Below are 288,358 nucleotides of genomic sequence, written 5' to 3' on the forward strand. Positions count from 1 at the left end.
GACAGCTTCACTGCCACTGACAGAGACGTCCTGGTTCTCAGTTGAGGCTGCAGATCTGGTTGCAGCAGGTGGCAGAGTTCAGTGACCACCTCCTTGCTGAAGCGCAGCCTGCGCAAACACTGCTCCTCAGACAAATGAATGTAGGAGAATTGCTCCCGGAATACCCTGGGAGGGTAAGGTCTCCTGTGCAGAGGCCTGTTGGCCCTCCTCCCTCTGGCCATGTTTGCCACTCTCTCTCTGCCTCTCTGATGTCTCCGATTCTGCAGGTGCAGGACAACGCCCCGAATCAGTGCAGCCCCCATAGTCTCTTCTAAATCGATGCAAAGAAGGTCAAATCAAAATGAACCTGCAAAGTGCTGCTCAGTATCCAAAACTCCTTCACACAGCGTTGAATCTCTCCAGAAGTGTCTCTCTCTCTCTCTCTCAGAATGCGTGGTGCAAAAATGTCTCAGACAAAAAAAGACAGGAAGAGGCCGCCTTTAAATAGCGCTCCCACAGCCCCTTCCCGACTGCAAAACGTTCCCCTCTACCTGTTGTTGCTAGTTGCAGGCGGAAAGGCAGGGGGCGCCACTCAATATCCGGTCCGGGGCGCTACCAGGGCGTTGCACGCTCGACTGACATCGCGATCTGCGGGCGCAGGAGATCGTGGCGGTAGTGTTTAGCGCCGCCGCAAAATGTCTGGTCAATTTTGCAAGCAGCGCAAACATCGCCGCGCCCGGGCGCTAGTTGCTTTGCGCCCTAAAGCTAACGGGAGGTGCTAATCAACTGAATTTTTCCCCCATGTAATTTCCCCACAACAGATGTTAGGCAAACTGGTCTATAAATCCCTGGTTTCCCTCTCTCACCATTCTTAAAAAGCGGAGTGACATGCACAATTTTCCAATCTAAAGGAATGGTTCCTGAATCTAGAGAATTTTGGAAGGTTATAGTTAGGGCATCTGCAATGTGTTCACCTACTTCCTTTAAAACCCTGTGATGGAAACCATCTTGCCCTGGGGATTTGTCACTCTTTAGCACCATTATTTTCTTTATTACTGTAATTTTACCTGCGTTAATTTTATTGAGTCCCTGATTCAGTATTAGTTTCCTTGTGATTTCTGGCATGCTGTCCTCTTTATCTACTGTAAATACTGACGCAAAGTAATTATTCAACATGTCCGCCATTTCCCCATTATCATTGACAATATCACCGCTTTCAGTTTTTAAGGGGCCAACATTGCTCCTGACCAGCCTCTTTTTCCTAATGTAACTATAAAAATTCTTCGTGTTGATTTTGATGTCCCTCGCAAGTTTCTTTTCAGATTCCCTTTTTGTAGCTCTTACTGTCTGTTTCATGACCCTTTGCTGTTCTTTGTTGGAAAAACTCAAATGCCATTTAACCATGCCCTTTAATATTCCTCTTTTACAAGCAACTATCTAATTCCCTTTTAAATAAATTAATGTATTCTGCTTTACCAATGGTTTGTGACAGAGAATTCCACATGTTTTTATTCATTCGTGGGACATGGGCATGGCTGCCAAGGCCAGAATTAACTGCCCGTCCCTAGTTACCGAGATACAACGGAGTGGTTTGCTCGGCCACTTCAGAGGGTAGTTAATTGGAGTCACCTATAGGCCAGAACGGGTAACAACAGCAGATTTCCTTCTGTATTGGTGAAGCATTTGAGTCTTTACGACAATCCTACGGCTTCGTACCACAAGTAATCAACAAGGCTAATGTTGTTGGCTTTTATCGCAAGAGGGCTGAAATGCAAAAGTGAGAAAGTGACGCTACATACCTAGCACAAAGGAAGATGGTTGTGGTGGTTGGAGGTCAATTATCACAGCCCCAGGACATCGCTGCAGGAGTTCCTCGGGGCAGTGTCCTCGGCCCAACCATCTTCAGCTGCTTCATCAATGACCTTTCCTCCATCATAAGGTCAGAAATGGGGATGTTCGCTGATGACTGCACAGTGTTCAGTGCCATTCACAACTCCACAGATAATGAAGTAGTCCATGCCCGCAAGCAACAAGACCTGGACGACATTCAGGCGTGGGCTGATAAGTGGCAGGTAACATTTGCGCCACACAAGTGCTAGGCAATGACTATCTCCAACAAGCGAGCATCTAACCACCACGATTTGACATTCAACAGCATTACCATCACCGAATCCCCCGCCATCAGTATCCTGGGGGTCACCATTGACCAGAAACTTAACTGGACCAGCCTCATAAATACTGTGGCAACAAGAGCAGGTCAGAGACTGGGTATTCTGCGGCGGGCGTCTCACCTCCTGACTCCCCAAAGCCTTTCCACCATCTACAAGGCACAAGTAAGGAGTGTGATGGAATACTCTCCACTTGCCCAGATGAGTGCAGCTCCAACAACACTCAAGAAGCTCAACACCACCCAAGACAAAGCAGCCCGCTTGATTGGTACCCCATCCACCACCTTAAACATTCACTCCCTCCACCACCGGTATACCGTGGCTGCAGTGTGTACCATCTACAAGATGAACTGCAGCAACTCGCTAAGGCTTCTTCGGCAGCACCGCCCAAACCCGCGACCTCTACCACCTAGAAGGACAAGGGAAGCAGGCGCATGGGAACATCACCACCTCCAAGTTCCCCTCCAAGTCACACACTATCCTGACTTGGAAGTATATCGCCGATCCTTCATCGTCGCTGGGTCAAAATCCTGGAATTCCCTCCCTAACAGCACTGTGGGAGTACCTTCACCACACGGACTGCAGTGGTTCAAGAAGGAGGCTCACCACCACCTTCTCCAGGGCAATTAGGGATGGGCAATAAATGGTGGCCTTGCCAGCGAGACCATCCCATAAACAAATTTAAAAAAAGGACTCTGGTTAGTGGTGAGTTGGCTGAGCTCTGTTTGGGTGATGTTTGGCTACCTTTGGCCTGGTCCATGTAGGGTTGCCAACTCTGGTTGGACGTGTTCTTGGAGGTTTCATCACATGACCTCCAACTGCCTCAACCCTCACTCCCACCATTGGTCACCCAACATGCTCATCCTCACGGTGACTCGCATTCCCTCGGCCAATTGGAAGGCGAGCGGACTCTTCGTTACCCGATTGGATGAGTCTTCACTGTCGGTCAAACAGCCTCTTTTTACCCCCCATCCCCTATATTTTTATAATAACTAATAAACTTTCTCCTGGGTTTTGCTCGCAGCTGTATCCGGGAGATTAACCTTTAATTCCTGGAGACTCCAGGACAGTCCGGGAGAATTGGCAACCCTAGGTTCAAAGCAGACCGGGTATTTGCAAAAAGATGTGGCCAACAAAGGCTGTGTGCACCAGCAGCTGATGCACAGACGCCCGTGTTGTGCGTGTGCGATCAGACGGATTTCTGCCAGCTCAGGCTTGTTTAACAATCGGTGTTGGACCTTTATGCATCCAGTGTTCGAATGTGCTGTCTACCAGTTCGCTGGATTTCCTGTGGGCACTGGAATTTTTGGTTTAATTTCCAATGGTTTCCAACTTAGTTTGTTAGTTTCTTGTTTAAAAATCAGTTTTGTTGGGGCCAATAACCGCAGGGGGGGGAAATTAAGTTTTAGTGGTGTTGCCCCTTTAAGGGGAGATGCTTGATGCTGTTTTGGTGCGATCAACTAAAACTGTGACTTAACAAAACTACAACAAATGAAACTTAACAAATTAAATTAAAGTTTGGTTGGCCGGGGTGATGATGCACTCCAGTCCCTGCGGCGTCCACCGGTCGCGGAAGGCCTCGAGCGTGCCGGCGGACACCCCGTGCTCCATCTCCAGGGCCACCTGGGCGCGAACACAGCCATGGAAGAGAGGCAGGCAGTCGGGCCGAACGACCCCCTCGACCGGCTGCTGCCTGGACCAGTTAATGGCCACTTTGGCCAGGCCCAGGAGCAGTCCTATGAGGAGGTCCTCCGATCTGCCCACTCCCCTCCTCACCGGATGATCAAAGATCAGGAGTGTGGGACTGAAGTGCAGCCAGAAATCGAGGAGCAGCCCCTTCAAATAATGGAAGAGGGGCTGCAACCTTTCACACTCCACATACACGTGGAACACGGACTCCTGCTGGCCGCAGAAAAGGCAGGCGGCCTGGGAGTCCGTGAACCGGCTTAAAACCTTATTGCACGGGACTGCTCCATGCAACACCGTCCAGGCCAAGTCCCCAATAGATAAAGGGAGTCTTATGTTCATTAATAAATAAACATTCTTATTATGAACACAGCTAGCTTTTGCTAGACACTTTATTGAGCACATGTGGACTAGGTACAGTATCTGTAGAGGCATCCATCTTGACTGCTGCCTTCTGGGTAGCCTAGTGCCTCATGGGTAATGTAGTCTTAATATACATACAGCTGGGTAGTGTAGTCTTATATACATACAGCTATATACAGCTCTACGGCTCCACCTAGTGTCCACTATAGAATGATGTGTTATTGATCATTACATCCCCCTTTCTTTGAGGTTTAACAAAATCAATATCAATCAACTTTCAAGAAAACAATAAAGATAATATCAGTAACACTTTTGTTAGTGCTCTATAAACATAAACATTTTCAAAACAGTCAACACATTTTCAAAGCTTTACATTGTACTCAAAGATTAAGTCTATCAGGCTTTTTTACTTCACGTGTGGATCTTCTCAACGCGGGTAAGTCTGATGTGTCTTCATGAGATTGTTCTGGCGGTGAATGACAAGATGCAGTTGCGGCATTGTCATCAATCTGGTCTTGAATAGTCTTGTGTTTTTAGGAGGGAACGGCGGTTCCTCCTGAGAATCTGTCCTTCCTCAGTTCTAACAGTGTATGACCTTGGTCCTACTTCCTCAAGAACTGTAGCTTTCCTGTTCCATGCATCTGGATCCTCAATCCTGACAACATCATCCCTTGTCAATGGTTTTAGAGTTTTGGATGACTTGTCATAGTATGATTTCTCTTTCAGCTTTAACAGTTGAAGTCTCTGTCTCAGTTCCTCACTTTGCTGTTCTTTTGCACAGCAGGGTAGCGTGGTGCGCAACTTGCGACTCATTAGTAGTTCAGCAGGTGAAGAACCACAGTCTAAAGGTGAGGCTCAGTAGCTCAGCAGGGTGAGATAAGGATCAGATTCGCTTTCTGTCGCTTTCTTCAGTAGCTGCTTGAGAACTTGAACACCTTTCTCTGCCTTACCATTTGACTGAGCATACAAAGGACTGGATGTGATGTGCTGAAAGTCATAATGTGCTGCAAACTGTTGCCACTCCTTACAGTTGAAGCACGGACCATTGTCGCTAACGGCAATCCTGGGAATTCCATGTCTGGCGAAGATGGATTTCACATGCATTATGACACTGCTTGCTGTGGTGCTTGAGAGCAGCGCCATCTCAGGATAGTTAGAATAGTAGTCAATCACTATTAGATAGTCTTTACCATTTAAATGAAAAGGGTCCATACCAACCTTTTGCCATGGTGCTGTTGGTATGTCAGCTACTATCATTGGTTCCTTTGCTTGTTTGTTTTGGTGTTTCTGACATGTCTCACATTTGCCTATCATGTTCTCAATGTCCTTATTTATGCCAGGCCAATAAACAGTGTCTCTTGCCCTCCTTTTGCATCTTTTAATTCCGAGGTGTCCCTCATGAATCCTTTTGAGCATGTCTTGACGTAGAGCCTGTGGAATGACTATTCTGTTCTGTTTTAGTAATAGTCCACTTGCGACACTCAATTCTGACCTTATGTGAAAATATTTTGGACAGGAACCTTTTGGCCAACCATGATGAATGTTCTCTATTACTGTTTGTAATACTGTATCTTTTACTGTTTCTTCTGCTATTTGCTTTGATTTTGTGTCTGACACGGGCAGCGCAGCAGTGACCATACTCACATGAACGTCCACGTCTTCTTCAGTAGAGCTCACATGACTCATTGTGGGTGCTCGGGATAGTGCATCTGCTAACACTATGTATTTGCCTGGTGTGTAGGTCAGTTCAAAAGTCATATCTTTGCAGCTTCATCATGAGCCGTTGAATCCTTGGAGACATCTCATTCAGGTTTTTTTTTATGATGGCAACCAGAGGGCTGTGGTCTGTCTCAACTGTGAAGGTGGGAAGTCCATATATGTAGCCATGAAACTTTTCTAGTCCAACTACCAAGCCTAGACATTCCTTTTCAATCTGGGCATATCGACACTCAGTATCAGTCATAGACCTGGAGGCATAGGCAACAGGCTTCCAATCTTCACCCTCTGCTTGTAGCAAGACCGCACCTAGGCCATCTTTTGATGCATCCGTTGACACTTTGATTCTTTTTGTTGGGTCAAAGAAGGTGAGTACAGGTGTGGTTGTCAGCACTGTTTTGAGGTTTATCCACTCTTGTTCATGTCTTTCTGTCCATGCGAACTCATTTGTTTTATGTAGCAGGTCTCGCAGACAGGCTGTCTTGGCTGACAAGTTAGGAATGAACATTCCAATGAAGTTTATCATCCCCATGATGCGTAGCACTCCTTTTTTGTCAGTGGGTCGGGGCATTTTGAGTATGGCGTTTACTTTTTCCATATCTGGCTCTATTCCTTTACCAGATAGATTATCTCCTAGGAAAGTGACTTCCTGGACGCCAAACTGACACTTGGCTTTGTTGAGCTTCAGTCCATTCCGGCGTATGCTCTGTAGCACTTTAGTCAGTCTCTCATTGTGTTCTTTCAGTGTGGAGCCCCAGATGATGATGTCATCAGCATAGACCCGAACTCCTTCCAGACCTTCAATTATGTGTTCCATCGCTCTATGAAAGATTTCAGATGCAGATATTATCCCGAAAGGCATTCTGAGGAAACAATACCTGCCAAATGGTGTGTTGAAGGTACAGTATTTGGTGCTCTCTTCATCCAGTTTTAGTTGCCAAAATCCTTGTGAGGCATCGAGCTTTGTAAAGTATCTGGCACCTGACATTTCACTGGTGATTTCTTCTCGCTTGGGAATCTGGTAGTGTTCACGTTTTATGTTTGCATTTAAGTCCTTTGGATCCATGCATATTCTTAGATCATTGTTCTTTTTCTTTACACATACCATGGAGTTAACCCAGTCTGTTGGCTCTTCGACTTTCCTGATGACTCCTAGTGTGGTCATTCTGTCCAGTTCATTCTTGAGCCGGTCACGCAGGGGTGCTGGAACTCTTTGTGGAGCATGTACCACTGGCTGAGCATCCTCCTTTAGCTGGATCTTGTAAGTGAATGGTAGAACTCCAAATCCTTTGAACACATCCTGGAAATTATTCACTACAGAATCCACCGAGTCATCTGGTCTGCTTATGGCACAGTTTATACGGTAGACTCTCTTGACCAGTTCTAAGTCCTCACAAGCTTTGTCACCCAGTAGTGAATCAAGTCTTTCAGCCACAACAGAAAACATGAGATGATGCACTTTGTCTTTGACTGTCACTTTAAGTCTGCATACACCTAAGCTATCTATTTTCTGTCCATTATAGTCCTTCAGTAGTACTGACTTTTTCTGTATTTTGGGCTTTTCTTTCATATTGTTAATGTCACTCATACTGATTAAGTTTGCTTTTGCCCCAGTGTCTAGTTTCAAGGTAACTAATGCTCCATTTACCTGCAGTGGGATCATCCATTTGTCCTCTCTTACTGCATTAACTTTATGTTCAGCATTGTCCATTTCTGAGGGCTGCACATTTTCTGTACCCTTTTTGATATTGTCACATGACACAATTCCTACAAAAAATGTCTCACTTAAATCAGTGTCCTCAATTACATTAACTCGTTGCCCTTTCTTAGTTTTTACTTTTGAAAAGCATTGTTTGGCAAAGTGATTCTTTCCATTACACTTTGTGCACATTTTTCCAAACGCTGGGCATTGTCTTAACTGGTGTTTGCAACCACAGCGTTTACAATTAAAAATGTCATCCTCCGATTGCTTTTCATTTCTGTTCTGCCCATGTTTCTTCCCCTTGTAGGACACAGCACCGACAGCAGCATTATCACTCATTACAATCGCATCATTATTGATTTCACTGAAAGTCTTCGCGTGCTTTCGAGCTAGCTCGCTGGCTTGGCATATTTTCACAGCATTTTCCAAATTTAGTTCGGTTTCTCTCAACAGACATTCCCTGACTTTTTTATCATGAATACCAAACACAATCTGGTCACGAATCATGGATGCTTTGAGCTCAGAGAAATTACATGTCTGTGCTTTCAGTTTCAGATCAGTTATAAAGCTATCAAAAGTCTCATTTTGCTGCTGTGTCCGAGAACGGAAGATGTATCTTTCATAGGTCTCATTCTTTTTGGGAGAGCAATGTGTATCAAATTTTTTTAGCACATCTTCTAATTTTTCTCTGTTCTCCTCTGGATTAAATACAAATGTATTAAATACCTCTATCGCCTGTGGGCCTGCAACCGTAAGCAGCAACGCTATCTTCCTTGCGTCTGGCTTCATACCGAATCCGATGGCTGCAATGTAGAGTTCGAATTGTTGTTTAAAAGTTTGCCAATTGTAGTCGATATTTCCTGTGAGTTTCAAACGCTCTGGTGGCTTCAAATTCTCCATGTCGCTTTTCACAATTTTCAGCAGATCTTCACCAATCCTGGTACCATCTTATGTTCATTAATAAATAGACATTCTTATTATGAACACAGCTAGCTTTTGCTAGACACTTTATTGAGCACATGTGGACTAGGTACAGTATCTGTAGAGGCATCCATCTTGACTGCTGCCTTCTGGGTAGCCTAGTGCCTCATGGGTAATGTAGTCTTAATATACATACAGCTGGGTAGTGTAGTCTTATATACATACAGCTATATACAGCTCTACACAGCTCTACGGCGCCACCTAGTGTCCACTATAGAATGACATGTTATTGATCATTACAGGGAGGACTCCTGTGTAGAGAGCCCTCCATCGGGGACCCCCGCCTCTGCCGGATGGCAAGATGGTGTGCCAAGGCGTGTCCGGATGGCAGACAAGGATGGCAAAGTGGAGGGTATGCAGGAGCAGCCTGTACAGGAAACCCCTCCGTGCAGAATGAAAAGTCACGGAGGGGATTTCCCGGAGACGGCTCAAGTTGTGAGGCGCTGATTCCCGTGAGGGGTTTCAGGGCTGGTTCCCGTGAGGGGTCTCAGATCCGGTTCCCGTGAGGGGTCTCAGATCCGGTTCCCGTGAGGGGTCTTGTGGCCGGTTTCCATGAGGGGTCTCGGGGCCGGTTCCTGTGAGGGGTCTCGGCGCCGGTTCCCGTGAGGGGTCTCGGGGCTGGGTGCCGATGAGGAATTCTGTCCGGACAGGGTTCAGTTCGGACGGGATCGCCCCACGTGCTTGAGCCTCCTCGATACACCGAGTGGAGTCAGGGCCCAGTGTCACTTTCAGCGACTCGATACACCGAGTGGAGTCGGGGCCCAGTGCCACTTTCAGCGACTCGATACACCGAGTGCAATCGGGGCCCAGTGTCACTTTCAGCGACTCGATACACCGAGTGGAGTCGGGGCCAAGTGTCGCTTTCAGCGACTCGATACACCGAGTGGAGTCAGGGCCCAGTGTCACTTTCAGTGCCTCGATACACCGAGTGGAGTCGGGGCCCAGTGTCACTTTCAGCGACTCGATACATCGAGTGGAGTCAGGGCCCAGTGTCACTTTCAGTGCCTCGATACACCGAGTGGAGTCGGGGCCCAGTGTCACTTTCAGCGACTCGATACATCGAGTGGAGTCAGGGCCCAGTGTCACTTTCAGCGACTCGATACACCGAGTGGAGTCAGGGCCCAGTGTCACTTTCAGTGCCTCGATACACCGAGTGGAGTCGGGGCCCAGTGTCACTTTCAGCGACTCGATACACCGAGTGGAGTCAGGGCCCAGTGTCACTTTCAGTGCCTCGATACACCGAGTGGAGTCGGGGCCCAGTGTCACTTTCAGCGACTCGATACACCGAGTGGAGTCAGGGCCCAGTGTCACTTTCAGTGCCTCGATACACCGAGTGGAGTCGGGGCCCAGTGTCACTTTCAGCGACTCGATACATCGAGTGGAGTCAGGGCCCAGTGTCACTTTCAGTGACTCGATACACCGAGTGGAGTCGGGGCCCAGTGTCACTTTCAGCGACTCGATACACCGAGTGAAGTCAGGGCCCAGTGTCACTTTCAGCGACTCGATACACCGAGTGGAGTCGGGGCCCAGTGTCACTTTCAGTGACTCGATACACCGAGTGGAGTCAGGGCCCAGTGCCACTTTCAGCGACTCGTTACACTGAGTGGAGTCGGGGCCCAGTGTCACTTTCAGCGACTCGATACATCGAGTGGAGTCGGGGCCCAGTGTTACTTTCAGCGACTCGATACATCGAGTGGAGTCGGGGCCCAGTGTCACTTTCAGCGACTCAGTGGCTTTGTCCACGAGCTGAACGTGGCCCTGGACAGGTGCTGCGCCAGCTCCTCCGGTGCTGCGCCAGCTCCTCCGGCGCCATCCAACCCACTCCTCCGCCATCGAGTAGGTCCCTGACTCTGGTCACCTTGTCAGGCACAGCCCTCCCCTCCGCCAGCCACTTGAACCCGCGGTCGTGGAGGTGCGGATTCCTGAGCAGCGGCTCCCAAAGGACAGCCGCCACTCCTGACGGGGGAGAACTCCTTCTGCAGGCGATCTTGTTCCAGACCCATAGCAGTGGGGAGATGCTTGATTGCGTCCCTGTGGGGACAGCTTTACTATGTTCATATCAGTCTTATGGCCAAATAGGACCCCTGAAACCTTGATAGTTTGGTTGCAAACTGGACGGTTGGTATATTGAATGGTAGGGGGAGTTACAGTTGACCTCGGCACCCCCTGGGCTACGAGAGGAACAAAAATCAGCCAGGGTTCTTGCTCCTGATCATTGTTTTGCCACCCCTGCTGGAAAGTGGGTGTGAGTACATCAGAAAGAAAGAAGAAAAGAAAGACTTTGCATCTCTATAGCGCCTTTCACGACCACTGGACGTCTCAAAGCGCTTTACATCCAATGAAGTATTTTTGAAATGTAGTCACTGTTGAATTTGGGAAACACGGCAGCCAATTTGCACACAGCAAGCTCCCACAAACAGCAATGTGATAATGACCAGATAATCTGTTTTTGTTATGTGGATCGAGGGATAAATATTGTCCAGGACACCGGGGATAACTCCCCTGCTCTTCTTCGAAATAGTGCCTTGGGATCTTTTACGTCCTCCTGAGAGAGCAGACGGGGCCTCGGTTTAACGTCTCATCCGAAAGACGGCACCTCCCACAGTGCAGCACGCAAAATCAGAGCGAGGAGGAAATGATCAGAGCGAGGCCGCGATGCCCTCCGACTGACTCTCTGCCCTAGGCTCACGCGTGAAGTTGGGTGGGATCTTGGAGAAGTACCCCGGCAGCCTGAGGGCAGGAAAGAGCGGAAAATGTTTTCAGGAAACGAAACCGCTTCTTTTTTCTTTCTTTCCCCACCCCCTTCAACTCACCACAAGATGGCCTGCTTCCCAAAGCAATGGGCTGCGAGCAGGGGCAGGGAGGAGCTCAAAGCCTGGAGAGAGAAAGCAGAGCGATGGAATGCGGTGTTTCAGATCTAGGCCCCAGACAAGGTGCCAACAAAGCTGTGCTCCACAATCAGAAAACAAGCTGCCCTAAGGCCAGTTTAAAAAGAGAGGAATCCACTTGTAAATGATACAGAGATACATATTTTTAAACAAACGCATGCCTTAATTTTTCACTTGAGTGCTCAACAATGATCCAATTGCAGGACTGTATCCTGCCCAGTTCCTACAGTAACGCAAACAGTGCATCAGTCCATTGAATGCTTATCTGTAACTCTTTGGCCAGACATGACACACTGGTGGAGCAGTGCATATTTTGTATTCTCTGGCGGAGAGGCATCCATGTCACAGCACTGCTCCCGAATTCCACAGTCAGGATTGAATCCCTTTTCAGTGGTGGAGCTGAGAGAAACAGAGTGCAGCCCCGTGGTACAGTGGGACCTTTATCTCAGTCTGCTGCTTCAGGACGCAGCAGTTCTTGCTGACTGCCAGCTTTCTCTGCCGTGCTGATGTGCAGTTACACAGTAAAAATCAGGATAAAGCCCTCACTCTTGTGCTGGGATCTGGGTTTCGGTTTTTCCTCCTCACACGTCCCTGCTTCCTAAAGTCCTGACTCTTACAGGACTCGGATTCTACAACAACAACATTTATATAGCGCCACTAAAATCGTAAAACGTCCCAAGGCGCTTCACAGGAGCGATTATCAAACAAAATTCGACACCGAGCCACATGAGGAGATATTAGGACAGGTGACCAAAGTTTGGTCAAAGAGGTAGGTTTTAATGAGCGCCTTAAAGGAGGAGAGAGAGGTTTAGGGAGGGAATTCCAGAGCTTAGGGCCTAGGCAGCTGAAGGCACGGCTGCCAGTGGTGGAGTGATGGAAATCGGGGATGTGCAAGAGGCCAGAATTGGAACAGAGAGCAGTGTGTCTCTCGTACCTCAGCCGAGTTGTCATTCTTCATGGGTTGGTCTAGACTGCAAGTATAGAAACATAGAAGATAGGAGCAGGAGTAGGCCATTCGGCCCCTCGAGCCTGCTCCGCCATTCAATGCGATCATGGCTGATCATCCAATTTCAGTACCCGGTCCCTGCTTTCTCCCCATACCCCTTGATCCATTTAGCCTTAAGAAATATATCTAACTCCTTCTTGAATATATTTAATGAATTGGCCTCTACTGCCTTCTGTGGTAGAGAATTCCACAGGTTCACCACTCTCTGGGTGAAGAAATTCCTCCTCATTTCTGTCCTAAATGGCCTATCCCTTAATCCTTAGACTGTGACCCCTGGTTCTGGACTCCCCGACCATCGGGAACATCCTTCCTGCATCTAGTCTGTCCAGTCCTGTCAGAGTTTTATAAGTTTCAATGAGATCCCCTCTCATTCTTCTAAACTCCAACGAGTACAAGCCCAATCGTCCCAATCTCTCCTCATACGTCATTCCTGCCATCCCAGGTATCAGCCTGGTGAATCTTCGCTGAACTCCTTCCATGGCAAGAACATCCTTCCTCAGATAAGGCGACCAAAACTGTACACAATACTCAAGATGTGGTCTCACCAAGGCCCTGTACAACTGCAGCAAGACATCCTTGTTCCTGTACTCAAACCCTCTCGCTACGAAGGCCAACATACCATTTGCTGCCTTAACCGCCTGCTGCACCTGCATGCTTACCTTCAGCGACTGGTGCACAAGGACACCCAGGTCTCGTTGCACTTCCCCTTCTCCCAATCTATTGCCATTCAGATAATAATCTGCCTTCCTGTTTTTGCCACTAAAGTGGATAACCTCACATTTATCCACGTTATATTGCATCTGCCATGCTTTTGCCCAATCACCCAACCTGTCCAAATCATCCTGGAGTTTCTCGGCATCCTCCTCACAGCACATACGCCCACCCAGCTTTGTGTCGTCTGCAAATTTGGAGATATTACCTCTAGATCCCTTGTCTAGATCATTAATATATATTGTGAATAGCTGGGGTCCAAGGACCAATCCCTGCGGTACCCCACTAGTCACTGCCTGCCACTCGGAAAAAGACCCGTTTATTCCAACTCTTTGCTTTCTGTCTGCCAACCAGTTCTCTATCCAAGTCAATACCTTGCCCCCAATCCCATGTGCTTTAATTTTGCACGCTAATCTCTTATGTGGGACCTTATCGAAAGCCTTTTGAAAGTCCAAATGCACCACATCCACTGGTTCTCCCTTATCTATTTTATCAAGAGAATACTTGATCAAGGTGTTAGCTGTGGCTCAGTGGGTAGCACTCTCACCTCTGAGTCAGAAGGTCGTGGGTTCAAGTCCCACTCCAGAGACTTGAGCACAAAATCTAGGCTGACACTTTTCAGTGACCACACTTCAAAACTACTTCATTGGCTGTAAAAGGGCTTTGGGACATCCTGGGGGCATGAAAAATGCTATATAAATGCAAGTCTTTCTTTTATGGTGAAGAGTTCAATTTCAAAGTGACACAAATTGAAAACAGGAAGGTGAGGAGCAAGGGGAGCTGATTACAGCTTTCCTCACCCGAAGGCTAAATAAGTTGTGGAATAGGTTACCAGGGAAGAGAACTGAAACTGGCGGGGTTACTGGGTTCAAAGGGTCATCTGATGTGCTTCTAGAGAGAGACAAGGGCCTGAGTCCATCCCTCTCCCTAACATCTGTCTGAGGCTGAACCGCCGTTCGCAACCTTGGTGTCATATTTGACCCTGAAATGAGCTTCCGACCACATATCCGCAGCATAACTAAGACCGCCTCTGTAACATTGCCCGTCTCCGCCCCGCCTCACCTCATCCGCTGCTGAAACGCTCACCCATGCCTTTGTTAACTCTAGTCTTGACTATTCCAATGCACTCCTGGCTGGCCTCCCACATTCCACCCTACGTAAACTTGAGGTCATTCAAAACTCGGCTGCCCGTGTCCTAACTCGCACCAAGTCCCGTTCGCCCATCACCCCTGTGCTCGCTGACCTACATTGGCTCCCGCTTAAGCAGCGCCTTGTTTTCAAATCCCTTCATGGCCTCGCCCTTCCCTATCTCTGTAATCTTCTTCAACCCCCCCCCCCCCGAGATATCTGCGCTCCTCTAATTCTGCCCTCTTGAGGATCCCTGATTATAATCGCTCAAACATTGGTGGCCGTGCCTTCTGTTGCCTGGGCCCTAAGCTCTGGAATTCCCTGCCTAAACCTCTCCGCCTCACTACCTCTCTTTCTTCCTTTAAGACGCTCCTTAAAACCTACCTCTTAGACCAAGCTTTTGGTCACCTGCCCTAATTTATCCTTATGCAAATTGGTGTCAAAATTTTTGTCTTAAAATACTCCTGTGAAGCGCCTTGGGACATTTTACTACATTAAAGGTGCTATATAAATACAAGTTGTTGTTGTTGTTGAGGGAAATGGTGGGAGGGCGGGGGCGAGCTCTGAGAAAAGGGACAGACTTGTTTGAGTGTATTGGCCTTTTCCTGTTCCCAGAAATTCTTGTGCAAGTTTATCAAATGATAACCCGCAGTTGATTGCAGGAAAACAAGAGTCTGTACATAGTTAATTATTAATTGAGCAAAATGTGAGAGGCCATTCATTATGTTGATGTAGTAATACATCAATGAAAAACATTTCTTTTGCATTAATAGTAACATTATAATACAGTTTCCCAGAACTGACCCGCCCCTCCAAGTACAGGTTTTGGCTCCACTCCCTTGTAATCTTACGCTGTGGTTTTCTGACTTACCACTCATATAAACTTATGAGAATTACAGGCTCCACCTGACTCAGGATGTTACCAGTGCACAGGACATGCTGTGTACTTATAGTTAATGTATATTATTGGACTATTTGTACCATTGTTTGTGGAGCCAAGGACAGGCCATGGCATGGCCGGCTGTGGGTGGGGCAAGTCCAGTCAGAGGCTCCAGGCTGGGGCCGAAGCTTAGGTTGTGGACTGGAAGGCGGGTGGCGGCAGGCGGGGTGAGAGAGAGACTGGACATTTCCTTGGGACATCTCCTGCTCCGCTGCACTTCCAGCAAAGTTACGGCAGAAGAGCAACACCAAGGAAATTCCTACCCAGACATGACTTGGGAGGGCAGGGAGCGGGGGAGTTTTCCCCAGTGTCCTGGGTCAATATTTATCCCTCAACCAATATCGCTAATAAATAAATTATCTGATCATGATCACATTGCTGTTTGTGGGAGCTTGCTGTGCATAAATTGGCTGCTGTGTTTTTACATTACAACAGTGAATACACTTCAAGAAGTACTTAATTGGCTGTGAAGCACTTTGGGATATCCTGAGGTCGTGAAAATCGCTATGTAAATGCTAGTCCTTTATGAGTCAGGAGAGCAGGGGCTGCTCACTGAATTCCTGGGCCTAGAAATTCGGTGGGCTGTGTTGTGTATGTAATATGTGTGCTACTTTGAACCTATGGACAGGACTGCACTACTTGTAGGGCGTAGTGATACGCAGTACCACTCCTGGCCATAGGGGTATAAATAGTACTGTGGGTACTGATCTCCCCTCAGTTCCCGCCTGTGGGCATGAAGTAAAGACCTACGTATAGTCCCTACCTCCAACCAGTAAAGACCTGTTTGAGTTATACGTTTAAGTCTTTGTGTTAATTGTTCAATACAATACACATACTTAACACTGGCGACGAGTCAGGTTCTTACCCTGCGGCAGTTGAAGAGAGGTTTCAAACATCACCACCCCACTAGAAGCGACAGGCTTTAGGACTCTGAAGCCTCCATCAGCGACTGAGCACTGGAGTGCAGCAGCCATCCTGACAGCTTCCAGCGACTGACAGAAGTCTTTCTGCAGTTTCCTTGTTCAACCTAGGTGGTGGGGTAAGCCGTGCAGCGTTGGCTGCAAAGACAGGGCTGGGGAAGTTGGAGAAGATAAGGGCGATCGCAATCCCTGATAAGAGCCGCGGTGAAACGCGCGAGCGGGTAAGCCAGAGCCCGGGAGGGAGCGAGCAAGAGCCGCTTCGGTCGGGAGCCACTTCGCGATCCAGCGATCGCATCCGCTGATAAGGGCCGCACTCGGGCGATCGCGGCGAAGATAAGGGCCGCACTCGGGGGCTGAAGGGAGACGGCGTCGGGGGACGGGTGAAGACCGCCAAGCGCGGGAAAACCGCCATTTTGTGGGCGGAGGACGACGGCAAGAGCGGGAAGCCGCCATCTTTGATAACAAGTAAACAAAATAAAATCTGAGAAATTGCAAATCTACAATGCCTAAACACGGGAATATTAGCACCTTTGATAGTGACCTCAAAGATTGGGCCATATATGTTGAAAGAGTAAAAAATTATTGTAAGGCCAATAAAATTCGTGACCAAGATAAAGCTCTAACATTATTAAATTTAATGGGTGCGAAGACATACGGGCAATTGAAACACCTGTTATCACCAGATGAACCGGCGGATAAGACGTTCGATGAGATTGTTACTGTCCTGAAAGATCATCTAAACCCCACGCCGCTGATGCTAGCGGAACGATTTAAATTTTACGACAGAAGGCAGCTACAGCATGAAAGCAATGCTGAATATTTGCTGGAATTGCGTAAATTAGCGAAATATTGCCAGTTTGGAACGGGACTGACAGATGCACTACGAGACAAATTTGTGTGTGGTTTATTTAAACAGGATACACAAAAGCGACTGCTCGAGGAGAATGAGCTGACGCTTGAGAAGGCGGTCACTATGGCAGCAGCACACGAAGCCGCAGCGAGAGGCACGGCAGTAATGCAGCTACGGTCACCGGAGCTCAGTGCACACAAATTGGGTGTGAGTTCTGGCAAATGTTATCGTTGTGGAAAGACAACGCATGATCAGAACCAGTGTTGGTTTAAAAACCAAGAATGTAGAACTTGTGGTAGGCTTGGACATATAGCTAGAGTATGCAGGTCAGGGAAGAAGACCAGCAACAAGAAGTCACCGCAAGGAAAATACGCAAAGGTACACAAGGTGACCGAACAGGAGTCCGATTCAGACGCTAGCAGTAATGAACTGGCTAGCTTAAGCTGTAATGAACTGGCTAGCTTAAGAGTACTCAACGCTGGTAAGGGTGCAGACCTCCAGACAATTTGGGTCACTCTTCAGATAGAAGGAGTCCAAGTAAAACTGGAATTGGACACTGGATCGGCATTGACGGTCATAAATAAGAAAGATTACGGAAAGTTATTCCAACATATTCCCCTACAGGATACGGGGATTATATTGAAAACATACACGGGGCAAAGAGTGTACCCCATCGGGAAAATAGAGGTTGCAGTGGTGCACAAGGGCGAAGACAGTCAAATAATGGACTTATATGTGATATCTGAAGGAGGTTCTCCACTACTAGGACGGGAGTGGATTAGGAAAATGAATATGGACTGGCATTTCCTACAAACAATAACGAGTGAGAACTCGGTGAAGATAGTCGGCCCAGACTCTGGAACGGATGATGGTAAGCCCAACTCAGGTGCAAAAGACAAAGTTTCAGCACAGAATTCCACTGAGCAACAACAACATAGTTTAACTGTGGATTCTGAGTCTGGCAAGTCTACTGATGTGCCCATTTCTGAGGGACACCGGGCTCGAACTCAACTCCATTTCAAACTACAACAGCAATTAGAACAAATGCTTCGCCGTTTTGAGCAAGAGTTGAATGCAACGAAAGAGTTATTTGATATAGAGTTGGAGAATCTGGAAAGACAACAGAAGCAGCTGATGGAGAAAATGGAGCAGGAGCACACAAAACGTCTGATGTCAGAGGAGTTAACGGTCAGCCAACTCCTGCATATGCTGAAGGACAGGACTCTGAAATGGGAAAAACTTGAACACGAACTTCAATATTCAAACGAAAGGGGTTCGGAGCTCTCAAAGGTTATTGGAAGAGCTGAGGTGGCAACACAGACTGAGATGACTGCAACAGAGCAGCCCTTGGATGCCAAAAGTACGCTGACTCACGTCAACGTAGAACAACAGACCGCTGAAACAGCTGCTCCGGTAGAGGGATTGAATAGTCCGATCAATCAATCTCCAAAAGAAGTTGAAGTAGTAAAATCTCAAATGAGGTCATTAGTAAACGACTTGCTGAAAGCCCAGAAAAAGCTGGATGAAGAGGTACGCATGAAGAAGTCTCTTCAGGAAAGATGTCTGGACTTGGAACAAAAGCTGGCTAACGCCCAGCTGGGTATGGAGGAAATAGAAGACCCTCTCGCTGGCCTAGATCAGGACGACACCGAATATTACTATGTCCTGTCCTGCCCAACTTGTAACTTCGACTCCCACCATACAGAAATCATGGAGGAGCACCGAAAGTCTACGGAACATCGGGAGAAGGTGGCTCTACTACGGAAAAAGGAGGAAGAGAAGGAGGAACTGCGCATGCAGCTGGCAGCTGACAGTGGAGCCCAGAGAGTCTCCAAGAAGCAGAAAAGGAAAAGTCGAAACAGAAGATGACCCATCTGAACCATTATTACCTCTACCAGATCACACACGTGGTCCCTCCGAACGGAGCCAATTCAGTTCGGAAGTTCAAACTGTTAAATCCATGGAAGGACTATTGAATGAGTCACTCCAGCAACGTGAACCGACTACACCACAGAGATTGAATCTGTGAACTGTTTTCCGCAGAGACTGAATCTGTGATCTGTTTTGACATGAAGTTATCTATGTATCTATGTTATTCTGTTATGTAAACCTGAAGTTATATATGTATATATGTTATTACGTTATGTTAAATGGGGAGATGACTGTAAAGCTAGGAAGGGAGGAATGTTGTGTATGTAATATGTGTGCTACTTTGAACCTATGGACAGGACTGCACTACTTGTAGGGTGTAGTGATACGCAGTACCACTCCTGGCCATAGGGGTATAAATAGTACTGTGGGTACTGATCTCCCCTCAGTTCCCGCCTGTGGGCATGAAGTAAAGACCTACGTATAGTCCCTACCTCCAACCAGTAAAGACCTGTTTGAGTTATACGTTTAAGTCTTTGTGTTAATTGTTCAATACAATACACATACTTAACAGGCTGCGCCACCAGTTAGCGCCTAAAGAGGGCACTCAGTGGCTTTAGCGCCATTGGCCACGCCTCCCGCAATATTTAGCTGGGGCGCTAATGGCGGCATTAGCCTGTTGCGCTGCGCCGCCATCGATGACGTCATGGTGTGCGCAGCGCCCCGCTACCGCCCCGATCTCGATATTCGGTAGCGACCGCCTCTGTAGCACCGTTCGCAACTTGCGCCCGGTTCACGGGGCCTACCTGTGGCGGCAGTGGCGCAAATTAAGGTGGAGGTGCGGGGCGGCCGTTTTTTCGGCGGCCACCTGCCAGCACCTCCGTCTCCGGCCTCCTTATCTCCCCCCGCGGCAGTGCCGGCTGTTTTCCGAGAGCCCGGCACTTCTCCTCGGTGCCGGGCTCTTTTGCCGGCACTCGCGATCTCCGATCGCGCTGGTGCAGGCCCTTCCCCCTTAAGAATGGGAGGAAGGCCTGCAGTACCGCAGCGTGCCGTGCCGCAGCGTGTGGCGCTGCGGCACGTTGCGCTGCGATATTCAGTTTCAGCGCCCTAAGAGGGACGCGGAGCGCCTCGAGCCTCGCCCCGTGTCCCTCTTGGGGCGTTCAAGCTGAATTTCCGGCGGTCGCAACTGCTCCGATCGCTGCGCTAATTCCGGCGCCCAGGCGAGCTTGCCGCCCCGTTTGCGGCTCCACCGAATTTCTCCCCCCTGGTGTTTACCCTCTTACTAACAAACTCCAGATATTAGTAAAGAATTTCATGGTCAAACGAAGTGTGTAACAGTGTGAACCACTGGAGTCTGAGATCAGGAGAGCAGGAGGCGAGAGCCTGAAGTTGGGGCATATAGGAAGAGAACTGAGCAGGACACAGATTTGGGGCTGGGATGGGGATTTACTTGGAGGTGGGTCTGGATTCAGGTCTGTGCAGCTGGGAGCAGGCCAGGTGGCCAACAGAAACAGAATCTTGCAGCTGAAGAGGGTAGTGAGACCAGTCAAAGCTCAGTGCTCACATGGCTTCCTTGTGGGGTTACTAACTCTGGTTGGACGTATTCCTGGAGATTTTATCACATGACCTCCGACCTCCCAGCCCAGTCAAACAGACTTTATCCCCATTTCCAATATTTTATAAATAATAAACAAAAGTGTTCAGAGACAATGAAAACAAAAACACAATTTTTTGTAAATGCCCCAATGATATTTCTCCTGAATTGCCCCCAGCAGTGTCCAGCTGGTTAACTTTTAATTCCTGGACAATCCGGGAGGATTAGCAACCCTATTTCCTTGACCCAATTAGATCTCCACTAAAGTGTACAACCAGCTGGCAGAAGGCAGTTCATCGGAGGTTGACAACAACAACAACAACTACTTGCATTTATATAGCGCCTTTAACGTAACAAAACCTTAAAAATGACAGGGCTCATCCACCACAGACAGTGTCTCTTTATGTCCCCTTAAGGGTTTCTGCTGTGACTAGCACATGGAAGAGGCGCATGCGCTTTATCCGTGCGGAATCGATATCAAGAGATTTCGGAAGCACAATTTTTGCTCAACGGAGCTGCTGGTGATTGCTTGTCCCGGCGCTCCGCAAAAAAAAAGTCTCAGTGGATGCAGAAAGATGTTCATTCCCAGCATAACAGAAAATGCTGGAAAAACTCAGCAGGCCAGGCAACATCCGTGGAGAGAGAAACAGAGTCAACGTTTCAGGTCGAAACCCTTCGTCAGGACTGAAAAAACACAGGAAATGAAACTGATTAAAAGGCCAGTTTGGGGGCTGGGAAATGGGGATGAAAGAACAAAAGAGAAGTGAAGAGACATTAAGAGGTATTCAAAACGAGAGGAGATGGTGATAGGACTAGTAAGGAGACATAAGACGGCAGTTCCCAGCAGTTGCACAGTGTGACCAGAGTCCATTATGGCCTGTAGGTGGCCCCGCCACTTGGAGGACCAGCTCCTGGGCGAGTCCTACCGGGACCATCTTGTCTCTCGCCTTGATTGGGGAGCTGGACCGGTGGAAAATCCGAATGGTGATTGGTGGGTTTTCCCTAGCAACGGCGCTGGGTGGCCTGTCCAATGGGTGGCGACGTTATTGGGGCTGCGATGCGATGGAGGTGCCGGCCGCTGTTGGTGGTTATGTCGGGGAGGTGAAGCAACAGCTGAGGGACGGTGAGGACGCTGACCCGAGGGGTCCCGCCGACACCAGCCAGCGCGGTCCTCGGGGGCAGCCGATTAAAGCGGCAGTATCTCCCCGAGTAACCGTTTGACCAAGGCGCCTCGTCACCACGACATTGTCGAGAGCGCGTCGCGCTGTCAATGATTTAAAAAAATAAAGAGATTCTAACCATAACCCCGAGCCCTAACTCTAACCATGAACCCTAATCTTAACCATGAACCCTAACCTAAACCATGAACCCTAACTCTTAACCATGAACCCTAATCTTAACCATGAACCTTAACTCTAACCATGAACCCTAACTCTAACCATGAACCCTAATCTTAACCATGAATCCTAACCTTAACCATGAACCCTAATCTTAACCATGAATCCTAACCTTAACCATGAACCCTAACTCTAACCATTAACCTTAACCATGAATTCTAACCCCATACCCGAACCACTAACTCTAATCCTAAAATCTAACTGCTAACCACCAACCCTAATCCTATACTTCAACCCTAATCCTAAACTCTTAACTACTAATCCAAACTGCAACCCCTAAACTCTAACCCTATACCCTAACCACTAACTCTAATTGTAAAATCTAACATTAACCCAACTCCTAACCTTAAACAGAAACTCTAATCCTATACTTTAACCCTAATCCTAAACTCTAACCGCAACCCCTAAAATCTAACCCCATACACTAACCCTAATCCTAAACTCTAACCACTAACTCTACCCCTCACGCCAACCCTTAAGCACTAACCCTAAACCCTAACACCATGGGTATTCTTCATGTGCAAGTCCAGACGATAAATGTTGATGGGCTACTGTACCTTGAAGGGCACCACACCTGAACCCGATTCTACCCCGCCCCCTCCTCTCATTTTTCAGCAGGAGTCAGTGGATCGTGATTCCCTGGTTGATTTTTCTGTCCTCAACCTGGGAATGCTGAGACCCATATTAGTGCCCAACTGAGGTCAGCATAGGCTGTGGGAATGGAGCTTGGGTAAGGCAGTGTCTTTTCCAGGTTTTAAAAAGAGAAAGGATAAACTTGCATTTATATAGCACTTTATCACGTCCTCAAAAGCCCCCCAAAAGCACTTTACATTCAAAATACAGTCATTTTCGTTATGTAGGCAAATGCAGCTGCCAATGTGCACAGCAAGATCCCACAAACCGTGAATGAGTTGAATAACCTATTGAACTGTTTTTTGGTGGTGTTAGTTGAGGGAGAAATATTGACCAGAGAGGGTGGGGGACTCCCTGGCTCTTCCAATAACACCATGAGACATCTTGCACCCAGCTGAGCGGGCAGGCAGGGCCTCAGTTTAATAGATCTGGTAAATTTGTGGGCCGGCCCCAGAAGAAATTGGAGTGTTAGAAATTGCCATTGTTGCCTCTTTTAATGAATCAGGTATCTCTGAAGTGGCCTAACGGCCTCACTCAATGGTAACAACAATCACTAGAACAAGGCCCACCACCACCATGACACAGCAACTGGGATGGGCAATAAAAGTGCTCTTGCCACTGCCAGCATTGCCTACATCTCAACAACAAATTTTTTAAAAACTCAAACAAATCTCTGTAAAAAAAACACTTGCTGCTCTCCTCATTCTCTTAGTTACAATGTTAAATTGTTGATCTTCACACTGACTGCCCATCCTTTCAAAACCCTTCACTGTTTTCTACTCTTTTAAGTGCCAGTTAGGATGACATCAATAAAAATCAAATTAACAAAAGTGCCCCCCTTTTAAAGGGGTACCAACAATAAACTTCAAATGATAATTAAAACAAAAGGAAACTCATCAAATCAGAATGTTGTTTCCCATGTTTACTATGCACTCCAGTGTCCATCAGTCGCAGAAGGCCTCGGGCGTTGCAGCGGACACCGCGTGCTCCCTCTCCAGGGGCACCTGGCCGTGGAAGAGAGGCAGGCAGTCGGACCGAACAACCCCCTCGACCGTGTGCTGCCATGGACCTGTTCATGGCCACCTTGGCCAGGCCCAGGAGCAGTGGCGGTTCTCCAGCTTGCCAGTCCCCCTCTGCACCAGGTGGCCAAAGATCAGGAACGTGGGACTGAAGTACAGCTAGCAATTGAGGAGCAGCTCATTCAAATGAGGGTCTGCAGCCTCTCTCCATCATTTTCTAAGCTTCTATTGAATCTCCTCTTTGCCCAGTGGCAATAGGTCCCAGTACCTCAGATCTCTTCTCTTAAATATAGCTTCACATCCCTGGTGTCATCCGGGTATCTTTATGCTGTATGCTTGTAAATTTGTAAAATCAGGAAATTGCTTGTAAGTTTCAGGCCGCACTTCAGAATAAAATGCTTTCTTTAACATTGTTTTACATCTGTAATAAAGTTTGATGGATGCATACTAAGCGCAAGATGTGTGAGTGTACACGCCAGCGGCAAAAATGGCTACAGCTCCACGCTTTGTAGCTAACCTGACATTTGATTTTCTTTTTTCCAGGGTTTGGTCTGTACGTTTATCCGAACAGCTTTTTTCGTTATGAGGGAGAATGGAAAAGTGGGAAAAAGCATGGTAAGTTATCCATGTGTTGCTTACTGAGGTATAACACGTTTCAGTTGCAATGGCCTCTTTCTTTGTGTGCCGTAAAAGAAAGAAAGAAAGAACTTGCATTTATATCGCATTTTCCCTAACCTCAGGACATCCCAAAGTGCTTTACAGCCAATGAAATACTTTTGAAGTGTAGTCACTGTTGTAATGTAGAAAATGTGGCAGCCAATTTGCACAGAGCAAGCTCCCACAAGCGGCAATGTGATAATGACCAGGTAATCTGTTTTATTGATGTTGATTGAGGGATAAATATTGGACAGGACTCTGGGGATACATCCCCTGCTCTTCTTCAAAATAGTGCTGTGGGATTTTTTATGTCCACCTGAGATAACGTCTCATTCGAAAGACGGCACCTCCGATACTGGAGCACTCCCTCAGCACTGCACTGGAGTGTCAGCCTAGATTTTGTGCTCATAGGCCCTGATTTTCCCCCAGCCGTCGGGTGGGGTTTCAGGCGGGCGGGGCTGAAAATCCCGAATTTGGGAGTCCCGACACCATCCCGCCCAAAACCCCACCCCACGTAAGCTTCAGGGGCGGCTGGTACCCGCCCCGCACTGGGACCCGCCGAAACCAGGTGGGAAGGGATTAGTGCCAATTAACTGCCTGTTAACAGGCAGTTTTTAGCCTAATCCCTATTTTGAGGGGTTTCGTGTGGGTTTCCCGATGGCTCCAAACCACGTCAGGTTAGAGCAGGCGGGCCGTCGGGTTGAAGGAGTTGGAGGGGTCGCGATGTTGGTGTTCAGGTGAGTGATGGGTGCATGAGTGTAAAGGTAAGTGTGTTTGGTGTGTCTAAAGTGTGTAAAGAACTTTTACTTACCTGTACTTACCTTCACAGCCTTTCTTCCTGTAGCCGTCGGGAGCGCATCACTCAGCCAGCGCTTAAAGCTGAAGTGACAGCCTTCAGCTTTGAGTGCCGGTAAGAGTTCTAACTGAGTCTGTGCAGAATGACTCATGGTAGAACTCAGACTGTCAGTGTTTCACAGCTGTCAAACACTGATATTTCATCTGTCAAGGACTCGACAGATGAAATTTCAGTCTGTGACGTCACCGGGTGTCGGGTTTATCACGCGGATTGGCCAGACGTTGAAGTAGGCGGGTCAAAAACCCGAAAGGGGAAGTCCCGCCTTCTTCCCGACAGGTTCGGGAAAATCTACCCCATAGTGTCTGGAGTGGGACTTGAACCCACAACCTTCTGACTCAGAGGCAAGAGTGCTACCCACTGAGCCACAGCTGCTCATGATAGGGACAACTTTCTGTGACCTATCACGACATGTCCCTGGCCCTATGTTTACAGTTGCTCTTTTTTAAGCCTGGGTTACAATCTTTGTCTTATGTTTCATTCCTCTTGGGTAATGTCAATCTCCAAACAAACCCATTTAGAGAGCAAGGCAGGTCTGTTTTATCATTGCTTGCCGTCCATATTCTGTGATTTGTAAACAGGTCGCACAGTTCAAATTCCGTCAGACATGAAAGGTTGTAATTGATTTTATTTTTGTCCACACTAGGTAATGGGAAGTTTCTAATGAAGGATGGCAGTTACTACGCGGGGGAGTTTGTGAACGGAGAAATAGAAGGGAATGGTGTTCGGTACTGGGCCGCCTCAGGTACGAAAACGCCTCACACTGCTACCTGTTAGAATAATCTCTTACAGATGAGCTTAAAAGCACATCCTCGTTTAGAAAAATAGAATCTAGCAAACCAGGAGCAGGAGCTGAAAAAGAGTGAGCTAGCTGTGTGTCCTTTTCACTTCAGTGATGTCACACACAAATGATTAAACATTTCGGTACATTATTACATTTTGTGTTTATGAACAATTGGAAAATATTGTTTGTCTTTGTTGCCTGTACGGACTTTGTGCCCTGTAATTTATTTCTTTGTTTCTATATTTTTGGGCCTTTCTCGGACAGTTCCTGCAGTTCCTATTATCCCCGTCCATTGTGTAAGGTCAATCGGGTATTACTGTAGAATGGCTGGAGTTTCAAACTCACCTGGTGCTTCAGTTGATCAACAATAACTTGCATTTATATAGTGCCTTTAATGTAGTTAAACATCCCAAGGCGCTTCACAGGAGTGTAATCGGACACAATTTGACACCGAGCCTCATGAGATATTAGGAAAGGTGACCAAAAGCTTAGCCAAAGAGGTAGGTTTTAAGGAGCGTCTTAAAGGAAGAGAGAGAGGTTTCAGGAGGGAATTCCAGAGCTTAGGGCCCAGGCAGCTGAAGGCACGGCCACCAATGGTGGAGCGATTAAAATTGGGGATGCGCAAGAGGCCAGAATTGGAGAAGCGCAGAGACCTTGGAGGGTTATAGGGCTGGAGGACATTTCAGAGATAGGGAGGGCGAGAGGTCATGGAGGGATTTGAAAACAAGGTTGAGAATTTCAAAATCGAGGCATTGCCGGACCGGGAGCCAATGTAGGTCAGCGAGCACAGGGGTGATGAGTGAACGGGACATGGTGCGAGTTAGGATACGGGCAGCAGAGTTTTGGATGAGCTCAAGTTTACGGAGGGTGCAAGGTGGAAGGCCGGCCAGAAAAACATTAGAATAGTCGAGACTGGAGGTAACAAAGGCATGGAAGAAGATTTCAGCAGCAGATGGGCTGTGGTAGGGGCAGAGACGGGCGATGTTACAGAGGTGGAAGTACGCGGTCACTTTGTGGCTCAGTGTGGATCTCTTTCCAGTGGTCCCTGATGGAAAGTGCCTGTGTGTGGATCGGGCTTGGCTGTGATGGCTGCCTTGAGCGAACAGCCTGCTTGTCACTCACTGTCTTGGCTCATACATAAACAGTAGAAGCTCGCTGAAGTACTGGAGGGCTGCTGGCCACCTTGGAAAGAAAGAACTTGCATTTATATACAACACCTTACGCAAAGGATGGCTGTTTAATGAGATATCAGAGGGCTTGCTGCCCTTTGAAACAACTCCTAGCAAAGATTCAGCGCCTGGAGGAAGAGAAGGGGAGGAATTTAGAAATAAAAAAGATGCTTTTACATTTTTAAAGGAAATGAATATTGCGGACAGTTCATGCAGGGAGAGATCCACGGATATGGAGTGATGAAGCACCTTGATGGCACCCACTATGAAGGAGAGTTTCACTACGGTGCCCGAACAGGTGAATTAATTTTTTGTCTGATTTTGACTCCATCTGCAGCCTGGCTTTGCAACTTCACGTTGTGTTGTCTTGTGGCACCGGCTATAATTACAGAACGACAGGCTGCTTGTTGCTGGCAGAATGTGTAACTGTACCTAATTCCTCCGTCTTAGGGCATGGAGCACTGACTGATAAGGAGGGCCAGATGTACCGAGGCTCCTTCCACAACCATAAGAAACATGGAGAAGGAGAGATGTACTATAAGTAAGTGAAGGCCAGAGGGGAGAGTTCCTCGTTGCTCCACTCTAATCCTCCTAGTTAGCGAGGGAGTACTTGCGAATACACAGAATGAGCACCGATGAGATGCACACAGCTGTTTCCAGCTATGTACGGGCATTTTGTCTCTCTCAAGCTTTTGCCTTCTCCTCTTCTGTCCCCCCAATTTTGAAAGACCCAAAATATTACATATTTAATTACATCGAATTAACAGCGCAGAAACAGGCCATTCGGCCTAACTGGCCCACGCCAGTGTTTATGCTCTACACGAGCCTCCTCCCACCCTACTTCATCTCACCCTATCAGAATATCCTTCTAGCCAGAAAAACTCCTGGGAAACCCTTTCAAAAGTAAATACCAAAAATGCAGAGCCCTAAATACAGGGAATGGGAGGGAGGAGTGTGATCACCCATCTCCCCTCCCCCCCGGTACTCTGCCCTCGTAGTTCAATCAAACCTGAATCATGGCACTTTGGGCCAGGTACCAGAGCGTGGAGCTTAGCTCAGCTGGGACTACGTGCTGTCAGAAGAGGACAGGAGGGGACTAAACTGTCAGAGAATATTGTTTAGAAACATGGCCCCTGCTCTTGTTTTACACACTGCACATAGAGCAGGGCACTGCACCCTGCAGAGGATGAACTTTAAAAAAACAATTAATGAGGCAAAAGATCACTTTGACAAGGACTAATGACTCCTGTACTGCTGGGTTAGAAAGTCTTTGTTGCTCCATCGATACAAATTCCATTCTGTCAAATCTCAAGTGGATTTCTTTGTGAAGGATTTCATTAATATGCCTGCTCGCAGTTACTCATCCACACATGGTCATGTTTTAATGACCTTGTTCCCTTGTTTCATGGCGGTGCCTTGCTCAGAAGCAGCGGCTGTCCTCTCACAAGTATCTTTTTCATACCTCTAATGTATCCACTATGTTTTCATTGGTATTGATTTGTCTGACTCTCCCTGTGTTTAAACAGTAAAGTTCAGTCGCTGGTCTGTGCCGAGTTAGTTGACCTTCACTTGGGTTGGAGGCAGGGGAACAGTACGACCGGCCGCTGTGCCCTGGGGCCAGGGCTCTTGCTCCTGCTCGCTCTCCAGTGACCCCCGCTGGAAAGTGAGTGTTTGTGGATGGTGGGTGAGGAAGCCAATCGGCTCAGCTGAGATAGTTTCCCCAATTGCCGACCACTCAGTGGCTGGGCTTCGCATGCAGTGCCTTGTTGAGGTACCAGTGGACACCTGGCAAGAATGGGTATCTTCAGGAGAGAAGGAAATAAAGTAGAGAGGGGGAAAAGCAATAAAATGCAGGTGACATTGAGAGAGGACCAATATCAAGGAAAAAGGAATGAATTTGGTGCTGCCTGCAGATGCTTTTATATTGTGCTAGGGTTGCAGCTGGTAAAACCAACTCCTCACGCTGCCATTTAACCATGGGCTTCAGTGGGCAAATGTGTACAATTATTCCAGTACCATATAAAAGGTTGCCTGCTATTCTATTTTATTTTTTCCTCATCCTGTCCTGAAGGTACTGACTCCACCCTGGGGTACAATATTCTACACTTGCTGACTAATGCTTGCGTACGATTCCACAGACTCTGAATAATGTTGGGGTACAGTTCCACAGACTCTGAATAATGTTGGGGTACGATTCCACAGGCTCTGAATAATGTTGGGGTACAGTTCCACAGGCTCTGAATAATGTTGGGGTACAGTTCCACAGGCTCTGAATAATGTTGGGGTACGATTCCACAGGCTCTGAATAATGTTGGGGTACAGTTCCACAGGCTCTGAATAATGTTGGGGTACAGTTCCACAGACTCTGAATAATGTTGGGGTACAGTTCCACAGACTCTGAATAATGTTGGGGTACAGTTCTACAGGCTCTGAATAATGTTGGGGTACAGTTCCACAGGCTCTGAATAATGTTGGGGTACAGTTCCACAGGCTCTGAATAATGTTGGGGTACGATTCCACAGGCTCTGAATAATGTTGGGGTACAGTTCCACAGGCTCTGAATAATGTTGGGGTACAGTTCCACAGACTCTGAATAATGTTGGGGTACAGTTCCACAGACTCTGAATAATGTTGGGGTACAGTTCTACAGGCTCTGAATAATGTTGGGGTACAGTTCCACAGACTCTGAATAATGTTGGGGTACAGTTCCACAGGCTCTGAATAATGTTGGGGTACAGTTCCACAGGCTCTGAATAATGTTGGGGTACAGTTCCACAGGCTCTGAATAATGTTGGGGTACAGTTCTACAGGCTCTGAATAATGTTGGGGTACAGTTCCACAGGCTCTGAATAATGTTGGGGTACAGTTCCACAGGCTCTGAATAATGTTGGGGTATAGTTCCACAGGCTCTGAATAATGTTGGGGTACAGTTCCACAGGCTCTGAATAATGTTGGGGTACGATTCCACAGGCTCTGAATAACGTTGGGGTATGATTCCACAGGCTCTGAATAATGTTGGGGTACAGTTCCACAGGCTCTGAATAATGTTGGGGTACAGTTCCACAGACTCTGAATAATGTTGGGGTACAGTTCCACAGGCTCTGAATAATGTTGGGGTACAGTTCCACAGGCTCTGAATAATGTTGGGGTACAGTTCTACAGGCTCTGAATAATGTTGGGGTACAGTTCCACAGGCTCTGAATAATGTTGGGGTACAGTTCCACAGGCTCTGAATAATGTTGGGGTACAGTTCCACAGGCTCTGAATAATGTTGGGGTACAGTTCCACAGGCTCTGAATAATGTTGGGGTACGATTCCACAGGCTCTGAATAACGTTGGGGTATGATTCCACAGGCTCTGAATAATGTTGGGGTACAGTTCCACAGGCTCTGAATAATGTTGGGGTACAGTTCCACAGGCTCTGAATAATGTTGGGGTACAGTTCCACAGGCTCTGAATAATGTTGGGGTACAGTTCTACAGGCTCTGAGTAATGTTGGGGTACAGTTCTACAGGCTCTGAGTAATGTTGGGGTACAGTTCTACAGGCTCTGAGTAATGTTGGGGTAAACATAGAAACATAGAAGATAGGAGCAGGAGTAGGCCATTCGGCCCCTCGAGCCTGCTCCGCCGTTCAATTAGATCGTGGCTGATCGTCCAAATTCCGTACCCTGTTCCTGCCTCTCTCCATATCCCTTGATCCCTTTAGCCTTAAGAAATATATCCAACTCCTTCTTGAATATATTTAATGAATTGGCCTCTACTGCCTTCTTTGGTAGAGAATTCCACAGGTTCACCACTCTCTGGGTGAAGAAATTCCTCCTCATCTCTGTCCTAAATGGCTTACCCCTTATCCTTAGACTGTGACCCCTGGTTCTGGACTCCCCGACCATCGGGAACATCCTTCCAGCATCTAGTCTGTCTAGTCCTGTTAGAATTTTATAAGTTTCGACGAGATCCCCTCTCATTCTTCTAAACTCCAGCGAGTACAAGCCCAATCGACCCAATCTCTCCTCATACGTCATTCCTGCCATCCCAGGTATCAGCCTGGTGAATCTTCGCTGCACTCCTTCCATGGCAAGAACATCCTTCCTCAGATAAGGCGACCAGAACGGCACACAATACTCAAGATGTGGTCTCACCAAGGCCCTGTACAACTGCAGCAAGACATCCTTGCTCCTGTACTCAAACCCTCTCGCTACGAAGGCCAACATACCATTTGCCTTCTTAACCGCCTGCTGCACCTGCATGCTTACTTTCAGCGACTGGTGCACAAGGACGCCCAGGTCTCGTTGCACTTCCCCTTCTCCCAATCTATTGCCGTTCAGATAATAATCTGCCTTCCTGTTTTTGACACCAAAGTGGATAACCTCACATTTATCCACGTTATATTGCATCTGCCATGCTTCTGCCAATCACCCAACCTGTCCAAATCATCCTGGAGTTTCTCGGTATCCTCCTCACAGCACACACGCCCACCCAGCTTTGTGTCGTCTGCAAACTTGGAGATATTACATCTAGTTCCCTCATCCAGATCATTAATATATATTGTGAATAGCTGGGGTCCAAGGACCGATCCCTGCGGTACCCCACTAGTCACTGCCTGCCACTCAGAAAAAGAGCCGTTTATTCCAACTCTTTGTTTTCTGTCTGCCAACCAGTTCTCTATCCAAGTCAATACCTTGCCCCCAATCCCATGTGCCTTAACTTTACACGCTAATCTCTTATGCGGGACCTTATCGAAAGCCTTTTGAAAATCTAAATACACCACATCCACTGGTTATCCGTTATCTATTTTACCAGTTACATCCTCAAAAAATTCCAGTAGATTAGTCAAGCACGATTTACCTTTTGTAAGTCCATGTTGACTTTGTCCGATCCGGTCACTTTTTTCCAAGTGCTCTGCTATTACATCCTTTTATAATGGACTCTAGCATTTTCCCCACTACCGATGTCGGGCTTACCGGTCTGTAATTCCCCGTTTTCTCTCTACCACCCTTTTTGAACAGTGGGGCAACATTAGCTACCTGCCAATCCATGGGTACTGTTCCAGTGTCTATCGAATTTTGGAAGATGACCCACAATGCATCTACTATTTCTAGGGCCACTTCCTTAAGTACCCTAGGATGTAGATTATCAGGCCCTGGGGATTTATCGGCCCTCAATCCCATCAATTTCCCTAACACCATTTCCCTACAAATACTGATTTCTATCAGTTCCTCCCTGTCATTAGACCCTATGTTCCCCGACTTCTTTGGGAGGTTATTTGTGTCCTCCTTTGTGAAGACAGAACCAAAATATGTATTTAGTTGGTCTGCCATTTCTTTGTTCCCCATTATAAATTCCCCTGATTCTGACTGTAAGGGACCTACGCTTGACTTCACCAATCTTTTTCTCTTCACATATCTATAAAAGCTTTTACAGTCAGTTTTTATGTTCCCTGCAAGCTTACTCTCATACTCTATTTTCCCCCTCTTAATTAATCCCTTTGTCCTCCTTTGTTGAATCCTAAACTGCTCCCAATCCTCAGGTTTACTGCTTTTTCTGGCCAATTTATATGTTCTCTCCTTGGATCTTATGCTATCCCTAATTTCCCTTGTTAGCCACGGTTGAGTCACCTTTTTTGTTTTATTTTTATGCCAAATTGGGATGAACAAATTCTGTAGTTCATCCATGCGATCTTTGAATGTTTGCCATTGCCCATCCACCGTCAACCCTTTGAGTGTCATTCCCCAATCAATCCTACCCAACTCGCACCTCATACCATCGTAGTTTCCTTTATTTAAATTCAGGACCCTAGTCTCTGAGTCAACTATTTCACTCTCCACCTTAATGAAGAATTCTATCATATTATGATCGCTCTGACCCAAGGGGCCTCGCACAACAAGATTGCTAATTAATCCTTTCTCATTACATAATACCCAGCCTAAGTGGCCTGATCTCGAGTTGGTTCCTCGACATATTGGTCCAGGAAATCATCCCGTATACACTCCAGGAATTCCTCCTCCACAGTATTGTTACTAATTTGGTTAGCCCAATCTATATGTAGATTAAAGTCACCCATGATAACTGCTGTGCCTTTATTGCACACTTCTCTAATTTCCCATTTAATGCCATCCCCGACCTCCGCATTACTGTTTGGAGGTCTATATACCACTCCCACTAACGTTTTCTGCCCCTTGGTATTTTTCAGTTCTACCCATACAGATTCCACATCATCAGAGCTAATATCCTTCCTTTCAATTGTGTTAATCCCCTTTTTAACCAGCAATGCTCCCCACCTCCTTTTCCTTTTTGCCTATCTTTCCTGAATATTGAATACCCCGGGATATTGAGTTCCCAGCCTTGGCCACCCTGGAGCCATGTTTCCGTAATCCCAATCATATATTTGTTTACCTCTATTTGCGCAGCTAATTCATCCACCTTATTACGAATGCTCCTTGCATTAAGACACAAAGCCTTCAGGCTTGTTTTTTTAACGCTCTTAGATCTTTTAGAATTATTATTTACTGTGGCCATGTTTGATTTAAACCCTTGATTTCTCTGCCTGCCACATTTGTTTTTCTCCTTCCTGTCTTTTGCTTTTATCCTTGTTTCCCTTTCCTCTGCCTCTCCGCTCAGGTTCCCAACCCCCTGCCATTTTAGTTTAAACCCTCCTCCAGAGCATTAGCAAACACTCCCCCTAGGACATTGGTCCTGGCCCTGCCCAGGAGCAAACCGTTCATTTTGTACTGGTCCCACCTCCCCCAGAACCGGTTCCAATGTCCCAGAAATTTGAATCCCTCCCCCTTGCACCATTCCTCTAGCCATGTTTTCATCTGAAATATCTTTCTATTTCTACTCTGACTAGCACGTGGCACTGGTAGCAATCCTGAGATTACTACCTTTGAGGTCCTATTTTTTAATTTACCTCCTAACTCCCTATATTCAGTTTTTAGGACCTCATCCCGGTTTTTACCTATATCGTTGGTACCTATATTCACCACAACAACTGGCTGTTCACCCTCCCCTTCCAAAATGTTCTGCAGCCGCTCTGAGACATCCTTGACCCTTGCACCAGGGAGGCAACACACCATCCTGGAGTCTCGTTTGCGGCCGCAGAAACGCCTATCTATTCCCCTTACAATAGAATCCCCTATCACTATAGCTCTCCCAGTCTTTTTCCTCCCATCCTGTGCAGCAGAACCACCCCTGATGCCAGGAAGTTGGCTGCTGCTGCCTTCCCCTGGTAAGCCATCCCCCCCCCCCCATCAGTAGCCAAAGCAGTATATCTGTTTGAGAGGGGGTTGGCCACAGGGGACCCCTGCACTACCTGCCTGCGACTACTACTCTGCCTGTTGGTACAGTTCCACAGGCACTGAGTAATGTTGGGGTACAGTTCCACAGGCACTGAGTAATGTTGGGGTACAGTTCCACAGACACTGACTAATGTTGGGGTACAGTGCCACAGGCACTGACCACTGCTGGGATACAGTTCCACAGACACTGACTAATGTTGGGGTACAGTTTCACAGGCTCTGACTAATGTTGGTGTACAGTTCCACAGGCGCTGACTAATGTTGGGGTACAGTGCCACGGGCTCTGTCTAATGTTGGGGTACAGTTCCACAGGCGCTGACTAATGTTGGGGTACAGTTCCACAGACACTGACTAATGTTGGGGTACAGTTCCACAGGCGCTGACTAATGTTGGGGTACAGTGCCACGGGCTCTGTCTAATGTTGGGGTACAGTTCCACAGACACTGACTAATGTTGGGGTACAGTTCCACAGACACTGACTAATGTTGGGGTACAGTGCCACGGGCTCTGTCTAATGTTGGGGTACAGTTCCACAGGCGCTGACTAATGTTGGGGTACAGTTCCACAGACACTGACTAATGTTGGGGTACAGTTCCACAGGCGCTGACTAATGTTGGGGTACAGTGCCACGGGCTCTGTCTAATGTTGGGGTACAGTTCCACAGACACTGACTAATGTTGGGGTACAGTTCCACAGGCGCTGACTAATGTTGGGGTACAGTGCCACGGGCTCTGACTAATGTTGGGGTACAGTGCCACGGGCTCTGTCTAATGTTGGGGTACAGTTCCACAGACACTGACTAATGTTGGGGTACAGTTCCACAGGCGCTGACTAATGTTGGGGTACAGTGCCACGGGCTCTGTCTAATGTTGGGGTACAGTTCCACAGGCGCTGACTAATGTTGGGGTACAGTTCCACAGGCGCTGACTAATGTTGGGGTACAGTGCCACGGGCTCTGTCTAATGTTGGGGTACAGTTCCACAGACACTGACTAATGTTGGTGTACAGTTCCACAGGCGCTGACTAATGTTGGGGTACAGTGCCACAGGCTCTGACTAATGTTGGGGTACAGTTCCACAGACACTGACTAATGTTGGTGTACAGTTCCACAGGCGCCGACTAATGTTGGGGTACAGTGCCACGGGCTCTGTCTAATGTTGGGGTACAGTTCCACAGACACTGACTAATGTTGGTGTACAGTTCCACAGGCGCTGACTAATGTTGGGGTACAGTGCCACGGGCTCTGTCTAATGTTGGGGTACAGTTCCACAGACAGGGCAGCACAGTGGCATAGTGGTTAGCACTGTTGCCTCACAGCGCCAGGGACCCGGGTTCGAATCCGGCCTCGGGCGACTGTCTGTGTGGAGTTTGCACATTCTCCCCGTGTTTGCGTGGGTTTCCTCCGGGTGCTCCGGTTTCCTCCCACAGTCCAAAGATGTGCGGGTTAGGTTGATTGGTTCTGATAAATTGACCCTTAGTGTTAGGGGGATTAAATACGTGGGGTTACGGGGATAGGGTGGGATATGCGTTGGTGTAGGGGTTACGGGGATCGGGTGGGATATGTGTCGGTGCAGGCTCGATGGGCTGAAATGGCCTCTATCAGCACTGTGGGGTTTCTGTGATTCTGTGACTGACTAATGTTGGGGTACAGTGCCACGGGCTCTGTCTAATGTTGGGGTACAGTTCCACAGGCGCTGACTAATGTTGGGGTACAGTGCCATAGGCGCTGACTAATGTTGGGGTACAGTTCCACAGGCGCTGACTAATGTTGGGGTACAGTGCCATAGGCGCTGACTAATGTTGGGGTACTGTGCCACAGGCACTGACTAATGTTGGGGTACAGTTCCACAGGCGCTGACTAATGCTGAGGTACGGTCCTACAGTATCTTACCCAGACGGCCTTTCTTCGTGTGTTTTGGCAGGCTGTTCAGCTAGTCTTGAACTGAATAGTCAAGTTTTCAGTGGGCGTCTGGAAATTCTGAAAATGTAAATCTGCTGCCAAAAGCCTTTTTGTTTAAATAGAAGTCTATTTTAGTCGAGATGTGAGAACATTAATTTATTGTTGTGTTATTAAAAGTTTTCAGTAAACCTCTTCATCAGCAAAGCATTATCCTACGCTTTCCCCTACCCCTGTCCAGTTTTTATCTTGGTTAAACGTGGCTGGCCAGTGTTTGACCCTGGTAAACCACAGCGGAGGCCGGTCATGGCCACTCCTTATGTCCACAAACCTGCACTTACCAGCAGAGAGCACTGGATAGTGTTTCGGAACAAGAACCATGGCTGATTTTACGCTCCCTCACTTCCCCTAACACAGAAGCACTAAGGCCAATTGTTGGGTCCTCCCCTTCATGCCACTGAGATTGACGGACATAGCACAGACTGGGGATCAAACTAGGACCTCTCTATTCTGTTTGACTCCGTACTACACGGAGCAGTGCTTTACCTAATTAGCTGTCAGAGGAGCTGCCAAGATCGCTTTTACACACCAATGGCTTGGAGTAAATAACATGGCAATATATTTGTCTCAGACTACTCATGGTTTCGAAAGTCTTGGGGAGAAGGGGTACTGTCAGGGCCACAGTCTTCTGATTAGCTAACACTAATGCTGCTGCTATGACCAGCCAACGGGAGCTGCGTGTCTCTCCATGACAGGAACATAAAGTTAATCGAAGGGTACAGCAGTGTAAAGTAGTAAGCAATGCAAATGTACCAGTATATCTCCACAGAGTCAGGTCCTGACTTGACTAGAGTAGAATTGTGTGAGACACCGAAGGAGCCGCTCCCCATTTGGGCTTTGCACCACATGGAGTGTAACTCCAGTGCAGGGTAAAGACAGACTGGCAGGGGAGTGGAATTGTCAATGAAGTATCAGTGGTCGTTCTCTCGTCTCTGTTGGAAAGTTGGAAATTCAAGCCCCTCTTCTGGTACCTGAGTGTTTAATCTAGGCTATCACCTCAGTACAGTACTGATTGAGTGCGGCATGGTTGGAGGTGCCGTCTTTTGGATGGGACGTTAAACCGAGGCTCTGCCTGAATGTAACATATCACACGGTACTATTTGAATAAGAGCAGCGGACTTTTCCTGATGTTCCAGGCAACATTTAACCCTCGACCAACACCAGCAAGATGTTGGAAATCCGAAATAACAACAGAAAATGCTGGAAAAACTCAGCAGGTCAGGCAACATCCATGGAGAGAAATTTGAGTTGACGTTTCGGGTCGAACCCTTCTTCAAAACTGGAAAGAAAAGAAATTAGATTGAAGGCAGGGCTGCGATCGGACAAAAGAAGTGAAAGAAACAAAAGAGCTAGACGAGATGGTAATAGGCTGAGATTAGGTGTAAAGTGTACTGGCAGGGCAAGAGATAGCTGCCAGGTGTGAGAGAGAAACAAAAGGAAAGGGGGGGGGGGGGGAAAGGAGTGGAAAAATTACAAGAAAAAATGTGTAATGGGGCCGAGGTTATGATCTGAAATTGTTGAACTCGATATTGAGTCCAGAAGGCTGCAGAGTGCCTAATCGGAAGATGAGGTGCTGTTCCTCGAGTTTACGTTGAGCTTCCGTGGAACAATACAGCATTAACTGGTCTTCATGTCATTGCTATTGGTGGGCGCTGCACAAATTGCCTCACGTGCCTGTCTATAAAACAACATTGACTACAGTTCACAAGTAATTCATTAGCTGTTTTCTTTCATTCATTCTTGGGATGTGGGCGTCGCTGGCAAGGCCAGCATTTATTGCCCGTCACTAGTTGCCCTTGCGCTGGTGGTGGTGAGCCGCCTTCTTGAACCGCTGCAGTCTGTGTGGTGAAGGTACTCCCACGGTGCTGTTAGGTAGAGAGTTCCAGGATTTTGACCCAGCAACTGAAGGAACGGCGATATAAGTTGGGATAAATGTGTGATTTAGGGGGAAAATTGGAGGTGATGATGTTCCCATGCGCCAGCTGCCCTTGTTCTTCTAGGTGGTGGAGATCGCGGGTTTGGGAGGTGCTGTCAAAGAAGCCTTGGCGAGTTGCTACAGTGCATCCTGTAGATGGTACACACTGCAGCCACGGTGCGCCGGTGGTGGAGGGAGTGAATGTTTAAGCAGTGAAGCGCTTTGGAATATCCCGAGGACTTGAACGGTGCTATATATCAATATCGTTCTTCCATTTCAACTTTTTATTAACTTATTTGGATGATATTTAAATGTTTTGAGGCTGATTTCAACAGAATAAGTGTAGCCAAAAAGGACAGTAAGGTGAAGCTGGGCAGCTGCAATCTTAGCTTTCTCTACTAAAGCTGTTGTTGGTGCAGTCTTAGCAATAAATTTGCTTACTAGTGATCCGTGACTGTCCTCTGTTATTTCCTGAAGAAAATAAAAAATTGTTTGTGAACATTTTATAAAAAGATTGTAAGGAAATATTCTTGCAATAATTAAAATTTAGAACAAAAAGGTGTGGAGTTTGCATCAGTGAGAAAGTTATACCTGGCAGCAAAGCATGGCTTCTGCGGTGCTTGTAGATTTAAGCGTGAAGTTGCGCCTGCTGCACTGGATCTTACGGTACTTCCTCTCTGTCTCGCTTCACTTCAGGAAACTCCAGCAGACGGTCTGGAGCCTGCAGTGAACAGATTTATTTATTTTTCTGCAGTTTAAGCATACCAACAACAGCAACAGCAGAAAACTTTCCAATAGTAAGTTGGCAGCATTGCAGCCTCAGCTGAATTGATGTCCTCTGTCCTGCGCCTGCCCCTGCCCCTAATACTGAGCCAGCATTTTCTTTGCCTTTTCTTATTTTTCTACAAGTTGCTGACTCATGCTGTGGTGGGGTTCCATGGGCACTGCAAGCCTCTGGTGCCTTGCCCAAGGAACGAGCCCAGACAAAGAGTGTTGGCTGGCTATTCTACCAAGGGGGGAATTGCAGCAAAGCCCAATTATCTCCTTACCCAATGTGTCTTTTTCAGCAGGGGTCACTACACCATGATCAGGGGCAAGAACCACGGCAGATATTCCTCTCCCCCACAGCCCCCCCCTCCCCTCCGCCCCACCAGCCCAGGGTTTTTAAGGTCAATTCTAGTGCCCCTACCACTCCTCCCCTTGAGGTCAGCTAAACTCAGCACCAACAAGTGATAGAACCTCCTGGTCTGTACGGCTCAGTTCCAGACCGGTCGGTGCTCTTGCCTGCCTGGGGGTGGGGGGGGAACAAGCTGACCACTTTTTTTAATTAGACATTTTAAGATGAATCATTTATGAATTTATTGAAAATAGAGATAGAAAGCATAACTCCTATTTCCCTCTCTTGTTCAGGAACGGGGATCACTACCAAGGAGACTGGGTCCTGGACCGGCGGCAAGGCCATGGCATGCTACAGTGTGCAGATTGTTCCCTATACGAGGTATTCCTATTTGCCAGTAGATGTCACTGTGACCATGCTCTTCATCTCAAAGGCACCACATTGCAGGGTTTAACAGACTGCAAGTTTTCAGAAGCAGAAGGCAACTGAAATTTCTAAAGCTGCAATTTTATTTCACAAAAGTCTAGGAATAACACTTTGCAAAATGTTCCACGGTTTCTCTTTGCTTTACTTTCCCCCCACACCTCGACTTTCCTCCCGTTCCTCGCCTGACAAGGTTGACACTTACTCGGTCACCCCTCCAACAGTGGCGTCAGCCCTGCCATATCTCAACCAAGTGGCCATTCTTCATGTGAGAGCTTGTACAGTAAGCATCAGCAGGCTGTTTGACCATGGAGGGCAACGCAGCTGACCCCAGTCCGATGCTCACCCAATGTTGTCACGTGCCTTGTGGGCTCCACATAAATGTTGAAATCAATGTTCCCGTTAATTCCTAATGTGTCTCAAGTTGCTGATACTATCTTGATTTAGGATTTGTCCACCAAGAAGAGAACAGCCCATTTCAAACCTTCAGGCCCACCAAATTCAAACGGGGCAAACCAGGATAAATAGAACTGAGTTGCCTCAACTTAATCGGCCAGATTGCCAGGGTTGGATACGGCTCATGTGGCGTAGGTTGGACTCCGCCGACTTCACTAGATGAGGCGTCTGGACCAATTGTGACACTTGAACCTCAGTCCCATCTGAGATCAGCTAATGCAGCACAGACTGGGGATTGAGGGTGGCACCTTCCAGTTCAGTACCGTAGCACATGGTCCATTTACAGCGCTAAGCTCTCAGGTTTAAGTGTTGTGATTCTCTGGATTGAAGCTTTTTCTAAAAGTGCAGAATGAACGTACCAGCTTTTGAACTAAACCCCAAAGTCTTTCTCTTGGGAATAGAACTCGATTTAAAATTTAAAACGCTTGTATGCAAAGTGTTTTTTTTTAACTCTGAGAAGCAGTGGGAGCCTCATGGGGCAGTAAATGGGTGTTCAGCCCGCTGAGAGCGATGTGGGGGGTTCACCCTGCTGTGGAGTGATAGATGGCGGTTCCCCCTTTGTGGGATTGTTAATGGGGATTTATATGGAGCCCCCGTGGAGCAATGCGGCGGTGAATTCCCAATCCAGGCTGAGCCATTGAAGGAGAAAGTCAGGGGGGGATTGTTGCAGGCTGCTTCAGCTGGGTTATAGGACACCATTGACAAAGGCCTGGGAGCTGGTGGCCAGCCTACCCCCTCAGCTGGGGAATGGTTCGTGCCTTGAGGAAGGGAGATGGGAACAAAATAATGAGACGTATATTTTTGTGCAGTCCTAAATAAATAGTCTTCTATAAAAATGATTTTCCTCTACCATTTTGTTCCCTTTTCTTTCCTTTTTAGCTCTGGCTATAAAACAGAATCAGAAAAGTGCACAACTCCCTCGAACGTCTCTTAAATGGCAGTGTTCTATGGGGGGGGGGGGGGCGGCGACCAGCAAATTTAAAGCTGGTCTTGGCAGAAAGTAGAACTTTGGCACTCGAATGGTTAACTCCTGCAGGACTGTGGATGCCATTTGGTGTCATTGCCCACTGCAGGCTCCAGGCTCCAGGCTCCAGTCTCCCCAGACGTCAGTAGTGCAGCTGTGTGGAGTGCGTGCAGGCAGGAACACGTTACCTCACCATGGCACTGTGTAATGAATGAATTAATTCAGATTCAGTGCCCGATAACATCACTTTCCCATAGTATAATCACTTCTCTTTTCACACCATTCACTGGAACTGTTTTTATGTGTGTATGTATTTGGGAATTTAGGTTAGTTACAAATTTTTTATCTTTGAATATTCTGAGCTCCTGGAATCCTGATGAACTGAAACCTGCCAAAGGTCACAATGTGAGGAGTAAAGGGTAATAGACTCCAACCTTTGTTGAACAATTCCTCCTTCTCTGCTATCCTGATATGGGCCTCCTGTACATCCTCTCCATGCCGTCTCTCCATTACACTATTGGTAGCAGACTCTTCAGCTCGCTGGGCCCTACTCTCTGGAACTCTCTTCCCTTATCCCCTGTCCTTTACTGTCTCTCCCACATTTTCAAAAGCCTTCGACCATGCCTTCAGTCTCCTCCCTAGCTCCTCGTCATGCTCGGCATGAAGTGCCTTCTGCCTTCTTGAATAAAGAGATAGAAAACTGTCTATTTTCCCTTTAGCTGAGAGTAGGACTGTCTGCGGTCTGTAATTCTCTATGTCTCGAGTCACTGCCATATGATCATAAGAAAAGGTCGAGGAGGAGAAAAGGCTATTGAGGCCATCAACTTCACGCTGTTACTCCACCTCCCCCCGCCCAGCGCCCACCTCCCCCCGCCCAGCGCCCACCTCCCCCCCGCCCAGCGCCCACCTCCCCCCGCCCAGCACCCACCTCCCCCCGCCCAGCACCCACCTCCCCCCGCCCAGCACCCACTGTAGTGTATGTACCTTTAAGAGGAACTATGTTTTTGAAGCCCCTGTATACTGTAGTACCAGTAGTGACCACTCGGGTATATAAGCCTGTGTAGCGTCTTGTGTTGTTAGTTCACCGCCAGACTTGGTTCAGTAAACACTTGTTAAATCAACTCCTGCATTCCGTGTCTCCATTAACACACGGATCTAACAGTGGCGACGAGTTAGAAACGAACTTACCTGCAATTCGGCAGCACCTCAAGGGGATCGATTCCTCAGACGAAGGTCGAAGCCAGAAGCAAGAGAAAAAAAAGTAACTTGAAGAAACTCGAAAACGAGGGCCAGGCTTGGTCTCCAGTCTGTGGTTTCCCCCAGCTAAATGGGCTGGTGGCAGGTAGTGCACTGATCCTTCCTGGGCTGCGGCGGGCTAGAGCTCGATCGGGTGGCTCTGCAACAGGGCCGGGCAGCGAGTCGGGAAGCAGAAGCAAAGAGAGAGAGGGTGGAGCACTCAGGGCGCGGCCGGTGCTGTGAAGCAGGTCGGCGTTCAGACCGAGCAGAGGGAGGGGAAAGTCCCAGAGGGTCCGCTCCACGACGGGAACGGTTCTCCAAGTAACGGAGAAACTATTGAAGTGCTATAAAAAAAAATATAGAAATACCGCGAAAAACTGCAGGTCGCAACGGGAACCGCGGAGAACAGCGTTGGCGGCAGCGGCGGGAAAGCGCGGGAGGCGCCATCTTAACTCGGCGGGGAAGAAAGAAAAGCGCGGGAAGCGCCATTTTAGATTTTCAAGATGCCGAAGACTGGCAATATTACTGCTTTCGATAGTGATATAGAAGATTGGACCACATATGTGGAAAGAGTGGAGGTATATTGCAAGGCGAATGAAGTAGCGGATGATAAAAAGGCATCGGTACTTCTAAATCTGATGGGCGCAAGGACATACGGGCTGTTACGAAACTTGATCACTCCAGCCAAACCGATGGACAAGAATTTTAATGAGATTGTTGATACCTTACAGGAGCACTTAAACCCAACACCGCTGCTGATAGCGGAACGATTCAAATTCTTCAGGAGGTATCAGCACAAGAATGAAAGTAACACTGATTACCTCACCGAATTACGAAAGCTGTCAAAGCACTGCCAATTCAGGGCAGGACTGGCAGATTCTCTACGAGACAAATTCGTCTGCGGTCTCCTAAGCGAAGGAACACAGAAAAGACTACTTTCTGAGAAAGATTTGACACTGGACAAGGCTTTCAGTATGGCTGTATCATATGAAGCAGCAGCAAGAGGAGCTGCAGAGATACAGCAAAAGCCACAGGACTTCGGCGCCCATGAAATGACACAGGGTTTCGAGAGATGTTATCGCTGCGGCAGATCCACCCATGACCAGAAGGACTGCTGGTTCAAGGACAAAACATGCAGGCAATGCGGAAAGATGGGACACATTGCACGTGTATGCAGATCGGGAAAGAAATCCACTGACAGTAAGAAGGTCAATAAGGAAAAGTACAGAAAGGTACAAATGATGACGGACAGTAGCTCCGAAGACCAGAAGAGCGATAGCGACTCCGGAAACAAGAGACTAAGCTGTCTCAAATTACATAATGTAATCGCCAAAGAAGATTACCAGACCATTTGGGTTACCCTCATGATAGCGGGGTCCCCAGTCAAAATGGAGCTAGATACAGGATCAGCTCTGACCGTCATAAGTCGATGGGATTACGAGCGGCTATTTCCGCATATACCTTTGAAAGACACATCCATTGTCTTGAAGACATATACGGGGCAGAAAGTATACCCCAGAGGGAAAATAAGGGTGCCTGTTGTATACAACGGCAAGGAAATACAGAAGTTGTATTTATACGTTCTGCAAGATGGTGGTCCACCGTTGTTGGGACGTGAATGGATCAGAAAGATACGTTTAGACTGGCACTCCATTCAGGCACTGACGGTGACCAGTAAGAAAAAAAACGATGATGACGTCATACCTGGACGATTAAAAGAAATCTTGGCTAACGCCAAAGAAGTGTTTCAACAGGAACTAGGAACCCTGAATGTGTGGATCCAGAGTGGTGATTCCACCCAAACTCAAGGATAGAGTGCTAAAGGAGCTTCACGAGGGGCATCTGGGTGGAGTGAAAATGAAGAACTTAGCCAGAGCGTTTGTGTGGTGGCCAGGTATCAATGGAGACATCGAAGAAATGACCAAGAGCTGTCTAGGATGCCAGAAGGTCCAAAACGCCCCACCACAAGCCCCTCTACATCCATGGGAGTGGCCCTCATCTCCATGGCAAAGGGTACATATCGACTTTGCTGGTCCATTTATCGACTCAATGTTCTTAATCGCGGTGGATGCACACTCCAAGTGGCCGGAGGTAATAAAGATGTCCTCCACCACCACTGAAAAACCATCACAGTATTAAGGACCATATTCACCGGGAATGGGCTGCCTGAACAGATCTGTTCTGATAATGGACCGCAATTTGTAGCCGAAGAATTCAGGAAGTTCTTAAAAAACAATGGGGTTAAGCACTACACGTCCGCCCCATACCATCCCGCCACCAATGGATTGGCTGAAAGGTTTGTCCAGACCTTCAAGAAGGCCATAAAGGCCATGGGTAATGAAGACATAAATCTACAACATAAGGTAGATAACTTCTTGTTTGCGTACAGGAATGCAACACGTGGTTACAAACCAAACCCCCGCCATGATGTTTTTCAATAGAAGACTAAGATGCCGGCTGGATTTGGTCAAGCCAAACGTCAGAAGGGACGTAGAGAACCGGCAATTTCAAAGCATGAATGAAAGGCCAACTAGAACCTTCCAGATAGGTCAACCAGTTTTGGCCCGGGACTACCGTACCGAGAAATGGCAGCCTGGAACTATTTGCACACGACTAGGACCGCTGATGTATACCGTGGACATTGGAGAAAGCATAATAAGGTGCCATGCTGACCAGATCATAGAGTCATCCGAAAAAGGACAACCTACACCACAACTCTATACGCCTAGTGATGAAGCAGAGATACACATAGTATCTACCTCCGATCCGGTGATACTGGAACCAGATGAACCCGACACTGGCATTGAAGCCGAATCGACCTTGCCAAAAGAACCTACTACACCACCGAGGCGTTATCCGGACCAAGTCAGGAAGCCTCCAGAGAGACTGAATTTGTAATTGATTAACTTCAGCAAATGTGTATATTATTGTTATTGTAAAAATGTAATTTAATGATTACTTAAAATGTTATGTACTATTTATCTAAAAGGGGAGGAATTGTAGTGTATGTACCTTTAAGAGGAACTATGTTTTTGAAGCCCCTGTATACTGTAGTACCAGTAGTGACCACTCGGGTATATAAGCCTGTGTAGCGTCTTGTGTTGTTAGTTCACCTCCAGACTTTGTTCAGTAAACACTTGTTAAATCAACTCCTGCATTCCGTGTCTCCATTAACACACGGATCTAACACCCACCTCCCCCCGCCCAGCACCCACCTCCCCCCGCCCAGCACCCACCTCCCCCCGCCCCGCGCCCACCTCCCCCCGCCCAGCGCCCACCTCCCCCCGCCCAGCACCTTCCTGATTTTCTTCTCCCCACCATTTTCGGCCGTGCCTTTGAACGCCTAGGCCCTAAGCTCTGAAATTCCCTCCCTAAACCTCTCCCCCTCTCCTCATCTCCCCCTCTCCTCATCTCCCCCTCTCCTCATCTCCTCATCTCTCCCTCTCCCCATCTCTCCCTCTCCTCATCTCCCCCTCTCCTCATCTCTCCCTCTCCTCATCCCCCCCCTCTCCTCATCTCCCCCTCTCCTCATCTCCCCCTCTCCTCATCTCCCCCGCTCCTCATCTCCCCCTCTCCTCATCTCCTCATCTCCCCCTCTCCTCATCTCCCCCTCTCCCCCCCTCCTCATCTCCCCCTCTCCTCATCTCCCCCTCTCCTCATCTCCCCCTCTCCTCATCTCCCCCTCTCCTCATCTCCCCTCTCCTCATCTCTCCCTCTCCTCATCTCTCCCTCTCCTCATCTCTCCCTCTCCTCATCTCTCCCTCTCCTCATCTCCCCTCTCCTCATCTCTCCCTCTCCTCATCTCTCCCTCTCCTCATCTCCCCCTCTCCTCATCTCCCCCTCTCCTCATCGCTCCCTCTCCTCATCGCTCCCTCTCCTCATCGCTCCCTCTCCTCATCGCTCCCTCTCCTCATCGCTCCCTCTCCTCATCTCTCCCTCTCCTCATCTCTCCCTCTCCTCATCTCTCCCTCTCCTCATCTCTCCCTCTCCTCATCTCTCCCTCCCCTCATCTCCCCCTCTCCTCATCTCCCCCTCTCCTCATCTCCCCCTCTCCTCATCTCCCCCTCTTCTCATCTCCCCCGCTCCTCATCTCCCCCTCTCCTCATCTCCCCCTCTCCTCATCTCCCCCTCTCCTTATCTCCCCCTCTCCTCATCTCCCCCTCTCCCCATCTCCCCCTCTCCCCCCCTCCTCATCTCCCCCTCTCCTCATCTCCCCTCTCCTCATCTCTCCCTCTCCTCATCTCTCCCTCTCCTCATCTCTCCCTCTCCTCATCTCTCCCTCTCCTCATCTCCCCTCTCCTCATCTCTCCCTCTCCTCATCTCCCCCTCTCCTCATCTCTCCCTCTCCTCATCTCCCCCTCTCCTCATCTCCCCCTCTCCTCATCTCCCCCTCTCCTCATCGCTCCCTCTCCTCATCGCTCCCTCTCCTCATCTCTCCCTCTCCTCATCTCTCCCTCTCCTCATCTCTCCCTCTCCTCATCGCTCCCTCTCCTCATCTCTCCCTCCCCTCATCTCTCCCTCCCCTCATCTCTCCCTCTCCTCATCTCTCCCTCTCCTCATCTCTCCCTCTCCTCATCTCTCCCTCCCCTCATCTCTCCCTCCCCTCATCTCTCCCTCCCCTCATCTCTCCCTCCCCTCATCTCTCCCTCTCCTCATCTCTCCCTCTCCTCATCTCTCCCTCTCCTCATCTCTCCCTCTCCTCATCTCTCCCTCTCCTCATCTCTCCCTCTCCTCATCTCTCCCTCTCCTCATCTCTCCCTCTCCTCATCTCTCCCTCTCCTCATCTCCCCCTCTCCTCATCTCCCCCTCTCCTCATCTCTCCCTCTCCTCATCTCCCCCTCTCCTCATCGCTCCCTCTCCTCATCGCTCCCTCTCCTCATCGCTCCCTCTCCTCATCGCTCCCTCTCCTCATCGCTCCCTCTCCTCATCGCTCCCTCTCCTCATCTCTCCCTCTCCTCATCTCTCCCTCTCCTCATCTCTCCCTCTCCTCATCGCTCCCTCTCCTCATCGCTCCCTCTCCTCATCGCTCCCTCTCCTCATCGCTCCCTCTCCTCATCGCTCCCTCTCCTCATCGCTCCCTCTCCTCATCGCTCCCTCTCCTCCTCTCTCCCTCTCTCCCCCTCTCTACCTCTCCTAGTTTAAGATCCTCCTTTTGGCCACCTGTCCCAATATCTCTCTATCAGGCACGGTTTCAGATTTTGTCTGATAACGTTCCTGTGAAACGTCTTGTGATATTTTACTACGTTAAAGGCGCTATATAAATGCAAGTTGTTTTTTTCTTAACTTCACGTGAATTACGTTGTGATCTTAAGATTGGCATAACCCAAAAAATCTCAACCTATGATGGGAAAAGCAAAAGATACTGATTATAAACAGACTTAATCCCAACAATAAACCAAGCTTGTTCTATGGAATATCGTTTTTATCACTTGACTCCTCATAAAAGGAGTTTCCCCATTAGCATGCAGTTACAGTAGCCTGGTGCCTATGGTACTGGCCTAGCAACCCAGAGGCCGTGAGTTCAAATCCCACCACGGCCAGTAGTGAAGGAGATCATTTGTGGGCTAGCAGCAGAAAAAATATCACCATGGTAACGAGGAGTGAGCAATGAATAGCGGCACCCACAAAGTTGTGTAACGGCTGAGTGCATTAAGGAACAGACTTGGAGGAGTTACTGAGCCTGACAATGCAAGAGAGCTGAACCAACATAAGTGGGACGAAGTCAATTAGACCGTGTGCTTCAGTGGCTGTCACTTCGACTGTGTATGTGACTTTCAGCTCCTTCGCACTGTAATGCGCAGCAACTCCTCCCAGCCCGAACCCTCGATAGTTTTGTCACTCATCATCACCAAACAAAAAAAATTCAAACAAATCAGCAGAAATAGACCCAACTGAGCAAAGAAACAAGAGAATCTCAACTCTGTCCTTGTTTTAAAGCTCCCTACTTTAAGATGCTTTGCTTGTCTATAGTGCTGACAGTGGGACTTTGGAAAATGCAAAGCACTTAACAAAACAATTCTGTAATAATCCGGCGACTGGGTAATGAATCATCGCTGAGTACTCGCGGCTGGGGCTGTGGAGTTTTGCATGGGGAATTGCTATCCGCCTGTAAGAATGAATGTTTGGATTTGCTGCAAATACGTCTCTGCGTGTTGGTTGCCGAAGACTAGTGCAAACAGCACTTAATCATTTAGAAACTCTTGGCTGCACTATGACAAATATGTGAATGTAATGCAAATTTATGCTGAGAGCTGGCCTTCAGGTTTTTAGCCGCAGTTTCTTCTTCCTTCGCACCTCCCTCTGAAGGTCAGAGTGATGGGGATTGGCGTAAATCTTCTGTCATATCCTCTTCTGTGAAAATGTTGCTGTCATTCCCAGCAAGGGGAGATAGCAGCGAGGGTGATGGTTTTAATATTTTAAACTGGCTGGCAAGCCAAAAATTCCTTGCTTAATTCTTCCCTGCCCCCCAACCCCCACACACCCACCTCCATAACACTTGAGTGGTGAGGCCCATTCAAGCTCTCCTGGGATCAACAGGCTCAGGGCAGATAAAGGATATGAGCCATTGGTGTGTAAGCTTGCCTTGGTTGGTCGCACTCAATATAAGTCGTTGGATGTAAGCGCTTTGGGATGTCCTGAGGATGTGATAAAGTGCCATATAAATGCAAGTTCTTTCTTTCAAAACTTCGATGAAGCTGCTTATTGCCGTAAATTTCAGTTTTTCACTAGCTGATTTCAGTCGGGCAGCACTAGCAGCTGGCCTGAGTCAGTGGCACTCTCACCTGAGTCAGAAGGTTGTGGGTTCAAGTCCCACTCCAGAGACTTGAACACAAAAATCTAGGCTGACACTCCAGTGCAGTATTGAGGGAGTGCTGCACTGTCGGAGGTGTCGTCTTTCAGATGAGACGTTAAACCGCGGCCCCATCTGCCCACTTAGGTGGCACTATTTCGAAGATGACCAGGGGGGTTATCCCCGGTGTCCTGGCTAATATTTATCCCTCAACCAACATAACAAAAACATTATCTGGTCATTATCACATTGCGGTTTGTGGGAGCTTGCTGTGTGCTCAGGCACCAGGCTTCTGTAACTGCCACATGTCCTACATTACAACAGTGACCACACTTCAGAAGTACTTCATTGGCTGTAAAGCACTTTGGGACATCCTGAGGTCGTGAAAGGCGCTATAGAAATTTAAGTCTTTTCTTTCTTTTGTGAACATCCCTGGGTTAGGAAGAGGCAAGGTCTACTCTACCCTATTCACATGCCTCGATCCCAGCCTTAGAAGGACAGCCCTACTGTACCAGTGTGACATTTCCCTTCCCCACACCTTACCACCTTTGACAGCTCCCTGAGGGAGATTGCCAATTTAGTACCAAATTATGGGCAGTATATCAGTTGAGAGCCTGAAACTCAGTTCACTTAAGAACCTTAGAACTGGCTGAGAGAGGAGACATTCATCCCATCAGCCGATCACTCTTGAGCTGGACTCAGACAGACAGTGAGCTAAAATAAGCACAGAAAGGGAACTGGGCAATCTCGTGCGTTAGCGCACTATTGTAGGGTGGGAGGAGGCTGGTGTGGAGCATAAACACTGGCATGGACCAGATGGGTCAAATGGCCTGTTTCTGTGCTGTACAATCTATGTAATTCCAAGTAAGGTCGGCCCGAGTTCCTGTTCTTCAACCACCCCCACCCTCCCCAACTGGAAGCGCGGGTGGATGAATGCCGGACGAGGTCAGGATCAGGCTTAGCTGTGATGTCCTCCACATTCAGATAGCCTGTCAAAGCTCACACAGGCAGAGGGCCACTGGATGAGGAAATAAGTGGCCTGGCACAAAGTGGAGAATGTGAATTTTTAAATAAACTTGTTTTGTTCCTACCTGAGTGAGGGAAGGGGAGAAAATTGGAAGAAAAAATAAACTTTCAAAATTAAACATTCCCAAAGTGATGGTGCAGTGAGTTAGCACTCTGCCTTCAGACTCAGACCAATGGGACGAGAGTGTGCTCTCTGTGCAACCTGTGGGAGTCCTACATGAAAAAACTGCATGGTCACTCCCAGTTCCTCATTGGCCAGGAACCACACAGAAACTCATTTGATAATCCCATGAAGAGGAGGTCATAAGAATGGCTGGAAATGTTACACTGGTTAAGTGAGGAATACTCTTCTAAGACTGAGGTTAGATATGTAAGTAAGGCAGTGCACTGGGAACTTTATTCTGCGTCTAACCTCTGCTGTGTCCAACCTGGGAATTCTCATTGCTAACCCTGGGTTCAAAAAGTGGAAAAGTTTCCCATTCCCTCGCACTGCCACCCCTAACTTTGACTCTTTTTAGTTTGCCCTTGAATTACAAGACATTAAGACAAGCATACCATTTAATTGATCCATTAATTGGCGCTTTACTATTCAAATTTGAGACATGATAGAATCATAGAGAAGGACCATTCGGCCCATTGCACCTGAACCTGTACTAGCTCTTCAACGGGAGCTACCTACTCTAATCCTAATCCCATTTCCCTACCCTTTCCCTCTATGCTTTTTATATTCTTTCTTTTTAAATGCCTATCCAGTTCCCTTTTAAATAATGTTGTAATCTCTATCTCAACAGCCCCTTGTAGTAAAGTTTTCCATGTTCTAATAGCCATCTGTGTGGGGGAAAACATTCTTCTCACTTTCCTCTTCATTCTTCTAAAATTCTGGAGTGGATTCCTCTCTTATAATTCCCTCTCGGCCATCTGTTTCCTTGCATGTGTTTTATTGAAAATATTCCAGGGAGTTCATTTGCTTTCCTCTGTGTCCTGTTCAATGGACACAAGGGCATTCTGTTATACACAAAAGGTTGAGAATGGAGAAAATATTCGAATGTTGCTGCCACTAGTGGCTCAGTTTCTAAGTGCACTGACCAGTGTGTCACGAAGCTACACAGACCAGAAAGGTTCGATACCCAGGCTGCATCTCAACCAGGGTGGCGAAAGGTACAAGTTGACTCAGTATCCCTGGGCTAGGGAGGGGAAAATTAACCCGACTTCCTGCTCCTGATGACTCAAGGTCTCTCAGGTGAGGGAATAAGATTGAGCTTCTCTTTGGGCCCCCTAAGGTTGAATAACCTGTTTACATGGTCATTTGGGCAAGGTATTGGAGGGTAACCCATGCTTGTGGAACTGTATGCCAATATGAGTCAAGGAAAGGAGGGGAGGAAATTGGATGTGTTGTATTCAGACTGCACCTGTGAGTTTGACTGCGCTGTATGGTTGGATCAGAGCATTTGAATCACATCAAATCATTTCAGACAGCGAAAAGAATATTACCACTGCAGCCCTAATTCACTCTGCCCAATGGATTGGTGAATACTGACACAATATATCCCCCTTATAGTTCCAGACTCGTTAACCAATCCTCATACAAGCTAATATATTAGCCCCAAGATGATCTGTACATCCTGGTGAGGGACAGAGGTGTAGAGGAACTGTACGCACAGAGTCTAAAAGGGACGGTTTAGGGCCAGAAAACGAATTCACCAGGACGTACAGTCCCTCTTGGGGGTAATATATTAGCTTGGATTGAGGATTGGTTAACGGACCGAAAACAGAGAGTAGGAATAAACAGGTCACTTTCGAGTTGACAGGTTGTAACTACTGGGGTACCGCAAGGATCAGTGCTTGGGCCTCGGCTATTTACAATCTATATTAATGATTTGGATGAGGGGACTGAGTGTAAGTTTGTTGACGATACAAAGCTAGGTGGGAAAGTAAGCTGTGAGGAGGACACAAAGAGGCTGCAAAAGGGTATAGACTGGTTAAGTGAGTGGGCAGGAACATGGCAGATGGAGTATAATGTGTGGAAATGTGAAATGATCTACTTTGGTAGGAAGAGTAGAAAAGCAGAATATTTTTTAAAAAGTGAGAGACCAGTAAATGTTGGTATTCAGAAGGATTTGGGTGCCCTTGTACACGAATCACAGAACGTTAGCATGCAGGTACAGCAAGCAGTTAGGAAGGCAAATGGTATATTAACCTTTACTGCAAGGGGGTTGGAGTATAAGAGTAAGGAAATCTTGCTGCAATTATGTAGGGCTTTGGTGAGACAACACCTAGAGTACTGTTTTGGTCTCCTTACCTAAGGAAGGATCTACTTGCCTTAGAGGGATTGCAATGGAGGTTCACTAGATTGATTCCTGGGATGAGAGGGTTGCCTACGAGGAAAGATTGAGTAGAATGTGCCTATATTCTCTGGAGTTTAGAAGAATGAGAGGTGATCTCATTGAAATGTATAAAATTCTTAGAGGGCTTGACAGGGTAGATGCTGAGAGACTCTTTCCTCTGGCTGGACAGTCTAGAAATAGGGGTCATAGTCTCAGGATAAGGGGTCGGCCATTTAGGACTGAGATGAGGCATTTCTTCATTCAGAGGGTTGTGAATCTTAGGCCCCGATTTCCCCCCCAGCCGTCGGGCGGGGTTTCAGGCGTGTGGGGGCTGAAAATCCAGAATTTGGGGGCCCCGACACCATCCCGCCCCACGTAAGTGTCGGGGACGGCGGGTACCCGCCCCACACTGGGATCCGCCGAAACCAGGCGGGAAGGGGATTAGTGCCAATTAACTGCCTGTTAACAGGTAGTTAACAGGCAGTTTTTAGCATAATCCCTATTTTGAGGGGTTTCGTGTGGGTTTCCTGACGGCTCCAAACCACGGCAGGTTAGAGCAGGCGGGCCGTCGGGTTGAAGGAGTTGGAGGGATCGCGATGTTGGTGCTCAGGCGAGTGATGGGTGCATGAGTGTAAAGGTAAGTGTGTTTAGTGTGTCTAAAGTGTGTAAAGAACTTTTACTTACCCGTACTTACCTTTACAGCCTTTCTTCCTGTAGCCGTCGGGAGCCCATCACTCAGCCAGAACTGAAAGCTGAACGGCTGCGATCTGTCAAAAGTGACAGCCTTCAGCTTTGAGTGCCGGTAAGAGTTCTAACTGAGTCTGTGCAGAATGACTCATGTCAGAACTCAGACTGTCAGTGTTTGACAGCTTCAAACAGCTGTAAAACACTGATATTTCATCTGTCAAAAACTCTTGACAGATGAAATTTTAGTCTGTGGCGTCACTTGTTGCCGGGTGGCCCTTAATTGGCCTGCTGAGCCCGCTGGGCGGGCTCAACAAGGTCAATCAAGGGAAAATCGCGCGGATTGGCCGGACATCGAAGTAGGCGGGTCAAAAACCCGAAAGGGGAAGTCCTGCCTTCTTCCCGACAGGTTCGGTAAAATCTACCCCTTTGGAATTCTCTATCCCAGAGGGCTGTGGATGCTCAGTTGTTGAGTATATTCAAGGCTGTGATTGATAGATTTTTGGGCACTAAGGAAATCAAGGGATATGGGGATAGGGCGGGAAAGTGATGTTGAGGTAGAAGATCAGCCACGATCTCATTGAATGGTGGAGCAGGCTCAAGGGGTCATATGGCCTTCTCGTGCTCCTATTTCTTATGTTCTTACGTAGGTCTATTTAGCATCTGTCTGGTTTTGGCTAGGATTCCAAAGCAGATATTTCACTATGGTTATTCCAAATGTTTGGAATACGGAGGGTTTGTTGGCTGCCTGTATATTGCCATCTCTCCCAGAGGAGGCCTTGCTCTCGTCCACACCTGCTCAGTCAGCTGTGGCTGTTTACTGCACGGAACAGGTGGGGATTCTTATAGGTCCTCTCACCTGTGAAATTTTAGGGAAGTAAGTTGATGGGAATGTGTTCCCTGTGCATTCCGGTCTCTCTAAAGGAGCGCGTTCGTTTCATCTCCCTGGACCCTTTCTCAGGAATACCTCCGAGAATCAGGCTGGTGTTATTTACAGGCCGACTCATGTGACTGTACACAAACATCCTGCATGCGTTAAAAGACACACAAACAGCTGCCGGCTGCATATCACTTATTACCGGAGTTGCTTTGGAAACCACCAATGCTTTTGTTGTGCACAGGGGTGGCAGGGTGGCACAGTATGTTTCAGCACTACTCTTTCAGCTCTGGGCATCAGATCCAAAGCCAACCAGCCAGACCAGGTTAGGGTGAAGCCTGACCAGTGTAGCGCATTCATTTTTGGTAAACGGCCTAGCTGGATAAATCAACAAGGTAATAAAAAAATCAAAGAGGCTGATTTGATCCAGTGGTTTCGGGACTCTCCCTGGGTCTTAGCATTACCATGTGCAGATAGTGTATGCTGGGCGGGCAGTAAGGGTGCCTACATATTCTTGAAGAGACAGTCAAAAACATTTGGCGGGGCGAAGTCGTCCTCACTAATATAACAATCTTGGCAATGAGATGCCCCCCATAGTCAAATAGCCTGCCAACACTCACTGTGTCGGCTCACATATGAAGAATGATCCAACTTGAACAAGGCGGTGGAGGCCTGCTGGTACCCGTGGAACTGTACGTCAGGAAGAGCCAGTACCCTCAGGAGAGGAAGTGGGGCAATAATGGGAGGGACAGGTATGACCTGTTGCACGCTTGTCTCGCTTATTTGCAGTTGGGAGGAAGTTTCTCAGAGTTTCTGATTATCGCTTTAAACTTGCTGCCATTTACGAGATTGTTTATAACTTTGTGAATTTTGTGCTCATCAAGATGAGGGACTGGGATTGGAGCACTTTACGTTTTGGCAGTGCCAACAGCAAACACTACCAGACTAGATATAGCGCTGTTGGGTGCAAAGCCAAACTCTCTCTACTCTGCTACAACAATGTGGCCCTATGGTACTGTAGGAGATGCAAGGTATTATAATGGCCATATGGTTCTGTAGTGGGGTGTGGTTCTGTAGTGGGGGGTGTGGTTCTATAGTGGGGGGGTGTGGTTCTGTGGGGGGTGTGGTTCTGTAGTGGGTGTGGTTCTGTAGTGGGGGGTGTGGTTCTGTAGTGGGGGGGTGTAATTTTGTAGTGGGGGTGTGGTTCTGTAGTGGGTGTAGTTCTGTAGTGGGGGGTGTGGTTCAGTTGTAGGGGTGTGGTTCTGTAGTGGGGGGTGTGGTTCTGTAGTGGGGGGGGTGGTTCTGTAGTGGGGATGTGGTTCTATAGTGGGGGTGTTCTGTAGTGGGGGGTGTGGTTCTGTAGTGGGGGTGGAGGTGGTTCTGTATTTGTTAACGGAAAAAATAAAACAGTGGTTGAAACCTTTTCCCTCATTTCAGGGACAGTGGAGAAATGACCTGTTTAATGGACAAGGCTGCATGATTCACTGCAGCGCTGTTGTTTATGATGGAATGTGGATCAATGGTCGTCCCGCCGGTGCGTACCCTTCAGACTGCATTACCAGTTGCACATGTCGCACTGATAACACAGTCATTGATTAACAATCGTCCTGTCTGTGTGTTTTAGTGATGAAGGGTACTAAGAGGGTTAGATCTGGATAACAATTTAAAGGGCATATTCTCTTTGTATATTTTTTTTCTTTTATTAATATTGCCTGTAGTCACTGTTTGGACCTAGACAGCCCTGTTTTTCCCCATTTTATGTTTCTGCACAAAAGATTTTTGTTAACTCCCCAATCTGCTGTATTTATGTTTTGCTAATGGTGAGACTCCCTCTTTTTTTAAGGTGTATTTCCCCTTGATGGGCCTTTTTTTTGTTATTTGTCCTCAGAGCATGGTTGACACTGGCAAGGCCACAATTATTGCCCATCCTTGGTTGCTTCGAACTGGTTGGCTTGCCAGGCCATTTCAGAGAGTAGTAAGAGTCAACTGTGTAGTGCAGGACTGGAGTCGCGTGTCGAGGCAACGGGTTCCCTTCCCTGATATTAGTAACAAATGACCAGATTTATTGAATTCGGGACTTACCAAAGTGAGATTTGAACTTGAGACCTCTGGTTTGCTAGTTCAGGAGCATAACCAGTACTTTACTGTCCTGGACTAGCAGTTGTGCACATGCAACCTGCTGTCAGTCTTTGAATTGGCTACCAAGTGTTTGCGAGACATTCTAGGGGATGATTCTCCTTAATTATTTGTGTTAGGGAGGGGAAAATCATTCAGAGTTCCCACTCCCGATTACTAACCATTGACCCCAGCTGGAAGTGCCAACATGTGGCCATTGGGTGAACACCCAATCAAACTTGCCTGTGATGCATCCGGTGATGAAATAGCTTGCCAACACATACTGTCAATTGTTCTACATGAATTATGGTTACCCAGCATGTGGAACCGTACCCCAGCAAGAGTCAGTGCCTTAAAGGGAGAAGGGAGGAAACGTGTCACGAAAAAGAGTAAAAATTGGGTTGGTGCTGCCGACTAGTTGTACATAGGACATCTACAGCCAGGAAAGAGTGGAGGCTTTTATTTCCTCAGCCTGGGCTTAAACTAGGGCCTCTCAAGGTATTAACCCACTGAATCATCCAGTTCCCCAAACTAGATGAACTGAAGTCCATTATTCTATTAATACCACCTGGGGAAAATCATTTTATTTATGATGAACCCAGTGATAAGGCCATGTTTCTCCTCTGATGCCAGAGTCTGGTGTTTCTTTCTTTGAATATCTCCCTTGTGTCTCGGTGACCAGAACTGGACACTGTACTCAAGGTGTGGTTTTACAGTTGACTGTCGTGTTTGAACACGAATTCCTCTGGCTTGTACTCTCTCTTTCTGATTTTATGGTTCAGCATTCTTTTTTTGTTTTGTTGATTGCTGCTCATGCAATGATTGATCATATGGAGCATTGAGTCCATTAAAACTCACAGCTCTTTCAACTTCATCCTTAGCTCTTTGACACCCATTTTTCTTCCTATGTGTCCACACCTTACATTTGTCCACATTGACTGAAGAATTCAGAAAGAAATCTAACACGTCATTCCTAACAGAAGTAGTTCATTTGTCTGTGGCAGGCGACACTGTTATGATTTTTGCCAACACGCAATCCTCAGGCTAATATCTGGACACTCCACCTCTAGTACCACATGTTACACATTAGCCTTTGTGTTGTTTTCAAAGTAAAATCTGGGTGTTGCTTGTCTTACAGTGTGTGATTAACAACGTCTTATAAATAATGGAATCTCTCTATTTTTGGGAAAAGCTGAAGCTACTAAGCTGGTGATCCTCGGTGGGGAGATGCAGGAGGTGGTGCAGGGGTCTCCATTTACCACTGAAGTTCAACTCCAAAGTAATGAAGGAGAGGTCATGGAAGGTAAGGGCCATCATTATCCCAAACACCACAGGAAAACACCACTTAAGATTTGCTGCCACTGCCCCAGTAGCTTGGTGAGTACATGCACCACCTGGCATGGAATCGAGTCTTACAGGCTTGGAAGGCCTCGGCTTTGTTCCCTGGTTGGCGCCCAGTCAGCTAATCCCAGTCGGGGTAACAGTTGTGCTGCTGCATTTGGCCTCCGTGCTGCTGATCACTTTGCAGTGGTGCCAGTCGTAAACGGGCATATGTGCAGATGCTGGGCGAGGACAGGATTAGGCTTGGACGTGATGCACCTCGTCCCTCTCGCCCCCCCCCCCCCCCCCAAACCCCGGTTCAATAGACTGCCGACACTCGCTACCTGAGTTCACACATGAAGAATGGCCACTTGGGTGAGGTACCAAAGGGCTGCCTGAACCCGTGGAACCAAACCCCAGCAGAGTGGGCACCCTGAGGACAAAGGGCGAGAACGAGCTCTGGCCAGAGATAACTGCTCAGGGTAAGGTACAGGTCAGGAGCAGCAGGCAGCATGCTGTCTGGAAAGGCAGTATTTCTCAGCACAAATTAATAATGGGCCTCAGAAACAGAGTGCTTATTATTATTTGGTAAACTGATACCAACGTTGCAATGGTATTATACATTTTTTGGTAAAAGACGATTCAGGCTGGGAGGTGTGAACAAAGCAGCCGCTGTGTCCCATTATTTTGGATTGTGCATCGCTGGATGTCATGCACGGCAGCCTGCAGCAGATGACCCAATTTCACATCTTTTAAATGCACAAAGGGTACCTGAAAGAGCAAGACTCCAATTTAATTTATTTCACAGACAGCAAATATTTGCTAATGGCTAGGACCTGTCAGTAGCAACATCGGTTTCCCACTAGCAAAACTGATCCAAACCAAACCCAAACTGACAGGCTAGCTGGCTGGCAACAAAAAGACTAATTTTTGGGAGGATCAAACTGTCAGGCTGTGTGAGCATTTCCTGCAAATGCTTGCTATTTTGAGAGTCCTGGAAGGACTTGATGCTGATCTGACTTGGTATTACTGCGCCCAGTGCCTTATTTACAATATGCAGAGTGGTGTTCAATTCACGGGTAAATGCAGTGTGATCACGCCCATTTTCTATTAATCTGGTGAACTGGGTGGACTAATACCCTGATGCACGAACTGGTTCAGAGTAAATAGACATAGCTTCTTCCTCTGTTGGCTCATTGCCTGGCACTGAACTAAGCCATACAGACCTGAGCGCCTGATCTGGATCACGATCCAGTGACTCCTGCTGGAAAGGGTACGTGCGTGGGTGTTGAATGAGGACAGGATCGAGTCCAGCTATGATGACCGCCATGGTGGAATGCCGGCAATCAATGTCTAGGCTCACGTATGGAGAAATGGCTACCTGGGTGAGGTACTACAGCATATGTCAGAACGGGAAATGGAAGAAAGTTGAAGGTGCAAAGCATTTTTGAAGTCGGACAATAGGAACCAATGAAGCTGATAAGACACAACAGCTATATCAATGCACTGACCCAAAGCCAATATATTAGAAAATGAACGAAGAAAGCAATGGCACTAAAGAGTGACAAATCCCCAGGACCAGATGGTGTCCATCCCAGGGTTTTAAAGGAAGTAAGTGAGCACATTGCAGATGTCCTAACTATGATCTTCCAGAGTTCTCTCGATTCCAGAACCGTTCCTTTAGATTGGAAAATTGCGTATGTCACTCCACTATTTAAGAATGGCTGAGAGAGGGACACCAGGGAATTATAGACCACTTAACCTAACATCTGTTGTCGGGAAATTACTAGGGGGCAAAATTCAGTTGCTTTGCGCCTCCCATAGGGGGCGCTAACGGGACGCAAAGCAACTAGTGCCCGGGCACGGCGCCACTAATGCCTCCCGCAAAATTCAGCAGGAGGTTAGTGGCGGCGGTAGCCGGTAGCGCCCCGCGGCACTGTGCCTTCGGCGATGATGTCAGCGCCCTGCTCGCGTTCCAGCCACAAACTTCAGTTGCGCCCCCTGATGTACCGCCGGACGCTATGTCCGACAGGGACAGGGGTGTGCACCTGTGGCTGGGACGGCGATAATTAAGGGGGAGGTGCCGGATGGCCTTTTTTTTTTGCTGGTCGCTGCCCCCTCTGCCGTCCCCCGTGGGATGCCGGCCGCGATTGGGCAGCCCGGCACTCTTCTTTAGTGCCAGGCTCTTGCCGGCACTTCGCTCCCCGGTGGTCCAGCAGGGCCCCGGTGTGCGCTGCACTGGGCCCCTTCTCTTTAATGGGGGGAGGGAGGCCTGTAGTACCGTGGTGCTACGTGCTTGCACGCATGGCGCTGCTGCATGTAGTGCCGTGATATACAATGGGAGCGCCCCAAGTTGGAGGGGGAGCGCTTCCAGTAGCGCCCTGCCTCCTGCTCGGGGCGCTACCATCAAATTTCGGGCGCGGGGACAAAGGGGGCGCAACCCAATTTTTGTCCCCTAGAGTCTATAATTAAGGATAGGGTGACTGAACACCTCAAATTTTCAGTTGCTCAGAGAGCCAGCATGGATTTGTGAAAGGTAGGCCATGCCTGACAAACCTGATTGAATTTTTTGAGGTGACTAAAGTAGTGGACAGGGAAATGTCTATGGATGTTATTTATCTGGACTTCCACAAGACATTTGATAAAGTCCCACATAAAAGACAATTAACTAAGGTAGAAGCCCATGGTATTGAAGGCAAATTACTAACCTGGATAGGAAATTAGCTGATCGGCAGGAGACAGGCAGTAGGGATAATGGGCAGGTACTCTAATTGGCAGCATGTGACTAGTGGTGTCCCGCAGGGATCTGTGTTGGGGCCTCAACTATTCACAGTATTTATTAATGACTTAGATGATGGCATAGAAAGCCATATATCCAAATTTGCCGATGACACAAAGGCGCCATTGTAGGCAGTGTGGATGAAAGCATAAAATTACAAAGGGATATCGATAGATTAAGTGGGTAAAACTGTGGCAAATGGATTTCAATGTAGGCAAATGTGAGGTCAGCCACTTTGGACCTATAAAGGATAGAACAGGGACTTTCTAAATGGTGAAAGGCTAAAAACAGTGGAGGTCCAAAGAGACTTGGGGGTCCAGGTACATAGATCATTAAAATGTCATGAACCGGTACAGAAAATAATCAAAAAGGCTAAAGGAATGCTGGTCTTTATATCTAGAGGACTAGAATACAAGGGGGTAGAAGTTATGCTGCAGCTATACAAAACCCTGGTTAGACCACACCTGGAGTACTGTGAGCAGTTCTGGGCACCACACCTTAGGAAGGATATATTGTCCTTGGAGGGAGTGCAGCGTAGGTTTACCAGAATGATACCCGGACTCCAAGGGTTAAATTACAAGGAGAGATTACACAAATTAGGGTTGTATTCCCTAGAATTTAGAAGGTTAAGGGGTGAGCTGATCGAAGTTTTCAATAAGATCATTCAATAAGATCATGGCTGATCTTTGCCCTACCCCATATCCCTTGATTCCTCTGGAGTTCAAAAATCTATCTATCTCAGCCTTGAATATACTCAACGACTGAACATCCACAGCACTTTGAGGCAGAGAATTCCAAAGATTCGCAACTCTGAGTGAAGAAATTCTTTCTCATCTCAGTCTTAAAAGGCCGACCCCTTATCCTGAGACTATGCCCTCTAGTTCTAGACTCTCCAGCCAGAGGAAACAATCTCTCAACATTGATCTTGTCAATCCCCCTCAGAATCTTATATGTTTCAATGAGATCACCTCTCATTCTTCTAAACTTCTGAGAGTATCGGCCCAATCTCTCCTCATAGGACAACCCTCTCATCCCAGGAATCAATCTAGTGAACCTTTGTTGCATCGCCTCTAAGGCAAGTATATCCTTCCTTAAATAAGGAGACCAAAAATGTGCGCAATACATGGTTTCGGTCACAGATCAGCCATGATCTCATTGAATGGCAGAACAGACTCAAGGGGTTCAGTGGCCTACTCCTGTTCCTATGTTCCTAGAGCTGGCATAGTCAGACCGGAGTGGCCATGTTGTAAGGACTGAGAAACAGATAGCTAGGCAAGGAGAGAAATCGTAGCAAATGTGATGAAATATGCCATTCATCACTCATCTGTATTCTCTGTGTGTGATTGTGCCTGTGACTGTGGTTTAGTTTCAGTTTCATTTCCCTTACCTCAGTTCCATTTCCTCACCTGTATTTTACTGTGTGTAGGGCTCCGCCCATACCTGGCCCCTACTTAAGCAGGCCCAGCGTGTCTCACATCCAGTACAGCCGACCTCTGGATGGGAGACACTTCTCCACTGTGTGTTACCTTCTAAGTTAATAAAAGCCTTGCTTTGTTCAGTTAACATTGAGTCTCGGATTTATTGAGGCACATCAGCGAAGAAATAAGAATAAAATAAAAAGCAGACTCAAAAATTGAAGAGAGAGAGCATGAGAAAAAGAACCAGGAAAAGCAGGAATGTGAGACAATAAAACAAAGAATAATTTGATGATTCATTGAAAGGGATGAAAAGAAAGAGAAAAATAGAGAGATATCAAAAAGAGGGAAAGTAAAAGATCAGGCAAAATACAAAACCTAGGAAGAAAGTGTGAAGATAAGGAGTGAGACTTGAAGAAAAACTTTTTTAAATTGCAGAAAGAGCATATGTGGGATTGTCAGACAGGCTGCTATAGACTGGTGCTTGTTCAGCTTTATTATAGAGATGAGACAATAAACGGGGCCTGCAGAGACAGCCCTTACTATAGACTGGCTCTTGTCCAGCTTGTTAGAGATAGAGCTTGCAAATGGGGCCTGTAGAGACAGATCTCCCTGTGGGCCGATGATAGTCTGCTTTGTTTATAGAGAGAGAAATAAAGTAGGACCCAAAGAGGCAGGCTCACTGTGGCGTTCTGCTTGCCCAACTTGTAATATAGAAACTAATGCTTCTAGCTTCTCCTATGGCTATGCCCAGTGTAGAACTGTGGCACACAGACCAGGACAAACCATTTGTAATGAAGCTGTGCTAGGGATTGGCGTCTCCAAAAAATATTCCCCACGTGCTGAACTTGGTTAAGCTATGTGGGGTGGAATGATGAGAGGCTTTCCCTGAGGCTTGGAGAAACCGAGTAAGCGAATTCACGTGCTGCTTCCACTGTTGACTTGATTGGCTACAGCAGGCACTCCTAAACTCCTTTTCTCTAAATAAGAGGAATTGATGAGATTCGTTATTTGGCACTGGCTCCGAGTGTAAATTGTTCCCATTCCTTTAACGTTAACTTACAATTTTCGTCTTCTATTGCCAGTGTCCTCCCTAGACCCATCCGAGTCTGCACGTGCCATGAATAATTATGCAAATGAACATACTTTAGAGAATTGAGTGTTATTAGCATTTGACCTTTTGGGTGGGATTTGCACCAGCTCTAAATCATTTAGAACTGACTTAGACCTGAAAAATTGGCCCCATCAGTCAGGGCAGCAGTGGAAGCAGTAAATTGGCCTCAGTGTCCCTGGTACAAGTGTGGGGGGAGGGGGGGAATAATCCACCTGATCTTTCCTGATCACTGTCAAATGCTGGAAACCATGCTGTGAGGGCATTCGGTGAGAACAGGACTCAGCTTATCTGTGTGTTCTCTGCGGACTCACCATCTAGACTCACACGAAGGGGTGGCCACATGGGTGAGATACCACAGTTGTTGGCCACGTGGTAGTAGCCTAGCAAGACTCAGCACCTTCAGGAGGAGGAGGGGAGAAAATTAGGTGCGAAGAATCGAATTTAACAAACCCTTTTTTGAATTTTTTTTAATGCCGAAGCTATAACGTGGCTTGCCTCCAGGTGCTGGGCATCATTCCAGCTTCAATGATGTGTTAACAGCTTTGAGTCAGGTTGGGTAGCTTGGGCGAAACGTTTTTGTAGCATTCAGTTGGGTAACCAGGAGAGTTACTCAAGAGTGCAGTAAAATCTCCCTCCAGTGATCTCCTTTTGCCAAAATGTTTGGAAGTGGATCGAGCTGTATTCCCCTCACAGCTATCTTTGGGAAGAAGCGAGGCGGCCAGATTCTCTCGTGTTTCCTTTTGGCAGGTGCAGCTCTCTGATGTTATAGCGTTCACTGTGGAAGTTATAAAATGCCTGGTTAATCTGCTCACGGTCAGGTGACCCACCCATCTGTTGCCCATATAATAGCAGCAATAACTCGAGACTATTGTTGTGACAACAGATACCTGGAAACACTCTACTGATGGCTTCAAACTGAAAAATCCACAAGAATCTTGCTAGTGTACAGATGTTATATTCCAGCTGTGCAAAAGAATTTATTGCTTTCTTGTTGCTATGTCAACCAAAATATATATAAGAAAAATACTGGATTTCTTCTTTTTGTTGCCAGGTTAATAAATGTATCACACTTGTACTTTCAAGTTTTTTTTTTGTTGGAGCTTCCCCTCTCCCCACCACCCCCCCCACCGATCGCTCGCTGGGTAAATGCGCCATACGGTGTGCTACTGAGCCCGACAGAACGGGTAGGTCCCCTTGTTCAATCGCGGGTCTGTGCTGAGTTAGCTGACCTCAGCTGGGGGCAGTGGCAGGGGTTGCTGCAACTGGGACTCAGTGGCCCTGATCTAGGGAGGTGAAAATCAGTCAGAATTCCCACTCCTGGCCCCCGCTGGGAAGTACACGTGTGTTTGCATGTTGGGCTGAGGACAGGATCGGGCTTGGCTGTGATGCCGCCCTCCCACAACCCAGCAGCCTGTCAACGCTCGCTGCCAAACTCATGAAAATTGCCACTTGGACAAGGTACCCCAGCAAAAGTCAGCACTCCCGGGGGGGGGCGGGAATTAACAAATAAGTAAAACTTTTTTTATCGGACATATTTAACCGCTTGCATTAATGCCCTGAGAGAGGATAAATCAGAGAGTGAGTCTTCCAGTAGGTGTTGGAACAGGTTAGACAGCAGGTCACTTTGCCAGGAAGTAGGGCATATAAAACAAAAGGGGAGATGGGCAAACTATCATTTTTTTGTTGCTCTAAATTCCAAAATTAAAAAAATGTGGCTCGCTGTGTGTGATCTGTTTTGGAATACAGACATTGCCTCTTGGAAGAAGATATTGAATGGCCTTGTAATACTCTCCGTGCCTGTAATGTGATTCAGATGTTTGGATGACCTCATAAACCAGAAGTGTCCAAAGCTTTTGTCTTTGTGGGCCACTTAGTGCATAGCATGGAGCCTTGTGGGCCATGTATCAGGTTGAAATTCATGTCTCCCATTAACTCCCAGCTATCTCAAGTTGCTGATACTAACAGAACCTGCTTTTCTCATCTAGACTTTATCCGGCAATGAGACAACAGCTCTATCCAAACCCCCACGCCAATGAAATTCAAACGGGACAAAAAATATAACAATTAAAGCCAAGTTGCCAGGGCACCCCACACGGTCATAAACTGTGAGGCTGAGGCCTCTCTGGTCAGTTATTGGCTTGTATACAGAAGAGAGACTGAAGGGGAAGACAATACTTTCAATGGTGATGTACTTTTGTCTCCTTTTAGCTGAAAATGGGCGAGTGTTGCAGATCTGGGCAGGAGTCAAGCATGTTCCGCTCTCCCCAAACCTCAGCGCCACCTTCCTAGAGCTCCTGGATGATCTGGAAGAATCACTCGTTGAAACACCATTGTAAGTGTTCTGGGTGATGGTATAATACAGGAGTGCTTCATTCTACCTCTGATACAGTGTTTATCCCCTGATTTCCCCATCTGTTTTGAAGGTACCAATTCTCATTGAGGTACAGTTCAAAGTTGCCACTCATATATGAACCTGCACAGTAAGTGTTGGCATGCTATTCAACTGTGCAGTGCCTCACAACTGCACTTGATCTGGGCCCTTATTCAACACGTGCGCACACGGGCACACATATACAACATCAATGTTCCCCCCTAAGCTGCCGCGTGCGCGGCCGTACAGTAATCTGCAAGGACCCGTGCAGGCCGCTCACAAGCTTTTACATTGGAAATACCACACATGCACTGAAATTTAAAGTGACCGTGCATTGAAAGAAACTGGCCACGCCGAACAAAGCGCAGCTTACAGGGAACATTGACACACATATGCTGTTTCCCAGCTGGTGTCACTGGACGGTGGTCAGCAGCCTTGGCTAATTCCTTTCCTCCCTTTGCCCGGGGCCTCTGAGGCCAATTGTAGCTCAGGTACTGCTGCCCTGATTGAGATTAGTTAACCCAGCACAGACCAGGACTTGGGAATGTCTCAGTACCACTCAACGCATTCACCCACCAAGCCATCAGGAGCGCCCGTAACTTTGAAGTACTATGGCTACTGATAAAATTAGCTATTTTCCTAATAGGGAAGCGGTATAAAATGCCCCCTGTACAACACATTGCAGTTGAGATTCTCCTGTGCGTTATTTTTTACTGGGGGTCGATTTTAACCTATGGTTTACCGGCCGGCGGAGTGCACTGATTGATGCCCGCCCCAGCGGCGAAGCTAACCCCGCAATTTTGAGGCTCTGGCCTCATTTAAATTTGGCAGGCGGGCTGCATTGGGATGCCTGGCTGAGGTTTATAGGAGATAGAGTGGGATTTCTTGAAATCTGGGACTAGCCAGATGGACACACAGTGCCCTTCTCCACATCTGTACCATTCTTATGTTCCTAAGACCAACATCAGCCCGCTGTGAGGAGGGAACATCAGAGGGGGTTTCTCCCCTGGCTCGCTTCAGTGGGTCTCCTGATAGATGACCAAAGAGCTTCATTTATTTTTGCTCTTGATGAAGCTGCCGCAAAAGTAGCTGGATAACCTCAGTGGAAAGTTAGTCATTGTGTGATGAATAGGTGATTGGGGGCAGACAACTGGCTGCTGGTTTTTTTCTCCCACTCAGCTGATTTCAAACCCAGTATCAGAGTTGCTGCCATGTTGGTGTGGAGGGATTCATAAAGTGGGGTTCGCCCCAGGACTGGATGTGACTAAAACATCAAACTCTTGCTTTCTGTTCACGCAGTGGCTACGATGCCATCAGCTATCCCTTGACAGAATATGTGCCAGAATCTGACGAGGTGAAGGCTGGCAATGTTGCATCAGCTAAACCAGGAATGACCACGGTCGATTCATCGAGCATCAAAGACGGTGATGTGAATGAGGCTAAACTGGATTTTCCTGCAGTGACTGGAGATACGCAGGGCTCATTGCATGGTAAGAGCTGATAAACACTTGAACAACGATTGCTGCCAGGTCTCCACCAGAGGCCCGCGCGGGGCTGTGCCGGGGGCCCGCGCGGGGCTGTGCCAGGGGCCCGCGCGGGGCTGTGCCGGGGGCCCAGGCGGGGCTGTGCCGGGGGCCCGCGCGGGGCTGTGCCCGGGCCCACGTTGGCTATGCCAGGGGCCCATGGGCCCTCCATTACCTTCCCCAAATGGCACGTTGTTCATGTGTGAGCTTAGAGACTGTCGGCAGACGCTGCTCTTGCTCAGGGTTCCAGCAAAGGTCCCTGGATAGCGATCAGGAGCGGGGACTAACCCACTCACCGAGGCCAATTGCAATGTGTCATGTGCCAGCTGACTGAAACTCGGTACCATTGGGAATCAAACCTGGCATCTTTCCGGTCTGTACAATTCATGAGGAACTGCATTGACCCACTAAGTCATCAGGAGCTGAGCATGTTTTTCAGTGTATTAGTCAGAATATAAATAAACAGGTTAGACACGGCAGTCGAATGCTTGTAAGTATTGCTGTTTCTTTGTCTTCCTCTTACTCTCAGATAACGCTTTCCTCTTCCACCCCTAATCTTGAACATTCAGCTCTCTGTGACTTTCAGCGGTAATGCCCTGCATTGCTAGGGTTGCTGCTAATGTGCCTGATGAGAGTGTTGCTTGGTGCATTGTTACTCCAGTGACTGCACATCATGATCAATATTCCTCCCTCAGCCAGTACCCAAAAACAGAATAACAGCCTTTCATCTCATTGCTGTTTGTGGAATTTTCCTGTGCACTAAATGACTGTTGCATTTGCCTAAATAATAACAGTCACTGCTCTTCAAAGTACTTCATTGTATGTGAAACACTTTGGGATGTTCTGATGTGATACGGCACTATAGTACTGGAAGTCAGTCTCCCTATTAGAGAGGAAGTGGGAGCTAAACTGAGGGCAGGATTTTCAGTGGGCCGTGGAGTCGGGATTAGAGGCGTAGGGGGGGTTAAAATCCCGAAATCAGGGGTCCCGACCCCTTCCCGCACCCAAACCCGCCTCCATGCCAGTTTCAAAGGAGGCGGGTACCCGCCCCGCACTGGGACTTGCCTACCCGAGGCGGGAAGGGATTAGTGCCAATTAACTGCCTGTTAACAGGCAGTTTTTAGCCTAATCCCTATCATTGATGTTGAAGTGTGGGATTCCCGATGGCTACAAACCACGCCAAGTTAGAGGAGGCGGGCCGTCGGGTTGAAGGACTTGGAGGGGTCGAGATGTCGGTGTTCAGGTGAGTGTTGTGTGCATGAGTGCAAAGGTAAGTGTGTTTGATGTGTCTAAAGTGATTAAATAAGTTTTACATACCTTTTCTTACCTTTTCAGCCTTCCTTCCTTTAGGTTCCGGGAGTCCTTCATCTCACCGGCACAGAAAGCAGAATGGCTGCGAACTGTCAAAAGTGACAGCCTTCAGCTTACTGTGCAGGAGAGATTTCTAACTGAGTCTGTGGAGAAGGACTCATGTTAGAAGTAAGACTGTCAGTGTTTGACAGCTTCAAACAACTGTGAAACACTGATATTTCATCTGTCAAAACATCTTGACAGATGAAATTTCAGTCTGTGACGTCACTTGTTGCCGAGTGGCCCTTAATTGGCCTGCTGAGCCCACTGGGCGGGCTCAACAAGGTCAATCAAGTTAAAATCACGTGGATTGGCCGCATCTTGATGGAGGCGGGACTACAACCCCGAAAGTTGTAGTCCCGACTCCTGAGTTAAATTCCTGCCCTGAGTGTCCAAAGTGATTTGAATTGGGCCTCCTCAGGTCCCTCATAGCCTCTGAATCTAAATCTTTTTGGTTTGGATGCACCTGTCCCTGCATTGATTCCTTGTTTTAAATTTAGCTTTTTGCACGTCTGAGGTACAAATGATTCTCCTGTGCACACATGTCCCACTATGCCAATATCCACCAGTGAAGGGGCAAATTTTCCGATCCCCGTGGCAGAGTGGGCTCTTCACCCTCCTGTCCCAGTGAGTGTTGATGCGGGTGGTTTTCTGGGCACTGCTATCTCAGGGCGGGGAGGAGGAAGGCAGCAGTGACCACCACAGCCTTGCAGCGAAAGCCGAAGATTAAAAAAAACCTTTTGTATTTTTCTCACCTTGCCGAGTGCAATTGATTGCTGTCTGATTGATTTTAAAATTCTCATTGTTGTGTTCAAATCCCTCCATGACCTCGCCCTTTATCTCTGTAACCTCCTCCAACCTTCCGAGATCTCTGCGCTCCTCCAATTCTGGCCTCTTGCACATTCCTCATTTCCATCGCTCCACCATTGGCGGCCGTGTCTCCAGATGCCTAGGCCCTAAGCTCTGGAATCCCCTTCTTAAACCTCTCCGCCTCTCTACCTCTCTCTGCTCCTTTAAGTCGCTCCTTAAAATCTACCACTTTGACCATATTATTAGGTCACCTGCCCTAATATCTCATTATGTGGCTCCGTGTCAAGTTGTCTTTGATAATGCTCCTGTGAGGCACATGGGACGTTTTACCACATTAAAGGTGCTTTTTAAATGCAAGTTATTATTAACCAGGCAAGATGGCTTTTTACATCTTAACAACTGTGCGTCGTTCACCCCCCCCCCCCCCCCACTCTCCGCCTCGCAACTTTGGAAGCCAAGAACACAATAGCATTGCTCAGGCATTAAATGGTTAAACATAGATTGGATAATACTTTCCCATCATTAGCATCTGACATAAACATGCCTGCCCAAATACAGGCAGATGTATTCAGTGTCCACCGTCATTTCTGGTGGGTAATCCTGGGAGTAGAGGTGGGAAGCAGGGAGCCAGCAGAACAGCTCCACAGCCCATCCCCTGCGCCCCAACCTGCCCACTACCACCCGAAATTGGATTAGATCCAGCCCATGGCATCCTGCGGAGGCCCACGATGTTCTATGCATCTGTGACTTCAACCACTCCCCCTCCCCATCACATGTTTATTTTAAATTGGTACCTGGCGGTCTCGGGGGTCAAACTGGGCTCGTTCTCAGATGGTCCAGTGGTGACTGTTAATTACTTGGCCCTCAAAGGTTTCATTGAGCTAATTGATCCTGCACCTCAATAGGAAAAATTTGCATCCATATTTCAAGGTGGTTTATTGCTGCTTGTGCCTATAATGCTGGCTATCGCCTAGCGACCCGTTACACACACTTGCACTTCGACTTGAGCCCCCCACCCCCCACACACCTGGGTCTGCTCTGTTGATAAAATGGCAGCATCGTGTCCATGCTTCTTCGCAGCTATTTGAACTAAATACATCTTTGAAAAGTTGCCATTGCTGATTTAGATCTGATGGCTGGGAATGTAATTGAGCGGGGGAGGGAGGACTCCTACTTACCTGCCACTTTGGGTAAATGGAGTTGAGGTGCAGCTTAGCCATGAATCTAATTGAATGGCAGAACAGGCTCGAGGAGCTAAATGGCTGATTCCTGTCTTCCTATATTTCATGATCTGCGTGCATTTATCCCCTGGAGATTTGGGAACTGAGAGTCCCGGGGGGTTTGGAGGGGTGGGGGGTGTCTGTGCTACCCTGAGAGCTGTGCGTGTCTGGAGTGCCCAGAGAGGTTTAGAAGGTGTGTACATTTGGATTGCCCCAGGAATGTTTGGGGGCTGTGTGTGTCTGACGTACCCCTTTGGATTTGGTGGGCAGGAAGGTTAGGGTAACATGTATCTGCTTTGCCCCCTGAAGTTCATTGAGTAGGTCATCAGTTCCCGACTCAGTAAAGATCTGAATTTTCTCCTGTGTAAATCAGAGACCCAAACAAACACTGATTCTCATCCATAGTGAATAGACCCATGCAAAGTTAATTTTATTTTTGTGATAATGCAGCATGTCTTTCCCCTTGCCCTCTTTAAAAAAAAAAGCACCAGTGCCACATATAAGATAGAAAGAACTTGCATTTCTATAGCGCCTTTCATGTCCTCAGGACCTCCCAAAGCGTTTTACAATCATTGAAGTACCTTTGAAGTGTGGTTAGTCACTGTTGTAATCTTTATTCTGAAAGATTTTGCTGAACATTTTCGCACTGTATTCTCCAGAGCAGGATTGGTTATCTCCACGGAGCCTTTGTGAGCTGACTAATTAACAGTTACCATTTGAGCTGCTGTAATGGTGCTCTAATGACTTACCTGAATCTACCCTACCTTTGCTCCCTCTGGGCTACCCCACAACAGCCACAGTCCTCTGTTGTTAGAACCTAGAGGATTTTTAATAGGAAACTGAATGTGAAACGTGGCACTAAACATGTCCCAGCATATGCCAGAGTGTGGGGATGTTTAGCATCACAGCGGTGAGTGAGAAAAATAATTGGTAATTAGCCCTGTTGAAGGCTGGAGTCGCTTTTTTACCACACCAGCCCTTAAAACAAACAAAACCAGAGTGTAATTAAAATAAAAAAATTTAGCGAACACATCTTGTTCCATTTTCCCTCGGCGAGTAACGTGCAGTTGCTGTTTGCACGTGTACAAGCGCAGTTTAATTTTCTCACGCATGTTTGCGCCGTGCCAGGGTTTCGAGACCTTTGCCCCGCGTGTGGGCGAAGCTGCAGCTTGTGACCGTGTCGGCGACAAACGAGTGTAGGAAACTGAAGCGCCGCCGGTAACCTTGATTCCACCCGCAGTTTTTCCAGCCCGATTCTGAAGGCACACTGAGGATTGTAATAAGAGCTAAGGAAGGCAGAGGGCAGTGCAGACACAGGACAGACTGCGCCACTCCACGGCAGAGAAAGCGACAGAGCCTATTTTTGTCCAAGGTGATACAGAGGCAAGACAGGGAAAGAAGGTGGGAGTGGGGGAGAGATGTGACAGTGTATCTGACAGTTCTGTGTTCTGTGCTCTTTGCCTGAGAACGTGTAATTTTTGCTGTCAACATGTACAGTTCTTGACCTTTGTCAGGAGTTGTAAGCAGATTTAGAAAGAGACTGTGGAGGGAGCACTGTTTACCTGTGGCTTTGAGGTTGACTTTTGTGACCACCTTGCCCCTTTCGGGCCGTTCTGTTGAGCTACATTCACGGCATTAGGCATCATGAGAAGTCAGACAGGATGATGGTGAGGAGCGAGGCACATCAGAGGGCGCGATAGTGCGGATTGCACAGTACCTCAGGGTGTGCATTTCTGGGGCTTCAGTACTTTCAACTCATCTATGTAACTTTGCCCCTCCCTACCTCTGTAATCTCCTCTGGCAATACAACACTCAGATCTCTGTGCTACTCCAATGCTGGTCTCTTGCGCATCCCCGATTTTCATTGCTCCACATTGGCGGCTGTGTTTTCAGCTGCCTAGGGCCTACGTTACAACTGTGACTACACTTCAAAAGTACTTTGATACGTTCTGAGGTTGTGAAAGGCACTATGTAAATGCAAATTAAAAAAAAAAACTCTGGAATGCCCTCCCTAAACCTCTACCTTTCCTCCTTTAAGACGCTCCTTAAAACCTACCTCTTTGGCCAAGCGTTTTGTCACCTGACCTAATATCTCCTTATGGGCTTGGTGTTAATTTTTGTGTGATAATGTTTCTATGAAGCTCCTTGGGATGTTTTACTACGTTAAAAGTGTTATATAAATGCAAGTTGCTGTATTTTTTTAAAATTCCCCCACCTTTGTGCAAGGCTCTGGCTTTTGATGGGTACAGTACCACAAACCCTGGCAGTCCTCTTGGTATCTCACCCAAGTGGCCACTTGTGATCCTAGAGAGTGAGCGTCAGCAGGTTATTTCACTGTAGGAGGCATCACAGCCAATCCCAATTCTATCTACTCCCACCCCCAACACCTACACGTGCAGTTTCTAGCTGCGATCACCGTACAGCATTTTTTTTTCAAACTTTTCCATGTGGTGGGGGGGCCAACCCCACTTCTAAATAGTGACGCGCCCCCCCCCCCCCCCGTTCCATGTCTTAACATCCTAAGACAATGTCAGTTACCTAAAGAAAACAGTGCCATTATTGCAGAAGGTGTACTATTAGTAAGTTTCCTACATTACAACAGTGACTACACTTCAAAAAGTACTTGATTGGTTGTTTTGGACATCTGGAGGTCGTGAAAAGCACTATATAAATGCAAGTCTTTCTTTTCTTTCTAAGTCATCAAATTTAGATGAGAGATAGAATACAGAATTCTCGAGACACGGTGCTTGCAGTATGTATTGAGTCCAGCCCCCAACAGGCAGTAACCTTATCGATCCCTTCAAATTCCTTCATGGACAACAGTTTGAAAGCCTCTACTGGATAGCAATTAGGAGCAAGAATCCTGGCAGAATTTCCCCCCTCCTTTGCCCAGGCACACTGAAGCCAATTGTAATGTCCCTACTGCTGACCCCAGCTGAGATCAGCACAGACCAGGGATCAAATCTGGTAACAGTTTATGCTGCAGACTCATGTCTACTGACGACAAGGTTAAGGCAGCTGGAAATCAATCCACTAACAACCCCTAACACCTCGTGTAATCCCCCAAATCCGAAAAGGTCTGACCCGCTGTTTATAAATCTTCTTAGCCCTGGCAGCTGCAGGGGAAAGGAGGACCTATCGCCCTGTCTCCTTCAGCTCCATTCAAATCCCATGTTCTGAAGGGAAAATTAACCTAGTTTCTTTAGGGAAAAAAAATCTGAGTCAACTGGTAACTATTACATCTGATCCTCCTTTCTGATCGCTGTATCTGTTAGTTTTGCAATCTGCTCGGTAGGATGGTCAACACTCATCCATAGCCAGCATTCGTGCCTTTAACACAGATTGGCAGGGACTGCAACAGACAGGACAGGATAGTCCACATTGGTTGCTCTAGTTGCATTTGTGCACAAACCAGTTATTGTCAGCCTAGCACAAGTGCTAGAGACGCCTACAGATTAGTTAAAACTGTTAAAAGCATTGTGTTTGTGGGTGCGCCAGCTTTTTAAAAAAAAAAGTGTTCTCAGGATGTGGGTGACGCTGGCGCAGCCATGTTTTTATTGCCCATGTCTGGTTGCCCCAAGGAGGTGATGATGGGCCACCTTCTTCTTCAAACCGCTGCAGTCCTTAGGCTGATGGTGCTCCCGCAATGGTATCAGATCGAGAATTCCAGGATATTGACCCAGCAATGATGAAGGAACGGCAATTATATGTCCATATTGATGATCTGACTTGGAGGAGAACTTGGAAGTGATGGTGTTTCCGTAATCTTACTGCTCTTGTCCTTCTTGGTGGCGGAGGTCGTGGGGCTGGGAGCTGCTGTTGAAGTAAGCTTGGCGAGTTGCTGCAGTGCATCTTGTACAGCGTACATACTGCAGCTGAAGTGCGCCAGTGGCTGAGGGGATGCATACTGAATTCAGCGGCAGGGTTGCTGATCAAGTGGGCTGCACTAGTGATGGTGAATACTCTATCTCAGTCAGTGCAAAATCAATCCTACAAACTTCTAGAGTTAAATGTTTTTCATCCATCATTTGTTTCAGTCATTTTCAGTTTCCCCACATTTTACATCTCCCTCCAGCATTCCTCCGTCATGAGGTGCAGACAGGAGATCTCTTTGTGGCTTTCCCAGCGCCACTTTAGAACCAGTTGTGAGAAGGAGTAACAACAGAAAATGCTGGAAAAACTCAGCATGCCAGGCAACATCCGTGGAGAGAAAATAGAGTCGACGTTTCGGGTGAACCCTTTGTGAGAAGGAGTGTCTGCCTTTTTGACAGTCAGGGAGTTGCTATATTTAGTGCGAACTCCATGACCTGAAACACAACACAACTTGCCATTCCACTGCCCCGCCCCCACCACCTCTACATTTGCTTTTTAAGAACATTTGCAGGGGACCATTTTTTATGTGTGTGTCTAGACAGTGAGTGTTGGCAGTCTGTTGGAGCATGGGGGGAGGGGGGCGGGCATCAGTTGTGTCCTTGACTGACGTCGTCTTACTCTCACACACATACACTTTCCAGCAGCTCACTGGATAAAAATCAAGAATAGGAACCTGGCATCTTTTTCCCTTTCCTAGCTCCGGACTACTGATATCAATTATTAGCACGCTAGCTACTGCCTTAGGTGAGATCAGCTAACTCAGCATAGAACAGGCATGCATGCAACTTGGATCTCTCCTGGTCTGTACGGTTCATTTTGCAAATTCTCAAATGGTGCTTTCCTCTTAATTAATTATCAAAGTGTCTTGCCCAAACTCAAACGCAGACCATTTTCCCCAGAGTAAAATTACGGGGTGCCTCTTCCTCCAGGTTTTGCATTCTACAAATATGGAGCTACATAGAATGGTCCCCATCAGATTATAGGGTTAGACAGTCCTCCCCCCTCCCTGCATCCCACTGGGTTTGAAATTAAGGGTAGGTTTTCTGCTCATTGACTATGAATAGGTGGAAAATTGAGCCCCAAGAAGCATTGAGCCATCTTCCACTCGGACACATTCTCTCCCGGGATCTCCCAACTGCGTAACTCCCCACCTCCCTCCCCCCTACAACCTACACGCTTTTAAAACCTTAAGTTTAGCATTACCTGATTACCCCTTCCTTGTCTTCTCGCCTAGTCTTTTCATCCTTGGCAGTGTCTTGTATCACGACCTTGGTGCTTCACCCTATGCCTCTCAATTTAATTATTAACAATAACCCTTCACAGATATTGGCAGCTATCGACAGGTCTGGTAAGGGAGATCAGGCCAGCTTGACAATGCTGATAATCCAAAGGTTTGTGTTAACAGAGGGCAGGCTGACCTGGACAGAAACAGATTGACTCAAGCTATCAGTAAACTCAAATCCAAGAAACTCTGAATTGAGCCAATTTAGCCATGCTGGACCAAAACCAGAGTTCTGCTTGGTTTAGGCTCCAATTTGTTTTAATAAGAACAGAATTTGAGCTGTTTCACTTTGTCTCATAGGGATTTTTCATTCTGGTTCTATGGCTTTTGTAGAAGTTGAATTGAACTAATCTGAATTTTTTTATTCAGCTGCCCAACCATCATTACTTTATAGCCTTCATTGATCCCTTACCCCACCGACCCACTCACAGAGTAGGGTCTCTAGGGAATTTTAAGTTGCCGGTTGGTGAAATTAGGGTTTCTGCAGGACAGAAAATTACAGAGACATTAATAGCAGTGTTTGATTATTTTTTTTTCTCCAGTGACAGGAACTTAATGTTCATCAAACAAGGGATCAACAGGCTGTGCTCAGGGCAAAGTCCATGATAAAGTAGTCATACACGGCCTTTGGATGGGCCAGTCTTGATGAGTTGAATGGCCTTTTCTCACTCAGGACTGATGTTCTCAAATCTAGTTCTGCCTCATAACAAAAAGCCATTGAAGAGGGTCTCCCATGGAGAGTGCGTCGGCTCTGCTGATGCCAAACAAGTGGTAGAGCATCCCCCTGATGGTGACGAGGGAAAGGGCACTGCCTAGTGTAGTACTAAGCAATGCAGACCAGAAAGATGCAGGCTCAGTTCTCGATCTGTTCACGGCCTAGGCTTTTACATGAAGAATGGCCACTTGGGTAAGACAATGGCGATCTGCTGCCATCCACGGAACTGTGTCCCAGTATGAGTCAGCACCTTCAGGAAAGGAGGAGGCATAAACAATTTTTTTTTTTTAAAAGGATGGAGCAGGTTGGAACTCCAATTCAAGGGGGGTGCGGGCTTAGTGATTGCCCCTGCTCCCCTCACGTGAGCTTCTGATTTCCCCTGCAGTGAGCAGGGACTTGGCACCTTGGGCAGTTCAAGAGGCTCAGTGAAGGAAGTGCATGACCAGTCAGGGAAGAATCCAAAGTCTATATTATGGCTGCACATTATAGATTTACATCGCAGATTAGTATAAGCAAATGGGTTTGGTTAGAGACATTTGATCAATAATTAACACTACGCCATGTAGAATCATACAATCACAGAATGGTTATAGCACAGAAGGAGGCCATTCGGCCCGTCGAGCCTGTGCCGACTCTCTGCAAGAGCACTTTAGCTAGTCCCACTCCCTGCCCTTACCCTGTAGCCTTGCAAATTTTTCCCCCTCAGGTACTTATCCAATTCCCTTTTGAAAGCCACGATTGAGTCTGCCTCCACCACCCTTTCAGGCATGCATTCCAGCTCCTAACCACTCGCTGCGTAAGAAAGTTTTCCCTTATGTCGCCTTTGGTTCTTTTGCCAAACACCTTGAATCTGTGTCCTCTGGTTCTCGACCCTTCTGCCAATGGGAACAGTTTCTATCTAATCTGTCTCGACCCCTCATGATTTTGAAAACCTCTATCAAATCTCCTCTCAACCTTCTCTGCTCTAAGGAGAACAACCCCAGCTTCTCTAGTCTATCCACGTAACTGAAGTCTCTCATTCCTGGAATCATTCTCGAAAATATTATCTGCACCCTCTCTAAGGCCTTCACATCCTTCCTGAAGTGCGGTGCCCAGAATTGGACTCAATACTCCAGTTGAGGCCGAACCAGTGTCTTATAAAGGTTCATCACAACTTACTTGCGTTTGTACTCCATGCCTTTATTTATGAATGTAAGAAGTCACACAACACCAGGTTATAGTCCAACAGTTTTATTTGAAATCACAAGCTTTCGGAGCGCTGCTCCTTCGTCAGGTGAAGTGGAGAGATGCATAAAGACACAGCTTATATAGTCAGAGAATAATGCCAGATGATTACAGGTAATCTTTCTAACTGCCATTTATCACACCTCGGCAGAGAGATAATCACAGCAATCAAAGGTGTGAATTTATGAAGCCCAGGATGACGTATGCATTTTTAACTGTTTTCTCAACCTGCCCTGCCACCTTCAACGATTTGTGCACATATACCCCCAGGTCTCTCTATTCATGCACCCCCTTTAGGATTGTACCCTTTAGTTTATATTGCCTCTCCTCGTTTTTCCTACCAAAATGTATCACTTTGCATTTTTCTGCATTAAATTTCATCTGCCATATGTCCGCCCATTTCACCAACCTGTCTTGTCTTCTTGAAGTCTATCGCTATCCTCCTCACTGTTCACTATACCTCCAAGTTTTGTGTCATCTGCATATTTTGAAATTGTGCCCTGTACACCCAAGTCCAAGTCATTAATATATATCAAGTAAAGCATTGGTCCTAGTACTGACCCCTGGGGAACACCATTGTATACCTTCCTCCAGTCTGATAAACAACCGTTCACCACTTCTCTCTGTTTCCTGTCACTTAGCCAATTTCGTATCCATGCTGCCACTGTCCCAGTTTATTCAACTTTGCTGGTAAGCCTATTATGTGGCACTTTTTCAAACGCCTTCTGGAAGCCCATGTACACCACGTCAACCGCATTGTCCTCAACAACCCTCTCTGTTACCTCATCAAAAAAACTAGACAGCACTCAACCCATCAGTTGCCTTAAGAGGATGAGGAATGGACAGAAAACATCTCAAACTGGATGGCAAGGCACACTACTGTATGAGTAAATATGACACCATTTTGACTACTCGCAGTTTATTCATTTAAAGTTAATAACAGTGTTTCGGTATTTCTCTCTCCCCGCCCCCAGACTACCAAGTCTCATTTGTTGTGTTTAAATAGCTGCTGCTTGGACTATGTTTTATTTTCCTTTCCTATAATAGTTACAAAACTTACTTTATATAAATTTGGGAGTTCTATGGCACCGTGGAGTTATGTCGGAATGCTACCCCTTGCGTGGGTGCTGGGTGGTACGGTGGGTAAACATAGTATCCTTTCACATCTGAAACCTGGATTCAAATCCAGGCTAAACTGCTGGGATGAAAGTGTCTCTATTATCTGACTCCTGTGTGAACTGAGCTTGGGCAGTCTCAGCCCAGTTCCTAGTGGGTGTGGGTGCACAGCACAAAAATTATCTTTAATGTCGCTCAAATTGGCATTCTGAAATGAGGGGCAGCTGGAGTGGGCACTGGAAGTGTCACGCTGGTGCAGTAGGAGGTGCCATTCTGAGGTGGTGGTGGTGGTGGGGGGGCGTGCGTTAAGGCACATTGTTGGTACCTGACCTGGCAGTGTTTGTTACAGGCATCGGGTACCAGCAACGGGAGCTCTTCCATTCTCAGCACTGATATCTCACACCTTGATGAGCACAAACATTCACAGCACCCCTCACCCCTCCCAACAAAAGATTCAGTTGAAATATAAAATAAAAGGGGAAAATGATGGAAATGCACAGCACCCGAAAACAGCAAAGATTCGAGCAGATTCAAAGCACTTTGTCAGAGCTCCCTAAATATTAACCTGCAGCGTGCACTTGAAATGTAGTTCATTGATTTTCATGAAGATGCAAATTCCATATTTAGTCATCAGAAGTCTGTGGGGCAGCCGAGGTTTTAAAAGAACTTTCCGAAGGACCTTCTACACCATTCTAATGGGTTCTAGATCTGATCTGAATAAATAGGCAACTTTAAGCAGCTATAAAAAAAAATCCAGTAACTCGACTAGACAAAACAGATAGGACAGTTATATATTGCAGCCCTAGTGTTCCTCCTGTATTGATTTGTGCACTTATGGAACAGCACTTGATGTATTAACCATGCTGAAGTGCACCAGAAATAGAAGTGGAAGCGCAAGTGAATAATGCATTTGGATGGGAGACCCATCTCTCCGAGACACAGCAAGCATGTAGACAGAGCGTTGCTTTATGGGTCTGGGAAGCAGCTGCACGTTAAAAAAAAATCACACTATTGTGACTTGTCCTGGGAGAGCTTGCAACGTAAAACATTGTTGGGAAAAAAAATAATTGTGTCAGCCAGTCCCATACAGAATTTATTTTTCAATATACAAGTCCTTTGTATTACAGTTATTTTCACTACTTGAATTGCTTGTTAGTTTGCAGATGCCTCAGTGGCTAAGAAAACCTTTGAGAATTGCTGTGAGATTTATATTCTTCCTGCATGTTCATTTCTCCCTGTCTGTTTTCTCTTGATCTTATTTTAGGCTACCCCACTTCCTTAGCATGTGCTAAGTGCCATTCCCTAATGGCAGGTGACCAGCTCCCTAGCCTCAGCTAATGGTGCTGTGTATCCAGCCTGTATCAGCCGTGGTTCAGTGGTAGCACTTTCACCTCTGAGGCAGAAGGTTGAGAGTTCAATACCCACTTCAAAGACTTGAGTACAAAATCCAGGCTGACACTCCAACGCAGTACGGAGGGAGCGCTGCACTGTCGGAGGGGCAGTACTGAGGGAGCGCTGCACTGTCGGAGGAGCAGTACTGAGGTAGCGCTGCACTGTCGGAGGGGCAGTACTGAGGGAGCGCTGCACTGTCGGAGGGGCAGTACTGAGGTAGCGCTGCACTGTCGGAGGGGCAGTACTGAGGGAGCGCTGCACTGTCGGAGGGGCAGTACTGAGGGAGCGCTGCACTGTCGGAGGGGCAGTACTGAGGGAGCACTGCACTGTCGGAGGGACAGTACTGAGGGAGCGCTGCACTGTCGGAGGGGCAGTACTGAGGGAGCGCTGCACTGTCGGAGGGGCAGTACTGAGGGAGCGCTGCACTGTCTGAGGGGCAGTACTGAGGGAGCGCTGCACTGTCGGAGGGGCAGTACTGAGGGGGCGCTGCACTGTCGGAGGGGCAGTACTGAGGGAGCGCTGCACTGTCGGAGGGGCATTACTGAGGGAGCGCTGCACTGTCGGAGGGGCATTACTGAGGGGGCGCTGCACTGTCGGAGGTGCTGTCGTTCAGATGAGACATTAAATTGTTCTCTCAGGCCGACGTAAAAGATTACACAGCACTATTCGAAGAAGAGCAGGGAAGTTCTTCCTAGTGTCCTGGCCAATATTTTTCCCTCAACCAACATCACTAAAAAACTGATTATCTGGTTATTATCACATTGCTGTTCGAGGGATCTTGCTGTGCACAAATTAGCTGGTGTGTTTCCTACATTACAATAGTGACTACACTTCAAAAGTACTCATTAGCTGTAAAGGGCTTTGGGGCGCCCTGCGGTCATGAAAGGCGCTTTATAAATGCAAGTCTTTCTTTCTTTCTCCTCTTCTCCCGAAGGCACTGCCATTGGAGCACTGAGCCACATGGAACAGAAAATGCCTGAGTTGATCCCCAGTCTGCACTGAGTTAGCTGCTCTTAATTAAACGGGTCACTGGGCTTGGCTGCAATGCTTTCCACCATTGAATAACCGGATAATACTCACTGCCTAGGCTTAGTGAAGAATGGGCACATAGGATGAGATAGCGGAGGGCTGCCAGTGCTTATGAAACTGCTCCGGAGGAGGAGAGAAATTAGACCCTCTTTCCTAGTGGCAGCGTTCCAGGAGAGGGGGAGCCTGGCACCTAATGACAGCGTGTATCTGTACCACTGGCAGCTCTGTGGAGGCTCTTCCTTGACTGCTGAGCTTGTTAATTTCAAAACTTCTGCTTTGGAGGATTAGCAAATTTTGGAGCCTTTGAATCCAGTCTGAATTTATCTGGATGTTCGTCTCCAGTGAATTATGTGTGGGGAATTTCAGATGGCTCTTGATGAATGCTGCTGTGCTGATGAAGAGAGTTTAAACAGAATTAGGTCCGATAAGAGCTTCAGCAAGAGGACTGAGGGCAGCACATCCGTCTCCACGCAGCCTTAGCAGCTTGCAGACTGCAGCCGCTGGTACCCTCGCAAGGAGACAGGAGATGCTGACTGTGTCAACAGACTGCCAGAAAATACTTTATTGATCTTTTTACTGGCACAAACCTGTACTTGGGTCTATAGCATGAGGCTGTTTTATAAATATTTTATGGAGCTTAAAATAATGGAGCTCTTAAAAGGGCGATGTCACTATTTCAGGAGCCAAGACTGTCAGAGGAGCTGCAAGCAATTCCTGCCACAGTGACAACACGGGTATGCAGCACAATAGTTTGATGCAAATGACCTGCAGGTGTCCGCTTGGCTCAGTTGGTAACATGTAACTCTCTGCTCTAAACGTTAGTAGGTTGTTCAAGTTCCACTCCCGTGACCCGAGCACATAATCTAGGCTGACACTGCAGTGCAGTACTGAGAGCACCTACATTGTCAGAGGGAGCTGTCTTTCAGATGAGATGTTGAACTGAATCCCAGTTTGCCTGTTTAGGTGGATGGTGAAGATCCCATGGCACTAGTCAAAAAAAAACATGGATTTTCATAGTGTACTGGCCAACATTCCTCCTCCCCACCCACACCGCCAAAAACAGATTACTGTAACTGGCCATTTATCTGCTGTGTGTAAAATGGCTATCGTGTTGCCCACATAACAACAGTCACTGCACTTCAAAGTAAGTCACTATATGTGAAGTGCATTAAGACATTTCTGAGAAATTATGTTGAATGCTATTTTTCAGTTGAGAAACCAAGGTGAAAGGCCAAGGCCTAGTGCAGGACACCTCTAAGGTTGAAAAGGAGAGAAGATGAGCTAAATCCAGAAGCAGTGAGGCCAAGCTTGGGTTTAAAAGCATGAGGATTGTAAGAAAGAAAGAAAAAAGAAAGAACACATTTAAATAGCACCCTTTACGACCTCAGGACATCCCAAAGTGCTTTTTAACTACTGTTTAAATGTAGTCACTGTTGTAATGTAAAAAACGCAAGGTCCCACAAACAGAAATGAGATAAATGACCAGATAATGTTTTGTTGATGTTGGTTCAGGGATAAATGTTGGTCACGACACCGGGTATAACTCTCCTGCTGTTCTTCGTAAAGTGCCATGGGATCTTTTACATCCAGCTGAGAGGGCAGACAGGGCCTCGGTTTAATGTCTCATCCAAAAGACGGCACCTCCGACAGTGCAGCACTCTCTCAGTACTGCACTGAAGTGTCAGCCTAGATTATGTATGCAAGTTTTGAAGTGGGAGTTGAACCCACGTTCTTCTGACTCCAAGGCGAGCGCGCTATCACTGAGTGGCTGACCAACTGAGCCACGACTGATATCTAGGAAGAACATTAGATCGAGGGAGGTGAGGAGTGCCATGATTTTGAACTTCAACAAAACGAGGGAGATCTAGTTTTACAGGGTCTTCGCAAATGACAGAGTGGGACCAGGGCGGGGACTTCAGAAGCCAGGAATTCCCGTTCCTGGCTCTGGATGAGGACCCGGCGTATCAGTGACATTTGGTGCGCCATGTGAGATGAGGCATATTGTCCTCATCAAGTGAGCTTGTGGGCCTACCAATGCAGTCCAGGACTGGTAAGCGGCCCTCAGAGGGAAAAAAAACGTGTAAAATTTTTTGGGATCAGCCTTTTGCTCCTGGGGCTGATTGGAGCAGTGTCGGAGTGGGGGAGCACAGACCGCCATATCCATGGGTGGAATTTCCACTGGCATGGTACCAAAGAAGCACTCCCAAGTGGTAGTGCTACTTGCTGTGCACGTGCAAAAAAGATGCCCTCCCACTGACCCCACAAAGTCCGTCTGGTCAATATTGAAGATGCAACTGCCACCTGTGGAATTTCGGGCCTAAGTGCGCAATTCCTAGAGTGGGGCTTGAGCCCACAATCTTCTAACTCAGAGGGTGACCAACTGAGCCATGTTGACACTCCGTCACTGTGGAAAAACTGCATTTCAGCAACATTGACAAGGCCGTAAGCTCCCTGTTTAAGATTTTTTCTAATCTTTGTGCCTGGTATACTGATGTTATTTCACAGAAAAAATGCACTTCCTGTATCTACTCATTTTATTATCTGGTATTAGATTATCCTGTGGCCAGCGATCTCTCTAAGTCATGCTTTCTCTTATCGGCAGGATCTGACATTAGGCACATCTCTCTTGTTTGACTGAGTTGATTTGCCTTTCTTAAATACGTCCATAAATAAATAGATCTGACTGTTAGTAATTCACAGTTAGCTTCTCCACAGCAGATCTAAGCAGTTCGTAGGGGTTGCAGGGGGGGGTGGTGGTGATGGAAGGAGTCTTACTTAAAACCCAGTACCATTTCCCAAAAGAGAAAATCTGGTGCCTCAAATGCACTGACATCATGAATGTTCACAGATTGATCCTGCAAGTCAGCAGAGAGCAGGCAAAGAGATGAAAGGCAAAGTCAGCCTTTCTCCAGTCATTCCCAGTGATATCCATGGACTGGCCCTCGGGCAAAGTGAGCTTCAGAGAGCTCATTCATAAATAGCCGTGCCTGGGCAATGTGCCGCCAGAGACAACTTCTGTTCTAATCAACTTCAAAGGGGCACCCTAAAGATATGATATTTTGATGTATAATATTTATTACAAAGTCTTTGACATCTTTGTTGGTTGAAATGTAACCTTGTGTTTAATTATAACTCTGTCGCTAAATGATTCCTCCTATATATGTGTGTATGTATAATATATAAAGATCAAGAGTCTGGGGAAAGAAATGGAAAGATCAAAATTACCGCATCGTCTTTCAAAGACTCCAACAGTCTCCTCGCCTCTGAGAGTTTCGGCAATGAATTAACCCTTTGAATAGTGAATTTCCCATGCATCTTCCACAATAGCAATCTATAGGGTAAATTCACTGATGCTGTACTCCCAGCAGGGAGCCACACTCCAAGGGGGCACAGTTTGGAAATAGGGCTACAATACTATAGTGACAGTTCCCTGACCCCACATTTTCTCTGAGTGCGGGATCGAGCGCCCAGCCCTCTCCTCACCCGCTGTCCACACGGTTACACTTTCCAGCAGAGGTCACTAAACCATGATCAGCGCCCACCCTTGATTCCTCCTCATTATCCAGAGTCGCTGAGGCTCAGTTGTTACACACCAGACCACGGTCCCGGGTGAGATCAGCCAACTCAGCAGACACCAAAGATGAAACCAGGGATGGGGGACGTAACCATTGGACTTGTTGGCACAACTTAAAAGTTGCATCCCATTGAAAAAAGCTTTTCCACACAGAAAGGAGTGAAACGTTGAGTTAAATTTGAACATCCAGCCTGGCGCGATCCTTTAATAAGAGAAATTACACGGAAAGAGTTTCCAACCTGTTGGGAAGCACTGATATGCCTGCTCTCCTCATGTCAGCTGTTGTAATGATCCTGCACAGTGTGTGGTTTAATAATAGAATTACATAGAATGTACAGCACAGAAACAGGCCATTCGGCCCAACTGGTCCATGCACCACACTGCTATTCCTTTCTCCCTTATGTGTTTACCCAGCTTCCCCTTCAATGCATCTGTGCTATTTGTGTCAAACACTCCTTGTGGCAGTGAGTTCCACATTCTAACATAAACAAAACCAATTTGCAGAAAGAGTTTATTTGGAGCAGCTTGATGCCAACATTAGATACTTAACTTAATTTTCAGAAGGGTTGTTCCTGTCTTTTGTGGTGAAAATGCAGTCCTTGCAGAATAGTCATTGAGCTCCCTCCAAAGGCTCCGTTGCTAAATGCACTCTCAAATATGACAGAGACCAGAAAGCTTGCAGGCTCGATGCCCAGTTTATGCCAAGTTAGTTGATCTTGGCCGGGCTGGTCGTAGAAGCGCTACAAGTTGGCCTCCGCACCTGGGGGATGAGGGGAGGAGAGAATATCAGCTAAGTTGTGTTCTTGAAATGGTGTTTAAACAGTTGACAGGTCTGGAGCAGATGAGTTAGAGAGTCCGAGCCATGAAAGTGAGCAGTGAAGTAGGGCTGAGATGTGAGGAACTAGACAGCCCCAGTGCAAAGAAAGCAAACAACCGATAAGAGAATCTGTGCATGTACATTTGACAGACAATTAAGGGGAGCATGATGAATAGTAGTTTTGTCTAATTTGAGTCTTTTTCTGCACACTGCGCAATTAACATTTTTACTCCACGTTTGTACCATCACCAAGTTGGGTGTGAATACAATTGTGATGGACAATTCCGAAAGGCTTGTCTCGCAGCCTTTGCGTGAACCGGTTACACAGTACTATTTAATTTGGCTGGGACTTGGAAACTAGAACAAGTCTAAAGATGAGCAGGTTTTTATGTAAATAGATTTGATGGAGATGCCACTGGTGCTAAAGATCACATCTTCGGGAGCTGATGACTCTGAACGAGCCAGATGGTGTGGAAAAATAATGACATAATTAACAATTCGCAGTTTAGAGGTGCTTACATTTAAATCCAATTTATTTTCCACAAAATGTGGGCACTTCCCACACAATTTGTTTTGCCAGACATCACGCCTTCCACCAATGGAATTTATCTTTTAACTATTTACGTAAAATTTAATCAAATCGCTCATCTCTACTCTGATGGCTCAGTTGGTAAAATGCTGCCCATTGTGGAACTTAGCCACATGGATCAGGAATGTCCCAGATTCAGTCTCCAATCTGTGCCAGGTTAGCTGATGCCAGCTGTTATAATTGGCCTCAGCTCCTCTGATCTAGTGTGGAGAAAATTCAGCAATACTGTACTTGCCGTTTCTGATCGCTATTCAGTGACTCCTGTTGGAAAATATGTACGAGTGGATATTGGGTGACGACAGCATCAGGCTCAATGACGCAATCAGGCTACTGGTCTGGCAACGCCTCGATTTTAAAATTCTCATCCTTGTTTTCAAATCCCTCCATGGCCTGCCCTTCCCTATCTCTGTAATCTCTTCTGCCCCACAACCCCTAGAGATATCTGCGCTCCTCTAATTCTGGCCTCTTGAGTATCCCTGATTTTAATCGCTCAACGTGCCTTCAGCTGCCTAGGCCCTAAGCTCGGGAATTCCCTCCCTAAACCTCTTTCCTCCTTTAAGACGCTCCTTAAAACCTACCACTTGACCAAGCATCTGCCCTAATTTCTGCTTATATGGCTTCGTGTCAAATTTTGTTTTATAACATTTACTGTGTTAAAGGCACTGTAAAAAAAAAAAAAGACTTGCATTTATATAGCACCTTTCACGACCACCGGACATCTCAAAGTGCTTTTGGAGTAGAGTCGCTGTTTTAATGTGGGTATAAATACAAGTTGTTGTTGTTGTGATGCCCCCCACTGTCAAATAGCCCATTGATACTCATTGCCTAGGCTTACTGATGAAGATAGCTCACGTGGACCCAAGTGCTGCCAATGCCCATAGAACTATGCCACAACAAGAGTTAGTGTCTTCAGCAGAGATGGGGTAAAATATAAGGACTTTTTTTAAATCATTAAAATTACAGTATTACAGCCATTACTGGTTACTTGAATTTCTTTTTAAACAAAAATATAGGGGGGCGATTTTCCCCAGATACTTTAGGCACTAAAGTGCCTCCAAGATGGCCAAGTTGGGGACATGAGCTGCTATGCTGGCTTAGCCTGCCTTTAGCGCAAGACGCCATCTTTGTAAAGGAGTTGAAGCGCGCGCTAGGACTGGTGGGCCCAAGGATCTTTAAGGCTCTGATTGACAATTAAATTGCCTGCTAGCGCTCATAGAATTTTTCTACTTGATTTGTTGCTTTTTTCAGTTATTTGGCCAATTGCAGTTTTCTACCCACTGATCAACCTGTCCAGCCTCACATGGCCTCCCATCCTCTAACTCTGACCTCCTGTGCATGCTCCCCCTCTTCCAACACTCCACCATTAGAAAACTACTAAAAGCTGGCCAACAGCTTCACAAAAGCTGACAGTCCAAATATAGCCCTAAAACATAGCTGTGAAGATGAGTGATTGCAGTGGGACACAGACAGATTATTACTTAAACTGCAGGTGTATCCAACATTTGATCACTTTCATCATGCAGGAAGAAAAAGTCCTAAAGTGCATAAAAGTGACGCTTGCAACAATAATGAACTTAAAATTACTGCAAGGGGTGTAACTGATGAAGGTGCGAGGTTTGTTTTTTCGGAGGCTTAGGAGCATACGCCCCAGAAAGTTTTGATTTTTGACACTGCGTTTTGTGAATTTTCCAGCATTTTGGAGCCTCCTGTAATTCTGTCTTTCAAACTAAAAATAATTCCTCCTGGAATGGTTAGAGATATTGTAAATGTGAAAGCAAAAGTAGTCGTATGGACTTTAATAAGTCAAAATAAATGGGTTAAAGCCATCCATTAAAATACTAGAGGAAGTCAAAAGAACATGTTAAGCATTTGTTCTCTATTATTACCAACATTAATTAAAGCTTATGTTGCTCTTTTGAACTTGTGAAAAAAGATTTTTTCTTTTACTCGCATCCACAGCCTTTTGGGGGAGAGAGTTTCAGATTTTCACTGTGTGAAAAAGTGTTTCCTGATTTCACTCCTGAACGGCCTAACTCAAATTTTTTAAGATTATGCCCCCTTGTTCTGAATTCCCCCACCAGAGGAAATAGTTTCTCTGTATCTAGCCTATCAGATCACTTTATCATTTTAAACATCTCAATTTGATCACCCTTCAACATTCTAATCTCAAGGAAACACAAGCCAAGTTTATGCAAATTGTCTTCATAATTTAACCCTTTAAGCAGTGGTATCATCGTGGCAAATCTGCACTGTACTCCCTTCGAGGCCAATAAATCCTTCCTGAAGTCCAGTGCCCAAAAACTGATGGCAGTACTCCAGATGGCACTGACCAAGGCTTTGTTTAACTGAAGCATAATCTCCTCACTTTTGAAGTCCAACCCTCTTCAGATAAAGGCCAACATTCCATTCGCCTTTTTGATTACTTTTTGTACCTTTCTCCTCCACAGCTCCGAGTCTCTCACCATTAAGAAAATATTTCGCCAGCTATCTTGGCCCTACTCCCTGAAACTCCCTCATCTACTTCTGTCTTCACCTTTAAAAGCTTCTCTTAATTCACCCACAAAGGCTCGGTGTCCATTCTTTTCTTCCTCTGTGCAGGGCCTTTTTTCCCCCCTACGTTAAAGACCCTATTTAAATGCAACTTCTTGTTAATCTCAATTCAGTAATTATTTGATGTGGAATTTTATATAACAAATATCTGTCTTCCTTGTATTAGCTTCGTTATGCTTCACATAAGTGCACCACATCCACTTACCCATACCGTGTATAAATGGTTGATCTAAGTAAATCAATCTAATTTGATGAATACAGACCCAGAAATTGCTTGGACAGTGTGAGTGACAATGACTGAAATATTACCTATTTACTGAAAGCTCTTTGTTTCTCTCCTAGGTACATCAGACCCCACACCTGTCAACGAAAGAAAAGCGACAAAGCAGCAGGATGGAGCTCTTTACGGTAATTGTGTCTTTTTATACCCTTGTGGCAGAGCCCCACTCCTGCACCAGCCTTCATTGTTATTGAGGGGCCTGGGGTCCTTTCTGCGATGTGCCTGTGGAATATGAGCTGACCGCCACACAGCTTGGGCAGCCAGCAAGTGCTAACAGCACCAGGTAGAATCTAATCATTTTCAGGAACACAAAGAAGGCACGTTAAACCTGACGAGCATGGCTTTTTGTTATAGATCAACTCCACTTCCCCACCTTCGCACTGTAGCCTTTAAACCAGGAGTGTAAGTGGTCACTGAGATACCTACCATGGAGCCTAAATATAAATTTTTAAGTCCAAGTTCTCATTAATTTCTATAAGTCGCAAGTTGCTGACACAAATTGATCTTGATTTTCTGATTTAAGATTTATCCACCAATATGCCAACAGCACTGAGAACAACCTTTTTCCCCAGGCCTATGAAATTCAACAGGACAAACCATGAGTAAGAAATAGTTACATTGTTATAGTATCACATCGTTAAATGGAGCTACTTTGGTATGGAACTACTTTGGTATGGTGTAGTTATATTGCTATGTGGCACACTGTGCACAGTGCAGCGTCGGACATCTTGTATCACTCCGCACCATGCGGCAGCACTGTAACAAAGCAAAAAATACAGCTGAGTAAAAGCACTAACTAAAATGAACTAAAAGTGTCTGTAATATATATAGTATAAGAACACAAGGAGACACAACATTGCTTTGTTACAGTGCTGCCGCATGGTGCGGAGTGATACAAGATGTCCGACGCTGCACTGTGCACTGCCCGTGTGCCACATAGCAATATAACTACACCATACCAAAGTAGTTCCATACCAAAGTAGTTCCATTTAACGATGTGATACTATAACAATGTAACAATTATAACATCAATAAAACTGAACTGCTGGTCTCACAGACCACATATGACACGGAGCCTGTAGTTTAGACATCCCTGCTTTATTTCTTCTCTCTCAAGAAACGCACCTAATTGCGCCAGAACCCATTTATACTGTTCACTGTAGTGGCTTTCCCTGATGGCTCGTTCCACAAATCTATTTCCTTTGGGTTAAAAAGTTCCTCCCGACTTTAGTTCTTGCTTCTAACTTCCTACTTTACGTCACGTCAACTGATAGAACAGGGTGGGTTACAAAAACAGTTCTGCTCACATCAAACGATAGGAAGTGCTGGTGGTACAAATTGATTTTATCTGCTGTGAGACAGGGAGTTGGTTCAGCCACTATCTGTGTCAGAATGATCTACAGAGAGACATTCAGTGCCAGGAGTTTAATGACCGTGAAAGAGTTAATACAGACGACACGTATAATGACACAAATACATGTCACACATCTGTGGCTTCAGCGTGGATAGAGATGGAGGATCCATGTGCACTGCTGTCCCTGGGGCAGTGCATGTTTCACAGGTTGTTGGTTTTCTGCGAGTTATTTGCCTCTTCACAGCTGGGGCCTCCCTCAGAGCTCACAGTCTCCATTTCTACAGTCAAAACTGGATGTGGAAGATTTCCATTGGTTAGGTCCATTAGGTGGTGACCTTTCAGGCACACTCACTCCTGCCACCTGTGGGTAACCTCTATTACTGCACCTTATCAAACCTGCTGCTGTATGTAGGCAAAATTCACCACATCTCTTAGTATGTTTTCAACTCAAATGTAAAGTTAGCTCTCTTGTCTCAGATGGTAGCACTCTCGCCTTCAAATCAGAAGGTTGTGGTTTCAAGCCCCAGAGACTTGAGCCCATAATCCCAGTTGACACTGCAGTGCAGTACTGAGGGAATGCTGTCATTCGGATGTGGTGTTAAACCAAGGCCTCTTTGCCTCTCCCAGTTGTTTTGGTAGATGTTAAAAATCCCATGACACTATTTGAAAAAGAGCAGGGAGTTCTACTGGTGCCCTTGCGAATAGGTCCCACAACCAACCCTACCACAGAACAGGTTAACTGGTAAATCATCTCATTGCTGTTTGTGGGGCCTTGCTCTGTACAATATGGCTGCCATGTTTACCTGAATAACAATAGCAACTGCACTTCAAAAAGTAATTCATTTGATGTAAAGTGTTTTGCAACATCCTGAGAGATGTGATGAGGCTGTGGTGGAGCCACTAAAGGACTCAGACCGTTTGTATATAATTCCCTTTAACAACATGTTAGCTACAGCCTGAGTCTGTATCTTTAATTGTACTGTTTACTTGTATAGAGCGTGATCACTTTAACAGCGCGGGTAAACACGATGACGTCACGCCGTACATCACGTGATTCCCCCACTGGCGGGAAGAACGTGATGACGTCATGATGTCAACCACGGGACCAGCCAGCAGTCCTTGTGGAGCCTCCGAACTGAATAGACCTACACTCGATGTTCTCCTGCAGTTACTTGTTTAAACCTGTTAGTTTCCATTAAACTTCGTTTTGTTTAAGCGCCTGAGTGGACCTCAGTCTTTGGATAGGAACTAGACATTCCTACAAGGTAATACTTAAATACAAGTTCTTTAAGTTTTGCATATATTTACAAAGTAGGAATATACCCTAGCTTGTAGCAATTTCATTCAAAGTTATTTGCTGTCCTACACTGCCCTGCTCCGGAATTCAGTTCCCACTGAAATAAAATCCGTTCAGTCTCATAAGAGAGTCTGAAAATATTAACACAGGTAATGCTGCGTGTCGGGTCGCCAACGCTCCAGGATTGCCCTGGAGTCCCCAGGAATGAAAAATGAATCCCCAGGACACTGCTGCAAGCAACCCGGGACAAAAATCATAGAGCCATTAAAACAACTTGTGTGATTTCTTATTTTTTGTTTGACTGGGCGGGGCAATTGGAGGCGTGAGGTCATGTGATGAAAGTTCCAGGAATACGTCCAACCAGAGTTGGCAACCCTAGCTGTGTCTCTGTGATGCTTTCACTTTGTATCTTGCTGACAGAACCGCCCTTGTAAACCAGCTACTGCGACTGAATAGATAAGATGTCGTTTTCTCCTGCAGTTTTCCCCCTCTCCTCTCCTGAAGTGACTACAATTGCTGTGGTACGTTTCCATTGGCGCCAGATTCACCCAAGTGACTATTCTTTGCGTGTGCAGCTAGATTACAAGTGCTGGCAGGCTACTTTACCACGGAAGGCACCACAAATGAGCCTGATCCTATCCTCACCCGACATCCATACGCACACATCTTTCAACAGGGGTTACTTGATCGTGCATGGGGTGCTTTCACCCCCCTCCCCCCCACCCCAAGGCTCTGGCTGTGGCTAATCAGCTAACTCATCTACCCCAGGGATCAAATCAAGGCCCTTCTTGGCTTGAATGGCTTAGTACTACAGTAGGTGGTGCCTCACCAATCGGACCACCCAGGGAGTTGCCAATTACGCTTTTATCGGTTGAATTTTCAGAAAGAACATCTACAGGATTTAGGAAAGATAATCTTTTGGCCTTTCCTCTCAGCATTTGATATCCAAGTGAAGTAATATTGGTGAAAACTGTAGGAGGTGGAAAGTTTTGGGGAGAATCTTATTCAGAGACTAGTACAAAATGCGGGAATTTGCCAAACATGTTTAATTTGCCAGCACAGATCATATGGCCTGGCTTAGGGCACAATGGTTTACAGATGGCTACTGACTGTAGTACTGGAACAGGTTATACAGCACGAAACCTGGTATTAGTTGTGACAGAAATTGATAGTGTTTCAACCCAGTGTTTATCAGTACATAGAAGATTAACTGTACTGCCAAATAGCTCTTGAGAAGATTCTCTTTTTTAATCCTATGCAGATCAAATTTTACGCTGTCCTGTTTACAGTTTACTGAAGCGCTCGGTTAGCCTGACATGTTCCAGACTGAGCTCTTTCATAATCAGGCTGTTGAGCAGGTTGTTCTGATGTTGGGCAAAGGCAGAAAAACAAACCCTGGGTAGCTTCCTGCACCTCTGCACGCTCTTTATCTGGCTGCGACATCCATTGTCACGGCAGTGGGAAGCATTGCATGAAGTTCCATTTTTCATTCACACTCTTCCCTCCCCCCCCCTCCCCCCACCCACCCATATTTCTCCCCTTGTCCTTCTACTCCTGAAGCTGGTGACTCTTGTTGGGGTAGGGCTCCACAGGTTGGCTGTACTCACCCAAGAGCCGATTCTTTTGTGAGTCTAGACTGGGTAATGAGTAAGAAAGAAAGAAAGAACTTGCATTTGTATAGCACCTTTCATGGCTCTGGGACACCCCAAAGCGGTTTACAGCCAAATACAGTACTATTGAAGTTTTTAGTCACTGTTGCAATGTAGGAAACGTGGCAGCCAATTTGCACACAGCAAGGTCCCACAAACAGTGTGATAATGACCAGATAATCTGTTTTAGTGATGTTTGTTGAGGGATAAATATTGGCCTGGACACCAGGGAGATCGCCCCTACTCCTCTTCAAAATAATGCCATGGGATCTTTTACGTCCATCTGAGAGGGCAGACAGGGTCTCGGCTTAACTTCTCATCCGAAGGACGGCATCTCCAACAGCGCAACACTCCACTGGAGTGTCAGCCTGGATTTTGTGCTCAAGTCCCTGTAACGAGACTTGATCCCACAACCTTCTGACTCGGAGTCAATAGTCCTACCACTGAGCCATGGCTGATCGTATTTGATCATTATGGCTGAGCCTGATCCCATTCTCACCTGAGGTCCACACATGCATTCCTAGAACAGGATCATTGGATAGTGATTAAGAGTTAGAACGTTGACTAATTCCTACCACACCTTCTCCCCACCTCAACCTGCGAACACTGAGTTCAATTGTAGCAACCCCCACCTCCATCCTGGCTGAGATCAGTCAGCTTGGCACTGGCCAGAGGTCACACCTAGGACCTTCCTGGTGTACATGGTTCAGTACCATACTATGTGACACATTTACCCAACAACAGCTTTCATTTGTTTTGCACTCCTCACATGCAGGAAAGTCTCTGAGTGCTCTATATTAAAGGAGGAGGAAAAATAACTGTGCGCGCTGAGTAAGAGGGGGGTTTTGAAGGCAATGAGGGAGGTGGCAGGGCAGGGAGTTCCCACTCCTGATTGTTATCTAGAGACCCCTGCTAGAAGCAAGTGTGTGTCTGCTTTTTAGATAGCTGCTGGCATTCATTGTCCAGTTCACGAATGGAAAATTGGCACTTTGCTAAGGTACTGGAGGGCAACCAGCAACTGTGGAGCTATATACCCCAGCAAGGAACCAATGCCTTCATTAAGTAGAGGGTAGCAACAGACAGAAAAAGGAGAATAAAATATTTGATTAGTTTGACAGAATAATGAATAGCAGGGAGTGAGCTGCAGTATTAATGTAATGGAGAGATGAGATCATGAATGTTAGCCCAACCCTAAGACTGAATGACAGGTTTGCTTTCACTCCCATCGCCTGTTCTAAAAGATTTTAAAAACAAAACCATTTTTGATGTAACTCCATAATTCTGCATCTACTGTATCATGATTATTGTATATAACTATTCAATCTGTAACGTTACGCACCAAATGTAGTCTTCAGTTGAAGTAGGGTTAGAGGGCGGGGATAACTTGTTGTTGAGAGACAATTATTTGAACATGTGGAATCTAGATGAGTGTTTACTGCCCCCAAGCTTGATCCTCTCCTCACCTGACATCTACAAGCCAGGGTCACTGGATAATGGTCAGGAGCAGGAACCCTGCCTGATTTTACTCTTACATAATCTAGGAGTGCTGAGGCCAAACGTAGCATGCCAATTGCTTATTAGAAACATAGAAACATAGAAGATAGGAGCAGGAGTAGGCCATTCGGCCCCTCGAGCCTGGTCCGCCATTCAATGCGATCATGGCTGATCATCCAAATTCAGTACCCTGTCCCTGCTTTCTCCCCATATCCCTTGATCCCCTTAGCCTTAAGAAATATATCTAACTCCTTCTTGAATATATTTAATGAATTGGCCTCAACTGTCTTCTGTGGTAGAGAATTCCACAGGTTTACCACTCTCTGGGTGAAGAAATTCCTCCTCATCTCAGTCCTAAATGGCTTACCCCTTATCCTTAGACTGTGACCCCTGGTTCTGGACTCCCCCGCAATCGGGAACAGCCTTCTTGCATCTAGTCTGTCTAGTCCTGTTAGAATTTTATAAGTTTCAATGAGATCCCCTCTCATTCTTCTAAACTCTAGCGAATATAAGCCTAATCGACCCAATCTCTCTTCATATGTCATTCCTGCCATCCCAGGTATCAGTCTGGTGAATCTTCGCTGCACTCCCTCCATGGCAAGAACATCCTTCCTCAGATAAGGCGACCAAAACTGCATACAATACTCAAGGTGTGGTCTCACCAAGGCCCTGTACAACTGCAGCAAGACATCCTTGTTCCTGTACTCGAATCCTCTCGCTATGAAGGCCAGCATACCATTTGCCTTCTTAACTGCCTGCTGCACCTGCATGCTTACCTTCAGCGACTGGTGCACAAGGACACCCAGGTCTCCTTGAAGGTCACAAGTCTAATTGCTGTATAGGGGTACATTCAAAGGTTGATTAGAGGAATGAGGGGATTGTCCTATGAGGAGAGATTGAGTAGACTAGGCCTACATTCCCTAGAGTTTAGAAGAATGAGAGGTGATCTCAGTGAAACATATAAAATTCTTAGGGCTTGACAGGGTTAATGCTGAGAAAATGTTTCCCCTGGCTGGGGAGTCTAGAACCAGGGGTCACAGTCTCAGAATAAGGGGTCAGCCATTTAGGACTGAGATGAGGAGAAATTTCTTAACTCAATGGGTTGTGAATCTTTGTAATTCTCTATCCCAGAGGGCTGTGGATGCTCATTCGTTGAGTATATTCAAGACAGAGGTCGATAAATTTTTGGGAATTAAGGGATATGGAGATAATGCGGGAAGGTGGAGTTGAGGTAGAAGATCAGCCATGATCGTATTGAATGGCGGAGCAGGCTCGAAGGGCCAAGTGGCCTACTCCAGCTCCTATTTCTTGTGTTCTTGTGTTCCCCTTTTCCCAATCTATTGCTGTTCAGATAATAATCTGCCTTCCTGTTTTTGCCACCAAAGTGGATAACCTCACATTTATCCACATTATACTGCACCTGCCATGCATCTGCCCAATCGCCCAACCTGTCCAAATCGTACTGGAGTTTCTCTGCATCCTCCTCACAGCATACACACCCATCAGCGAACTCATCAAAGACTAGGGATCAAACTGTATGCCTCTGCTTCATATGGCATAGCGTTTAGCACTCTATCTTCCACTCTATCCAATCGTAGCCAGAACCCCTCAAATAATGGCTTCTCTGCTTACCCCTGCACTGTTACTTCGGAGTCCCCTAAGGATCTATCTTTAGCCCCCTCCTCTTCCCCATCTACGTGCTTTCCTTGGCAAAATCTTTTGCAGACATTGGGTCAGCTTTGCACATGTACACTGATGATATCCAGCTCTACCTCTCCACCACCTTTCTTGATCCCTTCACTGCCTCTGTGTTGTCAGACTACTTGCCTAACATCCAGTTTTGGATAAGCCGCAATCTCCTCCAGTTAAACGTTGGGAAGACTGAAGCGATTATCTTCGGCCCCCAACACAAACTCCAAATTCCTTCCCCTTCTCCAGCTACTGTCTTGGGCTGAACCAGACTGTTTGCAACCTCAGCGTCCATTTGTTCCTGAGCTGAGCTTCTGACCATTTATCCTCTTCATCACAAAGACTGCCTACTTGCACCTCCATAACATTGCCCACCTCCAACCCTACCTCAACCCACTTGCTGTTGAAGCTGTCATCCATGCCTGCCCGGGTATGTCCTGTCCACAAAAAGCAGGACAAATCCAATCCAGCCAATTACCGCCCCATCAATCTACTCGAAATCATCAGCAAAGTGATGGAAGGCGTCGTTGACAGTGGTATCAAGTGGCACTTACTCACCAATAACCTGCTCACTGATGCTCAGTTTGCACTCCACCAAGACCACTCGGCTCCAGACCTCATCACAGCCTTGGTCCAAACATGGACAAAAGAGCTAAATTCCAGAAGTGAGGTGAGAGTGACTGCCCTTGACATCAAGGCAGCATTTGACAGAGTGTGGCATCAAGGAGCCCTAGTAAAATTGAAGTCAATGGGAATTGGGGAAAACATTCCACTGGCTGGAGTCATACCTAGTGACGTAATAAAACTCACGACGCACTTGGTTTGAGCATAAAGCAAGGCTTTAATCAACTTGTTTCAGAACATGGAGGTCTAGTTGTACTTCACTAGTTCCTTGTCTTACAAAATGTCCCTGGGCAAGCTGGGGCCGTTGCCCGAGTATTTATACTCCTTGGACGGCGCCACCAGCTGGCCGTCCAGCGTTATTTCACGAGTAGTTTTTTGATGAATGATGAGATTTATAATACCTAGCACAAAGGAAGATGGCTGTAGTTGTTGGAGGTCAATCATCTCAGCCCCAGGACATTGCTGCAGGAGTTCCTCAGGGCAGTGTCCTCGGCCCAACCATCTTAGCTGCTTCATCAATGACCTTCCCTCCATCATAAGGTCAGAAGTGGGGATGTTCGCTGATGATTGCACAGTGTTCAGTTCCATTCGCAACTCCTCAGAAAATGAAGCAGTCCATGCCCGCATGCAGCAAGACCTGGACGGCATTCAGGCTTGGGCTGATAAGTGGCAGGTAACATTCACGCAAGTGCCAGACAATGACTATCTCTAACAAGCGAGAGTCTAACCACCTCCTCTTGACTTTCATCGGCATTACCATCGCCGAATCCCCCACCATCAACATCCTTGACTTAACTGGACCAGCCACATAAACACTGTAGCAACAAGAGCAGGTCAGAGGCTGGATATTCTGCGGCGAGTGTCTCACCTCCTGACTCCCCCAAAGCCTTTCCACCATCTACAAGGCACAAGTCAGGAGTGTGATGGAATGCTCTCCACTTGCCTGGATGAGTGCAGCTCCAACAACATTCAACAAGCCCGACACCATGCAGGACAAAGCAGTCCGCTTGATTGGCACCCCATCCACCACCTTCAACATTCACTCCCTCCACCACTGGCACACCGTGGCTGCAGTGTGTACCATCTACAAGATGCACTGCAGAAACTCGCCAAGGCTTCTTCGGCAGCACCTCCCAAACCCGCGACCTCTATAACCTAGAAGGATGAGGGCAACAGGCACATGGGAACACCACCACCTCCAAGTTCTGCTCCAAGTTACACACCATACTGACTTGGAAATATATCGCCGTACCTTCGTCGTCGCTGGGTCAGAATCCTGGAACTCCCTCCCTAACAGCACTGTGGGAATACCTTCACCATGAGGACTGCAGCTGTTCAAGAAGGCGGCTCACCACCACCTTCTCAAGGGCAATTAGGGATGGGCAATAAATGCTGGCCTTGCCAGCGACGCCCACATCCTGGAACGAATAATTTTTTTAATGCCTTTGTCACCGCCAGTCTCAACTATACCAATGCTCTCTTGATCTTACACCCTCCAGAAACTTCAGCTCACCCAAAACACTGCTGCCCGTATCCAATTGTGTACCAAGTCCCGCTCACCCATCACCCCTGTCCTCGCAGATCACTGGATTTGAAAAACAAAAAGCACACTGCAGCACATTGATACTGTAGATCACAGTATCACATTGATACTGTAGGACACGGCTTCACATTGATACTCCAGTACCCTGTAGCACATTGATACTCCTGCACCCAGCATAGCATTGATACTCCAGAATGCCGTATTGCATTCATGCTCTAGAACGGTGCACCCTTTAGTTCAACACACTGAGAAGGTCAACTACAAAGGATAGATAGGTATAGACATCAATATATCTTAACTTGAAACAGAACAGTTTACAAATGGTTGCTTCTCCAGTCCGTGCTGTGTTGTTTCATCTAGACCAGGGCAGCTGTAGGGGTGCTACAGTTGCCCATGGTGTCCCTGGGCTGGCAAAAAGGAAAATCAGTCAGGGTTCCCACTTCTGATCATTATCCAGTAGCCTCTGCTGCAAAGTGCTTCTATGGGCATCAAGTCAGAACAGAATTGAAATAACAATAGAAAATGCTGGAAATACTCAGCAGGCCAGGCAGCATCCGTGGAGAGAGAAACAGTTAACGTTTCAGGTCTGGGACCCTTCTTCAGAACTGGAAAAAGCTGGAAATGTAACAGATATTAAGCAGGTGCAGAGCCTGGGAAGGGGGGGGGGGTTTAGGAGGGGAGGAAGGAATTGAAAGAACATACTGTGAAAATGTTGCAAATGGGAATGGTAAAATAATACAGCATGAAAAATGGGGGCAGGGATTATTATCTGAAATTGTTGAACTCGATGTTGAGTCCAGAAGGCTGTAAAGTGCCTAATCGAAAGATGAGGTGCTGTTCCTCGAGCTTACGTTGAGCTTCATTGGAACAATGTAATGGGCCGAGGACAGAGAGATCAGAGTGGGAGTGAAACGGAGAATTAAAGTGACAGGTGACCGGAAGCTCAGGGTCACCCTTACGGACTGAACGGAGGTGTTCCGCAAAGCGGTCGCCCAATCTGCGTTTGGTCTCCCCAATGTAGAGGAGACCACATCGTGAGCAGCGAATACAGTATATTAAATTGCAAGAAGTACAAGTAAATCGCTGTTTCACCTGGAAGGGGTGTTTGGGGCCCTGGACAGTGGGAAGGGAGGAGGTAAAAGGGCATGTGTTGCATCTCCTGCGCTTGCACGGGAAGGTGCCAGGTGAAGGAGAAGGGCTGTTGGGGTAATTGAGGAGTGGACCAGGGAGTCGCGGAGGGAGCGATCCCTTCAGAATGCTGAAAGGGGAGGTGAGGGGAAGATGTGTTTGGTGGTGGGATCACGTTGGAGGTGGCGGAAATGGCAGAGGATGATCCATTGAATGTGGAGACTGGTGGGGTGAAAGGGGAGGACAAGGGGAACCCTATCGTGGTTCTGGGAGGGAGGGGAAGGGGTGAGAGCAGAAGTGCAGGAAATGGAACGGACACGGTCAAGGGCCGTGCCACAGTAGAGGGGAATCCTCGGTTGAGGAAAAAGGAAGACCTGTCGGAAACACTGGTATGGAAGGTGGCATCACCAGAACAGACGCATCGGAGACGGAGAAACTGTGAGAATAGAATAGAGTCCTTACAGGAAGCGGGGTGGGAGGAAGTGTAGTCCAGGTAGCTGTGGGATTGTAGTGGATGTTTGTCGAAAGACGATCGCCAGAAATGGAGACGGAGAAGTCAAGGAAGGGAAGGGAAGCGTCGGAGATGGACCATGTGAAGGTGAGGGAAGGGTGGAAATTAGAAGTAAAGTGAATGAACTTATCTAGTTCAGGGCAAGAGCAGGAAACGGCACCGATACAGTCATCGATGTACCGGAAAAAGAGGTGAGGGAGGGGACCTGAGTAGGACTGGAACAAAGAGTGTTCCACAAATACCATGAACAGGCAGGCATAGCTAGGGCCCATGCGGGTTCCCATAGCAACACCTTTAATTTGGAGGAAGTGAGTGGAGTCAGAGGAGAAGTTGTTCAATGTGAGAACAAGTTCAGCCAGGCGGAGGAAGGTGGTGGTGGATGGGGACTGGTTGGGCCTCTGTTCCAGGAAGAAACGGAGCGCCCTAAGGCCGTCCTGGTGGGGGATGGAGGTGTAGAGGGATTGGACGTCCATAGTGAAAAGGAGACGGTTGGGGCCAGGAAACTGAAAACTGTTAAAGTGACGGAGGGCGTCAGAAGAGTCGCGAATGTAGGTGGGAAGAGACTGGACAAGGGGAGAAAAAAATAGAGTCAAGGTAGGAAGAGATAAGTTCCATGAGGCAAGAACAGGCTGAAACGATGGATCTACCAGGGCAGTCCTGTTTGTGGATCTTGGGAAGGAGGTAGAAGCGGGCTGTGCGGGGTTGGGGGACTATGAGGTTGGCGGCCATGGAGGGAAGATCTCCAGAGGAGACGAGGTCAGTGACAGTCTTGGAAACAATGGCTTGATGTTTGCTAGTGGGGTCATGGTCCTGGAGGAGGTGTTGCAGAGTTGGCATTCAGCTTCCGCACAGTAGAGGTCGGTTCGCCAAACAACCTCTATCAGCAGGTTTAATGATAATGTTAGGGTTGGATCAGAGAGAACGGAGTGCTGCAAGTTCAGAGGGAGGTAGGTTGGAGTGAGTGAGGGGAGCAGAGAAATGGAGACAGCCGATGTCACGTCGGCAGTTAGCAATGAAAAGATCTAGAGAGGGTAAGAGGCCAGACGGAGGGGTCCAAGTAGAACGAGAATTTAGAAAGCGGGAGAAAGGGTCAGCCGTGCGGGGGGAAGACTCCTGGCCAAAGAAGTGGGCACGGAGACGAAGGCGACGGAAAAAGAGCTCAGCATTGTGCCGGGCTCGAAATTCATTCAGATGGGGGCGTAAGGGGATGAAGCTCAGGCCTTTGCTGAGGACTGATCGTTCGGGGTCAGAGAGGGGAAGGTCAGAGGGGATAGTGAAAACACGGCAGGGGGTGAGATTGGAAGAAGGGATGGGATCAGAGGAAAGTAACGGGGAAGAAGGTTCCGGAGGGGCATTGGTGTAGCTTGCGATCCTTGACATCAGAAAGGAAGAAAAAAAGTTTTTTGTTGAAGCGTCGGATGAGTCGAAGGATGAAATGGAACTGTGGACCCAGACAGCTTGGAGATAGAGTGCGTCGGTGCTGCTGAAGAGAGGTCGAGATTGTTCATGTGGCGTTGAGCGTGGATCTCAAGATGCGGCGAGAGCAGTAGTTCGAGGAACGATGAATATCGAGGAGATATTTGTAATCCTGGGTGGATCCGAAACATGAAGGGTGGAAGTTCAGTTGGAATCCACGTGGAATAACTCTGAACCGGAGACAGTTACTGAGGAAAGAGATGTGGCTGTGAAACCGAGTCTTGGCAGATACCTGATCAAACACGAGAAGGGAAACTGAAAGCAATGAAGATGAACAAGGTTGAAGAGACAAACGGAACTCCTGTCGGAGAGAAGAGCAGAACTTCTTCAAGGTGGGCATTCCAAGAAGAGAGGTGGCAGTGAACCAAACACTAATACAATAGCAAAACACTGCAGATGCTGGAAATCTGAAATAACAACAGCAAATGCTGGAAATACTCAGCAGGCCAGGCAGCATCCGTGGAGAAAGAAACAGAGTTAACGTTTCAGGTCTGGGACCCTTCATCAGAACTGGAAAAAGCTGGAGATGTAACCGATATTAAGCAGGTGCAGAGACAGGGGGGGGGGTTTAGGAGGGGAGGAAGGAATTGAAAGAATATACTGTGAAAATGTTGCAAATGGGAATGGCAAAATAATACAGCATGAAAAATGGGGGCAGGGATTATTATCTGAAATTGTTGAACTCGATGTTGAGTCCAGAAGGCTGTAAAGTGCCCAATTGAAAGATGAGGTGCTGTTCCTCGAGCTTATGTTGAGCTTCATTGGAACAATGTAATGGGCCGAGGACAGAGAGATCAGAGTGGGAGTGAAACGGAGAATTAAAGTGACAGGCGACTGGAAGCTCAGGATCACCCTTACGGACTGAACGGAGGTGTTCCGCAAAGCGGTCGCCCAATCTGCGTTTGGTCTCCCCAATGTAGCGGAGACAGCATCGTGAGCAGCGAATACAGTATATTAAATTGCAAGAAGTACAAGTAAATCGCTGTTTCACCTGGAAGGGGTGTTTGGGGCCCTGGACAGTGGGAAGGGAGGAGGTAAAAGGGCATGTGTTGCATCTCCTGCGCTTGCACAGGAAGGTGCCAGGTGAAGGAGAAGGGCTGTTGGGATGATTGAGGAGTGGACCAGGGTGTCGCGGAGGGAGCGATCCCTTCGGAATGCTGAAAGGGGAGGTGAGGGGAAGATGTGTTTGGTGGTGGGATCACGTTGGAGGTGGCAGAAGTGGCGGAGGATGATCCGTTGAATGTGGAGGCTGGTGGGGTGAAAGGTGTATTATTTTGCCATTCCCATTTGCAACATTTTCACAGGATGTTCTTTCAATCCCTTCCTCCCTTCCTAACCCCCCCCCTGTCTCTGCACCTGCTTAATATCTGTTACATTTCCAGATTTTTCCAGTTCTGATGAAGGGTCCCAGACCTGAAACGTTAACTGTTTCTCTCTCCACGGATGCTGCCTGGCCTGCTGAGTATTTCCAGCATTTGCTGTTGTTATTTCAGATTTCCAGCATCCGCAGTATTTTGCTATTGTATCAGAACAGAATTGAGCCTGATTGAATAGCTCTCCATTACACAGTGTCCAGACTCACAAGAAGAATGGCTACTTGGTGCCTTTAGGAGTGAGAAAATGGTGGTGGGGGAGCGGGGAGGCGGGGGGGGGTGGGCGCGGGGAAACAACATTGCCAACTGGAAAAGGTATTATAACACACAGCCTGGTTCGAGCTTAGTCTTTATCAGTACACAGTGGATAATCTGTACTGCCATATGGCTCATCAGAAGATCCTTTCCAAAAATAACTGTACAGATCATATTTCACTTCGTCTATAGTCTCTTCTATTCTGTCTACCTTTCACAAAAGTGAGAAGTTAGCCTGACATGTTCCAGACAGAGCATCTCTAGAATCAGTTTGCATGACAGGCTGCCCTTATAGTGAGTAAAATGGGTATCTTTCCTGGGTTCTGGGTTCCCATCCAGCTCTTGATTTGTTTCCCTAGTTCTGGTTCCTTTCCCTGGTTGCCATGATACATTCTTTCTATGCCACTTGGTTAAAACAGTGTTTTTAAAGTAAATTATGTTTATATTTTATTTTAACAGAGACTACTGTGAATGTGCTGGCTGCTTTAATAATCCCCATTTCACCGTAGTGTTTTAACACGATCAGCATCTGTTGATGAAATTTCGCTTGTTAACTACTTTTTGTATTGTTTTCTGCTGTGACTTAATCACAGATGTAGAGCATTACCACCCAAGTAGAAAATCACCAATTAACCCAATAATTAAGGGGCGGAATGGAGTAAAATAAGCCCTGTAACTATTAGACGTCACTGTATTTGTGCGCAGAACATGTGTCATTAACCCTTAGACCGCTGAGAACTGCAGGGAATTTCAGGACATTCAGGCCACTTTTACGGCTCGAAGACCAAAACGGACACTAATATTACAGTGATAAAGCTAATCCCAGCATGTTAATATTATCTCTGTGTAATCAACCCTAGTTCAAGGACAGTGAGCCTCCCTCGGTGCCTATCTTGGTTGAGATCAGCTGACAACATAGACTGGAAATTGAACTTGGGACCTTCAGGACTGTACGACTCAGTTCCATGCTGCCTCTACCAACTTACCCTCTGGGGGGCTGGGCTTGATGGGGTAGATGCTGAGAGGCTGTTTCCCCTGGCTGGAGAGTCTAGGACTAGAGGTCATAGTCTCAGGATAAGGGCTCGGCCATTTGAGATTGAGATTAGGAGAAATGTCTTCACTCAGAGTGTTCTGAATCTTTGGAATTCTCTACCCCAGAGGGCTGTGGATGATCAGTCGTTGAGTATATTCAAGACTGAGAGCGATAGATTTTTGGACACTAAGGGAATCAGGGGATATGGGGATAAGACGGGAAAGTGGAGTTGATGTAGAAGTTCAGCCATGATCTTATTGAATGGTGGAGCAGGCTCGAGGAGCCGGATGGCCTACTCCTGCTCCTATTTCTTATGTTCTTATGTCTTTTTGTCATATACATGGCCAACCCAACCTTTGACAGAATTTTATGTGTCAAAGTAAAAGCAGTTACCACAGGTTCATTAGTATTACGGATAACCTAATCCTGTCCAGGTGAGATAACAGCAACAGTTCTATTTAAAAAAAGGTTTATCATCTCTCTTCCATAAGGGAAATACTTAGCCACAGATCCTCCACATACATTTTTCTATATATCGAAGCACAGTAACGTGCAGATACATTATAACTGATTCTTGATCTAAAACAATTGCAGTGAACTTTTAGGATTTGCAAGCAATGTAAACCTGGCGGAACAGACTCGAGGGGCTGAATGGCCTACTCCTGTTGCTATGTTCCTATGAGGGCAATTCGCTGATCCTGTGCTCCCAGGAGGGAGCCGCACTCACAGTGAGCACAGATCAGAGATAAGGATAATGGAGTACTCTGACCTGTAAAGCAGTTGAGCGTAGCTGGTGAATTTACTCTGTGGCGTTTGAAATTCAACTACAGCATATAATGTAGTATTGAGTGGGTGTATTCCCTTCCTTGCTTAGGTTGTGCAAGTTGATTGCCTTGATTTACTATGGGTGCTAAATTAAAGCAAAAAAACAGTAAATCACTTATTAGCATTTGGATAGTAAATAGGGGTAATTACCCTGCACTTAACACCCAAACAACCCTAATGACTGCAGACCATTCCACACCTTTAATACTTCCAATTTTCTTCCCTCCTACCTGCAGATACTAACCCCTGCTGAGTTATGGTTCCACTTTCATCAGCAGCCCTCTCTGATACCTCACCCAAGTAGCCATTCATGATAACAACAGAAAATGCTGGAAAAACTCAGCAGGTCAGGCAACATCCGTGGAGAGAACCGACCGTGTCAGTTCTATCTCCCGCACTTCTGCCCTCACCCCTGCCCCTCCCTCCCGGAACCACGATGGGGTTCCCCTTGTCCTCACCTTTCAACCCACCAGCCTCCACATTCAACGGATCATCCGCCGGCATTTCCGCTACCTCCAAAGTGATCCCACCACCAAACGTATCTTCCCCTCCCCTCCCCTTTCAGCATTCCGTAGGGACCGCTCCCTCCGAGACACCCTAGTCCACTCCTCTATCACCCCAAACAGCCCTTCCCCTTCGCCTGGCACCTTCCCGTGCAAGCGGAGGAGATGTAACACCTGCCCCTATACCTCCCCCCCCTTCCCACTGTCCAGGGCCCCAAACACCCCTTCCAGATGAAACAGCGATTTACTTGTACTTCTCGCAATCTAGTATACTGTATTCGCTGCTCACGATGCGGTCTCCTCTACATTGGGGAGACCAAACACAGATTGGGTCACCGCTTTGCGGAACATCTCCATTCAGTCCGTAAGGGTGACCCCGAGCTTCCGGTCGCCTGTCATTTTAATTCACCGCGCCAGTCCCACTCGGACCTCACCATCCTTGGCCTCTTGTGTTGTTCCACGGAAGCTCAACGTAAACTCGAGGAACAGCACCTCATCTTCCGATTAGGCACTCTGCAGCCTTCCGGACTCAATATCGAGTTCAACAATTTCAGATCATAACCTCGGCCCCTATTACACATTTTTTCTTGTAATTTTTCCACTCCTTTCCCCCCCCCCCCCTTTTCCTTTTGTTTCTCTCTCACACCTGGCAGCTATCTCTTGCCCTGCCAGTACACTTTACACCTAATCTCAGCCTATTACCATCTCGTCTAGCTCTTTTACTTCTTTTGTTTCTTTCACTTCTTTTGTCCGATCGCAGCCCTGCCTTCGATCTATTTTCTTTTCTTTCCAGTTTTGAAGAAGGGTTCGACCCGAAACGTCAACTCAAATTTCTCTCCACGGATGTTGCCTGACCTGCTGAGTTTTTCCAGCATTTTCTGTTGTTATTTCGGATTTCCAACATCTGCAGTATTTTGCTATCGTACTAGCCATTCATGATAACGCTCCTGTGAAGCGCCTTGGGATTTTCACTGCGGTAAAGGTGCTATATAAGTACAAGTTGTTGTTTGAGCTTAGATGTTGAGTCTTAATAGGCTATTTGACAATAGGTGGCATCACAGATCCTCTTCTCCACTGGTGCCCAGCAGGGGTGGTTGGATCGCAACCAGGAGAGGGAACCATGGCAATTGCAGTGCCCCAGCTTAACCCTTTCACAAGCCAGGAATCGAACCTGGGGCCACCTAGTTTGAAAAGCCCAGTACCACAGCGTGCGCTGTATCTACCCACCATCAAGTGACCTATAAATCCTATTTCACGGCTGGTTATTATTTTGAGTTTAAGGACCTGCAGCAGATGCAGAAGCTGTGTCAAAAATAGCAACCACATTTACCGCTGATCCGTCAGCTTTGAATGGTCTCTGTAAATGCACCTTCTTTCTCCTTTTCTTTCTGTGATCAGTGCTTGGGCAGTAATTTGTCTGACAGAAAAAATTATGTTTCAGATTTTCCATCCTGGCAATTTTTTTTTAAAGACTCTTAGCACCACTTTTAAATCCATAAAGAATGAAAAATGGGGAAGAAAATCTCTTTGCAGACATTAAGTGATTAACAGTTTCCCGCTGTATCTAGTCCTATGATCTGACCTTATCATTTGATAGCCTCCCACTAAGGGTACTAAAGGAGATTCAGCATGTCTGCAGCAGTGTGTGAATAACAGAATTTAATGAGCCATTACTTCACCATTATAATTTAACGCTGCTTACTTCCACTGCCCCCTCCGTCTCATCCTCCTCTTGATCATTACCGCTGGCTTCAATTCTCTTCATTTCACTTAATTGGTGCCAGTTAAGGGGGTCCGTGACAAGTCTGTGTATTTTTTAACCCAGCATGCTGTAGTCAAGGTGCTGATAATTGCACGATTGTTATGCGCAAGGCAAGACCAGTCTTATGCGGCCCGACACTCTGACTCTGCTAATTGGATTTCAGATTATTAGAATGCTGCAGAGTCACCGGCAAATGAGAAGGTTAGATAACCTCAACGTACCTTTTTATTATTAAGGACAAAAGGAGGCAATAATTAAAATGGCACTATAGTTTATAATTAATGGCTTGTGTTTCCCAGCAGCAATAAAGGTCAATTTTCCACAAGATGGTTTTAAGTACTCTGCGGTACGATTTCAGTGCAAGACCCGCAGGAAACGGACTCACTTTAATTGTGAGCTGCAGCCATTGTAGTGATTGCTACAATTTAGAGAGGGGCGGGGGGCGCGTGGAGAGGGTTAGTACCGACTTCTCAACACTCCCAATGATCCAGAAGCTGTATCCTTTTCCATACTCTTATCCTGTTGATATATGTCACGAAGGATAACAATTGCCCACCTCCAATGGATTTAATGCAGTTGTTTTACTAAATTATCTTCCAAATAGGAGCTATTACAACAATTGAGTATAGAAGGTTATTGGGTGATCTAATTGAGGTGTTTAAGATGATTAAAGGATTGATGGGCTAGATGGAGAGAAACGATTTCCTCTGATGGGGGGAGTCTAGAACAAGGGGGCATAACCTTAAAATTAGAGCCAGGCCGTTCAGGAGTGACATTAAGAAGCACTTCTTCACACAGAGGGTGAAAATCTGGAACTCTCTCCCTCAGAAAGCTGTTGCGGCTGTGATATACCTATCAATTCAGTTCATGAAAAGCGACGAGTTAAGTTAGTAACTATAGGTTTTTATTGGCTAAATAACAGAGCCCACCCTCGTGGGTGATCGGATCCAACAAGGAGGGATACCAGCCAGTCGACCACCTTTATACCTGGGCAAGCAGGCGGAGCCATGGGCGGAGTCAGCTGTGGTCAGCCCAGGTATAACAGCGTGACAAGAGGTGACCTTGTGTAGTGATACAACAGTGTAAACAGTGATAACCATAGTGTAACGATATAAACAGTGATAACCATAGTGTAACGATAGTGAACGATAAAAGTGGTTTACCACATTCACCCCTTGTTTAAATTTGAGTCCGGCGGGGTGAAGTGTACTACCAGTTCGGGTATGTCAGTCTGTCCGGAGGCCTCGTAAGCCTTTCTGATCGGCGCAGCAGCGGCGGCGGTGATGCAGTATCCGATGTTAATGCTGGTGTCTGCCTGGTCGGCGAAGGCTCGTGGGGTTCCGGCATGCCGTCTACCTGGGCTGGATTTGGGGGGGTGGTGGGGGGTAACGGTGGTGTCTCAGGGATGTGCGAGGTCTCGTAAGGAGACTGTGTCCTCCCGCCCGTCTGGGTATGCCACATAGGCGTACTGGGGGTTGGCGTGCAGGAGGTCCACCCTCTCGACCAGGGGGTCCGTTTTATGGGCCCTCACGTGCTTTCGCAGCAAGACTGGCCCCGGAGAAGTCAGCCATGTTGGTAGCGAGGTTCCCGTAGTCGACTTCCTGGGGAAAACAAACATTCGTTCATGGGGGGGTGGCGTTAATGGCAGTGCAAAGCAGTGACCGGATGGAATGCAGCGCTGCCGGGAGGACTTCCTGCCAGCGAGAGGTTGGGAGGCCCTTAGACTTTAAGGCTAAGAGAACGGCCTTCCAGACAGTCGCGTTCTCTCTTTCCACCTGGCCGTTCCCTCGGGGGTTGTAGCTGGTGGTCCTGCTTGCAGCAATACCTCTCGCTAGTAGGAACTGGCGAAGTTCCTCGCTCATGAAGGATGAGCCCCGGTCGCTATGTATATAGTTCGGGAACCCGAACAAGGCGAAAAGGTCGTTCAGGCATTTGATGACCGTGGTACTGGTCATGTCTGGGCAGGGGAAGGCAAAGGGGAAACGGGAGTACTCATCAATAATGTTGAGGAAGTACACATTACAGTCAGAGGACGGGAGGGGCCCCTTAAAATCGATGCTCAAGCACTCGAAGGGGCGGGTGGCCTTGATCAGGCTTGCTCTGTCCGGCCTAAAGAAATGCGGTTTGCATTCGGCACAGGTTTGGCAGTTCCTGGTCATGGTCCTGACCTCCTCGATGGAGTAGGGCAGGTTGCGGGCCTTAATGAAGTGGTAAAGTCTGGTGACCCCGGGGTGGCAGAGGTCGTTGTGGAGGGTCTGCAGTCTATCAATTTGCGCGTTGGCGCATGTACTTCGTGATAGAGCATCTGGGGGTTCGTTCAGTTTACCAGGCCGGTACAAGATATCATAATCATAGGTGGAGAGCTCGATTCTCCACCTCAAGATCTTGTCGTTCTTGATTTTGCCCCTCAGCTTGTTATTAAACATAAAAGCGACCGAACGCTGGTCGGTGAGGAGGGTAAATCGTTTGCCTGCCAGGTAATGCCTCCAGCGTCGTACTGCCTCCATGATCGCCTGGGCCTCCTTCTCGACCGAAGAGTGTCGGATCTCAGGGCCCTGGAGGGTCCTTGAGAAGAAGGCCACAGGTCTCCCCTCCTGGTTAAGGGTTGCAGCTAGGGCGAAGTCGGATGCATCGCTCTCCACTTGGAAAGGGATAGACTCATCCACCGCGTGCATTGTGGCCTTAGCAATGTCTCCCTTTATGAGGGAGAAGGCTGCGCATGCTTCTGCCGTCAGGGGGAAGGAGGTGGACTTCATGAGGGGTCTGGCTTTGTCCGCATAATTGGGCACCCATTGGGCATAGTAGGCGAAGAGCCCCAGGGTTCTCTTCAGCGCCTTTGGACAGTGGGGGAGGGGAAGCTCCATGAGGGGGCGCATTCTTTCGGGGTCGGGGCCGATGACTCCGTTCTCTACTACGCAGCCGAGGATGGCAAGACGCGAGGTGTTAAACACACATTTCTCCTTATTGTAGGTGAGGTTCAGCCGTTGGGCCGTACGGAGGAATCTCTCCAGATTAACATCATGGTCCTGCCGGTCGCGGCCGCAGATGGTGACGTTATCTAGATAAGGGAACGTGGCATGCAGCCCGTTCTGGTCAACCATCCGGTCCATCTCCCTTTGGAAGACCGAAACCCCGTTGGTGACGCCGAAGGGAACCCTAAGGAAGTGGTAGAGGCGGCCATTCGCCTCGAAGGCGGTATACTGGCGGTCCTCAGGGCGGATAGGGAGTTGGTGGTAGGCCGACTTAAGGTCGATGGTAGAGAATACCCGGTACTGTGCAATCTGATTGACCATATCAGATATGCGGGGAAGGGGGTATGCGTCCAGCTGGGTGTACCGGTTTATGGTTTGGCTGTAGTCGATGACCAGGCGGTTTTTATCGCCGGTCTTAATGACTACGACCTGGGCACGCCAGGGGCTGTTGCTCCTCTCGATGATGCCCTCCTTCAGGAGACGCTGCACCTCAGAGCTAATAAAAGCTCTGTCCCCGGCGCTGTACCGCCTGCTCTTGGTAGTGACGGGTTTACAGTCGCAGGTGAGGTTGGCGAACAGGGAGGGGGGCGGGACCTTGAGGGTGGATAGGCCGCAGGTGGTACGCGGTGGGCGGTTTAAAAGCTGCTGATTGTCGACTGTGAGTGGGGGGAGGGGTCCACCGTATGCCAAAGTGACACTTTGAAGGTGGGATTGGAAGTCCAGCCCTAGTAGGACGGCAGCGCAGAGCTGGGGCAGGACGAGAAGTTTAAAATTTTTATATTCCGTGCCCCTAACCGACGGGGTCACAACACAGTAGCCGCTGATGTCTGTAGAATGGGACCTCGACGCCATCGAGATCCGGTTGCGCGTTGGCCGGACAGTGAGGGAGTAGTGGCTCACCGTGTCTGGATGGATGAAACTCTCCGTGCTTCCGCTGTCGAACAGGCAGGTCGTTGCGTGGCCGTTTACTTTGATGTCCATCATGGACTTGGACAGGTGATGCGGGCGAGCTTGGTCAAGTGTGACGGAGGCTAGTGTATGGCTGAGCGAGCTGCTGTAGTCTGCGGGTGAGGCGGTGGTCGGGTCTGGAGACAAGGTGGCGGTCGAGTGTGGTGAACAACATGGCGGTTGTAGATGGCCGTTTGGCTGAGGCTGTACGTCTGACTGGTCGTTTGGCTGCTCCATTGAAGACATTTCAAAAATTTAGCCAATAAAATTGATATACCTATCAATTCAGTTCATGAAAAGCGACGAGTTAAGTTAGTAACTATAGGTTTTTATTGGCTAAATAACAGAGCCCACCCTCGTGGGTGATCGGATCCAACAAGGAGGAATACCAGCCAGTCGACCACCTTTATACCTGGGCAAGCAGGCGGAGCCATGGGGCGGAGTCAGCTGTGGCCAGCCCAGGTATAACAGCGTGACAAGAGGTGACCTTGTGTAGTGATACAACAGTGTAAACAGTGATAACCATAGTGTAACGATATAAACAGTGATAACCATAGTGTAACGATAGTGAATGATAAAAGTGGTTTACCACATTCTGGAGTTCAATTGAAAATTTCAAAACTGAGAATTGATAGACTTTTGTTAGGTAAGGGTTTAAGGTTTACAGAACCAAGGCAGTTAACTGGAGTTAAGATACAGATCAGCCATGATCTAATTGAATGGCAGAATAGGCTCAAGGTGCTGAATGGACTACTCCTGTCCTATCTTCCTTCCTATAACCACAACAACATGTATTTATATAGCGCCTTTAATGTAGTAAAACATTCCAAGGTGCTTCACAGGAGCGTTATCAGACAAAATTTGGCACCGAGCTACGTAAGGAGATATTGGGACGGATGACCAAAAGCTTGATCAAAGAGGTAGGTTTTAATTCAATTCAATTTTATTTGTCATATGTAACTAATACAATGGAATGCTTACTCCCTGTCGGGACACGTCAGCTATTCTTACAGCGCCGTGTTCAGAAAGTCAATTCTTTGGCATCCAGTGGCAGTGGGAGCACGATGTCCCTCAGCCGCTCCGTCCTCCTCATCACCGCGGCCTCCTCCTCACTGTTGCCGGCTCGGCTCCATGTGTGGTGGCCTGCTTCTCCCGCTCACCCTCTGGCCACCATTCCCGGCTCCCCTCCTCCCAGTCGGACTGCGAGTCGTCGTGGCTGCTGCTGCTGCTCGATGCGCTGCGCTGCCTCTGCCCGACTCGCCGAACACATCCTCCGATCGCCGCGGCCTCCACCTCACCATTGCCGGCTCCACGGTCCGACGGCCCGCTTCCGGTCCGGCCTCTGGCCGCTATGCTCGGAGCGTCTTGATGAGTTAATTACCCTGGGTAAAGCACAGTTTACAAATGGCTTTGTCAAAATGACGTTACTGTGCTGCAAATTCAGCCTCCTTTTCGACCATCTTCTGTGACAGAAAATGTCATGATTTCTTCAGAACATATTTTGAATTAACTGCCCGTCACTTCAACAAGACCTATTTTCAGTTTTTGGTTGTGTAGGTGTCAAAACCAACATTTATACAAAATCTCAATAGTTGGCTTTCCCAAATCAAATCAAATAATGCCTTGTGCAGCCTTCCAATTAACATAGGGAGCTGCATGTAGACTGTTTCTTGAACAAATTAAACTTTACTTTGTACATAAATTCAATTAAAGTTAGTACACAGACTGGCAATATACAAGTCTATTTAGTGAGAGATGGAAGAATTTTCATGTACAGTTTTGTTAGTTAATTATTTCACCTTTTAGACAAATCAGGTCTTTATGCCACAGGTAGGCCCTACTAATGATATCAATTAAGCCATCTGCTGCTTAGCTCATAGATACCATTTGAACATCACAGTCAAGGAGGCAAACAATTCAGACTCTCATAGCGATGATATGGTGTTGGCAGAATATACTGGGTGCAAGCAGAGAAAGTGCTGTGAATTTATGCAACAATATATATTACAAAAACGTATCATAATCAATCCCTCTCTCACTGTCACTCTCTTTCTCCTATTAGTCTCACATACTGAATGCCTAGTTTCATTGGAGGCAGGTATAGAGAGATTGGTGGGAGAGTCAATGGGCAGGATTTTCATTGGGCCGCGGAGGCGGGATTGGAGGCGTGTGGGGGGTTAAAATCCCGAAATCGGGGGGCACGAACCCATCCCGCCCCCAACCCGCCTCCATGCCAGTTTCAAAGGAGGCGGGCACCCGACCCGCACTGGGACCCGCCTCCCTGAGGCGGGAAGGCAATTAGTGCCAATTAACTGCCTGTTAACAGGTAGCTAACAGGCAGTTTTTAGCCTAATCCCTATTTTCATTGGTGAAATGTGGGATTCCCAACGGCTCCAAACCACGCCAAGTTAGCGAGGCGGGCCGTCGGGATGAAGGGCTTGGAGGGGTCGAGATGGCCGGTGTTCAGGTGAGTGATGGGTGCATGAGTGCAAAGGTAAGTGTGTTTGGTGTGTGTAAAGTGTTTAAAGAAGTTTTACTTACATGTACTTACCTTTACAGCCTTCCTTCCTTCAGGTCTCGGGGGTCCCTCATCTCACCGGCACAGAAAGCAGAATGGCCGCGATCTGTCAAAAATTGCAGCATTCAGCTTTCTGTTCTAGAGAGATCTCTAAATCATCCTGAGAGGAAGGAATTAACCTGGAGTACAGATTGTCAGTGTTTGACAGCTTCAAACAGCTGTGAAACGCTGAAATTTCATCTGTCAAAAGGTCTTGACAGATGAAATATCAATCTGTGACGTCACCTGTTGCCGGGTGGCCCTTAATTGGCTTGCTGAGCCCGCTGGGCAGGCTCAACAAGGTCAATCAAGTCAAAATCGCGTGGGTTGGCTAGAACTCGATGGAGGCGGGACTACAACCCCGAAAGTTGTAGTCCCGCCTCCTACCCGCTGCCTCAATGAAAATCCAGCCCAATGACTCCCAGGCCGCCTCGTTCTCATTCACCCATTAATGGGTAGCTTTGGAGCAGTGATGGTTTAGGGCTTGGAGCAGCTGCATGGTGAGCCAAGAAAGGGAAAGTGGTGGTGTGGGGGGTAATATCCTAATATGAGCGTATTTAACAATTTATAACCCCAGTTAAATCAATCTGGCAGTATTTTGCGATGTTCACACCACAAACATGAAGAATGAATGAATTTATGAAGTTAGGCAGACATCGACATTGAACTTTCTTATGTTTCTTTTTATTTGTAACCCATACAAACTCTGATTTTTTACCATACACTCAGAGCAATGGACCAATGGGCAGTGGGCCTGTGATTTTCCAATGTGCGCTCACTACGTGGGTACCTTTCCATGGGCAAGAACTTGGAAAATCTACCCTATAGAATAATCAATAGAATGTATAAGAAAATCTACCCTATAGAATAATCAATAGAATGTATAAGAAAATCTACCCTATAGAATAATCAATAGAATGTATAAGTGTAGCTAAATCTAATCAGAGGTCCCCCGATGACATCATTTGAACTCAGAGTTTGGATTACAGCTTTTCAATTGCTCTCTGCTACTGCAGTCTGGTATTATTTAGTACAGTGGTTCTCAAACTCTTTTGGTTGAAGGGCCCCTTTTCAAATGGATTAGTAATCACGGACTCCCCCCATCTAAATTATTATTGCCCCCTTGTATTGATACTGTACCAGGATCTTCTGACACTGAATTGCAATATAGCTATGGTGACATTTACAAAACGAGAATCGCTCAAGTATGTATGTATAAAGTGATAGTGATTTTAAAGCATTGATTTTTTTAAAATTACAAATGCATTGGTTGTTCAGTGTATTCAAGTGTTGCCCAGATCATTACATCAGACTTGCTCCTTGGCCAGCCCTTGACCGTGGACAGACAGATCTAATGTAACGTATGTCCGACTTACGGAGCCTGTTCTTTTTTGGCTGTATCCCGGGCGCTGCTGCAGCCGCTGGTAGTCGGGACGGGGTCTTTGTTTACAGATGGTTGGTTCCTCGCCGAACAGCTTGCCCTGTTCCCAATCCTTATCATTTTATATTTTTTTAAATCTGCATCTTGTAAATTTGATCTTGGCTGGCAGCACTGCATACCTGTGGTAAAATGATCTGAAAGCGATGATCATTTAAAACTCCAAGGGCTTCTTTACATTTTAAATCCTTGTGTTACTTTCTCCAAGTGAGTCAAGACCTTCACAAATGGTTGAATTTATGTGCAGATGTACACTGTTTATGGCTTGTAAGTGAAGATTATAATGTGAGAGAGCAGTTGCAACATGATCAAGAAAGGTTTCAAAAATGAGATAAGCCAGTTATATATCAGTAAGTGTATTCAGTCTTTCCGTGACAAAAGGCCCTGCGCTTTTCCGTCTCCGGCTGCTGCTGGCCCACAGTCTTTTTCCCTCCTTCCTTCTCCTCTTCAGAGACTACACTCCAAAAAGTACTTCATTGGCTATAAAGCGCTTTGAGACGTCCAGTGGTCGTGAAAGGCGCTATATAAATGCAAGTCTTTCCTTTTTTTTCCTTCCTGCAGCTCACAGCCGCTGCTGCCCCGTTCAGCAGTGCCCACCCGCTCCACACCAGCTCGTTCACCATCACCGACTGGGGCTTTTATCGCTGACCCCCCTGGAAATTCCCTGCAGATGCCCCAGGGGGCTGTGGACCCCAGTTTGAGAACCACTGATTTAGAAGATGTACTATTTTTAAGCCCTGTCGGTTTTGCCTGTGCTCCTGCATCGGAAGCTCTGGATGTATTTTATGTTGATAGTCGACAGGTATTATTTTAGTGTGTTGTGCTCACTGTGTTGGTGTCCCTTCATAGTCTGGACCCTCCCCATCCTTGTAACCTCCTCCAGTCCTACAAACCCCCCCCCCCCCACCCCCCTTTCCCAGAACACTGCTTTCCTTCGACTCAGGCCTCTTGACCTATGCTCTGACAGTCTCTCCTTAAACTCCTCGCTTCTCTCTCCTTTAAGACCCACCTTCTCGACCAAGCTTTTGGTCCCTGCTCCTAATATCCTCTTCTTTGATACAGTGTCCATTATTGTCTCATTACTCCTTTGTGAAATGCCTTGGGATGTTTCCCTGTTAAAGGTGTTGTATAAATGCAAGTTGTTGCTGCTGAATGAAATGCTCCACCCATCATGCTCAATCCTGCTAAATTACTGATGATAAAAGCCAGGTTAGCCTCAGTCCCCTGCAGTTTCTGTAGTAAGATGACAACTGAGAGCAGCGCAAAGTGACAGCCACTGGAGCCAAGTAAAGATAAGTATTACACAATGGGTATATAAGCCTGGATGTGAAAGATGCTTGCTGCCCAGGAATGAGTTTAGTGGCCAATGGCGGGTATATTACATTGCAGTAGTAGGAGGCGAGTCTGGCACTGGAGCTCAGAGGTTGCAGGAATTTCACCACCTCAGTCAATGGATTCACCACAACAGAGTTAACCACCTGGGCATGGCTGAGGAGTAATGGTTGGGGAAGCTCAGACTCACCAGGGTGGCTGAGACTGAAGTGTGCCACCAAAGCCAAGAAAACTTGTGGGGACAGTTAACAATCTGCGATGCACTACCCCGACAGTGAAAGTCACTACTGTTATGCCACAGAAATGTTACAGACACTTGCAGGAGTTGGCCACTTTGTTTGGCCTTTGTACAATTTGCTTTACAACAGTGACTGCATTTCAAAAGTACTTCATTATCTGGGAAGCTCTTTGGAACGTCCTGAGGTCATGAAAGATGTTGTATAAAGGCAAGTCTTCCTTTTTTATGGCAGATTGCAAGTTATATTAAGAGTGAATTTATTTGATTATATTTGTCAGTGATAGTGGTATATGTCTTAAATGTACTTTGCCGCTGTGTTTCCCTGTATGTTGTGAACCTTCCTGTGTTGCTTGTGGATGTGCTACTAGGCACTCCCCTAGCTGAGGGAACAGCACAGATGCATGGCTGCATAGCCAACTGTTGAGCGGCACAGGGCACAGCAAGACCGCTACGTGTATCTGTGAGCAACTCATCAATACCAGGACTCTGCTTTATAGGAGTCACTGGGCTCAGTCCTTTCAGAGGTGGCGACTATCACTTGTGCAGAGCTACCTGTTGGCTCAGAACTCCTGCCGACGTGGATGCTCCTGTCCTACTCCACACATGACACACCCGGAAGCATCTCCTCACAGTGCCCTCCAATTGAGTATAAAACAAGGGGCCACCATTAGGTCTCGAAGTACATCTCTCACGTTGTGTGCCAAATAAATAGACCAGAAGTAATATCCGGATTTATTTTGAAACGAATGCATGGGAACATTGATATGATACTGTAAATAGAGCTGTCAGCTTTAGGAAGAATTGGGAGTGAGATGAATTATAAAACCCTTTAAACATATACTATTCAGAGAGAGATATGCTAAATTAGACTCTTCTGATGATAAATCACCCAACACTTAATATTTTGCAAGTCTTAACGTTCCAAGTGCAAATCCTCTTCTTCACTAGTGGAATAACAAAAGACGTTTTCAGTTACTAGCAAGTTAAATACTCTAGCCAGGATCTTCCGTCCTCCCTCCACCAAGTTTAGGGTGGAACTGGGGTCACGGGAGCAGAAAATGGAACAGGGATGGACGCTGCCAAGTCTACATCCATTGAATTTCCTGCCAAACGTGACTGGTGACAATAGATGTGTCTGTATCCACCCGTACATGGGTGGGTGTTTTGAAATGATACTCAAGCGATGGAAATACGTCATGCAGTGTATTTTCTGTAATTTGACCCAAAGCAACACTGAACACCAGGGACTTCTGTTTATCCATGGCATCCAACATTGCAATGACAGCAGAGGGAGGGGATTTAACTTTTAGAAGCTGGGAGTCCTGTGCAGGTGACTGTTCTGCGATTAATTTCACAGGCTATAAGCACAATTTTTTTTTAAATTTCAACTTTTACTGACAGCTCCTAGGCATGCCACAGCAAATCTCTTCCCCTGACTCCTGGAGGACTTCTCGGCAGAAGCTGGGGGGGCCGCCAAATATATTAAATGGCCCCGAGCTGGAAGGTCAGCCAGGGACAGGGGCACATCTTTGTGGCAGGTGGAATTCCCGCCACATCAGGAAGGACCCCAATTCGCTCAGGCTGAATATACGGGCTTCTGTGTTTCCATTAAACTTTTAAAGATGTTCATAGACTTTCAGTCACTATTTTAACTCGGCTGTTGGCAAGAAACTGGTATAAATTAACATTCCTGTTGCTACACTGACCATGTTATTACATTAGTAGCTTCCACTTCCTCAGCACCTCAGGCTCAATCTTCACCCACTGGCCACCCAGTATTGATGGGGCTGCCACACTTCTCCCATCTACTTCTCCGTGTGGCTGACTGGTTAGTTTTTACGATGCTGACAGGTATCATGGTGAACAGATACCCTGTAACAAGATAACAATAGAACACTGGTGGAGAGGAGATGAGCAGCATGCATTACATAGAATGTATAGCACAGAAACAGGCCATTTGGCCCAGCTGGTTCATGCTCCACCACACAAGCCTCCTCCCACCCCTCTTCATATAAACCTATCAGTATAACCTTTTATTCCTTTCTCCCTCGTGTTTATCTAGCTTCTCCTTAAATGCATTTGAAGGCACAGGTAGGTTCTAATGGTCTTCCTCAGAATGGACTAATCTAGGTAACATCTTTTTAAGTATTCCAGTTGAAGTGTTGGGATTTTTTAAGAATGGTTGACTTTAGTCAAACCAGACTGTAGTCCCTTCCTCCACTTTCCCTTCACGTCCTATCTTACATTGTGAAAACTCGGCCTCGCTGTCATTTTTCAGCAAGTTCAGTTCGCTGCCTTGCTTCAAACTGCTGTGAATTTGGCTCTCCATAGGTTTGACATTGACTGGTAATGGTGTACAGCAAGAAGTATGGCTATAAGACTCCATCCGGCATTGGCCCATTGGGGCTAGACTGGTGCTCAGTGTCAGATTGAACACCGTTTGGATTGAACCATACAGGATGCTGAGATCTTGACTGGATAGAAGACGGATGGCAATCCGTTCCAGTCTGTCTATTAGGATGAGTTACCTCCATTACAGTCTGCAGGATAGAGCCTGAATGGCCTCAATTCCAAAACAAATGGTGGTCTGCGACCTTCAGTCCTGGCAAAACCAAATGCATCCTGTTAAATTCCTTCTTTTGTACACCCAACACCTGAATGGGGAGAAGATTAGGCTCCAAAGTGTAAGTGTTTACAAGATAGTCTCTTGAAGCCCAACACATATCTTTTCAGGTTGGAAATGGTCTGCTGCTGGCCTATTCATCAGTACATCCCAATACACTTCTAGAAGTCCTCTGGCCCAGAGAAGAGGATTCTGGTTTCTGTCAGAGGGCAGAAAGCAGACTCAAAGCTAAAAGAAGCTTACTGATGAGACCTTACTCAAGGTTGGAGAAGATGGGGCTTTTTTCCGTAGTGGTCAATGAAAGGGAAACATGAAATTTGTGCGTTTTGTGCCATCTTGGCTCAGTTGGTACCAATCCCACATCTGAGTCAAAGGATTGTGGGCTCAAGCCCAACTCTAGGCATTGAGTACAAAATCTAGGTTGACACTCAGTAATGCAGTACTGAGGGAGCGTTGCATTGTTGGAGGTGGCCCCTTTCAAATGAGACATTAAACTAAGCCCCAATCTGCCAGTTCAGATGGATGTAAAAGAGCCTGTGGCACTATTTGAAAAAGAACAGGGAGTTCTCCCAGTGACTTGACCAACCTTCATCCTTCAACCAACATTCACTCTTCAACCGACACCAAAACAAATATGCTGGTTAGGTATTTGCTTTTTGTGGGACCTTGCAGTGTGCAAGGCTGCCATGTTTGCCTACAACACAACAGTGACTGCGCGTCAAAAGTACTTAATTGTGAAACCCATTTAGATGTCCTGAGGATGTGTAAGATGCTATATAAATGCAAGTTCTTTCTTTATATTTCTACCTTAAGTCATTTGAATATGAATGTCTTTTAAAGTTACAGACCAGCCTTGCTTTAAGAAACTAAAGTTCCAGAATTATGTTAGACAACCAAAAGTAGTAGGACTTGGCTTAGGTGGTTTTTGAGGGAAGTCATTTGTTATTTGCAGTTTTCATATTTGTAAACTACAAGGTGACATGATGGCTGCAGCTACAGGTAGACTATCCTTTATCCGAACTTCCGAAAACCAAAAACCTCTAAAAACCGAAAGTTTTTTTGTTCAGCGTAAGTCGTGCGCACGACATGACCAGAGTGGCGCACGACTTACGCTGAGCAGGGCAGAGGGACACAGAGTTCCCTCCTGGGTAGGAGATTGCAGGCCGAGCCAGGCAGTGTGAAGGAGGTACCGGGAGAGTGAACCCAACAATACAGCGGCCCGTCCGATAGCTGCAGCGGCCCGTCCGATATTCTTTTCCCCCGACCCGTCCGATATTCTTTTCTCCCACCCGACCCCCAACCTGATTTGCGGGCCAGCTTAGTAGGAGTCAGCCGATATCCGGCTTTCCAGAGAAGCAGGAAGGGGAATGAGACATGGAACAGGCGCAAGAGGTAGCCTGAACTTTTACAATTTATATTAAATACAAATTTCCCAGTCTTATAATAATACCTTCTGAAATCCGAAAAATTCCGAAAACCGAAACTCAGCTGGTCCCAAGGCTTTCAGATAAGGGATAGTGTACCTGTATTATATTCATTTGGGGAGGGGGTGAATGCACTGATTCTGGGGCTAGATTTCCCACAGATTTCTACAAAAAATCCCAACAGATTTTACTCAAATTTCTCACAGATTTCCATTTTCATTGACCCTGTCCATGGGATATCTGCAGAAAATGTGTTCCAGATGCCATGTGGGTGTGAGACACAGAAGGAAACGGAACGGTCCATCCATCAGCTAACGCTGTGAAGCGTAAGCTGAGAGCATCTTTTACAAAAGCTGAGGCCTGAGAACTGCTCTGTCCTTGAAAACTCACACCTGGCAGTTTTGCTCAGCGCAGACATGGTACCCGGTTTGCTGACTCACCAGAAAGATGTTTAAAACATCCTTTTCGAAGCCTGAAACCTCACGTTACTTGAAGCAATAGGTTCAAAGACTATAATGCAGCTGTTTGTGTGGGGGGCGGTGGGGTGGTGTGGAGGGGGGGGCGGGAGGGGGAGGGGGAGGTGGAGGGGGGGGCTGGAAGGGGAAGGGGGGTCAGATTCAGCAGGTTCTCCTGAAGGCGCTGACTTACGCTGGGCAAACACTAGCGACCCGCTTGTTCCTCATCCTAGCCTTATGTTGGCAGGCTATTCAACTGCAGAGAGGGTCACACAATCCTGTCCTCACCCCCACTTTCCTACAAGGGTCAAGAGAAAGTAATTAGGGACAGGGTTTTTCCTGTTCCTAGCCCAAGGGCATTGAAGCTAATTATACCACCCCAAACCATATAAAAGTAAACTTTGACAAACCGTTCCTGCAGATATGTTTCCATTGCAGTATTCATCTGGAGCACACGACTCATATATACTATATATATGTGGAGACAATTTTATAGGAACCATTTTGGCCTTAGCTGGTGCACAATAGAAATAAATAACTTGCCTTTATATAGCACATTTCACATCCTCAGAATCTCCCAAAGTGCTTTACAGTCAACAAATAATTTTACAGTGCAGTCACTGTTATTTTGTAGGGAAACAATGTGCACATAGCAAAGTTCCACAAAGAGTAATGAGGCAAATGACCAGATCATCTGCTTTTGGTGGTTTGTTTGAAGCAGGAATGTTGACCAGGACACCCTGCTTGACTTAGAATAACCATGGGATCGTCAATGTCCAGCTGAACAGGAAGATGAGGTGTCAGTTTAACATTTCATTCGAAGGATGGTGCCTCGAACCATGCAGCTCTCCCTCAGTGCTGTGCTGAAATATCAACTTGGATTACGTGCACAAGTCCTGGGGTGGGGCTTTTACCCACAATCTCTGACACAGAGACGAGTGCTACCAACTGAGCCAAGCTACAAATAATGATCGTAATAGTTTATTTTACTTTTTAAAAAAAAGTTAGAGGTCTCCGATGGTTTAAAAAGTAAAAGTACCTACCATATGGTATGCCGCTAAACTAGAGACCCTGAAGGTTTCAGGTCCCATCCCTGGCCTGGGCTATGCTATTTGATCTCAGCTGGGTGGCAGTTGGGTACTACAATGGTCTTGGTGCTACTGGGCTATGGAGAGGAGAAATCATTAAGGGTTCCTGTTCCTGATGGAAACTGCACATGCATGGATATTGATCAGGCTTAGCTGATGCCCTGCAAGGTCCAATAGCCTTCTAATGCTCACTGTCAAGAAAGAACGAACATGCATTTATGTAGCGTCGTTCACAACCTCCCAAAGTGCTTCACAGCTAGTGGAGTACTTTTTGAAGTGTAGTCACTGTTGTAATGTCGGAATCACGGCAGCCAATTTGCGCACAGCAAGGTCCCGCAAACAGCAATGTGATAATAACCAGATAATCTGTTTTATTGATGTTGCTGGAGTGATAAATATTGGCCAGGACACCAGGGAGAACGCCACTACTCTTCTTGGAAATAGTGCCGTGGGCCTAGGTTTAACATCTCATCCATAAGACGGCACCTCTGACAGTGCAGCACTGGAGTGTCAGACTAGATTTTGTGCTCAAGTCTCGAGTGGTGCTTGAACCCACAACCTTCTAACTCAGGTGAGAATGCAACCCACTGAGCCATGGCTGTATATACAGAATGGCTACATGGGTGCGTCACCAGAGGGGTATGGGGCCCAGCAAGGAGTCAAAGCCTGCAGGAATGGAGGGGTGAAAATTGGGAGGAACAACTAGTATGTTGATAACAGCCTTTAATATTGGATGGATGGTTATTTTCAGACATTATCAGGCAGAACACTCGACTGCAGGAACAGTAGGGGACTATGTTCCAGCAGCATCACCTACGTAGAAACAGTCAAACAGATTTTTGATGCAGTACTATAGAATTCTATTATTCCCTATGCGAGACAGTCCAGAATTTACAATTTCCAACTGAGGTAATGGGACCTGTGCCTTTAAAAATCAGAAAAGATGAATTATGAAACACAGGACTCCGCCACAGAGTCAGTCACCCTCCGGAGCGGTGTAATAAATTCCCCAGAGAGAGAGACTGCCATCTGTTAGCCTGTCATTTTCCATAACGCCATGTGGCAGTTTTCCAGACAGTCTCACGCAATGTTCTCGTCTGCCTTCTCTGACCTGGCACAGTAGGGCCACAGGAGAAAAGGAGCTTGCAGCAAAATGACTGACTAATCATTTCCTGCTGCTCCCACCAGGAGTGCAGGATTAGAGGTAGGAAAAGCTTGCCGTGTCTACACTGTTCCGTTGCAGGTGGCAAAAAGCAACATTTTTGGAAACAAGAAGTATATTATATACACACACATACAGATTTACACACATATAAAATAGATGAATATGTGTGTATAATATGTAGTATATTGAGGCCATTTGCTATATGATATAACTGCAAATCACTGTTGTGGGCTCACGTAAAAATGGCCACTTGAGCAAGGTCTTGGAGGACCATTGTTCAACCACAGAACCGTGCACTTATATAAAATAGCAACATGCCATAAGGTATTTTCCAAAGAGGGACTGGCAAGGAGTTTGTGTTGAAAAGGTAGGTTTGAGGTGATTTTTGAAAGTGGAGCAAGATGTGGCAAGGTGAAGGAGTTTTTAAAAATGTATTCTCGGGAGGTGGGCGTCACTGGTAAGGTCATCCCTAGTTGCCCCTGAGAAGGTGGTGGTGGGAGTGGTTCGATAGCGGCTCGCTCGGCCACTTCAGAGGGCAGTTAAGAGTCAACCATGTTGGTGTGGGACTGAAGTCACTTAGGCCCAGAATGGGTAAGAATGGCAGGTTTACTTACCTAATGAACCAGCTGGGGATTTTACAACAATCCAAAGCTTCATGGTCATTTTTACTGATAGATTCCTTTTTTAAACTGAATTCAAATTCTCAAATAAAAACAGAAAATGCTGGAAATACTCAGCTGGTCAGGCAGCTTCTGTGGAGAGAGAAACAGAATTAACATTTCAGGTCGATGACCTTTCGTCAGAACTGATTCTCAAAATGGCCCTGGTGGGATTTGAGCTCTCAATCTCTAGATTATTAGTCCAGGCCTCTGGATTACTGAAATTAAACAGAAAATGCTGGGAATACTCAGCAGGTCAGGCCGCATCTGTGGAGAGAGAAACAGAGTTAACATTTCAGGTCAATGACCTTTCATCAGAACTCAAACCCTCTGGTTTACTGGTCCAGTAACATGACCACTACACTACCGAAAGGGAGTGGTGGATTGTGATGACTGCAGGCTCTGCCATCGATAGTAGAATGGAAGGGAGGGACACACAGTAGGAAAGAGCAGAGGGCTGTGAGCTGGGACATAGGGCTAGAGGAGGGCTTAGAGATAGATATGTTAGCAGGTCATTTTTCCCATTGTGGACCTTTTAAAATACAATTTTAATTAATAGATGTCCGTGGTGCCACGTATGAGTTTGGGTAATACCAATCGAGCCCTTAGTGGGAATGCTCTCTCAACACAAAATTGCCTCTAATTCAGTGTTAATGGGAACAAATTTGTCAATGAAGAGAGAAGCTAGAGGATGGATAGTATTGGATATAAAAACAAGTCACACTGGTAAAGTTGGGAGATGGCTCTAATGAGGCTGGGCCCCTTTGCCCTTATACCACACATGAGTGTTTGATGCTGATATGCAGTGCACCAACATCTCACACCTTGATTACCACAAAACTCACAAAAAAAGCTGCCATCTAATCTTGTCAAGCCTGTAGCTAATTTACATAACAGTGGTTCCTCTACTTGTGGTGGATTAACTGGGGTTGCAAATTCCTATTCCTGTACTTGGTGTGTATTAGCTGTGCATTGCCAGTGGATGTACCATAATAACATTGAACATGGTAAATCAGGTGATATGCAGATTAATAAGGACACAAGTGTTATACCATGTAATGCACATTCTACTGATAAGCTGGAGCTGTGTCTCTAAGATCCCAAAGTCTAATTATTAAGGAAACAGAGTCTCAGGTCAGTCAGGGTTTAATTGTTTGGTGAAGACTCTGCGCGGTCAAAGTTTAAATGCTCATCAAGACTGCAAATCAGAACCCAGAATGAAACAGCTGTCTTTCCATCTCTTTTTTTTAAAGTGTGATTGCCGAGGTTATTTTTTTAAGGCAATGCAAACATTCGGAGTCCTGTGTTAATAATGGAGTTTCTCTGTATATTCCAAACAACTTACGAACCCAGTTGACCACAGTGTGTGAATCTGTCAGTCACTTTTGTAATGAATGCCCTCAGTAACAGAGCAAAGTGACACTCCAATGCACACTGTTTCATCAGTTTCTGACTCGAACACTGGAATACCTCACAGTACTGGAGTTCCTAAATGGGGGAGAGAGCGAGAGAAGAAAACTAGCGCAAGTGAATCAGCCAAGCATAACTTGCGGTTAATACACCTAGAACACCAATTGACTTTGAGCAGGTCGTCACCTCATCCTGTCTATTGAGGGAGGTAATAGTCCTTGAGAGGGAAAAAAATCCACTAAGAATAAAAGGACTAATGCAGTCATTTGAAAATGGGAAAATGTATCGTAATTTATTGGCCTCATAAATGTAATTATTTAAAAATCTCTGCCTTGTCACTTGACCTTATTCATTTGCAACATTCCTTTCCCTGAGGGTGTTTTATAGGCTGTAGCCCATAACCAATTCAACGACACCATATCCTGTTTGGATTCCTGTAATTATTTAATTCCAATCATTTCCGTTTTAAGAGTGATTGAAATTTTATTGCCGCAGTCTGGGCTCGCTCGTCCTGCTTCCTAAGCAGATCAGGTATGCAGGAATCGCTAGCTGTCAGATTTCTGACCATATACAGAGCTGCCAACCTCAGCACATTACCGGGAGCAAGTTTTTATGAAGACAAAGAGCTAGAAGGATTACTAAACCCATTTCAACCCAGCACAGGATTTTTAAAAAAAAACCACATTTTTACCAAATATAGAGAGTCTCGCTCAAATTCTCCGAGGCCTGGCGGGTCTGATATAGTCAGTACCTCCTAAGAGTAGGTGAACTGTGATTCACCTCCAGGGGGAACCATGCACTGCCCAAAACCAAGGCCCAATAAATCCTCTGATCCACCTTTCTTATCCAACCAAGCCTCACTGCCACAGTTGGACCTGAACCCTGCCAATGAGTAACATCCCACTTAAGTGTGCAGACTATGTGTAAGAGCTTCATATATTCTATGGATCTCATGTGGCATTGCTCATGGTAAGGCAGAGGATATGCTAAACTGTAACCTTTGAAGTGTGAGAGGAATATCATAAAAATAGAAAATGCTAGAAATACTCAGCAGGTCAGACAGCATCTGTGGAGAGAGAAACAAAGTTAACGTTTCAGGTCGATGACCTTTCATCAGAACTGGAAAAAGTTAGAGGTGTAACAGGTTTTAAGCTAGTACAGAGGCAGGGAAAAGGGGAGGAAAGGAAAGAACAAAAGGGAAGGTCTGTGATAGGGTGGAAGGCAGGAGAGATTAAATGACAAAAGGGGTGATGGTGCAAGGCAAAAGGGGATGGTAATGGAACAAGTAAAGAAACAAAAGCTAGGTCTAGAGGAGGTGTAAATGGGAATCGCAGAATCATTGCCAACAGCTGCTGTGCGAAAAAATGGGGGTAGTTTTTATGATATGAAATTGTTGAACTCAGTGTTGAGTCCGGAAGGCTGTAAAGTGCCTAATCAAAAGATGAGGTGCTGTTCCTCGAGCTTACATTGAGCTTCATTGGAGCAGTGTAGCAGGCCGAGGTCAGAGTGGGAATGGGGCAGAGAATTAAAATGGTAGGTGACTGGAAGCTTGGGGTCACGCTTGTGGTCTAAACAGAGGTGTTCCGCAAAGCGGTCACCCAATCTGCGTTTGGTCTGCACAATGTAGAGGAGACCGCATCGTGCACAGCAAATACAGTATACTGAATTGAAAGAAGTACAAGTAAATCGCTGTTTCAGCTGGAAGGAGTGTTTGGGGCCCTAGACAGTGGGAAGTGAGGAGGTAAAAGGGCAGATGTTGCTTCTCCTGTGCTTGCACAGGAAGGTGCCGTGGGAAGGGGAGGGTGTGTTGGGGGTGATTGAGGAGTAGACCAGGGTGTCGCGGAGGGAGCGGTCCCTTCAGAATTCTGAAAGGGGCGAGGAGAGGAAGATGTCTTTGGTGGTGGCATCACGCTGGAGGTGGTGGAGGATGATCTGTTGCATGTGGATACTGGTATGATGGAAGGTGAGGATAAGGGGAACCCTATTGTGGTTCAGGGAGGGAGGGGAAGGGGTGAGAGCAGAAGTGTGGGAAATGGGACGGACACAGTCGAGGGCCCTGTCAACCATGGTGGAGGGGAATCCTCGGTTGAGGAAAAAGGAAAACATATCAGAAGCACTGGTGCGGAAGGTGGCATCGTCAGAACAGATGCAACGGAGACGGAGAAACTGGGAGAATGGAATAGAGGCCTTACAGGAAGCGGAGTGGGAGGAAGTGTAATCAAGGTATCTGTGGGAGTCAGTGGGCTTTTAGTGAATGTTGATCGATAGCCTATCTCCAGAAATGGAGATAAAGAAGTCGAGGAAGGGAAGGGAAGAGTCGGAGATGTGCTGAAGGTGAGGGAAGGCTGGAAATTGGAAGCAAAATTGATGAAATCTTCCATTTCGGGGCGAGAGCAGGAAACTGCACCGATACAGTTATCAATGTACCTGAAAAAGAGGTGAGTGAGGGGACCTGAGGAATGTGTTGCTATAGGAGTTGGGCACTATATACAAGACATTTACTATAGAGAGGTCTACGTGTATCAGTTTGTAATGTGGCATCCTATTGTGTACCATGACTGAGGAAAGCTTGTAATTGTTACTTTTGGTTTTTAATGTGAAAAGTTCAGTATTTCATATTTCCACTGCCACTAATGTGACCTGACATGAGTGTAAATTTCTGTCTTGTTTGATGCTTTTAACTAAGATGTCTCGTAAAGTGCAGTTTGTTTTCTTCTCTGCTTTTCCCCCTACCCCTCCTTTCTGGGGTGCAGCTCTGCTTTCTCAGTACTGCACTGGAGTGTCAGCCTAGATTTTGTACTCAAGTCCCACAACCTTCTGACTCAGAGGCAGGACTGCTACGGCTCAGGCTGACACTACATTTATAGTAACCGAAGGAATCCAGAATGTTCCAGATGAATCTGCTGCTAGAAAAACAGTACACCTGTATTCAATTTTTTTTTTGCACAACTTTTTGCTAAGATAATAAGAGAATGTCTAGCAAGGGGACAGACTTGCTGGAGATGTAAAGAAAGATCACACACTTCAGTCCTTTTGATTTTTCCAGTTGCATATTTTAGCTTACCCACATTATATGGAGTGTAACCTTCCTCTAAAGAATGATTACTGCACCTAAAGGTGATTAATCTCCCTTTTTGCTACATGACATTTATATATGCAATCCGTGAACCAAATTGCCTTTTTAGTCCGAGTCTCGCACGCGACGCACTGCCTACTCGTGTGGTTTACATCGCCACCCGCTCTGTTACTGGCCACAGTGGTAATCAGGTGGCAGAATGACTCTGGCTGCTGCCTCGTATAAAATAATATGAGAACAGTCCCAGTAATCAGCACCCAGCTTGTGCTCCTTTAGCTGTCTTATACTACAGAGCCGCTTCAGAAAATGAAACAAAACAGTCAGAACATGGATTGCGAAAGACCGGTGAGCGCACTTCTATCGTGAGAGAAATTGTGGTCACAACACTCCAATGCAGTGCTGCATTGTCAGAGGTGCCATCCTTCAGTTGAGATGTTACTCTGAGGCACAGTCTGCCTGCTTTAGTGGTTTAGGTGGATGTTAAAGATCCCACAGCAATATTCAAAGAAGAGCAAGGAGTTCTCCCGAGTTCGTGGTCAACATTCCTTCTCAACCAGTACCACCAAAAACAGATTAACTGGTGTGGTGATCAATGTTCCCTCTAATTTGTTTTTAGGTAGGGGCCGTGCGGCCCATTGAGAAATCCGTGCATTTAAAAGCCGGCTCACCGGCTGCACGGGACCGCTAGAGCACTGCGCGGTAGTGCAGCTTAAAGGGGATGTTGGTGGTGATTCACCTCAGGGAGTTTGCTGTGCGCAGATTGGCAGTCTATGTTTCCTATATAACTTTGACTACTTTATAAAATAATTTGTTGGATGTGAAGCGCTTTTGGACAACCTGAGACACATTATAAGGTGCGATATAAGTGCAGGTTCTTTATTGTATGATTGCCACTCTCCCGTGATCCAGACAAACGTCGACAACAACAGCTTGCATTTATACAGCGCCTTTAACCTAGTTAAAAAGCCCCAAGGCGCATCATAGGAGCATTATCAAACAAAATTTGACACCAAGCCACATAAGGAGATATTAGGGGAAATGACCACCAAAAGCTTGGACAAAGAGGTAGGCTTTATGGATTTACAAGGCCAGAGTTGGAGGAACGCAGAGTTGACGGCAGGTTGTTGGGCTGGAGTAACCTCGCCAGTTGAAACCAATTTGTGCCGACTTCAGTAGTGTCGTTGCCAGGAAACTCTTAATATAAATGGAAGTGTAAAAGAAAATTCTGCAGCCACACACAAGTAACACTGAAGTACAATAGCACATCTTCTCATTCTCACCTTTTGTGGTAGGCGATTAAGACATTCAGAGGCTTTTGTTGTGTGACAATGGGTCGTTAATGGATAATTAATGAGAAAGATTACAGGACAAAGGAGTGCAAGGTCACCTCACATCACTGAATGTCGGCTTGCACTGTAGGTGGAAAAGAAACGAGTTTTTTAAAGAGCACCTTCCTCTTATCGGGTATCCTGTGTCAATATATAATGAAGGGGAAAATCCGAACATGTAGCAAACGTGTAATCAGGCTTGTTCTTAAGTGCACTAGCCAGTACTGTATATAATGTTAGAAAGTGACATCAACAGACATGTAGATCTTTAGGAAAGGGATGGCAAGACTGGCCTCGCTGTATCAGTACTGGGGCACCAGACTCTAAAATGATAGCAAAATACTGTGGATGCTGGAAATCCAAAATAACAACAGGAAACGCTGGAAAAACTCAGCAGGCCAGGCAGCATCGGTGGAGAGAGAAACAGAGTTAACGTTTCAGGTCGATGACCTTTTGTCGAATGTCAGTCGTAAGGATGACCCCGAGCTTCCGGTCGCCTGTCATTTTAATTCACCGCCCCATTCCCACTCAGACCTCACCGTCCTCGGCCTCTTGCATTGTTCCACGGAAGCTCAACATAAGCTTGAGGAACAGCACCTCATCTTCCGATTAGGCACTTTACAGCCTTCCGGACTCAATATCGAGTTCAACAATTTCGGATCATAACCTTGGCCCCATTACATTTTTACTATTTTTTATCCACACCTTTGTTTTGGCCCTTCCCCCCCCCTTTTTTTCTCTCCCACATGGCAGCTGCCTCCCATTCTGCCAGTGCATTTCACACCTAATCTAGAGCCGTCTTTTGTCTCTCCACTAGGCCTACCACCATTTCGTCACGTTTTGAATACCTCTTAATGTCTCTTCACTTCCCTTTTGTTCTCTCCCAGCCTGGCCTTTTAATCTACAGGAAACTTTGTGTTATCCGGAGGCAAACCGTCTGGCAAGCTCGAGCCACCGGCAAAAATCAGGAGCCGTTTTTTATTCTTTTCGTTTCTTTTCTTTTTTTGAACAGTCAAGCTCTGCAAGGTCTGTAGCTAAGCAACAGCTTCAGCTAGAGACGCTACAGAGACGCTTGCCGACTGTTTAGAGGCTGTTGCTAAGCAACAGGGTTTGTTGATTCATACGGAGATGAAAATCTCCGTATGTTTCAACATTAGCTCTGGCGTGTACGGCAGTTTTGAGGGAACGGCAGCAGCTCGGTCCCGTCGGTGCTGGATAGCACAAAGTTTCCTGTATTTCATTTCCTGTGCTTTTTCAGTCTTGACAAAGGGTTTTGACCCGAAACATTGACTCTATTTTCTCTCCACGGATGTTGCCTGGCCTGCTGAGTTTTTCCAGCATTTTCTGTTGTTATTTCAGACTAGACTTGCTGGATTCACTAAAGCCAGCAGGCAGGAAAATCGAGTAGATACAGGTCTACCCGGCAGCCAGTCTCAGCAAGTCCAGCAAGTTTACTTTGATTATGCCGCTGGCTGTGCCATATCAAAGCCATTTAAGAACCACGGATATACTATATTACTAGTCTGAGACCAGTAGCTGGGGTTGCCAACCCTCCAGGATTGTCCCGGAGTCTCCAGGAATTAAAGAATAATCTCCAGGACACTGCTGCGAGTAAAAACCTGGGAGAAAAATGAAAGAAGCATTAAAACAATTGTGGTTTTTTTTCATTTTCTTTGAATACTTTTGTTTCTTAATTATGAAAATATTGCAGGTGAGGATGGGATGGGCTGTTTGGATAATTCTTGACTTTCAGTCAGTCGGGTAACAAAGAGTCTGTTCACTTTCCAATTGGCAAGGGAAGGCGGGGCTCAGTGAGAGTGGACGTATCAGGCGACCAATGGTGGGAGTGTGGGGGGAGACAGGAGGTCCTGTGATAAAATCTCCAGGAATATATCCCAGCAGAGTTGGCAACCTTACCAGCAGCTGCAGAGCAATAATCTCTACCAGCAGGAACCGTGAGCTGGCTCTGGCTGTGAATCGTACTCACACAAGCAACAATCCAAAGCTTCATGGTCATTTTTACTGATAGCTTCTTTCTTTTTTAAACTGAATTCAAATTCTCAGATAAAAAAACAGAAAATGCTGGAAATACTCAGTTGGTCAGGCAGCATCTGTGGAGAGAGAAACAGAGTTAACGTTTCAGGTCGATGATCTTTCATCAGATCCTCCGGCTAGTACATTATTCATGTGTGGAGAGTAGGGTGGAGCATCCACAATCTCAGGATATTAAAACAAATATTCTACTTAAATTTATTAGAGGAAGTGACCACCCAGGTTGGATGTGGTAAACCCTACAACATTGCAAAGTGAATATTGACACCACTGTGTCAGCCAATGAGTTAGAGGCGGGGCAGGTTTGTGGTTTTAATGTAATCATCATGAACTACAGCAAACAGGGTCTCTTAACTCATGAACGAAACTACAACAAGCAGAGTCCCTCAAGTACAGCAGGATTATTTCTCCAGCAAAATGGAGTGAAAAGAAAAAGGTTGTTCTGGATGGATGTAGTGAGATGGACCCAAAAGGCCTACTCATCCATAACTGTCTTATAATTCACGAAGATCAACCAATCCCTGAACACTTTTTAAACCTGGCTCGATACTCCACTTGAGATATACTCCAGACATTATTAGCTACACAAATCACTAAAAGTAGCGACGCAGGTTAACAAGGCCATAAAAAAAGCAAACCAAGCACTTGGGTTCATTTCTAGAGGGATAGAATTGGAAAGCAGAGATGTTGGGCAGGATTTTCATTGGGCTGTGGAGGCAGGATTGGAGGCATCTGGGGGGTTAAAATCCCGAAATCGGGGGGCACGAACCCATCCTGCACCCAACCCGCCTCCATGCCAGTTTCAAAGGGGGCGGGTACCCGCCCCGCACTGGGACCCACCTCCCTGAGGCGGGAAGGGGATTAGTGCCAATTAACTGCCTGTTAACAGGCAGTTTTTAGCCTAATCCCTATTTTTAATGTTGAAGTGTGGGATTCCCGACGGCTCCAAACCACGCCAAGTTAGAGGAGGTGGACCGTCGGGATGAAGGGCTTGGAGGAGTCGAGATGTCCAGTGTTCGGTGAGTGATGGGTGCATGAGTGCAAAGGTAAGTGTGTTTGGTGTGTGTAAAGTGTTTAAAGAAGTTTTACATACCTTTACAGCCTTCCTTCCTTCAGGTCTCGGGAGTCCCTCTTCTCACCGGTACAGAAAGCAGAATGGCTGCGAGCTGTCAAAAATTGCAGCATTCAGCTTTCTGTTCTGGAGAGATCCCTAAATCAGCTTGAGAGGAAGGAATTAACCTGGAGTACAGATTGTCAGTGTTTGACAGCTTCAAACAGCTGTGAAACACTGATATTTCATCTGTCAAAAGGTCTTAACAGATGAAATATCAATCTATGACATCACCTGTTGCCGGGTGGCCCTTAATTGGTCTGCTGAGCCCGCTGGGCGGGCTCAACAAGGTCAATCAAGTCAAAATCGCGTGGGTTGGCTAGAACTCGATGGAGGTGGGACTACAACCCCGAAAGTTGTAGTCCCGCCTCCTACCCGCCTCCTCAATGAAAATCCAGCCCAATGACTCCCAGGCCGCCTCGTTCTCATTCACCCATTAATGGGTAGCTTTGGAGCAGTGATGGTTTAGGGCTTGGAGCAGCTGCACGGTGAGCCAAGAAAGGGAAAGTGGTGGGCCTCCTACCCGACTCCTCAATGAAAATCCAGCCCGTTATGTTTAACTTGCATAGAACCTTGGTTAGACCACACTTGGAGTACTGTGCACAGTTCTGGACTCCATATTATAAAAAGGTTTTAGAGGCATTGGTGAAGGTGCAAAAAAGATTTACAAGGATGACACCAGAACTGAGAGGTTATAGTTCTCACATAAGACTGAACAGGCTTAGAAAAGAGAACGCTGAGGGGTGACCTGATAAGATAATGAAAGGGTTTGATAGGGTAGAAGTGGAGAAAATGTTTCCACTTGTGGAGGAGACCAAAACTAGAGGTCAAAAATACGATAGTCCCTAATAAATCCAATAGGTAATTCAGGACAAAGTTCTTTACCTAAAGTAGTAGTTGAGGCGAATAGCATAGATGCATTTAAGAGTAAGCTAGATAAGCACGAGGGGGACAGGAATAGAAGGGTATGCTGATAAGGTTAGATGAAGCAGAGTGGGAGGAGGCTCGTGTGGAACATAAGTGCCTAAAGGTTACGTTTATATTGTCGGTATGGCAGAGGGAGGTCAGTGGTCAGACAGCCACTCTCCCAGTTTCTCTTTATCAAGGTGCCACCAGCCCCTATTGGGCCTGTTGGAGGAACAAAAAGAAAGAAAGACTTGCATTTACACAGCGCCTTTCACGACTTCGGGACATCTCAAAGCGCTTTACAGCCAATGAAGTACTTTTGAAGTGTAGTCACTGTTGAAATGTGGGAAACGCGGCAGCCAATTTGTGCACAGCAAATTCCCACAAACAGCAATGTGATAAATGACCAGATAAACTGTTTTAGTGATGTTGGTTGAGGGATAAATCTTGGCCAGGACACCGGGGAGAACAACCCTGCTCTTCTTCGAATAGTGTCACGGGATCTTTTACGTACACCTGAGGGCGGCAGACGGGGCCTTGGTTGAATGTCTCATCCAAAAGACGGCACCTCAGACAGTACAGCTCCCCCTCGGCACTGCACTGGAGTGTTCCATGTTTCCACAGCTCCGATGGCTGCTCTGAAGAGTAAGATGCGGGCTAGGGTGCAACATGAGGCAGAAAGCTTGGCTTCTTTATATTAATAGTGTGTCACCTGTGACAGCAAGAGTGCCTGCCACTGATGACATGCTGCGAATATAACAAGATGTTGAATAGGGAGATCTGGGTTCTTGCAGCCCTACATTGTCGCATGCGCCCGCTCTCCACCTCTAACATGACCTCCTTGTCCCCGAGCCCCTCTACTCCATTATTTAGAGCCATTCATTCAACCACCATTCTCCCTTTCCTGCGGATCTCCTTGCTTAATTCCCGCCACCTTATACTGTACCTCCCTACTTTCGAAAGACCTCCTCAAAGCCTTTTTTGAAACTGTGCCTTCAGGCCCCCACCCTAAACCCTGTTCAGTTTTGCCATTAACCTCCCACTCCTGTTTCTTCCCCACTCCTTAACTTGAAACGCTTTGAGACATCTTCCTGCACGTGACCAGCACTATAGAGCGGCACGTTGGCTGTTATTGATGAAAGTTGCTGAGTCAGTTCTAAAAAAAAGCCAATGCACATATGTAATCTTTTCAATTCAGCTGCTGCCCCACAGAAAACAAGACCAAAGAATTATGCTAGTGTTTCCTTGCAAAGGCATTGATGCATCTCCAGTACTGGCCAGGAAAGCCGAGCATTCACAAACTTCTTAAATCTTCGTGACTGTAGCAGCTCCTGCAGCCTGAATCCACTGGGACAACAATAGTCCGACATCCCAGTCAATGCCTTCAGCAGTTTATTATTTGCAGGCACGGAGTGTTTTCCGTTCTTCCAGTCTCTCTAGTTTGATTGACTCCAATCTTATTCAGGCAAGAGGCTGTGAAATTGCTGCGTTGAATCATTTTTCACTGTAATGTAAAAATATTTTTAAAATTCTTTTCTCAGCAATTTCTCCTTTGCACTCTTCTCTCTCCTCCCCCCCCCCCCCCCCCCCCCACCCAAGGTGTTGACTCCTTGCTGGGGTACGGTTCCACAGCTGTGCCTATACCCCCCCCTCCCCGCATGAAGGTGCTGGCACCTTGCTGGGGTACAGTTCTACTACTGACCCTGCCTGTGAGCATTGGCACCGATGGTTGCCCACTCCGATGGTACCAGAGGACTAAACTAAAAGATAAATAGAATTTTAATCCATACCACGGCCATCGAAAGATATATTCAGTCACCATTACCTGTAACTGGGAGGCAGGCTGCTAATTTGTAATGTGGGACCATACTGGGCCTCGGTCAGAGGATGTGCACCCAATGGAAGAACGTTGAGGGTCTTGGGGTCGGAAATATTACACTCCAGTAGGTTTGATGTGGAAGACAGATAAAGCTTCTGTCCCTTTGGGTCCTTTAGGAACTTAACAGATGCTGTGTGCATGCAACAGGATGGCGGATTGACTGCACTCACCTTTGTGACACTGTAGCCTGTCAGCGTGGGAAGGATCTCAGATGCAATTATAATTGGTCCGTACAGTAACTAATTTCATTATGGTGTTGGCTTAGCAGTAGTAAGATTCCCTCGTGGAATTACAGTGTGTCCTCATTGAGATAATAAATCTCTAACATGGGAACATTCTTTCTTCACACTGCTGCTTAGATTCCTGGCGAGTGATAGAACTGTATCCCAGCCTGAGCCGACACCTTCATGGGAGGAGGGAGAAATTCTGACCTAGTATATTGCCTCAATGGAAGCTAGTCCAATTTATTTAGTCCAGTGTAGATCTTGGTGCTGTCTTTGTAGATGGTCAGCCCCAACATTTGACTTACAATGCAAGTACACAAAATGTCAGTTTGGTACATTTGGTGGCTCTCTTGCCCCTGAGTCAGAAGGTTGTGAATTCAAGCCCCACTCCAGAGACTTCAGCACATAATCTAGGCTGACACGTTGGCACAGCGCTGCATTGTTGGAGATGAGACATTAAACCACACATATATATGTGTGTGCGTGTATATATATACTGGTACTATAATGTGAATGAAGTGAACCGTTCTGTGCATTTTACGTAATGTTGTTTCTGCTCATGTTACACAAAGCTGGTAGCAATCTAACAATCACTTTACGATATGGTAAAGTACAGTCTGACTAGTTGGGTGGTGGAAAAGATCTTGTGATGCTAATTGACAAAGAGCAGGGAGCTCTCCTGGAATCTGGCCAAAATTCCTCCTTCAGTCAACACCACCAAAAGCTGTTTATTCATCTCTTTGCTGTTTGTGGGATCTTGCTTTGTGTAAATTGCACGGTGTGTTTGTCAACATAACAACAGTGACTGTACCTCAAAAATAATTCAATGTATGTAAATTGCTTCAGGATGTCCTGAAGATATGATGGTGCTATATAAATACAAGCTCCTTCTTGTAATGTAGGATACACGTTTCCTTGGGAACCCCTCCACTGTCAACTCTATCACAGGGTTTTGCAATGGCCCTTTCTAGAACTTTCAACGGCAACTTCACTGACCTCATCAGCACTGTGAGTTCATAGTAGTTTACTCTGAACAGATTGGGTACTGAATAGGGTGTTCCAATCCTATAGTGTGCATCCCTGCTATTAACACATCATTTGTAGCAAAGCTTTAGCAATGTGTTAGAGTTCTCCCATCCTCTCCTTAAGCTGCTGACTCAGGCTGGAATTGCATAGAATTTTACAGCACAGAAGCAGGCCATTTGGCCCAATAGGTCCATGCCGGTGTTTATGCTCCACACGAGCCTCCTCCAACCTAAAACTGGAGTATAGTTTCAGGGGCCTGGCCACTCTAGTATCTTACCCAAGTGCTCATTCTTCATGTAAGAGCCTAGACACTGAGTGTTGACAGAGTATTCAATAATGGGAAGGGGGTCTCCAAACTGAAGCTGTCCTTACACACCTGCACACCGATGCTTTTCAGCGAGGGCCAGTGGCGAGAATCCTGGCTGATATTCCCCTCCCTAATCCGGGGTGCTGAGGCCAATTGTAGTGCTCCTACCACAGCCCTGACTGAGATTCAGTTAAAGCAGTACAGACTGGGGATCAGACCTGGGGCTTCCCTGGTCTGCATTGTATGGAACTATAAGAAATGTGTCATTCAAACCAGTGACTGCTGTGAGTTAGTAGATCAGTGCTGGAGTAGGGGGCAGTACACGTAAAGCATTAAATCTAACTCTGAGCTCAAAAGCTATGTCTTATGTAAGGTGCAATGGGAAGGTTAATGGTGCCCTACCTTCTAAATCCTCTGGGACCCCACATATCCTGGCCTTGTTTTAATGACCTCCATTATCTAGTTCATCTGCTTTCTCTTTTATTATTCACTCCTGTTTCATCAAATAATCCATGGGGGACTCAATCTCACCAGTGCATGTCATCCTTCCATCTGTGGCCCTCAATCCATGCAGTCTTCAGTGGAAGGGATTGAGCCTTGAATTCCAGGAACTCTGGCGTTCACAGACAGCTTTCTGTATTTAAAAGAGAATGTGACAATGCCTGAGGAGAAAAGATCAGCATCAAAGCAGGGCGCCAGGAAAGCCATGAATTAAGTGACAGCAAAGGGCGGCAAGAAGCAGAGAAGGTGGAGGAAGGAGATTTGCTCCATCTACGTCTACATCTAAAAAGTGATGAATCTGGGTCACCCCCCATGGCACCAGCACCTCTTCCAAGGCCACGAGTGTCATGAACCCCCTTACGAACTATGTTTTAGAGCACATGGCGGGTGATGCTTTCCACCTGGCCCATTACAAGAAGCGCTCGGCCATCAACTCCCGGGAGATCCAGACCGCCGTGCTGCTCCGGGGGAGCTGGCCGAGCACACACCGTGCCGGAAGGGACGAAGGCTGTGATCATGTACACCAGCTCCGAGCAAACCTTCACAATGTACTGAGAAGTACAGTAACAACTTTCTGATTTAAGGCCTGGGTTCCTGCAGACAGCAATGAACGTCGGCAGCACGATAAGCGGATAAGCAACATTGAGACCCGCATGGCCCTCCGTAGTTTTCGTTCGGCCAATTTTCTCCCCATCTCTCCTCTTTGGTTTGACAGCCCCCTAGCAGCTCTCCAGTACCTCACTCAAGTGTCCATTCTTTGTTTATGAGTGCTGGATAGTGAGTTTTGATGGCTAATCAACCTGGAGAGCATCTCAGCCAAGCCTGATGCTGCCCCCACGTACCCACTGCCATTCGGGAGCAAGAGCCCCGGCTGTTTTATTCCCCCATTCTGACAAAAAGCCATTGACCTGAAACATTAACTCTATCTTCCTCTCTCTACAGAGGCTGCCTGACCTGCTGAGTGTTTCTGATTTAATTTCAGTTTTCCAGCTTCTGCAGTATTTTGCTTTCTGATTTCTCTCCGACCCCTCCACAAATCTACAACTTCTGAGCATCAGTGGGAAATTAAACTGCCTCATACCAACATTAACAGTGTAAATGCAGCCTAAACAGCGCCTTGTAAAGTATTTACTCACCTTCAAACACTTGATTATTTTGATTTTTCCACCTCTCGCCTTAAAGTTCTGTAGTGTGACAAAACAGTCTAGTTAAAGAGATGGGAAATATGACAGGAGTATGGATTAGGCCATAAACAGCCTATAACTATTTATGCCCTATTATTAGGCACCACATCTGTGAATTTTATGGTAATTGTCACACTGTACTCACCAGCCGGGGAGTTGCTGATGATTTAGTGCCGTTTTCAGATATCCTATTCAGGTTATCAGCGTGTAATAATTGAGAGGGTAGTAAAAGTATAATTAATTGACATTTTGCTCCTGGAGAGGTCAATTCCCTTGTCCTCGTCCCTGCTGTTCTGAGTCTCGTCCTCCTGCCTGTCTGAGAAAGGCGGGTGTCTGACCTTGGCCAGCAGGTTTAGATACGAGTGTGTTAATTAAAAGAGACACATGGGGAGTTGCTTGCTGCTGCTTCCCTCTGTGACCTCGGCTTTAACTCTAAACTACAGAGGTCCCGTAAAGAAAAGAAATCTGCATTATTCACTTGATCAGGGCGGTGTGCTGTGCATGTCATTAACCCTGGGTCAGGAGCAGGGCTGGGGAAATATCTATCAGCAGAATACAGATTTTCACCAGCACAATAGGGAAGAGGAAAGGGGTTAAAAAAAAGTTCCTAATATTTGTATTTCTATTTAATGTCTTGCATTCAGGTTAAAATGACAAACACGCAGAGCTTCACTAGGTTTCCACTCTTGGGTCTGCTGATCGTATCTGCGAAGGGCAGCAGGGTTAAATCATAGAATGGTTACAGCACAGAAGGAGGCCATTCGGCCTGTCAAGCCCGTGCCGGCTCTCTGCAAGAGCACTTCAGTTAGTCCCACTCTCCCGCCCTTCCCCCATAGCCCTGAAAATTTATAGAATGGTTGCAATCTTGGTGTATTGATTCCAGTTGAATTACTTACTGTATTTACTGCTATTAATGACCAGAGTGTTGTTATAAGTTATTCATTATTTCACATTGCTGGTGCAGTTTTATGCTCGTCAAACGGAGGAACCAAACATTTGTTGACTTTTGTTGCCCACAGTCAGCACCGAACACTCCTGGGTGAGGTATGGCGCAGGTTAATTAGAGGGACTACAAGCAGGTCCCAGCCCAGAGAGTTGTCGACAGCAGTGAGCAGCAGGAAGGCAAGATACCTGCTGAGTATCTTTGCCTTAAAATGTAGTCTTGTAGTATCTCTGTACAAAAATATAATACATTCTGAGGCCCTAGCCCCAGCCTCCGAGGAGAACCCCTCTATTATCCATTTCCTACACCAGCTGCCTCTCTGGCCTGTTTCAGAAGCTGGTCGCTGGGGTGAAAGGATAGTGTGCTAACTCAGAGATTGCCCAGTCCTCTTTCTGTGCTTATTTTAGCTCACTGTCTGTCTGAATCCAGCTTAGAGTGATCGGCTGATGAATCCAGCTGATTGATGGGATGATTGTCTCCTCTCTCAGCCAGTTCTAAGGTTCTTAAGTGACCTGAGTTTCAGGCACTCAACCGATATACTGCCCATAATTTGGTACTAAATTGACAATCTCCTCAAAGGTGGTAAGTTGTAGGGAAGGGAAATGTCATGCTGGAGCAGTTCTTCTAAGGCTGGGGACCAGGCATGTAGAGTAGAAGGAGCTCTCCCTTATTATTTACACCAGCGACCTGCTTCTGAAACACTCCAGAGAGGCCACAAAAACAGCTGGTGTAGAAAATGGATAATACAGTGGGGTTCTCCTCTGAGGTTGGGGCTAGGGCCTCAGAAGGCATTATATTTTTGCACAGATATTACAAGACTGCATTTTAAGGCAAAGATACTCGGCAGGTACGTACCCTTCCTTCCTGCTGCTCACTGTTGTCGACAATTCTCAGCCATGCAGCTGGGCTGGGACCTGCTTGTAGTCCCTCTCAGTGTTGCTCTGTAACTAGCTGCTAGGGCTTGCGTGACAGGCAGCCGATCGACCGACTGCCTGATTCCTCTTCAATCTCTGTTAGGGACACGGTTTGTGTTCATTTGCTGCTCACAAGATGACCGGAAAGGCTGTTGTGTGAGAATTACTGACACAGACCAAAGCCCTAGCACGCAAAGTACAGCTGCACCTAGGTATTAGGGAGTAAATGATTCATTTAGCAAAACAATTTGTCTGTAATGAAGCTTTGTATCTTTGACATGTCACAGTTCTATAATGCATGTAAGTAGGCGGGCTGATAAAGCCTCTCGCACACCCACAGAGATGCAGAGCCATGAGGTGAGTGGAGGCTCGAAGAGGGCATAAGCTAAAAATATTTTTAAATTGCGAAGAAATATGAAGTACTAAGGAAATTGGCGAGGGGGCAGGATACAAGAAATCACTACATTCCAGGTGTTTAAGGTGGAGAAAGGTTTTGAGCAGAAGAGAATTATTTGAACTCTTTTAATATTGACTAGCGGTCATATCATCTGCTGCTAAAGCCAACCCTGATAAATAAAATGATTGCGATCCCCACCATGGGCGTCGACGCCTGCTGGGCTATGGAGCCATGGGTTCCAGCTGCACTCCAGCACCTCATCAACGTGACTATTCTTCATGCGTGTGCCCAGCAGTGTTGGCAGGCCATTTGTTCACGGAGGGCATCACAACTGTGCCTTATCCTGTCCTCGCACAACACCAGCACACCCTCACGTCAAGCCAATCAAGAGCGGGGACCCAAACAACCCAAACAGCTTTTTCCCTCCCGCCCCCCCCCTCCCCCCAGCCCAGGGGCCCTGAGGCCAAGTGTGACACTCATCTACCACTCTTGGATGAGATGAGCACAGACTGGCGATAGGTCCTAGTACCTATTTCTGATGTGAATGGCTCACCTCTGCCCTGACCAGCTAGTGCTGTCAAGAAAGCCAAGTTTCATGTCAGCCCAGCCAATGAAGTACTTTTGAAGTGCTGCCTTGGGATCTTTTACATCCACCTGAGAGGGCCGAAGGGGCTTCGGTTTAACGTCTTGTCTGATGTTTCTCAGGATCCCACTGTTGTACTTTTTTTTAAAATAAAAAAGCGACTGTCATTTAAACAGAAAGTTCCGGGAGCAATTGTACAGAACAGGTTGCATCTGGGTCGAGTGAGGTGACATTGCCAGCGTGCAGTGAATGAGTTAAGCTATTTTCTGACCCCCTAAAGGAAAAATAATGAATTGTCAAATAGAACTTATTACCCACTCAAAATTAATTAAGCCATTCAGCTATTACATTAACACATCTAATGGTAAATGATTTTACATTGAATCATAAGAGCTCACACAGCGTTGGCAAGCACAGGATATTGTTCTAAGCATTGCCAATGGTGAGGAGAGCAATGTATTCAACATTTTATTTTTCGAATGCAGCTACTTGTGGGCACAGAGAAACGTGTTTTGTTGTCAATTTTCTCCCCTCTCCTGAAGGCACTGACTCTTGCTGGGGTACAGTTCCCTCCGGTACCTCTCCCATGATTGAGCTTGGATGGCAAGTGTCAGTAGACTATTGGACCATGGCGGGCGGAACAGCCTGATCATGTTTTCACTCAACAACCACACACGTGCGGTGTGGGGGGTGGGGGGGTTATTGCTCAGCAATCAGGAGCTCTTCTAGTCTGTATGGTTTTGTTCCACACCAAGTGGTGCATTTACCTACTTGAACCATCAAGGACATTAGCTGAATTTGTCACTTCCTCCCTTCATGCCCACAGCGGGCTTTGAATGAAGCAATTACATTATGATACCATGCGCACATGTGTTGGGGTATGCAGCGGAACCCTGAAAGTCAAGAAGATTTAAGCGGTAATTCCGCGATCCTGCAATCCCGGTGGGGAGCCACACTCACCGGGAGCATAGGTCTGAGAATCGTGGTTACAGTGCTCCATCATGTTACCTGTGTGCACAGCATCAATGTTGAAATTGCGGAATTACCTCATCAGAGGTACCTCGGTACCTCTCCTGATGTCTCAGTTGGTGAAGGCGGTGCAGAACTGAGCCATAGATTCAGGAAGGTCTTCGGTTTGATTCCCCAGTTTGTGCTGAGTTAGCTGAACTCAGCCAAGTGTGCTACAATGCCGGGGCTCAGTGGGTCACACTCTCGCCTCTGAGTCAGAGAGTTGTGGGCTCAAATCCCAATAATCCAGGCTAACACTCCCAGTGCAGTGCTGCACTGTTGGAGGTGCCAGCTTTCGGCTGAAACGTTAAACCGAGGCCCCATCTGTCCTCTCAGGTGGATGTAAAAGATCCAATAGCACTAATTCAGAGAAGAGCGGGGGAGTTCTCCCCGGTGTCTTGGCAAACATTTATCCCTGAACCAACACCTAAAAATAGGATATCTGGTCATTATCAGATTACTGTTTGTTGGAGCTTGCAGTGCACAAATTGGCTGTTGTATTTCTTACATTACAACAGTGATTACACTTCAAAAGTACTTCATTGGCTGTAAAGCTCTTTGGGATGTCCTGAGGTCATGATAGGCGCGATTTAAATGCAAGTCTTTCTTCTTTCTTACAATTAGTCTCAACAGTGCTGAATTTGGTGGAGAAAATCAGCTGCAATTCTCACTTCTGATTGCTACGCAGTGACGCTAGTGTGTGTAAACATCAAATGGGGACAGGATCAGGCTCGGATGTGATGTCATCTGCTATCAAGTAGCCCCCAGGCTCACCAATGTCAATGGCATGAGCTCATGTCTCTGTTTCTCTGTGGATGTGCCAGTGGCTTTGCAAACCCACCGACTTATGTACATTACAGAGCTCTATTGTGTCAAAAGTATGAAGCTTCAAATTGACAAGCTGTTTTGTTTTAATGAATCATTGATTCCAGGTGCAGCTGTACATTGGAGTGGCAGGGGTCTGCTCTGTGTCCGTCATTCCCATGTGCCAAGTTTTCAGCATCACATCTTGTGAGCTGCCAAGGTGCCCCAGGGTTGTAGGTACCTGTGGATCCATAACAGGGTCCGAGTTAGCTCCTTCGCAAGAGCAGCGAGGGAGGCTGGAAAAAAAGACTTTAAGAAAAGGATGCAGATCTACACAGGAAATGCTGGGCAGAAACCAAGAGCAGTGAGGACAGTGCAGGAGATGCCAGACACCATGTCTGGCAAGCGCTGAAAGGAGGGAAATCTGCTCATCTCCACGTGACATCTCCCACTCTGCTCTTGGCATGCCCACAGAATCTTCTGCACTTAACTCAGCCTATCTCCATCGGTCAGCTCTTCCTCTCCCCCCGTAGTCTGTTTCTTACTGTCCTGCATTGATTTTCTTCCCAATCACTCAGCTAAATACTGCTGCTAGCCCGGCAGAACCATGGTCCTATATGTGCCATAGCAAATTAGGGCCACATAGATCATACGAGTCAAGGAAATGATCGCAGGAAGGCACTAGTCTGTAAAATGGACAGGATCCCACTTTGGGTGCTCAATGGTGCACGAATATTAGATTGCAAAAATGATCAAAGAGGCTGATATTCTTCCCTTCTCAGTAGAATGTGCTTATGTGCAACCGATTTTTATATTTCAGTGACTTTCTCAATGACCCTGCAAGCTTGTCCAATGAGTCAGACCAAAAAACATTGGCCTAGAAATTCACTTGGGCGCGGGCAGCTCGCTCGCGCCCAAAAGTTAGCGCTGGGCGGGGAGGCATTAGCGCACGCCGTATATTCGTCTTCTGCGCCCCAATTCGGAAGCGGGCGCTATACCAGGGTGTGCCCGCCTCCGTTTGGGGCGCTGCAACTGAATATCGGCGCGCTAGTTGCCGCAGCGCCACCCGATGCGGTGCGGCAGGCTGCGGTACTGCAGGCCTCCTCCTTCTCTTAAGGGGGAGGTGCCTGCAACGGCCGGAGCCCCGATCGCGAGTGCCGGCAAAAGAGCCCGGCACAATGGAGAAGTGCCGGGCTTCACGGAAACCAGGCGGCAATGCCGCGGGGGGGGGGTGGAGGAGGCCGGGGAAGGAGGTGCGGGCAGGCGGCCGCCGAAAAAGCGGCCGGCCGCACCTTCCGCTTTAAAGCGCCCCACTATGGCAGCAGGACGGCCCCGTTTTCTGGTCGCTGTTTGCGCCCGCTTCGGAGGAGGTGGCCGCAAATAAATATGGGGATCGGCGCGGTTTCGGGGCGTTACGGGCCACCGCGCACACCGATGACGTCATCGGTCCCGGCGCAGCGCTAACGGCTACCGCCGCCAATACCGCTGCACTCAATTTCCGCGCTACCACCCCGCCGGCGCAAAAGACCTCTTTAGGCGCTAAGTGGGCGCAAGGCCCACTGAATTTCTAGGCCATGGGATTCTATTCCAAGCCCTGCACGTCACCTCCGGAGCCTCCCAAGGCCCATCCTTGAGCTCCCTCCTCTTCCTCATCTACCAACTTCCCCTTGGCGATGTCATCCACTTGCTAATGACACCCAGCTCTCCTCCACTGCCTTTGTCTGACACCCACCTTGGATAAATTGTTACTTCCTCCGGCTAACTATAGGGGAGACCAAAGCCATCATCTTTGTCCACCACCGCAGACTGCGTACCCACACCCCCAGCTTCACCCCTTCCCTGGCTACAGCCTCGGGCCGTTGACACCTCGGAGCTCAACCTTTTATACTGTGGGATCAAGGTGTCTCCATGTCCTATTTTTGATGAATTGATTAATTTGTTTGGATGAGATTCCTCTATATTATGTTTTAAATTGGTCATTAACAAGTCAGTTTTAGTGATGTAACAATTTTGTTAACATAGCACAAGGGAGGAAGTTCTACCCCAAACCAGTATAAAGCCTACTTCAGGTATAACAAGGGTTAGGTGCAGAGTGTAGCTCCCTCTACCCCTCCAGACTGTTCCAACAGAATGGTTTCACCTACTTTTACATTGTGGTTTTGTGGCATGTTATCGTCAGTACTTCCTGACATGTGAGTCTCATACAGCCAGTGAAGACCCTAAAGTAACTTTACTGGAGGTGCTAAGGCGAGTGGCTGAGAAAACCCATTTCTTGGAACTCAGTATAAAAGCTGCTTAATTTCCACCCTCACCTTCAACAATGACGCATGTTTTTGATTTCCATTTTTCACACATCCTTTTTGCCTCTCTGAATGAGACTGCTAATTTAATGCAAACTTGTACCGAAGAATAGCTCATTCTTATGCTGCAGATCCTTGCCAGGCTTATCTTGTGCAGGACCCTTCATAGCGGCTGAGCGAGAAAGGCTGAAATCAGCACAGAAGATGCTGGAGGGAAAGGGGGTGAAGAAACAGCTGACAGAGAGTGAAAGAGCCCCAGAGCAGAGCAAGATAGGTCATCCCATTACTCTGGGTCAGATTCTAACTGAGACCCTCGAGGTGACAGTCTGCTTAACCACTGCACAACTCTGTGCCCTTCATATTTTACATACACTTAGGGGAATTTCCTATAAAGGATAGTGTAGAACAACCAACAATTCTGATTATTTGTAAAAATGGTCTTTTTATGTTTATGAAATGACAATTTAGGGCTGCTTATGGAGCTCACCCCACCCCCCAAAACTAGCCAGTCTCCTGTGGTGTTGCAGTGAAAAGTCAAGACCAAGTGTGTTCTTCAGATGAAGCTGTTGCACCTCCACTGGGGGGAGGGTGTAATTACAGCGTGACAAGTTTACATCGACAGTTTCCATTATAAATATGGACATAGGAATTTGTAATACAAAAAATAGACAGGAAGTGCACTCGGACATAAGATTTTTAATGATGCACCTAGATGCACAATAATCAGATAATATTTACAATGTTAAGAAGGGGAATGTACTACAAAACTATATATTTAATAAAGAAATAACCCACTTTATCACACACTCACCAGAGCAAGCTTACTGGGTAAATGCACCATGCAGTGTGGTACTGAGGCATACACCAGTGTTTGACCCCAGGCCTATACTGAGTTAGTTGATCCCAGATAGTGTGGCAGTAGGGACGTTACCATCACCCTCGATGCGCTAGGGCTGGGAGAGGGGAGACTCCCGACCACTGTCAAGTTATCTCAGCAGGCAAGTGCCTGTGTGCAAATCTCAGGTGAAGGCCGTATCTAATGCCCTCCCACAGTCAAATAGCCTATCAGCATTGGTTTTCTATACTCAAGTACAAAGAATGTTCACTTGGGTGTGGAACTGTATCCCTGGGAAGAAGTCAGAGCCTGCAGGTGAGAAAATTCAGGAAAAGATAAACAAGGCATGTTTGGCAGTAAGAAAATGCAAACTCGTAACTTGTACACTTAAGTGCGACGCTAATTGCAAATGAGGTAGCTTTCACGTCTCCCGAAGAGCAGTAACTAGTTCAGCCAATTCACTTTTGATAAAGCTTTTACGTTAATAAATGAAATTAACAATTAACACTGCCAAGGTTAACTGGGAGCATGTCTCATGCATCGGACCCTGTGACCTATTAGCCAGTGAAAATGGCCTCCAGATTGAAGCAAACACTCATAATATAGAGGCTGGGGCGGGGAGGGAAAGTTCTACTGTTGCTGGGAGGCACAGACTCCAGCATTTTGCACTGCAGTGCCGTTGGGGCTACCACCAGCATCACTCCTGGTGAGTGTTTCATCCTCAGTATCTGTTGCATAGCCCTTCAGTTACTCTGAGGAGTTAATCGTGTGTATGTTTGCAGTTGTTTTTTTTAATCTTAAAGAAATAAAAATCTGAACAGATGGGAAAGGATTAGGTGATTGACTCTGAGTGTCAGACAGCATGGAAGTGAGCTGTTTGCTAACACAAACAGATTTATCTCCCCTGTTCTTCTGGCACGATCAATGGTTTCCACTGCGTTTGGCATTCTGACTTAAGTCAGTGAGTACCATGGTGATAGTGATGCTCAGGAACCAGAATTGCACTGCCACTGCTACCCACAGGGCATTACACACAGTCCCGTGCTCCATTATCTCAACAAAGTCGGTTGCCTTCAATTCCTCCCTCAATTCCTCTTTGCTGTGGGGAGAAAAGGGGGAAGGACGGCGAGTATACTCCAGACCTTTGCCCCAATAAATAAAATCAGGTAGATAAGTCTACATCACTCTAGAAAAGAGAAGGCTGAGGGGTGACCTAATAGAGGTCTTTAAAATTATGAAAGGGTTTGAAAGGGTAGATGTAGAGAAAATGTTTACACTTGTGGGGAGATCAAAACTAGGGGCTAATAATAAACGATAGTCACCAATAAATCCAATAGGGAATTCAGGAGAAACTTCTTTACCCAGAGAGTGGTAAGAAATTGGAACTCACTATGGAGTAGTTGAGGCAAATTACATAGATGTATTTAATGGGAAGCTAGATAATCACATGAAGGAGAAAAGATTAGAAGGATATGTTGATAGGGTGAGATGAAGAAGGGTGGGAGGAGGCTCGTGTGGAGCATAAACACCGGCATAGATCAGTTGGGCCGAATGGCCTGTTTCTTTGCTGTAAATGCTATGTAAAAAAAAAATCACTCTCCCCGCGTTGGAGTCGACAATGGGCCTTCAGGGTGACCGTCCCATCAGCCAGGGGCCTACCGCATGGCGCAGGGATAATCAAAGAGGGTTCATTTCAAGAAAAACTGCAGATTTTATTTAAGTGAAACAAAAATTAAAAGTTGCACAGGCTCTTCCAATAAATCAGCTGGGGCATGCACTACCTAGTAAGCAGCTGGACCATACAGACTAGGAAGATCCCAGGTTAATGTCTGTGCTATTAGCTCTAGGGCCTCTGGGCTAAGGAGCTAGGGAGATGACAATCAGCCCGGGTCTTGCTGCTGATGACTACCCAGTCATCCCTCCCTACCACCACTGGAAAGTGCACATGTGCATATGTGTGGCGAATGAGGACAGGAGCAAACTCGATCATCAGCTCCCCCCCCCCCCCCCACCTCTCATGGCCGACTAGCCTGAATGCATTCACTGTTTTGGTTCATAAATGAAGAATGGCCACTTGGCTGAGGCATGGGTGGGTGGGAAAGTGCTAATTCAACATACCCCAGAATGAGTGAGTGCTTTCAGGAGAGGAGGTGGGACTGTTAGAGGACACGTCAATGCCTCTCCATCATCCACAAGGCTCAAGTCTGGAATGTGATGCAACACTCACCACTCGCCTGACCATGTGCAGCCGCTCAACAACAACAAAACTTGCATTTATATAGCTCCTTTAACATAGCAAAATGTCCCATGGCAATTAACAAGCACGTTATCAATAAAAATATTTTTAACACCGAGCCACAGAAGGAAATATCGGTACAGATGACCAAAAGCTTGGTCAAAGAGTTAGGTTATAAGGAGCATCTTAAAGGAGGAGAGAGAGGTAGAGAGGCGGAAAGGTTTAGGGAGGGAATTCCAGAGCTTAGGGCCCAGGAGATTGAAAGCACGGCCGCCAATGGTGGCATGATTAAAATCGGGGATGCGCAAGAGGCCAGACAGAATTGGTGGAGTGCAGAGATCTCGAAGGCTTGTAGGACTGGTGGAGGTTACAGAGATAGGGAGGGGTGAGGCCATGGAGGGATTTGAAAACAAGAATGAGGATTTTAAAATAGTTGCGTTGTCAGACCAGGAGCCAGTTTCGGTCAAAGCTCAAGAAGTTCAATACCATCCAAGGCAAAGTAGTCCATTTGATCGGCTCCCCTGCCATTGAGCTCCATATACATCCCTTCCACAATCAGCCAGTGTATATTATCTACAGGATGCACTGCAGTAACTCAGCGAACTTACTGCAATGATACCTCCTACCCCAGTGACCTCTACCACCGGGAAGGATAAGAGCAGGAACGTCATGGGAACACCGTCCGCATGCACCATCTGACTTGGGCATATATCGTTCTTCCTTCATCATCACTGGGTCAAAATCCTGATGTTATCCTACCTAACGTTATTGTGGGAGCACCATCAGCACAAGGACTTCAGCGGTTCAAGGGGAAGGCCCACCACCAACCTTCTCAGGGCAACTAGGGATGGGCAATAAATGCTGGCCACGCCAGCAGCGTCCACATCCCAAAGACAAGTAATAAAAAAGTAAAAGCTCAAATTCTGTCATTCAATCTCTCCTGCCTTCCACCCTATCACAGACCTTCCCTTTTGTTCTTTCCTCCCATCCCCACTTTCCCTGCCTCTGTACTTGCTTAAAACCTGTTACACCTGTAATATTTTCCAGTTCTGACGAAAGGTCATCGACCTGAAATGTTAACTCTGTTTCTCTCCCCACAGATGCTGCCTGACCTGCTGAGTATGTCCAGCATTTTCTGTTTTTATTTCAGATTTCTAGCATCCGCAGTATTTTGCTTTTGTAAAAGCTCAAATTATTATCAATAAATAAAACATCCGTTCCAGTGTCGCATTTCATTGTTCAGTAATTCGCTGTGCCATTATGCTTTTGAGTTAGGCTGTCACAGGCAACCATTGCAAATTGTTCAGCGGAGGAAGCTTAGTAAGCAGAATGAGATGACAGCTCATGTATGCCAGCAGCTTCCTAGACCCTAAGCTCTGGAATTCCCTCCCTAAAACTCACCGCCTCTACCTCTCTCCCTTTAAGTTGTTCCTTAAAACCTACTTCTTTCACCAAGCTTTTGGTCACCTGTCCTAATAGCTCTTTATGTGGCTTGATGTCAAATTTTGTCTAATAACGCTCCTGTGAAGTGTCTTGGGATGTTTTCACTACGTTAAAAGTGCAATATAAATGCAAGTTGTTGTTGTAAGGGTGTTAAAGGATATGGAGATAGGGTGGGGTCTAAGGGTTGTGGCTAACAAAATGTCAGATCAGGCTCGATGGACAACATGTTCTGGTACTGTATTTGTGTTCCTAACAACAGGGATGTCAGTGTGAATGTACTAATTGATTGTCCATACTTTTGCAGGGATCTCTCTACCAGAGGAGAAGGGTTCCGTTCCTGCTCCGGCCAAACAAAGGGCAGAATGTGGCTACGCGGTGTTTCAGAATATTGCCCTCGCTCTGCCCCCAGTCTGCTATCGCCCCTTCATGATTCTGGACGAACTGGAGAAGGTAAAAGCTTCGAAACCGACGAGCTTCTCAAATCTTCGTACAAGGCATCTTTTAAGATGTAGACAACGATCCAACCCATTTGACTGTGATCCATGATGTTGCTTGATGAGGCTGTCTCACTCAGAGAGGCTATGGCAACTGTAGAAATATGAGATGGTGCCATAGGGGCCGCTCTTCCACGGTCGTGTTAAGGCAGGATTACATAGGATATAGGGCACAGAAACAGGCCATTCAGCCCAACCAGTCTATGCCGGCGTTTAATGCCTCACACGAGCCTCCTCCCGTCTTTCCTCATCTAAATGGGTGGGAGGGAGCTTCACATACACACAAAAAACATATTTCAAAAATGATTCGCTACTCCCCTACCCAATACCATCCTCGATCCGCAGGGCTGGTGGGATTTTTCAGCCCACCAACATTTGCAGATAGCTTCAGAGCAGCTCTTGGCCAGTGTACAGAAGTGAGGCAGATAGGGAGCTCCCTCGCTGTTAATCTTTCCTGCCTCACTGGGCAAGACTTAACTAAACTTAAGAGGATTAATATTTATTCAATTTCACATTTTCGAAATTCCTCTCCGGATCTGTTCTGCGGATTCCACTACACACCCACACTGCGTGACCTTTCCCAGCAGAGCTGCTGCTGATGCCCCACAGCCACATCGACTCACTCCCTGATCCCTCCCTCCCTCCTTCAAAGAAGCATCTCCATGGAGCAGCCAACTCACAGTGTGGGGATTCCCAGGGGCAGGGGGAATTTTCTGCACCATTTGGATAATAGACCAGAGAAGCAGGTAGTCTGCCGATCGTGTGCTCCTGATGATTAGATGGAGCAACTCGGTGTGGTGATGAAAGAGTTGAAAGACTTGCGGCTTTCACAACCTCAGGACGTCCCAAAGCGCTTTACACCCAATTAAGTACTTTTGAAGTGTAGTCACTGTTGTAATGTAGGGAAATGCAGCAGCCAATTTGCGCACAGCAAGGTCCCACAAACAGCAATGTGACAATGACCAGATAATCTTTTTTTCTAAGTGATGTTGGTTGAGGGATAAATATTGGCCAGGACACCGGGGAGAATTCCCCTGCTCTTCTTCGAAATAGTGCCATGGGATCTTTTACATCCACCCAAGAGGGCAGACGGGGCCTCGGTTTAACATCTCATATGCAAGATGGCACCTCCGCGGGAGAGTAGAGTAGAGTGAGGCCGCAGAAAAGGAAAGGGTCCTGCACATTTGGTGCTGTTACAGCTCCCACCACAGCATACGTATTACTCATTTGGGCTGGCATATGTTCCACAGGTGTTGGGAGGGCGTGGTGGAGCTGTGACTGGGGTTTGCATCTTCTTGCTGCAGGGGATAGAAGTTTAAACAAGAAGCCTTGCAAGTCAGCAGTTCCTGGCCAGCTGCAGGTAACGTTCTTCCAGCTTCAACCACATGTTTCAACCGCATATGGCACTGTGACAATTCCAGGTGGCATGAATAGCCTAATGACATGCTCAGAACTATTTAACCACTAATGCAGATCAGTGCTTACTTCACCATTCAATTCCTCCATGAAACAGTGCCTGGCTTTTATATATGCCTTATCACATCTCGCCGTGCTTCACAGCCAATGAATTGCTCTCAAAGTTAGTCGCTGTTGTTATGAAGGCAGACGTGGCAGCCATTGGTTTTTGCAAAGTAAGATCCCTACAAACAGCAATGGATTGAACAACCAGTGTTTTTTGGTGGTATGCTTTGAGGGAGGAATGTCAGCTCCCTGTCCTTTTTCAAAATAGCACATTGGGATGTCAGCCTCATGGCAGCTTGGTTCCGATCAGTATCTCGCCCTGCTCAACATTCGTTCTCCGGATGTGTGTGTCACGGGCAAGGCTGGCATTTATTGCCCATCCCTAGTTGCCCCGAGAAGGTGGTGCTGGTGGGCGTTCTCCTTAATAGGTCACTTAAGAGGGCAGTTAGGAGTCAACCACGTTGGTGTGGGACTGGAGTCATATATAGGCCCAGACCGGGTAAGGACGGTAGGTTTCCTTCCCTAAAGGACTTTGGTGAACCAGTTGGGTTTTTAGAACAATCCTATCGTAATTGGTCCTGCTAAGCTATATTTTTTTTTAAATCACTCTAATCAACCGCTTTTATGCATTTTTCTCAGTGACCGACGGCACCTTCACTTTACCACTACTCCCACTTGAGTACACCTTGAGTTCCACTACTTCAATCACAAAGGTTCGCACACCCCACGATGGCTCAGTTGTTAATTTACCCGCTAGTGTGGAACTGAGCCATTCAGACAAGGGGAAATCCCAGCTCCAATGCTTTGCCCAAGCCTTTGAGTTAGCTCATCTTGGCCAGGCTGCCAGTAGGGGCACAATGAATGGCTTGAGTGCCCACTGCATTAGATAGGGTCTTGGCCGGCATCCAGTGATGTCTGCTGGAAAATGTGTGCTTGTGCACATCAGGGGAGGGAGGGCAAGATTGGCTTCACCAAATGGCTTTCCAATTGTCTCGGCTCAAACACGAAACATGAATAACTCCAGTATCACACGGGTAAGGTACCAGATGGCACCCAGCAGATTCCACATGAGTCTCAAAGTAAGCTTACTGGAGCCAGTCTAGTTACCAGGATAAAAGCTTGAAATCTTTACTCGGGCACCCAGAGCAATCCTGGAGTGATCTGCTCTGGTAGTCGGAGAGATCTGAACAGATATTCAACGTATACCGGCCTGGTACCTCCAGAAACCCGGCCTGGTACCTTGAATGAGCCATAATGGTACTGCCACCAGCAATCAGTGGAACTGTGGTTCCATACCCCAGTATGAGTTGGCACCTTCCAGAGAGAAGGGGAGAAAAAATATTATGTAAGAAGGCATCAAAGATGTATTTGTGTTGATGGAAATCTAACTTGCAAAAGGCTTTTTGCCTGCAGATATGCAAATAGTTACAGGATGAAACTACAAACCATGACATGAGTAGTCACTGAGTTAAACTAGATGTGTATTGTACTTTGTGCTGTAAAAATGACTGGGTCCTATCTTCTCAAATGCAGAAAGCGAGCAAGAGATCAAGCAGCAGAACATTGAGCGACAAAGGAACAGTCTCACAGGAGAAGATAACTGAGAGCAGGTGGGTGTGAGTTGCAGCTTAGCCAGTACAAGCGCCTCTGTGTAGCACTTAACACAATGCCTCACGTCTGGGGAGAAGCAGCAAGCAGTTGTTAGCTCATTTTGCTCGTACTCTACAGATGAGGTTGCTGCAGTAACAAGCTGCTGGTCTGGGGAGTGAGGACTGTCAGGTTGCTGAGGTGACGATATCGTGAGAGGCCACTTTTGCACAGCCTATTACAGAAGCACTTAGAGACCTTTAGGTAGAGTGCCCCACAGAGCACCAACATCATAAAAATAATTACACATCTCAGCGTGGTTAACAAAAATAATTCTAAAAGGTCACAGCAAATGCTAGAAATACACAGGAGGTCTGTCAGCAGCTGTAAAGACAAACAATGGGTTAATGCTTTAGATAGAGACTGCTACTTAGCCCGTCTTTTAATGCCATATTAGTGATACATTGATGTGGCACAGATGGCAGCTGCAACCAAGTAAACTTGCCAGGTTTGCTAAGCTTGGTGGCTGAAATCCTGCTGGATTCCTGCTGGCATCCTGCTTGGTTCCTGCTGGGATCCTGCTTGTTTCCTGCTGGGCTCCCAGACTCTTTCTACAGATGCTGACGGACCTGCTGTGCAGTTCCAGCACTGTCTGTATTTTAAAAAAAAACTGCAAATGCTGAAAACTCAGGGATCACCTTCAGAGAGGGAATGGCTGACACAGTAAATTGTCCTTTCACCTCTGGCTCAAATCTAGCTCACCGAGATGGAACCAAAGTCACATCACTTGCTGCTGGCTGCAGGAGTCCGAAACTAATTGCTTTTACACTGTAGAGCTAATTTTACAAAATCATGCTCCCAGTGGGGAGCATCGCACACCGGGAGCACATATTGGGAAATTGCCAGCAGGCAAGGCTCTTTGCCAGGATTATGCGTTCATAAAATGACGCTTACATCAGTGCAGAGGGAGATCCGGTCTCTCTTATCCGGATGGCATCATACATCCACAAAACTGTTGGTCTGCGATTCGGCTATGAGGATCAGTGATCTAGACCTGCACATTTGCTATCTACCATTGGCGGCCGTGCTTTCAGCTGTCTAGGCTCTAAACTCTGGAATTCCCTCCCTAAATCTCTCGGCCTCTTTCTCCTCCTTTAAGATGCTCTTTAAAACTGACCTCTTTGACCATGCTTTTCATTACCTGCCCTAATATCTCCTTATGTGGCTCGGTGTCAAATTTTGTTTAGGGACGTTAAAGGCGCCATATAAATGCAAGTTGTTGTTGTTGTTGGGCTCCATATAAAAGCAGTTCCCAGCATGTCAATGGGGACTAGCTGAATGTGAAGGTGAGAAAGTGATGCATAGTAACTCTCTTCCTAAAACTGACTGAAATGCTGCTCACAAATATGATGGGCCATTAGTGTGATGCATGTTCACCCCTTCGGAGACACGAGCACACATAACCTTTTAATGGGGTTACCTGCAAACATAGACCCTGCTAATAGAGAACATAGAAGGTAAGTTAACACTTCAGGTGCAAACCTTGATTGGATAGGCTGGGGCTGTTTTCTTTGGAACAGAGGAGATTGAGGGGAGACTTAATTGAGGTGTATAAAATTATGACGGGCCTAGATAGAGTGGATAGGAAGGACCTATTTACCTTAGCAGAGAGGTCAATAACCGGGGGCATAGATTTAAAGTAATTGGTAGAAGGATTAGAGGGGAGTTGAGGAGAAATGTTTTCACCCAGAAGGTGGTGGAGGTCTGGAACTCACTGCCTGAAAGGGTGGTAGAGGCAGAAACCCTCATCGCATTTAAAAAGTACTTGGATATGCACTTTGACATGAATCAACTGAGCGACCTGCGGGCGGCGCTGTCCAGGGAGAGTATAAATACTCGGGCACGGGCCCAGCTTGCGCAGGACATTCTTAACAGGAACTAGTGAAGGACACAACTAGACCTCCATGTTGTAAAACAGTTGATTAAAGCTTTGTTTAACGCTTAGACCAAGTGCCTGGTAGTTTTCTTACGTCACACTTGAAGTGCCATAACCTACAGGGCTATGGACCATGAGCTGGAAAGTGGGATTAGGCTGTATAGCTCTTTTTCGGCCAGCACAGACATGATGGGCCGAATGGCCTTCTTCTGTGCTGTAAACTTCTATGATTCTATGAAATGTGAACTTGCCTGTTCTCTCCGCAGATGCTGACTGTGGGTTTCAGCGTTTTCTGTTTTTGTTTTAGATTTTCAGCGTCTGCAGGATTTTGTTTTTCACCAGAACAGAGAACCTTTCAATATGGACACCAGGACGTAGAATATATTAATGGCGATGCGCGCGCACACACACGCAAACACACAAGCAGGCACACGCACGCACATGTACGCACGCACACACACACACACACACACACACACGTGCATGCACGCACACACTCTCACAACCTGAGGGCAGTAGCTAATACCACAGTTCCACATACACCTGGTACCCTCTAGTACTTCACCCATGTGGTCATTCTTCATGAGTGGACCTGGTCAGTGAGTGCCGTTCAGCCATTTGACTCGGGGTCGTATAGCAAGAGTTTTCCAGAAAGAATGGAAGAAAATTAGCAAATAAATACACAGTAAATAAAGCACAACAGCAGCGCATGTTAAATTACTTGAACGGTTCGCAGGTTTTAATCTGCAGGCTGGAAACTAGCTGGGGATATGCTTGCTTGCTCTGATTTCCCGGCCCCACACAGTGGAGCCATAAAAAGTATTCTGCAGTGTATCTGTCACAGTCGATTCAAGCTGGGAAGCGTGTTGTGGCAACAATGCACTTAGCACCTCGTGTGGCAATGTTGTCTGGCAGACGGGTCGCAGCAGGTAACTCTGTGACATCACCTCGTCTAGCAGCAGAGAAAACCAGCGCTGCTCTGGGACGGAAATGTATTATTAAATGCATATAAATGGGACCCAAGAACCCAGAGGTAGTATAAAGCAAACACTGAATTCTGGACATTTTTATTACAGGTACATAAACAGAGCTGATGAATTTCACTGCTTTAGCGACTAAGTAAATAATCTGTACTCTATAAAATCCAACCGTGCTGGTGATATATTTTCTCCTCACAGGGATTTAAGGTCCAATGTTTTTCATTTTATTTCTGGTGTAAAATTGTATTGCTGCAACAGTAAAAACATCACAGTCACCAATTAGTGTGACAAATTAAATCTATTGGTCATCACTTTGCAAGGTTGCGCAGTACATTTCTCCTGATACCAGAGGTAAAAACCATTCATATTCCCATGCTGGGATACAGTTGTACAGGAGGGGACTGACCTCCAGTACCTTGCCCAAGCTGTCATCCATCGCGTGTCAGCCTAAACGGTGAGTGTCGTCAGTCCATGCGTCTATAGAAGGGGAGTGGGAGAATTGGCGCAGTGGCACAGGGTATAGAAACATAGAAGATAGGAGCAGGAGTAGGCCATTCGGCCCCTCGAGCCTGTTCCGCCATTTAATGAGATCATGGCTGATCATCCAAATTCAGTACCCTGTCCCTGCTTTCTCCCCATATCCCTTGATCCCTTTAGCCTTAAGAAATATATTTATCTCCTTCTTGAATATATTTAATAAGTTGGCCTCCACTGCCTTCTGTGGTAGAGAATTCCATAGGTTCACCACTCTCTGGATGAAGAAATTCCTCCTCATCTCTGTCCTAAATGGCTTACCCCTTATCCTTAGACTGTGACCCCTGGTTCTGGACTCCCCCGCCATCGGGAACATCCTTCCTGCATCTAGTCTGTCTAGTCCTGTTAGAATTTTATAAGTTTCAATTAGACCCTCTCGTGTATTGCCGTATAAATGCGATGCCCCTCGCCCCAGGGTCAGTCACTGTTCTCGGGCATTTTGCCAGGGTAGTGCCGTGTGGAAGCCATGCACTTCAGAGGCAGGGAGGGAAGGAGGAACATCATAGGGATAATCAGTCCCAGCGTCCTCATAAGGCAAGTGCAAATGCTCAGGTTTCTGGTAGTGAACGGTGGTGTAAAGATAAAGGTGACGATCTCCCAAGATCTGACAGCAGTATAGACCCACAGTGCACTGATGGTGGAGGGAGTGGATGTTTGAAGTGCTGGATGAGCTGCTAATGCACTCGGACAATTCAGCACGACGTAAAATTAGGCATGACGTAAAATTGAACCACGACTCGGCATAGATAGTGCATCAGGCTGACTCAGCATCTATTCCCAGGTCCGCAACTCCATTTAGTTTTAATTCGAAGAAGACAACCGACCTACAAGGTTATTTGCCTTGCTTCTCCTTCAGCGCCTTGAGGAAAACGCAGACGTGCCTGTGCAGATCTCCATTTCCAAATCGCCCTCCAACGAGCTATAGGAGAGTGCAAAGAGAGGGCACTGTAAACGCGCAGGAGGGCAGTGCAAGGAGGGTGTTTTGATGTCACTTATCTGCTAGCCACACATAATGTAAAAGGGCCAATACATCTCCTAACAGCTAGCAGAAGGACAGGATTACGCTGTCAGCTGGGGAGTCATGCATGATTGGGGAAGACACTAAAGAGATTGGGATAAAAAGAAACCCGTTAGAAATATACAGATGGATATGATTTAAACGGCCCAGTGAAATTTTAAAGACTCCTCCCTGCCCATCCCCCATTAATACATGTGCTGCAAATTCGAATCTGCCTTCAGGCACCACCAGTCTATAAAGAGCTACATATTGCTTTTGCTGCATTGTGCGGTGTACAGAGGCTGCACCCTCTACGGTCCTGGTAATTTCACTCTTCACCTCTGATCTTTTTCATCCTGCGCCACAAATTTACATCCCTAAATTCCAAAAGCCATCCCTTACATTGAGTATTGCACTGAGTTAGAAGGTTGTGGGCTCAAGTCCCACTCCAGAGACTTGAGCCACCTAATCCAGGCTGACACTCCTGTGCAGTGCTGAGGAAGTGCTGCACTGTCAGAGGTGCCGTCTTTCAGATGAGATGTTAAACCGAGGCCCCGTCTGCCCTCTCAGGTGAACATAAAAGATCCCATAACACTATTTCGAAGAAGAGCAGTGGAGATCTCCCCGGTGTCCTGGCCAATAGTTATCCCTCAACCAACATTGCTAAAACAGATTATCTGGTCTGCTTTGCTGTTTGGGGGACCTTGCTGTGCACAAATTGGCTGTTGCACATCCTATATTGCAACAATGACTGCACTTCAAAAGTACTTCATTGGCTGTGAAGTGTTTTGGGACGTCTGAGGTTGTGAAAAGTGCTATATAAATGCAAATTCATTCTTTTTACAAAACTGATCAGTTTCTTTTCTTCAACTTTCCTCCCTCCTCTGCTGAAGGCACTGATTGCAGACTGGTGCATGGTTCCACAGGGCTGGACACCCCCTGCCACCTCACTCCTTGCTGCTGTTCGTGTGTGCGCAGGACAGTTAATGTCGACTGTGCAATTGTCAGGGATATTGCAGCTGAACCTGATCCTGTCCTTGCCCGAGGTCTGTACACACACACACACTGTTTTCCATCAGGGATCACTGGTTAGCAGTCAGGAGAGGCTATATTTTCCCTTCCCACTTCCAGGACCCATTCACTTCCCCAGGTGAGATCAGCTAACCCAGCGTAAACGGGGGATATGGAGTCTTGGACCCTTTCAGGTCTGTCAGAGCCAGTTCCTCGCTGGGCTGTGCATGTACCAACGGAGTCAAAACTGATTAAAATCTCAGCAAATTACTTGCATTTTAATTCAATTAGCAAAAATAACCCATGTCCCATATGATGGTGGTTAAGTTGCTTTGGGCAAACGAATCACATTTAAAAGCTGCCAAGGACATGAAGTACTGAACAAGCTAATCATTCAATAGTCACCCAATCCGATGGTGAAGCCGCTCAGAAGAGACTTCAAAAAATATTTCAAGCTTAATATTTTAAGCCAATATGCAGCTAGCCTTAGGTTTACGTGGCCATGCAGTGCCTGTACTGAGTGTATTAAGCTGTAAAATACAGAGAACAGGCGGATCTTAAAGTGATGCTATTAACTCCGAAAAAAAAATTCTTGTTTCAGTTTCAGTCTCTCTCCGACTTCGATATGGTTCGACGTGTTGGTCTCTCTTCTGATGGGATGTGGGTCAATGTGTCAGTTACTCCTGTTGAGATATGGTTCCACTTGTGCTAGTCACTCACCTGCTGGGATACGGTTCCACTTGTGCCAGTCACTCACCTGCTGGGATACGGTTCCACTTGTGCTAGTCACTCACCTGCTGGGAAATGGTTCCACCTGTGCCAGTCACTCACCTGCTGGGAAATGGTTCCACTTGTGCTAGTCACTCACCTGCTGGGATACGGTTCCACTTGTGCTAGTCACTCACCTGCTGGGAAATGGTTCCACCTGTGCCAGTCACTCACCTGCTGGGAAATGGTTCCACTTGTGCTAGTCACTCACCTGCTGGGATACGGTTCCACTTGTGCCAGTCACTCACCTGCTGGGAAATGGTTCCACCTGTGCCAGTCACTCACCTGCTGGGAAATGGTTCCACTTGTGCCAGTCACTCACCTGCTGGGATACGGTTCCACTTGTGCCAGTCACTCACCTGCTGGGATACGGTTCCACTTGTGCCAGTCACTCATCTGCTGGGATACAGTTCCACTTGTGCCAGTCACTCATCTGCTGGGATACGGTTCCACTTGTACCAGTCACTCATCTGCTGGGATACGGTTCCACTTGTGCCAGTCACTCATCTGCTGGGATACAGTTCCACTTGTGCCAGTCACTCATCTGCTGGGATACAGTTCCACTTGTGCCAGTCACTCATCTGCTGGGATACGGTTCCACTTGTGCCAGTCACTCATCTGCTGGGATACGGTTCCACTTGTGCCAGTCGCTCATCTGCTGGGATACGGTTCCACTTGTGCCAGTCACTCATCTGCTGAGATACGGTTCCACTTGTACCAGTCACTCTCTTGCTGGGATACAGTTCTACTTACATAGAACTGTATCCCAGCCATTCGTCCCAACTGATCCATGTTGGTGTTTATGCTCTACACGAGCCTGTGTGCCAGTTGCTCTGCTGATGGGATCCGGTTGCACTTGTGCCAGTCACTCTCCAGTACCTCACCCAAGTGGCCATTTATTCTAATACCATTTCCTTGCTCTTTTCCTATACCAGTCTCCACATGTGAGCTTAGGCAGTGTGAGCTGGCTATTTGACTGCAGGAGTCATCATAGCCGAGTCCAATCCTATCCTCGTTCGACATCCATGTGTGTAATTTTCTAGCAGGATAGCAATTAAGAGCGGAAAGCCTTGGTGGCATATTCCCAGCTTGCTGCATGCCCATTCGCAGTAACACAATAGATCATTCCTGTAGATAGCAAATGTTTTGTGTCTTGCAGGTTGCATTTTCTGAGCAGGAACTCTCACTAACCAGGCCAGGTTGTGTCCAGTCACCCATGCTCCTGTTCCCTGCTGTCCCAGCCAATGGATCAGTCTGGCTTTCTTTGCCTTTTCTGTGCTACTCTCACCCACTGCAGTTCCCCATAAATAACCATTGCCTTGTAGGAATGTTCCAGTCACACATGGATGATTCAGCTCTCTGATGGATGTCAACATTTTTATGATTTTTGGTTATTAATGACTGAATGATGCTTGGAAAGATTGGTGCTTTATTTACAGATGTTTTCCTTTTTTTTTTTAAAAAACCACTCCCACCCTGAAAAAGAAATCTCAGCAGCAGGCCATATGGAATATATAAACCCGCCTCACCGACCCAGCGACATTCCACCGCCTGCTCTGGCATCAATGACTAAACCTTCACAGCATTCCTTCTTGTTGTGTGTTCCCCTCATCCAAGTGGCCATTCTTCAGAGGAGAGCCCAGTCAGCAGGCTACTAATCACTGAAGGTGGCATAGCTAAGCTCAATCCTATCCTTTCTGCCCTCACTCCACGCACACACACACATACGCACACACAGACATACGCACAGACGCACACACAGACACACACACACACGCACACATATGCACACACAGACACACACACACATACGCACACACAGACATACGCACAGACGCACACACAGACACACGCACAGACGCACACACACACATATGCACACACAGACACACACACACATACGCACACACAGACATACGCACAGACGCACACACAGACACACACACACAGACACACACACACATACGCACACACAGACATACGCACAGACGCACACACAGACACACACACACAGACACACACACACAGACATACACACACATACTCCCAATCAATGTTCCTTCTAATTTTTTTTCGGGTGCAGTCCCTTTAAATTGACGGTACCTTTTCCAGTGGAACAGCTGGTGAGTGGCCTGCACAGGACCTCCCGATCGATGCGTGGCCACATGCCCATGCAGCTTAGGGGGAACATTGCTCTCAACGTTGACACACACATGCAGACAGACATATACACACAGCCCCGACATACACACCGTTTTCAGTAAGAGCCACTGGATTGTGATCAGGAATAGGAACCATCACTAATTCCACACACCCCCCCCTTTGACCTCTCCCTAACACAGGGTGCCCCAACTGTTGCTCAGTCTGAGGTCAGATAAATCAGCACAGACCAGGAACTGAACCTGGGACCTTCAGGTCTGCGTAGCTTTGTGCTGCACCAAATGATGCCTTTACCCACAGGGTCATGGCCAGGAGCCAATTGCGGTGTGTTTTACATTTTCAGATTAATAAAAGATTGGAAAAGGAGCTGCCTGGTGTGGAACTGAGCTGTACCGACCAGGGATGTCCCAAGTCTGATCGCAGGTTTGTGCTCGGGTACCAGGGAAGCAGTTGAGGTGCTAGAAATTCATTAGTGCTCCTGAACTAGAGAGGGGGTTGGGCAGGGAAATCATCCAGGGCTCACACTGCTAGACAGAGCAAGTGCATGCACGTCAGGTAAGAGCAGGGTTAGTTGAATAGCTCACCAGCATTCACTAGGCTCGCGTTTGAATATTTACTTGGGCGGATATTGAAAGGCAGCCGGCACCCATGGAACTGTGCCCCATTATTAGTCAACACCATCAGGAGGGGAGAAGAGAATGAAAGAGGATGTTGCATTTTCTGCTATCAGACTCATTACCCGCTACCAAGACCTGTAGGTAAACCCTTCTGTCTATGCACGGATGTTGCAAGCTCCCCCATCAAGGATCAGTAATTACTGCGGTGAAGCTGTTCCCATTCTGCAGCAACCTCTCTCCCAGTTGTGGCGTAAAGTTTTAAATGGGTAGTGTAATGAGAGCCTGGGGGATAATTGGTGGTTGCCAGTGAATTGCGGAGCAGCAATTCAATCAACTGCTTCTGATTGTGTCCCAAGCCCCAAGAGCAAAACCCGAAATTGAAATAGCTTTAAACATGCCGCCAGCTGCTTGTTAATCTTTATTTCCTCTGCTGTTTTCTCCCCTCCTTTTCTGATTTATGCCTGGGTTCGTTCCACGGCTGATGCTGTCCCTCGTGGTACATCACTTAAGTGGCCTGTGGGCCTTAGACAGCGATTGTTGGTGGTAGCCATCACAACCGAGCCCTGTCCTGTCCTGTCCTTTCCTTTCCTGGCATCTGTTGCCACCGTTACTAAAGATGCCTGAAAGGATGATGGAAGTAGACTCAATAGTAACTTTCAAAAAGGGAATTGCATAAATACTGGAAAAGGAAAAATTTGCAGGGCTGCAGGGACAGAGCAAGGTGGGGTGGGGGGAGGGGCAGTGGGACTAATTGGAGAGCTCTTTCAGAGCTGGCACAGGCACGATGGGCCGAATGGCCGCCTTTTGTGCTGTACGATTCTATGTATCTATGTTGATGATATCCACACATCGGCACTTTGCAGCAGAGCGTCACTGGATAAGAGATCAGGAGCAGGAGTCCTAGCTCGTTTTTCTACCGCCTTAACCCAGGGCGCGCTGTGACCATCGCTTGGTGCCACCTGTAGTGTATGTACCTTTAAGAGAGAACTACTTTTACAGCTCCTGTATACTGTAGTACCGGCAGTGACCACACCTGTATATAAGCCTTGAGCATGCCTCTGTACCCCAGTCTTGAGACTACCCTACTCCAGTAAATACCTGTTGATTGTTAAGTTACAGCATCCGTGTGGTTATTGAAAAACATCATACTCTCAGAATCACGGATCTAACAGTGGTGACGAGTGTCGATTCGAATCTACCTGCAACTCTGCATTTCCCTTCGAGGATTCGCTCTGGGAGGGCGGTGGAAGAAAGTCGAGGCCAGAAACACGGGCGTCGACCACGAGCAACCGCCCAGTCGTCCGGCAGAGAGTGAACATCGCAGGTGAGGCTGTGGAGAGCCGGGCTTGGTTCACCAGCCACGACGATCAGCAACAGACTGACGACAGGTACAGCGCAGACCCTTCCCGGACAGCGGCGGCTGGAGCCGACCGACGGCGGAGAAAAAGCCGAGCAGCGTCGACGGGGTAAGATAGAGGGTGAAGCGCACAGGGCGCAGCCGGGGGTTGAAAACCGAGCGGCGTCGAGGAAAAACAAAACGGAGAGAGAGAGAGGGTAAAGCAAGCAGCAGCCGGGTTCAGGACCGAGCGGCGGAAACGGGAAAGGCGCACAGAAAAAACGCGCATAGCACAGCCAGGGATCAAGGGCTGAACAGTGTCCGCGGGGAGAAGAAGGGAGAGCGCGGGAGATGCCATTGAGTCGCGGAGAAGAAGGAAGAGCGCGGGAGACGCCATTTTTAGAAGCCGCAGCGGAGAAGAAGGGCGAGCGCGGGAAGGAAGGAAAGCGCGGGAGACACCATTTTGTGCCAGCGGAGAAGAAGGGGAAGCGCGGGAGACGCCATTTTTGACAGTTAAATCACACCCAGGGATGCCGAAGAGTGGCAGTATCCCTACGTTTGACAATGAAGTCGAAGATTGGGCGACATATGTGGAACGTATTGAGGTGTACTGCAGGGCGAATGAAGTGCCAGATGCTAGGAAAGCACTGGTTTTGTTAAATTCCATGGGTGCAAAAACTTATGGGTTACTGCGAAACCTAATAACCCCAGAGAAGCCTGTGGACAAGAATTTCGAAAGCATAGTAGAAATCCTACAGGACCACTTAAACCCCACACCGCTGCTGATAGCAGAACGATTTAAGTTCCATAAAAGGAACCAACACAAAGACGAAAGCAATGCTGAGTACTTAACGGAACTGCGCAAGCTATCGAAACACTGCCAGTTTGGAGTGGGACTAGCAGATACGTTAAGGGACAAGTTTGTGTGTGGGCTGCAAAGTGAAGGAACCCAGAAACGGCTTCTATCAGAAAAGGATCTTATGCTGGACAAGGCTTTCAGTATGGCAGTATCACATGAAGCAGCCGCAAGGGGCGCTGCAGAGATACAACAGAGACCGCAAGAATATGGCACCAATGAAATGTCCTATGGAACAGGGAAGTGCTATCGCTGCGGCAGAACAACACATGACCAGAAGGATTGTTGGTTCAAGGACCAAGTGTGCAGACAGTGTGGAAAAGCAGGACACATAGCAAGAGTCTGCAGGTCTGGGAAGAAAACCAACAGTAAGAAATCTCCACAGGAGAAGTACAAAAAGGTACACAAGGTGACGGACAGTAGTTCAGATGAACAGAAAAGTGACACAGACTCCGGAAGCAAGGAGCTGGGTTGTCTGAAACTACATAAGGTAACCAAAATGGAGGATCACCAGACTATCTGGGTTACACTCAAGATAGACGCAGTCCAAGTGAAAATGGAATTGGACACAGGATCAGCCCTAACAGTCATAAACCAAAGGGACTACAAGCGGCTATTTTCACATATACCCTTGGAAGCTACAGAGATTGTCTTGAAGACGTACACGGGGCAAAAAGTCTACCCCAAAGGAAAAATAAGGGTGAAAGTGATATATAAAGGCCAGGAAATACCTAAAATGGACATATATGTATTGCCAGATGGAGGACCACCACTGCTAGGACGTGAATGGATCCGGAAGATACAATTAGATTGACATTCCATACAGGCACTGAAGGTTGAGGCCAAAAAGGATGACGACGTCACACCTGGACAACTGTCAAAAATGCTAACTGACGCAAAAGAAGTGTTCCAGGAGGGACTCGGAACACTAAAAGGCATAACAGCAACGATTAAAATAGAGGAAAATGCAAGCCCAAAGTTTCTTAAGGCCAGACCAGTGCCTTATGCGATCAGACCAGCTGTCGAAGCAGAGCTGGAAGGGTTGGAACGTTCAGGAGTACTGTCCAAAGTAGACTGGAGCGAGTGGGCTACACCCATCGTTCCTGTAATGAAGAGGTCGTTGAGTAATATGCCTGGGGAACCAAAGAAGGTCCGCATCTGTCGGGATTTTAAGGTGACAGTGAACCCAGTCCTTCACACGGTACAATATCCGCTTCCACGAATTGAGGATATTTTCGCCTCGCTATCTGGAGGTAAACGCTTCACCAAAATTGATCTAGCCCAGGCGTACTTGCAAATGGAGGTAGAAGAAGCCTCGAAACAATACCTTACGATTAACACTCATAAAGGTCTCTATCAATACAACTGGCTGGTGTTCGGGGTAGCATCGGCTCCGGCTATTTGGCAAAGGGCGATGGATCAAGTCCTGCAAGGGATTCCAGGGACCCAGTGTTATTTGGACGACATCCTGGTCACGGGCGAAAATGACAGTGATCACCTCGCCAACTTGGAGAAGGTGCTCACCACATTAAAGGAATATGGGCTACGAGCTAATCGTCACAAGTGCGAGTTTTTCCAGAAGCAGATCTCGTATTGTGGCCACGTCATCGATGAAGAGGGGTTACATAAGTCCCCTGAAAAGATTGAGGCAGTAGTCAAGGCTCCAGCACCGGAAAATGTGTCACAACTGAGGTCGTTCCTCGGGCTGGTAAACTACTACCATAAGTTCTTACCAAATTTGTCCACGGTATTACACCCACTGAACACCCTACTGCAAACAGGGGTACCATGGAAGTGGAATGACGAACGTAGACGAGCTTTCCAGAAGTGTAAAGAATTGATCACATCAAAAGAGGTGTTGGCCCATTTCAACCCAGCACTACCAATTTGTTTGGCATGTGATGCATCACCCTATGGTATTGGAGCGGTGCTGTCGCTCAAATTCCCAGACGGGTTGGAGAGGCCAGTAGCCTTTGCGTCTCGGTCACTAACCTCAGCCGAGCACAACTACGCCCAGATTGACAGGGAGGCCCTCAGCCTAGTGTGGGGAGTAAAAAAAATTCAACCACTATCTGCATGGGCAGAAGTTCACCTTGCTGACTGACCACCAACCACTTGTCTCCATCTTTAATCCTAAGAAGGGCGTTCCAGTAATGACTGCACAACGGTTACAAAGATGGTCCCTGTTTCTAGGGGCGAATCAATATGAAATAGAATATAAAGGCACGAAACAGCATGGAAACGCTGATGGGCTATCGTGCCTGCCACTGCCTACTGTGGAGGAAGCACCAGCAGTGGGCCCTATCGAGATATTTTATTCGTCAATAATTGAACGATTGCCAGTAACGAACGCGGATATAGAGAAGGAGACCCGCAATGATCCGACGCTGTCTCGGGTATATGATTTGATGGTGAGGGGATGGCCAACACATGGCGACTCACTGTTGCCAGCACTCTCATCCAGAAGAGAACAGCTGTCAGTATGCCAGGGGACAGTGGTGTGTGGATCCAGAGTGGTGATTCCACCCAAGTTAAGGGAGAGAGTGCTAAATGAGCTTCATGAAGGTCATCTGGGGGGAGTGAAAATGAAAAGCCTTGCTAGGGCTTATGTGTGGTGGCCGGGAATCGATCAACAAATCGAAGACCTAACCAAGAGCTGCTCAGGATGCCAGAAGGTTCAAAATGCACCACCACATGCCCCTCTACACCCATGGGAGTGGCCCTCCTCTCCATGGCAACGGGTGCATATTGATTTCGCTGGTCCATTCATGGACTCAATGTTCTTAATAGTAGTGGATGCTCATTCGAAATGGCCTGAGGTGATAAAAATGTCCTCAACCATTACAGAGAAAACGATTGCAGTCCTACGGACCATATTTGCCAGGAACGGCTTGCCAGAGCAGATTTGCTCTGATAATGGACCACAGTTTGTGTCCGAAGAGTTTCGAAAATTTATGAGAAGGAATGGGGTAAGGCATTACACATCCGCCCCGTATCATCCAGCCACAAATGGATTGGCTGAGAGGTTCGTACAAACCTTTAAGAAGGCGATAAAGGCCATGTGCGACGATGAAATTCCACTACAGCATAAGGTGGACAATTTCTTATTAGCCTACCGAAACGCGACACATGCAGTTACCAACCAGACCCCGGCCATGATGTTCTTTAACCAAAGGTTGAGATCTCGTCTGGACTTGCTCAGACCAAATGTGCGAAGAAATGTTGAGGATAAACAATTCCAGCACATCAATGAGAAGCCGACAAGGAGCTTCAACGTAGGACAACCAGTCTTGGCCCGTGACTACCGAACAGAGAAATGGCAACCCGGAACGATATGCACAAGGCAGGGGCCATTAATGTACACAGTGGATGTCGGGGAGAACATTGTGAGACGCCACGTCGATCAGAGCTTAGCGTCACAGGAACGAGTCAACCCCATGTCTCGCGTCCCTGGGGATGAACCCGACATACCGGTAGCATCTACCTCAGAAACAGTAGCAGTGGAAACGGATGAACCACCCGACGAAATGGGGCCAGAATCGCCTCCACACCAAGAACAAGAACCTCAGGAAAAGCGCTATCCCGAAAGGATCAGGAAGCCGCCCCAAAGACTGAATCTATAAATGGACTATTGTTGTTTAATGTACATGTTAAAGTGTTAATTGTTATTTAAATATTATGGGTACTACTAATCTAAAAGGAGAGGAATTGTAGTGTATGTACCTTTAAGAGAGAACTACTTTTACAGCTCCTGTATGCTGTAGTACCAGCAGTGACCACACCTGTATATAAGCCTTGAGCATGCCTCTGTACCCCAGTCTTGAGACTACCCTACTCCAGTAAATACCTGTTGATTGTTAAGTTACAGCATCCGTGTGGTTATTGAAAAACATCATACTCTCAGAATCACGGATCTAACACCACCCAGGCTGAAAACTCGGCATGGACCAGAGATTGAGCCTGTATGGCCCCTGTAATACACTGGCTTTACCAACCGGGGAATCGAGGAGTGAACCGCTTCAGCCTAGGGTTGCTAACCGTCCAGGATTGTCCTGGAGTCTCCAGAGTTGAAGATTAATCTCCAGGACACTGCAGCGAGCAGTCTAGGAGAAATCATAGGGACGTTAAAAAATAGTGATATACCTATCAATTCGTCCAATAAAAGGCGACGAGTTAGGAACGTAACTAAAGGTTTTTATTGACTAAATAACAGAGCCCACCCTCGTGGGTGATCGGGTCCAACAAGGAGGAATACCAGCCAGTCGACTACCTTTATACCTGGGCAGGTAGGTGGAGCCATGGGCGGAGTCGGAGGTGGTCAGCCCAGGTATAACAGCGCGACAAGAGGCGACCTCGTATCGTGATACAACGGTGATAACAATACAACAGTGATAACTATAGTGTAACGATAAAGTGGTTTACCACATTCACCCCTTGTTTAGATTTGAGTCCGGCGGGGTGAAGTGTACTACCAGTTCTGGTATGTCAGTCTGTCCGGAGGCCTCGTAAGCCTCTCCGATCGTCGCAGCGGCGGTGCTGCATTATCCGGTGTTAGTGCTGGTGTCTGCGTGGTCGGCGAAGGCTCGTGGGGTTCCGGCATGCCGTCTACCTGGGCTGGAATTGGGGGGGTGGTGGGGGGGGGTAAAGGTGGTGTCTCCGGAGTGCCCGAGGGTGCGAGGTCTCGTAAGGAGACAGTGTCCTCCCGCCCGTCTGGGTAAGCCACGTAGGCGTACTGGGGGTTGGCGTGCAGGAGGTTCACCCTTTCGACCAGGGGGTCTGTTTTATGGGCCCTCACGTGCTTTCGCAGCAAGACGGGCCCCGGAGAGGTCAGCCAGGTTGGTAGAGTGGTTCCCGTAGTCGACTTCCTGGGGAAAACAAACATTCGTTCATGGGGGGTGGCGTTAACGGCAGTGCAAAGTAGTGACCGGATGGAGTGCAGCGCTGTCGGGAGGACTTCCTGCCAGCGGGAGGTTGGGAGGCCCTTAGACTTTAAGGCTAAGAGGACGGCCTTCCATACCGTCGCGTTCTCTCTTTCCACCTGGCCGTTCCCTTGGGGGTTGTAGCTGGTGGTCCTACTTGCTGCAATACCTCTCGCTAGTAGGAACTGACGGAGTTCCTCGCTCATGAAAGAGGAGCCCCGGTCACTATGTATATAGTTTGGGAACCCGAACAAGGCGAAGAGGTCGTTCAGGCATTTAATGACCGTGGTACTGGTCATGTCTGGGCAGGGGAAGGCAAAGGGGAAACGGGAGTACTCATCAACAATGTTGAGGAAGTACACATTACGGTCAGAGGACGGGAGGGGCCCCTTAAAGTCGATGCTCAGGCGCTCGAAGGGGCGGGTGGCCTTGATCAGGCTTGCTCTGTCCGGCCTAAAGAAGTGCGGTTTGCACTCGGCGCAGGTCTGGCAGTTCCTGGTTATGGTCCTGACCTCCTCGATGGAGTAGGGCAGGTTGCGGGCCTTAATGAAGTGGTAAAGTCTGGTGACCCCGGGGTGGCAGAGGTCGTTGTGGAGGGTCTGAAGTCTATCACTTTGCGCGCTGGCGCATGTAATTCGTGACAGAGCATCGGGGGGTTCGTTCAGCTTACCTGGCCGGTACAAGATATCATAATCGTAGGTGGAGAGCTCGATTCTCCACCTCAAGATCTTGTCATTCTTGATTTTGCCCCTCAGCTTGTTATTAAACATAAAAGCGACCGAACGTTGGTCGGTAAGGAGGGTAAATCGTTTGCCTGCCAGGTAGTGCCTCCAGCGTCGTACCGCCTCCACAATCGCCTGGGCCTCCTTCTCGACCGACGAGTGTCGGATCTCAGGGCCCTGTAGGGTCCTTGAGAAGAAGGCCACCGGTCTCCCCTCCTGGTTAAGGGTGGCGGCTAGGGCGAAGTCGGATGCATCGCTCTCGACTTGGAAGGGGATGGACTCATCCACTGCGTGCATAGTGGCCTTGGCAATGTCTCCCTTAATGAGGGAGAAGGCTGCGCACGCTTCCTCCGTAAGGGGGAAGGATGTGGACTTCATGAGGGGTCTGGCTTTGTCCGCATAATTGGGCACCCATTGGGCATAGTAGGCGAAGAGCCCCAGGGTTCTCTTAAGTGCCTTAGGGCAGTGGGGGAGGGGTAGCTCCATGAGGGGGCGCATTCTTTCGGGGTCGGGGCCGATGAGTCCGTTCTCTACTACACAGCCAAGGATGGCAAGGCGCGAGGTGTTAAACACACATTTCTCCTTATTGTAGGTGAGGTTCAGCCGTTGGGCTGTACGGAGGAATTTCTCCAGATTCACGTCGTGGTCCTGCCGGTCGCGGCCGCAGATGGTGACGTTATCTAGGTAGGGGAATGTGGCCTGCAGTCCGTTCTGGTCAACCATCCGGTCCATCTCCCTTTGGAAGACCGAGACCCCGTTGGTGACACCGAAGGGGACCCTAAGGAAGTGGTATAGGCGCCCATTCGCCTCGAAGGCGGTGTACTGGCGGTCCTCGGGGTGGATAGGGAGTTGGTGGTAGGCCGACTTAAGGTCGATGGTCGAGAATATGCGGTATTGTGCAATCTGATTGACCATGTCAGATATGCGGGGAAGGGGGTATGCGTCCAGCTGGGTGTATCTGTTTATGGTCTGGCTGTAGTCGATGACCAGGCGATTTTTATCGCCGGTCTTAACGACCACGACCTGGGCACGCCAGGGGCTGTTGCTCCCCTCGATGATGCCCTCCTTCAGGAGACGCTGCACCTCAGAGCAAATGAAAGCTCTGTCCCCAGCGCTGTACCGCCTGCTCTTGGTAGCGACGGGTTTGCAGTCGGGGGTGAGGTTAGCGAACAGGGAAGGTGGCGGCACCTTGAGGGTGGATAGGCTGCAGGTGTTACGCGGTGGGCGGTTTAACCTTCGCTGGTTGTCGACTGTGAGTGGGGGGAGGGGTCCACCGTATGCTAGGGTTACACTTTGGAGGTGGGATTGGAAGTCCAGCCCTAGTAGGACGGCAGCGCAGAGCTGGGGGAGGACGAGGAGTTTAAAGTTTTTATACTCTGTACCCTTAACCGACAAGGTCACAGCACAGTAGCCGCTAATGTCCGTGGCGTGGGACCTCGATGCCATCGAGATTCGGTTGCGCGTTGGCAGGACAGGGAGGGAGTAGTGGCTCACCGTGTCTGGGTGGATGAAGCTCTCCGTGCTTCCGCTGTCGAACAGGCAGGTCGTGGCGTGGCCGTTTACTTTGATGTCCATCATCGACTTGGACAGGTGGTGTGGGCGGGCTTGATCCAGAGTGACGGAGGCTAGCGTGTAGGTAAGCGAGTCGTTGTCGTCTGCGGGCGAGGCGGTCGTCGGGTCCGGGGGCCCGGTGGCAGTCGGGCGTGGTGGGTAAAATGGCGTCTCCCACGAGGTAGGACAAAATGGCGGAGAAGATGGCTGCCCCCATAACTCACATGAGGCACTATTGGGGTCGGTTGCCTTGATCAAAGATGGCCGCCCCCATGACTCACGTGTGGGGATACTGGCCTCAGTTGCCGTGAAAGAAGATGGCCGCCCCCACAGTTCGCATGAGGCACTGCTGGCCTCTGAAGATCCGCTCCTGCAGGCCTTAGAGAAATGGCCTTTCTTCCTGCAGGTTGTGCAGGTAGAGTTCCTGGCTGGGCAGCGCGACCTCGGGTGCTTCTCCTGGCCGCAAAAGAAGCAGCCGGCGGCCCGATCGCGGGTGCCCGATGTCGGAGCCGGTACCGGGGGTGGCGGGCCCGGTCGGGTCCGGGACGCCGACGCTGAGGTAGGTCCCGGGGGCGGCGCTGCGAAGGGTATTGCGGTAGGGGTCGGGCCCGAGTCCCAGGGTCGTGAGCAGTACCTGGAAAACGCCTCCTGGTCCTGATGGGCCACCTCCAGGGAGAGAGCGAGGGCTTCAGCTTTGTCCAGGTCGAGGTCTTTAGCTTCAAGCAGTCTTTGCCGTGAGTAGTCGGACCGTAGGCCTTTCACAAAGGCATCGCGGATATTATCTTCCGTATTTTCAACAGCCGTCACCGCTTTAAAGTCACAGTTCCTGCCGAGTGCTCTTAGCGCCCGTAAAAATTCAGCTACAGACTCTCCTGGCTGTTGCGGGCGGGATCTTAGGAGGTGCCTGGTGTACATGTAATTTACCGGGCTGCGGTACTGCTGTTTCAGTAGGTTGATAGCGGCCTCGTACGTAGTCGTGTCCTGTATGAGTGCGTATACTCTCGGGCTCGCTTGGGCGTTCAGAAGTCTTAGTTTGGATCTCTGCGGGGCGCCGGATTCTTCCAGGTAGGATTCGAAGCAGTCCAGCCAGTGTTTGAAGTTGAGGGCTGCGTTTGCTGCCTGTGGGTTTAGATCCAGGTACGGTGGTTTGAGGGCTTGCAGCCAAGCCGGCTGGTGTGGCTGTGCTTCTGGGAGGGCTTCTGGCTGGCCAGTAGTAGACATCTTTAAAATTTAGTCAATAAAATTGATATACCTATCAATTCGTCCAATAAAAGGCGACGAGTTAGGAACGTAACTAAAGGTTTTTATTGACTAAATAACAGAGCCCACCCTCGTGGGTGATCGGGTCCAACAAGGAGGAATACCAGCCAGTCGACTACCTTTATACCTGGGCAGGTAGGTGGAGCCATGGGCGGAGTCGGAGGTGGTCAGCCCAGGTATAACAGCGCGACAAGAGGCGACCTCGTATCGTGATACAACGGTGATAACAATACAACAGTGATAACTATAGTGTAACGATAAAGTGGTTTACCACAAATAGTGTGGGGTTTTTTTCATTTTCTTTGAACACTTCCATTTATTAGTTATAAAAATATTGGAGATGGGAAAAAAGGCTGTTTGACTGAGAGTCAAGAATCATTCATTCGATCTGGTACATCTGTGTTGCATCTGAAGCGTTTGTTTACTTTCCAATTGGCGTGGGAACGCGGTGCGCCACAAAAATGGACCAATGGGGGTGGGAGGTGGAAGGTCATGTGATGAAATCTCCAGAAATATGTCCAACCAGAGTTGGCAGCTCTACTGCAGCCTCAACTTTCCGATTGGTGATTGCACCCTCAAAGTTTCAATCATTTGACAAAAGTCACAGCTGTCGCTGGCCAGGTATTCCACTGGTTCCAGCTAAATTCTTTGTCTCCGATGCGACCAGAGTGAGGTTAGATGCACAGACACGGAAAATCTCAGCAGCTCCGGCTACCTCTGGGAGGAGTGGCTTTTGAGCTGTTCCCTCGTGCAACAGTCTCGGTTTTTCCCTTCAGACTACAATCTGAAAATGTTTTGACCCCTGTAGTTTTCTCCCCTGAAGGTGCTGGCTCTCACTGGGGTACAATTCCAAGGGTCCCACCCCTCTCCTGCACCCCACCCCACTCAAGTGGCCATTCTTCATGTGTGAGCCTAGACATGAGTTACTGAAATTGGAAGGGGGCAGATATTACAGCTGAGCTCGATCCTGGCCTCCCTCAGCAGGCGTCATGGGATAGCGATCAGGAGCAGGAACCCTGGGTGACTTTTTCTTAACTGTGGGGCCAATGAAGCCAACTTGTAGCAGCCCTTGTAGCCACCAGCTAACAACACAGAGCAGGGATCAAACCTGGGGTCTACCTGGCGTAGAGAGCCACCGACAGAGGCAAGAAGTATTTTTATTTAAGCAAAATTGAAGAGTTTCTTTGAGCTGCGTTGAGCCTCAAAGGTTGCCTGTCTCCAAATGTACAGCCTGTCCCTTCATGGTGAAAATAATAAAGCAAAGCAGGTGTAAGGCCTGAACACGGACCAGCTGGATCTGACGGATGTAATTTGGTTGCTGTGGGCTTAAATGTTAAATCCCTGCTGCTCGGGATGAATGCTTCTCTTCTGACGCAATGCTGGAATAAGAATGTAGCACACTATATGGAGCGGATGCTGCCGCTGAGGTAATGGGAATGCCAGCTGTTTTAACCCCTTTCCCGACTGTATGCTGCCGAGTCAAACTAGCGCCGAGTTGAGTCGAATTCAAATTCAGCCAAGAACCCAAAAAAAATGTATTTGATAATTTCCCCTTTTTTTAAAAAAGTGGAACACGCAGGCATTGTGTAATGGGATTGCACCACTTTTCACATGGGAGACATTGCATGGAATGGCACAAAACCCCGCCAAGTTCCTCCCCAACCCCCCCCATCCGCTACAAGGGGGAGACCAGCATCAACCAAGTGCTACATGATTGCCAAATAATATTTTTTGTTCTGTTTTTGCAAATTATCTCCCATACTCCCTCCCTTCCTCTTCTGAATGCGTTGAGTCTTAACACAGTTTCACCGTTGACTCTCGCTCCAAGAGTCAGTTTCACCGTTGACTTGCTCTGAGTAGTTTCACTGTTGACTCGCTCTGAGTACAGTTTCACTGTTGACTCACTCTGAGTACAGTTTCACCGTTGACTCGCTCTGAACATGTTTCACCGTTGACTCGCTCTGAACATGTTTCAGCATTGACTTATTGAGTACAGTTTCACCGTTGACTCGCTCTGAACATGTTTCACCGTTGACTCGCTCTGAACATGTTTCAGCATTGACTTATTGAGTACGGTTTCACCGTTGACACTTGCTGCTGTATTCCCATGGGCATTGGGCATCCTCTTCTACCTCGCCCACTCAGCAGTTAACCAAGTGTCAGCCCAGTGATTGAGTATCATCAGGCCACTCAACCGTGGTGGGGGTAGCACAGCCAAATTCAACCCTGACCTCACTTGTCCTACACTTCAGGCGTTGCTGGCTAGCGATCGGGAGCAGGGACCCCAGCGAGGGTGAGTAATGCTGCGAGGGTGGGTAACGCAGCGAGGGTGTATAGTGCAGCGAGGGTGAGTCACGCGGCGAGGCTAAGTCACGCGGCGAGGGTGAGTCACGCGGCGAGGGTGAGTCACGCGGCGATGGTGAGTCACGCGGCGAGGCTAAGTCATGCGGCGAAGGTGAGTCACGCAGCGATGGTGAGTCACGCGGCGATGGTGAGTCACGCGGCGAGGCTAAGTCACGCGGCGAGGGTGAGTCACGCGGCGATGGTGAGTCACGCGGCGAGGCCAAGTCATGCGGCGAAGGTGAGTCACGCAGCGAGGGTGTATAGTGCAGTGAGGGTGGGTAATGCAGCGAGGGTGAGTCACGTGGCGAGGGTGGGTAACGCAGCAAGGATGAGTCATGCAGCGAGGGTGAGTCACGCAGCGAAGGTGAGTCACGCAGCGAGGGTGAGTCACACAGCGAGGGTGAGTCACGCAGCGAGGGTGAGTCACACAGCGAGGGTGAGTCACGCGGCGGGGGTGTATAGTGCAGTGAGGGTGGGTAACGCAGCGAGGGTGAGTTACGCGGCGAGGGTGTATAGTGCAGTGAGGGTGGGTAACGCAGCGAGGGTGAGTCACGCGGCAAGGGTGTATAGTGCAGCGAGGGTGGGTAACGCAGCGAGGGTGAGTCACGCAGCGAGGGTGAGTCACGCAGCGAGGGTGAGTCACGCAGCGAGGGTGAGTCACGCAGCGAGGGTGAGTCACGCAGCGAGGGTGAGTCACGCAGCGAGGGTGAGTCACGCAGCGAGGGTGAGTCACGCAGCGAAGGTGAGTCACGCAGCGAGGGTGTATAGTGCAGCGAGGGTGGGTAACGCAGTGAGGGTGAGTCACGCGGCGAGGGTGTATAGTGCAGCGAGGTTGGGTAACGCAGTGAGGGTGAGTCACGCGGCGAGGGTGTATAGTGCAGCGAGGGTGGGTAACGCAGTGAGGGTGAGTCATGCAGCGAGGGTGTATAGTGCAGCGAGGTTGGGTAACGCAGTGAGGGTGAGTCACGCGGCGAGGGTGTATAGTGCAGCGAGGTTGGGTAACGCAGTGAGGGTGAGTCACGCGGCGAGGGTGTATAGTGCAGCGAGGTTGGGTAACGCAGTGAGGGTGAGTCACGCGGCGAGGGTGTATAGTGCAGCGAGGTTGGGTAACGCAGTGAGGGTGAGTCACGCGGCGAGGGTGTATAGTGCAGCGAGGGTGGGTAACGCAGTGAGGGTGAGTCACGCGGCGAGGGTGTATAGTGCAGCGAGGTTGGGTAACGCAGTGAGGGTGAGTCACGCGGCGAGGGTGTATAGTGCAGCGAGGGTGGGTAACACAGTGAGGGTGAGTCACGCGGCGAGGGTGTATAGTGCAGCGAGGTTGGGTAACGCAGTGAGGGTGAGTCACGCGGCGAGGGTGTATAGTGCAGCGAGGTTGGGTAACGCAGTGAGGGTGAGTCACGCGGCGAGGGTGTATAGTGCAGTGAGGGTGGGTAACGCAGCGAGGGTGAGTCACGCGGCAAGGGTGTATAGTGCAGCGAGGGTGGGTAACGCAGCGAGGGTGAGTCACGCAGCGAGGGTGAGTCACGCAGCGAGGGTGAGTCACGCAGCGAGGGTGAGTCACGCAGCGAGGGTGAGTCACGCAGCGAGGGTGAGTCACGCAGCGAGGGTGTATAGTGCAGCGAGGGTGGGTAACGCAGTGAGGGTGAGTCACGCGGCGAGGGTGTATAGTGCAGCGAGGTTGGGTAACGCAGTGAGGGTGAGTCACGCGGCGAGGGTGTATAGTGCAGCGAGGGTGGGTAACACAGTGAGGGTGAGTCACGCAGCGAGGGTGAGTCACGCAGCGAGGGTGTATAATGCAGCGAGGGTGAGTCACGCAGCGAGGGTGTATAATGCAGCGAGGGTGAGTCACGCAGCGAGGGTGAGTCACGCAGCGAGGGTGAGTCACGCAGCGAGGGTGAGTCACGCAGCGAAGGTGAGTCACGCAGCGAGGGTGTATAGTGCAGCGAGGGTGGGTAACGCAGTGAGGGTGAGTCACGCGGCGAGGGTGTATAGTGCAGCGAGGTTGGGTAACGCAGTGAGGGTGAGTCACGCGGCGAGGGTGTATAGTGCAGCGAGGGTGGGTAACACAGTGAGGGTGAGTCACGCAGCGAGGGTGAGTCACGCAGCGAGGGTGTATAATGCAGCGAGGGTGAGTCACGCAGCGAGGGTGTATAATGCAGCGAGGGTGAGTCACGCAGCGAGGGTGAGTCACGCAACGAGGGTGTAAAGTGCAGCGAGGGTGGGTAACGCAGCGAGGGTGAGTCACGCGGCGAGGGTGTATAGTGCAGTGAGGTTGGGTAACGCAGCGAGGGTGAGTCACGCGGCAAGGGTGTATAGTGCAGCGAGGGTGGGTAACGCAGCGAGGGTGAGTCACGCAGCGAGGGTGAGTCACGCAGCGAGGGTGAGTCACGCAGCGAAGGTGAGTCACGCAGCGAGGGTGTATAATGCAGCGAGGGTGAGTCACGCAGCGAGGGTGAGTCACGCAGCGAAGGTGAGTCACGCAGCGAGGGTGAGTCACGCAACGAGGGTGTAAAGTGCAGCGAGGGTGGGTAACGCAGTGAGGGTGAGTCACGCGGTGAGGGTGTATAGTGCAGCGAGGGTGGGTAACGCAGTGAGGGTGAGTCACGCAGCGAGGGTGGGTCACGCGGCGAGGGTGGGTCACGCGGCGAGGTTGAGTCATGTGGCGAGGGCATATAGTGCAGCGAGGGTGGGTAATGCAGCGAGGGTGAGTCACGCGGCGAGGGTGTATAGTGCAGCGAGGGTGGGTCACGCGGCGAGGGTGAGTCACGCGGCGAGGGTGCGTAATAGCATTGTGATGACAGTGACTATAGCTCTTATTCTGCCCCTTCCAAATACAGGTTCAATGAGCACTTCTTTTCTTAAGGACAATGATATCCCTTTAAACGCTTCTCTCTATTGCACCCCTCCTGCGCCTGCTTCCCACACATAGCATCACTGAGAGGGTCGAGTCTTTGCCTTCTCTCTATGTATTTGTCTAATAGTTGAAAAAGAACAAAATAAAATATTGATACGTTGACATGGCAACCTACCTGCTGTTGTAGTTTGTAAGACCGTCTTAGGGATCAAGAGAATAAAAATCCTTGTGCATTTTTAAGTAGAAAGCAAGTGAAGGATTTGGTTTTCAGCAGAGGTAATTCTTCACCTGACAGGCCAGAGACCTTGGAGCGTGTAGATTTGTTTGATCTTTACTGCACTATTGAACCGGCTGACAACAGGATACAGGGATATGAATTGGGAGTAATACTGACGCTGCTGGCAGCGAGTATGCAGACGGTGCAATGCAGGAGACGCAGGCTGCAGTTCCACTGTTACTTTTGCATTGATGCAAAATGATTTTGGCGTGTTCGTCAGTCCAAAAGTGGCAGACTACTAAGCCATGAAGTTCGAGGCCCCTTCAGGAGGCTGTCACCTTGGATTGACTTCACATTGAGTGCAGTATAATGCCAGCCAGAGGATAAATACTAGGGGGTTGCGTGTGACAGCAAGAGTGCAGTCGGAGAGAACGGTCTAACATAGAGAGCCCATCGCCAGCAAGATAGAGACAGACCAGAATAAAGAAAGAACCTGTAATTGTATAGGACTGTGATGAGACGGATGGGGTAATTTGGGCTTTGTGCGAGTGTAAAATAGGTGAGAACGAGTCGGCAGCCCGTTTTACACCTCGCCCCAGTTTTATTGCCATTACGCTGCTTCAAAACGGGTGTAAAGTTTTTGCCCAAAATTTTAAGCAGAGCAGGACTCAGTCATATTTCTGGTGTATTATGGCAATTGTTTTAAGCAATTAAAAAAAAAAATTCTCCTCCCCAAGGCCTGCGCTATATTTTCTGTTTCTTTGAATGCAGTTTTATGGCATCAGAATGAGTTACATTAAAAATTGAAACGCTTCCATGATTTCATTTTCTTAAACATGCTGTGTCTAAACGATGGTTTGATGGCTTCAAACTTTAATTTTCACACTTAAAAAGGGAATATATGATGTGAGTTCCGCACTTTCCTTGGGCCCTGACTCTTTACACTGATTTTCACGTTCCAGTGTATGCTAATGAGATCAGCAGGAAATCAGCGTCAATTGCCGTTGGCAAAATGGGTGCGAATTTTGCGTACAATTTCGGCGGAACTTGACGATTATGCCACCACAGGAAAATTGCAGGCAGCAATATTGTATTATTTTTGTCTACGCCAGGAATTACATAAAAGACTGATTACTGTAGATATACTAGATTTACATTTACTTACTATTTGTGTAATAACTTCACTTTGTACTTTAAGGAAGACTGTGTTGCTGGAGCACTTCAGCTGAAGCCTGAAGTGAAATCCTGTGCAGAACAAGATAGTTTGCAGCTAATAGCAATCACCAAACAGGGGTTGATGTTTGTTTCCCGGGAATGTTACCAAAAGACTTACAAGGGGAATTGGGACTCTCACATGAGAGTGATCCAAGATATGAGCGCTGATACAATCTAGGGTAAGGTGGTTTTAAAAGACCCCAAAACATAACAAGCGTCTTATTACGCCTCGAGGGTCATCGCAAAGCACTTCATGCACAACAAATTACATTTCAATTGCAGTCACTGTTGTTATGTAGGTGAATGTGGCACAGACAGAGGGGCAGAGGTGCCAGAAGGGTCAGCTGTCCAATATCTAGCTTTTTCTGTAACATATCCAGGAGTGAGGGAGATGTACAAAGGGCTCCCCAAATATGAGAACAGTAGAGTTGAGAATTATAGTTCCTGATATTTACTGGGGTGGGATTTCCAAGCGGGGAGGGAGGAGTTCTGATCGGGAAACCCAGAAGTCTGGGTTTCCCCGCACGCCACCGCATGCATGTTTTTTTTATCAGGTTCCACACCCGGAAGCCAGTCTGATTGACAGGCCTGGCTCCCTGTCAGGTGGGGAATGCTCCATAAGAGGCCACAGCCCAGGAGGAGATAGATTTCCTGCTCCTTGGGGTAGAGATCGCGAGGGGGAGGTGGGTACAGCGTGGTCTGGCGGGTCGGGGGGGTGATCACGGTGGGGGGGTCAGAGAGAGATCGGAGGCAGACGTGGAGTTGGGGAGGCTGGTGATCGCGGGGGGTGGCCGCCGATCACAGGGGGGTGTCCGATCACGGGAGTGGTCCAATCACGTGGCATGGGAAACAGGTTTGCTCGGGGGGGGGGGGTGCAGGGGGAAAGCACTCCTGCTTCTCTTGGCCCACAAGCATTGCTGGAAATGTACTTACCTGTTCCATGAAGCAGTCCTCACCTCCCTTTCTCTGCCAGGTTTCCCGAGGCCTGGGAAGCCTAGTCAGCTAGCGTTAAAGCTGGAAGAAAGAAAAAATCTGAGACACACAGCCTCATTAAAAATTTTAAATAAGCGACCTGCCTCCTGGGAGGCGGGTTGAACGCCCGCACCCCATCCCAACTCCATTAAAACCGGAAATGGGTGGCGTTGAGGCGGGTTAGGTTCGTGTTTGAGATTTTTTACATTTTAACATCCCACTGACCCAAACCCACCCATTTTTGGAGGTTAAAATGACCCCCATAGAGTGGATTCTCCAGCTGTCTGTTATTCTTTCCTCTCTCTATCCCATGCATTTTCGTGTATATGTAAAAATAGTAACGTCCAGTTTATCCATACCAGCCACTTAATCCTAGAAAAAGGCACCCTAAACTCTGAATCTCCGTTTAATTATTTCTACACAAATTGGCTACAGTTTATGGGGTTCATGACCTATCCCATTCCATCCCAAGCCCAGGTAATAGCCGGAGCAGGTTTGGCTGTGATATCGCCACAACCAAATAGCCTGCCGACACATGAAGGAATTGGCTAACTTGCAGGAGGGCTGCTCATGCCAGTGGAACCAGACCCTGGCAACAGTCATGGGCCTCGGTTTCCCGATCATGTTGTCAATAGTAAGCTATTCAAAATGAATGGGTTACCGTCGTGGGTTATGATCAGAAGCCTGTAGTACCTGCAAGAGAGGAGGGGAGAAAATCAGAGAAATTTTGTTTTAAATGTAAAAAATGTTAAATTTTTTTTTCTGCAAAGGGTATCGACTGCCTGACAGTGAGTCTCAGACACTTCCTTCTGTTAATTCTCTGGAACCAAACAGGCTTTCCTTTCATGATTCATGGCGTCATTGGAAGTCTGCGATTGAATTATCGCCTTGTAATTCACTGTAGCCAAATATTACCCTGTACTTATTGATTCTTCACTCCATAATAAATGAAATAAAGTGCCTTCTCCAAAACATGCCTCTAGCCATGTAACAATTATCCTATAGATAGCGACACACCACGTTTTGTTCAGATGGCTCTCAGCAGTTTGACACGGTCGCTGAAGGATGGGACTGTGAAGACATTTGTCTGTATTTCCACGCTAGTTAAATTACATATTTTTAAAAATTTAGATCAAAATTAAGTAATCCCCATCCACAAATAGTTCTGGTCTTGCTTCAATACATGGAATGGAGCTGCAGATAGTGTAGTGGAGCCAAAAACCCTGGAATCACTCAAGAACCAAGTAGATGCTACAATTGGGGGAGCATTACGGCCATTCGAATGGATGAATTAAGATGGGCCGAATGGCCTCCCTCATCTGTCATTGTCTTGTGGTGTCATCCGTGGAACCCTGACTGACTGCAGTCTAGCTGTAAAGTGCACGTTCCAACATTGAGTGATAACGGGGTTGGCCTCCCCTCCCTTCCAATGCCCACCCCCCCTGCCATTTGCAGTCGAATAGCCTGCCCAACCGATCGCTGTCAACGGGAAGAATGGTCACTTGGCCAAAAATTGTCAGGAACCCGACAGATCTTGGCCCCAGATGAGTGACAGCACCTTAAGAACATAAGAAATAGGAGCACAAATAGGCCATTTGGCTCTTCGAGCCTGCTCCGCCATTCAATAAGATCATGGCTGATCTTCTACCTCATCTCTACTTTCCTGCACTATCCCCATATCTCTTGATTCCCTTAATATTCAAAAATCTATCGATCTCTGTCTTGAATATACTCAATAACTGAGTCTCCACAGCTCCCTGGGGCAGAGAATTCCAAAGATTCACCACCCTCTGAGTGAAGAAATTTCTCCTCATCTCAGTCCTAAATGACCGACCCCTTATTCTGAGACTGTGACCCCTGGTTCTAGACTCCCCAGCTAGGGGAAACATCATGCCTGCATCTACCCTATCAAGCCCAGTAAGAATTTTATATGTTTCAATGGGATCACCTCTCATTCTTCTAAACTCTAGAGAATATAGGCCTAGTCTACTCAATCTCTCCTCATAGGACAATCCCCCCATCCCAGGATCAGTCTGGTGAACCTTCGTTGCACTCCCTCTATGGCAAGTATATCCTTCCTTAGGTAAGGAGACCAAAACTGTACACAATACTCCAGGTGTGGTCTCACCATTGTCCTATATAATTGCAGTAAGACGTCTTTACTCTTATATTCAAATCCTCTTGTAATAAAGGTCAACATACCATTTGCTTTCCTAATTGCTTGCTGTACCTGCATGTTAACTTTCAGTGATTTGTTTATGAGAACACCCAGGTCCCTCTGAACACTAACATTTCCCAATCTCTTACCATTTAAAAAATATTCTGCTTTTTTTTCCTACCAAAGTGGATAACTTCACATTTCTCCACATTATATTCCATTTGCCATGTTCTTGCCCACTCACTTAGCCTGTCTATATCCCCTTGAAGCCTCCTTGCATCCTCCTCACAACTTACAATCCCACCCAGCTTTCTATCATCAGCAAACTTGGATATATTACATTTGGTCCCCTCATCCAAATCATTGATGTAGATTGTGAATAGCTGAGGCCCAAGCACTGATCCTTATGGTACCCCACTTCAGGAGCAGATTGGTAGGATAAAATACAGCGTTCCGATGGAGAGGATGGGTAAAAGGAATTATGCTGGTCGGTCACTCATTTCCTGTTTTTCTTTTCAGATCTGATGTAAGTACCAAATTGGGCGGAAAATCAAAGAAGGTGCAGAGTGCCACAGAACTGCAGGTCATGAGACCAGGTAAGAGAGGAGGCTCAACCTGTTTGGGACCTGAATGGCAAGTAGGAGTCACAAAATGTCGCACCACAGATAGCGAGATTAATCCCAAAATTAATTCAGCGCATCAATTGTCCTGCCTTGAGCAGGGGCAGCCTGCTCTGTTCCCACGCCTGTAACTAGTTAAGGATTTAAATTAAATTCAAATCAAAGTGAAATACAGTGATGGCACAAGAGAGAGAAGATACTTTTTTGCTTTTGTGTGTTAAAAGAAAGAAAGAACTTGCATTTATATAGCGCCTTTCATGATCCCAGGACATCCCTCAATCAACATCACTAAAAAGCAGATTATCTGGTCATTATCCCGTTGCTTTTTGTGGGAGCTTGCTGTGCACAAATTGGCTGCCGTGTTTCCCTACATTCCAACAGTGTTTACACTTCAAAAGTACTTCATTGGATGTGTAGCGCTTTGGGACATCCGGAGGTCATGAAAGGCGCTATATAAATGCAAATTCTTTCTTTCACAGCCAATGAAGTGTAGTCACTGTTGCAATGTAGGGCACTGTTGTTCAATTTGTAGTTTTCAAGCGAGGTGGTACAGTGAGCATGATACTTTAATAATATTTATAATCCAATATGCTTGCACACTCCAAGCTGGCATTGGACGGGGGTGGGGGTGGGGGGGGGGCGGCGGTGATTAGCGTTTCGAGAACTTAAAAAGTTGCCTGGCCTGTCAGCATGAAACAGTGAAGGAAATCACACTGGACAGCTAAACCTAGCCTGTGGTCGAGTCAGAGCATGTCAACATCCCACCCCTGACTCCCTGCATAGTTTCCTTGTTACGCCTGTGGTTAAGGGTTATTAAATAATGTCTTTTTTTTAAAAACCACACTTCAGCCCACCTGTCGTGTAGTGACTAATGTCGATCTCAATACTAAGTGTCAGATTATAAACTCAAAGCATAGTGAACACTGGGGCTGAGTGCTCAGTACGAAGTGAGTCGTCAGTCACCAGCTTTACATTACATACTTCTGAACACAGCCCACAGCTCACAAGTCAGACAGACAGAAATAATCTTTTATGGGGTTCAGCCCAAAGTCTCACCTTGGCTCAGCGAGTAGCACTCTCTCGCCTCTGAGTCAGAATGTTGTGGGTTCAAGTCCCACTCTAGGGATTTGAGCATAAAATCCAGGCTGACACTTCCAGTGCAGTACTGAGGGAGTGCTGCACTGTCGGAGGTGCCGTCTTTCAGATGAGATTTTAAACCGAGGCCCCATCTGCTCTCCAAGCTGGGCGTTAAAGATCCCATGTCATTATTTCGAAGAAGAGTAGGGGAGTTCTCCCCAGTGTCCTGGGCCAATATTTATCCCTCAACCAACATCACTATAAAAATGTATCTAAATGTACCACACTTCATCTAGAGCCATTGTCTGTTTCTTTACCTGTCCTATTACTATCTCGTCTCACCTAGAATATCTCTTAATGTCTCTTCTTTCATCCCCGCCCCCAAACTGCCTTTTAATCTTTTCATTTCCTGCCTTTTTTTCTCAGTCCTGACGAAGGGTTTCGACCGGAAACGTTGGCTCTGTTTCTCTCTCCACGGAGGTCGCCTGGCCTGCTGAGTTTTTCCAGCATTTTCTGTTATTTCGGATTTCCAGCATCCGCAGTATTTTGCTATCGTATCACTATAAAAATGATCTGGTCATTATCACATTGCTGTTTGTGGGATCTTGCTGTGTGGAAATTGGCTGCCATGTTTCCTACATTACGACAATGACTCCACTTCAAAAGTACATCATTGGCTGTAAAGTGTGTTGGGATGTCCTGAGGTGGTGAAAGACGCTATATAAATGCAAGTTCTTTCTTTCTATCTTTCTGCTGGGCTGCTGTTTTCTTGTAGTCTCCATTTTCCTCTTTTTCTGAATTACGTCTCTCAAGATAAAACGACCTTTTGTAGAAGTTTTTGATTCAGCTGTATAAATATTTTTAATTCTTCGGAAGATCAATATTATGCTTCATTTGGAGACATTCCCCACCCAGAGAGTGTCGATGTGTGCCGGGTGCAGTTCCACAGGCGCCAGCAGCCCTCCACTACTCAACACAGCTTCCCATTCCTCACGTGATCCTGCCAGAGCGATAGATTTTTGTTAGGTGAGAGTTCAGAGTTGAGGTGCAGATCTAATTCAATGGTGGAGCAGGCCCGATGGGCTGAATGGCCTCTTCCTTCTCCTAATGTTCCTAGGCATTGAGTGTCAGCAGGCAGTTTGTCATTACGAGTGAACACAACCCTGTCCTCATTCCAACATCAATGCACACTTTCTCGCCAGGATCACATGAGAGATTAGGAGGAGCACGCTGGTTGATTTTTCTCCCTAGCCCAGGGGCATTGTAGCATCCCAAATAACATCACCACAGACTGGGGATTGAAGCTGAGACCTGTCTGGTCTGCAAGGACCAATACCACACCAGGTATCATACTTACACACCCAATCACCAGCAGAGTGTGCTTACTACAGGATTGAAAAAAGGACCCTTGATCTGAGCTTCCGAGAGGTATGATTCTGTGAGACCTTCCTAACAGGGACAGGAATCAGCATCACAGGATGGGACCACCTGTGTTAGACCACACTGCCAGGTCTGGTTCCCAGCCACGCTGACCAGAAGCTCCCAGGTTTTATCCCTGATCTGCACTGAGTTATTTGGGGCCGCATTAGGGTTGCTACATTTGGCCTCCTTCCCCCAATGTTGGGAAGGGTGAAATCAGCCACGGTTCCTGCTCCTGATCCCTATCCAGTGACTCCAGCAGTGAACATCAACAACAACTTGCATTTATATAGCGCTTTTAACGTCGTAAAACATCCCAAGGTGCTTCACAGCAGCGTTATCAGACAAAATTTGACACCGAGTCACATAAGGAGACATTAGGACAGGGGACCAAACGCTTAGCGAACGAGGTAGGTTTTAAGGAGCATCTTAAAGGAGGCGGAGAGGTTTAGGGAGGGCATTCCAGAGCTTAGAGCCTAGGCAGCTGAAGGCACGGCCGCCAATGGTGGAGCGCTGAAAATCGGGGGTGCTCAAGAGGCCAGAATTGGAGCAGCGCAGAGATCTCATCAGTTGATGACAGGCTGGGGCTCGCCTGGGAAATCCCCCCACAGTTGAATAGTTTGCCACCTTTGGTTGTGTGAAGGCAGATCTGACTCTGCCGTAAGGCCCACACACAAAGACCGCTCACTTAGGTTGGGTACGGGACTAGGTTCAGTGCCTGTGGAACTGTACCCCAGCAAGTCTCGGTACCTTCGGGAGAGAAGGGGAGTAAACTGGGGGAATATAAAAAAAATTAAAATGAAAAAAGTTCAAAATCTGTTGCATCTCTGATTTCAGGTGAATATATTATCATGGTGAAGGATGTGACAACTCCTCCTTTCCTGGGACGCACTCTCTCGCCTGCTTTCATTCTCCTGAAGGTTATACCACAGAAAGCAAACAAAAAGAGCATGAGAAAGGAGTCCCACAAAGTGCCCAGCAAGTAATGAGGTTCCTGAAGAATGCCACACGTCCAAGGAAGTTTTAGCAACAGCGTCAATGTATTATTCTTGCCCCCCACCCCTTTGATCTCCCAGAGAGATCCCTCTTCTTGTGATCTTTCCTTTTTCTATTCCCCTCTCCCTGGACACCATCACTTGGGGTGATAGCCTGAAACACACTTTCATGTCGGACTCTGACAGCCAGCAGAGAGAGGAGACTCTCATTCCATCAGTCTGGGTCAGAGTTGAGTCCGGTTCTGAGAAGTGAAAGGGCTAAACCACATTAAAAACACCCAGTCCCAAAATAGTCTGGTCTATAAAGAAAAGTCCCTGTTGTAAGCGGGGGTGTCAATTCGGAACAGATTTGTACTCGAACAGAGTGGAGGTTTTTTTTATATTTTGTTTACTTCAGTTAAATAAAGTATTTTTTTAAATCTCTATTTAATAAGCTATGTGTTTGAATATTTTCACTTCCCTTAAAGCCCCGAAAGTCTGTAAGCTTTAAACACAGCTGGTGGTGAGAAAGGCTTTCTGTCTTGTCGAGACGTTTGTGAGGCAGAACAGGATGGTCGGATCTGAAGAGAGATTCGGCAGCAAACACTTTCTGAAAAACAAGTTAAATAATGTACTCAAAGTGGCCTGTTTGACCATCCAAATGTACAGCTTCCCTGATGGTTTAGTCAGTGTGTAACAGTGCCATGCATAACAGGTTCAGTCCCTAGCCTATGCCAAGTTAGCAGATTCCAACTGGACTGGCTGTAGGGGAGCTACCATTTCCCTCACTGCCCCGGGCAGGGGGAAACAAAGCCACCCCACTCTTGACCGATATCCAGTGACTATAGTCACTAGGTAAGGACAGGAGCAAGCTAGGCTGTGATCCCCCCACAATCGAATGCTCTGCCACTTAAGAATGATCACTTGGAGGAGGTACCAGATTGGCTTCCAGACTGTACTCCATTCCTTTTAGAGAAGTACTGGGCTATGGGGAAAGAGCAGGGGAGTTAGACTAATTGGAGAGTTCTTACAAAGAGTCAGCACAGGCACGATGGGTCAAATGGCCTCCTGTGCTGTATGATTGTATGAAGTGGAGAAAATTAAGGGGAATTTTAAAAATCACCAGTGTGCAATCATTGTCCTGTTAAGGACCAATGTTGGGGATCATTTGTGACAGGATTGGTGAAGTCTGGAGTGCTCGAAACATGCCTTTCTGGGTGACTTGCTTTCTTTGGCCTCTGGTGTTTCCTATCCCCTCCTTTTTTCTCTCCTTTACCTGTTTTCTTCTCTCCTTCCCCAAATTCCCCTTTCAGCACTGTTTATGCTTGTGGTTTTTCAGCTAACTGTGCGGCCTATTTTCTTTTTATTTAACGTGTCTATTGTCTCCCCATTCTCAATCAGTGTTTGCTCCACACCTCTGCTTCTCGATCTACAGCCCCCCCTCGTCCCCGTCCCCGTCCCCGTCCCAACCATGGCTACTCCTCCCTCCTCTACCAGCCTGTACCAGTTTCTCTGGACCCAGTGATCTTGGCCCATAATTGGCCCTTCAGTTATGAGTTTTGGAATCTCTCAGCATTCCATCATTAGTTCGACATATCATTTTAATTCTTTCTAGATTGTTCATTTTTCTGTGCTGGTTGAAATTTATAAACCATTTGGGAAAAAAGGGCTTTGATGTATGAAACGGTGGTTTACAGCTAATCTGAACAGTGCATTGTGTGCTGGGAGCCCTGGTTCAAGCTGTTTCTATGAGCAACGTTCAGACTTGAGTGACCCTCTTGTTGAATCCGTGAATCTTTAGGTAGTGTGTCCTTCAAATAATCGACAGAGACTGCAGAGAACAATCAACAGGTGTTTACTGGATGAGGGTTGCTCTAAAACTAAACAGTACAGATCCCTACTCAGGGTTATATACAGGTGTGGTCACTGCCGGTACTACAGTATACAGGAGCTGTAAAAAGTAGTTCTCCCCTTAAAGGTACATACACTACAATTCCTCCCCTTTTAGATTAACAGTACCATAACATTCATTTAACAATTAACACTTTTAACATGCAACATTAACTGAAAATAGTCCATTTATAAATTCAGTCTTTGGGGCGGCTTCCTGATCCTTTCTGGTTAGCGCCTTTCCTGAGTGTCTTGCTCTTGGTGCGGAGGCGATTCTGGCCCTCTGTCGTCAGTTGGTTCATCAGCTTCCAATACTACTGTTTCTGGGGTAGATGCTACCTGTATGTTGGGTTCATTACCAGGTACGCGAGACATGGGGTTGACTCGTTCCTGTGACGTTAGGATCTGGTCGACATGGCGTCTCACAATGTTCTCCCCAACATCCACTGTGTACATTAATGGCCCCTGCCGTGTGCATATCGTTCCTGGTTGCCATTTCTCTGTTTGGTAGTCGCGGGCCAAGACTGGTTGCCCTACATTGAAGCTCCTTGTCGGCTTCTCATTGATGTGCTGGTGCTTATTCTCAACATTTCTTCGTACATTTGACCTGAGCAAATCCAGACGAGATCTCAACCTTCGGTTAAAGAACATCATGGCCGGGGTCTGGTTGGTAACTGCATGTATCGCATTTCTGTAGGCTAACAGGAAATTGTCCACCTTATGCTGCAGTGGAATGTCGTCATCGCACATGGCCCTTACTGCCTTTTTAAAGGTTTGTACGAACCTCTCAGCCAATCCATTTGTGGCTGGATGATACGGGGCGGATGTGTAATGCCTTACCCCATTCCTTTTCATAAATTTCCGAAACTCTTCGGACACAAACTGTGGTCCGTTATCAGAGCAAATCTGCTCTGGCAAGCTGTTCCTGGCAAATATGGTCCGTAGGACTGCAATCGTTTTCTCCGTGGTGGTGGAAGACATTTTGATCACCTCAGGCCATTTCGAGTGCGCATCCACGGCTATTAAAAACATTGAGTCCATGAATGGACCAGCAAAATCAATATGCACCCGTTGCCATGGAGAGGAGGGCCACTCCCATGGGTGTAGAGGGGCATGTGGTGGTGCATTTTGGACCTTCTGGCATCCTGAGCAGCTCTTTGTCAGGTCCTCGATTTGCTGATCGATCCCCGGCCACCACACATAAGCCCTAGCAAGGCTTTTCATTTTCACCCCTCCCAGATGGCCTTCGTGAAGCTCATTGAGCACTCTCTCCCTTAACTTGGGTGGAATTACCACTCGGGATCCACACATCAAGGTCCCCTGGCATACTGACAGCTGTTCTCTTCTGGATGAGAATGCTGGCAACAGTGAGTCGCCATGTGTTGGCCATCCCTTCACCGTCAAGTCATATACCCGAGACAGTGTCGGGTCATTTTGGGTCTCCTCTATATCCGCGTTAGTTACTGGCAAGCGTTCAATTATAGTCAAATAAAATATTTCGACAGGGTCCACTGCTGGTGCTTCCTCCGTAGTAGGCAGTGGCAGGCGTGATAGCCCATCAGCGTTTCCATGCTGTTTCGTGCCCTTATACTCTATTTCATAATGGTTCGCCCCTAGAAAAAGGGACCATCTTTGTAGCCGTTGCGCAGTCATCACCGGAACGCCCTTCTTTGGATTAAAGATGGAGCCAAGTGGTTGGTGGTCGGTCAGCAAGGTGAACTTCTGCCCGTGCAGATAGTGGTTGAACTTTTTCACTCCCCACACTAGGCTGAGGGCCTCCCTGTCAATCTGGGTGTAGTTACGCTCGGCTGAGGTTAGTGACCGAGACGCAAAGGCTACTGGCCTCTCCGAGCCGTCCGGGAACCTGTGCGACAGCACCGCTCCAATACCATAGGGTGATGCATCACACGCCAACCGAATTGGTAGTGCTGGGTTGAAATGAGCCAACACCTCTTTTGATGTGATCAATTCTTTGCACTTCTGGAAAGCTCATTTACATTCGTCATTCCACTTCCGTGGTACCCCCGTTTGCAGTAGGGTGTTCAGAGGGTGTAGTACTGTAGACAAATTCGGCAAGAACTTATAGTAGTAGTTCACTAGCCCGAGGAACGACCTCAGTTGTGACACATTTTCCGGTGCTGGAGCCTTGACCACTGCCTCAATCTTTTCAGGGGACTTATGTAACCCCTCTTCATCAATAACGTGGCCACAATACAAGATCTGCTTCTGGTAAAACTCGCATTTGTGGCGATTAGCTCGGAGCCCATATTCCTTCAATCTAGTGAGCACCTGCTCCAGGTTGGCGAGGTGATCACTGTGATTTTCGCCCGTGACCAGGATGTCGTCCAAATAACACTGGGTCCCTGGAATCCCTTGCAGGACTTGATCCATTGCCCTTTGCCAAATAGCCGGAGCTGATGCTACCCCGAACACCAGCCGGTTGTATTGGTAGAGACCTTTATGAGTGTTGATCGTGAGGTACTGTTTCGAGGCTTCTTCTACCTCCATTTGCAGGTACGCCTGGGCCAGATCAATCTTAGTGAAGCGTTTTCCTCCAGATAGCGAGGCGAAAATATCTTCAATCTGCGGAAGCGGATATTGTACCGTGTGAAGGACTGGGTTCACTGTCACCTTAAAGTCCCCACAGATGCGAATCTTCTTTGGTTCCCCAGGCGTATTACTCAACGACCTCTTCATTACAGGGACGATGGGTGTAGCCCACTCGCTCCAGTCCACTTTGGACAGTACTCCAGAACATTCCAAACCTTCCAGCTCTGCTTCGACAGCTGGGCGGATCGCATAAGGCACCGGTCTGGCCTTAAAAAAACTTTGGGCTTGCATTTTCCTCTATTTTGATCGTTGCTGTTATACCTTTTAGTGTTCCGAGTCTCTCCTGGAACACTTCTTGTGCGTCAGTTAGCATTTTTGACAGTCGTCCAGGTGTGACGTCGTCATCCTTTTTGGCATCTACCGTCAGTGCTTGTATGGCGTGCCAATCCAACTGTATCTTCCGGATCCATTCACGTCCTAGTAGTGGTGGTCCTCCATCTGGCAATACATATATGTCTATTTTTGGTGTTTCCTTGCCGTTGTATATCACGTTCACCCTTATTTTTCCTTTGGGGTAGACTTTTTGCCCCGTGTACGTCTTCAAGACAATCTCTGTATCTCTCAAGGGTACATGTGAGAATAGCCGCTTGTAGTCCCTTCGGTTTATGACTGTTAGGGCTGATCCTGTGTCCAATTCCATTTTCACTTGGACTCCGTCTATCTTGAGCGTGACCCAGATAGTTTGGTGATCCTCCATTTTGATTACATTATGTAGTTTCAGACAACCCAGCTCCTTGCTTCCGGAGTCTGTATCACTTTTCTGTTCGTCTGAACTACTCTCCGTCACCTTATGTACCTTTTTGTACTTCTCCTGTGGAGATTTCTTGCTGCTGGTTTTCTTTCCCGACCTGCAGACTCTTGCTATGTGTCCTACTTCTCCACACTGTCTGCACACTTGGTCCTTGAACCAACAATCCTTATGGTCGTGTGTTGTTCTGCCGCAGCGATAACACTTCCCTGCTCCATATGACATTTCATTTGTGCCATATTCTTGCGGTCTCCGTTGTATCTCTGCAGCGCCCCGTGCGGCTGCTTCGTGTGATACTGCCATGCTGAAAGCCTTGTCCAGCGTAAGATCCTTTTCTGATAGAAGCCGTTTCTGGGTTTCTTCACTTTGAAGCCCACACACAAACTTGTCCCTTAAAGTATCTGCTAGTCCCGTTCCAAACTGGCAGTGTTTTGATAGCTTGCGCAGTTCCGTTAAATACTCAGCATTACTTTCGTCTTTATGCTGGTTCCTTTTGTGGAACTTAAATCTTTCTGTTATCAGCAGCGGTGTGGGGTCTAAGTGGTCCTGTAGGATTGCCACTATGCTTTCAAAATCCTTTTCCACTGGCTTCTCTGGGGTTACTAGGTTTCGCAGTAAGCCGTATGTTTTTGCACCCATGGAATTCAACAATACCAGTGCTTTCCTGGCATCTGGCACTTCATTCGCCTTGCAGTACACTTCTATGCATTCTATATATGTCGCCCAATCTTCGACTTCATTGTCGAACGCTGTGACACTGCCACTCTTCGGCATCCCTGGGTGTGGTTAGACTGGCTAAAAATGGCGTCTCCCGCGCTCTCCATTCTTCTCCGCTGGCTCAAAATGGCGTCTCCCGCGCTCTCCCTTCTTCTCCGCTGGCTCAAAATGGCGTCTCCCGCGCTTCCCTTTCTTCTCCACTGCGGCCCAAATGGCGTCTCCCGTGCTTTCTTTTCTTCCCCCGCGGACACTGCTCAGCCCTTGAAACCGGCCGCGCTCTGCGCGTTTTCCTGCGCGCTTCTCTCGTTGACGCCACTCGGTCTTCAACCCCGGCTGCGCCCTGCGCGCTTCACCCTGTCTCGTTGACGCCGCTCGGTCTTAAACCCTGGCTGCGCCCTGTGCGCTTTACCCTCTCTCTTACCCGTCGACGCTGCTCGGCCTTTTTCTGTGCTGTCGGTCGGCTCCCGCCGCCGCTGTCCGGGAAGGGTCTGCACCGTACCTGCTGCCAGCCCGCTGCGCTGGATCGTCGCAGCTGGAGAACCAAGCCCAGCTCTCCACAGCCTCCTCTGCCTGCTCAAGTCCTCTCAGGATGGTCGACGCCCGCACTGATGGAATCGGCCGCCTTCTGCAGAGTTGCAGGTAGGTTCGAATCACCTCGTCGCCAATGTTGAATCCGTGAATCTTTAGGTAGTGTGTCCTTCAAATAATCGACAGAGACTGCAGAGAACAATCAACAGGTGTTTACTGGATGAGGGTTGCTTTAAAACTAACAGTACAGATCCCTACTCAGGGTTATATACAGGTGTGGTCACTGCCGGTACTACAGTATACAGGAGCTGTAAAAAGTAGTTCTCCCCTTAAAGGTACATACACTACACCTCTAATCTGTCCCGAGTAGCTGATCTCGGCTGGGTCACCAGCAGCATCAAACGGAGAGGAACCAGACAGAAGTTACCTCTGTAGTTACACTCTAGCACCCCTGCTGGTTGTCCACAGCACCAGTGGCAGAGGCTGTGAAAAATGACTTGACTTGTAGTCTCCTTCTCCCAACATGCAGAGCTGGACGGAGACAAAGGGGAGAAGCCCGCTTAGGGAGGGGGGGGGAACAGGAGGAGGCCATTCAGCCCCTCGAGCCTGTTCCGCCATTCAGTTAGATCATGGCTGATCTGTATCTTAACTCCATCTACTTCCTTGGTTTCATAACCCTTGATACCCTTACCTAACAAAAATCTATTAGTCTCAGTCTTGAAAGCGCCAATTGACCCCAAGCATCCACAGCCTTTAGGGGGCGAGAGTTCCAGATTTCCACTGCCCTTTGTGTGAAGAAGTGTTTCCTGACATCACCCCTGAATGGCTGAAACCTAATTTTAAGGTTACGTCCCCTTGTTCTGGACTCCCCCACCAGAGGAAATAGTTTCTCTCTCTCTACCCTATCAACTCCTTTAACATCTTAAACACCTCAATTAGATCACCCTGCAATCTTCTATACTCAAGGGAATACAAGCCTAGTCTATGTAACCTGGCCTCATAATTTAACTCTTTTAGCTCAGAGAAACCCATTGTGAGGGGGGGGGGGGGAGGAATTATAGAATGTCCGGTGACTATTACATCCCAGGTGTGACTGTAACACCATGATTCTCCATCATTGCACTGACCATCAATATAATTTTTATACCTTTCTCGCTCATGAAGGGTCTGACTTACCAGTGTCCAGTTCCCTTGCAGTATCTTGCCTAACTGGCCATTCTTCATGTATGAGCTGGTCGCCCTTGCTGGACGTGCCATGTGAGAGCAGGATCAGCTCCCACTGTGATGCCCTCTACAGTCAAATAGCCTCCCAACACTAAACACTGGATACTAGAAATCTGAAAGAAAACCAGAAAGTGCTGGATATACTTAGCAGGTCAGGCAGCATCTGTGGAGAGAGAAAGAAACAGAGTTAACATTTCAGGTCAATGACCTTTCATCCGAACTGGAAAATATTAGAGATGAACAGTTTTTAAGCGAGTACAGAGCCGGGGAAAAGTGGGGGGGGGGGGGTGGTCAAGACAAGAACAAAAGGGAGAGAGACCTGTGATAGGATGGAGGGCAGGAGTGATTAAATGACTAAAACGATGACAGAGCAAGGTAAAAGCCCGCCAACTCTATCCGAGTTCACAAATGGCCACCGACATAGTTACTCAGAAAGCAATTTCTTCTCCTCAGTCCCCTGGAGGACGAGACCTCTGTAGATGTTAGCTGGGCTCCGGCAGGTCTTTGAAAGTAGCCTGGGGTTTCTGGCTGTCCAAAGTCGAGTCTCTCTCTGTAGCATCCACCCTGTGCTGCTGCCTGACACCAAACACCCCCACATCCCCAGGCATGAGGGGCTTCGGGCTATCAGCTTTTACCAAGTCCAAAAATCAGATGGCAGCAGGATAGGCATGGGGTCAGGTTCTGATGTTGGCTTTGCTGATGATGAAAATGTACTGAAAACCTTAATAACTAAAATCTCCACATCACGAGAGTCACACAGATTTTTCTGTGGTTTATGTTTTAGACATTTACAAACAAAAACTGCCTTGTCCTGATGCCCTCTGCCAAAGCTGTGCTTGAGTCAGCCACTGGGAAGCGCACATAGAGCTGCTCAAATGCAACCCTATACCTCCCTCTGAGAATCGGCTTCACCCGACGGCGTGTCTGACAGCATGTGCTCCTCACCGAGCAATGGAGCATGAGAGAGAAGGTCCTTCTGTGCCGCACCACCAGCCTGCACCCAGAATACAAACATCTGCAAGGCACGGCCCACTGTGACACTAAACCAATACAGACCAGAAGGCCCCAGGTTTGATCCTTGATCTGTGTGCAGAGTTAGCTGGTCTCAGTGCTTTTCACAACCTCAGGACATCCCAAAGCACTTTATAGCCATGCAGATGTGTAGTCACGGTTGTAATATAAGCAAAGGTGACAGCCAGTTTGCACACAGCAAGCTCCCACAAACAGCAGTGAGATAAATTAACAGATAATCTGTTATGTTGATTTTGATTGAGGAATAAATGTTGGCCAGGACACCAAGTAGAATTCCCTTGATCTTTTACATCTACCTGAGGGCACAGATTCAACATCTCATCTGAAAGACAGCACCTACAGCAGTGCCGCACTCCCTCAGAGCTGCACTGGGAATGTAGCCTAGATTATTTGTTCAAGTCTCTGGAGTGGGGCTTGAACCCACGACCTTCTGACTCAGAGGTGAGAGTGCTACCCACTGAGCCAAGGCTGACACCTCAAAGGGAGCGGGAAACCTCAGGCAGGGGGGGGGGTCCTGCTCCTGACTGCCATCTGATGAAGCCACCCCCCCCACCACCAATAGGAAAGGTCGTTTGTATGGTTGTTGGGTGATGATGGGATTGGACTGTGATGCTCTTCCCACTGTCAAATAGTCTGACAACACTGGGTTTCTTGGCTCACACACTCAATATAGCCACTGGGACCAGGTATCAAAGGGCTGTTGTGAGCTGGCTAACCGGAGGTGAGTCAGTGTCTTCTGTGGAAAGTAAAACAATAGCGTGGAGGAGGAGCTGGCAGTGCACAAGGCTGGACAGGTCTATCTCCACCTTCCCTGCAATTGGCTTTGAATCACCAAGTAAAGATGGCAGAATCCCAAATATCCCTGGTCTTACTCAGTGCCCAGATTCATTCAGCTCTGTTCCTTGGCAGATTCTGGTTAATCAGAGAGTCTGTCTCCCAAATGCAAGCGTTTGTCTACACCAGGGCTTTTATAACTTGTAGGCAGGCACAGGTCGCCAACCCTCCAGGATTGCCCTGGAGTCTCCAGGAATTAAAGATTCATTTCCAGGTCACTGTTGCCAGCAAAACCCAGGAGAAAAATTCATCGGGGCGTTACAATCTTGTGTGGCGTTATCATTTTCTTTTGAACACTTTCATTTATTAGTTATAAAAATATTGGAGATGGGGGAAAAAAAGGTGGGCAGTTGGAGGCCGAGAGGTCATGTGATGAAACCTCCAGTAATATGTCCAGCCAGAGTTGGCAACCTTAACATGTCACACGAACATTGGCTAAATGAAGTCGGGCAGTTTGTTGGGAGGCTTTCTAAGAGTCAGTGTATCGCCAAAGTCTAAATTAAAAGATAAATGATGTGTTGGACTGCAGAGGGCAGCAGTTTTTCACGAGTACCACTTCATTTTTGGGATCAAGTGATCAGCCGTCCACCGCCCCCCCCGTCTCTCTCCCCCGCCCCCCCCCCACCAACCTCTGTCCCTCTACCTCCCCTCCCCAATAAAGCAACTAATCAGAAGAGGGTCTGCACACGGCTCCCTTTGTAGCCACCCCCTCCGCAAAATACAACCTTTACTTCATGGTGGAGTTGTAATTGTTGAAACTCTTGCCAGCTGGGGCTCGTATTTTCTTGCAGATGTGAGATGGGTTTGTGGTTTGCCCTTTCAGCACAATGAATGCTCTGTTAATCAGCTAACATTCAGAATAGTCTGGTGTGGGTTTGGACGGTAGCCAGCCTCAATCCATCAGGCAATGGATTGTTCATTCCAGGCAGAGCAAGCAGAATGCCGCCAGGCTCGAGGATGATCGCTCCGCATAGACAACCCTCCGAGTCTCACAGGAAGGCAGCATCAGAGTGAGCGAGAGAAAGAAAAGTAAAGGAGCCGTATGATGGCTCGATTTATGGCCGATCCATTCTGCTGACTTCAGCTACTTCTGCTGCGAATAACCAGCAGCAGAATTGTATCGACTTCCTCCGCGGCTTGCTGGACCGGGCAGGCAGGTTCAACCTCCAGTCTGTGCCGACTTAGCTGGTCATGGTTGGGGCAGTGGGTAAAGTAGGCCTCAGCACTCCTGGGCTATGAGCAGCAGCAATAGCAACAACTTGCATTTATATGGCACCTTTAACGTTGTAAAACATCCCAAGGCGCTTCACAGGAGTGTTATCAGACAAAATTTGACACCGAGCCACATCGGGAGATGGTGGGACAGGTGACCAAAAGTTTGGCCAAAGAGGTAGGTTTTAAGAACCATCTTAAAAGGAGGAGAGCGGCAGGGAGAGGTTTCGGGAGGGAATCCCAGAGCTTAGGGCCTAGACAGCTGAAGGCACGGCCGCCAATGGTGGGGCGAAGGAAGTAGGAATGCGCAAGAGGCCAGAATTGGAGGGGCGCAGAGATCTCGGAGGGTTGTAGGGCTGGATTCATTTACAGAGATAGGGAGGATTTGAAAACAAGGATGAAAATGTTTTAATTGAGGTGTTGCTGTACCGGGAGCCAATGTAAGTCAGCGGGCACAGGGGTGATGGGTGAGTGGGACTTGGTACGAGTCAGGATACAGGCAGCGGAGTTTTGGATGAGCCCACGATTATGGAGGGTGGAAGATGAGAGGCCGGCCAGGGGCATTGGAATAGTCGAGTCTGGAGGTAACAAAAGCAGGAGTGAGGATTTCAGCAGCAGATGGGCTGAGGCAGGGGCGGAGACAAAACGGAGGGAAAAAAATCAGCTCAAGTTTGTGCTCCTGATCTCTATCCAGGGCCCCTGCTGCAAAGAGTATGTGCAGATATTGGCTGAGAACAGGACTGGGCTAGGTTGTGATACCCACTCAGTAGAATAGGTGGCCAACACTCTCAGTCTAGACTCAAATATGAAGAATGGGCATTTGGTGAGGTACTGCAGACTGGGGAATCCGGTCACCAGCAAGAGTGCAATGCCTTCAGGAAGGAGAGAAGACAGAACTGAAATTACACTTCCTTGAGCTGGAGTCGGGGACAGTAAGGGAGCGGCAAAGTTCTTTACGAGCTGCACTGCTCTGTGACTGACTGACGGAAGATGCGTGTATCGTTTTTTAAATTTATTCATGGGGTGTTCTTGTGGCTGATGCTGGCAAGTCCTGCATTTATTACCCATCCCTAGTTACTCCGAAGGCAATCAGACTCAACCACGTACTGTGGGTCTGGAGTCACATGTAGGCCAGGTTGGGTAGGGGTGGCAGATTCCCTTCCCTGAAGGACATTAATCAACCAGTTGGGTTTTTACAACAATCCTGCAGCTTTCATGGTCATTTTTATTAAATTCAATCTCAAAACTTGACCTGGGTGTGATTTGAACCCACAACCACTGTCTGGATTGCTGGTCCGATCCAGTCCCACGACCGCGACATTACTGTGCCCCAGTCAAACGACACACACATCTCTTTTCTCCCTTCCCACCTCTCAGTGACTGAACAGTATGCACAATGTCAGAAGGTCATGACCCTTGAATGGGAATTCAGCAACCAATGTGTTCCATTTACTTGCTGAATATCCAATTCAAGGGGCGTTGGAAGAGTCACATCTGTGAATGTGTAAACCACAGCGGCATTTCCTGTACCTGCAATCTCCCAATTAGGATTGTTTAATCATCTCTAACTCTTCCGCACCCCCTCCCCCCCCACATTCCCTCTGTGGAATTATGTTAACATTGGACTGATTGAGACAGCCTTGCAAAAGCTAGATTAAAATTGAGATACGAAAAATCATTAAAAAATGACACAACTACCACTGATTGCAAAGAGTTTAATCCCGCTCTTCAATTCTTTTAGGTTTAGAACAGAGGGCAGGAGAAACTTCTGCACACAGAGAGAGTTGTGAGGCTATGAAATTCACTTCCAGGGTTAGTGGTTAGATTGGATAGGTGGATGAAGGAAAAGGCAATGAAGGGATATGGGAACCGGGTGGAGGGCAAACGCCAACACGGGCTGGTTGGGCCGAATGACCGGCTTCCATGTTGTGACCTCTATGTATTTCTATGTATGTATCTTCAGCAAAGGTTGGTGGGGAAATGTAGAGGAGTGGGAATGAGGGGAACAAGAGAAAAGGTGCAGGAGGCAACAAGATAGCAAATCAGAGGCAATAGAAAATGGATCTTAAAGATATCTATTAGTGTTAGCTAGTGAGTTCTTCCTAGGAATGTGAGAAGGAGCCATCACTCCTGAGCAGCAATAGTCTAGGCTTACACCATGATACATGGGGGTGGGGGGGAAGTATTCTGACATAATCGGAAAGTGATGCTCAGGCTACACCCGAACTTCCGACATGTGGTGTCGCTGGTGAGGTCATCTGCTTGAAGTGGAAAGTTGAAAAATTACCCTCATAAAATCACCTTAAAAATCCAAGGATCATTTTTGTATCACTAATGGATCTCCCATGATGTTACACATGGGGAGTCAAAACCAAGAATGGTGGGAACTATCAGTAACTAGAACCATACTCCCAAGCATTAGATGTAGGAGAACAGGTGAAGGGGGGCAATATTTGGGTACGGTAGTGTAGTGGTTAAGCTACTGTACTAGTAATTCAGAGGCTTGCGCTGAAAATTCCGAGATGGTGAGTGCAAGTCCCACCATGGCAGTTTGAGAATTTGAATTCAGTTTTTAAAAAAATAAATGGCCCAGATATTCCGATCGCAAGCCTCCCACGGGTGGAGGGCTGCGATCTGGAAAAATCTGCGCCCTTACCTGAGGGCTCCCAGGAGGCGGAGAGTTCCGCTGTTGGGCCTCTCCAAACTGCCGGTGCGCAGAGCCCACATATCCCAGAGGCGCAGGCGGTTCGCAGCGTCCCTGGGATCACGTGGGCCATGGGGAGCCAATCAGAGAAGGGAATCTCCCTTCATACATTTGACAGGAAGACCTGTCAAATATATGAATGAAGATCACCCCCAAAACATAGTAAAACTTTAAATACATTTTTTTTTTTAATCACATTTTTAAAATGACTTGAAAGTCCAATAAATTAACCATTTTAAACAAAATTTAACATTTTTGAAAAAATAATGTAAAGTTTTTTACGGGGCTAAAAATAAACTTACTTTTTTAAAAGTATTTTTGAATGATAAATCAGTGGAAACATTTTTTTAAAACTCTTATCCTGGTAGGCGCAAGAATTGTAAGTGTTTTCTGCTGGCGGAGGGTCTCCAAAAAGCGGAACTCTCCGCCCGCAGAGGCCCTTCTCCTGGGCAGCCGGAGGATCTGTCAAGAGCTTTCTTGACAGATCGGAAATGCCGGTTTCCAGCGCATGCGCAGTGCATGCCTGAAACTGGCATTTCCGATGTCCCTACGGGTGGGTACACAGCGCGTACTCACCCATAGGGATCGGAATATCCAGCCCATTGAATCTGGAAATAAAAAGCTGGTATCAGTAAAAGTGACCACGAAGCTGTTGGATTGCCATAAAAACCCAACTGGTTCACTAATGGCCTTTAGCGGATGAAACCTGCCGTCCTTACCCGGTCTGGGCCTATATGTGACTCCAGTCCCACACCAACCTGATTGACTCTTAACTGCCCTCTGAAATGGCCTAGCGAGCCCCTCAGTTGTATCAAATCCACTACAAAGAACAATAAGAATTAAAAAACTGAACAGGCCAAGCGGCTGCGACCTAGGCAGCAAATCAGACAACGACGAAGGCACACCCAGCCCAGTCGACCCTGCTAATGTCTGGGGACTGGTGCCAAAGTTGGGAGAGCTGTCCCACAGACAAGCCCAGCAACAGCCTGACACAGTCATACAGAATCATACCAATCAGCCAACGTCCCAGACTCCTCCTTCACCATCCCAGATATGCCCTGGGTATGTAGCCTCTGACCTGCTCTAATGGTTACTAGTATCAGACAAAAATAAGGACAGAATGTATGACTTTAAAATAGGAGCTGAATACATCTGTGAACCCCAGTCTCTAACCCCACCTCACCTGCAGACTACACTTGGTTTTGACTCCCCGCATGTAACATCATGAGAGATCAATTAGTGATACAAAAATTATCCTTGGATTTTTTAAAGGTGATTTTATGAGGGTAATTTTTCAATTTTCCACTTCAAGCAGATGACCTCACCAGCGACACCACATGTCGGAAGTTCGGGTGTAGCCTGAGCATCACTTTCCGATTATGTCAGAATACTCCCCCCCCACCCCCCCCCCCCCCCATGTATCATGTTCGGCATCTGAAAGTGATAGAAAATCAACTAGGTGGCCGTTAGTTTATAGGAAGCAGGGGTTGGTTTAAAGCTGGGAAAGAAATTCATTATTCAAATGGTCTCCCGTCTGTGACAACACAGCAGAACGAACATAACCCGTCTCAAGTGTCATGTTTGCTGTACAAACTGGATCAGAAATGGATGAGTGCACCAGCATGTGAGCTCATCATTACTCCTGGTCTCCAGAGGTTTAAACGGGAAGAAAGAAATCTCTTTGACCCATCTTCCCTTCATCTGTGCTGACATGTCTCACAGGCCAACAAAATGATAGCGAGAGCACTTTTACTCTTACACGGCCAAGTGAGCACACTTTAAATGCTTACCCCGAGCTCCCACAATGGCTCAATGAGTGAATGCAGCCCCCTCTTAGAATCATAGAATATTGCAGTACAGAAGGAGGCCATTCAGCCCATCGAGTCTGCGCCGGCTCTTTCGAAAAGCAATCCAGTTAGTCCCACTCCCCCCGCTCTTTCCTCGTATCCCTGCAATTTTTTCTCCTTCAAGTATTTATCCAATTCCCTTTTAAAGGCTACTATTGAATCTGTATCCACCACCCTATCAGGCAGTGCCTTCCAAATCCTATCCACTCGTTGCATAAAAAAAGTTTTTCCTCATGTCGCCTCTGGTTCTTTTGCCAATCTCCTCTTCTGATCGTGGGCCATGGTCGCAGAATCGAGTGTCTGTGTTGAGTTAGTTGACTCTCAGCCTGGGCTCAGTATCTGTTCCTCTACCTTTTCCCCCTTTTGTGAAGCACCTTGGGATGTTTCTCTATGTTCAGGGTGCTACATGCACACGGGTTGTTATAGTTCAAATAGCAAGGGAGGTTAGAAAAATGTTTTCACACAAAGGCTTATCAGGTCAATCATATTACAGTACAATCAGTTGTATTCACCAGTTTTAGTTTGTAAGATGTACTCAAAAGTGAACTGTCAAAAGTGCGTGCCAGGAAAGGGTATGTTTTGACAGTGGTACCAGAACTTACTGCCAGTCAGGTATGCAACTTGCCTGGAGCATTTAACCTTATCCGCCAGACTTCGCGATTCTGACTGCCTGTGGTTACCATGGCACTTTACAATGTTTACAGCGATTGCCATGGAAACGGTGTGTTACGGTGTTTGCTCACGCGAATATTAACAGTGATCACCGTGGAGATGTCGCAGGAATCATGAGAACTGATCACCCTCCCGGCTCTGGCTGAAACTGTCCTCCACCCCCCGCCCCCATCCACCGCTGGGGGACCCGACCGTGACTGCAAGTGTTCAGTCAGATTTGGTGATCCTTTTGGCTATTTTTTTTTTGGCCCACATCAAGCACCATATCTGGATCGTACTGTGCCGCGGGTGGCTGCTAAAACTGAGCTAATCGTCACATTGAGGAGGGAATCAGGTAAACACTTGTGGGGGGGGGGAGAGAAAAAACTTTAAAGGGATACAGGGATAGAGCAGGAAAATGGGTTAGAGTAGAATGGTCCAAGTAGAAATTGGACTCAATTCCTCGCCCCCTCCCCTCCACAAAGTCGAGCCCCACCCCTGTGAAAGTGCACCTCTTGGTACAATGAGTAAGGCTGCTGGGAAATTTCTCCCAGTCCTTTCAGCTCATCGCCTCAAGCAACTTCCAATGAGTTTCAAATGTGTGCAAACTTGCAAAAACACAGCGGAGATTCTTCCAGGTTTGGCAGTGAGTGTGGGAAATGTGTCAAGACACAATAGCAAGCAAAAATAAAGCAAACAGAAGTGACAATCGTTAACTGGTGCTGCCATTCCATACACACACATATAGACACACACACACACACATACACACTCATACATACAGACACACACACTCACACATACATACATACACACACACACACTCATACATACACACACGCATACAGACATGCACACAGACACACACACATGCATGCATAGACACGCACACACACAAACACACGCACCTATACACATAAATAAATATACATACACAAAAATACACATAAGAAAGAAAGAAATTATTTGCATTTCTATAGCTTCTTCCTCAGGACATCCCAAAGGGCTTTACAGTCAATGAAGTACTTTTGAAGTGTCGTCTCTGTTGCAATGTAGGAAACGTGGCAGCCAATTTGCACACAGCAAGGTCCCACAAACAGCAATGTGATAATGACCAGATACACACACAGACACACATACATACACACACAAACACATGTACACATACACACAAACACATACAGACACACACATACCTATACACACACACATATATACACGCAAACATACCAGCACACACGTAACATCATCAACAATTTGGACTCATCCAGCATCTTTGATGTACGAAAACATCCCCAGGTGCTTCACAGGAGCCCAATCGAAAAGAAATGGACACCGAGCCAAAAGGGAGGGAATCCTGGAGTGTGAGGCCGAGACAGCTGAAGGCACGCAGCAAGGGGGGAATGCGCAAGAGGCCCGAGTTAGAGGAATGGAACGTTCGGGGGGAGGTTGTAGGGCTGGAGAAGGTTACAGCGATAGGGAGGAGCGAGACCATGGAGGGATTTGAACATGAGGCGGTGAATGTCAGCGAGCACAGGGTGATGGATGAACGGGACTTGGTGCGAGTTAGGATACTAACAGCAGAGTTTAGGATGAGCTGAAGTTTATGGAGGGTGGCGGAGGGGAGGCCGGCCAGGAGAGCGTTGCAGTAGTCAAGTCTGGAAGTGATAAAGGCATGAACACCCCTGTGCTCGCTGACCTACATTGGCTCCCGGTACCCGAGTTCTCACTGATCAGCATAGTGTAAGACTTGAGTTTCTCCGACGTCCTTCTGCTCACCGTGTAAACTGGCCTTTCCATGAGAGAAAAGGAAAGAAACAGTATGTTCTGAGATGGTTGTGGAGATAACAATGCACTACGTCCACAGGCACATCTCTGAAAAGAACAGTGAGAGACTCTCCCTGGAGTTCAGAAAGCAACGCACTTCATACAAGGACAGAGCACAATTGGATGGAAAGAAACACTTGTCTATACAGCCTTCAAAACATCGGTTGCCAACTCTTGCTTGGACGATTCTGGGAGGTTTCCTCACATGATGTCCTGCCTCAAATCGCCCCGTCCTCACTCCCCCGCCATTGGTCACCCAACACATCCACCCTGCGCAAATTGCAAATTGTACAGACTCTTCATTACCGGGTTGGATGCTTCTTGACTGTCAGTCAAACAGCCTATTTTCCAATAATTTTCCTCCTGGGCTTTGCTCGCAGCAGTGTCCGTAGATCAACTTTTAATTCCTGGAGACTCCGGGTCAATTGGGGGAGGGTTTACAACCCTCGCTTCTACCCTTGGAGGTCCTGACTTTCAGTACCTTGCTCTGAAGGGAACATCAGCCAGGTTTCCCGAACCTGATCGCTTTCCTACTGGAAAGTGCTTGGAGCTAAAGTTAATCTAAGCCGCCCAGCAAGAAACTGCCGGGAAACAAGCAGGAAACTGGCGGGAAACGAGCAGGAAACTGGCGGGAAACTGGCGGGAAACAAGCCAAAAAATGGCGGGAAATGAGCCAGAAATGGCAGAAAACTGGTGGGAAACAATCAGGCAGCCAGGCGGGTTAAGGTAAATTCACCCACCTTGAGTGTGCAGATGTCTGGTTCGGGGCAGAATGGGGCTTGATTGTGATGCCCACCAAAACTGGATTCACGCACAATGAGCGAGGTATCAGAGGATGGGGGGGGGGATTCACGCACAATGAGCGAGGTATCAGAGGATGGGGTTGGGATTCACACACAATGAGCGAGGTATCAAAGGATGGGGGGGGGATTCATTCACAATGAGCGAGGTATCAGAGGATGGGGGGGGATTCACACACAATGAGCAAGGTATCAGAGGATGGGGGTGGGATTCACACACAATGAGCAAGGTATCAGAGGATGGGGGGTGGGATTCACACACAATGAGCGAGGTATCAAAGGATGGGGGGGGGGATTCATTCACAATGAGCGAGGTATCAGAGGATGGGGGGGGATTCATTCACAATGAGCGAGGTATCAGAGGATGGGGGGGGGATTCATTCACAATGAGCGAGGTATCAGAGGATGGGGGGGGGATTCATTCACAATGAGCGAGGTATCAGAGGATGGGGGGGTCACGCACAATGAGCGAGGTATCAGAAGATGGGGGGGGATTCATTCACAATGAGCGAGGTATCAGAGGATGGGGGGGGTCATGCACAATGAGCGAGGTATCAGAGGATGGGGGGGGATTCATTCACAATGAGCGAGGTATCAGAGGGTGGGGGGGGATTCATTCACAATGAGCGAGGTATCAGAGGATGGGGGGTGGGATTCACACACAATGAGCGAGGTATCAGAGGATGGGGGGGGTCACGCACAATGAGCGAGGTATCAGAGGATGGGGGGTGGGATTCACACACAATGAGCGAGGTATCAGAGGATGGGGGGTGGGATTCACACACAATGAGCGAGGTATCAGAGGGTGGGGGGGGGATTCATTCACAATGAGCGAGGTATCAGAGGATGGGGGGTGGGATTCACACACAATGAGCGAGGTATCAGAGGATGGGGGGTGGGATTCACACACAATGAGCGAGGTATCAGAGGATGGGGGGGGATTCATTCACAATGAGCGAGGTATCAGAGGATGGGGGGATTCACACACAATGAGTGAGGTATCAGAGGATGGGGGGGGTCACGCACAATGAGCGAGGTATCAGAGGATGGGGGGGGATTCACACACAATGAGTGAGGTATCAGAGGATGGGGGGGGATTCATTCACAATGAGCGAGGTATCAGAGGATGGGGGGGGTCACGCACAATGAGCGAGGTATCAGAGGATGGGGGGTGGGATTCACACACAATGAGCGAGGTATCAGAGGATGGGGGGGGTCACGCACAATGAGCGAGGTATCAGAGGATGGGGGGTGGGATTCACACACAATGAGCGAGGTATCAGAGGATGGGGGGGGTCACGCACAATGAGCGAGGTATCAGAGGATGGGGGGTGGGATTCACACACAATGAGCGAGGTATCAGAGGATGGGGGGGGATTCATTCACAATGAGCAAGGTATCAGAGGATGGGGGGTGGGATTCACACACAATGAGCGAGGTATCAGAGGATGGGGGGGGGATTCATTCACAATGAGCGAGGTATCAGAGGATGGGGGGTGGGATTCACACACAATGAGCGAGGTATCAGAGGATGGGGGGGGATTCATTCACAATGAGCGAGGTATCAGAGGATGGGGGGGGGATTCACACACAATGAGCGAGGTATCAGAGGATGGGGGGGGATTCACACACAATGAGCGAGGTATCAGAGGATGGGGGGGGATTCATTCACAATGAGCGAGGTATCAGAGGATGGGGGGGGGATTCATTCACAATGAGCGAGGTATCAGAGGATGGGGGGGATTCATTCACAATGAGTGAGGTATCAGAGGATGGGGGGGATTCATTCACAATGAGCGAGGTATCAGAGGATGGGGGGGGATTCATTCACAATGAGCGAGGTATCAGAGGATGGGGGGGATTCATTCACAATGAGCGAGGTATCAGAGGATGGGGGTGGGATTCATTCACAATGAGCGAGGTATCAGAGGGTGGGGGGGGGGATTCACACACAATGAGCGAGGTATCAGAGGATGGGGGGGGTCACGCACAATGAGCGAGGTATCAGAGGATGGGGGGGGATTCACACACAATGAGCGAGGTATCAGAGGATGGGGGGGGATTCATTCACAATGAGCGAGGTATCAGAGGGTGGGGTGGGATTCACACACAATGAGCGAGGTATCAGAGGATGGGGGGGGTCACGCACAATGAGCGAGGTATCAGAGGGTGGGGGGGGATTCACACACAATGAGCGAGGTATCAGAGGATGGGGGGGGATTCATTCACAATGAGCGAGGTATCAGAGGGTGGGGGGGGATTCACACACAATGAGCGAGGTATCAGAGGATGGGGGGGGGATTCATTCACAATGAGCGAGGTATCAGAGGGTGGGGGGGGATTCACACACAATGAGCGAGGTATCAGAGGATGGGGGGGGGATTCACACACAATGAGCGAGGTATCAGAGGATGGGGGGGGATTCACACACAATGAGCGAGGTATCAGAGGATGGGGGGGGGTTCACACACAATGAGCGAGGTATCAGAGGATGGGGGGGGTTCACCACACACAATGAGCGAGGTATCAGAGGATGGGGGGGGATTCATTCACAATGAGCGAGGTGTCAGAGGATGGGGGGGGATACATTCACAATGAGCGAGGTATCAGAGGGTGGGGGGGGGATTCACACACAATGAGCGAGGTATCAGAGGATGGGGGGGATTCATTCACAATGAGCGAGGTATCAGAGGATGGGGGGGGGTTCACCACACACAATGAGCGAGGTATCAGAGGGTGGGGGGGGATTCACACACAATGAGCGAGGTATCAGAGGATGGGGGGGGGGGTTCACCACGCACAATGAGCGAGGTATCAGAGGATGGGGGGAGTCACGCACAATGAGCGAGGTATCAGAGGGTGGGGGGGGGGGTTATTCATGCATAGCTGTATCCAATAAGAAGCTGCATTTTACTGGGGGAGAAAATTTTAAAAAAACTGAAAAGAAGCTTCCGGATGAGACGTTAGACCAAGGCTGACACTCCAGTGCAGTGCTGAGGGAGTGCTGCACTGTCGGAGGTGCCGTCTTTCAGATGAGACGTTAAACCGAGGCCCTGACTGCCCTCTTGGGTGGACGTAAAAGATCCCACGGCACTATTTCGAAGAAGAGCAGGGGAATTCTCCCCAGTGTCCTGGGACAATATTTATCCCTCAACCAACATCACTAAAACAGATTATCTGTCCATTATCACATTGCTGTTTGTGGGAGCTTGCTGTGCGCAAATTGGCTGCCGCGTTTCCTACATTACAACAGTGACTCCACTTCAAAAAGTACTTCATTGGCTGTAAAGCGCTTTGAGACGTCCCGAGGTTGCGAAAGGCGCTATAGAAATGCAATTTCTTTCTTTAATTTTCAGAGATCCAGACTTCACCTATGCTGCAGCCAACTCACCCCCAACACTCAGACTGGATTTGTAAATGGACTTTTGGAGCAAACTATTGGTCACTGCACCAGGATTTCAGCCTGTCTGCAAACTCAGTGCTGCGCTGCTACTGTCGCTTTAAGGCCACGTGTTGTCTGCACGCCTTAGGCCGGTGCCGGAGAGATACTCCCAATTTTCATACTGCCAGTAGCCTCTCACACTCTAACCGGCATACCATTACTGTTTGCTATTGGCTGCTTTACTTTTTAATTTGCAAGCAAGAAAATAGGCAACACAGAGATGTTGGATGGCAAAACAATTATTTTTGGCTGAGGCTGTTTATATTTCGTTTTCTGTCTGACACAGCTCTTCCTAACTCATCTTCCTCTTTCCAGCTCTCTCCCTTGTTGGGTAAGGGTATCAAGGGATGTGGAGTAAAGGTGGGCAAATGGAGTTGATCTAACTTAATGGTGGCGCAAGCTCAAAGGGCTGAATGGCCTCCTCCTGTTCATATGCTACAGGCTCGAGGGGCTGAATGGCCTCCTCCTGTTTGTATGCTACAGGCTCGAGGGGCTGAATGGCCTCCTCCTGTTCGTATGCTACAGGCACGAAGGGCTGAATGGCCTCCTCCTGTTCGTATGCTACAGGCTCGACGGGCTGAATGGCCTCCTCCTGTTCGTATGCTACAGGCACAAAGGGCTGAATGGCCTCCTCCTGTTCGTATGCTACAGGTTCGAGGGGCTGAATGGCCTCCTCCTGTTCGTATGCTACAGGCACGAAGGGCTGAATGGCCTCCTCCTGTTCGTATGCTACAGGCACGAAGGGCCGAATGGCCTCCTCCTGTTTGTATGCTACAGGCTCGAGGGGCTGAATGGCCTCCTCCTGTTCGTATGCTACAGGCTCGAGGGGCTGAATGGCCTCCTCCTGTTTGTATGCTACAGGCACGAAGGGCTGAATGGCCTCCTCCTGTTCGTATGCTACAGGCTCGACGGGCTGAATGGCCTCCTCCTGTTCGTATGCTACAGGCACGAAGGGCTGAATGGCCTCCTCCTGTTCGTATGCTACAGGCACAAAGGGCTGAATGGCCTCCTCCTGTTCGTATGCTACAGGCACAAAGGGCTGAATGGCCTCCTCCTGTTCGTATGCTACAGGCTCGAGGGGCTGAATGGCCTCCTCCTGTTCGTATGCTACAGGCTCGAGGGGCTGAATGGCCTCCTTTTATGTAACAGGCTGGAGGGGCTGAATTGCCTCCTCCTGTTCCAATTCCTTTGTACCTTCAGCGCTCGCTCCCAAGTTCCCAACCCTCTGACTTTCCCTTTTGTTCGGATCCCATTCTCCTGGTTTTTCCTCTTTCTCCCTCTTCATTTCCTTCTTACTCACTCACCCCTTTGCTCTGGGTTTCGTGCTTGTTTTGTGAATTTATTTCACACTGCGCCTCTGCTTTCCATTAAAAGGGAATCACATGGCAGTGAAACAATGACTGGCTTTCTTAGATCTGGCTGTACTGTGCAGGCTGGGTCCAAAGGGAGCTGTGGGCTGCATAAAGGCAATTGTTAAGCTTAGAGTGCTCCAAGGCTGACCTACATATAGGACACCATTCCTTAAGGTGGTGTGCGTATTAACAAACAATGGAGCTGAACAATTTCTCCCAAAATACAGTGTGTACAAACTCTCTAATGTACCACAACCTCTCTACAACTTTTATAGCTTATGGCTCCTTCTCCGACAGAGCAAGTACGTAAAGCTCTCTGATGCTAACCTTAACTGAGACCCCACACGACAAACCCAACCAGTGGTGTCCCCTCCCCACTACGGGGACCACTATTCACCGGAGGGAGTTACTGCACTGTCGGAGGTGCCGTCTTTCGGATGAGACGTTAAACCGAGGCCCCGTCTGCCCTCTCAGGTGGAGATAAAAGATCCCGCGGCCACTATTCGAAGAAGAGCAGGGGAGTTCTCCCCGGTGTCCTGGACAATCTTTATCCCTCAACCAACATCAATAAAACAGATTATCTGGTCATTATCACATTGCTGTTTGTGAGACCTTGCTGTGCACAAATTGGCTGCTGCGTTCCCTACATTACAACAGTGACTACACTTCAAAAAGTACTTCATTGGCTGTAAGGCGCTTTGGGACGTCCGGTGGTCATGAAAGGCGCTATATAAATGCAAGTCTTTCTTTTAGGAAGTAAGGTCAATACAATTGGTCTCAGTGTCCCTGTGGCCTGTGCGTGGAGGGTGACCCAGCTCTCATTTGTATAAAGCACACCCTGTAACATTATTTACACAGAGCAGCCAGTGTGAATACAATACTTTCTGTTCCTTCAGCCTTGTCTGCAAGTTTACAGATGTAACTATTCCCGGAACTTGAAGATAGCTCCCTGAACGTTTTAAGTCAAATGGTTACTAGTCGATAAAGTAGAATGAATGCAAGTACAGGGCTCCTGGCCAAACCTGACTGGCACTGGGTCATGCGTTTCACTCAGTACTTTTAGTATCTAAATTGTAGCCAACAGTAAGTAGGAGATGGTTGGGCTTATAAGAAAAGTCAAGCGTTATCTTTTCTGGTGAATTTCTTTGTTCCAGCCCCGTGTCGCGGCTCGCACTGTGCGTTCCACTGCAGATCCTCATCCTTCTCCCGCTCTATCGTTGATTCAGATCCTTCCCGTCACTCCCCTGCACTCTGGAGATCTCCGCCTGGACCTCTTTCCCTCCCGGCCTCTCACTGCACCTTCAAAAGCCTCCTCAAAGCTTACCGTCCTTTTTGGCACCTCCCCTAACCTCTCTCCTACTTCCTGCTCAGTCTCCACCGCTCCCCTAGGGTTGCCAACTCCTCCAGGTTTGCCCTGGAGCCTGCGGGAATTAAAGACTAGACTCCAGGACACTGCTGAGAGAAAAATCCTGGAGAAAAATCATAGGGGCATGAAAAAAAATTGTGTTTTTGAGAACAAAAATCTTTGAACACTTTTATTTTATTAGTTACAAAAATATTGGACATGAGAAAAATGGCTGTTTGACTGACAGTCAAGAATCATCCAATCGGTGTTCGCTTTCCAATTGGTGTAGGAAGGCGGTGCATCACGAGGATAGACATGTTGGCCGACCTCCACCTTACCCCCACCTTCCACCTCCCCTCCCAGAACTGCTGCTTGCAGAATTACCCTCCCTCTGTCGGTCTTATCTAAACACTTATCCACCTTTAATCCAACATTATTCATCTTTCATCAGGTGCCTTGACTTGCACAGTAATTCTGTGGTTCTCAGGAACCATCCTGCTTTTCGTATTGTGTCCTTATCTCTCTATCTGTAGGTGGATGAACTCTTCTGTTTTCACCGCTTCTGATGATAACCCCTGAGAAACAATTGAATCCCATTGCCATGTCAGCCAAGTAGCACTCTCTCACCTCGGAGTCAGAAGGTTGTGGGTTCAAGTCCCACTCCAGAGACTGGAGCACAAAAATCTAGGCTGACACTCCAGTGCAGTACTGAGAGAGCACTGCACTGTCAGAGGTGCCGCCTTTCGGGTGGGAGGTTAAACGGAGGCCCCGTCTGCTCTCTCAAGTGGACGTAAAAGATCCCATGGTGAAAAAGAGCAGGGGAGTTCTCCCCAGTGTCCTGGCCAATATTTATCCCTCACCAACATCAGTAAAATAGATTATCTGGTCATTATCACACTGCTGTTTGTGGGACCTTGCTATGTGCAAATTGGCTGCTGCGTTTCCTACATTACAACAGTAAATACACTTCAAAAGTACTTCATTGGCTGTAAAGCGAATTGAGACGTCCTGAGGTCATGGAAGGCGCTATATAAATACAAGTTCTTTATTCTTTCTTTCTCGCTGGGTTTTACCATATTCACCAACTTAACGCAGCTGGGAGTCCGTCCCACATCCGCAACTCTGTAGCGGAAAAATAAAACTTGTCCATCCTGTAGCTCTCTTATAGTTAAATTACCTCCTTACCCCCTGAGAAAGCTCCTCATTGTCACCTCATGCCTTGTTGGAGAAAGTGTTGCCAACTCTGGTTGAACCTATTACTGGAGGTTTCATCACATGACCTCCCGCCCTCAACAGCCTTTTTTTCACATCTCCAATATTTTTATAACAAACAAAAATGTTCAAAGAAAATGAAAAAAAACACAATTTTTTTAACGCCCCAGTGGTTCTTCTCCTGAGTTTGCTCCCACCGGTGTCCTGGAGATTAATGTTTAATTCCTGGAGACTCCAGGGCAATCCTGGAGGGTTGGCAACCCTAGTTGGAGAGTGGGGGGAAACATTTAATTTCCTCTAATTCTGGAACCTTTGAACCGCACCATGTCCATTTACCCCCCTCGGCACCACAAAGCTCTTGCGTTTCTTTCAGCAGGGTCTGTTTCGGTGACGGTACTTGGCTCTTATTTTATTTTGCCTCAGAGCCAAACTCGGAAGGCCCCCCCCATCCCCCACTCTCCTCCCAGCTGTGTCGACTCATGAGGATCGTAACACTGTGAACACAGGCCACCAATCAGAGCCATCACATCTCCGGGCTCTCAGAAAAGAGAAGAAACTCAGTCTTCTTTCATTTTTCTCCCCCCCACGTGATCCTCCTCCTCTCTCCTTCGTCCGCCAGTTTTCTCCCCTCCCCTCTCCTGTCCTGCTGAACAAGCTGAGCCTTTAGGAGAGGAGGAGCGGAAAGGGCGACTGGCGCCAGTAAAGGAGTCAACAACTTCAGAAGGGGAGGGGGGAGAAAATTGGCACCAATTTGAAAAAATAAATAAATTACAAGCAAAAAGAATGTCGAGCTTCAGCCAGAGCTGAGAGGGTTAAGTGCTGGATAAGCCGAACAGCTGCAACAGGATGTCTGCATAAAACAATGGTCTATTCTGATACAGGCATCAACAAATCTACTTGAAGGATGATTTATGTATCCCTGTGACAAAAAAATGAGATGCTGCCATTTCCTTTCAGTAATTCACCTAGGGTGAAATGTATCCAGCTCGGTCTCCAAGCCAAGGAGTCCAGCCCTTCCCCTGCCATTGGCACTCGCACAGCTCCAGTCTACAATTTTCATTAACTCCAACCTCCCCGCTCTGTTCTACCACAGCAACTTGCATTTATGCAGCGCCTCTAACCCAGGAATGTAGTCAGACAAAAAATTTGACACCAAAACACATAAAAGAGCTATTAGGACAGGTGACTAAAAGCTTAGTCAAAGTGGTAGGTTTTAAGGAGCGTCTTAAAGGAGGACAGAGAGGCGGAGAGGTTTAGGGAGGGAATTCCAGAGCTCAGGGGCATGGCAGCTGAAGGTACGGCCGCCAATAATGGGGCAGTAAAAATCGGGGTTGCGCAAGAGGCCAGAATTGGAGGAGCGCCGAGATCTCGGAGGGTTGTCGGGCTGGAGGGGGTTACAGGGATAGGGAGGGGTTGTACTATGTGCACAAACAGGATAACGGAACTTTTTAACGCCCAGCCCCTCAGATTCTCTCTCCTGAACATAGGAATTGCTGGACGGAAAAAGGCCAAAGTCCACCTGGTGTGCCTTCTACCATCCTGGTAGACACTTGATACAATGATAATGGAGTTGTTGACTAATCACAGCAATCAATCTCTATCAATGAGTCTACATCAGGCCCAGACATGAGGTGAGGGAAACCCCCAATGGTGGAGAGTTTTGGGAATCCATAGGTCCAAAGTCACCTGTTCCTCCCAAGCACGCTACACTCAGCACATGTCATGTCTCAAATTGCTCATATACTGGACCCCAAAATAAGCACTGGCCCATGCTGCAGTGCACAGGGCACTGATAACTCAGTCTACTGCCCATTCTGCATGTTTGAATCTAGTTATCAAGTATTGGCAGGCTATCCTATCACGGGTACCAGGTACTGACCCTAGGAGTTTGTCCTTGCGGGGAGGGGGGCAGAATTGAGGGGGGGGGCGGTGGGCGCGGGTGTTCAAGGAGAAATCCCTCGATATCAAATATCAAACAAGGTGGTCAATTAAATGGAGTGGAAGCGACATACATTAAACCATGCAAAACAACGGTCACTATGGTAACTGTCCATGGTAAGCTGCCAATGGGACATTCAACTTGGCGGCAGACAATGCAGCAACAACTCTTAAACACGGACTCTCTTTCATTCATTTATAATGTGAAATTCACCAAGAAGCAGACGTTTAGAACAAATATACTTGTGCAGCACACACCGTCTGGGTGAAGTGAAGGTTGCCAACTTCTCAGGGAAACTAGGGGTGGGCAATAAATGCTGGCCCTGCCAGTAATGCCCACGTCCCGAGAATGAATTTTTTTAAAAGGCTCATGCGACACCGCTCATGGAGTGCAACCCTCTCCATTTTCCTTCAAACGTGCATTTCCTTACACACATCCATATTGGGTTTCATCTGCTGGAGTCTAATGTTGGTTGTTAATTCCCAATCTGTAATGGATACTCATTAACACCACGCACTCCAAGGATTTCTTTTAACTAAACCTCTTACTATTTAAAAAAAAAAGTGATAGGTTTATTGGAACAAGGGGAATTTTTTGACAGGAATGGCAGATTGTTAAAGAGAAAACGTCAGCTGGAGAGAGAAGAAATGAACAGAGTAATGCTCGATGCTCGAAGAGGAGATCATTGAGCTCGCTGGCCGTATAATGAACAGAAAGGACTAAAATTGAGTGGAAGCACAGGAGCCTTTGAAAGTCACTGCACTGTAGGGAGTGCAGGTTAGGGAAGTGGGGGGACAGGAAGGAGGGCGGGAAATGTTACAGAATGTTACTGTGTTCAGTTCTGGGCATTAGGAAGGATATATTAGAATTGGAGGGAGTGCAGCGTAGATTTACTAGAATCATACCTGGACTCCAAGGGTTAAATTACGACGGATCCTCATCAGACAAGAGCACAGTTCATCAGTGCCAGTCACCAGTTGGGGTACAACAACAACAACAAATTGTATTTATATAGCGCCTTTAACGTAGTAAAACATCCCAAGGCGCTGCACAGGAGTATTTTAAAACAAAAAATTTGACACCGATCCACATAAGGATAAATTAGGGCAGGTGACCAAAAGCTTGGTCAAAGAGGTCGGTTTTAAGGAGCGTCTTAAAGGAGGAAAGAGAGGTAGCGAGGCGGAGAGGTTTAGGCAGGGAATTCCAGAGCTTAGGGCCGAGGCAACAGAAGGCACGGCCACCAGACACCAGACAGGGGTACCCCTATCTGGTGTCTGGTACCTGGTGCTGGTGTCTGGTGTAGGTGGATCTGTACCCCGGCTGGTGTCTGGTACCTGGTGCAGGTGTCTGGTGTCTGGTGTTGGTGGATCTGTACCCCGGCTGGTGTCTGGTACCTGGTGCAGGTGTCTGGTGCGGGTGGATCTGTACCCCGGCTGGTGTCTGGTACCTGGTGCAGGTGTCTGGTGTCTGGTGTTGGTGGATCTGTACCCCGGCTGGTGTCTGGTACCTGGTGCAGGTGTCTGGTGTCTGGTGCGGGTGGATCTGTACCCCGGCTGGTGTCTGGTACCTGGTGCAGGTGTCTGGTGTCTGGTGCGGGTGGATCTGTACCCCGGCTGGTGTCTGGTACCTGGTGCAGGTGTCTGGTGCGGGTGGATCTGTACCCCGACTGGTGTTCCTCACACAGGATGTTCGGCCACAGGAAACGTGTCCTCATGTTGCAGTTTTGAAAAAGTAATAATTTGATTCTGACAAGTTGTATCAATTGTGAGGTCAGAATTTTCTAGTTATCTGTGTCTGAGGAAAGGAAGCGAAATAAATAAGCAATTTTTATCAGAGATAATCTTTACTTATATCCGTATCCTTTGCACAGGAAATAAATTTGGTACAAACTATACTGATGTCTCAGTGGGCAGTGCAGCAGCCAGTGTGGTAGAGCCTCACAGGCAGGAGGTCCCAGTATTGACTCTTTTTCCATCTGCTCTTTGTAAGCTGCTCTCAGCAAAAGGTCATAACGACTGGTCTGAAAGCACCTTGGTTAGAGAGAGAGGCGAAATCTGGTCTCCCCCACAAGTGGAAACATCTTCTCTACGTCTACCCTATCGAACCCCCTTCATAATTTTAAAGACCGCTATCAGGTCACCTCTCGGCCTTCTCTTTTCTTGAGAAAAGAGCCCCCAGCCTGTTCACTCTTTCCTGATAGTTCTAACCTCACAGTTCTAGTATCGTCCTTGTAAATCTTATTTTGCATCATCTCCAGTGCCTCTCTATCTATTGTTACACGGTTCTACTGTCCCGTAGCCTCCTTTCTCCTACAAACAGTAGTCCTTGAACAATCCGAGTTTCAAACACTTTTTATAATTCACGCAACACTAAACGAGACCTCACAGTACACCTTTCAGCATCTTCCTACTTCTCTTGAACCTCACCCTTTATGCTCAGTGGCTGGGGGAAAGTCTCTCCCCCACTCCAGTTGCGAATACCTCTTAAAGGTGAGGGTCTTAAAGGGGCCATACCCTTACTAGGGGATCAGGGACCTGATCGACCGCCTCCACTCTATCTATATATATACCAAAATAGGCAGGACTTCAGCAGTAATATTTAAATGAAATGGGATTGACATCTTGACGTCTCCTATGTCAATTTCTGGATCATGATGATGCTGATACACAATCGGTGTCCAGGGTTATCAGGATTACCATTCGCTGAGCTGCACAAAGAAGTGCGTTTAAAGTGCCCATTAAAAAAATTAATTCAGCGTTGTCAATGCCATTTGTTCCTATTTTTCCACTTCCACCTCAGCTTATAGTAATTACTCTGCCATTTCTTTCTTCCAGCTCCATTTTTGCCACCAGTGGGCTTCCCAATGGGAATTCCCCCTCTCCCCCATCTTAGCTTTTTGAAGGAAGACGAGACGGTCCAATGGAGGGAAGCTAAGCATGTCAGGCTGCACCAGAGGTGTTCCTTTCCCACCCGTCAGTAACCACACAACAGCCTCTGCAGAAAGAGATGCACATAACTTTTCTGGGGTAGGCCATCAGTGCTCCGGAAGCTCCTATTTCCGAGGGAAACCATGACACCAAACCCAACGTCACAGGTATGACATGGGAAGGTCTGACTAACCACCATGCTAGATGGTGCTTTGGAAACACACCAATCATAACATGTCATACCTTCAGTGGTACTGAATGATAGAAGGTATTGTCAAGGTGTCCAGCAGTCAGGAAGATGTCACTATCCATATATGAAGGCTTTGTTGTACCTGCCTGGCAATGGCCAGAGCAAACTGTCTTCAGTGGGACTGGGTCAGCAGTGATGCAGAGTTGTGCCATGTGCCATAAGGACACTTTTTCTTCACATTCTCAGGATGTGGGCATCGCTGGCAAGGCTGGCATCTATTGCCCTGAAAAGGTGGTGGTGGGCCTTCTCCATGAACCAATGCAGTCCGTGTGGTGAAGGTGCTCCTAGCGGTTCTGATACAACTGAGTGGCTCGACAGGCCACTTCACAGGGCAGTTAAGAGTCAACCACGTTGCTGTGGGACTGGAGTCACATATGGGCCAGACCGGGTAAGGACGGCAGGTTTCCTTCCCTAAAGGACATTGGTGAACCAGAGATGGCCAATAGCCAGCAATGTTTATTGCCCATCCCTAGGTTCCCTGAGGGCATTGAGAACCTACAAACAATAACGGACAGGGAAAGACCCTCTGGTCCACCCAGCCTGGCCCACACGATTGTGATACCTTGTGCTTCACAATATATACACTCCCTACACCACCTGGAACCATGGGATCCCCCGGGAGAGGTAAAAAAACAGATTAAAACCCAGGGCAATTTGGGATGAAAAAATCTGGGAAATTCCTCTCCCCTGGATTGTGACCCCTTGTTCTTCCTAAACTGTCAGCTCAAACACAATCTATTCCCTTCATCATTAAGAGACAGCCACATAGCGTGGGTCTGGAGTCACCTGAAGGCCAGGGTGGGCTGGGGGGGGGGGGGCCAGGCTGGGTTGGGGGGGGGGCCAGGCTGGGTTGGGGGGGTGCCAGGCTGGATTGGAGGGGCCAGACGGGGTTGGGGAGGGCCAGACGGGGTTGGGGGGGCCAGATGGGGTTGGGGGGGCCAGGCTGGGTTGGGGGGGGGCCAGGCTGGGTTGGGGGGGGGCCAGGCTGGGTTGGGGGGGAGGGCCAGGCTGGGTTGGGGGGGGCCAGACGGGGTTGGGGGGGGCCAGGCTGGGTTGGGGGGGGCCAGGCTGGGTTGGGGGGGTGCCAGGCTGGATTGGGGGGGCCAGACGGGGTTGGGGAGGGCCAGACGGGGTTGGGGGGGCCAGGCTGGGTTGGGGGGGGCCAGGCTGGGTTGGGGGGGGGGCCAGACTGGGTTGGGGGGGGCCAGGCTGGGTTGGGGGGGGCCAGACTGGGTTGGGGGGGCCAGGCTGGGTTGGGGAGGGCCAGACAGGGTTGGGGGGGGCCAGGCTTGGTTGGGGAGGGCCAGACAGGGTTGGGGGGGGCCAGGCTGGGTTGGGGAGGGCCAGACGGAGTTGGGGGGGGGCCAGGCTGGGTTGGGGAGGGCCAGACGGGGTTGGGGGGGCCAGGCTGGGTTGGAGGGGGGCCAGACGGGGTTGAGGGGGCCAGGCTGGGTTGGGGGGGCCAGGCTGGGTTGGGGGGGGGTCAGACAACCAATGAGTTGAAATGTCTTTGTGGCTGTTTGTTTGTCAGCTGTAGCTCAGTGGGCCGCACTCTTCACCTCTGAGTCAGAAGGTTGTGAGTTCAAGTCAGAGTCTGAGTCGTGAGTACTTTGCATCTTTATTTTTATTCATTTATGGGATGTGGGCATCGCTGGCAAGGTCAGCATTTATTGCCCATCCCTAGTTGCCCTTGAGAAGGTGGTGGTGAGCCACCTTCTTGAACTGCTGCAGTCCGTGTGGTGAAGGTAGCTGTTAGGGAGGGAGTTCCAGGATTTTGACCCAGCGACGATGAAGGATTGGCGATATACTTCTAAGTCAGGATGGTGTGTGACTTGGAGGGGAACTTGGAGGTGGTGGTGTTCCCATGCACCTGCTGCCCTTGTCCTTCGAGGTGGAAGAGGTCGCAGGTTTGGGAGGTGCTGCCAAGGAAGCCTTGGCGAGTTGCTGCAGTGCATCTTGTAGATGGTACACACTGCAGCCACGGTACGCCGGTGGTGGAGGGAGTGAATGTTTAAGGTGGTGGATGAGGTGCCATCCTTTGTCCTAGATGGTGTCGAGCTTCTAGAGTGTTGTTGGAGCTGCACTCATCCAGGCAAGTGGAGAGTATTCCATCACACTCCTTACTTGTGCCTTGTAGATGGTGGAAAGGCTTTGGGGAGTCAGGAGGTGAGACACTTGCTGCAGAATACCCAGCCTCTGACCTGCTCTTGTTGCCACAGTATTTATGTGGCTGGTCCAGTTAAGTTTCTTGTCAATGGTGATGGTCGGGGATTCGGCGATGGTAATACTGTTGAATATCAAGGGGAGGTGGTTAGACTCTCGCTTGTTGGAGATAGTCATTACATACTTTGGTTCTGTCTTCACAAAGGAGGACACTAATAACCTCCCAGCGATGTCGGGGAACATAGGGTCTAATGAGAGGGAGGAACTGAATGAAATCAGTATTTGTAGGGAAATGGTGTTAGTGAAATTGACGGGATTGAAGGCCGATAAATCCCCAGGGCCTGATAATCTACATCCTAGGGTGCTTAAGGAAGTGGCCCTAGAAATAGTAGATGCATTGCTGGTCATCTTCCAAAATTCTATAGACTCTGGAACAGTTCCCATGGATTGGAGGATAGCTAATGTAACCCCACTATTTAAAAAAGGTGGTAGAGAGAAAATGGGGAATTATAGACCGGTAAGCCTGACATCAGTAGTGGGGAAAATGCCAGAGTCCATTATAAAAGATGTAATAACAGAGCACTTGGAAAACAGTGACAGGATCGGACAAAGTCAACATGGTTTTACAAAAGGTAAATCATGATTGACTAATCTACTGGAATTTTTTGAGGATGTAACTGGTAGAATAGATAAGGGAAAACCAGTGGATGTGGTGTATTTGGACTTTCAGAAGGCTTTCGATAAGGTCCCGCATAAGAGATTAGCGTACAAAGTTAAAGCACATGGGATTGGGGGTATGGGATTGACTTGGATAGAGAACTGGTTGGCAGACAGGAAGCAAAGAGTTGGAATAAACGGGTCTTTTTTCGAGTGGCAGGCAGTGACTAGTGGGGTACCGCAGGGATCGGTGCTAGGACCCCAGCTATTCACAATATATATTAATGATCTACACGAGGGAACTAGATGTAATATCTCCAAGTTTGCAGATGACATAAAGCTGGGTGGGCATGTGTGCTGTGAGGAGGATGCAGAGAAACTCCAGTATGATTTGGACTGGTTGGGTGATTGGGCAGATGCAGTATAATGTGGATAAATGAGAGGTTATCCACTTCAGTGGCAAAAAAAGGGAAGGCAGATTATTATCTGAACGGCAATAGATTGGGAAAAGGGGAAGTACAACGAGACCTGGGTGTCCTTGTGCACCAGTCGCTGAAGGTAAGCATGCAGGTGCACAGACGGTTAAAAAGGCAAATGGTATGTTGGCCTTCATAGCGAGAAGATTCGAGTACAGGAGCAAGGATGTCTTGCTGCAGTTGTACAGGGCCTAGGTGAGACCACACCTCGAGTATTGTGTGTAGTTTTGGTCGCCTTATCTGAGGAAGGATGTTCTTGCCATGGAGGGAGTGCAGCAAAGATTCACCAAACTGATACCTGGGATGGCAGGAATGACGTATGAAGAGAGATTGGATCGATTAGGCTTATATTCGCTAGAGTTTAGAAGAATGAGAGGGGATCTCATTGAAACTTATAACATTCTAACAGGACTAGACAGACTAGATGTAGGAAGGATGTTCCCGATGGCGGGGGAGTCCAGAACCAGGGGTCACAGTCTAAGGGGTAAGCCATTTAGGACTGAGATGAGGAGGAATTTCTTCACCCAGAGAGTGGTGAACCTGTGGAATTCTCTACCACAGAAGGCAGTTGAGGCCAATTCATTAAATATATTCAAGAAGGAGTTAGATATATTTCTTAAGGCTAAAGGGATCAAGGGATATGGGGAGAAAGCAGGGACAGGGTACTGAATTTGGATGATCAGCCATGATCTCATTAAATGGCAGAGCAGGCTCGAGTGGCCGAATGGCCTACTCCTGCTCCTATCTTCTTTGTTTCTATGTTTCTATTGCCCGGCACTTCTGTGGCACGAATGTTACCTGCCACTTATCAGCCCAAGCCTGAACGTCGTCCAGGTCTTGTTGCATGCGGGCATGGACTGCTTCATTATCTGAGGAGTTGTGAATGGTGCTGAACACTATGCAGTCATCAGTGAACATCCCCATTTCTGACCTTATGTTGGAGGGAAGGTCATTGATGAAGCAGCTGAAGATGGTTGGGCCTAGGACACTCCCCTGAGGAACTCCTACAGCGATGTCCTGGGGCTGTGATCTGTGATGATTGACCTTCAACCACCACAACCATCTTCCTTTTGCTAGGTATGACTCTAGCCAGTGGAGTGTTTTCCCCCTGATTCCCATTGACTTCAGTTTTACTAGGGTTCCCTGATGCCACACTCGGTCAAATGCTGCCTTGATGTCAAGGGCTGTCACTCTCACCTCACCTCTGGAATTCAGCTCCTTTGTCCATGTTTGGACCAAGGCTGTAATGAGGTCAGGAACTGAGTGGTCCTGGCAGAACCCAAACTGGGCATTAGTGAGCAGGTTATTGGTGAGTAAGTGCCGCTTGATAGCACTGTCGATGACACCATCCATCACTTTGCTGATGATTGAGAGTAGACTGACGGGGCGGTAATTGGCCGGGTTGGATTTGTCCTGCTTTTTGTGGATAGGACATACCTGGGCAGATTTCCACATTGTTGGGTAGATGCCAGTGTTGTAGCTGTACTGGAACAGCTTGGCTACAGGCGCGGCTAGTTCTGGAGCACAAGTCTTCAGCACGATAGCCGGGATGTTGTCAGGGCCCGCAGCCTTTGCTGTATCCAGTGCGCTCAGCCGTTTCTTGATATCACGTGGAGTGAATCGAATTGGCTGAAGACTGGCTTCTGTGATGGTGGGGACCTCAGGAGGAGGCCAATATGGATCATCCACTCGGCACCTCTGGCTGAAGTTGGTTGCAAACGCTTCAGCCTTGTCTTTTGCACTCGGGTGCTGGGCTCCACCATCATTGAGGACGGGGATATTCTTGTTTAATGGTCCACGACTGGATGTGGCAGGACTGCAGAGCTGGCAGTTATGTCCTTCAGGACTCGGCCAACTCGGTCAGTAGTGGTGCTACCGAGCCACTCTTGGTGATGGATATTGAAGTCCCCCACCCAGAGTATATTCTGTGCCCTTGCTACTCTCAGTGCTTCTTCCAAGTGGTGTTCAACATGGAGGAGTACTGATTCATCAGCTGAGGGAGGGCGGTAGGTGGTAATCAGCAGGAGGTTTCCTTGTCGATGGTTGACCTGAAGCCATGAGACTTCATGGGGTCCGGAGTCAATGTTGAGCACTCCCAGGGCCACTCCTTCCCAACTGTATACCACTGTACCGCCACCCCTGGTGGGTATGTCCTGCCAGTGGCACAGGACATACCCAGGGATGGTGATGGAGGAGTTTGGTACATTCTGTCTTCACCAAGGAAGAAGATGCTGCCAAAGTCATAGCGAAAGAGGAGGTATTGGGGATACTGGAGGAGATAAAAATTGATAAAGAGGAGGTACTAGAAAGGCTGTCTGAACATAAAGTAGATAAGTCACCAGGACCAGATGGGTTGCATCCTAGGATGCTGAGGGAGGGTAAGGAGGAAATCACCATAATCTTCCAATCCTCCTTAGATACAGGGGGTGGTGCCAGAGGACTGGAGAATTGCAAAAGTTACACCCTTGTTCAAAAAAGGGTGTAAAGATAAACCCAGCAACTACAGGCCGGTCAGTTTAACCTTGGTAGTGGGGAAGCTTTTAGAAACGATAATCAGGGACAAAGTTAACAGTCACTTGGACAAGTGTGGATTAATTAAGGAAAGCCAGCATGGATTTGTTAAAGGCAAATCGTGATTAACTAACCTGATCGAGGTAACAGAGAGGGTTGATGAGGGTAATGCGGTTGATGTGGTGTACATGGATTTCCAAAAGGCGTTTGATAAAGTGCCACATAACAGGCTTGCCAGCAAAGTTGAAGCCCATGGAATAAAAGGGACAGTGGCAGCATGGATATGAAATTGTCTAAGTGACAGGAAACAGAGAGTAGTGGTGAACGGTTGTTTTTCGGACTGGAGGAAGGTAGACAGTGGTGTTCCCCAGGGGTCGGTTCTAGGACCACTGCTTTTCTTGATATATATTAATAACTTAGATTTGGGAGTACAGGGCACAATTTCAAAATTTGCAGATGACACAAAACTTGGAGGTATAGTGAACAGTGAGGAGGATAGTGATAGACTTCAGGAAGACATAGACAGGCTGGTGAAATGGGCGGACATGTGGCAGATGAAATTTAATGCAGAAAAGTGCGAAGTGATACATTTTGGTAGGAAGAACGAGGAGAGGCAATATAAACTAAAGGGAACAATCCTAAAGGGGGTGCATGAACAGAGAGACCTGGGGGTATATGTGCACAAATCGTTGAAGGTGGCAGGGCAGGTTGAGAAAGCAGTTAAAAATGCAAACGTCATCCTGGGCTTCATAAATAGAGGCATAGAATACAAAAGCAAGGAAGTTATGATGAACCTTTATAAGACACTGGTTCAGCCTCAACTGGAGTATTGTGTCCAATTCTGGGCACCGCACTTTAGAAAGGATGTGAAGGCCTTAGAGAGGGTGCAGAAAATATTTTCGAGAATGATTCCAGGAATGAGAGACTTCAGTTACGTGGATAGACTCGAGAAGCTGGGGTTGTTCTCCTTAGAGCAGAGAAGGTTGAGAGGAGATTTGATAGAGGTGTTCAAAATCATGAGGGGTCGAGACAGATTAGATAGAAACTGTTCCCATTGGCAGAAGGGTCGAGAACCAGAGGTCAAGAAGGTAAGAGCCCATGGAATCCAGGGTGCCTTGGCACATTGGATACAAAACTGGCTTAGTGGCAGAAGGCAGAGGGTGATGGTCGAAGGTTGTTTTTGTGACTGGAAGCCTGTGGCCAGTGGGGTACCACAGGGATCGGTGCTGGGTCCCTTGCTGTTTGTGGTCTACATTAATGACTTGGATATGAATGTAAAGGGTATGATCAGTAAGTTCGCGGATGATACAAAAATTGGTAGGGTGGTAAATAGCGAGGAGGGTAGCCTCGGTCTGCAGGACGATATAGATGGGTTGGTCAGATGGGCGGAACAGTGGCAAATGGAATTTAACCCGGAAAAGTGCGAGGTGATGCACTTTCGGGGGGACTAACAAGGCAAGGGAATACACAATGAATGGTAAGACCCTAGGCAAGACGGAGGGTCAGAGGGATCTGGGTGTGCAAGTACACAGATCCCTGAAGGCGGCGGAACAGGTGGATAAGGTGGTAAAAAAGGCATATGGGATACTTGCCTTCATTAGCCGAGGCATTGAATATAAGAGCAAGGAGGTTATGATGGAGCTGTATAAAACACTGGTTAGGCCACAGCTGGAATACTGTGTGCAGTTCTGGTCGCCACACTACAGGAAGGATGTGAACGCTTTGGAGAGGGTGCAGAGGAGATTCACCAGGATGTTACCAGGGCTGGAGCGCTTCAGCTATGAAGAGAGACTGGACAGATTGGGTTTGTTTTCCTTGGAGCAGAGGAGGCTGAGGGGGGACATGATTGAGGTGTACAAAATTATGAGGGGCATAGATAGGATGGATACTGAGGAGCTTTTTCCCTTAGTAGAAGGGTCAATAACTAGGGGGCATAGATTCAAGGTAAAGGGCGGGAGGTTTAGAGGGGATTTGAGAAAGAACTTTTTCACCCAGAGGGTGGTTGGAGTCTGGAACTCACTGCCTGAAAGGGTTGTGGAGGCAGAAACCCTCACAACATTTAAGAAGCATTTGGATGAGCACTTGAAATGCCATAACATACAAGGCTACAGACCAAATGCTGGAATATGGGATTAGATTAGGCAGGGCGTGATGGCCGGCGCGGACACGATGGGCCGAAGGGCCTCTATCCGTGCTGTATAACTCTATGACTCTATGACACAGATTCAAGGTGTTTGGCAAAAGAACCAAAGGCGACATGAGGGGAAACCTTTTTACGCAGCGAGTGGTTAGGATCTGGAATGCACTGCCTGAAAGGGTGGTGGAGGCAGACTCAATCGTGGCTTTCAAAAGGGAATTGGATAAGTACCTGAGGGGGAAACATTTGCAGAGCTACGGGGAAAGGGTGGGGAGTGGGACTAGCTGAAGTGCTCTTGCAGAGAGCTGGCACGGGCTCGACGGGCCGAATGGCCTCCTCCTGTGCTGTAACCATTCTGTGATTCTCCTGGCCAACATTTATCCCTCAACCAACATCACTAAAAAGTCATTATCACATTGCTGTTTGTGGGACAAATTGGCTGCTGCGTTTCCTACAATATAGGCTCATAGAAATTAATGGCACAGAAGGAGGCCATTCGGCCGATTGTGTCTCTGCTGGCCAAAAAAGAGCTCTCCAGCCTGGTCCTATTTTCCAGCACTTGGTCCGTAGCCTTGTAGGTTACGGCACTTCAAGTGCGTATCCAAGTACTTTTTAAATGTGATGAGGGTTTCTAGCTCTACCACCCTTTCAGGCAGTGAGTTCCAGATCTCCACCACCCTCTGGGTGAAAAAAGTTCTCCTCAACTCTCCTCCAATTCTTCTACCAATTACTTTAAATCTATGCCCCCTGGTTATTGACCTCTCTACTAAGGGAAATAGGTCCTTCCTATCCACTCTATCTAGGCTCCTCATAATTTTATACACCACAATCAAGTCTCCCCTCAGCCTCCTCTGCTCCAAAGAAAACAACCCCAGCCTATCCAATCTTTCCTCATTACTAAAATTCTCCAGTCCTGGCAACATCCTCGTAAATCTCCTCTGCACCCTCTCTAGTGTGGTGCACAACAGCGACCACACTTCAAAAGTACTTCATTTGGTGAAAAGCGCTTTGGGACATCCTGAGGTCGTAAAAGGCGCTATATAAATGCAAGTCTTTCTTTCTTTTACAACTGGTTTGGAGAGTATGTGAAAGTCAGACTCGATTATTTAAATTTACCCACAGCTGAGATTTCATTGAAGTTACCCAGAGCCTTGGTTGGCTGCACTTTGTCAGGCAAACTTGGGTAAGTGCAATGGGATAGACGCTGGCTTTTCATCTCTGGGCACCTTCTTTCAAATGCAGCCCACCTCACTTGAATGAAAGCCTCTGCCGGCTACACAAAACTGCCTCCAATTTGGTACGAATTTGCAATGCTTTTCAGGTGTCCAATGGCAGAACAAATCCACACTTGTGCACCAGGGGGTGCTCTTGTGAGGTTGGGACCAAGGCACGTTGTTGGGGCAGGGTGGAGAGGGCTCTGCTTCTGCCTGAGTTTGGAGTGCTTCGTGCTGGTATTAAGTAAAATGTTCCATTCCTCAGCACTGAGCACCTCTTCCCTCCCTCACGTCGAGAAAATATTTTGTTTTTTTAAATAAAAGGAACGGAATATTTCTCCTCTTCAACTCCCACACATGTTTTCCAACCCCAAGTGTGCAAGAAAAAGCCTATTTCCTGGGCTCTGCTGATGCCACTTTTGCTCTGGTTACGAGGACCTGTACGGGGGTGTGGTGGGTCAAAATTCCACACTGCTGCTTGAGATTAGGCATCTAGAGGGCCCGATTCCACCCCCGTACCCCACACTCCCTCTCCTGAAGGCACTGACTCTTCTTGGGGTGCAGTTGCACAGATGGCCGGCAGTCCTCCAATACCTCGACCAAGTGGGCGTTCTTCGCGTGTCAGCAGGCTATCCAACTGTGGTGGGCATCTTGCCTGAGCCTAATGCCGCCTGCACTCACATTCCAGCGGGCATCAGCGGGGCTAGCGAGTGGTTCTCCGTGACACTGAGGTCAAGGGTAGCGTCTTTTCGGCCAGGCCAGCGCAGACACGGGATCCAACCCGGGACATTCTTGGGCTGTGAGATTTAGTACCAGTGGCTGTGTTCCCAGCGAGCACAAACCAGGGTCTTTAAAATAAATTTTAAAAAAAATAAAACATTCTCCAAATCAACCGACGAACGCAAGCCCTTTTTTTTTTTAACTTCTCCACAGTGGTCCCTTGAAGGGTTGAAAAGTAATGCGCGGGCAACACAAGTGCTTATAAATGAAGCAGTAGCAGTGCTGGAGGAATGAGAGGGTTAATGCCGGTGGGCCTCTCGCTACAGGCTGGCTGAGAGAGTGCAGGAGAGGGCCTGTGTGCAGCGAGGGCCAGCTGTTGGCTCCAGACCAGCACTGGGAGGGCATCACATTCCATCCCGGCTTCCTGCCTCATGAGAGACTTCTTTCAGCTCCACATTCTTAACAGCTGTATCTGAAAACCAACAGCACTTCCTCCCCCAGTGACCTGCCCCTCCGTGCTTGTAGGCCCACGAGCACAGGCCAGCCCTTCCCTCTCCTATTAGAGAGCGGCAATGCTCGGCTTCAATTGCTCACCACGGCCAAAAGATACAGTTCTAATCAGGCGTTGACCTGGGGTTTCTCTGAATATGAAGTCACGTTTATTCCTTTCTGTTTGTTTGTAAAGTAAATTAGTCTCACTTCACTTTTACATAGAATTACATCGAATTTACAGCACAGAAACAGGCCCTTCTTCCCAACTGGTCTGTGCCTGTATTTATGCTCCACATGAGCCTCCTCCCATCCTGACTTCCTCTCACCCTATCACCATATCCTTCTATTCCTTTCTCCCTCATATACTTATCTAACTTCCCCTTAAATGCATCTATGCTATTTGCCTCAACTACTCCTTGTGGTAGCGAGTTCCGCATTCAAACCACTCTCTGGGTAAAGAAGTTTCTCCTGAATTCCCTATTAGAATTATTGGTGACAATTTTATATTTATATTTATAATCTCTATGTCTACACTATCAAACCACTTCATAATTTTAAAGACCTCTATTAGGTCACCCCTCAGCCTTCTCTTTTCTAGAGAAAAGAGCCCCAGGCTGTTCAATCTTTCCTGATAGTGGTATCCTATCAGTTCTGGAATCATAAATCTTTCGTAAATCTTTATTGCACCAGCTCTTGCACCTTTTCCATCACTCGCTGACCTACATTGGCTCCCGGTCCAGCAACGCCTCGATTTAAAATTCTCATCCTTGTTCTCAAATCCCTCCATGGTCTTGCCCCTCCCTATCTCTGTAACCTCTTCCAGGCCTACAACCCTTTGAGATCTCTGCGCTCCTCCAATTCTGTCCTCTTGCACATCCCTGATTTCAGCTGTGACACTGAGCTCAGGAATTCCCTCCCCTAAACCTCTCCGCCTCTCTCTCCTCCTTTAAGATGCTCTTTAAAACCTACCTCTGTCCTAATATTTCCTTATGTGGCTCAGTATAACACTCCTGTGAAGCTCCTTGAGATGTCTTATTATGTTAAAGGGGCTATATAAATGCAAGTTGTTGTTGCCTCCCTATCCTTTTTGTAATATGGAGACTAGAACTGTGCACAGTACTCTAAGTGTGGTCTAAGCAAGGTTCATACAAGTTTAACATAACTTTCCTTCTTTTCAGTTCTGTCCCTCTAGAAATGAACCCCAGTGCTGTGTTTGTATTTTTTATGGCCTTATTAACCTGCAGCGCTACCCATGATTTGTGAATCTGTACTACTTCTACCGAATAGCTTTCTTCGCTACCCGCTCGCACCCCCCCGCCCCCGCCCCTCACTGCCCCCAATCTAATTTGTCATCTCTCCCAGACTCCTGGTGAGGAAGGGATTCCACAAATACAAGCCGCCCTCCACTTCCTTGCCCAAGTGGCCATTCTTCGTGTGTGAAAGTAGATTCTGTCAGCAGGCTATTCGCCCATGAAAAGAATCACAGCCAAGCCAGATCCTGTCCTCACCCAGCGCCAACTCACCCAACACTCCCTGACTGGATAGTGATTAGAAGTGGCTGTTTGACCCCCCTCCTAACTCCGAGTTACGGAGGCCTTTATAGCAGCACTGCCACTGGCCCTGTCAAGTAGTACCGGGGCTCACCTGTACAAAGGGCAACACATTTACCAACTGAGCAATTCTGGACTTTCCCCTGTGTTTTATTAGGTTGCCGAAAGTGACATCACTTGTCCCAGCCAGAATGGAGATGATTGGGTAATTCCCCCGTCAATCACTGCTGTAAGTGACTGGGATTGATTTTACACACATCATTTGTATGTAACTATCCTCCACTCACTGCATTTTGCAGGAGAAATCACCCTGCTTTTATCGGGAGACTTTGCTGTAGTTTCGGTCATGAGTTCTGTTTGCTGTAGTTCATATAGACTCTGTTTAAATAGACTCTTTGTTGTTCACTGAGTAAATAATAGACTTTCTTTGCCATAAAATACACTGTTTGCTGCAAGTCCTGTTGTAAATCCTGCCCCACCTCCAACTCATTGGCTGACACAGTGGTGTCAATACTCACTTTCCTTTTATTATTCTTTTTGGTGGCACTGAATGTTTGTCCTTTTTAGTAGACCCCCACAAATCCCTGGAGATGGGGCAAACGGGCAGCACCATGTATGGGGGACAGAGCGCCAGTGTAGGTCAGGAAGGACAAGGGCGATGGGTGACGGTTCTCAGATGCAACCCTACTCGCACATAGAATCATACAGCACAGGAGGAGGCCATTCGGCCCACCGTGCCTGTGCCGGCTCTTTGAAAGAGCTCTCCAATTAGTCCCAGTCCCCTGCACATTCCCTGCAGCCCTGCAATTTATACCCCTTCAGGTATTTATTCAATTCCCTTTTGAAAGTTACTATTGAATCTGCTTCCACCACCCTTTCAGGCAGCGCATTCCAGATCATAACAACTCACTGTGTGAAAAAAATTCTCCTCATTTCCCTCTGGTTCTTTTGCCAATTACCTTAAATCTGTGTCCTCTGGTTACCGACCCTCCTGCCACTGGAAACAGTTTCTCTTTATCTACTCTAACAAAACCCCTCATAATTTTGAACACCTCTATTAAATCTTCCTTTAACCTTCTCTGCTCTAAAGAGAACAACCCCAGCTTCTAGTCTCTCATCCCTGATATCATTCAAGTAATTTTTTGCTGCACCCTCTCTACGATCTTGCCATCCTTCCTAAAGTCTGGTGCCCAGAATTGGACACAATACTCCAGCTGAGGCCTTACCAGTGATTTATAAAGGTTTAGCATAACTTCCTTCACATGGCCATATAACCTGTCATCGCCCCGTCCGCTCAGGAGAGGTGAATGGAATCCGTGTCTGAGGAATGTCGTTTTGAGTCAGGATTCTAGAGCAGGACTGAGGGAATTCTCCTCCCACATCCGGTCAGCGAGAGGTGTTGAGTTCCCAATGAGTGAGCGGAGATAAGGATTCCACCGTGCTACAAGACTCCCTCAGACGTAAGCACTCCAAATCGAATTTTTATCTCTGGAAAAGACAGGGAATGGGGGAGTGGCTATTCAGAGCTGCGTGCATGTCCCTGCCAGGTTCATCATTGAGTGCAGCTGTTGACCACAGATAAATTTTCAACGCCTTTCCTTGATGGTTTTACAGGGTAAAATTAAGTACTGGGAGAGATAAGCCAGTTGTCAGTACACCCTCTTTAAACATTTTCTGCCAGATTGTGGTCAGTGCTGTTGATTCCTCTCAGAGTCAGACATGGCTCAGTGGGTAGCACTCTCGCCTCTGAGGCAGAAGGTTGTGGGGGCAAAATCTAGGCTGACACTCCAGTGCTGTACAGAGGGAGTGCGGTGCCGTCTTTCGAATGAGATGTTAAACCGAGGCACCGTCTGCACTCTCAGGTGGACATAAAAGATCCCAAGGCACTATTTCAAAGAAGAGCAGGAGAGTTTTCCCTGGTGTCCTGTCCAATATTTTTCCCTCAACCAACCCTCAAAAACAGATCATTGCTGTTTGTGGGATCTTGCTGTGCTTCAAAAAGTACTTCATTGGCTTTAAAGTGCTTTGGGACATCCTGAGGTTGTGGCGGGCGCTACATGTGGAAGACTTTTTGTTTACTGAACGCTGGAGTAAGGATCAACAGGACAGCTTTTATTGCGAAGGACTTTTTTTGGTCATTCCCACAATACTTCACAGGTATATGCACCTCACAATGCAGTACTGAGTCATTCGAGCTACTGGACCCTGAATGGGAGTCAAGCACAGTACCACTAGAGCTAGTAGACTCTGAATGGGTGTCCAGCACAGTACCACTAGAGCTACTGGACCCTGAATGGGAGTCAAGCACAGTACCACTAGAGCTAGTAGACTCTGAATGGGTGTCCAGCACAGTACCACTAGAGCTACTGGACCCTGAATGGGAGTCAAGCACAGTACCACTAGAGCTAGTAGACTCTGAATGGGTGTCCAGCACAGTACCACTAGAGCTACTGGACCCTGAATGGGAGTCCAGCACAGTACCACTAGAGCTACTGGACCCTGAATGGGAGTCCAGCACAGTACCACTAGAGCTAGTACTCTGAATGGGTGTCCAGCACAGTACCACTAGAGCTACTGGACCCTGAATGGGAGTCCAGCACAGTACCACTAGAGCTACTGGACCCTGAATGAGAGTCTAGCACAGTACCACTAGAGCTACTGGACCCTGAATGGGTGGCCAGCACATTACCACTAGAGCTACTGGACCCTGAATGGGAGTCCAGCACATTACCACTAGAACTACTGGACCCTGAATGGGTGTCCAGCACAGTACCACTAGAGCTACTGGACCCTGAATGGGAATCCAGCACATTACCACTAGAGCTACTGGACCCTGAAAGGGTGTCTAGCACAGTACCACTAGAGCTACTGGACCCTGAATGAGAGTCCAATATGGCATTATTAGCACCCAGAGTTCCCAGCTCAGCTTTCTTTTGAAAGTCTTTGAGGTTTTAATCTTTATTCACTCTTGATCTGTCCCATAAACCTTCCACCAGATTATTCAGTCTGGTTCCCTGTTTATCGTGCAATAAAGGCAGTAAGTAGTGTTTGGGTGGCTGGGAAATTCTCCTAGGAAAGAAATAACGGACCCCTGCCTTTTTACAGAAGTCCTTGTCCCCGTTATATCCCACTCCCCCATCACCACATTCCACATTTATGTTCCACATTACCATCGGTGAACAGGGAAAGTTAGTCATCGCGTTCCCAGATTTCAGAACAACAACAATGTGTTTGTGCAACAAAGTTTAATGGGCTAAAAGAATGCAGTTTTATTAAAACGTCACAGAAACTGTTAGTCATCACAGGAACACTGACTTATACCCTTGGCAAGCAGTTGAGAAGAGCATGAGTTCAACCAGGGCAATCGCACCACACCAACACTCCTAGTGCCTGCGTGGGTAAGTGCACCCCCATCGGGTGGTGCTGAACCATTCAGAGCAGACCAACCCCTGCAAAACTTGACCTCCGCAATCCTGGGCTATGAAGCCTATCCAGTGTCCCCCATCCCACTGGAAATTTGAGATTTGTGTACAAGCTGGCGGAGATTTGTGCACAAGCTGGCGGAGATTTGTGCGCGAGCTGGCTGAGATTTGTGTGTAAGTTGGCCCAACATTATTAAATGCCTCAGACACGCTGTCTGGATTCACATGTGGAGAATGGATGTCTGCTGTTTGTGGAACCACAACCCAGCAAGGAATCAACAACGGCAGCTGGGAAAGGAGGGAAATCAGAGGGAAGGAAATGAAAACGAAGCTGGAACTCAACCTGTCTCCATTGGATTCAGCTCAAGATTGAGTTGGGTAGGATTCAATATTTGAGAGTGTGGTGGGGGAGGGGAGATATTTCCTATGTGTTATGTGCAACAGCCCTGTTACTGAGGAAGTCGTTTATGATTTCACTACATGCAGTGCACAGACTAAAGCTATCCCATGATGGGCAAATCGCTGCCTTGTATTGGCTCATTTACAAATCACTTCCATCACCTTCTTACATTAGTAGTGCTCCAATACAGGTCCTGAATATTCCCCAATTACTGTCATCAACTCTCCAATAAACAACAACAACAACTTGCATTTATATAGCACCTTTAACGTAGTAAAATGTCCAAAGGTACTTCACGGGAATGTAATCAGATAAAAATTGACACCGAGCCACATAAAGAAATATTAGCATTGGTGACCAAAAGCTTGGTCAAAGAGGTAGGTTTTATGAATGGTCTTAAAGGAGGAGAGAGAGGCAGAGAGACAGATGGGTTTAGGGAAGGAATTTCAGAGCATAGGGCCTAGGCAGTTGAAGGCTCGGCCGCCAATGGTGTAGCGAAGGAAATCGGGGATGCGTAAGAGGCCTGAATTGGAGGAGCGCAGAGATCTCAAGAGGCTTGTGGGGCTGGAGGAGGTTTCAGAGATAGGGAGGGGGGCGAGGCCATGGAGGGATTTGAAAACAAGATTGAGAATTTTTAAATTGAGGCGTTGCTGGGCCGGGAGCCAATGTAGGTCAGCGCGCACAGGGGTGATGGGTGAACGGGACTTGGTGTGGGTTAGGATACAGGCAGCAGAGTTTTAGATGAGCTCAGGTTTACGGAGGGTGCAAGGTGGGAAGGTTTTGTCTCTTCCTTTCCACATGCACTCACATCATTCAAAGCAGTCATGCCCTAGTCAAAGGGATTCTCAAGTGCAGAATGTCACAGATTACAATTCAACCGTCATCTCCAGGTCCCAGAACTGTACTTGATGCCTTGTACTGTATTAGTTTCCTGCTTTGATGCTCTCTTGTTGTGCATTGAAGTGTAGACCTTATTTCCTTGCGGTTTGTGTTCTGTGACTTTTCAATAACAGTAATAACCATCACTCTATATAGCAGCAGACCTGATTCAATAGGGTTTGTCGACCTTGAACCCTTTTAGAAACAAGATTTTTTTTCCCCGCTTGGCTCCCTGATTACTCAGCAAGTTAATCCAATTAGTAGCTGAGCCATATAGACCCTAATGGAACCCGGTTTGATCCCAGTCTGTGATGAGTTACATAGAATTACAACGAATTTACAGCACAGAAACAGGCCATTCGGCACAACTGGTCTATGGCGGTGTTTGTGCTCCACATGAGCCTCCTCCCACCCCTCTATCTAATCCCATCAGCATATCCTTCTATTCCTTTCTCCCATGTGTGTTTATCTAGCTTCCCCTTAAATCCGTGTCTATGCTATTTGCCTCAACCACTTCATGTTGTAGCGAGTTCCACATTCTCAACACTCTCTGGGTAAAGAAGTTTCTCCTGAATTCCCGATTGGATTTATTGGTGACCATCTTATATTTATGCCCCCTTAGTTTTGAACTCATCTACAAATTGAAACATCTTCTCTATGTCTACCCTATCAAACCCTTTCATAATCTCAAAAAGCTCCATTTGGTCACCCCTCAGCCTTCTCTTTTCTAGAGAAAAGAGTCCCAGCCTGTTCAGTCTATCCTGATGGGTATAACCTCTCAGTTCTGGTATCACCTTAGATAATCTTCTCTGCACCTTCTCCAGTGCCTCTGTATCCTTTTTATAATATGGAGACCAGAACTGTACACAGTTAGCTGTGGCTGCTAAGTTTGCCAACATAACAAGACTTCAAAAGTAATTAACAATTGGATATAAAGCACTTTGAGACTTCCTGATTTGGATTTGATAATGTACATAAATGCTAGTGTCTTCTTTTTTGCCTCAAAATAAAGCTAAATCAACAGATGATTCATGAAGAAAAGGGTTAAACATTTACTTTCCATTTGAATCACTGACTAGACGAAGTTCTTTGAACTTTCCAAAGGAAATGAATCCCAAAGGAAGAGGTTAGTCAGTGGGGTTTGGATGGTTACAACATGCCACAGCCAATCAGATGAAGTCGGAAAGATTTTAAAGGAACAATGAAGGATCAGGGATAGGGGTTGCCAACCCTCCAGGATTGCCCTGGAGTCTCCAGGAATTAACGATTAATCTCCGGGACACTGCTGCCAGCAAAACCCAGGAGAAAAATCACAGGCGCAATAAAAAATATATAATTTTTAAATTATCGTTGAATACTTTTGTTTATTAGTTATAAAAATCTTACACGGGACAAAAGGCTGTTTGACTAACAGTCAAGATGGATCCAGTCAGGTAATGAAGAGCCTGTTCACTTTCCGATTGTGAAAGAAGGCGGGACACAGTGAGGATGGCGACCAATGGCGGGAGCCTGGGGGGCGGTCGTCATGTGATGAAACCTCTAGGGATACGTCCAACCAGAGGTGGCGACCCTAATCAGTGATTAGGTACTCGGAAATGAGCAACTTGGGGTTCAAGATCAGAGATGAGAAACAAGATGCTTTGTTTTATAGTTCTTTAAGTGCCTAATGCCCAGGTTAGTTGATAAGTGGAATATTCAAGTCCTGCTGGAGGCCGATCTCAATCCAATTTACGAACTTGAATTTTTTTGTTGACTATGTAGAGACAATGCCTGTTGTGTAATACTGAGCTTCATCCCTCCCACTCCTGTCTCCTCCCCTTCCTGTTACCCAGCCATGTCACTTTTCATTTCTTCCTTGCCTCTCCCTAGTTCCTACCCATCACTAATCCTCTACCTCCCTACTCTTCTGGGACCACTCTAGGCTTGAATATGCCCACAGCTACCCTCTGTGTCTTTTGGCATTCTCTGAAGGGCCCATCGAGGCACCATTCGCTGCCTCTTTATAAGATGTCGAACTCCCCTGCTCTTCTTCGAATATAGTGGGATCTTTTACATCCAACTGAGAGGGCAAATGGGGACTTGGTTTAACATCTCATCCGAAAGACGGCGCCTTCGACAGCATATGACTCCCTCAGTACTGCACTGGAGTGTCAGCCTAGATTACGTGCTCAAGTCTCTGGAGTGGGAATTGAACCCTCAAATCTTCTGATTTAGAGGCGAGAGTGCTACCCACTGAGCCACGGCTGACACCGAAGTTGAATGAAGGGCAGGTTGCTTCTCAGTCAGCAATTCTACCCATTGAGAGCAACTGGGAAAAGAATAGATCAATTATAATTCTATGTAATACAAGTAAGAGAAAAGGGGTTCAATCCATTGGAATTCTATACAATGGGAAATGAATGGGAAGGGGTTTTGTCCATTGGAATAGTATTATGATTATCAATAACTTCCTTTAAAGTTACAATCTTTCTCTCTCCGCACTCTATCCCCAACTTGCTTCTGGATCGTGGTCAATACTGATTGCTAGTAACAAAGGAGAGCCAAACAGGATGGGAAGTGAATTAGTCCTTTGGAATTCTATTGAATTGGATGTGATTTGGTCCACTGCAATTCTACTGAATGGGATGTGATTTGCTCCATTGGAACTCTGACCACAGTTATGGTTGGACGAGAATTTGAGGTGTTTCCAGACTACAGTACAGAGGAATGTTAATGTTTCTGAAATGCGCCAGAGTGTGTGAGCTAAAGGCAGCCACTGAGGGGGAATGCAAACAACACATGTTGCAAATATACAGTTGTACTCCTGGTAAACACATAGACAGATTGCCAAGAAATATTAGGCTCTGATGAGATTATGCCTGAAAAATGTGATACTTGGAAGCCGTTTATGCTGGAGTCAGGATTTTTGTAGGCATCCTCTAAAAATAAAAATGACCAGTTGTATCTCAGCCCATTTAACCATTCATTCTGCATCGGAGTCTCACTGAAAACAACTCAAACACAAGGCTTTGGGTAACCTCAACAGTGCACTCAAGTCCCATTTGTGACTCACTTAGACTTGGTTCCACTGAGCAAGGTCCCTCTGGAGGAGAGTCCAATGCTGTACTGCTGGAATACCCCCGGCAGCTTTAATCAACAGATTCCGCTTGTTGTTGGATGAAGTGTTAGGTGTGTCTTCCCAATAAATTGATGGAAGGCTTGGGGTAAAGAAAGACTTGCATTTATACAGCACCTTTCATGACCTCAGGACATCCCAAAGCGCTTTACAGTCAATGAAGTACTTTTGATGTGTAGTCACTGTTATAATGTAGGAAACATGGCAGCCAATTTGTGCACAGCAAGCTCCCACAAACAGCAACGTGATAAATGACCAGATAATCTGTTTTAGCGGTGTTGGTTGAGGGGAAAATATTAGCCCAGGTGACCTCCCCCGCTCTTCTTCAAAATAGTGCCTTGGGATCTTTTACATCCACCTGAGAGGGCTGATGGGGCCTTGGTTTAACTTCTCATCTCAAAAATGGCATCTCCGACAGTGCATCACTCCCTCAGCACTGCACTGGGAGTGTCAGCCTAGATTATGGGCTCAAGTCTCTGGAGTGGGACTTGAACCCACAATCTTCTGACTCAGAGACAAGTGTGCTACCCACTGAGCCACAGCTGACACCTTTGCTCCTAGTCTTTGCTCCTAAGCTGAAGCTAGCAGAAGCATTTCGGTCTTGATGATGATCCCTCCTGTCAGCCCTCCGACCATCCTGCTCAAGGATGAAGAATGCTGAAGATTGGCACCAGCATAAACAGTGGAAAAATATGGTCAATGCAATGATCCACCAGTGAGAAGCACCAAAGAGGTGCCAAGAATTCTCCATGTCGTGGGTTGATCATTCTGGCTGTACCATGCACTTGAAAAGCTGAGCAAAGGTAGGATGATCTCCTGTAGGAAGGGAGAGTAGATCAGATTGCAAATCACCACATGCCTCTCGGGCATGTAACCAGAGGGGTAGATTAGGTCTTAAGTAATGTTCCCTCTAAATTGGGCTGGTGCGCAGCCGCGAAGTAATCTGGGAGGTACCACGCAATCCACTCACAAGCCTTTCTGTTGTGTTTGTACTGCTATACACAACTACATAAAATAATAAAGCAGCAGAGACTGAGAGTAACTTCAAGTGATCTTTACTGGTTAACTGGAACTTCGGCACTGACTATACAAATCGATACACGTCTGTTATATACGCTCGCAACTAAGGATGTACATCTGCAAAACAAAGTAGTCCCTTCAATGTTGTATACATTACACTTCCTCCCCCTTTAGTTTAATAGTATATTAATGCAAAATTTCTATAATTAACATACAGAGCCAGTCTTTACAGTAACCTTTTTGTTTTCTTAAAAGTAACAAAATTCAAATTCCAACATAACATTTTATTTTGTCAACAGCCCTTTTACAAGTCAAGTCTCTGGGGAGGCCTCCTCTGCCTCTCTGGGTAACGTCTCTCCAGACTCTTTTGCTTTGGGGAATGAGACTGTACAGGTACAGGTGCATCAGGTGAGCTATCAGCACAGGTAGAGCTCTCAGCTGTGGATGAGGCTGGTGCTGATGCTGATGAATCAGGAGTGTCTGTTTCCATGTCAGGTGAGTCTGGGCGAGGTATAGGGGTGTTTTCCACCTGAACATCCAGAATTTGGTCCACATGACGTCTCAAAACGTTCTCTCCCACATCCACAGTATACATCAGTGGTCCCTCTCTTGTGGATATTGTCCCTGGTTGCCACTTTTCCGTCCGGAAATCACGAGCAAGAACTGACTGTCCCACACTGAAGCTTCTTGTTGGCTTAGCATTGAAATGTTTGAACTGTTTGTTCTCTACATCACGACGTACATTCGGTTTAAGAAGGTCCATGCGAGATCTCAGGTTCCTGTTCAGAAACATCATTGCTGGAGTCTGATTAGTGGCTGCGTGTACTGCGTTCCGATAAACAAAGAGGAAGTTGTCTATCTTGTGTTGCAGTGGTAGATTCTCGCTGTACATTGCTTTGATGGCCTTCTTGAAAGTCTGTACGAATCTTTCTGCCAAGCCATTTGTAGCTGGATGGTACGGGGCAGATGTGTAGTGCTTGATTCCATTTTTCCTCATGAAACCTTGGAATTCGTCAGAGACAAATTGTCGTCCATTGTCTGTGCAGGTTTGTTCTGGTAGGCCATTTCTAACGAACATGGTCCTCAGAGCTGAAATGGTCTTTTCAGATGTGGTTAATTTCATTTTAATGACCTTGGACCATTTGGAATGTGCATCGACTGCAATCAAGAACATGGAGTCCATGAACGGTCCAGCAAAGTCGATGTGTACATGTTGCCATGGTGATGAGGGCCATTCCCATGGATGGAGAGGGGCTTGTAGTGGTGCGTTCTGGACCTTTTGACATCCTGAGCAGCTCTTTGTCAGGTCCTCGATCTGTTTGTCAATTCCCGGCCACCACATGTATCCACGGGCAAGGCTTTTCATCTTTACCGTACCTAAGTGGCCTTCATGCAGTTCATCTAGCACTCGGTTACGAAGCTTGGGAGGAATCACAACTCGTGAGCCGCACATCAGTGTTCCCCGACACACTGATAACTGCTCCCTCCTAGCTGAGAATGCTGGAAACAATAAGTCACCAAGCGCTGGCCATCCCTTCACAGTGATGTCATAAACTTTTGACAATGTAGGGTCATTGCGTGTTTCTCTTTCAATGAGGGAGTTTGTCACTGGTAGCTGCTCAACTATTGTTGTGTGAAATACCTCTGCTGAGTCAACTGTTGTAGTTCTCTGAGGTCGGCAGTGGTAAACGTGACAAACCATCACAGAAAACCCACAGTGCAGATAGAGGCCATTTCGGCCCATCGAGCCTGCACCGACACATATCCCACCCGATCCCCGTAACCCCTACACCAACACATATCCCACCCTATCCCCGTATTTAATCCCCCTAACACTAAGGGTCAATTTATCATAGCCAATCAACCTAACCCGCACATCTTTGGACTGTGGGAGGAAACCGGAGCACCCGGAGAAAACCCACGCAAACACGGGGAGAATGTGCAAACTCCACACAGACAGTCACCCGAGGCCGGATTTGAACCCGGGTCCCTGGCGCTGTGAGGCAACAGTGCTAACCACTATGCCACCGTGCTGCCCAGTTGCCATGTTGCTTGGTCCCCTTGTATTCAATGTCATACAGGTGAGCCCCTAAGAAGAGTGACCATCGCTGCAGCCATTGTGCCATCACTGGAACGCCCTTCCTTGGGTTGAAGATTGAAACGAGAGGCTGGTGGTCAGTTAACAGTGTAAACTGTTGACCATACAAGTAGTGGTTGAATTTCTTGACTCCCCACACAAGGCTGAGGGCCTCTTGGTCAATCTGTGCATAATTGCGTTCAGCTGTAGTCAATGATCTTGAGGCAAAGGCTATTGGTCTTTCTGAGCCGTCTGGGAACTTATGCGACAACACGGCACCAATGCCATGGGGTGAAGCATCACATGCCAGTCGAATAGGTAAGGATGGGTCAAAGTGAGCTATCACCTCTTCTGAAGTAATGAGTCTTTTACTCTTTTGAAAAGCTTGTTCACAGCTGTCACTCCACTTCCATTGTGACCCTGTCTGTAGCAGTGCATTTAGTGGATGTAACACTGTGGATAGGTTGGGCAAGAACTTGTGATAGTAGTTCACCAGTCCAAGATATGATCTCAACTGAGACACATTTTCAGGTGTTGGTGCATTAATCACAGCTTCAATCTTGTCTGGAGACTTGTGTAAACCGTCCTTGTCAATCACATGTCCACAGTATGAGATTTCCTTTTTGAAAAACTCACACTTGTCTCGGTTCGCTCGGAGCTCATACTCCCGTAACCTGATGAGCACCTGTTCAAGGTTGGAAAGGTGGTCGTTGTCATTCTTGCCAGTAATGATGATGTCATCAAGATAACACTGAGTACCTGGGATCTCCTGCAGGACTTGGTCCATTGCCCTTTGCCAGATTGCAGGAGCTGATGCTATTCCGAATACCAGCCGATTGTACTGGTAAAGGCTTTTGTGCGTATTTATTGTCAGGTACTTCTTTGATGCATCATCAATTTCCATTTGGAGATAGGCCTGGGCCAAGTCAATCTTTGTGAAGCGTTCCCCTCTTGACAGGGAAGCAAAGATGTCCTCAATGCGAGGCAATGCGTACTGTACTGTGTGGAGGACTGGGTTAACAGTCACTTTAAAGTCTCCGCAGATGCGCACTTTTCTTGGCTTTCCTGGTTTTGTGCTGGAGGTTTTCTTCATCACTGGAACTATAGGTGTGGCCCATTCACTCCAATCCACCTTGGACAGGACCCCTAACTGCTCCAAGTTCTCCAGCTCTGCTTCTACTGAAGAGCGAATTGCATAAGGCACTGGTCTGGCCTTGTGGAACTTTGGATTTGCGTTCTCCTCAAATTTAATTTTTGCTTTCATGCCCTTAAGTGTTCCTATTCCCTCCTTGAACACTTCCTGAGAGTCAGAGAGTATTTGTGACAGTCTCTCAGGAGTGGCGTTGTTGTCCTCCTTTGCTGACACAAACAGTGCTTGGATGGTGTGCCAATCCAACTGTATTTTCCTGAGCCATTCGCGTCCCAGCAATGGTGGTCCTCCATTTTTCAGTACATAGAGGTTCAATTGCGGTATTTTTTTTTCTTTGTATGTCACTGTCACTTTTATTTTACCTTTGGGGCACACTCTTTGTCCTGTGTATGTCTTTAACAGTACTTTAGTTGGTCTTAGCGGTATGTGTGAAAACAGTCGTTTGTAGTCATGTACAGAGATCACTGTTAAAGCTGAGCCTGTGTCCAACTCCATTTTCAGCCTAACTCCTGCCACTTCTGGAGTAATCCATATTATTCTGTGATCCTCTGTCTCTTTCACACTGTGTAGTTTCAGACAAGCCAAATCCTCTTCCTCTGAGTCTGTGTCACTTTTTTTTATATCTGAACTGTTTCCAGTCACGTGGTGTACCTTCTTGTATCTTTCTTTGAAAGGTTTCTTGTTTTCAGTCACTTGATGTACCTTCTTGTTACTCTGTATTGTATCAGTTTTCTGCTTCTTATTTGCTTTGCAGACTCTTTCAATGTGCCCTTGTCTGCCACATTATCTGCAGTCTTTGTCTTTAAACCAACAGTCATTGTGGTCATGTGACATTTTGCCACAGCGATAACACTTCTTTTCTTGTTTCAGTGACATTTTATTAGTTGAATATTCCAGGGATTTTTGCTGAATTTCTAAAGCGCCACGTGCTGCTGCTTCTATTGATATTGCGATACTCAGAGCCTTCTCCAATGTGAGGTCTTTTTCAGACAGGAGCTTCTTTTGTGTGCTTTCATTTTGCATGCCACACACAAATCTGTCCCTCAATGCGTCTGATAAGCCCACTCCAAATTGGCAATGTTCTGATAATTTGCGCAACTTTGCCAAATATTCAGAAATGCTTTCATTTTTGCTCTGGTTCCGTTTATGGAATTAAAATCTTTCAGCTATGAGCAGTGGTTTGGGGCTTAAATGGTCTTGGAGTGTGTCCACTATTTGTTTGAATGTTTTGTTTGCTGGCTTTTCAGGGGTTAATAAACTACGTAGCAGCCCATATGTCTTTGCGCCCATAACACTCAGCAAAACAGTGGCTTTTTTTTCTACCTCCACTCCGTTAGCCTCACAGTACAACTCCACTCTTTCAATGTAAGCTGCCCAGTCTTCAATGCTGCTATCAAATGCTGCAATAGTGCCAATCATCGCCATTTTTTTTTCCAAACCCGTTTTTCTTTCTTTACTAGTTAGCTAGCGTCATGCAAGTCACTGTGCACTTTTCACTTGACTTACGTATCCCCTGCCTAGCTTAGCAAGCGTGCTCCGTTTTCTCTACCTTCTCGCTCCTTTCTTCCAAGTTTCGGTGTCCTCTGGATGCGATGCCAGAATAGGAAGTCATAGGTTCATAATCCTCGTCGCCAATTTGTTGTGTTTGCACTGCTATACACAACTACATAAAATAATAAAGCAGCAGAGACTGAGAGTAACTTCAAGTGATCTTTACTGGTTAACATGGAAGTTCGGCACTGACTGTTATATACGCTTGCAACTAAGGATGTACATCCGGAAAACAAAGTAGTCCCTTCAATGTTGTATACATTACACTTGTAATCTGGGAGGTACCACGCAATCCGCTCACAAGCCTTTCCATCTGAAATACCGCGCATGCGCTGAAAATTTAAAGGGACCGCGCACTGAAGTAAACAGGCCACGCACAATAAAGACAATTTGGAGGGAACATTGGTCTTCAGTCCCATCAACTGTGGGATGGGCCATTTCACCGGGGAGTGGGGGGGGGGGGGGGGGAGGAATGGAGTGAAAGAAAAAATAACAAGGTTTCTTTTGTTAAATTCAAAAGCCAATCGTGTGTACAAATGATTGAAACATATAAGATTCTGAAGGGGTTGGACAGGGTAGATGCTGAGATGATGTTTCCTCTCGTCAGGGAATCTAGAACTAGGGGCATAGTTTCAGAATAAGGGGTCGTCCATTAAGACGGAGATGAGGAGGAATTTCTTCTCTCAGAGGGTCGTGAATCTTTGGAATTCTTTACCCCAGAGAGCTGTGGAGGCGGAGTCATTGAATATATTCAAGGCAGAGATAGACAGATTTTTGAGCAACAGGGGAGTCGAGGGTTATGGGGAACAGGCAGGAAAGTGGAGTTGAGGCCAAAATCGGATCAGCCATGATCTCATTAAATGGTGGAGCAGGCTCGAGGGGCCGAATGGCCTGCTCCTGCTCCTATTTCTTATGTTCATATGTTCTAAATACAGTTCTGATGAAAGGGTCATCGAGCTGAAACGTTAACTCTGTTTCTCTCTCCACAGATGCAGCCTGACCTGCTGAGAATTTTCCAGCATTTTGTGTTTTTATTTCACATTTCCAGCATCCGCAGTATTTTGCTTTTGTGAAAATGTAGTGCTGTCTTGAGGTTAAGCTGTTATAAATGTTGGCTTGGCTCCGTTCATTACGAAGTCAAAAAGTATTGGACTCAAGTCCCACTCCAGGACATGGGCACATAACCTAGGCTGACACTTGAGGCGCTGCACTGTGGGAGGCGCTGCACCGTGGGAGGCGCAGCTCTGTCGGAGGCGCCGCGCTGTCGGAGGTGCCGCGCTGTCGGAGGTGCCATCCTTCAGATGAAATGTTAAACAGAAGCCCCAATTGCTTACTCCAGTGGTTCAGGTGAACATGAAAGGCCCCACGGCACTAATCAAAGAGCAGGGAGGTGTCCTGGCCAACCCCCCCTCCCACTCCAGCCCCCCCTGGCAAAAACAGATAAACTGATCCTTCATCCAACTGCTTTTGGGGGATCTTGCTGTGCGCAAGTTGGGCTGCCGTGTTTGCCTACATAACAACAGTGGCTGCACTTCAAAAGTAATTCATGGTATGCAAGGCACTGTGGGGTTTCTGAGAGAAATGTACAAATGTAAGTCTTTCTTTAAGATGTTCTGAAATGGGTTGACAATCTTTGGAGTGCTGGAGTAACACGAACAGGAATAACTGGAGAAAGTATCAGAGCTGGATCCACAGTTTAATATAATGGGGGCAATTGAGAAGCATTGTGGCACCCTGGAATCTTATGTTCACACCAGAATGGGGTTTGAACGTGGAGTGAACTATGTAACTAACTAAATATAAAGCAATACTATCTTTGGCTTTCGTTCAAAATTCAATCAGCAGCTACCCACCCCCTTCCTGCAGCGCAGATTTAAATTTTGAAAGCTAGTGACATTTTATTCCGGGCTGTGTAATCAGAAAGAAAATACGCTCATCTCAGATCAAACGACTGCTCCCCAGCCTGCCGCAGGTGGGCGGGTACTACGTGTGTTCTTGGCAAGCCCAGCGCCAGAGGAACCGTCATGCTGCATTGGTCTTGCTGCTGGGGCAAAGGACACTCTGACCCAATGCAGAGACTGTATTACAGTGTGGCGCATGTGATGAACAGTACACTTCACTGGGGTTCTCTTTTAATGTACAAGCCATCAACAATGTGTGTAATATCAGACTGTGCTCCAACTCGTACAAAGTCCCGTTCGCCCATCTCCCCTGTGCTCGCTGACCTGCATTGGCTCTCAGTTAAGCAACGCCTCGATTTCAAAATTCTCATCCTTGTTTTCAAATCCCTCCATGGCCTCGCCCCTCCTTATCTGTGTAATCTCCTCCAGCCCCACAACCCTCCGAGATATCTGCGCTCCTCTAATTCTGCCCTCTTGAGCATCCCTGATTATAATCGCTCAGCCATTGGTGGCCGTGCCTTCAGCTGCTTCGGCCCTAAGCTCTGGAATTCCCTGCCTAAACCTCTCCGCCTCGCTACCTCTCTTTCCTCCTTTAAGATGCTCCTTAAAAACTTAACAAGCCTTTGGTCATCTGGCCTAATATCTCCTTATGTGGCTCAGTGTCAACGTTTTTTTGTCTTTTAATACTCCTGTGCAGCGCCATGGAACGTTTTACTATGTTAAAGGCGCTATATAAATGCAAGTTAGTTATTGTTGTTGTGCTGAATTGCAGTGCATATTATAGAAGGCTTGGCACAACAATGTAGCTTATGTCATTAAATGGTATATAAGAACATGGTATCAGAGAGAGCGGCGTATCAGAGAGTGACGAGATCGAGGTGTTTAAAATGTTAAAACGATTCGATAGGATAGAAAGACTTGCATTTATATAGCACCTTTCATGACCTCAGGACATCCCAAAGTGTTTTACAGACAACTTATGGAAGTGCAGTCACTGTTGTAATGTAGGAAACGCGGCAGTCAATTTGCCCACAGCAAGCTCCCAGAAACAGCAATGTGATGATATTCAGATAATCTGTTGTAGTGATACTGATTGAGCGATAAATACTGGCCTGGACACCGAGGAGAACTCCTCTGCTCTTCTTCGAAATAGTGCCATGGGCTCTTTTACATCCACCGGAGAGGGCAGTTTAACGTCTCATCTGAAAGACGGCACCTCCGACAGTGATAGCGCTCCCTCAGCACTGCACTGGAGTGTCAGCCTAGATTTTTGTGCTCAAGTCTCTGGAGTGGGACTTGCACCCACAACCTTCTAGACTCAGAAACGAGAGTGCTGCCCACTGAGCCACGGCTGAGAAACTAGTTCTTCTGATGGGAGTCTCAAGAACAAGAGGACATAATCTTAATAATGGAGCTGGGCCATTCAGGAACGAATAGAGGAAGCACTTTTATACACAAAGGGTAGTGGAAATCTGGAACTTTCTCGCCCAAAAGGCTGTGGATGCTGGGGGACAATTGGAGCTTTCAAGGCGGCGATCGATAATATTTTTGTCGGGTGAGGTTATCAAGGGATATGGAGCAAAGGTGGGTAAATGTTGAGGTGCAGATCAGCCATGATCTAATTGAATGGCGGAGCAGGCTCGAGGGGCTGAATGGCCGCCTCCTGTTCCTAATGTTCCTCACTGTAGAACTGTGCCCCAGGATGGAGTCAGCACTTTATCGGAGAAGAGGGGAGGAAATTAAATTGAAACACAACGGAGGAGGGAACAAGCTTCTAATTTAGAAAATAGGAAGGGTAAAGAGGGAGGTGTAAGTGAGCAGGATATATCGGAAGGGTAAATAACCCGAGCAAATCTTAAACATTGCATGCCTGGGGAAAATGGGGTTTTTTTGTTTGAAATTGTAAGAATGTGAGAAGCTTGTCAGAGAATCTAAACAAAAGAAATTCCAGACTCTGTGTGAGACACAGAGCTGCACATCTGCAAAAGGTTTACAATCTCTCCCAGGGAGTGGCAGGGCATTTTATGATTTGGCGGGGGACTGGTTGCAATTTATAGCAATCATTACACACACCCGCCTTCCCCCCACCCTGCACTCGGGAGGACCAGCTCAGTGTGCGCAGGTTAAAAGGCAAACAATGACCAGATGTGCTGCTGAAATGAAAATATCAGGATGTCAGGCCTGAATGGGACACCGGGAATAAGAGAAGTATGGGGGAGGGAGAGGAGGAAACAGCACAGAGCTGGACAGTGCAAGCTAACAGTGTGATGGGTTTATTGTGACTTTTAGCACACATGTGCACGCTTGGCAAGAACGCTAGCAAATCTTTTTGTTACACACAGGATTTTGTTCCTTTTTCAATTTTGTCTGTAGGGGGGACAGGAGCATTATAAATCCATTAAAATAAATCTCTCCTTCCCCACTACACTCTCCTCTCCCGAAGGCTTAGCTCTCGCTTGCCTATGCCTAGCCGGCCATTCTTCACGGCACGAGTATCAACAGGCCATTCGACCGTGTGGGCGGGAAAGTAAACACATTCCGAGCCCAATTCTGTCCTCAGCTGCAGCCCACACGTGGGCACCTTCCAGCAGGGGGCGCTGGAAAGTCATCGGCAAGGGGCAGGGGGTAAGCACGGCTGATTGTCAACCTCCCAAACTCAGGGACACTGGGGCCATTTGTAGTGATCCTTCGACTTCCCCCCTTGGATTTGTGTTCAGGAGAGTGTGTTTACACTGTGCTTAGAGATCAATGTTTGGAACCCACAATTGCTGAGGTTTCATGTTGGTCTTTCCCCATGCCGTGGGGCATTAGATCGGTAGTATGTCAATAAGGCCTGGATTAATGATCCAGCGACACGAGTTCAAATCCCACCACGGCAGCTGGGGAATTTAAATTCAGTTAATTAAATAAAAATCTGGAAAAAAAAGCTAGTATCAGTAATGGTGACCATGAAACTATCGGATTGTCATAAAAACCCCATCTGGTTCACTAATGTCCTTTAGGGAAGGAAATCTGCCGTCCTTACCCAGTCTGGGCCTATATGTGACTCCAGACCCACAGCAATATGGTTGACTCTTAACTGTGCTCTGAAATGGCCGAGCGAGCCATTCACCACCACCACCACCTCAAGGGCAATTAGGGATGGGCAATAAATGCTGGCCTTGCCAGCGATGCCCACATCCCATAAATTAATTTATTTTTAATCACTGCTCTGACTCCATGTTCACATTAAATCCGAGTATCCCAGTAATTTGGAAGGGGCTTCTCATCGTGGGTTTAGGTTGGTGTGTGGGCACAGGGATCGCACCTGCGCAGTGTATTCACCTGAAAATGTGGGTGATTGTTGAGGAAGACATCCTTGAAAGAGAGATTGTTTTTAGCATTAGATGTGGTGCAGTTTCTCCACTGACTTATTCAACATGTGGTCGAGGCACGAATGAGGAGTCAGCCTTTCTATCTTCCAATTGTTGGTGTGTTTTGTGACAGGTTGAGTGTGAGTACAGGCTGTACTGAAACCTGCTGGTGTGTGCAACTGTCTGAGTGAGGTAAGATGCACAGATTCCAGCTACATCATCTTAAAGACAACCAGCTAGCTTTCCTCACTGCCCTCGATCATTCATAGAAACATAGAAGATAGGAGCAGGAGTAGGCCATTCGGCCCTTCGAGCCTGCTCCACCATTCAATGCGATCATGGCTGATCATCCAAATTCAGTACCCTGTCCCTGCTTTCTCCCCATATCCCTTGGTCCCTTTAGCCTTAAGAAATATATCCAACTCCTTCAGCATTTATTCTATATCCCACTTTACTTTCAGGCTTTTTCCTTTCAGATTTTCTTTTGTAGAAACTCTTACGTGTGTGTGTGTGTGTGTGTGTGTGTGTTTGTGTATATACAGCACAGAAACAGGCCATTCGGCTAAATTGGTCCATGCCGATGCTCCACACGAGTCTCCTCCCACCTTTCGTCATCTTACCCCATCAGCATCTCCTTCTATTCCTTCATGTGCTGATCTAGCTTCCCTTTAAATGTATCTATGCTATTCACCTCAACTACTCCCTGTGGTAGCGAGTTCCACCTTCTAATCAGTCTCTCCTGAATTCCCGATTGGATTTATTAGTGACCATCTTATATTTATAGCCCCTAGTTCTGGTCTCGCTTGCAAGTGGAAAGATCTTCTCTACGTCTACCCTATCAAACAATTTCAGAATCTTAAAGACCTCTATCAGGTCACCTCTCAGTCTTCTCTTTTCTAGAGAAAAGAGCCCCAGCCTCTTCAATCTTTTCTGACAGGTATGTCCTCTCAGTTCTGGTATCATTCTAGTAAATCTTTTTTGCACCTTCTCCAGTGCCTCTATTTCCTTTTTATAATATGGAGACCAGAACCGTGCACAGTACTCCAAGTGTGGTCTAACCAGGGTTCGATACGAGCTTAACGTAACTTCGCTACTTTTGAATTCTATACCCCTAGAAATAAATCCCAGTGCTTTGTTAGCATTCTTAATTGCTTTGCTAGCCTGCAATGCTGCTTTCATTGATTCGTTCTCCTCTATCCCTAGATCCCTTTTGCTCTTCTACCTCATTCATTTTTTTTAAATTTTCTAAAGGTGTAGGTGTTGCTTCTATTTTTCCTGTCAAAGTGCATCACCTCACAGTTATCGAAGTTAAATTGCTGCAGAACCTCCAACAAGAGTCCGCGCCCTCAGGGGAAGAAAAATATTGGAAGAACGAACTTGCACTGGCACCGCATCCTCGGGCCGTTCCAGAGTTTTCACCACCAATTACCTTTGGAGTGCAGCCACTGTTATGTAAGCAAACATCGCAGCCAAGGGTTGCACAGCAAGATCCCACAAAAAGCAACTGAGACAAATAATCAGTTAATCTTGGTTTTTTTGTTGTTGTTTTGGTTGAGGGAGGAATGTTGTCCAAGGGCTGCTGTTCTTCAAATAGCACCGCGGGACATTGAACAGACACCTGAACAGGCAGTCAGGGCAGCGGTTTAACATCTCATCAGAAAGCTATCCGAAAATTGCCCTCCCAACAGTGCAGCACTTGACTGGAGTGTCGGCCTGGATTGTGGGCCCAAGTCTCTGGGGAGGGGCTGGAACACACAACCTTCTTTCTACCCTGTGCGTTCAATAAAATAAAAATTTTATTCATTCGTCCCTAGTTGCCCTTGAGAAGGTGGTGGTGAGCCGCCTTCTTGAACCGCTGCAGTCCGTGTGGTGAAGGTGCTCCCACAGTGCTGTTAGGGAGGGAGTTCCAGGATTTTGACCCAGCGACAATGAAGGAACGGCGATATATTTCCAAGTCAGGACGGTGTGTGACTTGGAGGGGAACTTGGAGGTGGTGGTGTTCCCATGCGCCTGCTGCCCTTGTCCTTCTAGGTGGTAGAGGTCACGGGTTTGGGAGGTGCTATGAAGTAGCCTTGGCGAGTTGCTGCAGTGCACCTTGTAGATGGTACACATTGCAGCCACGGTGCGCCGGTGGTGGAGGGAGTGAATGTTTAAGGTGGTGGATGGGGTGCCAATGAAGGGCATTTATAAAAGGAAGGAAGACTTGTGCCTTTCACGTCCCAAAGTGCTTTACAGCCAATGAAGTACTTTTTGAAGTGTAGTCATTGTTGTAGTGTAGGAAATGCGGCAGCCAATTTGCACACAGCCAGTTCCCAGAAACAGCAATGAGATAAATGATCAGATGTTGCTTGAGAGCTAAATATTGTCCAGAACATCAGGAAGATGCTCCCCTGCTCTTCTACAAGATAGTGGGATCTTATACATACACCTGGGAGGGCAGATGGAACCTTGGTTTAGCGTCTCATCCAAAAGACGGCACCTCCGACAGTGCAGCGCTCCCTCAGTACTGCACTGGAGTGTCAGCCTAGCTTTTTGTGCTCAAGTCTCTGGAGTGGAATTTGAACCCACAAACCTTCTGACTCAGAGGCGAGAGAGTGCTGCCCACTGAGCCCCGGCTGACACTGGTACATAGAAGATGTTTTGCAGATTACTGTGGGTGAAGTTTTATCCTCCCTCGACCCGCACTTTCCTTTTTATAATCACACATCAAAAAGGCCAGCCCCATATATGGCTTAATCTCAAATGGAGTGAGGCCATAATCACAGAGGCATTGCAGCTTTAAATGGGCTAATAGGGAGCAGTGCTGCAAATTGGTCATTTTATTTTTGATATATCCGTTACTGAGTCCTGACTGAACTCCTTTGGCACTGAATGCTCTTACCAACTGAATGAACTGCGCCTCCCTCTCTTCATTATGATTTGGTCCCTGCAGTTTTCAGCTCATCGAAATTTCTTTCTTGCTCTCAGGCACCACTGCTAGGGAAACAATTTGGAGTCAACAGTCATCATTTCTGAGAAGCAATGCTTTTCCTCCCCGCCCCCCCACACCATCTCTGCTTTGTAACGGAGCATCGCAGCACGGCACCAATATCAATACTTGGAGCACAGGCTCGATTTGGTAAAGGCCTCAGCTTCCATCTTCAGTCGGTGCTGGGCTAACTCCAATCGGCCTCAGCGCTCCATGGCCGGGGAGCAGACATGGTTCCCACTCTTTATCAAAGGTACATGGGGCATGGTCATGGGTTGAGAAGAGGATCGAAGCTCTCCCCTTGATTAGTCTGCCTGGCGCAACCGCACCTCTGAGCAGAACATTTCTCACTTCCGATGCCATTTCTGTGCCAATTTATTGTTAGTTCTGTCTTGTGGATACACACCCTTAGAATTTGGGTTGTTAGCGCCCCAAACTCATTTTAAATGCACGACCCTTAGAGGATCGCGCTTGGTGGTGATCACCCCATGGTCGAAAAGGCTCCCATCACTCACTGTCTAGGCAAACGGATGAAGAAGGAGCTCCAGAGGGACAGGTCGGTTCCCGTGGAACCCGGACCCCTGACCCCAGTGAGAAAAGGTGTAGAAACCTGGCCTGAAAAACAAAATGAGCTTTCAAAAAAAAAAATTATTTCTCTGAAGGGTTGAGTTGATGAAAGAGATTAAGGATGAAGAATACAGTAACAAGTTGGTGCTTAACAATTTTAATTAAAGTGTTAGACTTTAAAGAACATTGCCCAGGGTCCTTTTGAAAAGCTGCAGGATGTATTTTGAAGGGTTGTGTACAATGCATTTTAAATAGTTCAGACTTTGCAGCCCAATGTAACAGATAAAATATCTGCGAATTAAACTACTTTATAATCAACGGCCTAATTGAGAGGAATGTCACTCTTGTTGTGCTTTTAAAACACTTGTAGAGATCCCCCGATACCTTGGTCGGTGAGCGGACTGCCCAGGATCTGCTTGCTAGTCTGTGCTGAGTGAGCTGATCGCTGCCGCCACAGAGATAGGGTCACTCCAACCAACCTCAACCCTCTGGTTTTGGGGAGGGGGGGGGGGGGGGAAGATCAGACAAGGTTCCTGCGCCTGATCGCTATCCAGCGATCCCCCCTTGCAGGGAAGCGTGCATTGTATCCAATGTTGGTTGAGGACAGGATGATCCTCAGCTGTGATGCCTCCAGTGGTCAAATAAGTTGGTGACATTCATTGTCTAGGCTCACACAAAGAATGGCCACTTGGGCGTGGTATATAGGGCAATGTTCCCTCTAATTTTCTTTTGTGCGCAGTCCCTTTAAATTTGCCGCAGCGGCAATAGCTGGTGAGCGGCCTGCGCAGGACCTCCTGAGCGGTGCACGGCCGCACGCGTCAGGGGGAAACGTTGGGATAGGGGTCGCCAACTCTGGTTGGATGTATTATTGGAGGTTTCATCACATGACCTGCCGCCTCCAACCGCCCCGCCCGGTCAAACAGCCTTTTTACTCATCTGCAACATTTCTATAACTAATGTCCCTGGAGACTCCAGGACAATCCTGCCGGGTTGGCAACCCTAGTGTGGTAATGGGATCCCCAGTGACACTCTGCATCCTCAAGCAAGGACTAGACAGGAAAAACAGCCACAAATGTGTTCAAGACAGTTGCCCAGATCCTCAAATTACAGTCCATAATATACAGATGGTCCCACCACCCCAGGATCTTCAGAAGACACCTCAGACCTCCCTGGTTGCTTGAGGTTTCATCTGCAACTAGAGCACTAGGCTTTGAAGACATTTATAAACTACAGTGGAGTATTTTACCCTTTCAACCGTGCAGGCAGGAGCTCATTCCTCCTCCACGAGCCCTCACTGGATCAAAACACAGACTCATCGCACTGCCAGCACGGTGGCATAGTGGTTAGCACTGTTGCCTCACAGCGCCAGGGACCCGGGTTCGAATCCAGCCTCGGGTGACTATCTGTGTGGAGTTTGCACATTCTCCCCGTGTTTGCGTGGGTTTCCTCCGGGTGCTCCGGTTTCCTCCCACAGTCCAAAGATGTGCGGGTTAGGTTGATTGGCTATGATAAATTGACCCTTAGTGTTAGGGGGATTAAATACGTGGGGTTACGGGGATAGGGTGGGATATGTGTTGGTGTAGGGGTTACGGGGATCGGGTGGGATATGTGTCGGTGCAGGCTCGATGGGCCGAAATGGCCTCTATCTGCACTGTGGGGTTTCTGTGGTTTATACATAGAGTTACAAGACGGAGAGGCGCCATTCGGCCCAACCAGTCCGTGTTGGTGTTTACCCTGCACTCTGTTCCCTTCAACCCCTTTTCCTTCATCCGCCTCTCCAATCCAATCCAATCTAACCACTAACCCTGCAAGTCAATTCCACATCCTCACAACTCTCTGTGTGAAGTGGTTTCTCCTGCCCTCTGTTCTAAGTCTAAAAGAATTGAAGAGCGGGTCTAAACTCCGAACTCATTCTTCCTCAGGACCTTAACGCTGTGGAGCTCCTCACCGCCCTGGGTCTTCCCTGCCTCTGACAATCCACCGGCTTTAGGGTCGCCAACGCTGATTGGACGTATTCAGGGAGATTTCATCACATGACCTCCAACTGCCCCACCCTCAGGGTCCCACCATTGGTCACCCGAAATGTCTATCCTCCCCATGGCCAATTGGAATGCAAAGTGACTCTCCATTACCGGATAGGATGATTCTTAACTGTCAGTCAAACAGCCTTTCACCCTCCCCCCCATCTGCAATATTTTTATTAACTAATAAACGAAAGTGTTCAAAGGAAATGTACTAAAAAACACAATTTATTTAATGATTTTTCTCCTGGGTTTTTGCAGTGTCCTGGCGATTAACCTTCAATTCCTGGAGACTCCAGGACAATGCTGGAGGGTTGGCAACTCGAACAGGCTTTGAAAACCCAAGCTTGGCATCGCCTCCCCATATTGTCCTGACTTATCTTGAGGATATCCTGCAGGAGAAAGGCCTTTGGCCTTCACACATTAAAAGTAAAAGCTGCGGTGTTCTGTTGCTCAGTCCCGGGTGACCCCTGACCAGGTCGTGACCGTGGTCTTTTTTTGTACAGGTGTCCAGGTAAATAGAGAAGACTATATTCCACTGCCTGCACAAGATTTAAGGAAGCAGAGACTCTCGCTACAGTCCAGTGGACTCGGCCCTGCTGCGTACGCAGTGAACAGTGTGCACTTTGGTTTGATGTGGCAGAAGGGTCAGTGACAGATTGCCATTCCACACTAAGCAAAAGGACTGTGCTGTGACACACTGTGTGACACCCAGCCCCCAATGGAGAGAGGAGGCCATCATCCCATCTGTTAGGCCTGGACTTGAGCCCAGGTCCCAGAAGCGAAAGGACAGTGTCCCGACACACTGGCACACAGTCCTCCCATTTAACAGAGAAGGCCATAATCACAGACCTATCAAATCTCATTCATATTGAATGTTACTCCGTTCAGTTTAAAAATGTCACTTATTCTTATGTATCTCACTTGGTTTAAACACTCTAAACTGGATTTGAAACCCTGGGCCCAAAACATAAACATTAATTTTAAAGTGACCGAGTAACCTAGGGGTAAATACTCAACAATGATCTTGCCTTCTCCTTTAACATAGGAACTGGAGCAGGCCATTCAGCTCCTCGAGCCTGTTCCACCATTCAGTTAGATCATGGCTGATCTGTATCTTAACCCCATCTCCCCGCCTTGGTTCTGTAACCTTAAACCTTTGCCTAACAAATATCTATCAAGCTCAGTTTGGAAATTTCCAATTGACCCCCAGCCTCAACAGCATTTTGGGGGCGAGAGTTCCAGATTTCCACCACCCTTTGTGTGAAGAAGTGCTTCCTGACATCACCCCTGAACGGCCTAGCTCTAATTTTAAGGTTATGCTCCCTTGTTTTGGACTCCCCGCCTCCCCAACCCCTCACCCCCACCCACCAGAGGAAATAATTTCTCGCTATCCACCCTATCAAATCCATTAATTATCTTAAACACCACAATTAGATCACGCCTTAATCTTCTATGCTCAAGAGAATACAAGCCTAATCTATGCAACCTGAGCTCATAATTTAACCCTTTTAGCCCCTTTAAGTGAGTCTAGAATTTGAAGCATTTCAGCATATTCACAGTGTCCCTTTCATAAGCATCAACTAATAGCCCCGTATAATTCTCCAGCCTCCATCACCCACTTCCTCATCTCATGGACAGCCAAGAGAGAGGTGGCAGATCTGGGCTGCACACCCAGCACTGGGTACAATGGCCCTATTGGAATGAGAGCCTGTGTTTCCACTGAAGGGACTGCCCATCCCAATCTTCCCCAATTGTCTCCCCTCTCTGGAACATGGCACAATGGGCCGAATGGCCTCCTTCAGTGCTGCATGATTCCACGTCCAAAGGTGTTGGCTGTCCTCCAGCACCTCATTCAAGTAGCCATTCGTCATGTGTGAGTCTAGACAGTGGGTCTGGGCAGAGTATTACAGGTCAGGACGTGGGCACTGATCGCATAGCAGTACCTCAATCCTGGTTGTGGGTTCAAGTCCTACTCGAGAGACTTGAGCACAAAAATCCAGGTTGCCACTCCAGTGCAGTACTGAGGGGGTACTGCACTGTCGGAGGTGCCGTCTTTCGAACGAGATTTTAAACCGAGGCCCCGTCTGCTCGTTCAGGTGGACATAAAAGATCCCATGGCGCTATTTCGAAGAAGATCAGGGGAGTTTGCTATTGTGTCCTGGCCAATATTTACCCCTAAAAATCAGCATCACTAAAACAGATTATCTGGTCATTATCACATTGCTATTTGTGGGAGCTTGCTGTGTGCAAATTGGCTGCTGCGTTTCCTACATTACAACAGTGACCACACTCCAAAAGTACTTAATTGGCTGTAAAGCGCTTTGGACGTCCTGAGGTCATGAAAGGCGCTATATAAATGCAATTTCTTTTTTATAGGGCGAGTCTCAGTGGGGTGTATCAGCTGCCTAGGCCCTCAACTCTGGAATTCCCTCCCGAAAAACTTTTCTGCCGCTCTCTCTTCCTTTAAGACGCTCCTTAAAACCTACCTCTTTTATCAAGCTTTTGGTCACCTGTCCTAATAACTCATTATGTGGCTCGGTGTCACATTCTGCTCTGATAACGCTGCTGTGAAGCGTCTTCGGACATTTTTACGATGTTAAAGGCGCTATATAAATGCACGTTGTTGTTGGTATGTGACCTGAATTTGCTCCAGCTCAACATTTACACACAAACATCTTCCAGTGGGAGCTGGTGGATCAAAATCAAAGGCAGGAACTCGGGGCTGATTTTTTCCATCCCAGCTGGGAGCTACTGAGGTCAACTGAGACGCTTGCACTGCTGAGGTCAGTCAATGCGGCACTAGCGTGGCGCCTTCATGCCCATTTCACAGCTCAGTACCGCATCATTTGGGGTAATTACTAACTACACCGGGAATCTACTGAGGAAGTCTAGGGCTAAGTAAAGAAAGAAATATAGTGTCTTTCACGATAAGGACGTCCCAAAGCGCTTTACAGCCAATGAAGTACGTTTGGAGTGTAGCCACTGTTGTAATGTAGGGATCTTGGTGGAGATTTATCTTCGATTCCCCCCCCGTCAGTGTTCGTGTTGGTTCTTGTCAGTTCTGTAGATTTTGTGAAACATGCTGACTGTCAGATTTATTCAGCTCCTCCAGGCATCAACAGAAATGTTCCCAGTGACAAGGTGTGCATGTCATTGAAAAAGAGGCTGGAGCTTGGCTACAGTTCAGGTGGTTTGGCTAGTGAGTTACTGTGAACAGACTGCTGCCAAGGGAGCAGTGCCATGCGACTCGCTGAAAGGAACGTGATACTGGAGTGGGCGGCATAATATCCCAACGCTGTCAGCATCCCATAATTAGAGAACGACTTGACACAACACTCGCTGATATCCCACGGCCTGCTCACTATCATAGAATAGTGCAGCACAGAAGGAGGCCATTTGGCCCATCGAGTCTGCGCCGGCTCTTTAGAAGAGCAATCCAGTTAATCCCACTCACCCCGTTCTTTCCCCAAATCCCTGCAATTTTTTCTCTTTCCAGTATTTATCCAAGTCCCTTTTGAAGGCTACTAATGAACCTGTATCCACCACCCCATCAGGCACACTCGCTGATAGTGAGCAGGGGGTGTGGACTATCACACTTGCTGATAGTGAGCAGGATGTGGACTATCAGCAAGTGTGATAGTCAACACAGGAACAGTCTCTGATACATGACAAGCTGCTCACTATTCCATTCTCTGATATCGCACACCCTGCTCACTAACACACTCCCTGATACATGTCATCCCAGTCACTATCAAATTCTGCTAATGCACACCCACTTAGTATCATACTCTCTGATAGTGAGTACAACGTGGACTATCACGTTCTGATACATGACACCCTGCTCACTGTTGCATTTTCTAATATATGACACCATGCTTACTATCACACTTTCTGATACATCATAACTCACTCACTATTGTACTCTCTAATGCACTATACTCAGCTTACGATCATACTGATACACCACCCACTTAATATCACATTCTCTAAACAAAAAGAGAGCTTGCATTTATATAGATCCTTTCACATCCTCAGCACATCTCAAAGTGCTTTACAGTCAATGAAGTACTTTTCAAGAGTAGTCACTGTTGTAATGTAGGAAACATGGCAGTCAATTTGTGCACAGCAAGCTCCCACAAGCAGCACTGTGATAATGACCAGATCATCTGTTTTAGTGATGTTGGTTGTGATGGATTGCCATGGGGCCTCAGCACGGGACCTCAGCATGGAAACTCAAGACGGAAACTCATTATTTGTTCTGCTCTGTGCCAGCCCCTGCCAATTGTTAAGTTAGCTGAACTCTGCCAAGGAGGTAAAAGCGGAGTGCGGGGGGGGGGGGGGGGGGGGGAAATTACAGTTATCTTCAGTCCCCCCAGTGTCAGGGAGGAAAGACAATTCAGCTGGCTCTCCTGCACCTCATCATTAACCAGCGAGCCTCCGTTACTACTGAAACAGCGTTAGTGTCACTGCCCCAACCCCCTCCCTGACTTGCGGCTGACACCAACTCCAACCTAAACCCCGAGGAGCTTCCCGAGGTATTCCTGGGCGCCAATCTCAGCGAATGTGACAAATTTGCTTTGTGGTTGGGACCAGCTGGACAAGACCCAGGTTTGCATGGCTCAAAAATGGGAATTAACTCGGTATAAAAGCAGCAAAAGGGCACCTGAGTAGATGTCGGGTGAAGACCAGTTGGGGCTCAATTGCGATGCTCCCGTGGTTCTGACTTACTGAGGCTTCAGACGGTGAGCGTCAGCAAGGTTACCCAGAGAGTTGCTAAGCCACACAGGCCCAAGGTGCAAAGCACAGTCTGTGCCGAGTTAGCCAACCCATCAGTTGGACTTGTGGCCTCCAGATAGGGGAGAGAAGATCTCCCTGGAGTTCCCACCCCTGGTCACTACCTGGAGACCCCTGATGGAGGTGGGCGCTGGACAAGCGCAGCTTCAGGCTTGGCTGTGTTGCCACTTGTAGTCAAATAGCATGTCAGCACTCACTGCCACTGCAAAAAATGGTCATTCGGGCCGGATAGGAAAGAGCGATTGGCTCCAGTGAAAGCGAACCCCAGCAATGATTCACCCAGGGAGGGGAGGGAATATGGGCCGGAAAAAAACCAATGGTTAATGGGGGGGGAAATCAACAAACAACAACAGCTTGCATTTATATAGCGCCTTTAACATAGTAAAACGTCCCAAGGTGCTTCACAGCAGCTTATCAAACACAATTTGACACCTGAGCTACATCAGGAGATATTAAGACAGGGAGGGCCAAACGCTTGGTCAAAGAGGGAGGTTTTAAGGAGCATTTTAAAGGAGGAGAAAGAGGCGGAGACTGGAATTGGAGGCGCGCAGAGATCTCAGAATCAAGCGGGAATCCTGGTTGGTTTCCCACTCCTTAGCTCGGGGGCACTGACACCAATTGTAGCCTCTCTGCCGCTACCTGGCTAAGTCAGCACAGGCCGCACATCCAAGCGGGTGCATTCGTGGGCCACGGCGCCGCGTATTTTACCCACTGGGGCCGGGGACGAAGGAAACCGACACATCCCCCTTTAATCAACAAAATAAACCATCTCAATAACTGGGTTATAGACACATTAACAAATATCATTAACACCGCCATCTGCTCCTGGGCCAGTGGAGTTAACAGTTTAGCTAACGTGGGAACACGATACCACTAAACAAAGCCGTGAAACTGCTCTGGGCTCTTGCGTGTTAGCAGCTGACGCCCAGATACAGTTGCACCGCCATCGTCCCTTGCTCGCATATGTCAGCTTTGTTTTAACATTAACACTCTCAATTTATGTTTTTTTTTCCAAGGCAAGGAGTCGGGTTTCATCAGAGGATAACATTCACTTCATTTGTCAGCTAAAATTCCGTATTTTTTCCCTGTTCACTCTCTCCCCTCAGCCCCGATTCTGCAGGCGCCGGCTGGATTCAGCATCTCACCGAGTGACCGTGCTTGGTGTGTGGACTTAGACCGGGAAGGTCGGTGAATTACTTCAATCGCGGAGGGGGTACATCACAGTTGAGCCGATCCCGACTCCCCCCACAAATGTACTCTCTTGGGGGGGGGGGGGATCACTCGGTAATGATCAGGACCGCTGGCTGAATATTTTCTCCCTTCCCTGTCCAGCCCAACCGTGGAGACCCTATAGTGGCCAACAGAGACTGGGAGTCCAAAGCTTGGATCTCGTGATCTGGGAGGTCAAGCGGTGTTTTGAACCTCAAAACCATTGAGCGCTCCTTTGTTAATGTATAAAAACGAACATTAATCTCAGTGGGTCCCTCTCTCGCCTCTGGGTGAGAAGGTTGTGGATTTGAGTCCCACTCCAGGGACTTGAGCACAAGATCTAGGCTGACACTCCAGTGCAGCCCTGAGGGAGTGCCGCCCTGTCAGAGGTGCCGTCCTTTGGATGAGACGTTAAACTGAAGCTCCGTCTGCTCTCTCGGGTGGATGTAAAAGAAACCATGGCACTAATCAAGAGCAGGGGAGTTTGGTCAATATTTATCCCTCAACCAACATCACTAAAAATAGATTATCTGATCATTATCTCATTGCTCCTTGTGGGATCTTGCCATGCTTCATTATATTACAACAGTGACTACACTTCAAAAAGTACTCCATTGACTGTAAAGCGCTTTAGGGCGTCCTGAGATTGTGAAAGGCGCTGTATAAATGCAAGTTGTTTCTTCAGAATGATTCACTTTCACTTAAACTGGAAATAAAGTTTACAGCTGATCTCAGCCTCCCTTGGAGCCTTAAATCTGCAAATCATTTAATAAGAATTGTGTGTGAAACTTGATTCTGATAATGGGCCTGCTGAGATGGTAAGAGGATGTGAGCGGAGAGAGTGGCCAGCCAGTGACCGCGGTAGATGAGTCACCTCCTTCCTATCTCCATGTCGTATCATGCAGCACCCGTGGAACAAAAACAAATGGAGCTGTAGACAAAACACAGACACCAGCCTGTCCATGTTTTGCATTCTTCCCCCTTCACCTGGTGACTGGCTGGATGTTTGATTTGCTATCAAAGCCTTTGCTGCATCATTAACCCTTGCAGCGCCTGACAGAAGGGCAGAATTTTTTTTAGTTTAACGGGAGTCCAAAGTGCCCAGCTGTGGGGGTGGCCTGGCCTCAACGGTGAACCTGAAATCAAAACAGGAAGTGCCAGAAATAATCGGCAGGCCCGTCAACATTGGAGCCAAGAAAAGGTGGGTTAGCGTTCCCGGTGTGGACCCTGCGTCAGAACTGAAGAAAAGCGAGGCCGTAATAGGGTGAAACAAACAGTGGGGAGGAAGTACTAAAGTAATAGTGAGTAATAAAGTAAAGGTGAGGAGTGTTAATAAAGCAACACGTAGTGGTTACGAGTTAGAAGTGCCGACTCCTTGCACTGGGAGGATTAACTGGTCGCTGAATTGGGCTTTGATGCTGACACTCAGTGAAGATTGGTTAGTTCAATGAGGTGGTCAGGAGAATGTCCCTGTAACCAGTGGTGAGGCGCTCTGGCTGATTTGTCACTCTCTAGCCTTTGGTGTGCAAGTGCCATCCATCCACTTAGTCAGTGTAGACCAGGGATAGAAGCTGGGAACCTCCTGATCCATAGGACACGAGGTGGAGTATTTACCAACTGAGCCAACCTTAAAGTTGTGAAAGGTGCTATATAAATGCGAGTGTTTCTTTTAGGGTGTGTCTCACCATCAATTTCCAATGTACAGATTGCATTGCACACTGCGTAAATAGTGAAAATTCACTCCTGGCTGGTACTGTGTGACTTGGCTGTGTCTCGTTCCCAGCTCCACTAGAGGTATAGTACACACCGAGTAAAAGGTGCCAATCCCTCATTACCGCTACTGTATGACTCACCCCAGCTACTCTCGGTGCATAGTGCACACTGAGTAAAAGGTGCCAATCCCTTTCTGTGTCAACACAATACACACTGGCTAATAGGTAATGAATGAGTCACTCACGTCTGGTACTGTATGGCTCATTGTCAATCGCAATGTGTGCATTACATTATCAGGAGCTGGAGTCTACTGTAAAATTCAGACACCCTTTTCTATACACTAATATTTTGTCCTATACAATGTTGCCTTCCCTACAATGAACCGTTAGACTGCTGGTAGGTCCAGGGAAATGTTTCCCTGGGCTGGCTAGTTGCTTAATTTCTTGTGTTGTACGTGTGACTCAATCCCATCAATCGTACGATAGAACTTCAATATATTCTGCTCTCCTTTCTTCTCAATCTGGCTCTTTTGTTTCACTCCATTTTTCTCTCCAACTCATTGGGTGACTCACTGGTTAAGTCAGTGAGTAGCTGAGTCACACAGACCGTGATAGTCCCACGTTCAATCCCTGCTGGTCTCTGCTGAATTAGATGTAGGGGTGCTGCAATTGGCTTAAATCTGCTGGGTTAAGGCGGCGCGGGGAAATAATCCAGAGTTCCCACTCCTGATCACTCTCCAGTGACTCTTTTTGGAAGTAAGAACAAGATTGGGCTCAGGCGCGATGCCCCTGCAGTTGATGAGCCTGCTTTGGCTCACGAGTTGCCTTGTGGGACCGTACCCCAGTGAGGATTCAGGAGAGGAGAAGGAGGCGAGATAACTGGCAGAGGAAAGGACAGATGCACAGATCCTCGGAACTGGCAAAGGTTGGTCCAAAAATGGCAGCCAACAGGTAGCCCAGTGTGAGAGTGCCTGGACCCTGTAACAACTCCCAGTTTTCTCCATTGAATTGATGCATCGATTGATACATCGGCAACATTCCACACACAGGAATGAGATCTGTTCTTGTTGGGTGAGAGGGGGAATAGTGACGAGTAACACCCAGGGAAACCCCATCCTGTGACAGAGGTGTTCAAAATCATGAGGGGTTTTGATCGAGTAAATGAAGAGAAACTGTTTCCACTGGCAGGGGGGTCGGTAACCAGAGGGCACAAATTTACAGTGTTTGGCAAAAGAACCAGAGGTGGAGATGAGGAAACATTTTTTTTTTTTTTTATGCAGCAAGTTGTTGTGATCTGGAAATCACTGCCTGAAAGGGCAGTGGAAGCAGATTCAATAGTAGCTTTCAAAAGAGAATTTGAGGGGGGAAAAATGGGGAAAGAGCAGGGTCAGTGGGACTATTTGGACAACTCTACCAAAGAGCTGGCACAGGCATGATGGGCCGAATGGCCTCCTGTGCTGTATCATTCTATGATTCTTTTCTTCAAACAGTGTCATGGGATCTTTAAGCTGTACAAACAGCATCTTTGACAAAACAGCACTGCGCTGGAGTGCCAGCCTAGACGGAGGGCCCAAATGTAGGCCCGACCCCACAACCTCCTTGTCCAGAATCAAGATCGTCAGGAAGTGAGCCCAGCTGACACAGGTCAGTCAGTGTATGGTTACAGCAGATCAGCAGAGAGGGAGGGAAACACAGAAAATCTGGCAAAGATGAGAAGGCTCCCGTAGCCCGGGAATATGGAAGAGGAAGGTTAGTGGACCCCAGGAATGCGGACCACCCCAATGGCCATGTACCAACAGGGGATCCCCGCCCCAAGCATCAGCCCACACCTCCTCCTATAAGTCCCACTCCAGAGACTTGTGCACAGACCGACACTCCCAGAGCAGTGCTGAGGGAGTGCTGCATTGTCAGAGGTGCCGTCTTTCGGATCAGACGTTAAACCGACGGCCCGTCTGCCCTCTCAGGTGGAGGTAAAAGATCCCATTTCGAAGAAGAGCAGGGGAGTTCTCCCCGTTGTCCTGGACAATATTTATCCCTCAATCAACATCACTAAAAAACAGATTATCTGGTCATTTATCTCATTGTTGCTTGTGGGAGCTTGCTGTGCACAAATTGGCATTTCCTACATTACAACAGTTACTACACTTCAAAAAAGTACTTCATTGGCTGTGAAGCGCTTTGGGACGTCTTGAGGCCGTGAAAGGTGCTGTAGAAATGCAAGTTCTTTCTACTTAACTGAACTATCAGTCTTGGGGGCGTCTGTCTGGGGGGGGGGGGGGGGCGTGGGGCATCTGTCTGGGGGCGGGGGGGGGTTAGTCTGGCGCGAGGATGTCTGGGGGAGGAGGGAATCCAGGGGATGTCGGGGGGGGGGTTAGTCTGGGGCGTGGGTTTGGGGGAGGAGGGGGTCTAGGGGATGTCTGGGGTGGGGGGCGGGGTTAGTCTGGGGGGGGGGGGAAAAGAGAGGAGGAGGAAAGTGTCAGGGATGGGGGAGTCTAAGGAAAAAAGGGATTTGTCTTTTAAAAGTAACCTGGAGCCCTGGTGCCTGGTTTCTGGTTTACATTTTTGAAATGTGCTGACAGCCCCATCACACTCCGTGCTCCCCTACCCTGCACTTTAGTGTTTCCCGATAAAGTTGCTCAATGAACAATGAGTGATATGGGGCCGGGGTGGGGTTGGGAGAGAGAGGGAGAGGTGAGAATAATGTATAAAATATGGAAGGACAGGAGAGAAAGGAAAAATAAAAGAGTTGAAACACAAAAGGAATGTGGATGCCCAGTTGGGAATTGAAAGTTTTGGATCTGAGCACAGAGCCTCCCTGCTGGGACCCAGATGTGCAGTGACTGCTTCACACAGTTTCTCCCTGTGGTTAGTGAGTGGGATCCGGTCACATTAAACACACAGCCAGTTACACTTGCCTTTAATTACGTACAGTCATCTCCCAAACACCACAACAGACAGAAAAACGAACACAACTTCCCTATCATCAGTGACAAGGCCTTCTCCCTCACTCAGCGAGTGGCCTTTGAAAACCAGGGCCTTGCCATTAAACACACAGGCAAACATTTATCGTTCACTGTTTAAAGGAGCGCCATCTTCGAAAAGAACATTCTTTTCTTCTGCTTGGATACGAAAAATTAATCGGGGCATCATGAGCAAGTGATTCGATTTATCTGACTGCCTCGGAGTGTTGGTAAAGAGGCTGCAGCATCAGGCGTGGCGATGAGAGCCCAACTCCCTCCCTCCGAATCTCTCCGCAAACCGTAGTAATTCAGGCTTCGGGAGACTTATGCTAACATTATTCAGAGCCTGTAGAACTGCACCCCAACATTACTCAGCACTGGTAAAACTGTACCCCCACATTATTCAAAGCCTGTGGAACTGCACCCCAACATTATTCAGCACTGGTAAAACTGTACCCCCACATTATTCAAAGCCTGTGGAACTGCACCCCAACATTATTCAGCACTGGTAAAACTGTACCCCCACATTATTCAAAGCCTGTGGAACTGTACCCCAACATTACTCAGAACCCATAGATGTGTATCCCAACATGACTCAGAACATGTAGAACTGTATCCCAGCATTACTTAGTGCCTGTAGAATTGTACGGCAATGTTACTCAGCGCCTATAGAACTGTACCCTAATATTATTTGGCGCCTGTAGAACCGCACCCCAACATTACTAAGAACCATTAGAAATGTACCCCAACATTACTAAGAACCATTAGAAATGTACCCCAACATTACTAAGAACCTGTAGAACTGTCAGAGTTATACAGCACAGAAAGAGGCCCTTCGGCCCATCGTGTCCGCACCAGCCATCAAGCCCTGTCTATTCTAATCCCATTTTCCAGCACTTAGTCCGTAGCCTTGTATGCTATGGCGTTTCAAGTGCTCATCTAAATGCTTCTTGAATGTTGAGGGTTCCTGCCTCTACCACCCTTTAAGGCAGTGAGTTCCAGATTCCAACCACCCTCTGGGTGAAAAAGTTTTTCCTCAAATCCCCTCTAACCTCCTGCCCCTTACTTTGAAACTATGCCCCCTGGTTATTGACCCCTCTACTAAGGGGAAAAGTTCCTTTCTATCTACCCTATCTATGCCCCTCATAATTTTGTACACCTCAGTCAGGTCCCCCCTCAGCCTCCTCTGCTCTAAGGAAAACAACCCCAGCCTGTCCAGACTCTCTTCATAGCTGAAGCGCTGCAGCCCAGGTAACATCCTGGCGAATCTCCTCTGCACCCTCTCCAATGCGATCACATCCTTCCTATAGTGTGGTGACCAGAACTGCACACAGTATTCCAGCTGTGGCCTAACTAGCGTTTTGTACAGCTCCATCAGAACCTCCCTGCTCTTATATATGCCTCAGCTAATGAAGGCAAGTATCCCATATGCCTTTTTAACCACCTTATCTACCTGTCCTGCTGCCTTCAGGGATCTATGTACATGCACACCAAGGTCCCTCTGATCCTCTGTCCTGCCTAGGGTCCTACCATTCATTGTGTATTCCCTTGCCTTGTTAGTCCTCCCAAAATGCATCACCTCACACTTTTCAGGGTTAAATACCATTTGCCACTGTTCTGCCCATCTGACCAACCCGTCTATATCGCCCTGTAGCCTGAGGCTTCCCTCCTCGCTATTTACCACCCCACCAATTTTCGTGTTATCTGCGAACTTACTGATCATACCTCCTACATTCATATCTAAAATCATTAATGTACACTACAAACAGCAAAGGACCCAGCACAGAGCCCTGCGGTACACCACTGGACACAGGCTTCCAGTCACAAAAACAACCTTCGACCATTACCCTCTGCCTCCTGCCACTAAGCCAATTTTGGATCCAATGTGCCAAGTTGCCCTGGATCCCATGGGCTCTTACTTTCTTGACCAGTCTCCCATGCGGGACTTTGTCAAAAGCCTTACTGAAGTCCATGTAGACTACATCAACTACATTACCCTCATCCACGCACCTAGTCACCCCCTCGAAAAATTCAATCAAATTGGTAAGACATGATCTCCCCCTGACAAAGCCATGCTGACTATCCTTGATTAATCCTTGCCTCTCCAAGTGGAGACTAATTCTGTTCCTCAGAATTTTTTCCAATAATTTCCCTACCACTGATGTTACGCTCACTGGCCTGTAATTCCCTGGTTTATCCCTACTACCCTTCTAGAATAATGGTACTACGTTAGCTGTTCTCCAGTCCTCTGGCACCTCCCCTGTGGCCAGAGGGGTTCTGAAAATTTGTGTCAGAGCCCCTGCAATCTCCTCCCTTGCCTCACACAGCAGCCTGGGATACATCTCGTTTGGGCCTGGGGATTTATCCACTTTTAAGCCCGCTAAAACCGCTAGTAGCTTCTCCCTCTCAATACTAATTTGTTCAAGTATATCACAATCCCCCTGCCTGATTTCTATGCCTTCATCGTCCTTCTCCATAGTGAACACAGATGCAAAATATTCATTTAAAACCCCACCTACATCTTCTGGCTCTACACACAGATTGCCACTTTGGTCCCTAATGGGCCCTACTCTTTCCCTGGTTATCCTCTTGCCCTTAACATACTTATAAAACAGCTTGGAATTTCCTTTATTTTGCCCACCAGTGTTATTTCATGCCCCCTCTTCGCTCTCCTAATTTCTTTTTTAAGTACCCCCCTGCACTTTCTATACTCCTCTAGGGCTTCCACTGTTTTTAGTCCTTTGTATCTGCCAAAAGCCTCCCTTTTTTTCCTAATCCATTCTCGTATATCCCTTGACATCCAGGGTTCCCTGGGCTTGTTGGTCCCACCTTTGACCTTTACAGGAACATGTTGCCATTGTACTCTCTCCATTTCATTTCTGAAAGACTCCCACTGCTCTGATGTGGATTTTCCTACAAGTAGCTGATCCCAGTCCACTTTGGCCAGATCCTGCCTTATTATATTAAAATCAGCCTTCCCCCAATTTAGAACCTTTATTTCCAGTCCATCCTTGTCCTTTTCCATGACTACCTTAAATCTCACCGAATTATGGTAACCATCACCAAAATGCTCTCCTACCAACACTTCTACCACTTGCCCGGCTAAATTTCCTAGAATTAGGTCCAGTACCGCCCCCTCTCTTGTAGGACTTTCTACATGCTGGCTCAAAAAGCTCTCCTGGATGCACTTTAAGAATTCCGCACCCTCTAAGCCTTTCACACTCTGTCTATCCCAGTTAATATTGGGGAAGTTGAACTCCCCCACTATTATTACCCTATTATTTCTACTCTTCTGAGATTTGCCTACATATCTGTTCCTCTATCTCCCCCTGGCTGTTTGGGGGCCTATTGTACACTCCCAGCAAAGTGCTTGCCCCTTTTAGTTTTTAAGTTCTACCCATGTGGCCTCATTAGAGGAACCTGCTAAGATATCATCCCTCCTTACAACAATAATTGACTCCTTGATTAATATTGCAACACCCCCTCCTCTTTTACACCCCCCTCTGTCTTGCCTGAAGATTCTATACCCCGGAATATTGAGCTGCCAGTCCTGCCCCTCCCTCAACCATGTCTCTGTGATAGCAACAATATCATACTCCCATGTGTTCATCAACACCTTCAATTCATCTGCCTTACTCGCAAGGCTCCTTGCATTAAAATAAATGCCATCCAGCCTTGCGATACTCCCTTGTGCGGTTACATATTTGCTCTGCCTTCCAGGCGGACTTGTTTTTTCCTCTATATTTGGCTTGCATCACCCCCTACTATAGCTCCACTCCGTATCCCATCCCCCTGCCAAGTTAGCTTAAACTCCCCCCCCGCCCCCAACAGTACTAGCAAATCTCCCCAACTGTATCCCAACATAACTCAGAGCCTGTAAAACTGTACCGCAGCATTACTCGGTGCCTGTAGAACTGTTCCCCAACATTAATCAGAGCTAGTAGAACAGTACCCCAACATTATTGAGCGCCTGCAGAACTGTACCCAAACATTACTCCGCACCTGTGGAGCTGTACCCCAACATTATTCGGAGTCCGTAGAACCGTACCTCAACATTGATCCGCGTCTGTAGAATTGTACCCCGACATCAATCAGCGCCGGTATCACTGTACCCCAACATTACTAAGTGCCTGCAGAACTGTACCCAAACATTATTAAGCGCCTGTAGAACTGTACCCCAACATTAATCAGAACCAGTAGAACTGAACCCCAACATTAACCAGAGCCTGTAGAACTGAATCCCAACATTGCTCAGTGCCAGTGGAACTGTACCCCAACATTACTTAGTACCTGCACCCCGGGAAACTCGAGCGGCAGAGCGGGGCTATAAAAGGCCCAGAGACCCAGGTAAGGCCCCAGAGACCCAGGTAAGGCCCCAGAGACCCAGGTAAGGCCCCAGAGACCCAGGTAAGGCCCCAGAGACCCAGGTAAGGCCCCAGAGACCCAGGTAAGGCCTCAGAGACCCAGGTAAGGCCCCAGAGACCCAGGTAAGGCCCCAGAGACCCAGGTAAGGCCCCAGAGACCCAGGTAAGGCCCCAGAGACCAGGTAAGGCCCCAGAGCCCAGGTAAGGCCGACCAGTCTCCAAACTCGGAACTCAAAGGGAAGGAGAGAGGTAAAAAATAATCGAAGTGTGACGTCACCAGAAAGCAGGTAAGTGATTGGTTGGTGAGTATTTCTCTTTTTTTTAAACTTAAACTCTGTGGTTTATAGTTCCCAAGGTGTGATATTCATCATCTAAAATCAGGGCAGAGGGTATTTAAAAATATTAATAAATTTAATTAATTACATAGAATGGGAGAGCAGGTGATGTGTTGCTGCTGCAATATGTGGGAGCTGGTGGACACCATTGATGCTCACTGTGCTCACATTTGCAGTAAGTGTTGGCTGCTCGAGGAATTCCGGCTCCGTGTTGATGAGCTGGAATCCGAGCTTCAAACACTGAGACACATCAGGGAGGGGGAGAGTTACCTGGACTCTGTTTCAGGAGGTAGTCACACCAATTAGAGTAATTAATTCAGATGTAGTCCATGGCCAGGGACAGGATGGTGTGACTAGAAGTGAGGCAGGTACGGGGATCCAGGAGGTAGTGTTGGAGGAGCCGCAGCCCTTGCTCTTGTCCAACAGGTTTGAGGCTCTTACTCCCTGTGGGGACAGGAGCAGGGACTGCGGGGAGGATGAGCAACCTGGCCACAGCACCGTGGAGCGGGGGGCCATTCAAGTGGGGGGGGGGGGGGGTTAAAAGAAATGTTGTAGTGGTAGGGGATAGTATCGTTAGGGGGATAGATAGGGTTCTTTGCAGCCAAGAGCGAGAGTCCCGAAGGCTGTGTTGCCTGCCCGGTGCCAGGGTTAAGGACATCTCCTCTGGGCTGGAGAGAAACTTGGAGTGGGAGGGGGAGGATCCAGTTGTCGTGGTCCATGTTGGTACCAACGACATAGATAGGACAAGGAAAGAGGTTCTGCTGAGGGAGTTTGAGCAGCTAGGGGCCAAATTAAAAAGCAGAACCACAAGGGTAATAATCTCTGGATTACTACCTGAGCCACGTGCAAATTTGGCTAAGGTAAATAAAATTAGAGAGTTAAATGCGTGGCTCAAAGACTGGTGTGGGAGAAATGGGTTTTGCTTCCTGGGACACTGGCATCAGTACAGGGACAGGAGAGAGCTGTTCCGTTGGGACGGACTTCACTTGGCCAGTGCTGGGACTAGAATCCTGGCGAATCGAATAACTAGGGCTGTAGAGAGGGCTTTAAACTAATTAATTAGTGGGGGGGAGGTTTTAAGAGAGCGAAAAATAAAAATGACAGAGGAGAAGGCAATAGAGCAAGGTAGCAGTGGGGGAATTAAAAACCAGAGCGTGTCAGGAAGGGATAGAATGTATAATGATAAAGGTAAAGTAGTAAAAGGGGTAAAAGCAGGAATAAATTGTCAGAAAACATATTTGAAAGTTCTTTATCTGAATGCACGCAGCATTCGTAACAAAATATAGACGAGTTGACGGTACAAATAACTACACATGGGTATGATCTGGTGGCCATTACGGAAACATGGCTGCAAGATGATCATGACTGGGAATTAAACATACAAGGGTATTTGACAATTGGGAAGGACAGACAGGAAGGAAAGGGAGGTGGGGTTGCTATGTTAATCAAGGATGGAATCACTGCAATAGTCAGAAATGATATTGGGTCAAAGGATCAGGATAGTGAAACAGTTTGGGTGGAGATAAGGAATAATATGGGGAAAAAGTCACTAGTGGGCGTAGTCTATAGGCCTCCTAACAGTTGAAACTCTGTTGGCCGGAGTATAAATCAGGAAATACTTGGGGCTTGTAATAAGGGGGATTTTAACTTTCATATTGGCTGGACTAATCAAATTGGGCATGGCAGCCTTGAGGAAGAGTTCATAGAGTGTATTAGGGACGGGTTCCTTGAGCAGTATGTAACTGAACCAACCAGGGGGCAGGCAATCTTAGATCTGGTCCTGTGTAATGAGACAGGATTAATAAAAAATGTCCTAGTAAAGGATCCCCTTGGAATGAGTGACCATAATATGGTTGAATTCCAAATTCAGTTTGAGGGTGAGAGAGTTGGATCTCAAACCAGCGTACTGAGCTTAAATAAAAGGAGACTATGAAGGTATGAGAGCAGAATTGACTAAAGTGGACTGGGAAAACAGATTAAAAGTGTAAGACGGTACAAGAGCAGTGGTTTACATTCAAGGAGATATTTCACATCTTTCAAGATAAATATATTCCACTGAGGAAAAAGGGGAGTAAAAGAAAAGACAGCCATCCGTGGCTAAGTAAAGCAATAAAGGATAGTATCCGACTGAAAACAAGGGCATATAAAGTAGCCAAATCTAGTGGGAGGATTGAAGATTGGGAAGCATTTAAAAGCCAGCAAACAATAACTAAAAGATTAATTAAGAAAGGGAAGATAGATTATGAAAGTAAACTAGCAAAAAATATAAAAACAGATAGCAAGAGTTTCTATATAAAAAGAAAAAGGGTGGCTAAAGTGAACGTTGGTCCCTTAGAGGATGAGGGTGGGGAACATGGAGATGGCAAAGACGCTGAACAAATATTTTGTATCAGTCTTTACAGTAGAGGACACTAAAAATATCCCAACGCTGGACAAACAGGGGGAGGAGCTAAACACGATTAAAATCACTAAGGAGATGGTACTCGGTAAAATAATGAGACTTAAGGCGGATAAATCCCCCGGACCAGATGGCCTACATCCTAGGGTCTTGAGAGAAGTGGCGGTAGGGATTGTGGATGCATTGGTGATTATTTTCCAAAACTCCCTGGACTCAGGAAAGGTCCCGGCAGATTGGAAAACTGCTAATGTAACACCCTTATTTAAGAAGGGAAGTAGACAAAAAGCTGGAAACTATAGACCAGTTAGCCTAACATCTGTGGTTGGCAAAATGTTGGAGTCCATTATTAAGGAAACAGTAACAGAGCATTTGGATAAACATAATTTAATCGGACAGAGTCAGCATGGTTTTATGAAGGGGAAGTCATGTTTGACAAATTTGCTCGAATTCTTTGAGGACGTAACATACAGGGTGGATAAAAGGGGAACCAGTGGATGTAGTGTATTTGGACTTCCAAAAGGCATTTGACAAGGTTCCACACAAAAGATTACTGATCAAGATAAGAAATCACAGGATTGGGGGTAATATACTGGCATGGGTGGAAGATTGGCTATCTAACAGATAACAAAGAGTTGGGATAAATGGTTCATTCTCGGGCTGGCAATCAGTAACTAGTGGTGTTCCGCAGGGGTCAGTGCTGGGACCCCAACTCTTTACAATCTATATTAACGATTTGGAGGAAGGGACCGAGTGCAACATATCCAAGTTTGCCGACGATACAAAGATGGGAGGGAAAGCAGTGAGTGAGGAGGACATAAAAAACCTGCAAAAGGCTAAGTGAGTGGGCAGAGGTTTGGCAGATGCAATATAATGTTGGAAAGTGTGAGGTTATGCACTTTGGCAGAAAAAAATCAAAGAGCAAGTTATTATCTAAATGGAGAGAAACTGCAAAGTGCTACAGTACAAAGGGATCTGGGGGTCCTGGTGCATGAAACACAAAAAGTTAGTATGCAGGTGCAGCAGGTGATCAGGAAGGCCAATGGAATCTTGGCTTTTATTGCGAGGGGGGTGGAGTATAAAAACAGGGAAGTCTTGCTGCAGTTATACAGGGTATTGGTGAGGCCACACCTGGAATACTGCGTGCAGTTTTGGTTTCCATATTTAAGAAAAGATATACTTGCTCTCGAGGCGGTTCAGAGAAGGTTCACTCGGTTGATTCCGGAGATGAGGGGGTTGACGTATGAGGAAAGGTTGCGTAGGTTGGGACTCTCCTCATTGGAGTTCAGAAGAATGAGAGGCGATCTTATCGAAACATACAAGATTGTGAGGGGGCTTGATTGGGTGGATGCGGTGAGGATGTTTCCACTGATGGGCGAGACTAGAACTAGGGGGCATAATCTTAGTTTTGAAAGGGCAGCCCCTTATTCTGAGATGAGGAGGAACTTCTTCACTCAGAGGGTAGTAAATCTATGGAATTTGCTACCCCAGAGAGCTGCGGAAGCTGCAACAATAAATAAATTGAAAACGGAGATAGACAGTTTCCTAGCAGATAAGGGAATTAGGGGTTACGGGGAGAGGGCAGGGAAGTGGACGCGAGTCTAGTTTCGGATCAGCCATGATCCTATTGAATGGCGGAGCAGGCCCGAGGGGCCGTATGGCCTACTCCTGCTCCTACTTCTTATGTTCTTATGTAATCAGAGCTTGTAGAACTGTATCCCAACATTGCTCAGTGCCTGTAGAACTGTATCCCAACATTGCTCAGTGCCTGTAGAACTGTATCCCAACATTGCTCAGTGCCTGCAGAACTGTATCCCAACATTGCTCAGTGCCTGTAGAACTGTATCCCAACATTGCTCAGAACCGGTAGAACTGTATCCTAACTGACATAAATCGTGCCATTTATGTAGAAAGGACTTATGAAATATACTGGGCGGCCTGCTGGTGGCGCTGTCCAGGGAGAGTATAAATACTCGGGCATGGGCCCAGCTTGCTCAGGGACATTTTGTAAACAGGAACTAGTGAAGGATAACTGGACTTCCATGTTGTGAAACAGTCGATTAAAGCCTTGTTTAATACTCTGACCAAGTGCCTAGTAGTTTTCTTACGTCAATTTAATCAACTGTTTGCTGCTCCATGCTCTGAGTGGTTTTGGGAACAGACGGCTATGACTCAAACGGTAGAAGGGAACCACAGGTAGTAATCAATCCATCATGGAGAAACTACTCTGACCCGCCCCTCTTGGCCTGGACCCGAATTCACCTACAACAGCTAAGGTATGGAAACACTGGTATCGTACCTTCAGCAACTTCCTCAGGGTGTGTGGTGAGAATGTTCCTGATAAGTTAGAGATACTTGCCAATTATGTATCCCCTCATGTGTTTGACTATATCGAAGACTGTGTAGACTATGACTCTGCTATCCAAATACTACAGCAACTATATGTTAAGGCCCCAAACGAAATTTTTGCTCAGCATCTACTGGTCACAACTCGACAACAACCCGGGGTATCACTTGACGAATTCCTTCAAAAGCTTTGCAGGCTCAGCAAGGATTGTAATCTCAAAGCTGTCTCAGCTGAGCAGTACCAGGAGGAGTTAATTTGTGATTCCTTTATCAGCGGAATTGCGTCTCCTTTCATACACCAGCGTCTGTTGGAGAATAAAACCCTCAAGTTACAAGCTGCCTATGACCAAGCATGTTCTCGGCACTTAGCAAAAAGAAATGCAGATGCCTATCTTTTACCGCGTGCACGGACTGCTGCTATCACTTTTGGTGACTCCTCCAATGGGCCTCAGGCGGAAGCCCACACTGATGACTATTCTATCCTAGCCAATGACGACCCTACCCTAGAAGCCCGCACTGATGATGACCCTGCCCTAGCGGCGTCTTGGCAATCTGGAAGGAAGTGTTTCTTCTGTGGAGGTGCATTCCACTATAGGAAATTTTGTCCTGCTCGTAACGCAACCTGCAGTCATTGCAGTAAGAAAGGTCACTTTTCTAAGGTACGTCAGTCAAGAGGAACTGTTAGTAAGAACGGTCACTTTTCGAAGGTATACCGGTCAAGAGCCCCTGTTAGTTTTGCAGCTGCTATCTATAAAACTGCTCCTCCCCCAAGAGCCACTACTAAGGTAACAACTGTCAAGGATAAAACTGCTCCTCCTCCCATCGCAGCTGTTTTTCCCCAAAGCCTGTCCCATGCGGCCACGACGGTTTCGGTAAATGGACACAATTGAGTGCACTAATCGACTCATACAGCTCAGACAGCTTCATCACTGAGCAGGCTGTCAGTAAATTAAAACTGCGTATTTACCCCTTGGACAGGGAAATTGCAATGGCTCCGACGACACTGACCACCAACTCTTCTGGCTCGTCGACCTTATTCTCAATGGCTGCACTTATTCCTCCACCCGGCTCGGGGTGCTCAAAAACCTATGCAGTGATGTGCTCCTGGGACAGGATTTCCAGAAACAACACAAAAGACTCACTTGAGTTTGGAGGGTCCAAACCAGAGCTCACTATTTCCAAAGTACCATTTTGTGCGCTTTCGGCGGCTTCGCTCGACGAGCCCTCCTTGTTTGCCAATCTTTCCCCCCGATGTAAGGCCATAGTCACTAAATCACGACGTTTCAGCCAAGATGATCTATCCTTTATCGAGGCAGAGATCTCTCGCCTTCTTGCTGACGGTATCATTGAGCCATGTTCATCTTCCTGGCGGGCTCAAGTCGTCGTTGTTAAAAATCCTCTGAAGCAACACAAGAAATGTCTTTGCATCGATTACTCGCAAACTATTAACCAGTATACTGACCTGGATGCCTATCATCTACCACACATCGATCAGCCATGATCTCATTGAATGGCGGAGCAGGCTCGAAGGGCCGAATGGCCTACTCCTGCTCCTATCTTCCATGTTTCTATGACATGGTCAATAACCTTGCCTACAAGGTATTTTCAACTTTTGATTTAAAGAGCATATACCATCAAATACCGTTAAAGAACTCTGACAAAAAGTATACGGCCTTTGAGGCCAATGGTCGGCTTTACCAGTTTCGTCGCCTTCCATTTGGGGTCACCAATGGGGTGGCCGTCTTTCAACGGGCAATGGACAGCCTAGTCAAACAGGAGAACTTAACGGACACTTTTCCATATCTGGATAATATCACCATTGCTGGTCATGACCAGAAGGAGCACGATGCCAACCTCCAGAAATTTCTTGACGTTCTCCGTCGTCACAACTTAACCTTAAATGAGTCCAAATCTGTGAAATCAGTACCATCAGTCAACATCCTTGGTTACTGGGTGGGCAATGGTGTCATCAAACTGGATCCGGAGCGACTTTGTCTGCTACAGGAGCTCCCTCCTCCTACGAATCTCAGCTCTCTTCGTTGGGCCCTCGGCATGTTTGCCTATTATGCGAAGTGGATACCCCACTTTTCCGACAAGATCCAGCCCCTGCTTCACGCAAAGTCATTTCCGTTGAAGGCAACGGCTATTTCAGCTTTCGACCTCCTCAAGCAACAACTGGAAAAAGCCACGCTTCGTTCCATCGATAAAAATCTCCCTTTCGTGGTCGAGTGCGATGAATCGGAGGTGGCGATCTTGGCTACCTTGAATCAAGGTGGTCGACCCGTTGCATTTCTGTCCAGAACTTTGCAGGGTAGCGAGCTCCATTATCCTCCTGTCAAGAAGGAGGCTACGGCCATCATCGAAGCGGTACGTAAATGGAGTCATTTTCTCGCTCGTCGCCATTTCACGCTTATAACCGATCAGCGCTCCGTGGCCTTTATGCTGGATAACCGGAAACGCACTAAGATCAAGAACAACAAAATACAGCTCTGGAGGATGGAATTGGCCGCCTTTGGCTACACCATACATTATCGACCCGGTAAAGAGAATGTGGCCCCGGATACCCTCACGCGTGCATTCTGCTCTTCCATGTCAACTTCGACTCTTGCGGATCTTCATACTGACTTATGCCATCCTGGCGTTACCCGTATGTTACACTTTGTGCGATCTAAAAATCTCCCATTTTCTTGAGAAAAACATGCTCCACTTGTAGAATTTGCACAGAATTAAAACCACAATTCTTCCGTCCATTGGATGGCTCGCTCATACACGCTACACAGCCTATGCAGTGACTCAGCATTGACTTTAAAGGGTCACTGCCTTCCTCAACACAAAACACCTACTTGCTTACTATGGTGGACGAATATGCACGCTTTCCCCTGTCCCAAAATGCTTACTTCCACAGTGATCAAATGCCTCGATCAGGTCTTTTCCCTTTGCGGTACGGCCAATTTCATCCACTCTGATCGGGGTCCCTCCTTCATGTCAAGCGAACTCAAAAGTTATCTTTCCCAACGGGGAATCGCCACAAGTAGAACGACACCGTATCATCCTATTGGAAACGGACAGGTTGAGAGATACAACGCTATCATTTGGAACGCTGTTCATCTTGCACGGAGGTCACACAACCTATCAGACCAGCAGTGGGAAACTATGCTCCCTGACGCATTGCATTCCATCAGGTCTCTTCTTTCTACATCCACCAATGCTACTCCTCACGAATGATTCTTCAGGTTCCAGCGTCGCTCCACTCATGGGACGTTCCTACCATCATGGTTGGCAGCTCCTGGCCCTGTGCTGCTCCGAAGATTCGTCTGATCCTCTAAGGGTGATCCCCTCATCGATGAAGTGGAACTGACAGATGTCAATCCCACGTACGCATACGTGCGGTACCCTGATGGCCGGGAATCCGCAGTGTCACTCCGGGATCTGGCTCCCTGCCCAACCGGTCCCAATAGAGGGTGGGACCCGTATCAATGACGCCAATACCCTGCGCTCCTCTGAGGATGACGCCCTACCCGGGACGTCAAGGGATCTGCCAGCTATTCCGCTGGATCAACCCGGAGAACAGAGTGCTCCCCGTGGGATGGCCACCCGAAGCCAGGACGCCACTCAGTCACCGACTACTGGGCAGGATGAAGCCAGCTCTGCGCCTGTGGGGGCCCGCACCCGGAGCCACAATTTCCCCAGTCCCCCTCAGGTCGATCAAGGCGACACGGACTCTGCCAGCCCGCTGGTACGAACTAAGCGACCCAGGGACCAAAACACGGTCAGAGGAGACGTGCCTTCTGGCCACCGACGGAGATCCAAGCGGCTGCGTCTATTCTTAGTCCGCCTAATTCGGTAGAAAGAAGTCGCCGGACTTCCAATCTTTCAGGCGGGAAGAATGGCATAAATCATGTCATTTATGTAGAAAGGACTTATGAAATATACTGGGCGGCCTGCTGGTGGCGCTGTCCAGGGAGAGTATAAATACTCGGGCACAGGCCCAGCTTGCTCGGACATTTTGTAAACAGGAACTAGTGAAGGATAACTAGACTTCCATGTTGTGAAACAGTCGATTAAAGCCTTGTTTAATACTCTGACCAAGTGCCTAGTAGTTTTCTTACATCACCAACATTAATCAGTGCCTGTAGAACTGTACCCCAACACTATTCAATGCCTGTGGAACTTTACCCCAACAATTCTTCGCGCCTGTAGAAATGTACCCCAACATTGCTCTGCGTCTGTAGAACCATATCCCAACATTATTCGGCGCCAGGAAAACTGTACCCCAACATTACTCATTGCCTCTAGAACTATACCCCCAACATTACTCAGAGCCTGTAGAACTGTACACCAACATTATAAAATGCCTGTGGAACATTACCCCTGCAATACTTCGCATCTGTAGAACTGTATCCCAACATTACTCAGTGCCTGTGGAACTGCACCCCAACATTATTTAGTACCTGTAGAACTGTATCCCAGCATTATTCAGAGCCTGTAGAACTGTACCCCAACATTATTCAATGCCGGTAGAACTGTACCCCAACATTATCCAGGGCCTGCACAACTCTACCCCAATGTTACTCAGTGCCTGTGGAACTGTACCCCAACATTACACCAAACCTTTAGAACTGTACCCAGCATTGCTCAGCATCTGTAGAACTGTACCCCAACATTATTCAATGCCTGTGGAGTTTTATCCCAACTTTACTCAGAGCCGGCATGACTGTACCCCAACAGTGCTCAGTACTTTCTGCCTGTAGAACTGCACCCCAACAATTACTGAGAGCCTGTAGAACTGTACCCCACATTAATCAAGTCTGTAGAACCGTACCCCAACATTGCTCAGTGCCCATAGAACTGTACCCCAACATGATTAAGCACCGGTGGAATTGTACCCCAACATTATTCAGAGCCTGTAGAACTGTACCCCAACATTATTCAAGTCTGTAGAACTGTACCCCAACATTATTCAATGCCTGGAGAACTTTATCCCAACATTACTCCAAGCCTGTAGAACTGCACCACAACATTAATCAGAGCCTGTAGTACTTTACCCCGAAATTGCTCAGTGCCTGTGGAACTGTACCCCAACATTACACAGAACCTTTAGAACTGTACCCCAGCATTGCTCAGCGCCTGTAGAACTGTACCCCAACATTATTCAATGCCTGTGGAGTTTTATCCCAACTTTACTCAGAACCTGTAGAACTGTATCCCAACAACATTATTCAGAGCCTCTAGAACTGTACCCCAACATGACTCAGCACCTGTAGAACCATACCCCTACATTTTCAGCGCAGGTGGAACTGTACCCCAATATTACTTGTTGCCTCTAAAACTGTACCCCAATATTAATCAGAGTATGTAGAACTGTACCCCAACATTGGTCATTGCCCGTAAGAACTGTACCCTGACATTATTCAATGCCTGTGGAACTGCACCCCAACATTTCTCATTACATCTAGAACTGTACCCCAACATTATTCAGAGCCTGTGGAACTGTACACCAACATTGCTCATTGCCTGTAGAACTGTACCCCAATAATATTCAGCACCGGTAGAACTGTACCCCAACATTAATCAGAGCCTGCAGAACTGTACCCTAACATTGCTCTGTGCGCGTGGAACTGTATCCCAACATTACCCAGCGCCTGTAGAACTGTACCCCAACATTACTCAGAACCTGTAGAACTGCATGTTATAAATCTCATCATTCATCAAGAAACTACTCTGGTATAAATACTCTGGTGTCCTTTCCAGGGACATTTTGTAAGACAAGGAACTAGTGAAGTACAACTAGACCTCCATGTTCTGAAACAAGTTGATTAAAGCCTTGCTTTATGCTCAAACCAAGTGCGGAGTGAGTTTTATTACGTCACTGTACCCCAATATTAATCAGAGCCTGTAGAACTGTACCCCAATATTAATCAGAGCCTGTAGAACTGTACCCCAATATTAATCAGAGCCTGTAGAACTGTACCCCAACATTACTCAGTCCCTGTAGACTGTAACACTGCAATATAAGAGGATCACTCACTGGATCGATAGGCCCTGATTTCAGCCTAACCCGCCCAGGGAATGGGGAGAGCCTCAGACGCCCGGTTGAAATCGCACCCAATTTTTATGCTCCACTGAAGCCAATGGATAATCGGGCAGGGGGTGTTAAACAGGTATTCGATTCGATTCTGCCCTGATCCCTCCACACGAGTGTGGCTAAAATCGGGGCCAAGGCAGGGGCACCAAAGTTCAGGCCTGGAGCCAGCTCACGGAGGCTGATTCCTGGGATTCGAGGCAGTGTCAAGGTCCCCTTTGGATCCCTTCAATTCCCTGCGTTATCTGTGAATCCACTGAGAATAACAGCCCCAGGCAACACACTCTGCTTCTCAGTCCACTCTTCCCATACAGAATTCACTTGGAAAGGTTTGCAAAACCAACCCTGTCAACACTCAAGTGTGGAGAAGGTCTTGGAGCACAGCTCATTTTTCTAGCTTGATTGATTTCAATCCCCAAGAGCCCTTGTTCCTGTCCATCTGTTTATACGTCAAAACTGGATTCCAATTTGAACTGGCTGACACGCTGCACACTGGCACTGGGGAGCTTTGAAGGATCGCACCAAGTCCACCATCAACTGAGGACATGCCAGAGACAAGAAAATTACCCCAAATGGCCCAGAAATTGTCCCATATTCCCCTCATCAACTTGAGTTTTAATTCCAGCTGTAGCCTGGCTGTGTCCAGTATTATACAGACTGACACTTTTCTTCCCCGGTTACAACGGCAACAGATGAGCCTATTCAATCATGAAGGGCATCACTGCTGAGCCACTCACACACATCAACTAACACACACACCCACACACACTCCCCCCACACACCCACATCAACTAACACACGCACACACATCCACGCCCACACAAAAACACGCCCACATCAACTAACACACACACCCACATCAGCTAACACACACACACCCACAGACACGCACCCCCACATATCAACTAACACACAGAGACACACACACATTCAGACACGCACCCACCCACACCCACAGACACACACCAAACAGCACACACACACAATTCCACACACAGGGAATGTTGGCATAGTGGTAACGTTACTGGGCTCATAATCCAGAAATTCAGAGCTGAGAGTTCAAATCCCACCACAGCAGCTGGGGAAGTTTAAATTCAGTTAATTAAATAAATCTGGAATAAAAAGCTAGTATCAGTAATAGGAGCCATGAAACTATCAGATTGTCGTATAAACCCATCTGATTCACTAATGTCCTTTAGGGAAGGAAATCTGCTGTCCTCACCTGGTCTGGCCTATATGTGACTCCAGACCCACAGCAATGTGGTTGACTCTTAACTGCCCTCTGAAATGGCTGAGCGAGCCACTCAGTTGTAACAAATCGCTACAAAACACAATAATAAGAATAAAACCAGACGGACCACTCGGCCTCAACCTTGGCTACGGACACGGCAACGGCACACCCAGCCCAGTCGACCCTGCAAAGTCCTCCTCACCAACATCTGGGGACTTGTGCCAAAATTGGGAGAGCTGTCCCACAGACTAGTCAAGTAACAGCCTGACATAGTCATACTCACAGAATCATACCTTTCAGCCAATGTCCCAAACTCCTCCATCACCATCGCTCGGTATGTCCTGTCCCACCAACAGGACGGGGTCAAGGTAGAAGTGTTCACGTCGCGGCCCTGTTTCAACCAATTCTACCACCACCACGCACAGCATGCCTGAAGACGGAAGTAGTCGTCGATGTCAGAAACACGGGTCTTTTTCAAGACCGGCATTGACTGTTATATCTGCTAACGTTGAAGGGTTCTCTATAGCTAAACAAAACATCCTCGCTACATTATGCAATGAGTTGGAGTGTGATGTCCTCTGTCTGCAGGAGACACAGAGGAAGTGAGAACAACCGCCCAAAAATACCAGGAATGGTCCTGGCTATTGAAAGACCTCATCGACAATATGGCAGTGCTGTATTTGTTAGAGCTGGTTCAGTTGTAAAAGCCACTTCTAAAACAGGAGGACAACATCGAAATTCTAACCGTAGAGCTGAGCAAAGTAGTAGTGACCTCAGTGTACAAGCCACCTGGCACAGATTTCAGCTTCTCTAACCCTGTACCCAACCTGCACAATAAACTACAGATCATCATTGGAGACTTTAATAGCCACAGTACCCAATGGGGGTACAAGGAGACTAACAACAATGGAGAAACAGTCGAAGAATGGATGGACGCTAACCAGCTTAGTCTCATCCACGATCCTAAATTGCCAGCTTCCTTCCACAGTGCCCGCTGGAAGTGTAGATATAATCCAGATCTTGCCATTGCCAGCAACGACATCGTTGGCCTCTGCAAGAAGCTTGTCACAGACCCAATACCACAGACACAACACCATCCTATTGGCATCCAGGTAAATGCAGCAGTGTTACCAACCGTCGTACCATTCAAAAGGCGCTTCAACTTCAAGACGGCCGATTGGAACGGTTTTACACGAGCACTTGACCGCAAGGTTAAACGCATTAAACTACTACCTGAGCACTACAACCTCTTTGCAAAAGCTGTCCAAAAAACAGCTAGAAGGAAGATCCCCCGAGGTTGCAGAGTACACTATATCCCTGGTCTCACCAAGGAGAATGCTGAACTCTACTGGGAGTATGTCTCAATGTTTGAATCTGACCCCTTCTCAGAGGAAACAATATCTACCGGTGAGAGGGTGATAAGTATCTCTCAAGAACGTCAAAACACCTGGAACACCTTGATAGAGACAACAGATCTTACAAAAAACAGCAAGAAGGCATGGTCTCTCATACGCAAACTTGGAGGTGATCCCAAGAAAGCTGCCCAACATCCAAATGTGTCTGCTAACCAAGTTGCACACCAGTTGCTCCTAAATAGAAAAATCAACAAGAAACAACCAAGAGCACAACTAGATAGGAAGAAGTACAGCGATGATCCTGGCTTCACTAGACCATTCACCATCGAAGAGCTGGAAACTGGTATATCTAATCTAAAACACGGGAAAGCAATTGGTCTTGACAACATAGCAACGGAGCAGATAAAGCATTTTGGACAGCAAGCAAAGAAATGGCTCCTACAATTGTTCAACCACTGTCTGGCAACACACAAGCTACCTAATATCTGGCAGAAGGCACATGTAATAGCACTATTAAAGCCTGGAAAAGATCCCTCAGATCCTAAGAGTTTTCGGCCAATTTCACTGCTTTGCCACACCTCTAAGCTGTTTGAATGCCTGATACTCAATAGGATAGCACCAACTGTAGATGAGAAGATCATTCCAGAGCAAGCAGGTTTCCACCCTGGCAAATCAACAAGCCAACTGCTCAACCTCACACAACACATCGAAGATGGTTTTGAGCAATGGATGGTAACAGGTGCTGTTTTTGTAGACCTGTCAGCAGCGTACAATACAGTGAACCATAGGCGTCTCCTCTGCAAGATTCTAGAGATGACAAAAGAGATTCACTTAACAGAGCTGTTAGAAAGCATGCTTCAGAATCGCCGGTTCTATGTTGAACTAGGTGGGAAGCGCAGCAGGTGGCATATTCAGAAGAATGGTCTTCCTCAGGGAAGCGTGCTTGCACCGCTGCTGTACAACATCTACACGAATGACCAACCTATAGACGGTGTTACACGCCGTTTCATATATGCTGATGACATGTGTCACTGCCCAAAGCACTGATTTTAACACCGTGGAGAAAACGCTTTCTGAGGCCTTGGAGGGACTAAAATCCGACTATGAAGAAAACCACCTTCGCGCAAACCCATCAAAGACGCAAGTTTGTGCATTCCACCTCAGAAACCGTGAAGCCAAACGCCAGCTGAAAGTAACCTGGTGTGGAGCAACACTGACGCATTGCGAGCACCCTATCTACTTAGGAGTCACCCTTGACCGATGCCTCACCTTCAAGAACCACATCGAGAAGACAAAGGCAAAAGTGAGCGTACGAAACAACATCCTGAATAAGCTCACTAACACAAGATGGGGAACAAGCCCGAAAACATTGCGAACCAGTGCACTTGCTCTTTGCTATTCCACTGCCGAATACGCCTGCCCTGCATGGGAAAGGTCTACTCATGCCAAGAAGATGGATGCCGTTCTGAATGCAAGCTGCCAATTTATCACAGGTTGCTTAAAACCAACAAACACAAACAGCCTACCCTGGCGGGTATCGCTCCCCCTGATATAAGAAGAACGGTAGCCAGCAAGAAAGAGCGACTCCGTCAAACATCAGATGAGAGACACCCTCTGCATTGTCATACACCTACACCCAGCCGCCTAAAGTCAAGGAAGAGCTTCATGAACAGTGTTGTTCCATTACAATCCTCATCTGAAGCCCGCATCGCCTTGTGGAAAGACCGGCTCGCCAGTCTTGAACAACCCCCAGCGATGGAAATTTTACCTGATGAAAGCCTTCCCCCAGGAGCTAATTGCAACTGGGCAACCTGGAAGTGCCTTAACAGACGTAGGTCCGGTGTAGGTTGCTCAAAGGTGTCACTAAGCAAATGGGGATATTCAACCAGCCCGACAACTTGTGAATGTGGAACTGAGGCACAGACTATGCAACATCTCCTGCAATGCCCATCATTAGAGGAACCCTGCACTGTTGCAGATCTTGCCGAATTCAACAACAAGGCGCAAAAATGTGTCCAGTTCTGGCTGGGCTATGTATAGACTGTCCGTGGACACGATAAGAAGACGACCAACAGGACAGACCCACCAGGGGTGGCGGCACAGTGGTATACAGTTGGGAAGGAGTGGCCCTGGGAGTCCTCAACATTGACTCCGGACCCCATGAAGTCTCATGGCTTCAGGTCAAGCATGGGCAAGGAAACCTCCTGCTGATTACCACCTACCGCGCTCCCTCAGCTGATGAATCAGTATCCCTCCATGTTGAACACCACTTGGAGGAAGCACTGAGAGTAGCAAGGGCACAGAATGTACTCTGGGTGGGGAACGTCAATGTCCATCACCAAGAGTGGCTCGGTAGCACCACTGCTGGCTGAGTTCTGAAGGACATAGCTGCCAGTCTGGGCCTGCGACAGGTAGTGAGAGAACCAACACGAGGGCAAAAAACCTACTTGACCTCGTCCTCACCAATCTACCTGTCGCAGCTGCATCTGTCCATGACAGTATTGGTAGCAGTGACCACCGTACAGTCATTGTGGAGACGAAGTCCCATCTTCACACCGAGAACACCCTCCATCGTGTTGTGTGGCACTACCACCATGCTAAATGGGATACATTCAGAACAGATCTAGCAGCTTAAAACTGGGCATCCATGAGGCGCTGTGGGCCATCAGCAGCAGCAGAATTGGATTCCACCACAATCTGTAACCTCATGGCCCGGCATATCCCTCACTCTACCATTACCACCAAGCCAGGGGACCAACCCTGGTTCAACATAGAGTGTAGAAGAGCATGCCAGGAGCAGCACCAGGCATACCTAAAAATGAAGTGCCAACCTGGGGAAGCAGCAACACAGGACTACATGCATGCTAAAAAGCAGAAGCAGCATGTTATAGACAGGGTTAAGCGATCCCACAATCAAAGGATCAGATCAAAGCTCTGCAGTCCTGCCACATTCAGTCGTGAATGATGGTGGACCATTAAACAACTAACGGGAGGAGGAGGCTCCATGAATATCCCCATCCTCAATGATGGGGGAGCCCAGCACGTGAGTGCAAAAGACAAGGTTGAGGCGTTTGCAACCATCTTCAGCCAGAAGTGCTGAGTGAATGATCCATATCGGCCTCCTCCTGAGGTCCCCACCATCACAGAAGCCAGTCTTCAGCCAATTCGATTCACGCCTCGTGACATCAAGAAACGGATCAGCGTACTGGATACAGCAAAGGCTATGGGCCCCGACAACATACCGGCTGTCATGCTGAAGACTTGTGCTCCAGAACGAGCCGCGCCTCTAGCCAAGCTGTTCCAGTACAGCTACAACACTAGGATCTATCCGACAATGTGGGAAAACTGCCCAGGTATGTCCTGTCCACAAAAAGCAGGACAAATCCAATCTGGCCAATTACCACCCCATCAGTCTACTCTCAATCATCAGCAAAGTGATGGAAGGCATCATCGACAGTGATATCAAGCAGCACTTACTCACCAATTAGCTGCTCACTGATGCCCAATTTGGGTTCTGCAAAGACCACTCGGCTCCCGACCTCAGTACAGCCTTGGTCCAAACATGGACAAAGGAGCTGAATTCCAGAGGTGAGGTGAGGGTAACTGCCCTTGACATCAAGGCAGCATTTGACCGAGTGTGGCATCAAGGAACCCTAGTAAAACTGAAGTCAATGGGAATCAGGGAAAACTCTCCACTGGCTGGAGTCATACCTGTCACAAAGGAAGATGGTTTTGGTGGTTGGAGGTCAATCATCACAGCCCCAGGACATCGCTGCAGGAGTTCCTCAGGGCAGTGTCCTAGGCCCAACCATCTTCAGCTGCTTCATCAATGACCTTCCCTCCAACATAAGGTCAGAAATGGGGATGTTCGCTGATGATTTCACAGTGTTCAGCACCATTCACAACTCCACAGATAATGAAGCAGTCCATGCCCGCATGCAACAAGACCTGGACAACGTTCAGGCTTGGGCTGATAAGTGGCAGGTAACATTCGCGCCATACAAGTGCCAGGCAATGACTATCTCCAACAAGTGAGAGTCTAACCACCGCCCTTTGACATTCAACGGCATTACCATCGCCAAATCCCCCACCATCAACATCCTGAGGGTCACCATTGACCAGGGACTTAACTGGACCAGCCACATAAATACTGTGGCAACAAGAGCAGGTCAAAGGCTAGGTATTCTGTGGCGTGTGTCTCACCGCCTGACTCCCAAAAGCCTTTCCACCATCTGCAAGGCACAAGTAAGGAGTGTGATGGAATACTCTCCAATTGCCTGGATGAGTGCAGCTCCAACAACACTCAAGAAGCTCAATACCATCCAGGACAAAGCAGCCCGCTTGATTGGCACCCCATCCACCACCATAAACATTCACTCCCTCCACCACCGGCGCACCGTGGCTGCAGTGTGTACCATCTACAAGATGCGCTGCAGTAACTCACCAAGGCTTCTTCGGCAGCACCTCCCAAACCCGCGACCTCTTCCACCGAGAAGGACAAGGGCAGCAGGCGCATGGGAACACCATCACCTCCAAGTTCCCCTCCAAGTCACACACCATCCTGACTTGGAAATATATCGCCGATCCTTCATCGTCGCTGGGGCAAAGTCCTGGAACTCCCTACCCAACAGCACTGTGGCTGTACCTTCACCACACGGACTGAAGCGGTTCAAGAAAGCGG

At 47.6% G+C, this 288,358-nt stretch overlaps 1 protein-coding gene, 1 long non-coding RNA gene and 1 other non-coding gene across 8 annotated transcripts; 2 read left to right on the forward strand and 1 right to left on the reverse strand.

The window, feature by feature from the left end:
* Window positions 1-20,911: 20,911 nt before the first annotated feature.
* On the forward strand, window positions 20,912-21,046 carry LOC147100722 (U11 spliceosomal RNA). The gene has a single exon (XR_015073642.1). It is a non-coding gene; the product is annotated as a U11 spliceosomal RNA (small nuclear RNA).
* Window positions 21,047-21,504: 458 nt separating this feature from the next.
* On the forward strand, window positions 21,505-187,900 carry LOC147100723 (MORN repeat-containing protein 1-like). Of its 6 annotated transcripts, XR_015073540.1 has the most exons (16): window positions 21,505-21,624; window positions 24,094-24,165; window positions 25,707-25,805; window positions 27,201-27,311; window positions 27,464-27,554; window positions 39,592-39,679; window positions 55,516-55,612; window positions 57,386-57,496; window positions 65,030-65,153; window positions 66,492-66,682; window positions 88,599-88,664; window positions 136,840-136,945; window positions 150,723-150,868; window positions 153,907-153,983; window positions 162,690-162,769; window positions 183,886-183,964. XR_015073540.1 is itself a non-coding variant. In XM_085967259.1 (15 exons), the coding sequence occupies exons 1-14, from the start codon at window positions 21,564-21,566 to the stop codon at window positions 153,975-153,977; spliced, it is 1,434 nt and encodes a 477-aa protein (XP_085823385.1). In that variant the 5' UTR covers window positions 21,507-21,563; the 3' UTR covers window positions 153,978-153,983; window positions 183,886-183,965. The 6 variants fall into 6 exon arrangements, 5 of the variants coding, with proteins under 5 accessions (XP_085823385.1, XP_085823384.1, XP_085823386.1 ...); XM_085967259.1 differs by lacking the exon at window positions 162,690-162,769 and having other exon boundaries at window positions 21,507-21,624; window positions 183,886-183,965; XM_085967258.1 differs by lacking the exons at window positions 136,840-136,945; window positions 162,690-162,769 and adding an exon at window positions 185,490-187,313 and having other exon boundaries at window positions 21,510-21,624; window positions 183,886-183,962.
* On the reverse strand, window positions 132,055-139,758 carry LOC147100724 (uncharacterized). Its single transcript, XR_015073541.1, has 4 exons — window positions 139,101-139,758; window positions 138,908-138,955; window positions 137,802-137,904; window positions 132,055-135,338 (listed from the first exon to the last, which is right to left on the reverse strand). It is a non-coding gene; the product is annotated as an uncharacterized LOC147100724 (long non-coding RNA).
* Window positions 187,901-288,358: the final 100,458 nt, after the last annotated feature.

This window comes from Somniosus microcephalus, chromosome 25 (assembly GCF_052327205.1).
Source record: "Somniosus microcephalus isolate GS21.2 chromosome 25, FLI_Smic_1.0, whole genome shotgun sequence".
NCBI lineage: Eukaryota > Metazoa > Chordata > Chondrichthyes > Squaliformes > Somniosidae > Somniosus > Somniosus microcephalus.

Bases quoted from the DNA above. Each gene is read 5' to 3' on its own strand.
- LOC147100723 (XM_085967257.1), top strand. From the start codon at position 21,564: ATGGAGGTGCCGGCCGCTGTTGGTGGTTATGTCGGGGAGGTGAAGCAA. The intron at 66,683-88,598 runs GTAAGAGCTGAT...TTTCTCTCCTAG, and splicing joins TACGCAGGGCTCATTGCATG to GTACATCAGACCCCACACCT. The intron at 183,963-187,319 runs GTAAGAGAGGAG...CTCTGATTTCAG, and splicing joins ACTGCAGGTCATGAGACCAG to GTGAATATATTATCATGGTG.